Raw genomic sequence first — 247,772 nt, 5'->3', positions numbered from 1 at the left:
CATACTACTCTTATCACAATCCATACACACATCAATTGTGTAAAGCACACGTTGCCCTCATCATTCGCAAAACATTTGCTTTCCACTTGGGCTCTTGGAATCAGCTCCTCATTTTTCTTTCTTTCTTTCTTTCTTTCTTTCTTTCTTTCTTTCTTTCTTTCTTTCTTTCTCTCTCTCTCTCTCTCTCTCTCTCTCTCTCTCTCTCTCTCTCTCTCTCTCTCTCTCTCTCTCTCTCTTTCTTTCTTTCTTTCAACATTATCCCTATAACTGCTCTGCAAAAGACCCCACCATGTAGTTGACCCCACCATGTAGTTGACCCCACCATGTAGTTGACCCCACCATGTAGTTGACCCCACCATGTAGTGGACCCCACCATGTAGTGGACCCCACCATGTAGTGGACCCCACCATGTAGTGGACCCCACCATGTTAGATCACAGTATATGGGAGAATTCTGGACCACTCACCTTGATATAAACCCTAACTATCACAAGTGTGAAACTATGTTTCTGAAGGAAGTATGTTTCATTTGGATACCTTTCATTCCCATTTCTAGGGAAAAAAATGAGTTCTTCCATTATAGCATCATTTTGAGTATGTAAATTAGAGGTGTGGGTGGTACTTTTGTTGCTAAGGGCTGTTGAGTTGGTTCTAAGTCATAGTAACGCTTCATACAACAGCAGGAAACACTGCCAGCTCCTCCCCAGCCACACGGCTAATGTTATGTTGGAGACCATTTTTGCAGCTACTATGCCAATATATCTCATCAAGGCCTTCTTCCTTTTAGTTGCCCCTCTATTTTACCAAGAATACTCTCCCTTTTTAGGGACTGCTTTCTCTGGGGACATTATAAAGTCATACAATTTAGAAAGGCCAACAAGATTAGTGCCAACAAAACCCTACCATACATAGAAAATATGTTGACAGTACAGACAACAGAGGAAGGACCAAGGTGGAAGAGTAAAGCTTGCTGGATTTTAAATAAAAACCTGGATTTCATGTTCCATAGAAGAATTCAGACAGAGGAGAGCTCCAACGTCTTGGATGCAGCCAGTAAGGAAAGCAGCCCAAATTGAAAACACAGGCCTATACAAGTGAGGTTCTGAGTAGTGAAGTAACTGTTTTTCATTTGATGTGGAAGTTACTGAGCAGCATGTTGGTCATATGTGAGAGACTAATAATGCCACCACCAAAAATATAATGATAAAGGAAAACCTGAAGGAACTCTAGAGAACAACCTTGGACTAAATGCCAAATCTAAGGAGCCCTGCTAGAGGTGGACTACTAAGTGCAAGGTCAGTGTTTTAAACCAACCAGCCACTCAATCCTTAGAATATAAGGCTGCCTGCTCACTTAAAGATTTAGTCTCAGAGTTCAACTCTGTACTATGGAGTGATTATGAATCAGATTCAACTAAGTGTCAGTGGGTTGGATTTGTTTTTTGTTTTGTTTTATATATGCTGAAGGCAGAATTGCAACTTTCTAGCTAGCAAGAATAAACAATGGACTGTATCCGGATTTTTTGTTTGGGCATTTAGTGCCTATGATTGTGCTTTTATTTATTACTGAATACTCTACAAGTAAATATATTGTCCAATGAAAAATAATAACTTTAACATGTTTTAAGTCAGAGACATAATTCATATGTGTATAAGAAAGAACTTTATAAAAAGAGTAATTGTATATTAAGAAAACACCCCAGCCCAGCCCAAATCAAGTCCATAAGTCTGATATCAGCCCATATGTCCTATAACAGTCTATAAATTCCTCTTCAGACTTACACAACACATACAATGACACCGAATGCATGAAGATCACATGCCAGTGGGTGGAAAGTCTTATGGACCCAGTGGTGGTAGATGCACTGCAGTACTGGCATGGGACTCCACGTGTCTACTCTAGCTCCAGGGCTCTGGCTCCATCAGCGTAGCTCCCTGTGACTTGTCAACAGGAATGTCTCCCAGAGAGCGAGCAAGTCTTGCCTCCTGTCAGGAAAACAGGGGTTTTCAGAATCCTCAGGAGAAGGCCATGCCCACCCAGGGGCCTCATTGGTTATGACCTGATTGACAGGCTAGACTCCACCCCTTTGCAAGGTGACAGGAGATTATGTAACTGCCATACATATTAATCTAGTAGATTGAACTCTGAGGATTGTTAAAATATCTAATCCTCGCTGCTATCTAAACGTGCACAAGTGATTTAAGTTCTACGAGCCCTACTGTGGTAAGCCTTGTTCATTAAGCAAAAGGTTAGATATTCAAACAGCTTGATCCTGAGGAGAAAGACCAAGCTGTCTGCTCTTATAAAGATTTACCAGGGTTTTGACTCAATGGTAGTTTGTTTAGATCTCTGATTACTCAAGTATTGCAGTATACCTCAATCCTGTTCTCATGGTAATAAAATGAGGTGTTACACATAAAGCATTTTGAAATGGAACGGGACTTGTGAAAGTAAAGTATTGCTTGAGGAATCATTGCATGGGGTCTTGGGATTTCTCTTTGACAAGGTGTGAAAGGTGTTTGCAGTATTTCTTCCAAGGCTATTGAAATCAACCTTTTAGAAAACAGAGCAGTGATGCATATAGGTCAGCAAATAACACATGGAGAATGGTTAGAAATGAATAATTTTTTTAGTTGAGAAGATTAATTTAGAGCTAACAAAGTTAATGAGAGTGACAAAATACCATGTATGAAGGGGTTTCAAAATTTGCATAGAACATGGGATGAAAAGATAATGGATTTTTTTCACAAACTTTTTGATGTCCTATTATATGCAATCTAAAGTCTTCCAAGTTTGCAGCTAAATTTCTTTTTGATATGTCTCTCCCTTTTTCAGTTCTAATATAATTGATGAGTTAAATTCATTTGTGTCTACATTTTTAAGTTTTTGGAAATTAAAAATATGTACTCACCTCTAAGAAAACTGAGCACCAGGCTCTATAAAATATGAGCGGAAGATTTTTAAAATCTAAAAACTAGAGCCCTATAAGAGTATGCCAAGGACATCTGGAACTTTTATACAAATTCTATGCAAATGAAACCTGTGGGCCTGGTGGACAATGGGTAAGTGCACAGCAGCTAGCTGTAGGGTTGGTCGTTTGAATCCATTCAGTGTTTTGTGCAGTGGGGATGAAGATGTAAAGATTACAGCCTAGGAAACCCTACAATGAAGTTCTGCCCTCACATTGAGCAATTATGAGCCAGAATTGACTCCATAGCACTGAACAAGAAGGCTTAGACCTTGGAATTAAAAATTATTCTTCAAGCACAGCTACCCAGGGGATATCGGTTACAAGTATATATTACTTAGATATATAATTGTGTAACTCCCAGAGACAAACTTTGCTGTTCTAATTTAACTTTTATAAGACCTTATGATATCTTCTTAAAGATAAAACCACATAGTATAATAATCTGATTAGGTTTGAGTTTATGTTGAATTTTTCTAAAAGGAAATAAGTATAAAGCTTTGAAACAAAATATAAACACAATGCTTTGTTCCCGGACCACAAATGCCTGATTTATGGACAGCTCCTACTCACCCTTTGATGGAGGGCTTGGAAAGGATTATGTTGTGGTCAATGAAGTGAAACAGGAACAGACCAAATTTTTGACTATTTAGATGATTCATCATGGTAACTGGAATGGGAACAATTATAGGCCCAAGTCCTGAAAGTAGTGACTCAGAAAAGACACAGCGAACCTTTTCAGAAACCTGATACAAGAGATTTGATTATTGTCGAGACTGTGGCGAGTCATACACATTGAAAGTGACATGGCTGGTGACCATCTCTGAGTTGAGTACCTTGACCTGCGTGCTTTATTGGTTAGGCCTGAACTTGGACGACCCAGTTGGAAGTACTGCATTGAAACAGCTGAACCTTCTCAAAACAATTTTTTTGGTTACAATCACCATCACTTGCTGCACATACCCTTTGAAGTCATTGAAAACGTGTTATAAGCCTTTTCTGGCATCAAAGCAGGGGTGGAGAATGCCTGGCCCTCAAAATCATCAATACGAGCTAACATCACATGCTCACTAAAGAGATACAGTTTTAGCCGCCACTTTAGGGGTGAATTAATTCAGTGCTTGAACTGAAATGATCTTCATGACTTGAGACTGTGAACTTTTTTAACGTGTTTGTTAGCCATTTAAGTGTCGTTTTAAGTGAACTGTCTGTTCATGTCTTTTGCCCACTTTTTAATTGAATTGTGTGTATTTTTTCTTATTGAGGTGTTACAGAATTCTATAGATTTTATTTATTGGTCCCCTGTCCATTTTGTTATTGCTAAAGTTTTCCCCGTTTGTGGGGTTTTATTTTGTCTTTTGATGGAGTCTTTTGATGTGCACAAGTGATTAATATATGTTAGGCCCCAATCATCAATTTTTTTCTTCTGGGGAATGTGCTTCCTTTCTATAATTGGTAGTCTGTGTAAGCTGTGAGAAAGTGCCCATAAATTTGTCTCGGTTTCCTCATTGATGATCATGATACCCATGGGGTTTACATGTAGGTCTCTAATCCATCTTAGGTTTGTTTTCGTGCATGGGGTGAGGAGTGGATCCTGTTTCACTCTTCTACTGATGGAGATACTGTTTTCTAGCACCGCTTCTTGAAGAAGGAGTTCTTTCCCTTCAATGTTTTTTGGTTCTCTGAGGAAAAAATAAAGGGATATTTGTCTGTCGTTTTCTGTGTTTGTGGGGTGTTTACTGGGTTTTGGTATTAGGAGTATGCTTGCTTCAAAGAAGGAGTTTGGGAGTTTGCTATCCCTCTTTCTATATTCTGGAATCGTCTGTGTGTAACTGGTGACAGCTCTTCTCTGAATATTGGTTGAATTCTCCTGTGAGGCCATGCGATCCTGGGTCTTTCTTGTTTGGAATTTTTCTTGGGTCTATTTCTTTTGAGTCTGTATTATGGGAGCTTTATGAGCTATGTACTATGTGAACTTGATGACAGTCTCTGTATCTTCTTTTCTTATGAGTCTGTTCAGATTTTCTACATCCGTCTACATTAATTTGGGTAGATGGTGTTTTTCTAGGTAATTGTCAATTTCTTCTAGATTATCAAATGTATTGGAGTACAGTTTTTCATAGTACTATTCTTATTCTTATTTCATTTAGATCTCTTGTGGTTTTGCCCCTTTCATCTCTAATTTTGATGTTTATATCTTATTTTTCTTTTCCTTTGTTGAGTTTAAATGGTCTATAAATTTTGTTGTCTTCAAAGAATCAACATCTTGTCTTTTTAGGTTTTTTTCATTGTTTTGTTTTCTACTTTGTTTATTTCTTCTCTAATCTTTATGAATTCTGTTTTTCTATAATTGTAAAGTTTATGTTGTTGCCCTTGTTCTACTTGTTAAAGGTAATATGTCGTTTTGGATTTCCCCTTTTTTGTGTGCATTGATTACTATATATTGTCCTCTGATAACTGCTTTTGCTGTGTCCCAAAGGTTTTGAGATGTTATCATTCTCATGTTTCAAGAAATTTCTTAATTTTATCTTTTTTGATCTATTGCCTTGTCACTTTTAAATTATATGTTGTTGATCCCAATGTGTATGACTTTGTGTTCCTATTCTATTGTTGACTTCCAGCTTTATAATATTTTGATATGAGAAGATTGATTGTAGGTTCTCAATGTTCTTGAGTTTTTAAAGACTTGCTTTGTGTCCTAATGTGACCTATGCTAGAGCATGGACCATGTGAGCTGAAGAAGAAATTACACTGTATAGTGTTCAGTGGAGTGCTCGGTATATGTCTAAGAGGTCAAGAGGGTTGATTGTGTTGTCTATGTCTAGTTCTTCTATTTCTTTATTGAATTTCTTTCCTGATGATCTGCCATTCCTTGAGAGTGATGCATTGGCATATTCTACTATTATTGTTGAGGTGTTTATTTCTTCCTTCAACTCTGTGAAGTTTTGATTGACCTATTTCCAGGGCTTTTCATCATGTGCATATGTGTTCATGATGGTAATATGTTCCTGGTCTATTGCTCCTTCAATCATTATGTGGTATCTATGTTGTCGGAAGAGACCAGTCCCTGGAGAAGGACATCCTCCTTGATAAGGTAGAGGGGCATTGAAAAAGAAGAAGACCTTTGACAAGATGGGTTGACACAGTGACTGCAACAATAGATTCAAATACAGAAACAATTATGAGATTGATGCAGGACGGGGCAGATTTACATTCTGCTGTGCATAGGATCCCTAGTGTTGTGGTGTTTATGTGTTGGGCTGTTATCTGTATGGTTGGCAGTTCAAATCCACCAGCTGCTCTAAGGGAGAAATACTGGGCTTTCTACACTCGTAAACAAATACAGTCTCAGAAACTCACAGGGGATCGCTTTGTGTCAACATGGACTATGACAGATCTTTGGAGTTTTTAATACAAAGGACTGTTATGTGTCAGAACTGAAACAGCACCTGAAAAAACAACAATGTTCATTCTTATCTATCATTAGTTTATTTGCCTTGAAGTTGACCTTTTCAGAGATTAATATTGCAACTCCATTCTTTTTAAGGTTGTTATTGGCTTGGTAGTTTTTTTTTTAACAGCTTTGATTATCAGTCTGTTTTTGAGTTTAAGGCGTGCTTCTTTTAGGCAGCATGTAGATGGTTCTTGTTTTCTAATCCAGTCTGTTACATTTCTTTGGTGTATTCAAACCATTAACATTCAGTATCATTATTGATATATGCAGGTGTGTTGCTGTAGTTCTGCTGTATTTGTGTTTGGTTTTTCCTTTTCTTTTTTGTGGTTTATTGGTATGTTTTTCCCTCTCCTAATTCTGTGCTGTTTGAATGTTTTATTGTATTGGTTCCTGGGTGGTTTTGTCCTGTATGATGCTCTCAGGGCTGCTGATGTTTATATATCACTATGTCCATAGTGATCCTTTTATTGCATTTTTAAAATTTTGGTTTTATTTTATGCATTTAAAATTTTTCCATTGTCTGGAATTACCTTTATTTCTTCCTCACATTTGGGAGATAATTTTGCTGCATATAGAATTCTTGGATGGCACTTTTTGTTTTAAAATTTGATATATATCATTCCATTGTTTTACTGCCTACATAGTTTCTGCTGAGAAGTGTCAGCTTAACTTTATATGTTACTATTAGGTTTTCCCTAGCTGCTCTTAGGATTCTCTACTTTTCCTTTAAATTGGTTAGTGTATTAGTCTGGGTAGACTAACACATATGGTACTTTGGGAGTGGGGTAACAGAAAAATAAATCACTGGAGAGTGGATACTTGTTTGACTTCTGCCATGTGATCATTTTTCTTCTTTGGCTAGCCCGAGGTAAGATATGGCCTTGCAGTTTACTGGGTTGTTTTCTGGAAAGAATATGGGAAGTTAAAGTTCTGATTATTTTCTTTGGTTTTTGTATTTGGTTATTTCTGTTTGAAATGGGAGGATAAAGGCATGAAGTGGTTGACTTACACACTTTCATAGATGAGGGAATATATTTATAGGATTATGGTGTAGGTGTTCATTTAACTGCACTGTTAGAATATTGTTGTGTTGTTCATTTGTAGAATATTATGTTTAATTGAGGCTTTGGCACATATTGAATTGTATACACTTTGTTTTATCCTTTTAAGTACAGATATAATTTTATGATTGTTTGAAAATTATATATGGCTAAAGAGTTGTGTGTAAATGTCAAGTTGACAAGGAGTGGTCTGTGGCAGTTACATAATCTGGTGCCAACTTGAGACTATTAAGAGTGAAGGGGTGGAGTTTAGCAGAGATAACTAGCTTACTGGAGATGGGACTCACACACGCTCTGCTTGGTATTCTTGTTGACAAGCCATATGGAACTACACTGATAGAATTAGAGCCCTGGAGCTGGAGGAGCCATGTGCAGACCTATGCCAGCCCTGAGAACCTTCCACCACTGCCACTGGATCTACAAGACTTCCCATCGAATGGCCTGTGATCATCCTGCTTTCAGCATTATTGCATGGCTGCCTGAATATAAAGAGGAATTTATGAACTAGTATTGGATATATGAGTTAATATTGGACTTGTGGACTTTATCTGTACTGGGCTGGGATGTTTCCCAATGTACTATTGCTATTTTATATAAAGTTCTTTCTTTCCCTTTAAAAAAATCATTTTATTGGGGGTGGGTATAGTTCTGATCACAATCCCTCCCTCCATCCATTGTGTCAAGCACATTTGTGCATTTATTGCCTTCATCATTTTCAAAACATTTTCTACTTGAGCTCTCAGTATCAGTTCCTTATTTTTCCCTCCCTCTCTCCTGCACCCTCCCTCCTTATGAACCCTTGATAATTTATAAATGATTACTTTTTCATGTCTTACACTGACTGATGTCTCCCTTCACTCCCTTTCCTGTTGTCCATCCCCCAGGGAGGAGGTTATATGTAGATCATTGTGATCAGTTCCCCCTTTCCCCCCACTCCCACCTTTTCCTTCCCCTTCTGGTATTGCTACTCTCATTATTGGTCCTGAGGGGTTTATCTGTCCTGGATTCCCTGTGTTTCCAGCTCTTACCTGTACCTGTGTGCATGTTCTAGTCTAGCCGGATTTGTAAAGTAGAATTGGGGTCATGGTAGCAGGTAGGGAAGGAAACATTAAAGAACTAGAGAATAGTTGTATGTTTCATCAGTGCTGTGTTACACCCTGACTGGCTCGTCTCTCTTTTGTGACCATTCTGTAAGGTTATGTTCAGCCTACAGATGGGCTTTGGGTCTCCACTCTACATTTGCCCCTATTCACATTGATATTATTTTTTGTTCTGGGACTTTGATGTCTGATACTTTCCTTTATCTTGTTGATTTTTCCCTTTCATTGGGTGCAGCCAGACGATTTTCTTTGAGCTCACTTATTTTTCATCCTCTTCTAGTCTGCTCACCAGGTATTTTTCTGTGTTGCCCATTTGTTATCTCCAGTCTATCTTCTGGAATTCCTTTTAGCACTGAAATTTTAGTTTTCCAATCTTTTGCATGGTTATAATGAGTGCTCCCCATTTCTTTTCAAAGTACCTACACACCACTTTCTGAATTCTGTTTCTGGTAGTTCCAGGGCACCTTTTCCCCCAAAGTTCTCCATTGTTTTTGGGTGATTTTCAGGTGTTTTTTCCTCTGGTGGATATACTGTGCTTGAATGCTGTTTCTATAGCATGTGATATCACGATTGTTGATGTGTGGGCTGCCGGGTTGTATAGGGACAGTTATTTTTTTTGTTTGTTTTTCTGTGTTAAAAGGGAGACATCTAACAGGAACTGGAAAACATACAGTGAAAATTAAAGCAGAAGGGAGATATGGATAAGTGGGAAAGACCAGGAGAAAGAAAGAAAGAAAACAAAAGAAGAATTATAGTGGTACTAGTAAGGGGCCATCTGAATAAACCAAAAGATTTGTAAAAATAATGGAAAATGTGTTTTAAGAGGGTGTAATAAGACCTAATGGATATTGTGGAAGTGCATTTCACTAGGATATAGTGAGAGAGAGCAGAGAGTGTTAGTGTATGGGGCGGGAGAGAAGCGTAAGCAAATAATCACACCAGAAGCAGAGGATTTATGCATGCTTATATAAAGGAGAAAGGAGAACAATAAAGAAAAGAGGGAGGGAAGGAAAATATCAGAAATGGGAAGAGAAAAGAATTTAGATATTAATATGTGCAGAGAATATAAGGAGTAAAAAAAAGTGAGGGCTTGCCCACATGAGCATGGGCAGGTCTGTGCCCTCAAGGACAAGAGAGAAAAGTTTGACTTAAAAAAATAAAACAAGCAAGCACACAAACAAAACCACATTGGTTTAGGTGGGTGTGGTTTGACCACGTCTTCCTGGGAAGCTCATATCCATAGTGGCGGTGGAAGTGGGGGTCTGTGCAGAGAAAGAACATAACAGTCAAAAAGAATATAGATTAAAATAAAGGATATAAAATTAAAAAAATAATTACACAATTTGGGTGGGGATTTCTGCTTCTTTGGCAGGTTTTGTATGAGGGACACAGAGCAAAGAGGAAGTAAAGAAGAAAGTTAATGGTAAAAAACATTGTGTGGGTAGTGAGGGTGCCTTACCAAGATACCCACTCAGTCTTCAATCCATGCTGGGCTCCCAGCTGCCAGCTAGGTGGGGAGTATGGCTAGGCCAGTTAAAATGGGAGGTGGGAGGATTGACTCATGCAAGACGAGGGGAGTGCTCTGAAGCAGCTTGGGCTGCTATCAATGGTGAAAGATAGAAACAGAAACAATTGGTCATTGTTGCTGAAATGGATCTTTAAAAAAACGTTTAGTATGCTTAGTTTCTCAGGCCTCCTAGTGCTCAGAATTCCCTCCTTTTGAGACATCTCTGGTATTTTCCGAGATTTTCCCATGCTTGTGTGGTCATGTGATTTCTTATCTGTTGTTTCCATGCGTAATGATTGTGAAGACAAGAAAATGGACTACCGGAGAAGTTCATGATGTTGTCTACTGGTTTGTTAGTGAGGACCTGGTCTTCCTTCGTTGAGTTGCAGTGCATGCTGAACATGGGCAGGCCTGTGCCCTCAAGAACCAGGGGGACAAGCCTGGCTTCACCAAAAACAAAAGCTGAAGACTGCACAATTTTATCTCCACCAACAAGTGCTTCCTACTTTCCGTGTTGAACTCAAGACATATGGCTTCAAATACAACCTTGGGAAAATCAACTGCTTTCTTAGCATGAGATTTGCTTCCTATTGTCTCCATGACTACTTCCTTGTACAATTGTATCTACCCTAGGGGAGGTAATTTCTTTTGACAAATGTTAGCTTGTTATATCATTAACCAGAAAATCCAGCCTTAATGCATTAGTCCTATAGTTAGAGGGGAGGGAATGTTCTTTCTGGTCATACATCGATAGTCACAACACTGCCAGGATGTATAAATTTGAACAAAGATGATCAGGCTAGATTCAGCTAAAAAACAACTAAACAGTATATCCTTTCCCCTTCTCACATGCACTCTGATATATAAAATCTGTAGACCACTTTACTCTGTAGTCTTTTACTTGAAACTTATTTTGGGACCCTAGGTGTATAAAAGTTTCCTGTAATAACTTACCTGGGAATGAGGTCTTAGGGAAACCAATTTAATAAGAATTCTTCCCCATTTTGTTTTCCTCCTGTTTTGTAAATAAATAAAAAGCCAATGATCTCATGATGCATGAAAGGCAATTATTTATTGATCGCTACAGCCCGATGTGAACTCATTTTTTATTACAGCTCATCACACAACTTTCCTTTTGTGGGTGGCAGTAGATTGTCTTCTCAAAGTAGTTTACAGAACAAGTTTCCGTGTTTCCAGTGATCAATTTCTGACAAATGTTAGAAGTATAGTAAGCTTAATAGTCATAGTAGCAAACAGTTATCTCTACTCTGTGCACAGCACTGACCACTCTGAGTACATTACCTCATCCATATTCAGAAGAACACCTTGAGAAGAGTGCAACTATCTTTATCCTGATGATTCAAATGAAGGACTTGAGGTTAAATTACAGATTTTAAAGAATATTATTTTTCCTCAGGCCCAGGCCAGATTGAGTTTGTTTTGTAACGGAGGCAAGAAAACTAAAACCTTTTGGGTTGCCTTGATGAGCAAGATGAATAAGCACATTTCATGGGGGTATGCAGATCCATTAGCATACAGGACCTGGGCTTCCTGACCAGAAAAGTGCATGGTAACTACACTTTCTCAAAGACACTAGAGTTTCTGTGGGGCCTGCGTAGAGAGGGACAAGTAGAGTTTAAAGGGTGAAATGCCTTGGGCAGCCCTACCTAGCTTCCCACAACAGAAGACATTAATTCCTTATGAACTTTCATAGAGGCATGAGTGGCTGAGAGAGCCAAGTATCATGAGATCTTGAGATGGGGACAATGTCCAGTGGTGACTTAATGGATGGATGACTGAGCCTCTGACAGACTGGAATTTGTCTTGGTGATGTCATTGTGATGCAACTAACTGCATATCTTTTTGTCCCGCACCTCTCACCTGACAGCTTGGTGTTATGCGAGCTTCTTGGGTTTCTACCCTCAAGATGAAGTTAAGGTTGGCACAAGAATTGAGTGAGAAGTAGATTATGTCACCAGACAGAAAAGGAACTTGTGACCAAAAGTTAAATATATATTGAAAATTACATAATTAAGGGAACCAATAGAGAGGTCTGTGGGGCTGGCCACAATCCCAACTACATGGACGTCCCCTACCCCACCCCCAGATGAATGCACTACAGAGGACAGCACTGAAGCTTCAACTCAGGGAGAGGGGTGCATCTGATCAGAGCACACAGGAGCAAACAACGAGGGAAGGAGAGTGAAACACACTGGTCCAATGCACAGAGAGGACCATAGGGGCGGCCCCACCATGAGACAAGACTTCCCTCAATGACTCATAGCGCTATGAGGGACAATACTGGAGGCACAGTGCAGGGATTTTGCCCTATTTGACCCCACCACACTGGGGTGAAACGCTAAGGCCATGCAACAGAGTAGCAAGGGGAGCAAAGCAATGAAGTTCCATGGGAATACCAAAAATAGACTTTGGAACCAGGGCACGGCACCTTATCTGACTTGACTGGAATACATGCTTGAAGGTCAACAAACAGACCTGGAACTATTTATAGGTTTTATTCTATTTTGTTGTTGTTTGGTTTTTCTTTTGTTGTTTTGTTTTGCTCTGCCTTGATTTTGTGTTTACTATCGTCTCTGCATGTCTATCTAGATAAGATAGGCAGGATAAATAATCTGGAGGGGAAAACAACAGGACTGAAGGTTCTAGGGGGTGGGGAAAGGAAGTGGGTGTTAACAAACCCAGGGACAAGGGAGCAACAAGTGATCTAAAATCAATGGCAAGGAAAATGTAGGATGCCTGGTAGTGCTTGATCAAGGGCAATGTAACAGAGAGGATTACTGAAACCCAAATGAAGGGTGAACATGATTGTGGTACAAGAGGAAAGGAAAAGGAAATAGAGGAAAGAACTTGGTGGCAAAGGGCATATATAGAGGTCTGAATACAGGCATGTACATATGTAAATATATTTAAATATAGTGATAGAAAAATAGATCTATGTGCATATATAGTGCCAAAGTAGCAGGTGGACATTGGGCCTCCACACAAGTACTCCTTCAATGCAAGAACACGGTTCTAATAACCTGACATTCCTTCATGCTCACCTTCCTAACACAACCGCTGACGACAAAATGGGTACATAGCAAATGTGGTGAAGAAAGCTGATGGTGCCCAGGTATCAAAAGATATAGCATCTGGGGTCTTAATGGCTTGGAGACAAACACGTGACTATCTAGCTGAGAAGCAACAAAGCTCACATGTTAGAATCATACCACCCTGTGTGATCATGAGGTGTCAATGGGATTGGGTACATCAAAGACCCAGAACAAAAAATCACATCAACTTGAATGAGGGGGAGTGCTGACTGGAGACCCAAAACCCATCTGTAGATAATTGGACATCCCCTTTCAGAAGGGTCACAAGGAAGAGCCGAGCCAGTCATGGTGCAGTATAGAACCACTGAAACATTCAACTTTCCTCTAGTTCTTTAATGCTTTCTCCCTCCCCTCTCATGATCCCAAATCTACCTTAAAAATCCGGCTAGACCAGAGCATGTACACAAGTATAGATAAGGGCTGGAAACACAGGGAATCCAGGACAGATAAACCCCTCAGGACCAATAATGAGACTAGCAATACCAGGAGCGGAAGGGAGAAGGTGGGGGGGGACAAAGGGGAAACCTATCACAATGATCTACATATAACCTCCTCCATGGGGGATGGACAACAGAAAAGTGGGTGAAGGGAGACATCAGTCAGTGTAAGACATGAAAAAGTAATAGTTTATAAATTATCAAGGGTTTGCAAGGAAGGTAGGGTGGTGGAGGGAGGTGGGGGGAATGAGCAGCTGATACCAAGCACTCAAGTAGAAAGAAAATGTTTTGAAAATGATAACGGCAACAGAAGTAAAAATGTGCTTGACACAATGTATGCATGTATGTATTGTGATAAGAGCTGTGTGAGTCTCCAATAAAATTATTTTTTAAAAGACTACAACTTTCCCCCAAAGAAATATACATAATACAAAAGTACATCAAATATTAGAATTGATGCTTGTGAAAACATTTAGTATGGTAGCTAACATTAATGAATGTTTCATATATGTCAGAAACTGTGCTAAGAACTTCATAAACTTTATTTCTCATAACGTCTTATGACAGGGACCCCATTCTTTTACTTCTTTTGGATTTTTCACTTTCTTACGTATAATACTCACTGCCATCCAGTCCAGCGGATTCACAATGACCCCACAGGGCAGAGTAGAGCAGCCCGTGTGATTTTCCAAGAATGTTGCTCTTTACAGGAGTAGAAAGCTCTGTCTCTTTTCTTGGCACCTTCATGGTTGCTCTTTGAACCGTTAAATGCAAGGTCAGAAGTTTGAAACCAACAGGAGCTCCATGGGAGAAAGATGAGGGTTTTTACTTCTGTAAACAGTGATGGTCTCAGAATCTTATAGGGAGAATTATACCTTGTTTTATAAGGTCACTATGGATCAGTATCAAGTCAGTGGTGGTTACATATCTACAGCTACAGCTATATCTATAACTATATATATTGTGTCTCATATATACAAATACATATTATTATCTTTTAACCCCATTTTGATGTTCCTTCATCTATATACTATATACACACACATATAATGCAAAACTTTCCAATTCAACATTTTATATGTATAATTCAGTGACATTACTTCATCATATTGTGGAGCCATATTTGAAAACTGTTCCCAAATTTTTCGATTACTCATAACGGAAACTCAGTGTACTTCAAGTAGTGAATCCCACCTTCTCCCTCCTATCACCTTTCCCATTAACTTCCAACAGACTTGGCCTTCTACTCATTTGCCTGTTCCAGCTATTTCATGTATGTATGGTCATACAATAACTATCTATTTGTGACTGACATTTCACTCAGCATAATGTTTTCTAGATTCACCTAGACCATAGAATATATCAGGAGATCATTTCTCTTTGTATCGGTTGCTGCTTGTGCTCCTGGTTTCAATTGCTTTCGGCCTAGGTTTAGGTAAAGAATTGCTATATAATCTGGAAATTCTGTGTTTAACTTTTTGAGGACTTTGCAAACTATTTTCAATAGGAATAGTAAGGGATATTGTTCTTCTCCATTTTACATCGTGTGAACGGAAACCTGAGGCAGGTCAGGAACTCTCCCAACATCCCAACAGCTGGGTCACAGGGTGAAATTGAAACCAGGTTACTAAATATCGAAAGATTTTGTTTTTCAACATTACAACAAACGAAATAACAGAAATAGGAAACTAATTTTTAACAACTTCTTTCTTCACCAATTCGTTTTTAATTTCTAAGATGTATGGGTTTACCTCCAAAACATATATATTGAAAATTATTTTAAAAAATCCATATGCTATTTTTTTCATTGCAGCATCATCACCAAGTTACTGTCAAGACCACAAACACAAAGCCATGGTAGAAACCCACTGCCCCGGAGAACTGGAAGAGCACCCACCACCTTGACTTGACACACTCTCGTTTTATCTTAGAGGGGAGTTGGGCAAGAGGAATAAATTTGGGAGTGGGAGGGAGTTATCAGCTGGTTTTTAGGAAGGAAGTAAAGTCTTACCCAAACTGATAAACCTGCTTGGAGTAGCTGAAAGTGATTTTTTCTTTGGAACAAAGGTCCCGGGCCTGACAGAGTTGGTGTTAAATGCACTTTCGGCATAGATTTCTCCATGCATCATGGTTTGCTTTGGTATGGTTTATCATTTCTACTGCAATTTGTGGTTCCACAACTTTCTTGACCTACAGTAATGACCTACCTAGTTCTCCTGCCTTCACATTTTTCAACCTCCCCCTTTTTTTATGGCAAAACAGCCAAAATAATCCTATATAAAACCTCAGACTGTGTGTCATTTTTATCCCTAAATTTTCTTCTTCTTCAATGTTTTCCCATCAGACTTGGAATAAACCCTACATTTTGGCATAGTCTCTGCCTCTGGCAACAATTCCAGTGTCATCCTTTGCCAATCCCACTTGAACCTACCATGCTCCATCAATGCTATTTTCTTGATTGTTTGAACATGCCACAGATTGCCTCTTTACTGCTTTGTCTCTGATGTTTTTTTCTGCTAGAATGAAATTCTGCAATGCTTATAATACATTTTTATGCATCTCCCAGATCTTATCTTAAATAAAGAGATTTAAAAAGATTTCTCAAATCCCATTTTTTTCCTATTAGTTTCTTTATGACATAATCTCAGAGTATCCTGTGGTTCCTTCTATTGTACAAATAACCATTTATAACAGAAAATGATTTGTAAGCTTGTTTAATGTGCCTACCTAGTAGATTGTAAACTCTATAAGCCAAAGGACCATGCTGATTTTCTTAATGCATGTCCAGTACTGGGTAGCAAACAGAATTCAATAAATATGGATTCAACAAGCACATTAATTTTATACTGGGCCTAGACTTGCTTTTTTGAAAACAGGCTACAGGCTAGGTGTCCTTTCCAAGCACCAAGAATACCATTTCTTTCATAAAATTTTAGCTAACTCAGCCTGAGACTATATATTGGCTTAAGCAAGGTAATAAGCCTAAAATTTTTATCTTTTTACTATTGTAAGTAGAGATGTTTCCTTTGTACAACAAATACAGTTTGTTTCTGGTCTAGGAAATGTTTAAGTAATAATGTTTTATTTTTATAACAGATTGGTAAATTAAAGATAAGTAATTGTTATCATGAGGTTATTAGTATTTAACAAAGCACAATTTGTGCGGTGAAGTTGAATAAAATTAAAACAAGTCAATGAGAGCCAAAATCTGACTTTAAGTTAAATCCGCTTGAATTTTGAGAATATCCTAACAGGTTTGATGCACTGAACAGCAATAACAGAAGACCTGACATATTGTGGAATGAAATCAAGACCATCACACATGAAAAATGCAAAAGGTCATGGAAAAGACAGGAAAAAAGAAAAGATCAAAGTGGATGTCAGAAGAGATGCCCCAATTTGCTCTTGATCATAGAGGAGCTAAAGTAAATAGACAAAAATGTTGAAGTAAATGAGCTGAACATAAATTTTCAAAGGGCAGCTCATACAGACAAATATTATAATGAAATGTGGAGGTAGAAACAGAAACAGAAGAATACACTCCGTGTATCTCAAACTGAAAGATAGGGGGTGGGGGGTGGGCGATCAAGCCTTGTATGATTTCATGTGAAAAGCATAGAATGCTACATCAAAAGAATATGGAAGAAATATGCAAAAAGACAAAGTTAACATTCAGCGCTTTCAAGTGGTAGCATATGACCAAGAACCAGTGCTACTAAAGGAAGAAGTCCTAAATGGACTGAAGGCATTAGAGAAAAGCAAGGCTCCATGAATTGATGGAATATCAATTGAAATGTTTCAACCTGCTGAGGAGGCATTGCAAACACTCATCTATGTCCAGAAATGTGGAACACAGCTACCTGGCTATCCAACTAGAAAAGATGCATAGTTCTAGCTGTCTTAAAGAGAGATTTCCAACAGATTGAGGAAATTATTAAACAATGTCACTAACATCACATGCAAGTAAAATTTTGCTGAAAATCATTCTGCAGTACATCGACATTGTCACCAATTCAAGCTTGATTCAAAAGATGATGTGGAACAAGGGGGATTGTTGCTGACCTCAGAGGGGTCTCGGGTAAAAGCAGAGAATACCAGAACGATGTTTACTTGTGCTTTATTGACTGTGGATTGCCTTGACGACAAAAGGAGTAACAGAACATTTCACTATGCTCGTGGGGAACTAATACACAGACTAAGAGGCAATGGTTCAAACAGAACCTGTTTTAAAATCAGGAAAGATGTGCATCCAGGTTGTAGCCTCTCATGATATTTATTCAATCTGTCCAATGAACAAATAATCTAGGAAGCTGGACAATATGAAGCAGAAACTGCATCAGGATTGGAGGAAGTCTGAATAACTACCTGAGATATGAAAGTGACACAACTAATAAGTGCAGGTTCAAAGATTCATATTCAGTTTCTGGTTCTAACCCACCGGATTCTCTGCTCAGTTGTGCTGTTCATGCATGAACTCCTAGGATTGAGGGACTTCCTCTTTCCCACTGCTTCTCCGCATCACCAAGCACCATGCCCTTTCCCAGGCCTCATACAAATATATTGATTTTCAAGTCTTTTATATCTGTTACCTTCACAAGAACCGTATATGGTGTAGAAAAGCTGTATTCCTACTTCCAATGGTAAAAAGACAAACACTTTAGGTTAATTTCCCTGTTTTAGCCAAGATTTGGTCCTAGGGTGAGTGAGGCAGGATTTTGTGAGAGAACTGGTTGCGTTGGGGCTTGAGAAGGACACACAACATGTTTTTCTAAAGGCAAGTCTAGATGCATTCTGAAATCATTTGCACGCTGAATCCATATGCATTGAATGCTATTTGCCGTAAAGTACCAGGATTATTAGGAAGAATAAGCATGGCTCCCTTGCTCATAGAGTTCACAATCTACTAGGTATTCAACATTAAACAAGCTTCCAAACCACTTACTCCAGTGCAGGGAGCTGGGATGGGAAAGTAGACATGAAGCGGGGAGAGCAAGGATGAAGTAGAGCATGTAAATTCAAGCTGGAACCCATGCCAGTCTCTTAGTGCTTCCATCATGAGGTGGGTATCAGATCATCAGAGGATGTGAAAATTCTGCAAAAGAAGTGGATGTCCTTTGTAAACAGAACTAAATCCACATTTGGACCCCAAGTCACGAGGTGTAGGAGGAGTCAGAGGCAGGTGACACAGCCATTGCCCCACAACAGCAAAGTGAGCCCGAAGAGACATGAAAACTTACATAAACTGCAAGTTAACACATTGGAAAGTCACATTAGAACCAATAGAGGAAAAGACCTTTCATCGAAGTATGAGTCATCTTGTGTGACCATGACTCACTCAGTGGCAGTGAGTTGAGTAAGTGAAGTGTCTTGATGGTAGGAAGGTGACAGAGGATGGTAGGAGGGTAATTCAGGAGGCATGAAAGATATAAGTCAAGTTAGTTCATAGAAGATCTTTTATACCCTAAGATAAGTGTTGGATTTAATCTGGAAGGCAGATGGTGAGCTACTATGTTCAGCGCTCCAATTTTTGTTTTAAAAAGTTTAAACCCTTTAGCACCACATAATCCTCTCTTCAGGTCTCTGTTCTTCCCATTCCTTTCTTACCCATAGTTGTACTAAAACACACTCCTTAGTTTTCTCCAATACTCCTTTTTTACTTTAGTGCCTCTACTTGGTGTACATTTCCCTCCTCCATTCCTTTTACTGTAGAGGAGACCTGGTGGCCAAGTGGTCACACAAAGGATTGGGATCTGCAAGGCTCACCAGCTGCTCTGCAGGAGAAAAGTGGGGTTTTCTACTCTTCTAAAGAGTTACAGTCTCCGAAACTCATAGGGGCAGTTCTACCCTGTCCTATCCTATAGGGCTACTATGTGTCGGCATTGGCTCCATGGCAGTGGGAGATTTTTTTTATTCCTATCACCCTATCAGTTTCCTCTTCTCCTTTGGGAGCACTATTCTAGGCAGTGTTCCTTTCAGCGGGATAGAAATGAGCACACTGTGTGTCACTGGGTTGTGACCTTCCTGATTATGGAAATCCTGTTTACATCATTCGTATGTCCCCCCTGTCTTCACAGTGTCTGACACTTAGAAGGTGAGCAGATGAGGTATGTTGATTAACTCTGGTTTCAAATGTCCAGTGCCTTTCATCAAATGCTTTACTTGTGCCTCCGCCCTATATTATTAATGGATTTGATAAAGTAGAACATTTGAACACTGCCACAGATACACAATTCTCATTTCTGTATTTGAATAAAGAATTAAGAAGGAGCAGCAAGAGCTTCTAGCACCTTCCAGAAGGTAGACTTCGGTTAACAACAAGGAGAAAGGTCATTTTCTGAGGTCTGCTCCAAGGCATTGACAAACTTCTCTTTCTCCATAAGAATCTCCAGTCTTCGTTATGCTATTCGACATGTAACAGATTCCTGTCATAGCTCATTTTTTTATAATGATAAATTATCTTCAGTTTTTTGAAGCAGAAGAAGTTAAACAGTCTTCGGAAGGTTTGTTTAACACTTGAGGAGGTCAAGCCATAGGATATTTCCTGAAAAAGCTTTTTCGTTTGTTTTGCCAACTCCCGGATTGAAGCGTCTTCATCCCGAAGCACTCGATCAATAGCTGAAATAGCAGGAAGGTGTTTCATTCAAGGGATCAGTAGGTTCCTTAGAGCCTTAGACAATCTAACCCTGAAGAGTCCCTTAAACCATCCACAGAGTGCCCCTACCCGAAATCCCATGATTTTGAGCAAGAGCTTTCAGGAGATTTTAGCCTCCTTCTTTACCAGGAAAGAAAAATGACAATATTCACTAAACACCAATTTTTGTTATATGCTGAAAATTTTACTCTGTAGTAAAAGTATACATTCATAAAGAGTTTCAATATGGCTTGCAATAGTGACAAAAATTAGGATCAGTCTTACATCAAACAATAAAGCAGCGTTTCTCAACCTGTGGGTGGTGACCCTTTTGGGGTCAAATGACCCTTTCACAGGGGTCGCCAAATTCATAACAGTAGCAAATTTACAGTGATGAAGTAGCAACAAAAATAATTTTATGGTTGGGGGTCGCCACCACATGAGGCACTGTGTGAAAGGGTCATGGCGTTAAGAAAGTTGAATCACTGCTAAGGGATTGTTTGCATTAGTAATATTTATAAAATGAAATACAATGTACTTACTAAAATGCAAAAGTGTATTTTTTTGGCATGCAAAAGTATTTTGGACAGTGAAGTCAATGATAACATAATTATAATTTCATTAAAAATAAACATGGAAAATACTGATGTTTTTAAACATATGCCAGCTGTTAATCTCATTATTTCCAGTTAGATTATGAGTAATTACTATTTTCTTCTACAATTAAAAGAAACAGAAAAGGGGAAAGGAGGAGTGGGAGGAAAAAGAGCAGAGGTGGGAAAGAAGAAAAAGATTCTAAGAAAGGGGAGAACTATATGCCTTGCATCTAGAAAGCAATCAAGAAATATATGTTATTGAATGAATAAACAAATAAACAGTTGGAAAATGAAGAAAGGCAATCATTCTGCTCCTGGAGGGCCTTCCCTGCCTCCCTCATCAGTTGTTCCAGATTGATTCTGGCTTTGATGAGTTCATGCTTCATGTGTGTCAGCGTGAAACCGTGCTCCATCGAGTTTTCAATGACTGACTTTTGAGAAGTAGATCTTACTGTGTCTTTTTCTGTTATGCTTCCAGATGCACTTAACCTTCCAGCCTTAGTGGTTGGTGGCTGAGTGCATTCATGAGTAATACCCCCCAAATCGGGTGTCATTGTGTTGTTGAGTTTTATTGAATTGATTCCCATTAATGGAAGCCCCAAGCAATAGAGTGTAATTTCCCATAGGCTTTTCTTGATCGAAATATTCATAGTAAGCAGTCTTGGTGGCCCTGTGGGGTCGACATTGGGCTGCTACAGGTTAAGGTCACAGGTTGAAGCCCACCAGCTGGTTTGTGGGGACAAGGTGCCGCTCTCTGCTCCTGTGAAACTCACAGTTTCACCAACTATACAGAGTCACTGTGCGTTGGAAAACTCACCGCTATTGGGGTCAGCTATAACTCATAGTGTGGAGTAGATTGTAATGATAACTATAGGGTGGCGGCCTAACTCCTTGCTATGAGAGTTACTTCCATGGCAGTAGTTTTATAAGTTGGAATCAACTTGATGACACTGGGTTTGTGTGGGATCTTAACAAAAGCAGCTAATTTGCTCTTTCCCAAGTCACCGAATTGGGTTACATGCTGATCTTTTGGTTTAGCAACTAAGTGCCTAATGGTCAAGCACTTAGCCCATGTGCCACCAGGGCTCAAGAAGGAATTGAGAACAATGAACATTTCTTCTATCAAAATGCGAGGGTCTCAGGCATTTGCCTCTTGGCCTCATCTATTGTCCTGGTGGTACAACAACTAAGTGCTCAGCTGTTAACTGAAAGGTGGGTAGTTCAAACTCACCAGCTGATCCAAAAGAGAAAGATGGAACAGCATCTTCCATAAAGATTTGCAATCTCGGAAACACTACGGAGGTGTTCTCCTCTTGGGTTCTTTGAGGGTTGCTATGAGTAGGGATTGATTGACAGCAGTGGGCTTGGATTTGGGATTTTACATTCCCTGTTTGCTGCTATATCCCCAGAGTCTAGACATTATTGGATGAATGAGTAACTGACCCCTCACCTCTCTGCACTTGTTCAGGGATCTCAGATGACAGCTAAATCTGCAATGATGAGAGAGATCAATGGAGAGATGTAAGCAGGAGAGTGGGTGAGAGAAATAAAAGACGAACTTATCCCAGTTTTCACACTACTTACCTGAAAGCCCTCCGCGCACCACCCACTACCATCACCTTACTCCCACCCCTGGCACCACTATAGACCTTATTTTGTGACTAGAATTAAAATAGTAAATGTATATAGACTTCTGAATAAATACTTTGAGACTTTAATACGTACCATCAAGCATAACTTCAATTTCAAGGCTGAGGAGTAAATGGCTGCACAATTTTGCCAAGTACCCTATGCACAAAGTAAAATTGAAGTTACTCCACAATACATTATGAAAAGGTGTTTTCTTACATTGTCTTTCTCGCTTTCTTTGAAGCAAAGCATTACCAGGTAACTATTGAGTCGTCTTTTAGAACTTCTAATGATTACTGATTAATAAAAATTCTTCATTCAAATAAACTGGTGTGTGTGTGTGTAAATGTATACAGATCATAATTTGTACAGCTCAATGAATGACCATAAATTGAACATTCCCTAGTCACTGCCTAGGTTACTAGGTAGAATATTACTAGTGTTTCAGAAGCCTCCCTACTGTCCTTCCCAGTCTCCATCTGCACTGTTCAGATGCCTTGTGTGTGTACATTACATTTGTGAAGTCCATCCATGTTCTTGTATGTAGCAGTTCATTAATTTCCATAGCTACAAGGCAGGCTTGTGAACTTTTCCGTTTTTTTTCTTATTGAACCTAATCCAAACCCACTTCTGGAGAGTCAATTCTGACTCATACAGACCCTATAGGATTACATAGTATTGTCCTGTATAGTTTCAAAGGCTGGAAATCTTTATGGAAGGAGATTGTCCCCCCCCCCCCGCTTTTTTTTTGCATGTAGAGCAGCTTTTGGGTTCAAACAGATGACTTTTGGTTAGCAGTCAGTTGTTTATTGTGATGAATAGAAGTGTCTAATCCTATTGTGATCCAATTTGTCAAACATTTGGTTAATTTTTAATGAACTTGGCAGTCGTGTTAGGAAACAAGTACACGCAAGAGTCCAGGGGCTTTGGTGGCATAGAGATTAAATCCTCACCTGCAAACCAAAATGCAGGTGGGTTTGAGCCCACGCCTCTCTGTGCGAGAGACTGTCAATTGGAATTAACTTGATGGCAGCAGGTTTGACTTTTGGGGTTTCGTTTAGAAAAAGTTTGCATTATTCAAAGTCGTCTAGACAGTCACTCAAATTTACTTTTAGAAACGTTGTTTTATAGTTTTCATTCATATCTACAATCCAACTGGAATCATGAGGCATAAAGTAAGGATCAAGGTATTTCTGTATGGTGTATAAATAGCTGACACTATCTAGAGAGGGGAAAAACAGAAAAATGTCTTTCCATACAGCTTTACAGGGTCATCCGCATCTTAGATTGTGCTTGCCAGAGGGTCAATAAAAAAGTACTGCCATTAGAGTTCCAGTTCACACGTGTAGTTTATTCCACACAAAATGTGTGTCTACAGTCAGTGATTGGAGACAAGTCCTTTCAGTAATAAATGCCTATGTCTTAGGACCCTTAGGTTGCTTTCAAAGGAAAGGACGATGGGGAATCAAAACTGCTTCTCAGGAGCTCTCCTGGGCCAAGACCGCGAAGTCAGCTCACAAGGCCACGGTGAACGTGTTTGCAACATGCCAAAGGGGTAATCTTGTTAGATTTTCTCAAAGGACACAGTGGGTGATTATTGTGAAGAAGTGTTAAGGAAACGGAAAACTACACTGGTGAGAAAAATAATAAATGCAACCCATCATATGAAATTTAAAAAGATAAGAACTGCATGATCATATCAATTGATGCAGAAGACATCTATGCATCTCGTAGGAGGCTAGAGATTGTATTTCTTCCTGGTTTTGACCATCTGAATGTCTTCTTTGGTGAACTCTCTGCTCATTTCTTATTCGGATTATCCCTCTATCTTGTTGAGGTGTTGCCGGTTGATATAGGGTTTAGAGATTAGTCCATATCCAATATATTATTGCCAAAATTTCCCCGATTGTGAGTTCTAGTTCTGTTTATTCTTTTGAAAGTGTCTTATTTTTAGTAGTGACCTGTCATCGATTTTGTCTTCTCCTGTGTATGTATTTTTTCATTATGTTTGATGGTGTGCTTGTTTCCCGTATTAGGGCCCTTGAGTTTGTACCTGTTTTCTCATTCACGGTCTTTATAGCTCTAGGGTTACATTTAGGTCTTTAATCCATCTTGAGCTCATATTTTATATACGTGGTGAGGTATGGGTCTTGTTTCCTTCTTCTGCCGATGGACGTGCAATTTTGCCAGCACCATTTGTTGAAGTCAGCACCATTTTGTTTTTCCCCATTTAATATTTTTTAGTTCTTTGTTGAAGATCATATGTCTGTGGGTGGATGGATTTATTTCTTGGTTCTGTCATTGGTCTATGAATCTATTGTTATCCCAATACAAGACTGTTTTGACTACTGTTACTGGGCTAGAGGTATTAAGATCAGAAAGTGAGAGGCCTCCTGCTTATTAATCTTATTATAGTTCTTTGACTATGCTGGCTCTCTTTGCTCTCCACATAAAGTTAATTTGTTTTTCCATTCTTTTAAAAAAGATTAAAGTTGGGATATAGCTCAAAATTGTGTATTTAGGAAAAATTGACATTTACACAATATTAAGCCATAGACATGGAACACTTCCATTATGTACATCTCTTTTAGTTTCTTGTAGTAATGTTTTCTTTTCACACCTATGTTGTTTCTCTAGTTGTTTATTCTTAAGTATTTAATCTTTTGTGTGGCTATTATGAATGACATCGTCTCATTCATTTTTCCTAGCTTTTTAAAAATAAATAAACAGGAATCCGACTGATTCTTGTATGTTGATCTGTAGTTGGCCTTGCTCTCAAATCTTCTGATTTTGCTCAACAATTATTTATCAAGTCTTTGGAGCTTCATATGTATGGGATGATGTCATCTGCAGATAGAGCGGGTTTTATTTCTTCTCTGACAATTTGGATTCCATGGTAGTGTTAGCTCTAGTCTTTTCTCAAGGTAATGGAGGCAAGATAATGCATTTGGTATATTATTTCCATGAAACTTTAATTTTCTTCAATCTTATTTCCTCCCGATTCAGGTGGAGAGACCAATAATTTTACCTTAAAAGGCCATTCACAAGTTTCTAAGGACCCAGCGCTGCTCAGCAAAGTAGGATGCAGAACATTGTCTGTGAACTATGTTATGCCAGTTGACCTTGAGTCAAAATGCTTTTGCCAATACAACTTTTACAAATGTATGGCTTATTAACAGCAATTACAACACTTATTCTTAATGTAAATTTCCCATCACCATTAACCTCCCTTCCCCCTCCTCCCACCATTAATAAGTTTAGCCTCTGTACATTGACCAGTTTTTGCCTTTTTCTATACAGCAAGTCATACAATTATCTGTCTTTTATGCTTGACTTAGTTTTCTTAGCACTATGCCTTTAAGTTCCATTCCAATTGTTGTGTGTATCAAGATTTCATTTCTCCTACTGGCTAGGTAGTAGTATTACATTGCATGTATGTATCACATTTCATTGGTCTTTTCATCTATGGATGAGCAGTGACGTTGCTTCCACCTTTTGGCTATTGTGAATAGTGCTGCAATGGTTACTAATGTTTTATCTGTTTGAGTCACTTCTTTCAAGTCTCTGGGGCATATAGCAAATTATATTTCTATGATTTTGGAACAATAATTTTGACTTACTGTTTTACTACAATGTCAATACCAAAGCAATCAATAAATTCAATGCAATCCTGATCAAAATTCCCTTCTTTATAAAATGGAAAAAGCATCCTCAACTTTATAGGAAATAATAGAAGCCCCTAATAGCTAAAGAAATATTGAAAGAGAAGAAATCAAAATAGGAGGAGTCAGATTTCCTGATTTTAAACCACCTGAAGTAGCCAAAGTTACCAAAACAGTTGAGTACTTATGTAATAGTAATAGGCATACAAAGCAATAGATGAATGGAGCAGAACTGAGAATCCAGAAATAAACCCTCTCATCTAGGATCAACTTATCGTTGGCAAGGGGCCTAAGCTGATTCACCATGAAAAGAATATCTTCAATAAATAGTGTTGGAAAAGCTATATTTCCACCCTATACAGAAAACATACAAAAATTCAACATGAACTGAAGACCTAAAGGTGAAAACTGAAACATAAGATTACTAGAAGAAAATATAGGGCAACTTTTCCAGCCTAGGCTTTGACAATTGGACTATCTAATTTTTTAAGTGAGAGCAGTTAAAGACAAAATATAGAACTTGAACCCATACAAAATTAAAAATTTAATCCGCCAAAAGACTTTACCCCAAAGGAATAAAAGCAAGCTACTAAGTGGAAAATATCTTCAGAAACCATTTGTCTCATAGGAGTCTAATAACCTGTATGTGTGTGGTGGGTGGGGAAGAGTAATTATAACAATTTAACAACAAAAGGACAAATAACCTAATCATAAATTAAAAATGGCTATCAAACACATGAAAATATGTCCAAGTTCATTAGCAACCATAGAATAATGCAAACCAAAGTGAGATACCATTTTCACTAGAATGACTAACATGAAACAAACCGGAAGATTACAAATGTTGGTGAAGATGTGGGGAAATTTGAATCATATACATTACTGGTGGGAATTCAAAATGGTACAGTCGTTGTGGAAATGTGATAGTTTATTAAAAAGAAATAATAGAACTACCCAAGTCTTAAAGGACATTTATTTCCAAAGTTAACTCAAGAACAAAGGAAATCTAAACAAACCTATAATTAGATTAAAGCAGTAATTTAAAACTTTCTACAAAAACTGGGGAACAGTTGGCCTCACTGGTGATTACATAAAAATGTTTTAAAATGATTTACTATCAAAACTTTACAAACTCTTCAAAAATAATAGAAGCACCAAGCAAGTCCAAAGTCAGCAGGATAATTTATAATGACTCTCGAGTTTGAACACACTCCTTTCCTTTCTGAGACCATTTAGACACTGCCATTGCCCTCTAGACTCTGTTAGCCAGGCTCTCTGGATTCCGGGTGGAGGTTCCTTGGCCTTGGGCTTCAGTTTCAGCTTCTAGTCCCTCTTGGATGATAATCATGCTCCCTTAATTTTGAGCAGCCCCTTCTCTTATTCTGAGTGACAACCCCACTCCTTCAGCACTGGCAGCCATATCCCATCAACTGCAGGCAGCACCTCTACCTTCCATGGTGGATGGAAGTCCCACATTCCATAACTAAGCTGATGAGGATCTGACTCTGTGAAACCAAGAGAAGAAAACCATGGTCGTACCCTTTCAGACCAAGGTAGCGCTGTTAACCATGTTCCTTGTCTCTCCAACTTCTGCTTCATTGTTCCTTGACCTCTTGGCCCCTTGACTACTGGGACTGTTTGAGTTATCCCAGCTTCTACCCATCTTGGGAAAGTATTCCAAAGTTCTTTAGGCCTACCAATAATGTCTGGAGGTACCTGCTCCATCAGTAAGTGACCAATGGTACCCCACTCTACCAGAAAACCTCCTTCCGGAAGGAGCTCAGTCCTCTCTGTGGACTGGCTCCCATGAAGCCTTGTGCTGATCTCCTGGTTCGTTGCCACTTTTCTGCCCCTACCTTTCGTTGTCTATGTCATTTCTGGTTTTACGTCTTTCTTCAATTCCTTCTGTATATTTACATGATCTGTTTTTGATGTCTGTATTTCCATCAACCGACTGTTCAATGATTTCATTTACAAGCACCTTAAATTCCTCTAGTCTCTAACTATTCATTCATATTTACTACACTCTCTTCACATTCCAGCCACCTGTTAGAGCAGCACCCCACTCATTCAGAAGTAAATTTAGTATCGTTTCTTCATCACTTTAATCCATGACAGATGCTGTTTGTGTTTCTAATTTTTGAAAATATAAATATTTTTTTAACATTTCAGTGGTTTTTAAAAGGTGAAAAGAACAAAAAGTTATATCACCAATTTTGAAATCTATTGTTGAAGGATTTAATTATCACTGTGTATATAATTTAACTACACATTTTGGCATCTCCCACCCCCACCCCCATCCCCAGTGGTATGCATTTCTACCACTAGGCGAGCATCCAGCAACTTGCTCTGAATTAGTGCACCCAGTGGTGTCAACTGGAAATGTTCTCTCTGATCACAGTGAATTTTTTTTTTTGTAGAAACAGTTTCCCTTAGACCTCATTTTTTTGTGATGACTAATTTAAGAGAACAATGTGCAGTTGTGAAATTTTGTTTCCTGTTTGGGAAAAAATCTGCAGAAACTGTTGTGATGTTGAACACGGCTTACAAGGACAATACTATGGGAAAAACTCAAGTGGTTTTCTCATTTCAAAAGAGGTGAAATATCAATTGTTGACAAATCTTTGCCTAGACATTTGTCGACTTCCCAATTGGACAAAAATGTCAAAAAAATAATGTACTTGTGCTCAAAGACCAACAATGGACCATTGAAGAGATGGGGAAGTTATCTGGACTATCTTGGGTCTGGGTTCAGTGAATTTTAATGAAAGGTTTGGGAATGAGAAGGGTCGCTGTGAGATTTGCGCCCTGGATTTTGAGGGGCCAGGAAAAGGAGTGGTGAGTGGAAGACACCATCATCACCTTACCCAAAAAAGTTCATCACCTTACCCAAAAAATCAAAGATCAAGCTGATGCTCATTGTCCTTTTGATGTGAGGGGGATAGTGCATTTGGAGTTCACTCCTCCAGGTCAGATTGTTAATCAAACTTTCTATTTAGAGGTTATGAAAAGATTGTGTAACAGTGTGTAACAAAATAAGTCTGATTTGTGGCAGACAGGGGACTGGTTTTGCTGCCACAGTAATGCACCTGCTCATGCAGCCATCTCAGTGGACCAGTTTTTGGCAAAAAACAGCATGCCTCTCTTGCACCACAAGGCGAGTAAGGTGTTACTCGCCTGATCTCACTCCGTGTGACTTCTTTTTGTTTCTGAGAATGAAGAAGGATATGAAAGGTCAGTGACTTGATGATGTAGAAGAGGCGAAGAAAAAAACGAGGGAGGTGCTGTCAGCCATCCAAACAGATGGGTTTGAAAAATGTTTCCAAAAATGGAATTTCAGATTTGACAAATGTATTACGTGTAATGGAAAGTACTTCAAAGTTGTTTTGTTAAAAAATTTTAATACATAGCTTTGCAAAAACATCCCACTTGGTGGGGTCATAATCCTGGAATGCACTATGTATTATAAAAGTGAACTCTCTTTCTATCATGTGCATTGACTTCTATGCATATAGGATGTGTGTAGCTAACATATGATCGATACATTAACCTCTATACAAAGACAAGTGCTGGTTATAACCAACAAAGCAATTTCTATTTTTTTCAAGACATCAATTGGTACAGTAATTTTGTGCCTTTTAAGACAAGCATATAGAGAAATGAATATTGGATTTTACTTACCTAGTAAAATAACTGCTCCCCTCCTCAGATATGCTCGGGAACTGTTCAGAAATCCCAGGGTATCAGATATCAAATCTGTAAGGTAGCTCCAGTGAGAAATATTCTGGGAATAAAAGGCAAAAATATCTTAAATGTTGAAAAAGCACATTTGCTTCACCTAGAGCAGCTTCAGAAGAAAACGATTTACTTTTATCATATTTAGGATTAATTCTACAACTTGAGGCTCTTGATGTATGAACTTTGTGTTTGCTTGCAGGTCTCATTCAGCAATGTCCCAAACACAACAGCCTCAAGTTTAACCACAATTGCAAGGACAGTGCAGGACTGCACAGGGTTAATTCTGGTGTATTTAGGGTTGCTCTGAGTTGGAACCAACTTGATGGCATCTAACAACGAACAACAACATGATTTCCCAGTGCGACTTTGTGTTTCAACACTGAGGCTAGCATTCCTCCATCCCCGTTTGTTTGCCATTCCAGTTCAAGGTGGTTTCAAGAGGGGCAGGTCAAAAGGCAGTGGGAGCAAAATTCCAATTTCCCTTTTGATCATTTGAAATACTCCTCATACCTTGAAACTTATCCATGGCCTAAAGAGGGTGGGTGAAGGAAGGCATAATAATTAAACTGCAGGAGAAAGCGGATAAGTAGATGAGTAGTATTGAGGAAGAGGAATTTAGAACTTTAATTTTTTTTTGCTCCTAAGCCTTGGTTATAAACACCCATTTTTGCTTCTTTTTACATTATTTTTCCAGAATCCATTCTCTTTCCCATCAGAATTTTTATAAATTTGGATATCTTTTAAGTTCTTTCCACATCTCTTTTGTTGGTAAAAAATGAGGGGTCACTTACAAGATTATTACAGATGTTGAGCACCACCATTTCAAAATCATAGTTTTTGTCTGTAAGCCAATATGATATTGACCAGTCAAATTGTAAAGAACAGATTTCTAATGTAGTTTTACATGCCTGTAAAATAGAATGTCGAGCATCTGTTCAGTCATTGGTACATAAAACACTACATTTTTCAGCAAAACTAAGAAAAATAAGACAGCAGGACTTACTCTAACTACTACCATCGCTGGATCCTCCAGAAACAGGATAAGAGGCACCAGGCCTTCCAATACCACGTCTTTGAACATCCAAGTGTACTGATACATATCCCTGAGTAATTCACCAAAGTGCCGGATGGCCATACTCCGAATGCCTTCACTACTCTGGAATATGCATACATACCAACAAGTCCTCATTTGAGAATAATATCAGAACTTCTTTTTAATGAAAGGGCAATATACTCATATATACATATAAGCATACACATATACACACAAATACATGCATGGACATGTATAAACACATGCAACAAGACTTCAAAAAAATAATGGGTAGCAGCCAAGAATCCTTGGACCCTTAGCTTAGAATGAGGTTTCCAAGGACTACGTAGGCCAGATCAGGAGTTTGGATGATAAGGATTTTAGAGGAGAAAAAAATATAAGTCAGAAGAACTCACCTTTTAAGTTTTTGAGAAATGTTCATGAACTATTTGAAAACTAAATTTTTATATGGACATCCCCAACTAGTTACTCACATGACCTTGGCTAAATTAATTGACATTTATTTGTTTCAGTTTCCTTTTCTACAAGCAAGGGATAATAATTATAATAGGATTGTTGAGAAGATAATGCTATAGTTCATATAAATCACTTAAAACCATGCCTGATACCTAACAAGTACTCAATAAATTTTAGACATGACTGTTATTATCATCACTATCATCATCTTTATGTTCAGAAAAAAATAATTTTCCTAAGTGAAATTTCTTCTTCCTATAATGTACTTTCCCTTCTTCAATGAATTCTGGATAATTCAGAATTTATGCATGTTTCAGTATTAGGATAAATTAAAAAGTATTGTTCCTATTCATTGCAACTTTTATTAAATGAAAATATAAAAATCTGATGATACTGTTTCTCAACAGATCCTCCATGTAGATCAATATCTTTTTGAATTCAGTGTTTCCATCTTGGTAGCCCTGTGTGAACTAATTTTGTGCTTTTCTATATATATATCACATCAATCTGTCATACACTGCTGGTGGGACTGTAAAAATGTATATCCACTGTGCAAAAGGATATGATGCTACCTCGAATAACTGGGAATAGAAATTCCATGTGACCCACCAATCTCGTTGCTGAATGTATACCCTAAATACGTAGGAGCCATGGCATGCACAGACCTATGTACCCTCAAGCTGATCACAGCACTGTTTTTAACAGCAAGAAGATGGAAATATCATAAATTCCCACAAACAGAGAATGGATAAAGAAACATGGATATTTACACAATGGAATAGGGTGCATCATGGAAAAACAATGGTGAAACATGAACGTCTCATGGCTTGGATGATTGGCCTGGAAACCTTGTGCTGGTGAAATTGCTCAATTACAAAGAAAGGGACAAATTGGGTAGGAAACCACTGTAACAAAGAGAAAAATATGACAAAGGTTTTCACACTAAAAGAAACAAACGTTGATGGTTATCAAAGGTGGGAGGGAAACATAGAGATGAAGCAATAGGCTAGACAGGTAGCTAGATGTTGGCTTGAGTGAAGGGAAGATGGTATTCCATAAAGGGGGAAGAGGCGGGTAGGATAAGCTAATGGAGAATTTGTTAAGGAGCTTAAGTTGTGTAAAAAAATTTGATTACCTGAAATGTCAACCGTCAATTCGTACACAAAATGTTGTTTTTGATGGTAGTTTGGGCATTCTCAAAAGATTAAACCAAAGCCTAAACCTGCTGTCATGCATTCGATTCCAGCACAAAGTGATTGCATTGAGGGCTTCTGAAGCTGCATAACTTTCCAGGGCAGAAAGCCTCACCTCTCTTGCTACCAGCCCAACTCATAACCTATTATGCCCCCGGAGCTCCTTCAAGGTACTGAAAGCATATTCCCTTTCCATGTTCTGTGAATTGGGGCAGCTGCAGTCTGAACGTGCCAGATCAGTGCTGTAGGCTGGGGGTTAAGCTTTGCCAACTAGGCTTTTTGCTACAGCAGCCCTTGTTACCCTCAAAGAAGGAACAGGTGTGTTTTCATGATGAAAAAAAATATCTTAAGCCCAATTTTCTAGTCTTTTTTTTAGTTTTCTTAAAACTTCCTAATAAGGTGTGGGATGAGCTGTAAAAAGTAGCCACCCCCATGGGAATCTTAAAAAAGCAATCACCATACGTTTTGAATGGACTGACCTCTCCGCCTTGAGTTCACATTTGAGGTCTCTCCAACCTTTAAAACACTGAATCTGTCTAAATTCTGGACTTTGAATTAGAATTGACTCAATGGCGGTGATCTTGGCTCTGCTCTGACTCATGTGATGTAGCATTCACATAAACGTGTGGCAAAGCTTCAATGCTTTGGGAAGATGACTTCTGGCCATTTGTTTACAATTTGCCATTAGCCCTGATCTCAAAATAACTTTTACTTTGGGGAAAATATATTTCATTTTTTGAAAACATCCTAAAAAATGAAGACTAGTGTATTACTGAGAGAACTTGTTTGCAGTATCTACTGATCATGGAGCTACATGTAAGCAAATTAAAAAAAATGGGCATATGCAAACTGGGACCCAAGTAGCAATATGTTTGGATTATGTTGTGTAATGAAATATTTTTCTGGCTCATGAACAGTTCATCACAGAAGTCTTTAAGGATACATAGATATTTTCTGGTATATCAAAGTTTTCTTTTATATTAAAATATGTTATAATCATCCAGCTTTTATGGAACACATTTTTCATATAAAATTGGGCTTTTCAAATGTTAATTTTTTAATATAATGGTGACAATATTTAATATAATAATCACCTATATGAAAATTGTTCATATCAACTCTAATTCCCATAATAAACCTGTGTTTCCCTATCTTTTTCAGAAGGGGAAATGAATGCTCAAAGAGAATGAGGCCCAAAGATTCCACAGCTATTAAGAGGTGGAACAGGGATTTGAACCTAAGCAACACAATTTAAAAAATCATTTTATTAGGGGCTCATACAACTCATATCATAATTCACATTTACATCAATTGTGTAAAGCACATTTGTACATTTATTGCCCTCATCAGTCTCAAAACACTTGCTCTCCACTTAAGCCCCTGGCATCAGCTCCTTATTTTTTCCCTCCCTCCCCACTCCCCACTCCCTCATGAACCCTTGATAATTTATGTTATTATTTTGTCACATCTTGCCCTGTACAATGTCTCCCTTCACCCAGTTTTCTGTTGTCCATTGCCCAAGGAGGAGGTTATATGTAGATCCTTGTAATCGGTTCCCCCTTTCCAACCTACCCTCCCTTCACCCTCCTGGCACCGCCACGCTCACCACTGGTCTTGAAGGAATCATCCACCCTGGATTCCTTGTGTTTCCAGTTCCTATCTGTACCTGTGTACATCCTCTGGTCTAGCCTGGGATCATGATCGTGGGTGGGGAGGAAGCCTTTAGGAACTAGAGGAAGGTTGTGTGTTTCATCGTTGCTACCCTGCACCCTGACTGGCTCATCTCCTCCCAGAGACCCTTCTGTAAGGGGATGTCCAGTGGCCTACTAATGGGCTTTGGGTCTCCACTCTGAACTCCCCCCCCTCATTCACAATGGTATGATTTTTTTGTTCTTATCATGCCTGATCCCTTTGAAACCTCATGATCACGCAGGCTGGTGTGCTTCTTCCATGTGGGCTTTGTTGCTTCTGAGCTAGATGGCCACTTGTTTACCTTCAAGCCTTTAAGACCTCAAATGCTATGTCTTTTGATAGCTGGGCACCATCAGCTTTCTTCACCACATTTGCTTATGCACCCACTTTGTCTTGGATGATTGCATCGGGAAGGTGAACATCACAGAATGCCAGTTTAATAGAACAAAGCATTCTTTCATTGAGGGAGAACTTGAGTGGGGGCTCAATGTCTATCAAGCAACACAATTTATAACCTCAATTAGGAAGCTTGGTGGTGTACTGGTTAAGCACTCCACTGATAACTGGAAGATCAACTATAAAATCCAACCAGCAGCTCTAGGGGAGCTTAAAGATTACAGCATAGGAAACCCAAGTCATATTCTGTATTCTATGGTTGTTATGACATGATGACACACAGCAACCACAAAGTTATGCTTAATAATACCTGAGTGATGAAGATTGTTAAGCACTTTGACTTCTAGCTGAAAGGTTGGTGGTTCAAACTCACCCAGAGGCACCTCAGATAACAGCCCTGGTGATCGACTTTGGAAAGGTGTGGAAAACCCCATGGATCAATTGTCAGCATACATGGTGTTTGAAACAATCCCACAGAAACTGCCACCGCCACCAGCAGCAGCAAACACCGAGTTATACTTCCTCTTTGGTCCGAAGGCAGAGACTGTCTTTTGATTCTTATTGACGACAAGACGACGTTTCCAGGTTCTCAGTGTAAAGAAGAAAAGGACACTACTTGAATGCTTACCATTGGGAACTTCTGGAGAAGAAATGATGGCTTTGCACACCAGGACCATTTCCAGTTGGCATGTTCTAGAATGTGATATTGCATCTGCCGGGGCATAGCTGATCTGAAAAACCCAATAATCCCATACACCCACATGTAACTCACATGATCCATCAGAGGACAGTAGCTGGCAGCAATTTTGGTGCATAGAGATGAATAGGTGACCTTGTCCAATTTTTCTAAAAGTTTTCGGAGGGTGATCAAAGCCCGAGTTACCACAGTCTTATCTTTGGACAAGAAGGCATCCAAGATTGCTAATATTAAGCTGCAGACATTTTCTATCTATAGACAAAAGCAAGAGAATGATACGGGGGGGGTGGGACTAGAAGGAGTCTTGAGCTAACATTGTACACTCACACCTCTGAAGCTGGGCAACACACAGTGATGTGCTAGAGCTGGCTTGTAAGACCAGACTGTCCAATTGTCAATATTTGTGTGAACCAGCTTTTTAAAAGGGTTATGAACAAAATCTAAGACACCGATTAAATGAAAACAATGGTATGAAGTACTGAAAATGTATCACTTTCTAATTGTTTTAGGACATTTCACTATTATCTACACTCTGGAGGTTACTTAGGGTGCCTCAATGGTGCAAGCGCCTTGCAAATCAGTTGTTTGCCCTGAAGTTCGGCTGTTTGAGCCCATTTGGTACCACCATGAAAGAAAAGCCTGGCAAACTGCTACCATAAATATTAGTCAAGAAAACCCTAGGACGCAGGTCTTTGTAACATATAGGGTCACCGTGAGTGGGGGGCTGACTTGACAGCAGCAACTAGCAAAGGCAAGGCTATCGACATGTATTTGTCTGTTTGGTGGAAATGAGACACGTTTATACTCCTGTCAACTTCTTTACAATCCGACAATGAGTGGTGTCACTTTGACAGTTTCAAACCAGTTACCATAGGAGTATTTACACGAAGAAATTGGGTTTGTTTTCCGAGAAGTCTGTTTTGAGCGATTTACCACCCTACCCCTGGCAGGATGACATCTGTGACTTCTATAGTATATGGGTGTTCGTGATATCATTGGAGATGGGAGCCACAGAACTACTGAGCAAAGCTCTGGGGATCAATTGCAGGTCAGACTCAAACATCCAGCAAGGGAAAACATGACAAGGAGACGTGAAATAAGAGCAAGAATGGTAGGAAATAAAAGAACTGAAGGAAAGAATTAAAACTCCTTGAACTGATCATATTTGCCCAAACAATAACTTTAAGTAGCAAAAAGAGGAATAGGCTATATCAGGCTCAGAGGCTGTTTGTATCTGGCTGGGGACTTCAGTCTTATGAAACCTAGATTAATCTCCTCTGCTTCTCTCTTAGCGGTCTAATGGTGCATCGTTAAGGGCTTGCTTGCTAGCTGAAAGGTTGCTACTTCAAGTAGGCTGAGCAGTTTAGAGGGAGAAAGATATCAAGATATCAGTCAAGAAACGTCTACAGGGAAGTTCTAACCTGTTACACGGGATTGTTATGAGTCCCAAGCAATTCAACCTCAATACCTCCTCTCTTGCTCTCCTGGCTGATCTTGTGATAGAATATTCCTGTCACTTGTGAACCATGAGAATAGTTCTGGACAAGGCAATAAAGAAACTGCTTAGCATGCACAATTATTAAGTCAACTGACTCATATGATCTGTTTAGACAAGCAGTCTCTGCTTTATTTCACTCCAAACGGGTGCCCACAGGCAGACTTTAGGCTTTCCGAGACTGCTCAATGGGCAAATAAGGATTTATTATTGGATTTATTTTTATTAGATTGATGAAAGCAAACAGATTTAAGGAGCAGCTACATTCTCAGTTTTGTGCAAGGAACTTTGGAATCCATAAGAGATTACAAAATCTAGGGGTATGCTTAGCTTCCACCTACCTGGAAGGCAAGATGCATGAGTGTCAAGGGTAGAAAGAATAGAAGGCAGTTATTTTGAACAGTTACTTGTCTCAAAATCACCTAGAGCACTTTCAAAAACATGGTTCTCTGGGCCCTATTAAGAATCTTGAGAGGAGACCGACAATCAGCATGCCTAAACAAGATACCAGGTGATGCTGATTTCTGGCTCAAGAACCTTTCTGGTTCTTTGGTATCCACTGATACAAAAATATTGAATAAGTTCACAGTTGGCATGATTCTCAGATGGCATGTCTCTCACTTGGTGATCAGAGTAAGCTGTAAAGTTCAAGATGATTGAAAAATAAGGCAAAATGGAAATATGCATGGATGAAGAAGAGAAGTATTATGAGTGTGAGCAAGTACTCTGAAATAGGACTCATGTGTATGATGGACATGTGTATGGATATGTGTGTGCACACACATACATAGAGGTCTCTTTGGCTGTCAGTCTTAAGGAGAGGTTTAGTGCAGGATAATGTTTATAAATAAGTTTTGAATGAAGTGAATTGTTTTCTGGGAGAAAAATAGAAATAAAGTGATACAGCTGCTCAGTTGACTTAAGTCATCCTTGCTCGTCAGTGCAGTTTTCTTATTAATAAAACAGAAGGTTTTGATATTATTTTGGCTATATAAATCCACTTCCATCAAGTTGATTCCAACTCAGAGTAATCCTCTAGGGAAGAGCCATTGGGTTTCTGGGACAAAATCTTTATGGAATCAGATTGCCTTCTTTTTTCCCCATGGATACATTGGTGGATTTGTATCAGCAATTACAGTTCAGTACTTAACCCACTACACCATCAGGGTAACTTTTTGCTGTGTAGAACCGGAAAAAAATATGTCCATGTGTTATCTAGAAAGATAGTGAACGATATAAAAATCTGATTGTGATAGAGCTGGATAACCAAATTCTCTCTCTCTCTCTCTCTCTCTCACACACACACACACACACACACACTCACACAGACTCACACACACACACACACACACACACACACACACATACACACACACTTACCTTATTGATAACTGGTGCCATGTTGGCAATTTTCTGCAAGCTCAGTTTACATACAGAAGGATTTACATCATTTACCCAGTTTCTGAAAAGAACCAAAAATTCTTCTGGAAATGGACTACTGAAGAAGCTATTCAAAAGCTGAGGGAAAAAGCAAAAAGGTCTTAGACATAAACAAATACCTTGAGGGAATGAGTCTTGGGGACACCAAGGACAATTGGAATAACATCATTCACAAAGACTGTTTCATATCCTACTTTGCTGAGTAGCAATTGCAGTCTTAAAAAGACATTAGCAGCCATCTAAGGTGCAACTATTTATTGGTCTCTCCCCATCCAGAGGAAAATTAGTGACAAAATTGGAAAGGCACTGGGAAATAATTAGTCCAGTGGACCATGCAAACATTAATCTCAACTAGATGCTGCCTGCCTACTACGACCAACTTCTGTGAAAAGGAGCATCACATTAGAAGGTCCTACATAGAGACTAGTGGAACCCCCAAAACTATAGTCCTTAGTAATCATTAAAGTCTGGAATTGAACTCATCTGGATGTTAGGATAACCAACCTTCTAAGATCAAATGGGCAGCATTTCCCTAGGAAAATTTCAGAGGGTTAGGCAAGGAGGAGAGATAGAAACAGAAAACCCAGGAATGGAGTGGGATACATGATGATACTTTGAGGGGATTGCAGTGGATGGCTTGGAACAAATTGTTATGAATTATTGATTGCAAAATTGATTATCTGATCTGTACACCTCCACCTAATTAACAAAGAAAGTTCAAACAAAAAAGTGCAAGATTTCTGATTTATTTACAGAAATCAAGACACTTTCTGCAAAATCGGAACATGAGTCATACAAAAACTTCACATTCTTATACTTATTCCTTCTGTTGAAGTAGCAGTCAGAACAGAAATTAGATGCTGTTCATACATTTACATATGCATATTATTTTCCCCTTAATTGTTAGACAATTAGTGATTTGATTTAAATTACCTCATTCTCCTAGTCAAGTAGACAATGAGTGTTTATGTAAACAGGCATGCATTGTTTAATATTCAGTCAGATACTGCTCAATGCCATATCTGCCTATAGTGTCACAAGAATTGTACTGTGTCATTTGATTGTTGAATGGGAACAGCTCTAATCTTATTATTCCACCCTTCATGGTTTTAAAGAATGCAAACCCGACATTTATAGCATCCAGCCACAGGTGTAATACAGGAAGTGAGGCAAGAAACAGATACTATTCGTGAAACTATCCCAGGCTATTACACTAGATTCTGAATGAGAATTCCAGACCACAGCATTGTGGTCATGGAGAATTTGTACATGGATCAAGAGGCAGTTGTGTGAACAGAAAGGGGGAATACTTCACGGTTAAAAATAAGGAAAGGTGTGCACCTGGGTCATATTATCTCACCATACATATATGATCTGTATGCTGAGAAGATAATCAGAGGCACTGGGTTCTATGACGAAGAATGTAGGATTATTGGAGAAGGCTGATTAACAACCTGCTCAATACAGATGACACAACTTTGCTTGAAGAAAGTGAGGAAGAGTTGGAGCATTTTGTGATGAAGATCAAGGATTTCTGCCTTCAGTCTGGATTACAACTCAATGTGAAGAAGACTGAAATCCAACTGGACTGATAGGTACGTCCTGATAAATGGAGAAAAAATTGAAGTTTCCAAGGCCTTTTTCTTGCATGGATCCACAATCCGTGCTCATGGACACAGCAGTCCAGAGATCAAAAGAGTGTTGCATTGGGTGATTCTGCTGCACAAGACTTCTCAACAGTATTGAAAATCGAGGGTGTTCCTATAAGGACTAAGGTGTCTGATCCTAGTCATAGTATTGTCCCTTGCCTCGGAGACATATGAAAGTCAGGCATTGAAAAAGAAAGACTGGGGAAGAAATATTGAGCTTGTATTGTGGTGTGGTGAAGAGTTTTTAAAGCACCACAGACTGCCAAAAGAACAAACAAATCCTTCTTGGAAGAAATATGGCCAGCATGCTCCTTAAAGGCAAGGATGGTGAGATTTTGTCTTCCAGTCTTTGGACATGTTGTCGGAAGAGACCAGTCCCTAGAGAAGGACATAGAGGAGCAGCAAAAAAGGGGAACGTCCTCGATGATATGGATCTACACAGTGGCTGCGACAATGGGATCGAGGAAAGGAAGGATTGTGAGGATCTCACAGGAATAGGCAGTATTTCCTTCTTTGGCCATAGGATCACTACAGGGGGGAACCAACTCAATGACTCCCTACAATAATGCGATGCTATAGTATAGTCTTCAACTGTAATGAGAACACATTTGTCAGTTGTGCCAGTATGAGGAAGGAAACTGCAGGAAACCACAAAAATATCAAAAAGAGTACTACATTTAGATTGCACAGTCCAGGTTGAATGCAAACAAAATAACATCTGGATTTTTTCTTAAAGGTACATTGGCATAAGCTAGATAAAGAAGTTTCTTTTAAGAAAGGTGACCCGTGTACAAAGGCTCCATGGGGTAGGACACTTTTGAGCACTTTAAATGCCAGAGTGATAGGAGTTGACAGGAAAGAGTAGAATGGAGGAGAGTGAGGCTGAAGGCAGTTGAGGCTGGGGGGGTGGCCCAGGACCTGGAGGTTAGATTAAGGAGATTTAGTCTATGAAGATACAGTTGTCATGTGTCCGTGTATGTCTAAATACATAGCAACCAATACATATTTAGATATATGGGCACCCACATGTATATTTAAAATTTCTTAGAAATGTAATGACAGTTTTATAGATCTTAAAGAATTCTATGGAATATCATTAAATATCATTAAAACACATCAAATGCATTAAAATATTTTAAAACATAATAACAGTTGTATAGTTTTAAAGACTTTCATAGAACATCTTTAAGTATCATTAAAACAAATCAAGTACATAGAAAAAAATGGAGTTCTTTTCAACTTTCAAAAGAACTTTTACAAAAATTAAATACCAGATCAGAAAAAAAGCAATAACTTTCCCAAGGTTGGGTAAGTAACAGTCCCCCTCCTATGGTATAAGAAAATAAAAGGACAAAGGAAACTTTCAAATGAAAAGAAAGCAAAGTTTATAAGGACTTCCATTATTAGTCTGCCAGTTTGTCATCCTGTGGTGGCTTGCATGATGCTGTGATACTGGGTGCTATTTCAAATACCATTGCGTCACCCATGGGGGGCAGTTTTTGTAAATCTTACAGATTTTGAGAAATTACACATGAGGAGGAGCAGGCAGACCACTTTTGAAAAATTAACCACTGGAAACCTTATGAACAGCAGCAGAACATTGTCAGGTACAGTGCCAGAAGATGAACCCCTAAGAAAACAAAATCCAAATTCAATACCACGGAGTAGACTCTGACTCACAGTACCTTGTTTAGGGTTTTTTGTAGGCTTTATAAATCTCAGTGGCAACAGCAAACCTGATCCTGCTCCCAAGGATCAGCTGGTGGGTTTGAAAGACCAGCCATACAGTGAGCAGTTCAGTATTCCCCTGATAGCAATATCAGTACTCAAGTTGAAGGTCACTTAAAATAATACTGGAAAAGAACTATCTCCCCAAAGCAGAGCAAACCTTAATGCGAGATGGGAGGAGCTAAACTTTTGGGACTTTTAATTTACTCGTTTGGCATGACTCAGACTGAAAACTAGTTACAAAAACAGATTAAGAATTTGAAAGTGGTCTGTATGAAGTATGAATCTAGGACAACTAGAAATCGTCAAAAGTGAAATGAGATGCATAAATATGGATATCCCAGGCATTAGGGAGCCAAATGAACTGAAATGGCCAATTTAGAACTGGACAATCCTATGGTTTACTATACAGGAATCCCATTGACTACATCTGTGAAAAGTAATGATGGAGAAGTTCAATATCATCTGTCAAAACAAAGCTAACTGGGAAATAGACTAACAATTGACCATATGCAGATTTAGGTTGACCCAAGCTTTGCTATTTTCAACCACCTCATATGCCCGCGAAAGTTTTATGTCTAGATCATGTGTATGCATGTGTGTGTGCATGTGTGTGTATGTGATCTTAGATGATCCCTTTCTGTCTGATCTCGAGGCAGACGAGAGCAGATTTGATGCACTGAACACTAATGAACTAAAGAGCTGTGGGAGAACATCAAACACGAAGAAAGCGGAAGGTCATTTAAAAGACAGGGAAGAAGGAAAATATCCAAGTGGACGTCAGAAGAGACTCTGGAACCCGCTCTTCATCCAGACTAGCTAAACCAAATAGAAGAAACGAAGAAGCCAATGAACTGAATAGAAAATTTCAAAGGGTAGCCCGCGAAGACAAAGGAAAACATTATAATGGAATTTGCAAAGACCTCGAGTTAGAAATGGAAAAGGAAGAACACACTCAGAATATTTTAAACTAAAGAACTCAAGAAAAATTTCAATATAAGGTATAATTCATAGACTGTTCCCAGAATTACTATAGGTGAAGTAACTTCAAAGTATCCTGGCAATTGAGGGTTACACAAGCATCCAAAGAGAATGACCGTGCAATGTGTTCATCACTGAACAATTGGAAGGGCAGATCTGCCCAACTCAAACAGCAGCAATTACTGTATTCATGATGTGTGAGGCAATTAGTTTTTTATTAACAAGCATCTGCTGCCTTAATGTCATTAATATAAATTTTATGTGTGCTGTAAATTCCTCTCGGATTACTTTATAGGACATCTAGTTAGTGTCATGTTTTGATCGTTTATTATCTGTACATTCTTAAAGGGAAATTTAATAAAATGAAAAATGAGAGATACAAATAGATTAAGCAAAGTTAGGAAACATTTGTGATTTGTTAATGCAATGCTAAGTTAGCTTGATCTATACATATTTCAGGAAGCTTTAGAAATAGTGGCTTAACGTATGAGAATATATTTTATCATTTACCAAGTATTTTGCTGGATTAGATGTTTGAAATCATCTCAATTGAACCTTAGGTTGAAAAATGTATTTTATAGTATTATTTTTATGGAATGAATTTCAATTTGTTATAGCCTTTCTACCTACCATTTGTAAGCAAGAGGACTTCTCAATTTGCTTGACTCCTATATGGCCTGATAACCTTATAATATATTGTATAATGTACATCAGAAAAGTAATATGATCCCACATCTTACCTAGTTATTTGTCCAATTTCTTTTTTTTAATTCAGATGACCTGGAGTATAATTTAGAACCCAGATCTTACCTACCAAGTTGTTATTCCTTGATATTCACTAACAAGCATGCAGATATGTGTGGACTGATTTTATTTTAAAAATCAGTGCTGTGAGAAGTCACACTCTATTTTAAAAAGGTGAAATCAAGTTTTCAGAACAACTTAAAGGCCACCCCACTACTCCCTCAATTCTTTTAACTTCAACTTTAGTTATCTATAATACTCCTGCTTGTTAAGAACCAGTGTCTAGAGAGGCCAGGGAAAGGTCGAAGTGTCAAGTTTGAATAAGAAAATGAGAACACAGTTGTTGAGTCTCCAAATAAAACTCACTTCAGTGAGAACTATTACTGTGATGACACTGTCTTCTGACCTTCTTGGACCTTCCACTGAGAGCTTGTAGAGATAACGCAGGGTTTCTGGAAACTGTGGAAAGTTATAGTCACTGAGAGTTCTATAAAGAACAACAAGGGGCCAAGTTAGCAAAGAAGAAGAGAATTGACTCTTCGTCAAGAAATGCTAATGGAGGTAAAAAGAGAATCATTATCCTCATCTCTTGCTCAACCCAGATAAAAAAAAAATATTCAATACCTCCAGGTAGTCTCAGGTTGAATTCTACCAGACACTGGGGAATTACTACAAATCCGTGGATCCTTGACATTTTCTCTCTTTATTAATGTCATTCCTCTTTCCTGTTGTCCCTATCCTTAGCCACAATACAAAAGTGTTTTGTTTCAAATTCCCATTAATTGCTTTCAAATTAAGAGAAAATATGTATCGAGTGAGTATCCACCCTCAGATGGCAGTGCAGGTCACCTTTGTGGTTGAGACGCAAGCCTTCCTTTGAAATATTTAGCGAAGATGAGCTGGCAAGGTGGGACTTCCCTGGTTACTCAGAAGACGAGGTAGTAAGCTCAGATTACTAAACCATCGCCACCACACATTGGGTGTGACCAGGTTTGCGACTGACCATACACCCTAACTATTTTCAGTTCCAAGTTAACTGCTCTACCACAGCACTTCTCACACGTGAACGTTCATGCAAACCACCCGTGGCTCTTGCTAAAATTCATATTCCGAATCAGTCTGCAGGAGGGTCTGCCATTCTGTGTTTTTAACAAGATCCTAAACTATGCCATTGCTGCTAGTCTGTGGACCACACTTTAAGGCAAAATCCCAAAGTACCAAGGAAGGAGTGGCTCACAACTGGCTGTAGGGTGCAGAAGTGTTCTATTTGTGCCCAGTAAGGTGTATGTCTGAAATATCTCTGCAAGAGTACAGAGATGATATAGACTGTCTCTTCAGGCTCAGTCACAAATTGAAATGAGCTCTTGTGGTTTTTTTTCATGCATCTTAATTCTGATCAGAAGATCTGATTCTTATAACCAGTAACTTGCTATTCTAGAATAGAAATCCCCTTCTAATATAAGAAAAACATTGAAAATATTTTATTTCATTGCATTTCCCCAAATGTATTTGGCCCATTGATCTCAGGTTTATTGGGACCTTTTCAAAGTGGGAATCCATCTCTAATTGGTGCTTGTAGGAAAGGGCTCACTTAAGAACAGAGGAGGACAAAAACAGATGCATTCTTGGTCCTCCGTATCTGAAAAAGAAGCCTCTTCTGTGGAGGGAGCAGAACAGGATCTTTGTATCATCAGGTAAGAGAGGAAAGACAGGGAACATTTTTACAAAGTAAAAGTCCCTTAGCATCATTGAAGAAAGAAACATCAAATGGAAACTCAGTTCATTCACAGTCATTTGGGATTTGGTATGTTGTGATATTGGTATGTTGTGAGAAAGATGGGCAAGGTGTGATGGAGATTGAGATTCCTAGGCAGAGTGCTCTGTTCTTACTTGGCCACAAGATAAACCCCATGGTGTTGGAACAGCACTTGGGAAAACTGGCTCCAGCAGTTCCTTTTTTGAAGAGCATTGTCCACTTGGTGCAGTCCAGAACATTTCAGCAGGATTCTCAGGGCATCTCTGGCAAAGCTGTGATCCCAAAGGAAAGCAAAGTCAGGACCGGTCAGTGACCATCACATATCTAAGGACGTATGACCTACCTTTTTATCTTAGGCAGGATGCAGGTTTTGAGATAGAGGGTGTGCCATAGCAGGTGAATACTGCTAAATACTCTTCATTTTGCTGGATTAACAAATAGTACAAATGAGCTTAAAGCATTCATGGGAAAATTCCATTGTCATTAAATTCTATTTTTCTAGAAAGTTTTTGAAGCCACCTCATACAAGGGGTGGGCCAATGGGGGCATATGGAGTGATATTGAAATAGTAGCATGTAACTATCTAGGATTCATTGTATAATAGCTTTTTATAACTGATGGGATGAGTTTCAAGGGCACTTATTGATTTTCTTCTTTAAATGCCTTAAGTACATAGGTTATATCTATGTATTAGTTAGAATGGATACTTTATGTCTGGTTGTGGCCCCAAGGAGTAGAATAAAGTACTAAGTCTGATTGTGCATTAGAAGTTTACACCAGACAAAGGCAAGTAGTAGACATGGAGTCCAGATTTTTCTGCAGAGTGACAAAAAGGAAAGGGGGCAGCCCCCAGCCTGCCTCAAGCCATTGGACAGAATGACTGCATACCAACTGCCATCTTTACATCATCAACCACAGAACTCTACAGGCACAAAACACATGTGCGTACTTTTATCTGAAATGTACAATAGTGTTTTCATTTTCATTCAGTTATTTCTGACTCATAGCAATAGAACTGCCTCCGTGGATTTCCAAGACTGTCGATCTTTACGGAAGTAGAAAATTCCATCTTTCTCCATGGAATAACTGGTGGTTTTAAGCTGCTGGCCTTTGGTGAGTGGCTCAGCATGTAACCCACAACTCCAGCACATAGGCCATCCTACTTCTTCTGGGTACTTCTCTTTATTACATTTCTGAAGGCATATTACCCTTCAGAGGATATACATTAATAAAACAGCGCTACTTTAATGCACTGCATTTATAGGATTATAAAGAGTTCCATATGATCTCTGGGGCATGGAAATAGTTGATCGCAGGAAGCTTATCTTTGTATTTAATCTGATGTGACCACTATTGTCTCACAAAGGTATGTCATTGGTGATCAGTTTCAGGTCGCTGCTGTAAAAGACTTGAAGCAAGAGGGCCATCAAGAGCTGGGGGAAGAACTGGGCCACTGCTTTCCTGTAAGAACTAACAGGCAGCAACGTGCACAAGGCCTGGGATGCCTAGAAAAAAGGAAACAGGAGTTAGGAATGTTATCCCTAAAAGTCGCAGACTCAGGCAGCCTTCTTTCCAGAAAGAAGTAAGGAACGCTATAGCCCCTTTCCCCATTTCCTTAAAGACAGAAGCTTTCAACGGAAAACATTCATTCACTCATTCATTTCTTTAACAATATTTATTACATCAATTTTGGACCAGGAATTGCCAAGTAATTGATGACAAGGGTTAAAAAGCATATAAACAATACTTAAGACCACCCAACCCCACCCCCCAAAAGACCCCAGCCAGAAGTAATCTGTAAAAGCCTTTGAATTCCCATGGAGGATATCCATTCCAAGGTCCCTTTCACATGTGATCATAAAGACCAAAAGTGGAATGAGTTGACATTGAATTGATGTTGACCCATCGCATCCCCATATGTGTCAGAGTATAACTGTGCTCTAAAAGTAGGTTGCCAGGCATTCATTAGAGATGGCTCTGGGTAGACTTGAATGTTAAATCTTTTAGTTACAAACTGAGTGTGTTAACTGTTTGTATTAACTACCCAGTTACTCTAACAGGAACGCTTAGTCCTCATAATAACCTTGGTCCTCTCTGTGCTGAAGAACTGCGGACTATTTAAGGTGTGGCAGGCCAGGTCACTTAGGGTCACGTGGACCACTAACAGTAGCAATACCCACTATAACTCACACCTTCCATTTGGGGAACAACATCAATTTAAAAAGAAATCATGAAAAAATCTCTGTCACAGCTGAGTTTACTCCCAGAATTGATGATATTGGTCCTTGGGAGACATGTGAGAAATGAACACCAATAAGATTACTTCTTCACACATGCCTACGCAACTATAGATGATGAAATCTGTGGCTTGATATCACACTGTTAACTTTTAGAACTTGCCGAAGGTCAGCAAACTTTTGATATTGAAGAGCCAATCCTGTCCTTCAAAACAATTTAAAACTTCTTCACAAGCCATACATATATTGTTACAAACAAATTGCATGACTATTATCTGAATAATAACCTGTAAATTTTTCAATTTTACTTCAAAGCCACAGGTAAATACCAAGAGAGCCACACATGTCTCTCAGAGCAGTTTGCTGACCCCTTTTCTAAACTTTGGTTGTTGCTTAATTGACTCCAGATTTTCTGGCCGACTTGCATTCTTTGCCATACCAAGTGGTCTCCCATTTAGTACAGGGACTTTGTCTGCTCTGACCAGAAAACTCTTGTCTAGATATCTTCATGGATCACTCTTTCTTGACAGGAGGTGTTAGATCAAATATGGCCTGATCAGGGAGACCTGCAGTGACCAACTTACTAACCTTGTCTCTTACGTTCTTTCTCCCATACCACCTTATGCTTACTTTAAGATTTTTACCATCCAACGTATGACACCTTCATTTTGTTCATTGTCTATCTCTCACCAGAAAGAGGCTGGCACAGAGTTGAAACTCAATAAATATGTACTGAATGAAAAAAATTGAAAGGACTGGGCCAAGGAACTGTGAATGCTGTGGACATCTCTGGAATTCTTTGGACCTATTTGAGAAAATGCCGATAAGAAGGATCACATTATTTACCGCCACTGGCATCATGTTGGTTTCATCCATAGAGGGATGGCTTTTTCCTGTAAGGCTGTCCTTCGATTCCCCGGGCTTTCCTTTAAGTATCAGCAAGAGCGTCTTCAGCACAAGAGGGGCCACACTTGCTTCAGAACTAGCTGCGTGCCACATCAGTACCAGAGTGCTGCGAACACAACAATGACACGCGTCTTCATTTCTCACTCAGTACAGAAGTAGGAGGCAGGACAAGGGGTCTTGGCCTTACATTTTCAGAACCAAAGACCGTGCAGGAAGTTCCACAACAAATTGATACTCTGTTCCTAATGGTCCCCATGAGTTTTAGAGCTTTTTCTTTTTGCAAAATCTTTGTTTCTTTGTTGTTGTTGGGGTTTTAGTTTGGTCATTGTATTGGTGGCTCATGCAACACCTATCATAATCGATACATCCATCCATTGTGTCAAGCACATTTGTACATTTGTTGCCATCATCATTCTCAAAACATTTGCTTTCTACTTGAGCCCTTGATATCACCTCCTCAGTTTTTAGATCGTTCTATGCGATGGGAAAGTGAACCTTCATTTTAAGGAAAAGGCAAGGTCTGACTATGATCAAATTTTGAGCTCAAGTTGGTTTGACCCTATGGCCTGCAGAAAAACTCTCATGAGAAAGGTGAAGGGAACTTACTTGTCTGCTGGGACTGGATAGTCCATAAGCTGAAAAATGACTTTCTTCGGCGAAGTTCGGGTCAACAAGGCAATGACCCGGAGCATAGCAATACTCGTAATATGTGTAGAATTTTGACACAATTTCCTATAAATAGTATCCACAATCTTAGACACCTGGAAGCGAAATGCAAGGTCAGCAAGAGTTTTCTATTCCTTGGTCACCTTTAACCAAAGGCATTTCTTGGACATGAGAAATCAGCCCTTCTCAGAATTACCAAGAAAGCAATGAACACAGAAACAAGTATTGATAGCAAGTATCCTTGCTTGTGTGTCTATATGCTACCAAATATTTATTAGTGAGAAATATACCTACATATTTATGGATCATGGGGAAATACTCTGTTTTTAAAGGTTACGTTTGCAAAGGAGAAAGAGGTTTTTGTTTTTCTATAAGTCATACATGTTCAGTAAAAAGAATGTATGTATAATCTATATCCCTAAAGCAGAATCCAAAACAATGAAGCAGAACAATAGAACTACATACATCAAGAAATCTTTCTGAAATTAAAAATTTGACTCTATATAGTGAAAATATGAACCACATATCTGAGAATGACCAAGAATGGTAAATGCTGAGCAGTAAGTACTCTTGAAAAATCTTCATAGACCCTGTGTTATTGTTATTTTTTTCATGTAATTTTACTTTTTCTTCATACTTGAACAAAGAGAGCTTCAGCTAGACCTAGAATTTGTCTTAAATGAATAGTTGTATAAATATTCAAAATAAAATTTATTAATCCAGATCAAAATATTCATCAGGTAGTACAAGCTTAAAAGTTGGTTCCTATAAATTTACATAATATGCAATTGCATTGAATACACATTCAATTATCTGAGCATGCAACTATGCTAGAAGCACAAGAAAATAACTGTTGTATTAAGAAACTGGGCGTTTCTAGCATGTAGCTCAATTTTTGTTCATTATTTTGAAGTTGGTCACTATGTTACAATTTTTAATATTATCTTTGGACTTGTATTTTGTAAGTGAAGTCCCAATGGACAATAGATCATACGTGTGAGTCAAAGAGATGCATGCAATATGTAAGAAAGATCGCTCCATTCCTACAACTTCATTTACAGAAATCACTCCTGAGACCCTCAAATCAAAACAACCAAACTCACTGCCATTAAGTTGACTCTCTCACTCATGGTTACCCTCCAGGACAGGGTAGAACCTTGGTTTTCTGAGACTGTAAGTCTTTATGGGAGCAGAAAGCCTCATCTTTCTCCCAGGGAGTGGCTGGCTTTTTAGAAACTATGCCACCAAACCAAAACCAAAGCTCATTGCCATTGTCAACTCAGACGCCTAGCTACCCAGTAGGACAGGGTAGAACTGCCCCGGTGTGTTCCAAAACTATGGAACTCTTGCCTGGAGAAGAAAGTTTTGCTTTTCTCTCGAGGATCCGCTGGTGGTTTCAAACTGCTGAGCTTGTGATTTGCAGCTCATTATGTTACTACTAACCCACCAGGGCTCCTACTATCCCACCAGGCTCCAAAATTCCAAGGTATTCTTGATGTGTGATCATTCAAAACAAGTATATAGTATCTTATTGAAGCGGCCAATCACACTGGCGGGTGTGTGGCAGAAGCAAATAGAAAGTTGGAAAACCTTTCCCTTTTCCTTTAAGACCTGTGTACCTACTGTCATTAAGTAGATTGTCCTCTTAGAGACTGCATGGGACGGAGCACAACTGTCGTTTGGGTCTCTAAGCCTGTGAACCTGTATTGGGGCAGAGAACCTCCTCCTCGTGGAGCAGCTGGGGGTTCAGCTGGGAGGGGTATTTGAATGTGCATGGCATCATTCCCTAGACCTTTCTTAATGCCTGAAATAGTTCACTCAAATTAGTGACATTGCAGTAGGGCGACAGAGTGAACCATGCAGAGAATTAGGTCCGACGAGAAGTAGGCATACAGCGAAGACAACACGAGCGCTGCGGGGAACGCGCGTACGCATCACTGATTCTCTTACCATGGTGATCTTAGCCGCATGGTATTCCAGAGTCAGCTTCAGCATGGATGCTGCCTCAGACGCAGTTTTACTATTAGGCTTGGAGAGTTTCATCAGGAGATTCCATACAAAATCCGTCAGCAAAGAGGGTATTAAGTTATATCCCACATGCTGAAAACAAAAAGGAGAACGTGACCTCATCCCTTGCTTACACCAATGTAACAGAAAGACAGCTGCACTCAGGCATCTGAACTGAAGTATGAGGGCCATGGAGGGCTGCACTCTGGCTTTTGTGGGCCCTAGGAGCTTAGTCTTCATAGATGCCCTCCTTCATAAAATAGGTATGAAAATTATATTTTATAACTGCTTTGGTATTAAAACAAAGCACAAAAGACAGCAGTTGTCTTTCAGCACAGGGCGTTTCTACTTCATAAGTCAATGGATACAATCTTCATAATATTACCTTTGAAGTTAGACACTTACCACATGTTCAATAATAATATCTTCAAAATAGGATTGTGTAGAAGTCCCAAGGGATTCTGACCCATGGCAACCCCATTAGAACTGTGCTCGATAGGGTTTCCAGTGGTTGATTTTGTTAGAACTGGATCACTGGGCCATTTCAGACAACTCTGGGTGGATTCAAACCTCTGGCCTTTTGTTAGCAGCCAAATGTATTAGTTATTTACCAAGCATGATTGCATTTGGCATAACAATCACTATAACTTGAGATGTATCTTCTATTACCATCTGATTCAAAAGCAGTTAAAACAATCTTGGGGTTTTTTACAAGTTTTGTGGTTTCAAAGAGTTGTGCTTCCTGGGTATGTCTACTCTGGGAATGTAAATAAGCCCATGTCCTTTGAAAAAGGTGAGACAGTTTATAAAGTGATAGAGCTTTATGGTTCATTCTGTGGGTTGAGAGTGTAAAAACTATTTACTTGGCAGTAGGGTGTCTTACTAGATTTATGGCTAGGAGTACTGGTGGCATAGTGAGTGTGCCCTGTAAATCACAAGGTCATCAGTTCAAAACTGCGAGCCATTCCACAGGAGAACGATGCAGCTTTCTTCTCTCATAAAGAGTTACATCTTGGAAATCCACAGGGGGCACGTCTATATGTCCTCTAGGGCTGCTTTGAGTCAGAATTGATTTGATGGCATTGAGTGAGTGAGTATCATTTAAATTTGTTTGTGTTAATTTAATAGACCCTTTAAAGAAATTCTGCATCACATTATTATATTTTCGGAGTAAATTACAATATCATTGAAGAACTTTCTGATTAATAAGTCAATTAATTTGGCAAAATAATCACAAGTTCCCTATCAAAAAGAACCGTAATGGGTAGGGTAGCCTGCCATTGGGGGAAATGCTCCACATTACATATACAGACGCCTAATAAGAGAATAAGCTCAGCATCATGGTCCTAATCGGGCACTTTTGACCAATTTGTATTCAAGCTTTGATGACCCAGGCCTTGTACTACAGACAACCAGGACGTTAGACTCTGTCCATTGGAAGCACATAGCTTCTTCATATGCCAGAAGGGTCGAACTTGGAACTCTCACAAAGTGAATTGGACTCAAACTGAAACACTGCTATAGAAGATTAGTGTTGTTGTTAGGTGTCCTTGAGTGGCTCTTACAGTGACCCTGCCTACCAGAAAATGAAACACTGTGTGATCCTGTACCATCCTCACAATTTTATGTTGACCACATTGATGTAGCCTCGGTGTCAATCGATCTTGCCGAGAGTCTTCCCCTTTTTCACTTCCCCTCTACTTTATCAACCAAGATGTCCTCTCCATGGACTATCTCTCTCCTTACATCGTGTCCAGGTATTTGAGACCAAGTCTCACCATCCTTGCATTTAGGAGCATTCTGACTACTCTTCTTCCAAGGCAGATGTGTTGCTCTTGTGGCAGTCCGTGGCACTTTCCACATTCCTCACCAGCACCCACAATTCAATTCGCCTCCAGCTTCCTTATTCAAAGTCCAGCCTTCACATTCATATGAGGCAAATGAAAATACCATGGTTTGGGTCAGGCGCTCCTTGGTCCTCAAAGTAAACTCCTTGCTTTTCAACATTTTAAATAGGTCTTTTGCAGTAGATTTACCCAATGCAATGCATCATTTGATCTCTTGACTGCTGCTTCTGTGAGCATTGATTGTGGGTCCAAGCAAGATGAAATCCATGACAATTTCCATCTTTTCTCAGTTTATCATGATGTTACCTACTGGTCCAGTTGTGAGAAATTTTTTTTACATTGAATTTCAATCCATACTGAAGGCTGCAATCCTTTATCTGTACCAGCAAGTGCGTCCAGTCCTCCTCACGTCCAGTAAGCAATGTTGCATCATCTGCATATGACAGGTTATTAATAAGCCATCCTCCAATCCTGATGCTGAATTCTTCATATAATCTAGGTTCTCTGTTATTTACTCAGTACACAGATTGAATGAGTGTGGTCAGTGGATACCATCCTGATGCACACCTTTCCTTATTTCAAACCTGCAGTATCCTCTTGTTCTCTTCACACCGCTACCTTCTGATCCATGTGCAAGTTCCACATGACCACAATGCAGTGTTCTTCATTGTCTCAAGACTGACAATAGTTTGTTCTGGTCCACACTGTTGAATGCCTTAGCATAGTTAATAAAACACATATAAACCTAATTCTGGTATTCTCTGCTTTCAGCCAAGATCCATCTGATATCAGCAATGATATTCCTCATCCCATATCCTTTTCTGAATCTGGCCTGAATCTCTGGCAGCTCCCTGTCAATGTACTGCTATAACCATTTTTGGGTGCAAAATCTTATTTGCCTATGATAATAATGATATTGTTGTATCGTTTACCCTTTCTTTGTGGTGACACAAGTACGAATCTCTTCTCGTCAGTTGGCCAGGTAGCTGTCTGACAAATTACTTGGCATAGGTGAGCGCTTCCAGTGCGTTATCAGCTTGATGAAACATTTCAACTGGCAGTCCATCCGTTTCTGGAGTCTTGGTTTTGGATAACGCTTTCAGAACAGCTTGGACTTCTGCCTTCAGTACCATTAGTTCTCCCTCACATGCTACCTCCTGAAACGATGGAATGTCCACTCATTCTTTTTGCTACAATGGCTGTCCTTTATTTTTTCTATTATCTCTTGATGCTTCCTACATCATTCAAAAATTTCCCCATAGAATCTTTCAAAATTGCAACTCAAGACTTGAATTTTTCTTCAGTTCTTTCAATTTAAGATATGTTGAGTGTGTTGTTTTGTGGTTTCCTAACTCTAGGTCTTTGCATATTTTATTATATTATTTTACTTTCACTTCTCAAGCTGCCCTTTAAAATTTTCTATTCGGCTCTTGACGACATTATTTCTTCCAAGTCCCTTAGTCATTCTATGAATAAGCACATTTCATAGTCTCTTTGACATCTCCCCTGTGATCTTTTCTTTCTTGTCTTTTTAATGACTTTTTCTTTCTTCATATATGAGCTTCTTGTCCTCCCACAGCTTTTTAGCTCTTCTGTCATTAGTGCCCAGTACATCAGATCTGTTCTTTTAAACAAAACCATTTTAGACGCTCACCTTTCTGACACAATCACTGACGACAAAGCGGTTTCATAAGCAACTGTGGTGAAGAAAGCTGATGGTGCCCGGCTGTTAAAAGATATAGCGGCTGGGATCTTAAAGGCTTGAAGGTAAACAAGCAGCCATCTAGCTAAGAAGCAACAAAGCCCACATGGAAGACTTAGCACACCAGCCTGTGTGATCACGAGGTGTCAAAGGGATCAGGTATCAGGCATCATCAGAACAAAAAAACCATATCTTTGTGAATGAGGGGGAATGCGGAGTGGAGACCCAAAACCCAACTGTAGGCAATTGGACATCCCCTTGAGGAAGGGTCTCAGGGAGGAGACAAGCCAATCAGGGTGCAGTGTAGCAATGATGAAACATACAACTTTCCTCTAGTTCTTAAATGCTTCCTTCCCCTCACCCCCCACTCTTATGATCCCAATTCTACCTTACAAATCTGGCCATACTAGAGGATGTACACTGGTACACATATGAACTGGAAACACAGGGAATCCAGAACGGTTGATCCCTTCAGGACCAGTGGTGAGAGTGGTGATACCGGGAGGGTGGAGGGTGGGAACCGATTACAAGGATCTACATATAACCTCCTCCCTGGGGGACAGACAACAGTGAAATAGGTGAAGGGACATGTCGGACAGTGTATGATGTGACAAAATAATAATTTATAAATTATTAAGGGTTCATGAAGGAGGGGGGAGTGGTAAGGGGGGAGTAAAATGAGGAGCTGATGCCAGGGACTTAAGTGGAGAGCAAATGTTTTGAGAATGATGAAGGCAATGAATGTACAAATGTGCTTTACACAACTGATGTACGTATGGATTGTGATAAGACTTGTATGGGCCCCTAATAAAAATGATTTTAAAAATCATTTTATTGGAGGCTCTAACAGCTCTTATCACAATCCATCCATCCATGGTGGCAAGCACATTTGTACATATGTTGCCATCATCATTTTCAAAACATTTTCTTTCTACTTGAGCCCTTGATATCAGCTCATTCCACCCTACCCCACTCTCCCTCCCTCATGAACCCATGATAACTTATACATTAATATTTATACTGCTGCCTCCATTCACCCACTTTTCTGTTGTCCATCCCCCCTGGGAGGGGGTTGTATATTGATCATGTGATCGGTTTCCCCTTTCTCCCTTCACCTTCCCTTCCCCTCCTGGTATCGCTACTCTCATTATTGGTCGTGCGAGGTTTATCTGTCCTGGATTCTCTGTTTTGCGAGCTCCTATCTGTACCAGCGTACATGTTCTGCTCTAGCCAGATTTACAAGGTAGAATTGCAAGTGGGATAGGTTCAAGGTACTATTTTGGCTCTCTTGGACTTGTTTTAATTTTCTTCAGTCTCAACCTAAACTTAATGTGAGCAATTGATGGTCTTTTCCATAGTCATCCCTGGCCTGATCTTAGCTGCTGAGGTTGAAGCTTCCCCATTTTCTCTTCCAACAGATGCAGTCAATTTGATTGCTATATTTTCCATCTAGAGAAGCCCACTTTTATAATCACCTTTTGTGTTGTTGAAAAAAGTGCATTTGTTCTGAACTAATCTTTGCTTTTGCTAAGTTCTCCAGCTTTGTTTCTGTCACCAAGGCCATATTTTAAAAAATGATTCCTTCTCCGTTGTTTCCAACTTTTGTTTTCAAATCATCAATAATTATTAATGTGTCTTGATTGAATGTTTGATCAGATATTTGTAGAATTTTTCCATCTCTTTATCATTAGCTTTAGTGGTAGGTGTATGAAATTGAATAATAGTTGCATTGATTGACTCTCCTTGAATTTAGATAAACAAAAGCCTATCACAGACAGCATACTTCTAAATAGAGCTTGAAATGTCTTTTTGACTATGACTGCAATATCATTATTTTTCGTTGAATCATTTCCAGGATAGTAAGTCATATGATTTTCCAGTGCAAAATGGCTAGTACTAGTCTATTTCAGCTCCTTAATGCCTAGAATATCAATTTTATGTGTCCCATTTACATTATATAACTTTTAATTTTCCTAGTTTCTGGATTTTCAATTTGGATACTTTGTGTATTCCAAAGTCTGATTATTAATTGATGTTTTCAGTGTTTCTCCTCATTTTGGGTCGTGCCCATCAGCAAATGAAGGCCCGGAAGGAGTTCCTTCATGCTCATTAGTAGGCATCTCTTCCTCCGTCATATTTTGAGTGCTTTTTGACCTGTGGGGCTCATCTTGACACTGACACTGACAATGCCCTCCTTCATATTGCTGTTGTGTAAAAAGCAACAATTAATATTTTTTGGTCTAAAAAAAGATCCTATGCATGTATCTCAACAGTACTCTAAATTCTATACCATTGCCTAAATTAATGCTCATATCAATAGAAATATTATAAAAGGGTGGGTGTACCCCCCTAAACCAAATCTACCTCCCCACAAAGTTGTGTATTTAATTAAAAAAATAAAACAACTGTATTGCCTTCAATGTACTCTCCATTAAATTAAATACACTTGTCAAATCTGTGATTCCATTCTTGGAAACATTTTTCAAACTCATCTGTTTGGATGGCTGACAGCACCTCCCTCATTTTTCTTTACCTCTTCTACATCATCAAATTGCTAGTCTTTCATGTCCTTCTTCATTCGCAGAAACAAAAAGAAGCAGCACAGAGCAAGGTCAGGTGAGTCAGGTGCATGGGGCAAGAGAGGCATGCTGTTTTTGCCCCAAACTGGCACACTGAAATGGCTGTGTGAGCAAGTGCATTGTCGTGGTGGCAAAACCAGTGCCCTGTCTGCCACAAATCAGGCCTTTTTGTTACACACGGTTGCACAATATTTTCAGAACCTCTAAATAGGAAACTTGATAAACAGTCTGACCTGATGGAAAGAACTCCAAATGCACTATGAGTTGACGTTTTTGTTCATTTGGGAAGTTGACGGATGTCCTGAACGGGGTTTGTCATCAATCAACATTCACCTTTTTTGAAACAAGAACACCACTCGCACACTTGAGCTTTCCCCATCGCGCTGACCTTGTCAGCAGTGTTCCACATCAGAATGGTTTCTGCTGCATTTCCAGGTGGGAAACAAAATGCCACAGCTGCATGCTATTCTCTTAAGTTGACCCGCACAAAAATTGAGGCTCAGGCAAAAGACTACTTTAACAAAAAATCCACTGTGACCAGAGAGATATTTCCCAGACAAAACCACTGGTGCACTAACTCCGAGAGAGTTGCTTGGTGCTTGCATAGTGGGAAAAATGCTTAACGCAAAAGCTCCGCTCTACCCCACAATTCTGGATGCCTTTTTTTGAGGGGGGTTACCTCCTCATATGCCCCACAGGGATGATTTGCAATAAAATAATTATGATGTCTCTAATGCAAACCAGGGACATATATTAACAATAGACATATGAATGGACTTTGAATTCTCACTTAATTGTATCCCTAATCCAAGAACAATCAGTGACATGGCCCTTCTGGACTTGTCTTCCTGAAGAGATCACTAAGGAGATGAGGGCAAAGCAAAGGACAGTGAGTGAATGAAGCAGATGGTCCCTGGCTGTGAGGACGAATAGTGCCTCCTGTCTTAAAGGTGTGTTATAAAACAAGCTGTCATCTAAACAAAGCATCCGCTAAGTACACACAAAAGAAGAATTCCAATTTGTGTGATGCAAGGATTATAAATAATAAATTCAAAATCCAGAGGAGGAAACAGTATAAGAGCTTAAATAGTTTTCAGAAGACTGTGGATAATAGAGAAAACCCCCTTCCCATGCATTAAGCCTCCCGCGACTCTCCTAGACTGTGGACCAGGGATCAGAGTGACTTGTTATCAGACAGAAGGCATTGTAGGATGGATCACTGCAGTTGTAATTAAGTTAAACTGTGACACCTTGGCATTTGATTTCCCATTTGATCCAGTAAATATTTATTCCAGTTTTTCACATTTTCTGTTTTCTTTTTGACTGAGGTTTTTCTCCATTTTATCCTGTCATTGTTGGATTGTTTTTGTTTGTTGCTTTGGATTGGGTTGGGTTTTGTGTATTTTTATGTATGTAAACTCCAGGGTGGATAAATCTATAGAGATAGCAACTGGATTAAAACTCTCGTAGGGGCATGGAAAAGGAGATTGGTGGATAATGGGGAGCTAACCACAATGAGCACAAGGATGAAGAAATGTCCACAAATTGGATGCGGAGCTGATTGTAGAACTCTTCTGAATATGAAAAAAAAAAAGGAAAGGAAATATAACTTTTATCTTCAAAAAAAAGAAGCCCAAATTAGGAACTAGCTACCTCATTTGCATTCTATAAGGATTAAATAAGATAATGTTAATGGCAATACTTATAATAATAAGTATAATGATTATAAAGAGGGATAAAGTGAGCACATCAAATGCTATCTAATTTACCCTTTGTCTTTCTGGACTTTAAAAAGAAGGCATATTTATTTAAAAATAAACTTGTATTGTAGTAAGTTGCCACTTAAAGTAACAATACACATTAAACAAAATCATAGGAAACGTGGTGTGACATTAGTTACCTGAGCAATTTTAGTTTTGTCTCGTTGTAAAACCTTGGGAAGAAATTCCAAATCAGTGGGAGAAGTTGAAGCATTACTGTGCCTTTTAGACTTATCCATTGGGCTTCCTTGGAAAATATTAGCTGTTTTAAGGAAAACAATAAGGTTATAATTTGATCTGCAGTTACTTCTGGTGGCATGACAATTTTCATTTTTCCTTCCTGCCCAGTTCTGGAGATCTAAAATTTTCTGAATAACACTAGGCTGCTCATTTAGGTAAATGAATATTTTCACTATATTGACCCAGAATGATAAAATGTTTAAGAGCCTATGTGTAAGGTGAATGAAGAAGGTAGATACATTTAATAGGATGACCATAAATCAAATACACGTAGCCCATCAAATGCATTGTTCACTGCGCTGGAAAACCTATTGATAATCTGGTGGAAGAGCAGATTTGGAGGCACATTTTCAGGATCTACAAAGGGAATAAGGCTCTGGAATTTCCCTCTAACCGAAATTGAGGTATGGGAATAAGCTGGTTATCAGACTGATCACATTGGAGAGAGGACTACAGTAGATTAAAATGATAGATCTGACTTGAATGGCTAAAACCTTGACATTTGCTCTTTCTTTTGATATACTTTGTGCTTGATGCAATCTTTTATATTTTCTGGGTGTTTTTTTTTTCATACTAGGATTTATCTCTTGTATTTTATCATCAGTAGTAACCTTCTTGACTCTGCATTAGTATTTTTTTCAGTATAGGAAACTAGAATAAGAGTTTCTGGGGTCAAGGGGGACAGCAGGGGATGCATCAGAGGTTAAGAGGAAGCTGATTTCAAGGAGTACCAGGAGGAAGAAAATATTTGGGAAAAGATTGTGGTAGCAGTTGTACAACACTGCTCGACATGACTAAACTATGGAATGGTGTGAGGGCTGAATTGGGTCCTAACAAAATGGTTTGAAGGAAAAATAAATAAAATAAGTGAATTTTTAAAAAAATAGTTTATGGAGTGGGCTACCCAGGGTCTCTCAACTAAGACACCAGGTTCATTTGTCTATCATTCCAGAGAAGGTGTAGGTTTTACATGGTTTGGTTGGCTTGTGTGCATTTTTGGTAACCATTAGAGAGGTAAATAAGGATTCCTGGTGCCAGAGCAGTTTAGCAAGTGTTGTTCTAACTAAAAAGGTGCTGTTTGTAACTCTCCAGCCACCACTGGAGAGAAAGATGAGGGGGTCTGCTTCCTTAAAGATTTACAGCCTTGGAAACCCTATGGAGCAGTTCTACAATTTTCTATAGGGTCACGCTGAATGGAAATGGACTGGCTGGCAGTGTTTGGAGGGAGCTATATAGAGTTACACTAGACATACAGTGTATTTGATGTATGCATTGGTACGTTTGGGTATATGTTGTTGATTTTTCATTTACATCCATTTTGATCAGATAATTTATTTAGAATTGAATAAATTCTATTCAATTTATTCCTTTTAATTTGTTAAATTTAAATTCCTTTTAATTTGTTGAGGGCATGGTCTGTCTTGTAAAATGTTTCATGTGCCCTTGAAAATAATGTTAATTTTCCCATGATTGAGTGACATTTTCTTTGAATGTCCATTAGGTCAAATCAATTAAAATTTTTTATAATTTATTGATATTCTGTGTAATTAATATATGAGTTATTGAAACTACCATAATTGTGGATTTATCTATTTGTCCTTGAAGTTCTACCAGGTTTTGCTTACTATTGTGTCAATAATTTATTATAATATATTTTTGCTTTTAGGTGGAAAAGTACTTAGCATTGTTCTATCTTTTTAGTTCATTGACCCTTTATTGCTATGAAATGACCCTTATTTTCCCTGAGAACATCCTTTTTAATATGCTATTGCATTTTCGATCTTAATAAAGCCACACTACTGTTCTTTGGGCGAGTTTCTCTTTTTTCAACCTGTGACTTCTCTCTTATGTGTCCCTGTATTTAATGCGTGTTCCTTTTAATCAGCATATGGTGGCGCTGTGCTTTTTATTTAATCTGACAAGCTCTGTTTTTCTCCTTTTCCCTGCTTTTCGGTCAAGTATTTTCTAATTCCATTTTACTTTTATTTTGGCTCCTTTCACGCATTTATTCACTTTGCTATTTTGGGGATGCTTCAGGACTTACAGGATACATCACTAATTCATCACAGTCTACTTTCCAGAGGTATTTCAGAATTTTATGTTTAGTATAAGCGCCTAACCATCGTATTCTTATGTCTCTTCTCAAAGCTTGCTGCTGTTGCCATGTGTTTTGCTTTCATGTTGCTGCTATGATTTCTTAAGGCATTTGATTATCATTCAAAGGGAAGGAAACAATTAGAAATTCTGCTACCTACCTACTAGTTATCTGCACCACTCTTGATTTCTTTGTGCAGATTTAGATTTGCATTTCATCTCAATTTTGGTTTTGGAGGGTTTCCTGAAACATTCCCTAGAGTCTGGATGTGCTAATGATAGATCCCACCTCTTGCATAAGAGGGCTTCAAAAAGTTTGTGGGAAAATTCCATTATTTTTCAACTTTATTTTTCATGAAATTTATAAAGGCCCCTTATAGATATAAAAAAACTGCCTTTATTCACCTTGGTTTTTGAAAGATGGTTTTGTTAGTTAAAAGATTTAAGGTTGACAAATTTTGTTTGTTTATTTCAGTATTTTATGAAGTTTCTTCATTGCCTGCAGCTTGCATTGTATCTGATGAGAAGTCTGCTGTCCTTATCTTTGTCTCTTTGCATAAAATATAGCTATTTTTCTTGTAGCTTCTTATCACTGGTTGTAGCTATTTGACTTTAGCAAATTATTTTGTACTGCTTTCAAGATATTCTCTATCACTGATAAGTAAGTTGATTGTCATATGCATTGAGGTAGTTTTCATTAGATATTTGAGATCTAATAAGATACTTGAATGAACTTCATTGAGATACTTGAATCAACAGTTTATCATTCTTCATCTTGTTTTATCAAATTTGGAAAAAGTTCAGTCTTCATTCTTTTTAAAAAAATCATTTTATTTGGGGCTCATACAACTCTTATCACAATCCATACATACACCAATTGCGTAAAGCACACTTGTACATTCGTTGCCCTCATCATCCTCAAAATTCGCTTTCCGCTTGGGTTCCTGGAATCAGCTCCTCATTTTCCTTTTTCCCCTCTCCCTCCCTCCCTCTGTTCCCCCCTTAATCTTCATTCTTAAATTATGTTTTCCCTTTGTTTTTTACCTCTTTGACATTGTAAATTGCTCTTAAATTAAGCTGATGGAAATTGTCTCACAGCTCACTAAGGTTCTGCTAACTTTATTCAGATTTTTTTTGCTGTTTAATACTTGATAATTATATTATCTGTCACCAACCACTAATGTTTTACTCTGGGATGTCTAATATGTTGTTAATGTCCACCATGAAATAAGTTCTTATTTCATATATTGTAGCTTTCATTTCTAGATGTTCAATTTGGGTCTTTTGAAAATTTCCCCCATGCTCTTCCTTCTTCCATTGCACCTGTTACAAATCATATTGAGCTTATGTACAAAAGGCCAAATCACTGTCCAGTCCTGCATCAATCACTGCTATGTTTGAGCCCATGTTTCAGTCACTGTGTGCGACCATCTTCCCCATTTTCACTGACTTTTTACTTTACCAAGCATGGTATTCATCTCCAGACACTGGTCCCTCCTAATAAAATATCAAAAATATGTGAGATGACATCTCATGAGTCTCACTTCTAAGAAGTAGTCTCTTCCCTTTCCCCATGCACAAAAAAGTATTCAAATGGATTAAAGACTTAAATGTAGACCCCAAAGCTCTCAAGATCATCAGTGAGAAGACAGGAACAAATTCAAGGGCCCTATTGCAGGGCATACATAGACTTATTCAGTATAATGGAGGAGGAACACAGAGCAGAAACAAGATAGATGATGGGGACATGCTGACATGCACATCATAGGATTCAAGGAGAGTGAAATGAGAGCACACAGATTAGGATAAAATTTTTACCAATGGACATGGGGCTAATTCCAAAATATATAGACCTCTACAACAATGCAATAAGAAAATAACAAGAGACCCAATTAAGAAATGGGAAAAATAGATGAACAGACAGTTCAGAAAAACTGAAGTACTCATGGCTAACAAACATGAAAAAAATGCCATGATCACTAGTCATCGGGGGGATGAAAATTAATACCACAATGGGATATTACTTTATACCCACAATCCCAGCCCCCCCCCAAATAACAACAACAGTGAAAACAATAAATACTGGAGAGGATTGGCACTCATATACACTGTTGGTGGACTTGTAAATACACACAGCCATTGTGGAAAATGATATGGTGACAGAGCAACTGGAAATTGGAATCCCATATGATCCAGCAATGCCATTATTAGGCACATGCCCTGAGCATATAGGAGACTCGCATGGATGTATGTTCTCCAGTGTTTATAGCAGCACAGTTCACAATAGCAAGAAACTGGAAGCAGCCCAAATGCCCAACAGTGGAAGAATGGATAAAGAAACTATGATAGGTACATCTACCCAATGAGATACTATGCATCCCTGAAAAGAGTGATGAATGCATGAAACTCTGCGTGATATGGAAAGACATGGAAACAATTATGCTGAGTGAAGTGAATCACAAAAGGAGAAATATTTTATGAGTCCACTACTAGAAAGAGAAACACCAATTATTCAAATCTTAGAGACCAATTCCTGACCAAAAGGGGAGAAAGCTGACTACTGGCCATGAACCATACATCACCTCTCATTTATATACCTCACAGGAGCCATCCTGAGGGAGGAGACCTCACACTGTCTGGGGACACTTCTTCAAGTGTGGGAAGATGGGAGGCCACCATCCACTTGAGGTATACAACACTGAGACAAAGCTGGGTCAAACAATGCTCCCCCACGCCTGTGCGCACACACACGCATGTACACACACGGGAATGGAAGGAGAACCTTGGTTGAAAATCAAGCCAAGGCCAGGAGAGAAGAACATCTACATTTTAAAGGAGATATAGGTAATTCTGTTGGTGAGTATGGTGGGTGATGCACATCAGGAAGGGATGCTAAACAAGGATTATAGGGAACCTAGGGGACAAAGGTCCAGAATTTATGTTCCTGGGTAGACACTATGAATACGTTTCAACCCAACCCTCAGTGAAACACTCCATTGACTAATAACCATGATGACCTTCGATGCTGACCTTGAAGGTAGCATGACATAACCCCGGGACTACACCAGAAGGACAACATAGAGGCACAACAGAATGAACTGAGCCCTGCCTCTAAGTTTCCTGTACCCTTGGACAGAGGACTGGGGTACTCAGATGGGAGAGGAAACGGAGAATGGCTTCCCCCAACCTGTAAAAGTGATCATTGGCCCTTGGGAGAAGCCCCGGGTTGGTGGGTGTCCAATGGAAAGGGACCCAGAATAACTACATACGTAGTACCGTGATGTCCCCCTTGCAGCAACATGACAGATGTTGAGCTTTTGGGTCGGGGTTAAACTCGGAAGAACTGATCCAGGAAGTTTCCGCTGGCCCTAGCACCCATTCCTAGGGTAAACAGTGTAATCAAAAGGGAGATGAAACTGTGGGGAGCGACACCTCAGGGGTTGCTGCTCATGGTGGAACTGTATTTGCATAGACTCCTCATATTGACAGTGTCCAGAGTGCTGTGTCATTGGAAAAACTGATGATGTTATAAGAAGTGTTAGTCTGGGTACTTTAGAGAAACAAATCCACAGAAACTCATGTATAAGAGAGAGTTTTTATAAAGGTTGAGTGTGCATCATGAAAACATCCCAACCCAGGTCCTCATATTTTCCCCTGCCTCTCCACTCCCCTCCCTCCCCACTCCCCCCTCCCTCATGAACCCCTGATAATTTATAAATTATTATTTTGAGAGCAAATATTTTGAGAATGATGAGGGCAATGAATGTACAGCTGTGCTTTACACAATTGATGTATGTATGGATTGTGATAAGAGAGCCCCTAATAAAATGATTTAAATAAATAAATAAATGTTAAGAAAAGAAAACCTCCCAACCCAGTGCTGCCCAAGCCCATAAGTCCACCATTAACCCATTAACCCATATGCCCAACACCAATCCACAAAGTCCTCCTCTATCTCACCAAATACACACTATGATGCCGACTGCAGCAGGAAAGCCGAGTCAGTGAGCGTGTAAGCATCTCAGCTCTGGCAGGGGTCTCCACATTACTGCTCCAGCACCAGGGCTGCATCAGGGTAGGTCCATGTGGCTTCTCCTCAGGATGTCTTCCAGGAAGTGATCCTTGCAAGCTGAAGCAGGGAACTGGCTAAAGCAGCTGCACCCTGGTCTGACCATCAGAGGCCTAAGAACTCAAAAGGCGAGGCTCACTGAGCCATTTATCCCTCTGCCCTTCAATTAACCCCACATGTGTTTATCAGCCAGGTTGGCACAATAAACTAATTACTTCACAAGAGCCTATTGCCTTATTCCCCAGGGGGAATGACTGACAAGATTTTACTTTACTGCTCCTATGTGTTTTTGTTTTCCTGCCTTTAGTTTGCTTGTTTTTGTTTGTTTGTCTTTTGTTGTCTGCTAATTGGTTTGTTGCTGTTGTTCGGGTAGCTGGTGTTATGGGGTTTTGAATTTGTCATAATACAAGCACCGCAATAAACCTGTCTTGCATATCCCAGCGACAAACAGATGGATTATGGCCCCTCTGAACCCTCGCTCCAATCCAAGAACAGTTAGTTCTGATCACATGGCCCTGTTCCATACTCACCTGCATGAAACGATCATTGAAGACGAAGGCGTTACAGCAAAGTGTGAGGAAGAAGGCAGATGGTGCCTGGCTATCGGAATAGTGTCTGGGGTCTTAAAGGCTTGTATTCAAATAAGCAGACATCTAAACAAGGAGTCAACTAAGCCCGCATGGAAGGAGCACACCAGCTTGTGTGATTCAAAGATGACAATAATAAAATTCAAATATGATGAAGGGAAAAGTATCAGGGCTAAAATTGTGAGCACTCAATTTGTGGAAGGCTGTGGAGGCCTGTGGGAGCCCCAAACCGATCTGCAGAGGATGTAGTCAGAGTAAGTCGCTTGGAGATCCCCTCCAGCCACAGGCAAAAGTCTGCAACAGCCTTGCCGTCAAACATAGATCATTGTCATCCTGATTATAGTGGATTGAACGTGATGAGTTGACTTCTCTTTAGACCCAAGCTGAATTTGTTCTAGGTGCAAAGATCTTGTTCTATGACAAAACTGCTTCTTCCCTGGTTTTAAAGCTATGGATGTTGGTCCGCTTCCCTTGCTCACTGTTTGTATTTTTATCTTCATATTATTATTTTATCCTCAGCTCTTCATCTCGATTTTGTGCTTTATTGTGTCTGTTGGGTTTGCCAGTTGGAGGGGCACAAAGGAGTGGTTGTACGAAGTAATAACTAATGCCCCCGTTTGTGGGGAACGCAGGGGTCGGGTGTGGGGAGACAGGATTTTAGGAGCAAACAATGCAAGTGGGAGGGGGAGTGCGCCCTAGAATTGAAGGCGACGACACAATTCATTTGAAGGCTATTTAATCATTGGGGGTGGACGGGGAGAGCAAGAAAGAAATGTTCTGGATTTAATGGTGGTAATGGTTGTACAGTTCTTCTCGATATGATTGAATTATGTGATATGTGCCAATAAAACATATTTTTTAAAAGGATTCTGACTAAACTCTTTCCAAGACATGCAGATGATGGTTGTGCTTCTGGCAGCCCAAGGTGTATTCAATATTTTTTTTGACACCATACTCAAATGCATCCATTTTTATTTGTTCTTCCTTTTCTACTGTGCAGTTTTCACAAGTATATGAGGCAATTGAGAATACCTTGCTTGAATCAGGTACATTGTAGTCCTCAGAATGACATATTTGGTTTTAAGACTAAACAGGTCGTTTTCAGCAGAGTTGCCCAATGGAATGGATCGTTTGATCTCTTGACTGCTGCTTCCAGGTGTGTTCATCGTGGATCCAAGTAAACTCTATTGTTACACAAATACCAGGCTATTTTATTTATTGTAGCAGTATAGCATGTCCTAAAATCAAGAAGTGTGATTCATCTTACTTTTATTCCCTTTCAACATTGCTTTAGTTATTGAAGGCATCTTATAATCCTTTATAAAGTTGAAGATGGGTTTTTCCATTTTTATGAATAAGGCTATTAGAATTTGATTGGAATTATACTGAATCTATAAATTGGGATTAAATTGAATCTATAAAATCTTTAAATTATCATCTCAAGAATATCAAGTCTTCAATCCATGAACATAGAACATGCTTCCATTTATTTAAGTCTTCTTTGGTATTTTTTCAGCAATGTTTTATAATTTTCATTGTAAATGTCTCTCATGCTCTGACTAAATTTATTCTTAAATTTTGTTATTCTCTTAATTGCCACTGTAAACGGAATTGTTTCCCCAACCTCCTGTTGAGTTTTGTTGGCCTTCCACCCTGAAACTTTGTATAATTTCTCTATAAATATATATTTTTTGTGAACTCTGGGATTTTTTCCCTGGATCATATTATCCTTGAATAGAGGTAATTTTACTTATTTTCCTGAAGGGGCATATGACATTTTTGTCTCTTCTCATTGTGTTGTAGCTAGGGTGTCTAGTACAATATTTAATAGATGTGGTGATAGCAGGCAGTCTTGTCCTGTTCCCAATTTATAATGCTGACTTTTCATATCTGCTTTGAATTTCACTGAGGAATTTCCCTTCTCTTCCAATCTGTTTGGGAATTTTCAAATGTTTTGAAATTTGACATTTTCAAATTTTTTTACATTTCGTCAGATTCTTTTTCTGCATGCAGAGAGAAGATCAGGTGGCTCCCTTGTTACTTTATTGGTTTAGTATGTTGATTACTTTTCCAGTGTTGAACCATTCAGTCCTGGAATAAATCTTAATTGGCATGTGCCTCTTTCAATATACTGTAGGATTCTTTTGGCTGGTATTTTATTGAGGATGTTTGCATTTATATTCATAAGAAATATTTCCATGTAGTTTGTGTGTGTGTGTTTGATGTCTTTGGCTTTGGTTTTAGGGCATTTGCTTCCTGGAATGAACTAGGGATTAGTCTTTCCTTCTCTATCTTTTGAAAGGTTATCAAAATGTTTCTGTCAATTTTTCCTTAAATGTTTATTAGAACTCTACAATGAAACCATTTGGCCCAGGCCTTTTTGTGGCTGCTGGAGGTTTTTGATTATGGATTCAATCTCTTCACTTGTTGAGGGTGTGTTGAGACTTTCTGTTTTCTATGAAGACCGCTACTTATGTTCTTCCAAGTTATTAATTTATTCTGGATTATCCAGTTTGTGTCTACATAATTGTCTATAATTCTTCAATAGTTTTCTTCATTTCTCTCAGGCCATTTATAATGGCACATCTTTCATTTCTCATTTTCGATTATTGGCAACTTTTATCTTTGACAGTCTAGAAAAAAAGTTGTTCATTTTCAAAGAATTAACTTATGGTTTTATTGACTCTGTATTGTTTTTCTGCTTATTTTATTTATTTCTGCTCTGATCTTTGCTGTTTCTGTTCTTCTAGTAATTTCAGGCTTAGGTTTCTCGTTTCTTTCTAGTTCTTAGAGTTGTTCAGTTCAACCGTTGATTTAAAATCTTTTTCTATTTCCATGAAGGCATTTATTGCTGGAAGTGTCCTGCTGAGTGCTACCTCTGCTGCATCCCATGAGTAGATTGGTTTTTCATTTGAACTTGATTCTAAGACGTCTTGTTTTCGTCATTGATCCACTGGTAGTTTAAGCATGTGTTACTTACACAATGGGCTGGAAACATTTAAAACATTTTTAAAAATTACTTTCTAGCTTCACTGTTGTGATCAGAGATAATATTTTGTATGATTCTAATATTTTATGCCTAGCAATTCTGGTCTGAGGGATCTGTAACTGTATTGAAGTAACTCCATTCCCTTATATTCATTTTTATAAGTGAGATATTTTAAAATAGATTATTGGAATATAATCCACTCATCATACAATTCAGTAATTCAATTATATCATGAAAAGTTTTAAAATCATTCATTTTTTTCTTTATTGTATGTACCGCTATTATATCCTCACTCCCCCACAACCTCCTCTGCCATACTCACAAGAAAGCATTATTCCAATTAGTGTCTCTATATATTTACCTGTCTTGGATTTCACACAGAGAAAAAAATACAAAAAATAAACAAGCAAGTAAAAACAATAAAATAGCTAACAATAATAACAAAGTAAAAGAAAAACCTCAATTGAAAAGATCCTTTCTTTGTTCTTCACAGTGAGTGTGCCCTAAAGCTTTCCTCAGAAATTGAAATCGTTTAAAAAAATTGGTGGTACTTTAGAGGTGAAAATGCTCTTTTTAAGAGTCATTTGGTACTTCTTTTCTCCACTCCATGCCCCCCCCACTCCATTTACCCAATGTTCCCATTTCCACATCAATGTTCTAACACTGATCTAAAGCACATGACTTCACAGATCTTGGAGAACCGTGTATAGTTAGCACAATATAGCGTGACTGGGATTTCTCGTCAATTTGAAATGATTAAAAACCATTTCAGAAAGTGAAGCAACAACTAGAACAGGTGACATTTCGAAATCAACAGATAAAACCTTCCGGGGATCTCTAAGTGGACTAATTAGCAACAGATTCTTAGAACCCTTTGGAAAACGCTGAGTCCTCTTACCGTTCTGGTTTTTCGCAATACAGAGGAGGTGATACATTCCCAAGGATGCTTGTTGTGTGATTTCAGGATTAAAATGACCGCACAGAAGGGCCAGCTCTGCCGCCAGGTCCCCCAAACACGGAGCATCCACACTTGCCTAACAGAATCACACAGGAAAAAGCAAAAATATGTATGATCAGCATTAAATATCTGCATGTGCTCTTCTTATGAATTAAACTATAATCAGAGAGTGAGCTTCGGGATTTGGAAAATTTGCATTCCTCTGTTGGCATGTTGCTAAGGCTCAAGTGATTCCTCATTTGTGAAATGAAGGTAACTAATATTTTAGTGGTTGTTGTGGGTATTAATGGGTAATATTTATGACAAGATAGTTCATAGGAACTTGGAATGAGTAATACCTCAATCAATGCTAATTTCTATTCCATAACGAAGACAACAATTTGCAAGTTGCAAATCCCGAGTTCCAGGGGGAGGGTGGGTGAATGAATATCCAGAAAGGTACATGCTCTCTTTCCTCTCTATGAAGCAATTCAGAGGACTTGGTGAGTTATTGAGAAATGCAGCTTTTCCTCCCGGAATGCTCGGACTCGGACCGGGGTCAGTCCTCTTTTTTATACTCGGAACATTTCTTTCTCATGTCACAGCAATGGATCCAACATTTATGTATTCTTTCTCCCACAACTTTGTAAACACAGTGGCTGCTCAGATATTTATCTTTGCATCTTGGCTTACTTGCTTGGTGAGATCAAATATTAATAAACTAGAGTTATAGAGAATAGAGGAGAGGTGGGAAATCATTTTTATTTTATAAGTTACCCCCATCCCCAATTTCATGGGGGATATTTTTAAGACAAAAAGGGCTATGAATTTGCAGGTTCGGCACACCGCTAGCATGCCCTATAGAGTCTTCTTGGCTCCAACATAAGTGATTACTGATCATTCTTCCTAGACCAGTGCCTTGATGGTTGGAATACATTTTGATAGTAAAAGTCGAACAGGGCAAGATATGACAAAATAAAAATGTATAAATTATCAAGGGTTCACAAGGGAAGGGGCAATGGCGAGGGAGAGTAACAAATGTGGAGCTGGTGCCAGGGGCTTAGGTGGAGAGCAAATGTTTTGAGAAGGATGAGGGCAATGAATGTACAAATGTGCTTTCCACAATTGATGCATGTATGGATTGTGATAAGAGTTGTATGGGCCCCTAATAAAACGATTAAAAATAAATAAATGTATTTTTAAAGAGTCTGATTGAAACCTCTGGGAGAATCTCAAAGTTTGCTCTTTTTGTCTCTTACCATGCTCCTTACTCCTGCCTCCCTAGTTTTTTGTTTGTTTTTAATCACGCTACCTCTCCAGTGACTGACTCAGTCAACAATTATGGCTTTACGAAACGCTGGTGTGCTTCCACCTGGTGGTATTCAGTGAACATTACAGATCAGAGCAAAAGATGATTTCATTTGGTTTCGCAAATTTCTATTGTAGCATCCCAGGAGGGAAAGTTAGGTACTGCAATGAACAACTTCTGAGAGATTTTTGTTGCACATGTAAATTTACACACTTATTCTTTTACACTTGAGCAGTGTGCTTGGGAGAATGAACGTTGCTACAGTAATGGAAAGAGAGAAGAGGAAACGATGGAGGAGGAGAGAGGAAGAAGAGGAGGAGAAGGAGGAAAAGAAAACGATTTTCCTGCTATCTGGAAAAATCACTAGAATGTGTATATTCAGAGAGAATTTTATAAATAGGCCCTAGTCAATAAATGGACCTTACATACTTGCTTAGTATGAAGTATATGTTAGATACTGTGCCAAAAGCATGCTAGAGTAGTGAACTACACGTAATCTCCAGCCTTAATTGCAACACGATCTATGATAAATTTATAGACACTTGAATGGACAAGCACAGGTTTTGTAAGCAGTTGAGAGAGATTTCTTTCCAGACTAGAGAACCAGACAGTTTAAACAAGCCGTTCAACCCATCTTTTGGCCACTGAAATAGGGGATCAGCATACTATAAAGAACATATATATAGTCCCTCATTTAAATAAATAATGTATGTCTTCCAAAGCTGATTTTAAACAAGACGGTTAGAATTTGTGTGTCTTATAAAACTGATCAATGATTCCCGATGGCATAATGGTTACGCTTTAGGCTGCTAATTTAAAAGTTGGCAGTTTGAATTCACCCAATGCAGGGGTAAAGACCAGATGATTTTCTATGAAAGATTACAGACTAGAATACCCCATAGGATGGTTCTAATCTGTGCTAAACAGTCTCTATGAAAGAATATCAGCTCAATGTTACAGACTAAGAATGACAAAATAAAGCATATACAGGTTTTTATTGATGTGTGGTTACTGTTAGCACCAAACCAGAAACAGTTTCGAGTCATAGGGAAGCTTCATGACAGAGTGCCTCTGTGGCTTCACTGATGGCAAACCACATAAAAAGCCACATATTTCTTTTTTTTTTTTGGTTTTTTTTTTAATTTTAACAATTTATTGGGGCTCATACAATTCTCCTCACAGTTCATGCATATACATACATCAATTGTATAAAGCACATCTGTACAGTCTTTGCCCTAATCATTTTTTTCTCTTTTCTTCTTTTACATTTTATTAGGGACTCATACAACTCCTACCACAATCCATACATATACATACATCAATTGTATAAAGCACATCCATACATTCCCTGCCCCAATCATTCTCAAGGCATTTGCTCTCCTCCCAAGCCCCCTGCATCAGGTCCTCTTTCCCCCCCCCCTCCCTCCCCATTCCCCCCCCCCTCATATGCCCCTGCTAATTTATACATCGTTGTTTTGTCATATCTTGCCCTATCCGGAGTCTCCCTTCCCCCACCCTCTGCTGTCCCTCCCCCAGGGAAGAGGTCACACGCGGATCCCTGCAATCAGTTCCCCCTTTCCAACCCACTCACCCTCCACTCTCCCAGCATCGTCCCTCACACCCTTGGTCCTGAAGGTATCATCCACTCTGGATTCCCTGTACCTCCAACCCTCATATGCACCAGTGTACAGCCTCTGTCCTATCCAGCCCTGCAAGGTAGAATTCGGGTCATGGTAGTTGGGGGGAGGAAGCATCCAGGATCCGGGGGGAAGCTGTGTTCTTCATCGATACTACCTCACACCCTAATTAACCCATCTCCTCTCCTAAACCCCTCTATGAGGGGATCTCCACTGGTCGACACCTGGGCCCTGGGTCTCCACTCTGCACTTCCCCCTTCATTTAATATGATATATATATATACATATATATACATACATATATACATATACACATATATACACATGCATACACACACTTATATCTTTTTTTTTTTTTGCATGATGCCTTATACCTGGTCCCTTGGGCACCTCGTGATCGCACTGGCCGGTGTGCTTCTTCCATGTGGGCTTTTTTGCTTCTGAGCTACATGGCCGCTTGTTCACCTTCAAGCCTTTAAGACCCCAGACACTATCTCTTTTGATAGCCGGGCACCATCAGCTTTCTTCACCACATTTGCTTATGCACCCATTTGTCTTCAGCGATCCTATCATGGAGGTGTGCAGTCAATGATATGATTTTTTGTTCTTTGATGCCTGGTAACTGATCCCTTTGGGACCACTCGATCACACAGGCTGGTGTGTTCTTCCACGTGGACTTTGTTGCTTCTGAGCTAGATGGCCGTTTGTTTATCTTCAAGCCTTTAAGACCCCAGTCACTATCTCTTTTGATAGCCGGGCACCATCAGCTTTCTTCACCACATTTACTTGTTCACCCACTTTGGCTCCAGCTGTTGTGTCGGGAGAGTGAGCATCATAGAGTTCCAATTTAATAAAAGAAGGTATTCATGCATTGAGGGAGTGTTTGAGTAGAGGCCCAAGGTCCTTCCGCCACCTTAATACTTGACCTATAAATATAGACACATAGATCTATTTCCCCATCCTCCTATATATATTTGCATGTACATGTCTTTGTCTAGACCTCCATGAATGCCCTTTGACTCCTAGCTCTTTCCTCCATCTCCCTTGACTTTCCTCCTGCCCTACTACCATGCTTCATCGCCACCTGGGCTAGAGTATACCTCTTCTCTAAGCAACCTTACCCTTGATCGTTTCCCACCAGGCCTGCCACTCCCCCTTATCTACCATTTGGGGTCCCATGTTTTTCCCTTGTCCCTGGGTTTGTTAACACCACTTCCTTACCCCTCCTACCCCCCCACCCCAAGTCCCCCCAGAACTGTCGGTCCCGTTGTTTTTCCTCCAGATAGTTCATCCAGCCTGGATGTACATGGTAGACAATGGTGGAGGAGGTGGGGAAAGGAAAACAAAAGGATGAATACAAGGAAGAAAAGGGTAGTGGGGTCATGGGGCATTAATCCACCCAAGGGGAGGGTATTGTTTATATCTCCACAGGGAAAGTGGGACCAGACTTCAACCCAGTGTCGCAAGGTGTGAACGCAATATCCCAGTGTGGAGGAGGGAACCGGTGGAGAGGTCTGGGAGGCTGGCCCCAGCACCATAAATTAAGTGGATTCCTGCCCCTCCCCTGAAAAGTATTTGTTCCAAAGGACGACACTGACTCTGCAGCTCTGGGAGATGGACATATTTGATCAGAGCACACGGGAGCAGATGAAGGGGCAGGAGGAGAGAGTGGAGCACAGCCTGGCCCACCAGGCCGTGATGATGATGTTCCTGAGTAGAGCAGCCAGTCCACAGAGAGAACAACATGGCTGGCCCCACTATGAGACATGATGCCCCTCAGTGACTAAGGGCGATACAGGGGACAGCACCGGAGACACAGAGTGGGAATTGCACCTGACCTGATCCCACCACACCGAGGCAAATCACTGGGGGAGTGCAGCGGAACAGCAAGGGAATGGAGTGGCAAGGTCCCCAGGGAATGCTGAAAGTGGACTTTGGGGCCAGGGCGTGGTGCCCCAACAGACTGGACTGGAAAACGCTCCTAAGGGCCAGCAAACGATCCCTGAACTAACTACAAGCTTTTCTCTTGTGAACTGTTTTATTCTGTTCTTTGTCAGTGGTTTGTTTCTGTTGTTTTGTTGTCTGGTTGTATACTGTTGCTTTGTTTTCCTCTGTCTAGTTTTCGTGCATGTTAGTGACTCCAAAGCCACATATTTCTACTGGCGAGTGGTTTCCAACCACTGACCTGTGCTTAGCAGCCCAACACAGGACCCATTATGCCACCGGGACTCCTCTAGACTGTTAGTACAAGGAATAGAACACGGAAACATCAAAGTAGCATCCTAGAAGTTTGTTTCTGATCCCCTTTATTTTAAGCTCTTACTGAAATAATTTAAGATTATCAGGTAAGAAATTAATGAAGTCTGTTTGCAAGCCACCAAAAAGGATGACTTAAAAAGCAGATCTACAACTGGGATGGTGTGAAATGTCTGAGAAGGTAAGAGAAGATGTCATTCAAAGTACAGTAAGCCTCAGTAAATGCTGGCAAGGTGAGATAGCTATTCATTCTCCAGCAGACAATATGCAATTAAAAAGTCCGACAATATCCAGTGTACATAATGTGTGCAGTTAGGGTGTACACAATGAACACACTAATATTCACAGGAATACTAACTGGAAGAAAATTATGCATAACTAGACTTTAACCTATTCCTACTTTCTCACTATTATCTTTCTAAGTTTTTTTTTAGGAAAGATGAAATTGTCCTTGCACACTTGTACAAAGATATCCATTTTTCTATTGTTTGAAGTAGGAACAAGCTAAAGTATACCACAGTGTTCAACAACCAAAGAGATAAATAGATTATAATACCTAAAAACTGTGGAATATATGCTATGATTAAATAAGAGAAGTTAATCCATATACATTGACATGAAAATGTTGGTTAAGACATACTGCTTTGAAAAAGGAAATTGAAGAACTCTATAGAAATGATGAAACTTTAGTAAAGAAAGACAGTAAAGCAGCTATGTCTCAGTGTGGCCGTGTGTGTGTGTGTGTGTGTGTGTGTGATAGAGAGAGGGGTTGGGAAGGACATATATCACGCTACCTGAATCTTGAGAAGATAATAAAAGAAAACTTCTGCTCATCTCGAACATGTTTTGCAATGATAGTATTGATGAATTCCATAACCTTCCGACTAATACATAACAGTTGTAAAGTGCATTTTAGGAAAAGTATGAAGGAAATACTTATATGACTATGAATAGCACTAATTGGGGTTCATAAAGGAGAATCCAGTGAGTCAGTGAAAACCTGATTTTGACACCATTTATATAAAGCACAATATGTTTAGTCCTTTGAGAAACACTTTGCTGACCCAGATAAAATCCTGTAAGACATCCTTCTCTGGCATCCCACCTTCTGCACATTTAGACCAAACAGGCACCCAACACTTCAAGACCCAAGACTTGGAAGGCAATGCTCTAGAACCAGAATCACGAGGCATGATTACACGCTGTAACTTACGTGAGTCTTGGATTTCCGGGATGCGAAAGCCAGCACCCTGCTAATGATGACCATGATCCTTTCCTGCAGGTATGAACTATTCTCATTCATCCACACAGCGATTTCCTGTTGGAGATGCTATAGTTATCCGAGAACCATGGCATTTCTATTCCCAAACGCCTCGCCCTTCTAGTCTCTAGCTTTCGCAACCCAGGGGTTCCCACGTTCCCTGACATATTCCTGAGGATTTCACACCTCACCTACTTCTAGATCCGGAAAGTTGGACAACTATCTAGATAGGGTCTTAGTTGCTATGTCTATATCTGATCTTTATTTCACTTAGTACCATTCAACAAGCACTTTTTTTTTCATTTGACAATTCCTTTGCCAGATATCATTTTAAAAAGCTTAGCAGGAGGCTTTGATATGATTATCAGGAGCTTTTTCCTCTTTTATTTTCAAAATAGTTGCTTTTAGAAATCATGGAATCTGATTTTCAGCTTTTAAAGAGAATTGGAAAGCTATTTGATTCTTTTCTTGGTTCATGTGATTGGTAGCTGTTACAGATATCATAACACTCCATCGTTTGATCACATCAAGCAGCGTTGTACAATAGCTCTCACAGTCAGTTTCAAGACATTTTCTTTCCTCTTGGCATCCTTGAGATCAGCTCCCCTTTATCTCCCCACTCCCACATACCCCCCCTCCTCCAAGAATCCTTATTTATTTATTTCTGGCCATATCTTATACCATTCAGTATATGCATTCACATTCACTTCTGCTGTTCTCTCTCGCCTTGAGTGGGGTTATACAGTCACCAATGCTGTCAGCCACCCCACCTTCACTAACTCTCGGGGAACCATTATTCCTGCTAATGTTTCTGAAGGGTTATCTATTTTGGTCCTAACATGCCATCTTACCCTCAAATTTCCTTTGGAAATCAGAAAATTTCCTGCTCCCGGTTGTTTTCCTGCTCCTGGAGGCCATATGGTTAGAAAGCTCTTGCTAACTTTGATTAAAATCCACCTTGCTATAACTCATTTGTTCTAAATCCTCAGTTGTAGAAATCTATTCACACTCTTGGGGAGGAAAGACGACCATATAGGCCTCTTGTGTAAGCACCACTAGCAGATACCCAAGGCAGTCGATTAGAGCCCATAATATTTATACCAATGGCTGAATGCATTATTCCTTTCCAGAAAACTGCCGTGGATCCCCTTTCCTAAATGAGAGAAGTCTTTAAATCTCAGAGGGATCCGTCCCTGCCCCTTCTAGGATTCAAATTTATTTAAAACTCAGCAGAGTTTCAGAGATGGCTGGTAAAGAACAAAATGGTTAAATAACAGACTCCAACTTACAGTGGCTCCTCTCCCTCATTGATTTGGGCATCTTATCGACCCTCTCAATAGAAACAGAAATAGAAAACAGCTTCTATTTCCTGATCTGCAAATATTGTCTCCTGAATCAAGAGTAGGGGTTTTCTTATAGGGTTCTTTTAGGGCTTAAATGAGACAGCCCACATATGGACTATTTTGCTTAGTGCTTGAGTAGATTTTCAATAAGTGGAAGGCCAGGACTAGGAGCATGGGTGCTTGAAAATAAATGGGAGATGAGTGGGATAGATGAAGACGCATGTAAGGGACTATGCGAATAACATTAGAAAACACAAAAGGACCGGAAAGAAGCAAAGAAGGCCCTATTGTTGGGTCCATTATGACGCAGGATGACCCCATGGGTTACAGAAGGGCTCTCTGCAGGGCTTGCTGTGCTGTGAGGCCTGTGCACCACAGACCTGCTGACCTGGGGTTGGCAGCCAAGAGCTCAGCAGTGCTCCACCCAGAGTCCGTGGACAAAAATACACTTAGCTCAAATCAGGCACAATATAGTCCACTAAGCAGTAAAAGCTGCCATAGCAGGAATCTAATTAAAGTGGAGACAAAGCAAAGTAAAAAAGAAAAGAAAACCTTAAAAAATATTTTCACTAATAAAGAGGATTAAACAAGGGTAAGATTGCATCCTGCCAAAGGCAGAAGAGGTGAGGGTTCTTGGAAAACGATGCCTTTGACTTCTGGTTCCCATAGGTTTCCTTATGTTTTGCTTTCCTTCATGTTTCCTGAGATACCAGCTCCACTTCTTTACCCGGACATTGTCTATGATTTGCACAATCCATGACCTGGGGTTCGTTTGGTAGGGTAAGTCAGTCCCCGTATGTTCAGCTCCACGCCCCTCTATGCCATTGTTTTAAGAATGCACAGTGGACACCGTGACACCTGGAGCTGTCTCCTCTCGCTGATGCCTACAATGAAGAGGCAGTGATGTCGGGAATGGGAACCACGAGGCTTGGGACAGTGGTGAGGCTTTCCTTTCGTACTGTGTGGATGCTAGCCCTCGAGTTGTGGGGGCAAAGCACTGAGCCCTCGAGTTGTGGGGGCAAAGCACACGTGTGGATCCTAGCCGGCTATGGTTCCTTGTCTGGCGGACTTGCAGGTAGCTTAGGTTGCTCATCCTGCTATTCGCTGCTGGTCCATACTATGTTCACCCTTTTGATGTTGCCGACACTTGCCTTCTCAAGTGTCTACTGATAGGATGCCCCCATATTGAAGTTTTTAAGAAGATGCCCTGGGGATTCAAAAAAAGGGGAAATTGATTTATTTTGGAGATAACCTCCATCTTTCCTGTAGCAAAGAAACATTTTGCCACCAAATAGTTGAAGGATGCCGGAACACAGCAAATCATAAGTGAACCTGTAAGTCATTATTTATCTTTAACTTTCTGGCATGAAATCAGAATGCTTACATATTCCTTCTTTCATTCACAAGCGGAAAAGACATGCCCCTTCCCAAATTACCTGCCTTACCTTTAACATTTGTAATTTATAGAGGTCTTTAGACACTAAGACCATAAGAGTGTCCTCAAATACCTTTAAAGTACTTTGGTATAAAGCCTGAAAAACAAAACAAGAAAAGAAACGAAAGAGTTACAAGACCAGTCAGTTACACAAGTTTGAGAAAACCTTACTGAATGTGTACCATTTTATGCTCCAGTCTCCTAACTTCTTCCCATAAACTAAAGGCAAGGAGGAAGGGGTGGGGGGCTATGGTAAGGTGCTCGCACCCCAGTGCCATTTGACATGAATTGTCTCTGCAGGCTCTGGAACAAGTTCATTGCCTAGCGCTGCTGAGAAAGAGGAGACAACAATGTTGCTATGTTTACTATAGGACTCCTTCTGCTTCCACCTTCCTGTGCCCCTATTTAATTCTTTACAGCACTTGCTAGTTAATGACATCAATTGTCTCGAAGAAACGTGAAAATGATAACAATGTTGATTCCTACCTGCTGAGAGAAATTCCCTAGTACAAAGTAGGGAGGGATCGCTCCAGTGTATAACAAGTCCTTATCATAATTACAAGAAGAAGCATCTTACCTCCAGGCTCTCATGGTAATTTTTCTTGTCCTTGATTCCTTTTATTTTGTCAAGGCTCGGCATGTCAGTTACCAGTTTAAATGATGATGCTACCAAACTCAATTGGAATTCAAATTGCATACAGGGATCCACAAAGCTGAAATGAAATAGTTGTAATTATTTAATTGAGGAGAAAATCAATGTTTCTCAAGCTTGGTGACTTTTTCTTTGGGATTAAACAGTAGGCAAACCAACTATGAGTGGAATGGACGACTCTGTGTCAGAGTAGAACTGAGCTCCGCAGAGATGTAATGGCTGTGACCTTTGAGAGGTAGATCACCAGGCCTTTCTTCTGAGCTGCCTCTGGGAAGATTTGATTTGTCATTGTTTTGGTTATGAGTTGAATGCTTAGCAATGTACACCACTCAGACACTCATTTTCTTAGTGATAGACAGTAATAGAAAATGAAGTCTACTTTGGGCATTACATGGTATATGGGCTTTATACATTCTTTTAAAAATGACAATAATGTTGAAGACTTAAAAAAGTTAAAACTATCTATGTTCACCGATTTGGAAATCATAATGTATTATTTCTCCACAGAAATACTACTGCCAATGATGGTTACATTCCCAGCCATGCCCATCAAAGACATGCTAAGTTATCAGCTATTAAACCATATCACTGCCATTTTTTCCTCTGATCTATGACAATAAATTTCTAGCATTTTTTCTGATATTGGAAGGCATCTTTATTGGTGGCAAAGTCAATCTTCCCATATCTAGAAAATTAAGTTGTACAAAAGTTGTTATTCCATGACAGGTGTGACCTGAAAGGAATTGATTGGAAATAAATCACATTTTCAAGTCTCAGGAAGATTGATTACACTTATTCATGGTATCTAAATGGGTTCACCACGAATCAAAAGTTATTAGACAACAATGAACTAACAGCAGCAACAAATTATCTAGATTCTGAGCAGCTAGCAACAAAAACTTCCAGTAGAACTTTCAGTAGAAGTTTTTTAACTTTTAGGAATACGTGATTCAATTTAGAAAAGGGAAAAATTCAGATTTTGATGAGATGAAAAATAGTATCTTTCCAAATACTTTGTGGTCATCTTATCAATACACAAGACACTAGCATCACAAAGGTTATGAAGCAGGATGAGGAAACTAATGTGTCACTCTGAAGCCAGCACACCTGCTGACAACCAAAGAATCTTAAAACTGTAAACATTGAGACTGAGAATCAGACTTTGGTTACGATATGAATGAAGATAGCTACATTTAAATCTATGGGTGAACATGGACCAGATTAATAAGAAACTGTGGTAGTTACACAATCTGTTGTCAATTTGGGTATTAAGGGTGAAGGGGTGGAGTTTATCCTGTCAATCAGGTCACAGCTTGATGACCTCATTGGAGGCACTGAGTAGATAAATAGTTTGCTGGAGGCAGGTCACAAATTCACTCCCTGTGAGACATGCTTGCTGACAAGGCACGTGGAGCTATGCAAATGTCCTGAGCTGGAAGAGCCACATGGAGACCCCTTCCAGCACTGAGATGCTTATACTGCCACTGGATCCACAAGACTTTCCATCCACTGACCTGTGATCATCCTGCATTTGACATCATTGCATGTGCTTTGTGAGTCTGAAGAGGACTCACAATAATTTGGTATAGATTTACATCAGACATATGGGCAAATATCAGACTTATGGACTTGATATGGACTGGGCTGCGATGTTTTTGCAATAGTCAGTATTTTCAATATTCAATTGTGCTTGTATATAAAGCTATCTCTAATACATATATGTATAAATTTTTATACATATAATAATTTTTAATTATTTGTTATTTCTATTACATTTTTTAAGATATAAAAGCAATGAAAAAAAAAAGAGACCAAATTCCAGCCTATCATACCTGGAGTTCATGGCCAAGATTATGGATTGATGACTTAATAGACCTGAGTATGCATCTAATAGTGCAGCATATGTATATTCCTGTAAGTAATAGCAAAAAGAAGAGTCAATGATTGCAGATCTAAGAGACTCATTACCTGTCACTCTCCATTTTATTAAAGTTGAAGGGAACCCCATAGAACTAGAAAATTAACCTGAGTTTCTAGAAATGCTGAGGTTCGACAGATTGTAATTTAAATCCAGGACAGCAGTTTGGTCTACACGATGACCTTTTACACCCAGCAACCCAACATGGCCAAGAAGAATTCTAAAAGGAGTACTTTTTTACTATTTGCTCTTTTGTCAATTTTTACTTAAAGCTGGCTATACTCCCACTATAGAATATAAACCACATACTGAACAACTATCTGAAATAATAATTTAACCTTATAATTTTGATAACTAATAGTATTTTATTAAAAAATCCCAAACTGGAGAACTGGGACATGCTTATTAGAATTATCTCTTTCCTTATGTGTACCTCACTCTTGTTTCATGTAAGCCAGTGTTGCTGTTTATGCCAATAATCAGTCTCTATTTCCAGGATAACTCAGAGTTCTCTTTTAGGGGCCACTCAGTAATAATAAAGAGCCTCGGTGGCTAAGTGGGTTACTCATTGTGCTGCTAACTATAAGGTCAGCAGTTCAAAACTGCCAGCCCTTCTTTAATCCTGAAATGATGTACAGCCCGAGAAATCCCCAAAGGTCAATTCTGTCCTGGTCTACTGAGTCACTCCAAAGCAGAATTGACTCAATGGCAGTGAGCTGAGAAGTAATTAGTCTCTGGGTGTGTACACACATGGCGACCCTGTCCTACAGGGTCATTATGAATGACATAGTTAGGTTACAATTTAACATCTTCCCATTTGTTTTCCCTTTTGGCCCACTTTTAACTGTTCTAGTTTTTATTTTTTCTGCCTTTGGAGAGTGAAGTTTACTGTGTTTTATTTCGTTCTTGCTTACAGTTTTTGTTGTTTTGGTTTAATTCTCATTTAAAGCTATCAAACGCCAAAAGCCAGCATACATGTTGATAAGCAATAAAGGTTGTCTAAGATACATGTTGCTTGCCTAGTTGTGTCAGCCTGGGGACATATATGAATTCCTTAGCCGGGGATTTCACGTTTCCACAATTAGGCAGTGTGTTCTTTTTCAGAATAAGTAACATGACCACAAGTGGTCCCAGGAAGTGCCTCATCTAGAGGGGTCTGATCATAATTCTGATTTGACTTGTAGTATACGGATAAATTACATTTTATTTAATCTTTAAATGCACTTTCATCATTGTGGAAGGAATCCTGCTGATATAATAGTTAAGTGTTTCACTGTTAACCTAAAATGGCGGCTTAAACTTACCCAGGAGCATTTGTAGCATAGGACTGCTAACTGCAAGGTCAGCAGATTGAAACCACAAGCCACTTCATTGGAGAAAGAGGAAGATTTCTCCTCCCAAAAAGAGTTACATTCTCAAGAACCTATAGGGTAATCCTACCTTGTTCTATAGGGTTACTATGAGTCAGAATGTTTTGCATTGTTTTGTTGAGTGGTTACAATGGAGAAAAGGCCTGGTGTCTGCTTCCCTAAAGCTTTCTGCCCAGAAAATCCCATGGGACAGTTCTACATAGGGTTCTTCTGTAGGATCGCTAAGAATCAGAATCTATCCCTCAGCCTACAACAGCAGCAACACATTGCTATGGATCTTCATTAGAAACCCTCAGTGAATGATCGAATGGTCCCCATCCAGAAAATCTATACTTTTGTGATATATTTCATAATGTTGGATTCTAAGACCAGCTGGGTGGAGCTTGCGCATCTATTTATATCAATTATTTTGGCTTCTTTCTCTAAGCCAGCCATCTGCTCTCTCTATATATTTTATATCACTGACAGATTTGTTCAATATCTGTTTTCATTCTTGGCCAGTAAAATTGGACTCTAGCCAATTTGACTAGGTTCTTAAATTCTGATGTTCCAAATCACATATGATGCAGCTTTTAAAAGTTTTTTTAATCCATTATCTTTTAATTCTGTTTTTCCATGAACTTTTTGAAGCCACTTAGGACAATGTGTATTTCTGATAACACTTTGGCTGGGGGTAAAAGGATAATAAGAGGTACTAAAATCAATCTTTTAAAAAAAATTAAGGAATTTGAACTTCTCTCTATTTTAGGAACACCCAAAGGAAGCCCAGAAAGTGCCCCCCTAGGGTACTCTGTTGCTCCTCACTTTTCTTTGCTTCTAGATCACTAAAATGTCTTCATTCTCTGACAATTTCAAAACATCAAAACTGAAGAGAGGCATGGCACCCACACTAAGAGCAAGAATACTCAATTGTCTAACCTGGAAGACTTTCTCTGTGCGGTGGTTTCTGACGGCAGAAATACTTTGCCAGTGCTCCCTCCTAGCTACCACTCCTGCCCATACCAGATATGGAGAAAGGTGAATGCTATGCCTAGAATAAATGCCATCTATTCTCATAAATCTACATTTTCTCTTTTTTTATGACTGCAGAAGTCACCAGAACCAATGTATCTGCCCTTTACACTCTCATTAATTAAGTTCTTTCCTTTAAAAAAATAATTACTGGGAGTTACTACGCTGTGTATACAGTTTTCCCCACTTCTGTCGATGCACCACTACCTTTAAACCAATATGTGCCTCGGCTCTTTCCTTAGAGGGTTCGTTTCCAAGAGGATGTTCACACAAACATCTCTGAATGCTCCTAAAGGCTCTTTCCACCGATTTTTCAAGGCTTTGGGAGTGTAGGATCTCCAGAGCACACAGGCAACATACTATTTCAAATATTTTGCTCAGAAGCCACCCTCTAAATTTGTCCAACAAGACACACCATGATCTTTTCTTATTTCAAATTATCCTCAAACTTGCCATTATCTGACTGTTTAACAGACACTTTATATTGTTCATTTCCTAAATCTTTATGGGTAAATTTAAAGTCCCAATCAGATGAACATTCCTTGCTTATTCCCATAGAAAAACTAGTATCAAACTATATACCAAATATCTCCAGTTTCTTAATGTGTACTTTTTGTTCAGTCCAAAATGGGAAGTCTCTCAAATGGATCTTTTGGAACTGGGGTTTATTCCTAGGAGGAGACATTTTGAATCTCTTTAATGACTGGTATGGGTATTTCCTTCAGTGTTTTCAAAAATGCATTAATCCCTAGCTTTTTCATGAGTCCCACTTACCTAAAGTTCCCTAAAATCTAGTGTGCACCTAAGATGATCACTTACTCCATTCCCCACATAACTTGGAAAATGTATGGAAGTTTCAGAACCAAAGATGGCCTTCAAAACAGATCATCAGTTAAGCACTAAATACATCATGCTGCTCTTATGGTGCCTAAAACCAGTATATGAGACCATCTGGAGTCATATACCTATTTTCAACACCAAAGCTATTTATTGCCAGAGAGATGAGTATAATATGGAATATGTGAAAAAGTAGACAGATTCCTGATTTTGGATGTTCTAGGATACTAGGGACACCTTACCAATAATGCAGTGCTTGTAATTTTTAAATAGACCAGAAAAGTCATCAATCAAGACCACAATAGCAGAAGTTGGAAAAGTTGGAAACAGCCTAAATTCCCATCTGTAGAAGAGTGGATCAAAAAAAATTCCATATATACACACACAATGGAGTACTACGTATCCCTAACAAAAAGTGATGAGACCATAAAACACTTCATGATATGAAGGAATTTAGAAAATATTATACTGAATTAGGTCAGCCAAACAAACAAACAAACAAACAAACAAACAAAAGACAAATGCTGTACAAGTCCACTTCTGTAGGGTACAAGCTCAGGCTTGCAGGGCATCCAGTCTGCTGGCCAGGGTGGCCAAATAGCCTGGCAGAGAGTCTGACTAGGGCTAATGAACAATGCAGCAGCATCTCTTGCTATGTATCTTGAAGGCCACTTTGGCAGCTGGGATCAGATTGACAAGGGAGGGAGGAGATGTTGATCACCTAGTGGCTGCCAGACAGATGAAGAATGCTACGGGGAAAGGCAAGTCAGATGAGGGGGAAGGGAGCAGTTAAGTCTGGAGAACACAAGTTGGCTAAAAAAAAATTAACAGGGAGGACCGACCTCCAAGTGGAGGGAAAAATGACCAATAATAGTTTTAAGAACCCTAAGTGGAAGTGTCCCTGGTAATATGCACCAAATAAGCCACACTGGACCGTGTTTCTGGGGACCCAGGCCAAGTGCCAAAGAACACTGGGGCATTGACTCCTATGGTAAGCAGAAAAATTATTCCCCAGGTTGTCCCCCAAAGGTGCTGTTGGCAAGCAAATGGTCAATGACTATGCACTTGGAGGTCAACTGCTTAAAGGTTATCTGCCTGAAAGTTGTCAGCCATCTAAGGCAAGCAGGCTCTAGTCTCTGTCCCACCCTAAGTAGGGCCCACTCCCTTCTTCTAAGGATAACGGATTGTTCCCCTGAAGGAGAACCCAAAGACATCTAAGGTCAAGCCAACTCAGGGATTATGTGTGTATATGTCTTCCTGTCATGTGTATGCCTATTGTACAGCCCATTCATGTTACACATGTGGCTACCTGTAATTAGGGGGACTGAGGCATCTCTATAGCTTACATAAGTCTTGGTTGGAACTATATTAGCTCTCTCAGCATGGATCTGGCTCTTGAAGTCATGTTGGTCCCAGAGGTGAGCACATGCATGCTTTATCTTGTCTGATGCCTCTTTAATTTTACCCCTCAATTACACAACCACCCTTTGGACCCTTTTGATTTGGAGCCTGGCACCCCACAGAATCCTGGATCTTCACGGTGCATAGTATTCTCCAAAGGCAGCAACAGAGAGATCTGATGCGAAAGCTCCACTCGGTGAACTGGACCTCAAACACACTTGTAACCTGAGGACTTAAGACTGAAAATTCATGGTGTTTGAAGAAGCATAAGACAGTTATACCAAGAATATTGAATATTGTCGGTAGGTGGACAATCATTGACTTACTACATTAATGCCCTATATGATATTTATTATTCTGGCAAACCTGTGACTGACATTCTCACAAAATATTATGGTATATTCTCCCAGACAACCAACTCCCATTGTTTGTGTAAATAGCATCCAGCCAGGAAAATATTTTTTCTGAACAAGAGAATAATTCAGGTATTGCAATATGGAGTTAAGCTACATTGGCCCCAAATCCATCTCTCAACAGTGTTTTGAAAAACTAGTACCAGAGCTTAGTCACTGAGATTTTAGCTAAGTGGTTTTTTGCTCCAGGGAAGTGACAGGTAAAAGTCTCACCATAAACTAATAAGGGGGTCTCTCAAGGGATCCAAATGCAGATAAAAATACATAGATCCAGGAGTGGGATTTGGGCTCACACCAAATACTAGCTGTAATTTAAGAACAAATAGCTCTTGCATAATGGACCTGCTCAGTACTCACCTTCAGGAAAAGAAACAGAATATATGGTGCTATAGCAACTTGTAGTGAAGACATTAGATGGTGCCCACATATCAGATAAAACAGCCTCTGGGGCATTAAATGCTTGTTTCCAAACAAGCAGCCATCTAAGTGAGATGTCAACTAAGTCCACAGGGAAGAAGCACACGAACATCAGTGACTGAAGGATTGTGAATCATACAATCTATGAAGGCTGGAGGAAGGAATAGTATCAGAGCCTACATTGTGAGAGTCTGGTTTGCAGAAGGCTATGGATGATAGTGGAAGTCCAAGATACGTTTGTGAGATCGACACAGGAAATAAGCCTCTGGTGATTTCCCTCTATCCATAATGGAGGGGTAGGAATAAACTGGTTTCAAAACAGAGTGCATTGAAGAGATGACTATAGGAGATCAAAATGATAAAAGCTGACTTGAGCAGTTAAAATCTTGTCAGATGATCCTCCCAATGATGCATGTTGAACCTGGTCTGCTTTGGATTTGGGGTTTTTCCCCCCCATATTGGGATTTAACTCAAATATATTTTGTCACTGGGGGTAGCCTTCTTGAATTTTGGTTATATGTTTTTCTCCTTTCACATGTGAAACCCAGGATGAATGAGCCTATAGAGACAGAAAGTAGACTAAGGGTTCCTGGAGGGTGCAGTGGGGAAGGGGGGGCAGAGTAAGGGGAGCTGACATCAAAGAGTTCAAGGAAGAAGAGAATGTTCTGAAACTGATTGTGGTAGCAATTGTCCGATACTGCTTAATGTAATTGAACTATGTAATGATACGGTATCTGTATTAGCTCCCAATAAAATGGGTTTTGGGGAAAAAAGAACTTAAGGATAATGCTAAAAAGCCCTCTCGTCGTATGTTAATGTGTTGTACTGCATGACCAAGTGGGATTCATACCAGGAATGCAGGGATGGTTCAACATATGAAAGACCACTAGTATTATTCATCACATTGACATGAAAAAGTATAAGAATCACATGATAATATCAATAGATAGAGAAAAAGCAATCTGCAACAACATCTAACACCTTTTCCTGTTTAAGACATTCAAGAAGATCGAACTGGAAGGAAAATTCCTCAATAGAATGCAAGCTATATATGAAAAACCAACAGCCAACGTGGTAGTCAATGGAGAAAAGACCCAAAAGAATTCCCACTGACAAAAGGGGACTCTTATTTAACATTTTACTGGAGGTCTTAGCTAACAACAGAAGGCAAAGAAGAGACAACAAAAGTTTTCACCTGGGTAAGGAAGAGGTGAAATGCATTATTTACAGGTGATATGATTTTACATGTGGAAAATCCCAAAAGCTTCACAAGGGGAGTACTGGAAGCAATATAGAAATGTGCCAGGTGCAAGATCAACAAACAGAGATTTAAAAAAATGGTACCCCTTCCCAATAGCCAAACACAAACAGAAATATCTAGAGAGCTACCTGACTAAAAACAAACACACACAAAAAAACCACACAAAACATTACCATGGTTTTTCTTCAAAGAAATGGAAAAACTGACTACCAACTTCATACGGAGAGGGAAGAAACCCGGAATTATCAGAGAACTCCTCAAGAAGAACGGAGTGGGAGGGTTTGCTTTACTGGACTTTAGCACATATTATACAGCCACAATGGTCAAACCGCATGGTATTGGTACAATGACACGCAGGCCAATGGAAAAGAACTGAGAACCCAGAAATAAAATCATCTGTATAGAGACAATGGATCTTTGATAAGGGCCCCAAAATTATCAGATGCCCTCTTCAACAAGTGATGCTGGGGAAAAAATTGATATCTACCTGCAGAAAAATGAAGCAAGACCCTTATCTCACTCCATGCATAATAATAAATTCAAGGTAGATAACAGACCTTGAAGTAAAACCCCAGACTATTAGGACCATCAATGAGGGAATTGGGACCAAGCTGAGAACTTTGGCCCAGGGAATACATAGGCAATCAGAACTAGGGAATGACACAAATATAGATGAATTGAAAATTGACAAGTGTTGTATACTAAAGATAAAACACCTATGTATATCAAAAGAATTCACAAAGAGAGTAATAAGAGAGCCCACGGACTGGGAAAACATCTTTAGGAATGACACATCAGACAAGGACCTTATCACTAAAATCCACAATACTCTGCTAGCTTCCAAAAAGAAAAAAACTTGCCACTAAGGAGGTAGGCAAAGGACCTGAACAGAAGACTCCCAAAGGCAGAAATCTGAATGGCCAATAAACATGAGAAAATGTTCCCAATCATTAGTCATAAGAAAAATTCAAGTTAAAACAACGAGATACCACCTAATACCCTCAAAGATAGCCCAATTAAAAAATTCAGAAAGCAACAAGTCTTAAAGGGGTTGTGGTGAGATAGGAACTTTCATCCACTGCTGGTGAAGCTGAGGTGTACAGCCATTATGGAAATTGATTTGGCAATATCTAAAACAAATGGAAATTGAGCTACCATATGACCCAGCAACCCCCCTACTGGGTATATACCCAGAAGAGGCAAGAAACAAACCATGGCCAGACATCTCTGCTCCAATGTTCATTGTGGCACAGTCACATTTACGAGGAGTTGGAAACAACCCAAATTTCCATCAACAGACAAATGGATTCCAAAATGTGGTACATCCATACAATGGAGTACTACGCATCCCTAAAAAGCAGTGATGAGTGCATGAAGCACATTGCCACATGGGAAGAACTGGAGGAAATTATACTAAGTCAAGTAAGCCAAGCACAAAAGGACAAATATGATATAAGTCTGCTGAGGTAGGCTTAAAAATGAAAAAGGAGCATAGGGAAAAAGCTACTGGTATACAAACATTCCTGGGGTGAGGTCCAGGTAGCATGGCAGGGGCCAGACCAAATCCAGGGATACATATGGTAGCCAACTGAAAAGGGGGGGGGGGGAGCAGAAATAAACATGGGTAGTGGTGGAACAGGGCACTAATTCATCCAAGGGGAGGGTCTTGTTTATATCTCCACAGGGAAAGAGGGATCAGACTTCAACCTGGTGCTCCAAGACGTGAATGCAACATACTGGAAGGAAGCAGGGAACAAATAGAGAGCTGTGAGGGGCTGGCCCCAATCCAAACTATGAAGACAGCCCCACTCCCTGTAGAAGAATTCACTTCAGAAGACAGCACTGAATCTACAGCGCAGGGAGAGGGACATGTCTGATCAGAGTACACAGGAGAAAATGAAGGGAGAGGAAGAGAGAGTGGAACACATCCTACCCACCAAACACTGAGGATGATATTCCTGCTCAGAGCAGCTGAAGCACAGAGAGGACCACAGGGTTGGCTCCACTACAAGACATGATGTCCGTCGCTGACCCATAGCACTATGGGGACAACACTGGGGAAACACTGTGGAAATTGTGCCAGATGTGACCCCACCACACTGAGGCAAAATACTAAGGGTGTGCAGCAGAACAGCAAGGGGAACAGAACAACGAATTCCCCAGGGAATACCAAAAATAGACAGTGGGGCTAGGGTGTGGAACCCCATCAGACTCCACCAGAAAACACTCCTAAAGGTCAATAAACAGACCTGGAACTATTTACAGGCTTTTCTCCTTATTTTTTTTTTTTTTGCTTTGGTTATTGTTGTTTTGTTTTCTTTTGTTGCTTTGTTTTGCTCTGTCTTGTTTGTGTGCATGTTATCGTCTCTGCAGGACTATCTGGATGAGATAGGTGGTGTAAACAATCTGGAGAAGAAAATAACTGGCCCGACGGTTCCAGGGGGACACGGGAGATGGGGGGTGGGGGCAAGGAAGTGGGTGTTAACTGCCCCAGCGACAAGAGAGCAAGAAGTGATCCCTCCTTGATGGTGAGGAGAGTGTAGGGGGCCTGGTAGGGCATGATCAAGGGCAATGTAACCAAGAGGAAGTACTGAAACCCAAATGAAGGCTGAACATGATAGTTGGACAAGAGGAAAGTAAAAGGAAATAGAGGAAGGAACTAGGAGGCAAAGGAAATTTATCGAGGTCTAAATATAGGCATGTATATATGTAAATATATTTATCTATGACATTGGGGAAATAGATCTATGTGCATATATTTATAGATTTAGGATTAAGGTAGCAGATGGACATTGGACTTCTACTCAAGTACTCCCTCAATGCAAGAATGCTTTGTTCTATTAACCTAGCATTCCATGATGCTCACCCTCTCAATATTATCGCTAATGACAAGGCAGGTGCATAGCAAATGTGGTGAAGAAAGCTGGTGGTGCCCGGTTATCAAAAGGTATAACATCTGGGGTCTTAAAGGCTTGAAGATAAACAAGTGGCCATCAGCTGAGAAGCAACAAAGACCACATGAAACAATCACACCAGCTTGGGTGATCACAAGGTGTTGATAGGATCAGGTATCAGGCATGAAAGAACAAAAAACCATACCATTGTGAATGAGGGGGGCTGCAGAGTGGAGACCCAAAGCCCATCTGTAGGCAACCAGACACCCCCTTGCAGAAGAGTTGCGGGGATGAGCCTGTCATGGTGCAGTAGAGCACCAATGAAACATACAACTTTTGGAAGGGCGCAGGGCAACCCAGGGACAAGGGAACACCAAGTGAACTTAATCAATGGAAAAAAAGACGTAAGATGCCTAGTGGGGCTTAATCAAGGGCAATGTAGCAGCAAGGAATTACTAAACCCAGATGAAGGCAGAACAGGGTGGTGAGACAAGAGGTAAGTAAAAGGAAATAGAGGAAAGAACCAGGTGGCATTTATAGAGGTCTAAATACAGGCATGTATATATATAAATGCATATATATAACAAGAAAGGAATAGAACTATGTACTCATATCTACATATTAAGAATGAAGTTCTCCTTCAACACAAGACCACCAACCTGTGTGATCATGAGGTGTCAATGGCATCAGGTATCACGCATCTAAGACCCAGAATAAAATCATACCCAATGTGAATGGGGGTGGTGGTGGTGACATGGAGTGGAGACCCAATCCCCATCTGTAGACAATTGGACATCCACTCACAGAGGGGTCACAGGGAAGAAATGAGACAAGGTGCAGTAGAGCAGTGATGAAACACAACTTTCCTCTAGTTCTCCCCCATTATCATTACCTCAATTCTACCTTGCAAATTGGTTTAGACCAGAACATGTACACTGTCACAGATAACACAGGAAATCATCCAGGCTAGATAAACACCTCGGGGCCAACAATGAAAGTAGGGATACCAGGAGGATTAGGTGAGGGTTGGGGGTAAAGGAGGAACCAATCACAAGGATCAACATATAATCCCCTCCCAGGGTGACGAGCAATGGAAAAGTGGGTCAGGGGCAACAGAGGACAATATTGGACATGAAAATAATAATCTCTAACTTATTAAGGGTTTGTGAAGGAGAGCAGGTGGGGGAGGGAGAGGGTAGAAACGGGAAACTGATATCAGGGGCTCAAGTGGGAAGAGAATGCTTTGAAAATGATGATGGAGGCATGTGTGCAAATATGCTTGATACACTGGATGAATGTGTCGATTGTGATAAGAGCTGTATGAGCTCCTAATAAAAGTAGGCGGGGGGGGGGGGGAAGAAACATACAACTTTCCTAAGTTTTTTAATGCTTCCTCCTTCTTCCCCCTTGACATTCCCCCCACCCCCACTATCATGATCCCAATTCTATCTTACATATCCAGCTAGACCTGAGGATTTATACTGGTACAGATCAAAGTTGGAAACATAGGGAATCCAGGACAGATAAACCCCTTAGGACCAATAATGAGAGTAGAGATATCAGGAGGGGAAGGGGAAGATGGGGTAGAAAGGGGAAACTGATCACAATGATCTACATATAACTCCCTCTCTGGGGGACTGACAACAGAAAAGCAGGTGAAGGGAGACATCAGGCAGTGTAAGACGTGAAAAAAAATGATAAATTATCAAAGGTTCATAAGTGAGGGAGTGTGGGGGAGGGAAGGGAAAAAATGAGGAGCTGATACTAATGATTAAGTATAAAGAAAATATTTTGAGAATGATGATGGCAACACGTGTACAAATGTACTTGACACAATGTATGTATGCATGTATTGTGATAAGAGTTGTACGAGCCCCAATAAAATGATTTTTAAAAAAAGAAGAAGAGAGGGAAGGAGTGAGGCAGAAGAGACTGGGCTGGTCTTCTTTTGAATTAGAGTTGAAGTTCATCTCTAGGGGAGCAGTTAGATGTCTAAGAACATGACTTTGTAGGAAAGAAAATAATTTTTTTAATGTCAAACTGTTTAACATTTTTACCTTACACAAATCCCATGCATTTTGAATATTAACTATAACAGACAGCGAAGTGTATTTTTCTAAGTAATTTCAGATATAAGATCTCCTTACAGAATTGTGGTGCTCTTAAGTCTGATCTTTATATAGAATGTCACTTACAATATGGTGCTGTTGTATATTGGATGGCCGAGTGTAGAAACGACTCACTAGGCAAGAAGAAATAGGAGACAAATTAAAAATAAATGAGTTTGCCTTCCTATCATGTTAGTGTAAGTTCATCCCCAAACTTGAATCTAGTATGATCTTGATGGCAAACCCAACACAACAGATCCCACACATGCCATAAAACTACCAAAAATGTATTATATTACTTCATCAAAATATTATCAAGTAGTACATAGCAGTATGTTTAAAGAATAATGCCCTATATCCAAGTGGTATAATCCCAGGCATATAAGGCAAATGAATAAAAGAATATTTATAATGCAGATCTCAACATTAAGTGCTGATTAAAAATGACACAAATGTTTTTTACCGATATTTAGTTAAACTAATATAATAAAATTTAAATCCATTCTGATAATAATATCTAATAAAATATATATGTAGTCAATTTCTTACTATTATATATAAATTAAAAAGCTAACGTTATATTTAATAAAAAGATAATTTGACATATTTCCATCAAAGTCAACAACAAAGCAAAGAACATTATCACCATGATTATAACATTTCTCGGAGTACTACCCAGTATATTGTAATTTTAAAGTACTGTCTGATGTAGTGGTTCTCAACCCGTGGGTCGCGACCCCTTTGGGGGTCGAATGACCCTTTCACAAGGGTCGCCCAATTCATCACAGTAGCAAAATGACAGTGATGAAGTAGCAACGAAAATAATTTTATGGTTGGGGGTCACCACCACATGAGGAACTGTATGAAAGGGTCATGCCATTGGGAAGGTCGAGAAGCACTGGGCTGCTGAGTTCTAAGTCATAATGACTCTATACGCCAACAGAAGCAAACACTGTGAGGTCCTGTCCCATCTTCAAACTGCTCATATGTTTGAGGCCATGGTTGCGGTCACTGTGTGTTAATCTACTTTATTGAGGGTCATCCTCTTTTTTTATGACCTTCCACTTTATCAAAGATGATGTCTTTCTCCAGAGACTTGTCTCTCCTGATATCGTATCCAGAAAGTTAGACATGGAATAAGGAAGATTGAGAAAATGGATTCATTTGAATTGCGATACTGAAGCAAAATATTGAAAGTACCATGGACTTCAAAAAAACCAGACAAATCTGCCTTAGAGAAAATACAGCCCAAATGCTCCTTAGAGGCAAGGATAGTGAGACTTCATCTCATGCACTTTGGACCTGTTGTAAGGAGAGGCCAGTCCCCTGCTTGCTGAAGTGGAGGGGCAGCAAAAACAAGGTCCTTGATGAGATGACGCAGGAGCTGAAACAATGGCTTCCAATATAACAATTTTGAGGAAGGTACAGGACTGGATGGAGTTTCATTCTGTTGTACAAAGGGTTACCATGAGTCCATGTCAACTCAACCTCCCCTGACAGCAACAGCAGTATGGGGTGATTGAAAACACCAGGGCACATGTGAGTCTTCAAAGTGGCATTGTTTCTTCTTAATATTTTAGCTAGAACTCTGGTAGTAGATCTGTCAACTTTTGTAAGTCGTTTGCCTTACTGACCGCATTTCCATGGGTATTGATTGTGGATCCAAGTAAAAAGAAATCCTTAATATAATCAATCTTTTCTTCAATTATTATAATGCTGCTCATTGGTGCATTGTTGGTGCATCAGGTCGATATGGGTCAGAACCAAGTTGAGGGCACCTAACAATAACAACAACACTAATTGGTCTAATTGTGAGTGTTTGTTTTCACTATATTGAATTGTGTTCATAATGAAGATTGCAGTCTTTAATGTTCATCAATAAGTGCTCCAAGTCTTCCTCACTTTCAGCAAGCAGGATTGCCTCATCTGCATATCACAGGTTGTCAGTGTCTCTGCCTCCGACTCTGAAGCTGTTCTTCTCACATAGCCCAGCCTCTCAGATTACTTGCTCAACTTATATATTAAATAAGCATGGAGAAAATACGCAACACTGAAAAATACCTCTACTAACTTTAAATCCTGTATTAACTCCTTCTTCTTTTGGAATCACTACCTCTTGATATAGGTACAGGTTCCCCATCAGTGCAATTAATTGTCCAGGAATCCCTCTTCTTTGCAATGTTGCTCACAATTTGTTATGATCCATACAGCCAAATGTCATTGCATAGTTAATAAACACAGCTAATCGTTTTCTGATATTCTCTGTTTTCAGGTGGGATCTATCTGAGATAAACAATAATATCCCTATGTTCCATGTCCTCTTCTGAATTCCTGGTAATTTCTCTGTCAATGTAATGCGAGTAATAAATTTACAGCAAAATTTTATTTACATGTGAAAGTAATGGTATTATTCGATAATTTCTGTATGGTGCTCAATCACCATTCTTTGGAATGATTTTTATCTCTTCCAGTCTGTCTTCCACATTTCCTGGTATAAACTGAAAAGAACTTCCATCACTACATCCACTTGTTGATGCATTTCAATTAATTTTTAAGTCATTTTATTGGGGCTCATACAACTCATCACAATCCATAGATCCATCCATTGTGTCAAGCACATTTGTACATTTGATGCCATAATCATTTCAAAACATTTTTTTTCTACTTGAGCCCTTGGTATCAGCTTCTCATTTTCCCCTCCCTCCCTCCCTCACTCATGAACCCTTGATAAATTATATATTATTACTTTTTCATGTCTCACACTGATTGATGTCTTCCTATGCCCACTTTTCTGTTGTCCACCCCCTAGGAAGGGGTTATATATAGATCATTGGGATAGGTTCCTCCACTTCCCCCCCCCCTCACCTTCCCTTTATCCTCCTGGTTCAGCTACAGTCAATCTTGGTCCTGAGGAGTTTACCTGTCCTGGAATCCCTGTGTTTCCAGCTCTTATCTGTACCCATGAACGTGCTCTGGTCGGATATGTAAGGTAGAATTGGGGTCACGATCATGAAGGGTGAAGGGAGCATTAAAGACCTAGAGAAAAGTTATATGTTTCAATGGGGCTATACTTGTCTCTCCATTGTGACCCTTCTGTAAGGGGATGTTAAATTACCTACAGATGGGCTTTGGGTTTCTACTCCGCCCTCCCACTCATTCACAATGATATGATTTTTTGTTCTGGGTTTTTGATGCCTGATACCTGATCCTATCAATACCTCATGATCACACAGGCTGGTGTGCTTCTTCCATGTGGGCTTTGTTGCTTCTCAGCTAGATAGCCACTTGTTTATCTTCAAGCCTTTAAGACCCCAGACACTGTATCTTTTGATAGCTGGGCACCATCAGCTTTCTTCACTACATTTGCTTACGCACCCTTTTTGTCTTCAGCAATCGTGTTGGGAAGGTAAACATCACGAAATGCCAGGTTATTAGAACAAAGTGTTCTTGCATTGAGAGGGTACTTGAGTAGAAGCCCAATGTCCATCTGCTACCTTAGTACTAAACCTATAAATATATGTACATAGATCTATTTCCCTATAGTCATATATTAATATAAAGGGCATTTATAGAGGTCTAAATACAGGCATGTACATATGTATTTCAATTAATATTCCATCAATTCCTGGAGCATTGTCATTCTGCTACTGCCTTTAGTTTAGCTTGGACTTGTTCCTTCAATACCAGTGGTTCTTGATTATATTCTACCTCCTGAAATCATTAGGTGTTGGCCAATTGTTTTGGGTATAGTAATTCTTTGTATTCCTTTCTTCTTCTCCGGATTCTTCGTGCATTGTCCAGTATTTTGCCAATCCATTTTTTCAATACTGTTACTTGAGGCTTCCTTCAACTCTTTTAGCTTCAGCCTGGTGTTGTTTTCCCCTCCTTTTCTAACTCCAGGACCGTGCATATCCCATTATAATATTTTACTTTGTTTTCTTGAGATTACTTCTGGAATTTACTCATCAGCTCTTTCACAACCTATCTTTCTTTTGCTTTAGATTCTTCTTAAGAGCAAGTTTCAGAGTCTCTTCTGAAATCCATTTTCATCTTTTCTTTCTGTATGGTCTTTTTAATGAACTTACTGAGCCCTGTGGCATAGTGGATTACCCATTGGGCTGCTAACTGCAAGACAATCAGTTTGAGTCCATCAGTCTCTCCAAGGGAAAAAGAATCAACTTCCTTCTCCTCTAAGATTTCTATTCAGAATAACAAACTCACTGCTGTTGAGTATATTCCAACTCATAGTACGTTTACTTTTTCTCTAAGATTTACAGCCTTGGAAGCCCAAGGGGGAATTCTACCCAGTCCTACAGGGTTACTGTACCAATCAACTAGACCTCAATTGATTTGGTCTTTTGTTTTTATTTCTTTTTTTTCTTTGGTGTGTGATGTCCTTGATGTCAACCCACAATTTATATGGTCTTCAATCAATAGTGCTCAGTGTGTCAAATCTATTGGCAATCAAAATCAGGTAGACTGTACGCAAAACTGTATTTTGGCTCTGGTGGATTTGTTTTAATTTTTTTCCACCTCAATTTTAACTTGCATATGAGTAATTGATGATCTGTTCCACAGTGTCCATTGCCATATCTGATATAGTGAGTTTCTCCAGCATCTCTTTCCACAAATTAATTGATTTCTGAATAATCCATCTGGTGAAATATACACTTATAGTTACTATGTTGTGGAAAAGGTATTTTAAAAGAATAAGCTACTAGTCATGCAAAATTCTATCATGCAATCCACAATGTCTCCTCTACCACCAAGGTCAGATTTCTCCAATTACTGATCCTTTGTGTTCCCTCTGATTTAGGCAAAGGTTCATAGAGCAGAAATCAAAATCATAAAAGAGATCAGGCTAATGGATTGCATAGAAATTGCTGGGACATTCAAGACTATGACTCTCAGTCACCTTTTAAGTGTGAAAAAGAACTCATTCTCCCTGTTATAATAGTCAACCTTTGTTTTGAAATTACCTATTCCAATAACCAGTAATTATCAATGCATGTTGCATGTCTGACCAATTTCAGGAAATAGTAAAATGTTTCATCTTTTCATTTTGGGCACGAGGGATAGGTGCATAAATTTGAAATTTTTAATTCATTTTCTTTGCAGACCTATGGATATTATACTATTGTTGGCACTACTGTACTTCAAGATAGATTTTGAAAACTCTTTTTAACAATGAATACATTTTCCTCTTCAAATTGTATTAAAAACATAGTAGAGCATATGATTGATTCAAAATGACTAACATCAGTCCATTTTAGTCCACTAAAGCCTAGAATATTGATCTTTATGGACTCAATTTCATTTCTATAACCTGAAAGTTTTCTAGTTTCGTTATTGACACATTTTACATTCTGATTGTTAGTATGTGCTTGCACCCCTAAGGTCTCCTTTTTGAGCTATGGTTCAACAGTGAATGAAGGCCCCGAAAGCGTTGCTCCCAAAGTCAACTCTACTTTGAGGAGGCGTCTCTTCCCTGTCATATTGTACGTGCCCTCCAACTTGAGGGGCTTGTCTTTCATCACCATCTCCCACAGTGTTTCACTTACAAGTGATCTCAGCCCTTTTTTCTGGTCTTTGTCTGAAAGCTCTGCTGAAATCTGTTGTGATGTATGGTCCTACTGGTATTTGAAATAATCGTGGCATAGTATCCAGCATCATAGCAACATGAAATTCACCACAGTGTAGCACACTGACAGACAAGTGATGGGTTTTTCCTTTGTTTGTTAGATTAACTTTGGAATGTCAGAAATATCTCACACTTAGAACTCCATAAATGGAGTCCCCATATCCTTCACCCAGTTTTCCCCAATGCTAACTTCTTATACAACAATGCTGTCTTTTTCGAGGTAAGAAATTAACATTGGTGTACAATTATTAATTCAAGTACAGGGCTTATTTAGATTTCCATTAATTTCATGTTCTCAGATCGGATTCAGATCTCATGTGGCATTTAGTTGTAATGTCTCCTTGTTTTTCTCTGCTCTACTGCAACAGTTACAAAGATTTTACTTGCTTCTCACCACCTTGACACGTTTGAAGCACACAGATCAAGTATTTCGTAAGGCACTTGTTAATTTTGATTTTCCTGATGTATTCCTCGTGACTAGATGGGGATTATAGGCATTTTGGGGAAGAATACCCCAGAATGAATACCCCAGAAAATCCTTTCACAACATAAGAAAGTAACACATTTGGCATTTTTTTATTTGTTGACTCTGATTGGATTCAAGAATTTAACTTGATCATCTTCATGCTCCCCTCTTTCCTCTGTGTCTTGGATGTCTCTAGAAAAACAGAACCAAAGTTTCTCTAGAGAAAGAGAATCAATAAATAAATTAGAGGATAAGTAAATAGCTACAGACAGCAGTCAGGCACTGTTTTGAGTAACTGATGTAGAACTACTATGTTTTTAGCAATGTTTATTTTTTTTGAAATCTTTCTAACATGGCCTTTGTTTCTGAAGACAAAACCTTGTGCTTCTTTCCTGAGTTGCTGGTATTTCTTTCCTTGATTCTTATGTTCCTCTTTTGAGATGGGAGTTTAGAGATGGGATTGCTCGAGCAAGGTAGAAATATCCTTTTCACCTGCTTTGCAGCAATATGGTTGTTTTTGCTTTCCCCCCTTTTTTCCTTTTTCTGTTTTTTTTCTTATAGAATATTTGTTTAGGCGCCATGTTGATTCCTTTTTCATAATTACTCATCATTGAATGAAACTATACACTCGGATCCACTGTGCATAGTAGTTTCATGTGGACAAAGGACAAGTAGAGATCTTCTTTTACCCCATAAATTTGTGTAAAGATGAATGACTTTATGTTTCTTACCAAGATGTTTGACAGAGCAGTTTTAGAGTTTGGGTAGGATTCCATCCCCCACCCCCCTCCACTTTGACCCAGCAGAACAATGTGTTTTTTTATTTTTATTTAATCTAACCTCACAAGTTTATCTTTCATTAAAACCAGACACACTCTGACATTTCTGTTTATGTTACTCTCCTTTCATATCTAGTGGGTCTTCATTGTTATTTGTAAATTGAATACATATTGCTATTTAAGACAAGTATAGAATTTTCCGAAGGTACAGTTTTTACTATTCTGTGTATATATTAGACATATTAAATGCGTAATTTCTCTCAATAAATACTGACCAACATTTGACATTAATGTTAAAACTATTTCATCTCGTGGACTTTTCATCGCCCAGGTGAATCTTTTCAATGTCCAGCTTCTTTGAAATTTAGATTATTTGAGGAAACAAAAGTGATTTCTGGAAAGAAATTTAATTTTAGAGCTTGGTTGCTTTGGGCGAGACTACGCTTTGGTGGATGTCAAATTATAGCCAGAAGTTATTGTCCATGCCTGAGACCCTTCCAAAGCAAAATATAAATGGTCAGAGAGGGCCCAAAAAAGGCAGAGCTGAGATTGCAAGATTCACCAACAAAGATACATAGTTTACTTGTCATATCTGGTAAGAAATATAAAGCAGTTCACTATACCATGGTGAAGTGAATTTCAAAACTGTACATGTCTATATTTCTCCTAAAATATACATAAGAAATTAGGGTTCAAAGGGAGAGAAACATTTGGTGGACTGAGGGATTCGGAAAATCCTAAAAGGAGAACAATAACTTACTTTTTAGCTAATTTGTCTGTAATTGCTGAGGAGGAGGAGTGAACAGAGCATTATGTTACTGCTTAACCAGCGTACTCTGAATAGTTCCCTACCCAAGAGAATCCTTTGAAATGTTGTTATTTGTCATGACAACATTGTTTCTAAAGATTCCATTCCAGAAGGGGAAGTACTTACATGCATAGTGGTTGCTCATGCTCACTTGTCAGGCAATGTTTCCTTGTTACCAGATTTAAGAAATAGTGCTATGCAAATACACAAGTGTACTTGACACAGTGGATGGATGGATGGATTGTGATGAGTTATACTAGCCCTCAATAAAGCGATTAAAACAACAACAACAAAAAGAAATAGTGCTACAAACCAACATCCCAGTAGATGCCAGACAAAGAATATAAATAAAAAATTCACAGAAAGAAACTTAATGGCCAATGAACATATGAAAAGTTTTTCATCAAACTGATAGGAAAGTGATTCACAACTAATAAGTCGATATAAGTGAGAAAAACAGTAAATGTTAAAATAAGTTATTTCAAACATTGATACAGATATGAGAAAAACAGACTTTATGCTATTGGTGGGACAATTAATGGATATAACTATTATCTTGTATTTTGATAAACCCTAGAGAAATTGATGTCCAGTTTTAGGTCCAGTTGATTCTATTACAGAAACTTTTGCATAAAGGTACCAAGAGACATGGAGAAGGACATTTATTGCAACATTTTTCTTTTTATATAACTTTATTGAGATATAATATATGTAACATAAAATTCAATCAGCCTTTTAACAATGGCTTTTAGTATGTAGGCATACTTTGTCTTATACTCATTGATTCTGCTGTTACTGTCCCCCCCAAAAAACTGAAGATTTGTGGCAATCATGACCTGTCTATGAGTTAAAAAATTACTAGCAGTAAAAAATTTTTTTACATCAAGCCAGTCTATCAGCATTATTTTCCATTAGCATGAATAGCATGTTCTCGCTTTGTGTCTCTGTCACAAGTTGGCAATTCTCACAATATCTCAAACCTTTTCATAATGCTACTTACTGTACACTTAGTAGATTATCCATTGCCTATCCAGTCCTATCTAGTCAATTCCTACTCATAGCAACCTCATAGGACAGAGCAGAAGTGTTCCTAAGCCTGAACTTTTACTGGAGCAAAAAGCCATATCTTTTTCCCACAAAGGGGCTGATGGATTAGAAACGCCAGTCTTGTGGTTAGAAACCCAGCACATGATCCACTATGCCACAAAAATTCCTTTAATAGATTTCAGTATAGTCTGTGTAGAGTAAGCATGACTTTTGCATGTGTTGAGAAAACAAAACAAAAGATCGTGTGATTTGTTTGTTGTGATATTCTCTTCACTGTGGTGGTCTGAAATAGCCCACAGCATTCCAAGGCATGCCTATATTAACAGAGTTGTACAACCATAACCACTATCTGATCATAAAACTTCTTGCTCAATCCAAAACAGAAACTCAATACCCATTAGCAGTCTTACCTCACTCTCTTTCCTTTAGGTCCTGTCAACCACAAATCTATTTTCTGTTTCTAAGAACTTGCCCATTCTGTATATTTCAGATAAATGATATCATACATTATGTCACTTTTTGTAACTGTGTCACTTAGAATAATCTTTGCAAAGTTCATCCATGTATTATTACTTCATTTGTTTATGTAAATTTGAGTTGTTTCCATATTTTGGTATGTATAATGTGAATATTTGTACACATGATTTTTTTGTGGATATCTTTTCATTCACATACACACAGGAATTCTCTAAAATTCCTGGAAAACATCCGTCTCTATTAATTCCATTTTTTCAAAACAGTGTTTTAAAAAGTTTATGGAAATTAAATAAATAGATAATTGAATTTTTCACAAAGATTCTGTAGCCTCTGTGTGTGTGCTTTTAAATTGTTTTTCAGTTTGAGTTAATTTTCATATTCTGTGTGAGGTAGGGATTTATATTCCTTAGCATTCACTTATTTGAATCGATCTGCTTATTGAAAAACAGCTGTACAAAAATGAAGGGGTTTAACTGGTGAATTCTCAATTTTATTCCTTTGGTCTATATATCCATCCTATGCTGGTACCATGCCGTTCTGATTACTACAGCTTTGTATTATGTTTTGAAATTAAGCTCTTTGAGTCTTTGGCTTTGTTCTTCATCTTTAAGTTTGTCTTTGGTTTCTCAATCCCTTGCATTTTTATCTAAATTTTAGGAACAGTTTATAAATTTCTAAGAAAGAAGCATGGATGGTCTGCCTGCTTATTTATTCATTGATTTGCTTATTAAGCTTAGTTAGTTGGCTGGTTTGGTTAGTTAGCTAGATAGCTAGTTCACTAGTTAGAAGCCCCTGTGGCACAGTGGGTTACTCCTTACCTCCTTGTGCTGGAAATCATAAGGTCAGCAGTTCAAAATCACCAGCTCCCTGTGGGAAAAAGGTGAGGGTTTCTATTCCCATGAACAGTTATGGTCCTGGAAATGCACAGACAGCCCACACTGGCCTGTAGGGTCACTGTGAGTCAGAAGTTACTCAATGGCAGTGTTTGGTTTTTCTCCTCGTTTAAGGTTTGCTTTCTTTCTCTCAACTGTATTTTGAGAATTTCAGAGTCTCAAATTTTTATGAATTAAATTATGTTCCCCAAAATTACTTGTAGTAAGTACTATCCCTTGTACCTGTGGATGGAATCCCCTTTGGGGAAAGGATTCACTAGAAGACACCCTATCAGTATAGGGAGTGTCTTAAGACTACTGGCTTGGAGGCATTGAAAAAAAAGCAAAGACTAGTCACAGATACTCTGGAAAATAAGCTAAAAAAGAAACAAAACACCTTCCCGGAACCTATAGAAACAGAAAGCCAGCCCTTAGAGTCGGTGCCCTGAATTCAGACTTTTAGCCAACAAACTGAGAAAATGAAAATCTGTTGGTTAAAACAAAGCTTGTGGTACTCCCAATATAGCACCACTAGCTAACCAATACAAAAAATCTTGCACTATTTAAAAAAATCAATTCCTTAAGATTTTAGGGCAATTTCACTTTTGGATTATTCGTTACTAGTATATAAAAGTACATTTTATTGTTGCATTTAATCTTACAAGATTCTGGCATTGTCTATTGGTTTCAATAATTTTTCTGTGATGTCCTTAAGTATTTCACATGTAAAAGATCTATCAATGATTATAGCGATATAATTGGTTTATCCTTTCTAATCTGGGAACGTGCCCACCCCTCACCATCTCCCCAAGCCTAGTGGCCTTCTGGAGAGCCTTCAGTAAAATAATGAATAGAAATGGTAAGACCATTCAGTCTTTTGCCATTAGAATAATATCAGCTTTAAGTTCTTTTGTACATGTTTCTGATCAGAACATGCACTTATAGTCCTAAATTATTAATTATTTTTGTTTGCTCTCATTATTGATGGGTATGGATTTTGCCAAAATATTTCTTCATTGAGATTATTAAAATGTATCACATTGATTGATTTCCAATTAATAAATCAACTTTTCATTTCTGGGATTAATCATTCATTTTCATCCTTTTCATAGATTGATAGGATACAGTTAATTATATTACTGAAGTTTTTTCATCTGTATTGATAAGAGGCGTTGCTCTGTGGTTTTTTTTTTTTTTTTTTTTTGCGATGTCTTTGCTGGTTTTAATGTCAGTGTAATACTGGCCACAAAAAATTAGTTATAAAGTCTTTCCTTCTTTTCTATATTTTAAAAGAGTTTGTGAATGATTATCATTAATTTTTGAATCCATATTTGGTAGAATTCACCATTTGATCCTGCGGTCTTATTTTTGAGAAGTTTTATTTTATTTCAAACTTAATTTTCTCGCCTGTTACATCCCTTTTCAAAATTTTTTTCGACTTCTTGAGTCAGTTTCTGTAAATTGAGTCTCTCTAGGAATTTGTTAATTTCATCTGTATTATGTAAATTATGTTCATACAATAGTTACAATGTCTATTTCCCTAGATTTGATTGTGATGTCCTCTACTCTTCCGACTTCTGGCCATTTAAGTCTCTTTTTCCTCTGGTAGTTTAGCTAAAGTCTTGTCAATGTTATATTTTCAATTATCCTACATATTTTCATGTATTCATTCCATTTTCCTATTCTCTCTATCATCTATTTTTTCCCTAAACCTGATTATTTGTTTTCTTTTGCTTGTTTGGATTTAGATTGATTTTTTTTCTAGGCTTTACTTTTCTTAAGGTGCAGAGCTAAATCATTGATTTGGTGAGTCAATGTTTAAATGCATATATGTTGACAGTTGTCATGTCTTCTTGATGGATTGACCTTCTTTGCTTCTAAAAACATTTTTGTCTTAAATTTTTGTTTGATATTTTTATAGCCAATTCATCTCTTTGTTGCTATGTTCATGGCATATGTTCCCTAGTCTTTTACTTTAACCAATTTGCATCTTTGACTCTAAAGCATATCCCTAATAGTCACCAAATATTTTGATCCTTTAAAAAAATTCATTCTGCCAATCTGTAAGTTTTGATTCGCGTATTTAGTCAATTTACACTTAACATAACTACTAATATGGTAGAATTTACACCACCCTCTTTGCTGCTTGTTAATTATATGTCTTGCAATCTTTCGGTTTCTATTTTCTCCATCACTGCTTTATCTTGCATAGGGAGTTATTTTCTAGTATAATTTTCATTTCCTTGCTGTCTCCATTCTATTGATTCTTTTAAAAATTTCTTAGTGGTTATATATTAAAATGGATAGTTAATAAGAATGATGTAGCTCATATTACACCAACTTAATTTCAATAGCAATGTGGTAGAATGAAATTTCTTAGTATGATGCTTTGGCCCTATTGCAGAGCACATATAGACTAGCAAATATAATTCAGGAGGCACACACAGAAGAAGACAAGATAAATTACTGGGACATGCTGACATTACATCACTTATGCACATCAAAAGGTTTTATGTGAGAGTAGAACAAGAACCCACAGATTGGAAAAAATTTTTTTACCAATGACACAACAGGCAAGGGCCTAATTACCAAAATATATAGAACTCAATAAGAATATAACAATCGACCCAATTAAGAAGTGGGGGAAAATCATGAACAGACATTTCACCAAAAATAAAATACAAATGGTTAGCAAACACATGAAAAAATGCTCATGATCACTAGACATCTGTGTGATGCCAATTAAAACCACAATGAGATACCACTTTGTATCAACAATGCTATCATAATTTAAAAATACAAACAGAAAACGACAAATGCCAGAGAGTATGAGGAGAGACTAGAGCTAGTATATACTGTTGGTGGAGTTGCAAATTCATACAACCACTATGGAAAATGATAAGGCGATACATAAAGCAACAGAATTGAAATCCTATATGATCCAGCAATACCACTTTTAGGCATATACCCCCAATGAATTAGAGACACACATGACTGGATGCATGCTCTCCCATATTTACAGCAGCACAGTGAACAATAGCCAGAAACTGGAAGCAGCCCAAATACACAGCAGTGGAAGAATGGATAAAGAAACAATGGTACATACAATGGAATACTATCCTTGAAAAACCAGTGATGAAAGCGTGACATGGAAGGACCTGGAAACCATTATGCTAAGTGAAGTTAGTCAATCACAAAAGGACAAATATTGTATGAGTCCACTACTATAGAGAGAAACACCAATTAAACAAATCTTAGAGACTAATTCCAAAACAAAAGGGTAGAAAGTCAGCCTACTGGCCATGAATCATACATCATCCCCCTTGATGTACACTTCTTAATTATCACCTTGAAAGAGGAGACCTCACATTGGCTGGGATACAACAACGAGGCAAGGATGTGAAAATCAAAAGGTTCTCCACAGAATGAGAGGAGAACCTTACAAGAATAACAAGTTAAGACTAGGGGAGGAGTATCTACATTTCAGAGGAGGCTCTGATATTTACGTTGGTGGGTAAATGAGGAAGAGTAACTTTACATCTGGAAGGAATCCTAAATAATAATTGTAGGGAGCCTAAAGGGAGAATAAAATTGATTTTATTCGTAGTAGACACTATGAATATGTTTCTACCCAACCCTCAGTTATTCACATCAGGGACTGAGCACTATGATGGCCTTAGACATTGGCCTTACAGGCAATGTAGCATCCGCAAAGGGCCACAGCAGAAAAACGCATTGTGGAAACCTGACTGAATGAATTGTGCCTTGCCTCAAAACTACCTGTGTCCTTGGACTTAGGACAGAAACACTCTGATGGAAGAGGAAGCACATGATGGCCACCCCAAGAATATGGAAATGACAATCATGGGACCTTGGGTGGGACCCATGGTTTAGTGGGTGTCCAGTAAAAGGGGACCCAGGACCACCATATATTTTTCATTTCAATGCTCCCCTTGCATTACTGTGGCAGGTAGTAATCTCATAGGCAAAGATCTGCACTTGTAAGAAATGATACAGGAAAATTTCGCCTCGCACCATCCCCATGTTCAGTGTAAACAGAGCTCCATCAATTAAAAATCCAATCTGTATAAAGCAACAACTCATGGATTTCAGCTCATATTTGGACTATACTCACATAAACTCTTCTTATCAACAGTATCTTAAATTCTGTGTCACTGGATAAATTATTGACATTATCAATGCAATTGCCTTATACTCCAGGGAGATGATTGACAATGTTTTGCTTTTTCATTTGTTTGGGAGTTTTTTCTGCCTTTTATTTGTTTGGAGGTTTTTTTTTTGTTGTTGTTCATTCATTTGTTGTTGGCAGTTTTAATTTTTGTCATAATAGGACCACCAAAGTAAACTAGAGTTGTTCATAACCCATGAACAAGCAGATGGATGCTCAGATCCCACTGAATTCTAGCCCCAATACAAGAACAATTAATTCTGATAATATGGCACTCTTTATATAATATGCCTTAATGGCGCTACTACAAAATATGGTGAAGAAAACAACTGAAAGAGTGTCCGGGGTCTTAGAGACTTGTATTCAAACAAGCAGCCATCTAAGCAAGGTGTGGTAGTTATATAATCATTTGTCAATTTGAGGATTAAGAGAGAAGGCGTGGAATGTAGTTGTTGTCAATTGGGTCATAGCCAATGAGGCCACTGTGTGGGTGTGGCCTTTCCTGAGGATTCTGGGAACTCCTGTATTTCCTCAGAGGCAGGAGACACACATTCTCTCTCTCTCTCTCTCTCTCTCTCTCTCTCTCTCTCTCTCTCTCTCTCTCTCTCTCTCTCTCTCTCTCTCTCTCTCTCTCTCTCTCTCTCTCTCCCTTCCCTCCTTGGGAGATACTCTACTGACAAGACACATAGTACTATGCCCTGGGGGCTAGAGTGTGGGATTATAAAGAGACTTTTCCCCAGCTTTGTTTCCCTCAAAAGACATTCCAAAGATTAGAGAATTTTTGCCAACATAGGTGGGAGGTCAGATGCTTAGAGACAGTCTCCCTGAAGGCAGTCCATTGCCAGACTACTGTCTGGTCCCACCACAGGTAGGCATGGTCCCTGCTGTTAAGGGCAATGGGATACTTCTCCCTAAAGGCTTGCAACCATTAACTTGGTTCCTGTAGGTAGTGTTCACACCCTACTGATAATGGTTTCTATGGAGTCCAGAGATCAGGTCAAACCTGCTCAGTGACATTTACAGTTAGGCTGCCATCCTGAATCTAGGATCCGCCCTTCTTGTCACATGTGTGCCCCTAATCCCTCCTCTTCCTATTGTGTGTATGCCCCTAGATTGTCCCTTTTTCATTGCTGTATAACCAATAGTGCAACCCTTTCCTGTGATGTATGTCTTTACCTGTAATTAGGGGGCTTGCATGCCCCCTCAAAGTTTTATAGGCCTTGGTTAGCAATAAAGAGCTCTCTCTGGGGCTCCCCCCTCTTGGCCTCTCCTTGGTTCCCCCTCTCCTCTCCCATCTTCGCTCCTCTGTTCCCTTTCCCCTTGTCCTCCTCCCCCTCCCCCTCTCTCCACATGGACCAAGTGGGGCTGAGGTGAGCATGCTACTATGAACTGTGCCTGACTCCATTATTTCAATCTCTCCTCTATCTCTCATGCTCTTTATGACTTTACTATAATCTTTACTTAATATTGCTGTACAATTGTGCCTACCAGACCCGTGATAATGTGTTAAGGGCCAGTTAACCCTGACACTAGAGAAGCCACATGGACCTACCAGGATGCAACCAGATCTCTAGAGCTGGAGAAGTCATGTAGAGACCCCTGCCAGTGCTGAGATGCTTACAACACCAATGAATCCAGAAGACTTCCAACCCACTGGCCTGTGATCTTCCTGAATTTGGTGTCATTGCAAGTGTTTTGTGAGTCTGAAGAGGACTTTATAGATTGATAGTGGACATGTGGGCTAATATTGGACTTATGAACTTGATCTGAATGGGGATGGGATGTTTTCTCAATGTTCAATTTCTCTTGTATATAAACAGACCTCTTTCTTATCCACATATGAGTTTCTATGAATTAGTTTCTCTAGTCTACCCGGACTAATGCACTAGGCATCAACTAAGTGTAAGAGATGTGAATATTATATCAAGAAAACTACTGAAAAAAAAAGAGAAAAGAAACCAATAGTTATCATGGGTGAAGGACAGAGTGTTTGCTTAGGGAGCAATGAGTTTATGTTAATGGTGGCTGAATAGTTTGGAAAAGGATATCAATAATAGTCGTACAACAAAAAGAGTATAATCAATGGCACTGCATTAATTATACATGTAGAACTTGTGGAATTCGAGAATGTTTTGTTGTGTTATCTTTGCCACAATTAAAAAAATTAATGAATAACCAGGAGTACAAGGAGGGAGAAAATGTACTAGAATTGATTGTGGTGATGATTATACAACTCTTCTTCATATGGTTGGATTGTATAACATGTGGATGAAGTGCTAATAAAACTGTTTTATAAAAAAGGGGAAAAAACTATGAAAAAACATGTTATATGGTTCTTCTACCCAAATTTTTTTAACTCTTTCTAAATGATTTGATAAGACTATTCCAACAAGGTATGTATAAGATTAATAGTAGGGATTGGTTGCTTTTCATTACCAGTCCCCTGGCTATAAGGATGAACTATCTTTGAAAAGAAGAGAAATCCAAAGGACCTTGGAAGAGCATGTTCAAGATCACCACTTGAAGTGTTGGAGGTCATTACAACCAGATGTATCAAAGACTGTGGCATGCAGACTCAGGGGAGCAGTGTTGAGAATATGGACTACTTTTCCATATCTGGCCTGTCTATGGAACTGTGGGACAGACTGGCAGTAGGATGGCTTGTTGGCCCATGAAAGCTAAGACCAAGGGACCTCATGGCTAAGAGACTAAGACTCAGAGAAAGAGTTGGCTACCATGGGGCTGAGAGGTTGATAACTGGAGATACTTGACAGCTGACTGACGAAACCAATGACAATATTCTTACTATTTGCTGATCCTGATTGTAGTCCATTAACTTCCCTAATAAATCCTCATAATTTTGAATGTTGTCTGTAAGTTCTGTGTGGCCATCTCAATGAATTATTGAACCCAGCATAGATATGGTTGGTGTCAGAAAACGTAACTAAAGATGGACCATAGAGGCTTGTCCGACCTCTGCTTCTTGGCAAATAAAGAAGCCAGAGGAGGTGAGATATGATCTACCATTCAGTTTTATTTAAAGCATATGAAAACTTGATTCTTCCACTCTCTTTATACTATATTGACATATATATTATGCATTATTACACACATACACGCATTACAAACTCAACTCAGTTTTTCAGATTCTTGCATACTTCCTACATGTCGTATCTGCTAGCAACAAGTCTAACGTCATCATGTTCTCTTCACTTTTGAAGGACTGTTTGGTGGACATACATTTATTTCACAATATTTGTCTTTCAATACTTTGAATATGTTGCTCCCACTGCCTTCTGGTTTCTAGCTTCTGATGGATAATTAGCTGTTAATCTTATTAAGAGTTCCTTGTATGTGATCCATTATTTTTAAGGATTGCTTTCAAGATTCTCTGTCTTTATACAGTTTGACTAAAATATCCAAGTGTGGATCTCTTTTAGTTTATCCTACTTAAGGTTGGATGGAACTCTTGAATGTATATTTTAATCTCCATCAACTTTGGGAAGTTTTTGGCCATTATTTCTTCAAATGGTTTTTCAAATTTTTCTCTTTCCTCAACTTCTGTGAATCCTATTATCCGCATGCTTGCACTTTTGATGAGGTTTCTGAGGCTTTATGTATTTTTCTTCATTATTGCTAACCTCTATTTTCTAGACTGGAGAGAATCAATTAGCTTATATTTCAGTTTGCTGATTCTTCCTGTTAGCTCAAATTTGTTATTGAACCCCTATGAGGTTTTTTAAAAATTTAATTTCAGTTATTGTACATTACAGTTTCAGAATTTTTATTTGGTTCCTGTTTTATATATTTATTCTTTATTGTTGCCAGACTTTCACTTTTAACACTTTAAAAGCTTTTCCTTTAGTTCTTTGAAAATATATGCAAAAGTTGGTTCTATATTTATACATATATTTGTATAATTTGTAGAGTATATCTCCAGGATATATATATATATATAGTTAAACATCTAGAATTCATAAGGAATAGCTTCTTTTGACAACTTTGTTCTTCTGTTTTTCTGCTCATATATTTTTCTTTTATGTCTGGACATTTAAAATAATACACTGTGGAAACTGTGGAAATCATATTGGGCTATTTATTATTATTGTTGTTGCTGAGTTTTTTCTCCCTTATTTTTATTTGGTAGTGATTCAGGACTAATTTTGTAAAGTCTATATTCTTTGTTGTAAGTAGTTACTGTTTGTCTGCTAAGTTGGCTTACTTATTAATTAATGATTGGACAGAGATTTCCTTAAAGGCATGAATCCATAAGTCTTCTAGCTTATGTCAGTAAATCTGTTTATGTGTTGGGGAATACCTTCAGTACTTCCAACAGTTTATAACTCTACCCTAGACTTTATGTCCTGATAGCCATGAGCCTTAATTTCTGCCTAAAGTGAGAGATGATTACCTTCTTAGGAAATAGCGTGGCATAAATATCATTCTATATATTTTAATATCCTCCTAGCTTTACAGGACTGTGCCAGAGTTTTTCAAAGTTCCCTGTAGAAATATCATCCCTCCATTTTCTTCACTTTTAAGATTTTGGCATCACCACCTTAGGCAGCTGCCATGTCACACAGTTGCCACTATTGCTCCCAACAAATGCTCTGAGGATAAGGCTCTACACATTCAATGAGCTGTGAGTCAGGACAAATAAAGATGAGTCTTATGAATACTCCTTTTTAGGAAGCTGCCGGATGGATCAATTAATGATAACTTTACTGAGGACCTAGTTAGTAGGGTTCCAGGCCACTCTTCATTCTCTAGAGGTTGCTACGATGCTGATTTTCACAACTACTTTAGTTTTAAAAGAACTCTTGTGCTGCTGCTGGAAGTGTTGGACTTCTCAAGAGCACCAGCCACTCCGTGGGAGAAATACTCGCATAAGGTCTTCTATGACTGTGAGTATGGCTAGCCGAGGGAGTCCTACGTGGAGTCCTACGTGAAGTCAGTGTGCATTGGAATTGAGTTGAGGCCATTACATGGGTGAGTAGGACTGTTGGCTTTGAAGCTACTACAGAAATAGGAGGGCCTATGAGAACAGAATAAATGGAAATTCCATTAAGTTCAATATTCTTTCTGAGAGTCTGCTGTTTGTCTTGAATAAACTCTTCAGCCTTTTGCAAACCTTTTATTAATTTCCAGGATTCAACCAAAGTTTATTTTGACCAGTTTGTCAGTGTTAGTATTGCCTTTGGGAAGTTGTTACTTCCAAACATTGCTTCCGAAACATTGGTTTTGATAGGAAAATATATTGGAAAGAATGCTATATCTGTAAGAGGATGAACAATAAATTGTGATTTCTTCATACAGTGGAACTCAGCCCTCTAATGAAATGATCTAAGAGTATATATCTAAACATGAATAGCTATCAAAAACAAAACAATTGGCTACGAAAGTAAATAGAAAATTATGCTCAGAATAAAATAATATTTAAATTTTAAAATATTTTGATGTATCTATATATGGAATGAATTATTTTTTATAACATGGGTAGGGATGCTGTACTCCACATGCATGATAACATGATAGTATTGTGGCAAAAAATTAAATCAGTTTTTTCTTTTATAAAATGTTATTGACCTAGAATTGACATATCATACAATTCACTAGCTCAATCATACTAAGAAGGGTTGTGCAATCATTACCACAATAAACTTTGTAATTTTTTTCTTCCTTCATGTACCCACTAATGTTGGTTCCCCACTTCCCCCACCCTCCTTTCTGTGATTCTGGGCAATCGTCAATCCAGCTACTGTCTCGATAATTCCTCCCATTCTGGTTTTCCTATACATAAAAGCATACAAACCAAGGGCAAATAGCAAACAAAGATGCAGCAAGAATGACATATAAAATAGATAAAACCCCAATCTAAGAGAAAGCAAAGAATACTGAAAAGTGAGAATAAATTCACATTGGGTTCAGAGGAAGATCAAATTGCAAGGTGTTATCTTCCAGGCAAATACAGCTGCTAAAATTCACTTTACAATGCTTTACGTCTGTTATTAGGGCTGCTAGCTTTCCTAGTCTATGTGCATTTGGGAATTCACTAGGACTCAGTACATCTAGGGGCCCTGTCAGTGGATTTCAGGCTACCACTATCATCTGTTGCTTTACCTAAACCAGCTGTTTAGAATTTAGAGACTGGTGCCATTCCCTCCTCTAGATTTGGATCTTATTATTTGCAATCCTTGGATAACACAGGCTAGTGTACTTCTTCCTTGTGGACTTAGCTGATTTTTCACTTAGTTGGCTGCTTGTTTAAACACAAGCCTTTACGACCCCAGATGCAATTTTTCATGAGAACCAGGCACCATCTGATTTCTTTACCACCCATATCTTCAGCAATCTCTTCATGAGGGCAAGTACCAGGCTGGCCATGTCATAGGAACAACCTGTTCTTATATTAGGGTTATGATCAAGCGAAAACTCAAATTCCATTCATATAACTATTATTTCTAGAAATCCCTGGTGCCCTTTTGGAGACATTATAGTCATTTTATTGTAGTCCATCATAAATCTTCCCCATGGAGCTTAAAGCAAACTCAATTGATAGTAGCACTATTTTAGGCAATAGTTAAGCACAGTTGAGCTAAGGATTGTGTACATGTGTAGGACGTCTTATCAGACTCCATTACTTGAATTTTTAACTGGATATCTTCAGAATGCGGCTGACTGGATACCAGTTCCACATGCTGTGCACGTTGCAGATACGGCAATACTTTCAGCAACACTCATTTACAAGAGCAGAACCATGTCACACAAAGACCCAGAGAGAGTGAAAACATGAAATATATGTGGGTCCCAGGTTGCCATTGGTTGACACTCTCAGAGCAATAGATCAGAACGCACCTAAACTCCAAAGATCACAATTCCTTAAACTTGGGGTAATGATCATCTGCTTCTTTTCCCATTTTACACATTTCTGCTTAAAGTTAAAGGGAGTAATTCCGTTCCTTAGTTCTCTTATAAGTGAGATTAACTTAAGTTCACCTACTGGAATTTCCAGTTTGGGTCCTTCTGTGTGGTCCAGGAAGGGTGTTGTGTACCTCAGAAAGACAGTCTAGTGTCCAAGTTGTGTAGAGCACATTGCTTGGGTTACCAGAGGGGTTGGGGGAACTTGGTCAAAGGTATCAAATTAGGAAAATTCTGATTACATTATTCCCTGGGGTCTCTACAAAAGATGGTAAGTATTTTTCCCAATGGTGGGGTACCCCACTTGGCCCACCTTCCATCGAAAGTGAAATTGCCCCCTCTGCTACAGACATGACCCCGCCTCCTCTTGGTTTGATCTCCCAGTAAAGTTCACTAATTACCCTTTTAGAATTGTCTGTGAATTTGGGGTGCTCGTAGATCACCTCTATATGACTGGAATTAGTTGATTTTCTCCTTCCCTCCACAACATGGGAAACTAACCTCATCTGTAGTGAAGATTTTTTCTTGAGGTGGTTTTTAAATTATTCTAACAAGGGATTATGTATAAATTAACGGAGCTAGGAATGACATGGCTTAGTTGCTTGGGGGCCAGATTGTTCAGAACTGGAGATTGTCTTTTTCTTGATTTTTTTCCTTAGGGTGATGGACTCATACAATATTTGTTTTCTTATGACTTACTAACTTCAGCCAGAGTAATCATTTCCTGGTCTCTCCAGGTCATGAGGTGTTTCCTGGTTTCATCATCTCTTTTTAGGGATGTGTTTCATTGAGTGTACGTGCCAGTTTCTTTATCCAATTTTCAACTGATGGGCATTTGGATTGTTTCCAGCGACTTGCTCTTGTGAACTGTGTTGCTATGAACATATGAACTGTTTGTACTCTTTCTCTTACTTCTTTGAGGTATAGGCCAACAGAGGTAGTGCTGGCTCCTGTGGTATTTCTATTTTCAGTTGTTTCTGGAAGCACCGTATTGTTTTCCACAATGGTTGTATATAGTTACAATCCCACCAGCAGTGTATAAGCATTCCAATCTCTCCACCACACACTGTCCAGCATTTGTTGTTCCTGTTTGCTTGTTTGTTTCGTACTGGGGTATTATTGTGGATGTAAGGTTCGTATCTTGTTTGGATTTGTATTTCCCTGATGGCCATTGAGAGTGAGCATTTCCTCATGTGTTTGTTAGTCATTAAAGTGTCTGTTATGGTGAGTTCTCAGTTCATGTCTTTAGCTTACCCTTTTAATTGGATTATTTGTTTGCTTCTTGTTGCGATATTGCAAGATTTCATATATTTTAGTGATTAGTCCCTTTGTCAGTTGTGCAATTGCTAATTATTTTCCCTTAATATGTAAGTTCTAGTTTTGCTTTGTGATGAAATACAAGGGGTAACTCCCCCAAAATGGATTATTTTTTCAAAGCTGTGTATTTAAATTTTATTACAAAGCAACCTTATCACCTTCAAAGTACTCGCCATTATACTTAATACATTTGTAAAATCTGTGATTCCATTGTTGGAAACATTTTTCAAACTCATCTGTTTGGATGGCTGCCAGCACCTCCCTCCTTTTTTTCTTCTCCCCTTCTACATGGCCAAACCACTTCTTTCCATGTCCTTTTTCATGCAAAGTCAGGTGAGTAAGGTGTGTGGAGCAAGAGAGGCATGCTGCTTTTTGCCCAAAATTGGTGCATAGAAATGGCTGCGTGAGCAGGGGCATTGTCCTGGTGGCAAAATCAGTCACCCATCTGCCACAAACCAGGACTTTTTGTCACACACGGTTATGTATGCAATCTTTTTAGAATCTCTAAATTGAAAGCTTTATTAACAGTCTGACCTGGTGGGATGAACTCCAAATGCACTCTCCCCCTCACACCCATAAATAAATAAATAGATAGATAAAAAGCATCTTCTTGATCTTTGATTTCACTTGATGAGTTTTTTGGGGGCGGGGGGAGTGAGGTGATGATAGTGTCTTCCATTGGCTTGATTGTTATTTGTTTTCAGGGTCGTAAGAACAGCACCATGTCTCATCACCTTGGAAAAAGTCTGGGTCGCTTCAGGGCTGTTCTTTCAAAGCACGGCATGTTTCTACTCCATGCTCTTTGTCCTGGTCAGACAGAACCTGAGGCACAAGTTTCTTAGCAACCATTCTCATCCCCAAATCTTCTGTTAAAATTCACTGAACTGAGTTCCAAGATAGTCCAGATAACGTCCCCATCTCTTCAATGGTCCGTTGTAGGCCTTTAAGCACAAGTGCACAAATTTTGTTGACAGTTTTATCAGTTCCAGAAGGTGACAGACATTCAGAAAAAGCTTTGTTACCGATTGACATTTCACCTTTTTTGAAACAAGAAAACTACTCATACACTTGAGTTTTCCCTGACAGTGATGTCCTTGTATACTGTTTCAACTTCACAACAGTTTCTGCAGCATTTTTCCCAAGCAGGAACTAAGATTTCATAGCCACACAGTGATTCTTTTAAATAGGCCATCACAAAAAATGAGTTTCATGTGAAACGGATTTTATGAAAAACTTCACTGTGACCAGCTAGAATCCTCCCAGGCGACCCTCCTGGTTGTACTAATTCAGAGTAGCTGCATGCTCGCTGAATGCGAAAAATGTGTACTCTGAAACAATGTTTCCGGTTGTTGTTATTTTCTGGTATCGCCTTGTATTTTCATGTACAGAAGTATCTTCTTATTTTTAATATATCCCGGTCATCTATTTCATCTTCCACTGTAAGCTGTTTTATTATATCTAGTAGTCTTTTTATGTCCTGCAATATGGCCCTTAAGTTTGTCCCAAATTTCTCATTAGTGATCCTTGTAGCTCTGTGGTCTACATTTGAGTCTCTTATCATCTTTAATTCACTTCTGTGTATGGGATGAGGTCTGAGTCCTGTTTCACTCTTCTGCAGAGTTTTTCAGCACCAGCTGTTGAAGACAGTGTGTCCTTGCCACTTATTGTTTTTAGTCCTTTGTTAGAAATCAGTTGCCTGTAGGTTGATATATTTTCCCCTGGGTTTCCTACTCTGTTTCATGGGTCTATGCATCTGTCATTTTGACAATACCAACCTGTTCTGACCACTATGGCTATGTGGTAGGTTTTGAAGTTGAGTAGGAAAGCAGATTTTTTCTTCTTCTGTTTTTAAAGAATACTTGAAGAGAGCAGGGGAGACATGAATATTTGCTATATTATTTTCTGTGGTTTTCAAAGTTCAGAGAGAAAGAAGAAATTCATAATGGACTGGTTTCCTCCTTGGAACTATGGGAAGTCCTCTGATTCTGTCCAGTTTTTTGTAGTAATCTATGATCAGAGAGAAAAACAAAAGACAAGAGTAAGATAAATAAGTGCTGAACCACAAGTGAGTGTGTTATGAAATTATTTGGAAGTGACATTCAGATCTGGAATGTCAACTTCTGGTTTTCATTATGCTTTTAAAATACTGAGAAGTTCAAACCAGAAAGAAAAATGTGAAATCATTGGCTCTTGTTACCTAAAAAATCTCAATAATATTTCAGTGTTTTGGCCAAGTTTGGGAAATGTCTGATGTTGCTCCTTCTCCTTTCTTCCTGAAGTATTAAATGGAACCATCTCCATAGTTTTCAAGGCAGGTGACTAGAGATATTTTTACAATCATAACCATTTTTTTAAAAATCACTTCTCCAGAGATTTTAAACATCCTGTCATTGAAGTATGAGCACAGATATCAGCTCTAATTTCTTAGTAAGAAGTGGATGAATCCGAATTGTCATGATACAAAGTCATTTTTCTCATGGGACTATTTGGCAAGGTGCAAGATGAAAATCAAACCCAAGCCCAATCATCATTGGCCACAGAAAGCTTCGAAGCCAGTGTCCTTAATATACTGTGAAACCACTAGGTGTCAGTAAAGATAAAACTTAAAGTCCTGCTATTAGATGCAACTAGAGGAACAGAAAATGCAAATGCAATTTACAATGTTAACTGAGAAAGCAAAATCTTTAACCCTCAGGGTTGGAATGGGACAGAAAATGGCCTCCTTCCAGTCAAGTATACCAAGGGGAGGCTTCCAGGCCCTCTGTGCCATATCTGTGTAATGTGTGGACCCACTTGGCTTGGCATCAGCTTTTGACAGAAAAATAACCCTGTGAAATTAGATCACAAAACTCAATTACGTGATGGTGATGGTTATTGTCAGTAAAATGGGGTTAGAATTGCAAGCCTCAAGTTTGCTGGAGTCTCCCCTTGGGAATTGTGTCTAAAATTTTAACAGCTGACCCCAGGTGGTAATAAATCAGATGATTTCAATTTTCTTTAGACAAGAACAACTGAGGTTAATTTTGTAAAAATCTATTTTTTCTGTCCACTATTAATTTTTCCTTTGTCTATATCTTAATTCTAAATAATATTAACTCAGTACATATTTGTTGAGGGGCTAATGTAGGTCAAGGGAAGAACGCTTTTACATAACTTTCACAAAAACCTTGAGAAGTAGTTAGTGTAACCATACAAGCGATTACTTGAGTGTGATTACAAAGCATCTTTCATGTTTTTCTCATTAGCCTTTCCAACTTCATTCAGTAGACTTCTTTCCGACTCCGGATGAAAACCTCAGACACATCTGATCCATCTCTCATAGCAATTGCAAAGTGCTAGAGTCACTTAAAGAGGCTGAATAATCACAATGCCGCACTTTCATGTAATAGTAGAACTAAATTCTCTCCCAATCCCAATCCCAATCCCAATCCCTCCTCCTGCTGGTTGGATCGCAGCAGTCTGCAGAAGAGGCACAACAACAATACTATCAGCTTCAATTTTAATCAGCTTCTCTCTCTCTCCCATCCTTCCCTAACTGGGTGAAGGTGAGGAAAGAAGTGAGATAAGGAATACAGTATTTTTCAAAGTAGTTCTTTAGAGAGGCTTTGTTAGTAAGAACATTTGACTTGTTAGATACAAGCTAAGTATTTTCTTTTTTCCTTGGCTTTTTTGTTTTCAATGGATTTTATTGGCTAAAGGTAATATAAAGAAAGTACTCAGATTAGGTAAAAGAGCAAAGTATAAAATTGCATATATACTGAGCACATTCTTTAGTATGAAATAAATACTCATCTGTTTATTTTACTTTATTATTTTAAGAGTTTTATTGACATATACATCACCATATATAATTTAATCATTCAATCATATTTTAAAGAGTTGTGAAACCATTGCCACACACAAAAAAATTACAGAACAAACTCTTCTTGTACTCATTCTTGTTAACTCTTCATTTCCCCACATGTCTCTAAGAAATTATTAGTCCAGTTACTGTCTCTATAAATTTTCCTGTCCTGAAATTTTTTTATACAGAAAACCATTAAAAAAAACACGCAAATAAGAAAGGAACAAAAAAAAGGCCAACCACAATGACTAGACAAAACAGAAAAATCTCAGACAAAAAGAAAGCAGGAAATATTGAAAACATATAACTGCAAAATGAGTCAGAAGGGAGACCAAATAAAAAGTTTTAAATTTTAAACTAACTAAATCTGCCATAGTTGACTTTCTGACAATTGCTCTATCTGTGATAGCAAATCTATTTGCATGCCTTAACTGTAGTCAGAGGGTTCACTGGAGGTTTATTTCATGTGGGGATTTTGGGCTTCCACTGCCATGCATAGCCTTCTGTGAACCAACTGTTCACAACATAAACTCTGATACCATTTCCTTTTAATTTGGATGCTATTATATACAATCCTTGTATCACAGAGGCTGGTATGCTTCTTGTGGCATCATAACTTCAGTGATCTCTTCATGAGGGCAAGTATGGAGCAGGGGAATTTCATAAGAACTAACTGTTCTTAGATTGGAGATAGAATTAATTGTGAGTCCAAAATCCATTCATATATCTGTGGTATATATATATATATATATATATATATATATTTCATTTTAGATAATATTATTATCACTTTATGATAAAGAACATTATGAATCATCTCCCTGGGGCATAAACTAATTCCATTGATAGTGTTAGTAATTTAGCCAATGGTCTAGAATTATAAACATTGTTAATAAAAGGAAAATATTCAAGTATAGCCTAGCTGCAGACCACAAGACATAATAAAGTATTTACTTGTACAGAGTAAACTCTTAAGTGACTGGACATTCTTTACATCAACAATGGAGGTTGGTGGTAGGGCAACACTTTCAATAACACGTATTCACAAAGACAGAACCATGGCTACCGGACTAATCGATTCCATAAGAAAGCAAAGAGTGCATACAGTAGTATATAGATGTTAGTCCATGACCACCATTTCTTAGGCCACCCTCAAAACAAGAGAGCCAAACCAAAGTCCAATGACCACCAATTCTATTGGCCTGAGATAACAGCCACTTGCTTCTTTTCATACAAGGTTGTATCAGCCTGACATCCAAGGGATTCCATCAGTTTCTTGAATCTGCTACAGGTGACTTTGAGGTAAAACCCAGTTAGTTCACTTAGTGGGGACTCTACATGGAACCCTTCTGCAGTGGCCTGTAAAGGATGTTGTGTCCTCAGAAGATAGAGTCTAAAATCCTAGTAGTATATAGCACATGAGCTAGGTCACTCTGAGCTGGATAGAAACTATGTCAAAAGTGTCCATATTATCAAGTGCATTCTTCCCTTGGGAACTGTATAAATATTGTTGAATCGTTTTTCCCAAGGGGAGGTTGCTACACCAGGTTTACCCACCAAGAGAAGTATAATCGCCCTCTCAGGGACGTGCATGCCCCCATCTACCACACTGACTTGCATTTCCAGTAAGTTTTGCTTATCACGCTGGTCAAAATATCTGTTGATTTGGGGTCACCCTAGTATGATGTTGTGCGGCAGCAACCGAATGGTCTCTCCCCTCTCCCACCATCTTACAAACTGAACCCAGCGGAGATGAAATCTCCTCTGTCAAACTAATTTTTAAGATACACCTATGAATGAGGGGATCTGTGGTTCCTGGGCTCTATGAGGGCTCTCTTCCTAGTTGGTTGGGAGACCAGATTAGAAGACCACAACATTTAAGATCAGAAGTCTGCCTTCCTCTTGGTGTTTATCTTTGTAGTAGTGAATTCATACAATATTGCCCTTTTGTGATTGTCTAACCTTATTCCTATGTTTGATACTCATTCAAGTGTGGTTTTGTTGTAAACTGGCTATTCATGTATTTTGCCCAACATTTTTTTAATTAAATAATTTTATTGGGAGCTCATACAACTCTTATCACAATCCATACATACATCCATTGTGTCAAGCACATTTGTAGATTTGTTGCCATCATCATTCTAAAAAATTTGCTTTCCACTTGAGCCCTTGATATCAGCTCCTCATTTCCCAAATCCCTCCCCGCTCCCCTTCCTCATGAACCCTTAATAATTTATAAATTATTATTGTTTTGTCATATCTTACCTTGTCCGATGTCTCCCTTCACCCACTTTTCTGTTGTCCATCCCCCAGGGACGAGGTTATATGTAGATCCTTGTAATCGGTTCCCCCTTTCTACCCCACCTTATCACCACCTTCCTGGTAGCCCCACTCTCACCTCTGGTCCTGAAGGGATCATCTGTTCTGGATTCCCTGTGTTTCCAGTTCCTATCTGTACCAATGTACATCCTCTGGTCTAGCCAGACTTTTAATTGGATTAGTTACTTTCTTCTTATTGAGGTGTTACTTAATTCTATAAATTTTAGTAATTAGATCCTTGTCCATTACATCATTGCTAAAGATATTTTTCCAATTCGTGGGCTCTTGTTTCTCTCATCTGATGGTCTTTTGATGTGAATAAGTATATTATTTTTAATAATTCCTAGTCATGTTTTGTCTTCTGCTGTGTGTGCTTCTTTAATTATATTGGGTATTCAGCACCCTTCTACTTTACCAAATTGGGATTAAGTTTATCCCAATTTTCTTATTGGTGATCCATTGAAGAGTGTCCCTCTCCCATGTAATATTTTTTTATCCTTCATAGAAAATCAGTTGCCTGGAGATAGCAAGTGGGTTTATTTCTGGGTTTTCTATCCTGTTCCATTGGTCTGTGTATTTATCATTGAAACACTACAAGATTTTTTCACTATTGTGGCTGTGTTTTGAGGTTAGGCAGGGTAAGGCTCCCTACCTTGTTTTGTTTTTTAAGAAGTTCTTTGTTATCCTGGGCCTCTTCCTTCTCTATGTGAAATTGGCAATTAATTATTTTGTTTCTTTAAAGAATTAAGTTGGGATTTGGAAGAGAATTTTATTGTGTTTGTAGATTGCTTTAGGTACTATTGATAATTCGCAATATTATGTATTCCTATCCATGTGGATTATTTTTCCATTTGTGTAGGTTGCTTGGCTTCCTGTAATAATGCTCTGTAGCTTTCTTTCTACAGGTCTTTTGTTTATTTAGTCCCCCCTCCCCCGAGATATTTCTTCTTTTGTGTGGCTATTGTAAATGGTATTGTTTTCTTGATGTCTTTTGCTGAGCTCGCTTCATTTGTATACAGGAATACAATTGATTTCTGCTTGACAAGTTTGCCCCCTTCTACTTTACCAAATCCTTCAATTGTTTTCAATAGTCTCTTTGTGGAATCCTTGGGGTTCCTCCTAAAAATATCATATCTTCTGCAAATAGCAAGAGTGTCACTTATCCTTTGCTCAGTTGTATTCCCATAATTATTTTCTTTTGTGTAATGGTCCTGGCAAGACTTCCAGCATGATGTTGCATAGGAGTTGTGATGGGGGGCATCCTTGTGGAGCTCCTGGTTTCAAGGGAAATGTTTAAAGGTTTTACCCATGGACCATGATATGGGCCTTTGGGTTTTTTGTCTGTGACCTTTTTATGTTAAAGAACTTCATTTCTATTCTTATTTTATTGAGTGTTTTTAATCAGAAATGGTTATTGGATATTGTCCATTTTTCCTGCTGTTGGCGTGGTTCGTATGCTCTGTCTTGTTTAGGTGGTAGATCACCTCCTATTTTTGAATGTTGAGCCAGCCTTGCATCACTTGAATGAATCCCACTTGGTCATGGAAGATTTTTTTTTGCTATGTTGTTGGATTTTATTAGCCAGAATTCTGTTGAGATTTTTTGCATTAATGCTCATGAGAGATATTTTCTGTGTTTGTGGGATCTTTGCCTAGTTTTGGTATCAGAGTTATGCTGATATCATAAAATGAGTTTGGGAGTTTGCTGTCCCCTAACATAATCTGAAATATTCTGTGCAGATTTGGTGACAGCTCTTTCCTGAATACTTCGTGGAAATCCTCTGTGAAACCATTTGTTCCTAGATTTTCTTAGTTGGAATGTTTTTAATGACCTTTTCTATTTATGCTTGTGTTATGGGTCTGTTCAGATTTTCTATATCCATCTGCATTAATTTGGGTACATGGTGTATTTCTAGGTACTTGTCCACTTCTTCTAGATTATCAAACTTGTTGCAGTAGAATCTTTCATAATAATATGGTTCTTTTTATTTCATTTGGATCTGTTATGACATCACCTTTTGCACTATTAATCTAGGTATTTGCATTTTTCTTTCTTTTCCTTTGTTAGGTTTACCAGTAGTTTGTCAATTTTGTTAATCCCTTCAAAATTTCAACTTCTTGTTTGTTGATATTTTCTATTACTTTTCTTTTTTCTAGTTTGTTTACTTCTGCTATAATCTTTATAATTTATTTTCTTCTATTGTTGGAGAGTCTATGTTTTTGCTGTTGTTTTAGTTCTTAGAGGTATGTTAAGTTATTGACTCTGGATTTCTTCTCTTTTCACATGTGTGTTGATTGCCACAAAACTGCTTTTGCTGCTTCCCCAAGATTTTGTATGAGATCTGTGTTAGTCCGGGTAGGCTAGAGAAACAAATTCAGGACATTCACGTGTATAAGAGAGAACTTTATATCAAAGAGCAATTGTACATTAAGAAAACATCCTAGCCCAGTCCAGATCAAGTCCGTAAGTCTGATATTACTCCATATGTCAATACTGGCCTATAAAGTCCTCTTTAGACTCACACAGACATCCAATGGTGCTAATTACAGGAAGATCACAGGCTAGTCGATGGAAAGTCTTGTAGATTCAGTGGTGGTGGAAGCATCTCAGTGCTGGCGTGGGTCTCCATGTGGCTCTTCCAGTTCCAGGGCACTAGCTGAATCAGTGTAGCTACATGTGGCTTGTCAGCAAGAAGACCAAGTAGAGAGTGTGTGTTTTCCGCCTCCCAGGAGGAAGATAGCAGTTCTCAGAATCCTCAGGAGAAAGCCATACTCACATGGAGGCCTCACTGGCTGTGATCTGATTGACAGGCTAAACACCCCTTTGCAAGTTGACAGAAGATGATGTAACTGCCACAATATCTTATCATTCTCCTTTGTTTCAAGGAGTTTCTTAATTTCATCCCTTATTTGATCTATTATTCATTTTGATGGAGTATGTTGAGTTTCTATGTGTTTGCCTTTATGGTCCTATTTTTTCTATTGTTGATTTCCAGTTTTAGACACTGTGATCTGAGATATTAGATTGTTGTATTCAATGTTTTAAAATTTATTGAGTCTTGTTTTGTGGCCTAAAATGTGATATATCCTAGAGTATATACCGTATGCACTGGAGAACAATGTATACTGTTATGGTTTGGGGTTGAGTGCTCTGTGTATGTTTAGGATGTCAAGCTGGCTGATTGTGTTGTTTAGCCCTTTTACTTCTTTATTGAACTTTGTTCCCTGATGATCTGTCTTTCTTTGAGAGTGGTGTGTTTGAAGTCTTCTACTATTATTATGGACTTGGTTATTTCTGTTTTCAACTTTGTGAGGATTTGATTGATGTATTTGAGAGTCTTTTATTGGATGCATATATGTTTATTTAGTTTATATATTCCTGGTGTATTGTTCCTTAATCATTATGCAATATCCAGTCTTTTCTCTCATTGTGTTGTACTCACTGAGTCCTATTTTATCAGAGATTAATATTGCCACGTCTCCCTTTTTATGGTTACCATTAGCCTGGTAGATTGTTCACCATCCTTTGCTTTTCAGTCGATTATAGTCTTTGAGTTTAGAATGTGTTTCTTGTAGGTAGCATATACATAGGCTTTGTTTCTAATTCAGTCTAATACTCTCCTTTGACTGGTGCATTTAATTAATATACCTTTAGTGTCATAATTGATATATGCAAATTGTTGCTGATATAATCCTGTGTTTGATTTCTTTTCTCTCTCTCTCTCTTTTGTGATTTTCCTGGAACTTTTGTTGCTCCTATGTTTGTGTGGTTGTTAGTGCTATTTCCCTTGTATTCGTGTTTTGGGGGTGGTGTGCTATGTGATGTTCTCAAGTTTGTCTTCAGTTGTTGTTTCTCTTCCACTGTCATCCAGTGAATTTTTTAAGTTTAGTGACAGTCTTGTTTTTATGAATTCCTTTCATTTTTCCTTGTCCGGAAATACCTTAATTTTCTCCTTTGTTTTTGAGGGATAATTTTGCTGGACATAGTATTCTTGGATGGCAGCTTTTTATCCTCTGTCCCATCATTATGTGTTACTTTATTTTCTTCTTGCCTGCATAATTTCTACTGAGAAGTCTGAGCTTATTCTTATTGGTGGTCCTTTGTGACTATTTTTTTTGCTTCTTCTTTTCTCTAGCTTCCCTGAGGGTTCTCTCCTTTCTCTTCCATAGGGAGTTTAACTAGGATACATTGTGATGTTTTTCTTTACCACTCTGGCTTCATTGGGATTCTCTCAACTTCTTGAATAGTTATTGTGTCCTTTATGCTGATGGGAAAATTTTCTTGCACAATTTATCATACTATTTTTTCTGTAGATTTAAAATAAAAAACTTTCTACTCTGGTATCTTGATGAGACATAGGTTCTTTCCCTTGATAGTATTCCAAGTCATTCTCAGGTTTTCTTCTGATTATTTTGTTGTTGTTGATTATTTCTCTCGTCTATTGTAATCAGAGTGATTGTCTTGGAGCTCACTGATTCAATGTTCCTTTCTTCCATTTTATTCCTTAGGCTTTTTGCTATGTTGCCTATTTTGTTATCACATTGTTTATCTTCTGGAGTTCTTTTTAGGTTATGAAATTTCAATTTTGCAATTTCTTTAAAAGCTGATGGTGCCCATCTATCAAAAGATATAGCGTCTGGGATCTTAAAAGCTTGAAAGTAAACAAGTGGCCATCTAGCTCAGAAGTAACGCAGCCCACATGGTAGAAGCACACAAGCCTGTGTGATCACGAGGTGTCAAAGGGATCAGGTATCAGGCATCATCAAAACAACAAATCATATCATTGTGAGCAAAGGGGAGTGCAGAGTAGAGACCCAAGGCCCATCTGTAGGCAATTGGACATCCCCTTACAGAAGGGTTGCGGGGAGAAGAGTCAGTCAAGGTGCCGTGTAGCAAGAATGAAACATACCACCTCCCTCTAGTTCCTAAATTCTCCCCCCCCCCCACTATCATGATCCCAATTCTACTTTACAAATATGACAAGACCAGAGGATTTGCTCTGGTACAGATAGGAACTGGAAACACAGGGAAGCCCTTCAAGACCAGTGGTGAGAGTGGTGATTCCAGAAGGGTAGAGGGAGGGTAGTGTGGAAAGGAGAAACTGATGACAAGGATCTACATATAACCTCTCCCTGGGGGACGGACAACAGAAAAGTGGGTGAAGGGAGACACTGGACAGTGTAATATATGACATATTAATAATTGATAAATTGTCAAGGGTTCATGAGGGAGAGGGGAGTGGGGAGGGAGAGCAAAAATGAGGAGCTGATACCAGGGGATTAAGTGGAGAGCAAATGTGTTGAGAATGATGAGGGCAATGAATGTATAAATGTGCTTTACACAATTGACGTATGTATGGATTGTGATAAGAGTTGTATGAGCCCCTAATAAAATGATTTTAAAAAAAAGAAATTTCAAATTTGTAATTCCTTTAGTTTATCTCACGAGTTTCCCTTCATGTCTCGAAAAGACCTAAACATAATTCTTCTGAATTCTGTTTCTGATAATCCCAAGGTCTCTTTGTGCATCCTATTAGGGTTGAGTGATTATCAGTTGTTTATATTTTATTTTTCTTGACTCTGGTTGACTCCTGTTTTCTTGGCATCCTGCCTCCGCAATTAGTATGAGGGCAGCTGACTTTGTCTAATGTTGTGATGGATGTCTAATAGGAGCTGGAAAACATACAGTGATGAGATAGAGAAAAAAACAGGTAATTGTGTGATGTGAAGGATGGGTGAATCCCTCTGTTTTTCATGGACTTTGATTTTCCTTAATATTGATATTGTTAGCTGCCAGAAGTCAATCACCAAACACGGTGGCTGAGTGTACAACAGAACCAAGTGCCTAGCCTTTGTTCTAGACTAATGCCTAGCCCTATACCTTCTTCTTGAATGATTAAAGATCTCAGCACTTTGATTCATAGGACTTTGAATGATTGATTCTTGGAATTAGGCTACCAGACCTGTCTTTCTAGTCTATGTTTTCTAGTAACGCTGCTGAAACGTATTCAGCATCATAGATAGTGACACTCAAGCATCCACTGACAGGTCATGAGATGCATTGGCTGGGAATTTAATCCAGACTTCTGACCAGAAGGCAAGCATAGACTCCTATTTTCATTAATGAGAATTTATTAAATACTGTGGCAGAGAGTGCTAGTTATTTCTTGTTATCCACTCTGTGTTTTTTCTAGTGTAAGGGAATTTTCAATATGTATTTAACTGAGTACACCATGCCCTGGAATACACACCCCTTATCACTGTCTAATAAGCCATTGTGATGCAATGGGTTATGTGTTGGGCTGTTAGCTGCAAGTCCAGTGGTTCATACCCACCAGCTTTTCCCTCACAAGAGAGATGAAAAGGTCTGCTCTCATGAAAGGGTTATAGTCTCCAAAGCTTTAGGAAGGCATTCTATTCTGTCCTACAGGGTTGCTATGAGTTGTAATCAACTGGGTGGATTGGCCTGAGGCAAAAAAAATGTACTTTGCTTCCTTTAAATCAGCATTTCACAATCTTAATTGAATATGGAATGTTTTCCTTCTGTATACCTATTAGTACTTATTAGTACATCTCACCTGGAACTGTCTATCCTGGAAAAAATGGGTTTAAGAGAACTCTATCTTTGAAGGACCTCTATTTAGAAGCACAGTCTTTCCTTTTCTGCCCATAAAATAGTTACTGGTCACAGTATTTGATGTGTCTCCTCTGTTAACTGGATATTTTAAAACTCTTCTCCTTATAGGTCATTGAAAAGCAAAGGCAATAGTCTCTATCACCTATCATTTATTTAAAAGAAATTTCCTTTACCTAAAAAACATCTTCCACACCAGGAAAGCTATGTGCAATAGTATGAATAAAGTTTCAAATTGTCAAGAGGAGAGGAGCTACTGCATTTTGCTAATAACTCACCTTTACTGACCATGTGCTGTATATCAATGGTTTTTGTTTGGCTCTAAAGTTAAGTGAAATCATTTAACCTGCACAACATCCCTGGAAGGTAAATGTTATTCAGATGAGGAGAAAAAAGCAACACACACACACACACACACACACACACACCCTGGAAGGTAAATGTTATTCAGACAAGGAGGAAAAAGCAACACACACACACACACACCACAACAACCTTGTGACATGAAGAGGTTCAATGTTTCGTCCAAAATCCAGCTAGGGCACGGCAGAGATGAGATTTGAGCAAAACACACCTGAATTGTGAATCGCTATGCTTAATCCCTGTGCTAAAGTTCCCTTTGGCCCACATAGGTCTCCTCCCACCAGAAGGCCGAGGCTAATAGGGGTGCACATACAGGTGCTCTCCTAGGAAATGACTAAGGGTCTGTTGTCTCTGATTATATCTTCTAGGTTTTTGCATAAAATTCCTTGAGGAAAACTAACTCTTCCATGGCAGGTAAAGGAAAAGTAGTCACATATGAGTTTGAGCGGGCAGAAAAGTAGACAGAGAGCCAGGGGAGACCCTTGGGATCCAGCTGAGGAAGCACATGCCCCATGGAGGAAGATAGTTCCATTGTTTTCTAGACCACAAAGACACAAAGAGTGATGTAAATGATTCAGGCCTGTCCAGTTCCCACATGAAGATGCATTCTAATTTTTTAAAAGAGAATGCCTCTCTCTCTTCATGAGTGTCCTATCTAGACGCGGCAGGGTTCAGAATTCATTCTTCTGGCAAGTGGCCTCGTGCTTTAAAGGCCCACTGGAAATAGCTCTTGAAAACATGTTGATGAGTTAAGTGTAAATGAATCAGAAACATGAGGATCAAATTTCCTTGAAAATATAAATGGGCTGAGAAATGAAGGGAGGGAGGAATTTCCACCCAAAGCTCTTAAGAAAGAATTGGAATATGTTGCCAAGAAACAACAACCCTTTTTTCCAACACTCAGCGGCCATCTGAACCCCTTGCCTTTCCTTTGCAGGTTCCCAACGACAAGATCAACAACAACAAATGCATGCTCTCCTTCCCTTGCTCATCCCTCCCCCCTGCCATGAGGTGTGGCTTTATTCCTTCAATTAGCAAATATCCAACCTTTCTATTCCAGTAAACTGTAGGGCCAACAAGGGCCTAACAGCAACAGTTAGTGAAGAATGGAAGGCAGGCTCATGAAGTAACAGACTCTGTAGCAGTAGCTACAGCACCCTTGAAGGACACTGCTGGGATGCTGTCATCGGAGCTGAAGGAGGAAGCTTCTTTTCCAGATAAAGCTTGATTTTCTTGAGGGGAAAATGTGGGTAATGAGATTGAGAAGCACACGATCATCTCTTTTATTTTGCTGGATTACTAACATCGTTCCTCGTACTGAAAGTCAAGCCTTTCCTTCCTTAGACTGTACAATATCAGGGAGGAGAACATTTTCTCTTGTACTGGTTAGTCTTTGTGACGATGCCACTGACATTTACTAGTCTACAACAACTAAAGGTTATTGTTCCTCGATATTCCATGGGTTTCCTTGGGGGTTCTTTGCTTCTGGGTTGGCTCAGCTAGGACTTAATGACCTAGGGTGGCCCCCCTCCCTGTCTGGGCCACCAGCTGGGACAGCTGGAACAACGGGCTAGCTCTTTGTATTCGCTCCTTGTCCAGATGACTAGCCCGTGATTCTTCATGTGGTGGTCTCCAGGGCTCCACTTCAAGAAGGGCCAAGACCCAATGTGCAAACGCTTTCTGAGGCTCTGCTTCTGTGTAGTTGTTCATGCCGCATTAGCCAAAGCAAATATATGGTCAACACCTATCAAGACCAAATCACATTGTGAGGAGGCACGCATTTAGAGATAAGAAAATTTGTGGCCTTTTTGTTTTTGTTGTTTTTAATCTATCATTGTAAGCATACGCTTTTGGGTTTTTACTTGGTGTTGCATTTTCTATCCTCAGATAAACCAAACTAAACTCACTGCCATAAAGTTAATTCTGACTCCTAGTAAAACTGACCCTTTGGGTTTCTAGGACTGTAACATAACTTTACTGGAGTCGAATGCCTCATCTTTCTCCCGTGGAACAGCCAGTGGTTTTGAACTACCGACCTTGGGATTAGCAGTAATCCACTACATGACCATGTCTCCTCAGATAAAGTGTGTCTTAGTTAACACTATTTATGTAGACTACTGAGTACTTACAAGGAGCCCTGCTGGTATAAAGTGCTATCCTTTGGGTTTCTAACTGCAAAGTCAACAGTTCAAGACACCAGCTGTTTCCCAGGAGAAAGATAAGGCTTTCTTTTCTTGTAATATTTCCAGGAATAGAAACTCTAGGGGAATTTTTTTTTGCCTTTTTAGTTATTTACATCCACAATCATTCCATGTGCTATTCCTTTGGGGGTTGTAAATGTTGGTTGCCTCTTTGAGGGTACAATAACTGAGATAAGCATAGGTTTGCCTTAGCATGTGCAAACAAACTCTCACCATGCATGCTTTCCTTTAAACATTTTCAAATGTTGGGAGGATGTGGAGGACAGACATGTTTACAACTCTTTATGGGGAAAACATGTTTACAAGCAATTTGAGAAGAGCTGTATTTGTAAGCAAAGAAGCATTGTGTCCACAAACTTGTTTGTTCTTGTCAAGCGTGTTTGCTGTGTTTTTACATAATCTTAGTTAAAAAATGGAAATATCCCTTATGAATGTAATATAGATGAGTGGATATCTGGTGGTTCCAGAAAAAGAGCAGGTAATATTATTACAAATACAGCCCACTCATACCCACTCAATCTAGCTTTTCTAAGATCATCAATCTTTACGGAGTAGATAGTCTCATCTTTCTCCCAGTGAATGGCATGTGGGTTTGAACTGCTGACTTTGCTGTTAGTAGCCTAATGCCTAATCCATAGCACTAGTGGCCTAAACAGAAAGCATTCCTCAACTCCTAACATCTTTGAGCAGTCAAGGCAAAGTATATAGTAAAAGAGGCGTGTTGGTACTTTACTTAAAACGCTACTTTTCCCCTGTATTTTGTGATATTTCCGGTATTTGTTAGGGGCCCTGGTGGTTCCTGGGTTGAGTACTCAGTTGCTAATGAAACATAGGCACTCAGAACTTACTGGATGCTCAGCCACAGAAGAAATACCACCCTGGAACCCAGTAGACCATTCTCCTCTGACCTAGAGTGGAGTCTTCTGAGCGGAGATGCAAAAGCATCTTGGCAGCAGTGGATTTGGTCGACTGGGTGGCACATGTCTGCCCAAAATTAAAAAGTATTTAATTTCCTGAGATTTCTTTCTTTAAATGTTTAGCTATTTTTAGGACATTTTTAGATTCCTAGAGAATTATGCACAAAGTATAGGGAGACACCCCGCCACATGGTTTCTCCTATTACTCACATCTTGCCTTCTTGAATTGCAACTTATTTTCATATTTTTAGGTTGTAGCTTTCATTTGGAACTTAATTTTACCCTGTAAAGTGTATTGCCAAATTGTATAAGCTTCAGACCTCCCAACTACATAGAACACCTACATAGCCTATATCAAAAATAGTGAGAGGCTCCCCAAAGCAGAATACAGAACATGTCCTTTGTGGTCCACCTTATGCCAATTGACCTCGGTGTCCTCCAAGACTGTGGTTCTCAGACCCAGGTCCAGCAACTCATTTTCTCAAAGTGTTTGGTTATATATAAGGAGTTTTCCTGACTTTGTTTCCTGTATGCTTCACCACATTCATGTATATGATTGCCCCCTGTCAAACCTGTATATATTCATGGCTTATCTCACTCTCCTGCCTGAACTTTGGCAGCCTATATGTTTATCCATGCATCTACTCATAAATAACCATCACTGCCAATTATGTATATACTAGTATTTATCCCTGTTGCTTTTAACCCTTGCACTCCTTCTGAGCAATCATCTAAGGTAAACTACTGATCACTGTCTGTGATCAGAGGAAATAAGACTGATGAAATTAAACATGTCCCCCATGCAGGCTATAAGGGAGGCTTTTGTCATCCTCCACATTTCTTCCTGTTCCTTGGCATATTGATGATTCTGACATGATGATGTTTCCTGCATTCTTTTAGTTTACCTTCATTTCAAATCCTATTTTATCCAAATTCTCTTTTAAAATGTCCTTGACAGATCCCTGAAGATCCTCAAGTGCTAGCTTAGAGGTCCATGAGGGGTCAACATTATTTTCATAATACTACTAAAATGTTACCTGAATTAGTTGTGCAGAAGTGCTGGTAGAAAAAGCTGTTCATCCCTTACTGGTTTAGTAGCCGAGAGGTTGACCACTGCGCCCCCAGGCTCATGACTTCCCAAGCACTGATCCATGCGATGGTGGCAAAGCATAATGGCACTCATGATATGCTTCACCACCACATGCCAGTATACTTCTTAAAACGTTCTATGGAACGAAATGGAAGAGACACAGAAAATACTTTTGCCACGTAATGAAACAGGATGCTATTTCAGGGAAAAACATGGGACCATGGAGCTGTGAGCAGAACTAGGCACGTTCTTCATGAAGCATCCACTTTACAGGAAGAATGAATGGCAGACTCTCACGAGCCTAGCAAAGATACTTTGCAGATTTTTTCAAAAATAATAAATAGAGTGTCAATTTAGGAAAAACTACTATCTGTCAGCAATGGTAAAATGCAGGCTTTCAAGAGAAAAAAATTTGGAAAACATTTATACATCCTGGTGATCTTTGCTGCTTCACAATTGTTAAAGATATTTTGAGTGATGTGATCCATGGTGACATTAGTGAGGTTTTTTTTTATATTATATAATTGAAAGTGGTAACTCTTAGAGGATCTGTATGACACAGTAAACCAATCTGTCCCAAAGGACCGGTGCTGATGAGGACACTGAGGCACACATAAGAAAGGCTCTTTGGGTGGTTGTAAAGTCCACGTTTAAGTAATTTGTAATGAATTACTGTGTGGTAGTACCAAAAAGAATAGGCCAAAGTATCTAAAGATGCTATTAAAGCACTTTTCACTTGTCAAGCGGTATAACCGTGTCAGCTCTGGTTTTCTAAATCAACTTCAACTGAAACAACAAATCTCAAGAGATTGAATGCAGAAGCTGATATGAAATTCCAGCTGTCTTCTATTAAGAAAGACATTTCAAAATTTTGCAAACTACATTAAGCAAGGGGCTTTTCTCATTATATTTTTGCTTTTTGAAAAAACACAGTTATTTTTATTACAAGTGTTATTTAACAAATGATGAGTTTATTATCCAGGGCTACCAAGTCCATTCTGACTCACAGCAACCAGATGGGCCAGAGTAGAATTGCTCCTTTTGGGTTTCAGTCTGTAGATGTTTTACTCAAGCAGAAAGTCTCATCTTTCTCCCACAGAGCAACTCATGGATTGCAATCGGTGACCTCGCAGTGAAAAGCCCAATGTATAACCACTATGCCGCCAAGGCTCCACTTGCCTTTGTCAGTGTTATTTTGAGCGCCTAGTTTTATCACTGCTCTTGAGGAATGAATATGTACACATTTTTAAAGTTTTCAACTTTGTAATACGATTTTTTAAAATTTAGTGAACTTTTTAAAAGCTCCCTAAATAAAAGTCTTTGCTCTTCTTAATATTTTTTTTAAATGCTAAGGAGTCCTGAGACCAAACACTTAAAAGATTTGGTGGTAAGGGCATTGGGAGATCATGTATGGGCCATTTGGGGGTGGGCAATTTGAAATATAGCTTCTTCCTTTGGTTCAGCACAGTTTACCATAACCATTAGTTATTTAAGTGTTATTTTGACGGACAAATCCGAATTTCACATTCGATCCCAATTTAAGAGCCTACTTTCTCTGCAATAATTTCATTAACCATATTTATTGCGTCTACCCTATCGCAGGGAGTGTGTTAAACTTGGTACTTTTTAGATGAACCATACAGAATTCTTGTTCTCATTATCACGGACACATCAACAGGTCATTCTCATTCACAGCAGCAACGTCACTCATAGAGAGGAGCACTGACTCTGATAGGAGTGGGATACTATTTGCCTAATCCAGCTCCTGATGCTCAGAGTTGGTTAGGAAGAGAAGATTTATTTCTTTTAAGCAAAAGAACAACATAAAGCAGGTACTCAAAATTTTGTGCATCTTAGAATTACCCTTAGGGGAAAGGCTTGATGGTCTACTTTGTTGCACACGGGGTGCCCGTGCTTTGGCATCCATTCAAGGACAAAATGGTAGAACAGAGTATCCTTACACTAGTCTTCCTAGATGTTATGTGTCTTCATAAAGGTATAATTTAAAACAGTGCTTCATAAGACCATTCATTTTATATGAATTAAAATACATTCATTTAAATATTTAAAAACTCTAAAAAATATTAGTTTCATTTCACTGCTATTGTCTGAAAGTTGTTCCAGTCAAAGGACCTGCACCTTGGTCAATAGAGGCACCTTCAGTTTTTCCATACTGGATGTAATACAATGTAATGGTTCAAAGCACTATTCCTAAGCTTAGAATGTCTCATTTTAAAATTGGTTTGTTCTATCTCCTACTACCTAGATGTCCTTGGGCAGGTTACTTAAAGATGTGCCTTCATGTAAAAATTAAAACAAATAATAAATGCAAACACAAACTTAGAATAAAATTTAATATGCAAATTGAGCTAATTAGCTTTCACATCTTTTAAGAACTAAGTTGTTGAAAGACGGACATGTAAACTGCATGAAGGAGCCTCAAGAAGTTGGTGAAAAAAATCCATTATCTTTGAAGTCTATATTTTCCAAGAATTTTTCAAGGGCCCCTGATGTTATCTCAACACTCTCTCTATCCCCTTGGATACCTTTTAAAACATAACATAAACGCATTTTACTGAAATTATTGCAGGTTGTACATTCCTTCTGAAGTCAAAGGCACATTTTGTCAACTAGATCAAGATGGAAAGGTGGTCGAACTAATAGTTCCTACTGTCTGAGGTTTAACTTTCAAAACTCAGTCCAACAAAACAGCGAGATGAATGATGAACCATGGTTCCGTTTCTTGCTGGCCAGGAAGGGATGACCACTTGTCTGTGCCAGCCCTCCTCAGCCTCGTGACAAGGATTCCTTTCTTTGTTTTCTCTTTTTGTTCAATGACCAGCTCTTAAATCACAAAATAAGTTACTTTTCAGAACTAATCGTTATTGGTTTCACTGATTAATGATGATTTTTCCCCACAGGCACGACACTGGAATATGGCAAATGACGAACTTATTGGAATCTTAAGATCTAGACTCTAGGACCCTGGTGGGCCAATCGTGTGGTTTTTAATCAAATTGCTTGACCTAGCTGGGCGCCGAAAGTGGGCAAATAGCTACACATAAGAGGGGGCTTTAAAAAATTCATGGAAAAAACAGAATTAAAAGACAATAGAATTGCTCCACAAATTTTCAGAAGCCCCCTCATGTACCTCCCTCACACCCTACTTCCCTACAGCCTTGCAGAACAAAGCCCCAAGTTCTCATTTGCTTTGCTCTTATTTGGTCTCATAATCATATTCAATTTAAGACTTGGGACAGCAACTACCAAGAGATTGGATTAGTACACAGAGAAATAAATTTTCCAGGTGATCTTCAAAGTTAATTGAAGCTACCAATATGCTTCTCTTTTTTTTTTAGCATTTTTGTTTATTTGATTTTTTTACTGGGAAGAGCCCCAAGTTGCAAAGAACTTTATAAATGGAGCAGAGAAAAGCCCATCCCACTTTCCCTGTTCAAATTTCCAACACACAGCATTACTGAGTGAAATAAAATGAATGCATCATAGCATTTGGGGCCACTCCTATGCAGCAACTTAAACAAAAATACAGATATGCATGGTCAACATTTTTACGACTTTTATTAAATCCATGCAAAAATATCTTTCTTTTAACAGTTGTTACTGTTATTAGGTGCCGCTGAATCAGCTCTGCATTGTAGTGACCTTATGCACACCAGAACAAACCACAGTCTGGTCTTGTGGCATCCTCACAATTGTTATTCTTCAGCTCCTGGTAGCAACCACTGTGTCAATTCATTTCATCAAGTATCTTCCTCTATTTTTTTTAATATTCCTCTTGTTCAATTACCCCCTTTTACCAAGCATGCTGTCCTTCTCCAGGAACTGGTTTCTCCTGACACTCTGTCCAAAGTAGTTACCAAGCATTGAGCCACACTCTGTGTCTGGTGAATGCAGAAATCGATGAGCAATATCCTTAATATCAATGTTATTGAGATATCACACACAAATGAAATTTTGCTGCAGTTAATGAAAAAGTGGTTGCAGAAAACATTGATAGAGAACTGCCAGAAATTCAAGATAATTCAGAAGAGAACATTTACTGACGTATATCACTGGTGACATCAGCTAGAGCTTGGTTGAAACAGAACACAAGAAGGCTGTTTCCCTGTGCTCTATGATAATGCCAGGGCGAAGAATAGTGGTACATTGTCACGACAGGACAATTCCATAGTGCGACTTTGATGACCTTTTTGTCACCTATGCAGCTTTCTATTTTACAAAAACTTCTTTCTAGTAAGTCCTCATGATGTCTTGTGGATAATATCGGTTAGAAAGGGAATTCCATGACACCTAACTGAGCTCAGATGGAACCCGTACATAGACTAAGAGACAGTTGTTTGAACAGAATAAGGGGACACTAAGTGAGTAAAAACTCAAAAATGTATGTATCAGGTACACATCATTTCAATTTCAAACTACTTATTCAATCTGTATCCTGAGAAAACAATCAGAGAAACGACTATGTGCAGAAGAATGGGGCATGCAGATTACTGGAAGACTCATTAACAATCTGTGATATGCAGATAAAACATCTTTGCTTGCTGAAAGCAAAGAGGACTCGAGGCACTTGCTGGAGACTATCAGACCACTTCCTTTAGTATGGATTAAACCGGAAAATAAAAGCAAAACTCCTCACAACTGGAACAAAAAGGAACATCATGATAAATGAAGAAAATAATAAAGTTGTCAAGGATTTTATTCTACTTGGATCCACAATGAATGCCCTTCAACTTTTAAGAATCACATGATATATTACATTGGACAAATCTGCTGCAAAAGACCTCTTTGAAGTGAAAAACAAACAAACAAACCTATCATTTTGAGGACTGAGGTATGCTTGATCCAAGCCACGACCTTCCCAATTGTCTCATGTGAATTCAAAACCTGGGCAATGAATAAGCAAGACTAAAGAGGAGTCCAGGCTTTTGAATTATGGTGTTGGAAGAATGTTGAATATACCACGGACTGCCTGATGAATGAACATATTTGTCTCGGAAAAAGTATAGCCAAAATGATCCTTTATTGGTGAGGATGATGAGACTTTTCTCATGTGCTTTGGACATGCTATCTGGAGGGACCAATCTCTGGTAAAGCGCCTCATGCTTTTTAAAGTAGAGAAGACCCTAAGCAAGCCAGTTTGACAGCAGTGGCTGCAGCAATGAATGGCTCAAATATAGCTATGACTGAGTGAATGAGCCAGGACTAGACAATGTTTCTGTAGTACACAGGATCCCTATGAATTGGAACTGACTGAAGGACACCTCAGAACAACCATATAAGTGACACTCTTCTCAAGGCAGTACATGTATTAATTCATGGAAGCTTGACAGCTTTTTAGGCAAATATCATTATTATCCTCATTGAACAGATGAGGAAATCAAGGTGCAAAAATACAGTACTTGTCTGAGGTAGTTTATTGTGCCAACCTGGCTGATAAACACATGTGGGTTTAACTGAAGGGTGGAGAGATAAATGGCTCAATGAGCCTTGCCTTTCTGGTTCTCAAGTCTCTTGCTCTCTGATGGTCAGACCAGGGTACAGCTGCTTTCGCCAGTTCCCTGCTTCAACTGGCGAGGCTCACTTCCTGCAAGATATCCCTGATGAGAAGCCACATGGACCTACTCTGATGCAGCCCTGGGTGTTGGAGCACCCGTGTGGAGACCCCTGCCAGCACTGAGATGTTTACACATTCACTGACTCGGCTTTCCTCCTGCAGTCGGTATCATTGTGTGTGTTTTGTGAGATGGAGGAGGACTTTGTGGATTGGTTTTGGACATGTGGGCTAATGTTGGACTTCTGGGCTTGGGCAGCACTGGATTGGGATGGTTTCTTGATGTCCACTTACCCTTTATATAAAATTCTCTCTTATACATATGAGTGTCTGTGGATTTGTTTCTCTGAAGTGCCCAGATGAACACATTGTCCAACGTCATTCAACTATTACGTAGGGGAGCTGAAATTGATCTTAGGCAGTCCACTCCAGAGCTGCATTTGGAAGCAAGCAGTTTTTCCAACCTTTATTTTCATCTATTTTTCTTTTTGCCATGCTTATTGTAGAAAAAAATAAAACCTTTGAAAGAAGATAAATCATGATAAACCTGCATATACCAGTCTTGATTATTATCATATATGACCAATCATGCTTTATTTCTACACTCCTTACATACCTTCTTGTACTAGAATTTTTTAAATGAATCCCATAAATATTTTGGCATATATCTCTAAAAGATCTCTACCAATAGCTTCACACATAAAAAATAAAAGTCTCCTTAATATGATAAAAAATTTCAGCCAATTTTCAAATATTATCTCATAAAAATAAGTTTGAAAGTGACATTATTAAATGTAGAACAGAACCAGGACATAAATGTACACACATAAATACATATAATGTTTTCACCTTCAGTAATTGCTACAGGCATTATTTTGGGAAAGCAAACTGCTTCAGTATAAAGTATTACATATCCTAGTAAATTTGAAACCCCATTTACTGTATTAATGCTAAGTATTTTGGTTTACACTAAGGGGCAATTATTTTAAGACCATGTTTTTTTGTTGTTGCTTTATTTTTCCCTGTGTAGTTTTACATGTACCCTGTGTCTGCAGGGATGATAGTGGTGACTGGCCAAAGAGAAGCAATACAGTATATCTATCTTGCCTGCAGATACTTAGCATGCATGCAGTATGTAAAGTGCTTGACTATTTATTTTTGCTGACTTTTTTAATTAAAAATTTGTTCTTAGATTTTTTTCACTTGTTTTGTCACCAGTTTGCTCACATTAGAATTTAAAAGCATTCATATATTCACCTGGTTAATGCTTCTTAAATCTCTTTCAAATCTTATATTCTTATTCCCTATTTTCCATCTTTCTCATATATGAGAATGAGTCAAAAGTATTGCTATATAGCAAAGAAACCTTTACTAAATATGAATAAGAAAATATGAAGCTATTGTTATTCATACACCGCTGAAAGTAGAGTTTCAATCTCTTTAATCATCCCCCCTAATAAACCTGTCTGTGCAATCTATACAACATCACAAAATCTCTGGCATTCTTTTTTTCCCCCCTGATATTCTATTTTCAGCTAAACTTTATTTGACATTAGCAATGGTATCCATCATTCCACATTCTCTTCTAAATTTAGCTTGAATTCTTGGCAGTTCCTTGATGTACTACAGAAACTGTTTTTGAATTATCTTCAGCAACATTTTACTTGCATGTTAAGTCAATATCTATACATATATAGATATATAAATCATTTTATTGGGGGCTCATGCAACTCTTATTACAATCCATACATACATCAATTGTGTCAAGCACATTTGTACTTTCATTGCCCTCATCATTCTCAAAACATTTGTTCTCCACTTAAGCCCTTGGCATCAGCTCCTCATTTTCTCCCCCTCCCAATCTCTGGCATTCTTGAGGCACTCAAATCATGTCTTTTTGAAAAGTTCTTTGAGTTTGGACAAAAAGAAGCCTGAAAGGACAAGATTAGTGCTACCAAGTGTAGAGAGTGAGGGTCCTTAATAAAATTCTCCTAGGACAGCTCTTGCTACCCTTGAAAAATAAGATGGTTCATTGTCATGATGGGGAAAATATTACTGGTGCAACTTTTCTAGTCTTTTTCTCACTTATGTGATTTTCTATTATCTAAAACCATCTTCGTAGTAAGTCCATGTGACTGTTTTGTAGCACTCAAAAATATCTATCAAGATCATCCCTTTGAATCTGGACTAGAAAACAACAGGACTGACAGTTCCGGTGATTGGGGGTGGGGGGGTGGGAGAGCGGTGAAAGTGGGGGAAAGGAAGAAAGTGTTAACAAACCCAAGGACAAGGGAACAACAAGGGATCCAAAATTGATGGTGAGGAGGGTATAGGAGGCCTGGTAGGGCTTCATCAAGGGCAATATAACTGAGCGGAATTACTGAAACCCAAATGAAGGCTGAAAATGATAGTGGGACAAGAGAAAAGTAAAAGGAAATAGAGGAAAGAACTAGGAGGCAAAGGGCATTTATAGAGGTCTAAAGGCAGGCATGTACATATGTAAATATATTTATATGTGACTATGGGGAAAAGATCTATGTGCATATATTTATAGGTTTAGGATTACGGTAGCAGATGGACATTGGGCCTCTACTCACGTACTCCCTCAATGCAAGAACACTTTGTTCTATTAAACTGGCATTCTATGATGCTCGCCTTCCCAACATGATTGCTGAAGAGAAAGCGGGTGCATAAGCCAATGTGGTGAAGAAAGCTGATAGTGTCTGGTTATCAAAAGATATAGCATCTGGGGTCTTAAAAACTTGAAGATAAACAAGCAACTATCTAGTTGAGAAGCAACAAAGCCCACATGGAAGAAACACACCAGCTTGTGTGATCACAAAGTGTCGATGGGATCAGGTATCGGGCATCAAAGAACAAAAAAATCATATCATTGTGAATGAGGGGGAATGCAGAATGGAGACCTAAATCCCATCTGTAGGCAACTGGACATCCCCTTATAGAAAAGTCGCAGGGAGGAGACAATCCAGTCAGGGTGCAGTATAGCACTGATGAAACCTACAACTTTCCTTGAGTTCTTTAGTGCTTCCTCCCCCCCACTATCATGATCCCAAATCCTACCTTACAAATCCAGATAGACCAGATGATGTACACTGTACAGATAAGAACTGGAAACACAGGAAATCCAGCAGCACAGATCAACCCCTCTTTGGGACCCATAATGAGAGTGGCGATATCAGGAGGTTAAGGGGGAGGTGGGGTCGAAAGGGGGAACTGATCACAAGGATCTACATATAACCCCTTCACTGTTGGACAGACAACAGAAAAGTGAGTGAACGGAGATGTTGGATAGTGTAAGATGTGACAAAATAATAATAATTTATAAATTATAAAGGGTTTGTGAGAGAGGGGGAAAAATGAGGAGCTGATACCAAGGGCTCAAGAAGAAAGAAAATGTTTTGAGAATGATGATGGCAACAAATGTACAAATGTGTTTGACACAATGGATGGATATATGGATTGTGATAAGAATGGTACGAACCCCCAATAAAATGATTGTTAAAAAAAGATTATCCCTTTGAAATATCCTCCCCCCAAAACAGTCACTGTAACCTTCTGAGCTGACCCCTTTGCTTTGGGATGACTGACCTATTAGATTCACTAAAAACTGATGTTTGATGTTCTAATCAGATTATGACATGTATTTCTGAGATAATCTGTCTGCAGTTATCCACTGGTTACAGAGACGTGTCTAAATGTGTTTTATAAATAAACTACTATTTTCTAGTAGCAATCCTCTTTCTTACTTACCCTTTTGTGTTTGGAAAAAGTTGGAATGTTAATTCTTTAATTTTTCCCAGCATCTGGATTTTGCTTATTGTGTTCAATAATATTTCTAACATGTTCTTTTGTATCCTGTGTTTCCCATAATCAATCTAGAGTCTTGATCAGCTTCATATTTGATTTTTGGCAAGATTAGGTTGTGAATGTTAAATTACATCACGCCAGTATTCACAAAATGTCCAGGTACTTATATCTTGTAATATGAATATTTTTCAGTGGGCTTGGTTATTGCCAGCCTGATCCATTATGATTCCCATCAGCTTTTCACCTAATGGTTTTCATACCCATTGATATTCATTGATTGCACCTATTATTTCTGTAGGGTTTCTAATCCTCTTATTCTTTCTGGGTTTATTAGCTGAAATTCTGCTACAATCAAGAACCTTCCTCTCTTTAAGCACTATTTTTTTTTAGCTCTTTCATCTTTCTGTCTTTAATTATCTGGTTGGAAAATGTGTCTTACCTTAGATTTTAAAAGCAATATATAATCTAAACCAGTTTTAATAAGATATATTTGTCTTATTTACTGAAAGGCAGCCAAAAAAAAAGAGGACCTGATGCAAGGGGCTTAAGTGGAGAGCAAATGCCTTGAGAATGATTGGGGCAGGGAATGTATGGATGTGCTTTATACAATTGATGTATGTATATGTATGGATTGTGGTAAGAGTTGTATGAGTCCCTAATAAAATGTAAAAGAAGAAAAGAGAAAAAAATGATTAGGGCAAAGACTGTACAGATGTGCTTTATACAATTGATGTATGTATATATATGAACTGTGAAAAGAATTGTATGAGCCCCAATAAATTGTTAAAATTTTAAAAAAAAAGAAAATAATAATAATTTATAATTTATCAAGGGGTCACGAGGGTGGGAGAGGGGGAGGGAAGGAAAAAAGAGGAGCTGGTATCAAGGGCTCAAATAGAAAGTAAATGCTTAGAAAATAATGATGACAACATATGTACAAATATGCTTGATACAATTGATGTATGGATTGTTATAAAAGCTGTAAGATCCCCCAACAAAATGATCTTAAAAAAAATCCTCTTCAGTGATCAATAATTATCCTCATCCCATTCCACAGAAGATACTTTTGAGGCTCAGATAGGCAATAAGAGCATTGTCCACCCCCTTAGAGAAGGATCTCGGGGAGGAGACGAGCCAGTCAGTGTGTGATGTAGCAACGATGAAACATACAACTTTCCTCTAGTTCCTAAATGCTTCCTCACCCCCTAACCCCCACTATCATGATCCCAATTCTACCTTACATATCTGGCTAGACCAGATGATGTACCCTGGTACAGATAGGAACTGGAAACAGAGAATCCAGGACAGATGACTCCTTCAGGACCAGTGCTGAGCGTGGCGATACTGGGAGGGTGGAGGGAGGGTGGGGTGGAAAGAGGGGAGCGATTACAAGGATCTACATATAACCTCCTCCCTGGGGGACTGGCAACAGAAAAGTACGTGAAGGGAGATGTCGGACAGTGTGTGATATGACAAAATAATAATTTATAAATTATCAAGGGTTCATGAGGGAGGGGGCAGCAGGGAGGGAGGGGAAAATGAGGAGCTGATATCAGGGGATTAAGTGAAGAGCAAATGTTTTGAGAATGATGAGGGCAACAAATGTACAAATGTGCTTTACACAATGGATGGATGGATGCATTGTGATGAGTTGTATGAGCCCCCAATAAAATTATTAAAAAACAAAAACAAAAACAAAAAGATAGAAGGTTGAAATAACATTTGTTTATTTGCCAGCTTTTACAACTCAGCTTTTACGACACATGAAAGCTGATCAGCACAATTTTCATATTAAATTTATTATTTTAATTTTTATCCTTCTTTAAATTTTATTCTGACTTATTCATTTATGCAGCCAACAAAAGTTCATTTGATTCCTCCAGGTGATACAGTTAATAAGAGATAGAACCAAGTTTTAAAGGCAGACATTCTGATCCTGGGAATCTAGCTTTTAACCATCACATTGTACTACATCCAGTACGGAAGAAACTGACCTGTGAGTCAAGAAACCTCTCTTGACCAAGTTATAGTTACTTTGGCTGGAAAATTTTAAAACCATATCACTCATCTTAAACAATCACTGTAGCTAATAATTTAAAATTAGTCTTAATTTAAAATTAGTTTTTAATTATTTAAATAAATACATTTCAATTAATAAAAATTAATGGTCTTATGCACTAAATGTGTGTTTTCAATTATGTTTGATAGTATATTGATGTTGTGTATTAGGTTCCTATATGTATCCTTAGTTATTTTCATTGATTATCTTTATAGTTTTAAGTTTACCTTAACTCTTTGATTATATATGGTGTGAGATATAGGTCTTGCTTCATTTTTTGTAAGTGGATATCCAGTTTGGCAGCACCATTTGGTAATGAGATAATCTCCCATTTAATGAGTTTCAGTCCTTTGCCAAAGATAAACTTGGGATATATTTACTTATGGCTTCACAAGATCTGTGTCTGTGCTTGTACAATTACTAATATGTTCTGACTACTGTGGGTGCTTTGACATTGGCAAATGTGAGGCCTCCTATGCTTTCTCTGGGGTCTCTTTCCTTTATATGTAAAGTTGATGGCTGGTTTTTATATAGCTCTAAATAATTGTGTAGGAAGAAGGATCGGAATTACATTATATTTGTAGATTGCTTTGGCATTTTCATAATGTTAAATCTTCCTATTTATGACCATACTGTATTTCTCCATTTATACAGGTCATTTCTAGTTTCTTCTAGTAGTGTTCTTTAGTTTTCTTTTTGTGCCCCAGCAGTTTAGTTTACACATAATTTACATATCATATATTCAATAGTTCAATCATTCAATCATATCACAGAGAATTATACAATCACCCCCACAGCAATTTTGGAACATTCTCCCTTCCCCATGGTCAAATCGCCTTCAAGATGATTCATGCAATCACAATCCATTCTATTACGTACTCCCCCCCTCCCATCTTTATTAGTTACTCCCGAAATCCCTTTCCCTCCCTATCTCCCTCCTCTTTCTTCATGTGAGCATTTACTTTAATAAAGTGACCTCCGGTAACTGCTTTTGCTGCGTCCCATAGGTGTATTGTCATTCTCATGGGTTTCTAGGAACTTCTTAATTTGCTCTCTAATTTGGATTAATATCCATTGGTTTTGAAGTAGTGTGTTATTGTCTCAAGGTGTTTGCCTTTTTTGTTGTTGTTCTTTCTATTGTAAATTTCCAACTTTATGACACTGTGGTCCGAGAAAGTAGTCTGGATGACCTCTATGTGTTTAAATTTTCTCAAGCTTGCCTGTTTCCCAGCATGTGGTCTATTTTCAAGTATGAGCTATGTGTACTGCACAAAAAATGTCTTTAAAATTTTATTTTGGTCAGAGAGCTCTGAACATTTCTATTAGGCCAAGTTGTTTGATTGTGTTCTTCGGGTCTTCACTTTCGTTGAGTTTCTTACCTGTTGATCTACCTTTCTTTGAGAGAGGCGTATTAAAATAACCTACTATAATTGTTGATCCAGTGATTTCTCTTTTCATCTCTCTGAGAATTTGATTGATGAGTTGTGAAGGTCTTTTGTTGAGCTTGTATATGGTTTTTATGTTTATGGGTTCTTGGTCTATGGATCCCTTGAGCATTATGTAATGCTGATTTGTATCTCTTGTGGCATGTACCTTAAGGTGTATTTTGTCTGAGATTAGTATTGCTAACCCTCCTCCTTTTTGATTGCCATTTGCTTGGTAAATGCGTTGTTATCTTTTGACTCAGTCTATTTTTGTCTGTGAGTTTGAGATGTGTCTCTTGAAGGTAGCATATGGCTGGATTTTGTTGTCTAATCCAGTTTGCTACTCTCTGCCTTTTAATACATGTGTTCAAACCAGGTACATTCACTGTATTAAATCTAATGTAGATTTGTTACTGCCATCTCATACTATTTGTGTTTAGTATGTTCCTTTCTTCTCTGTTATAGGATTATCTCTATCTTTATCTCTGTGTGCATGAGGCTTATTTTTGTCTTTATATCTCCATTGGGTCTGTAATGTTTGGATACTATTTTTAGGGTGTTGATTTCTGAGTGGTGTTTCATCCTGTGGTAGTTGCATGTCTGTGTGCTGCAGTGTTTTTCTGCCCATAAAGGAATATTTTTTGTAATGCTGGGTTGTTATTTTTTAATTAAATCACTTTATTGGGGGCTCATACAACTCTTACCACAATCCACACATACATCCATTGTGTAATGCACTTTTGTTCATTTGTTTACCTCATTATTCTCAAAAAATTTGCTTTCTACTTGAGTCTCTATTATCTGTTCCTCATCTTTCCCCTCACTCCCTGCTCCCTCCTCCCCATGAACCTTTGATAATTTATAAATTATTATTATTTTGTCATATCTCACACTGTCCGACATCCCTCTTCACCCACTTATCTGCTGTCTGTCCCCCAGGAAGGAGGTTATATGTAGATCCTTGTAATCTGTTCCACCTTTCTCCCTCACCTTCCCTCTACCCTCCCAGTATTGCTACTCTCATCACTAGTCCTGAGGGGTTCATCTGTCCTGCATTCCCTGTGTTTCCAGCTCCTCTCGTGAATTCTTTAAATTCTTCCTCACCAGAGAAAATGTCAATACCTCCTCCAAATTTGATGGAGAGCATTAGTGGGTAAAGGATTCTTGGGTTGCAGTTGTCATCTTTCCATTTTTGGAACAAGTTGCTCCAATTTCTTCTTTCCTGCTTGGTCTCTGTGGGGAGGTCTGAGGTTATTCTTATCTGTCTACCTTTATAGGCGACTCTTTTTTTCTCTAGCTGCGCTCATGATTTTCTTCATTTCTTTTAAATTGGATAATTTGACTACTGCATGTCTTGGTGTGTGTTTTGCAGGTGGGAAGTAACCTAACTGGTGTTCTCTATGCTTCCTATATGGTTATCATATTCTCCTTTGTAGTTTTCTTTGGATTAAATTTTTAAAAATTGATCTCACTGACCTAGAGTTAAATTTGACTTGTAGTGACACTTTGCATAGGTTTTTTGTTTCTTGGATTAGATTTATTATTATTTTATCTTGTGAGCAGCTATTGCAAATATTTGTCTTCCTGATTTTCTTTTCAGAGAAAAATTTGCTGATATATAGGAATCCAGGAATCCAGCTGTGTTATTTTTTTCCTGTTTATCTTGCATGTTGCCACTTCGCTGACTTTTGGTTCCATTATTGATTGGTTTTTTTCCTCTCTCTTTTTTTTCCCTAAAGTCTCTGCGATATTCTATGTCTATTTCCTTCTTTAATTTGGTGGGCATTTGGTTATGCATGTACATGTTCTTTCAATGGATGCATAGATAATTATTATGTCTATATTCTCTTTTGTTCAAAGGTTTAATCATTATATAATATCCTTCCTTGTCTCTTATGCTGGCTACTTACCTTAAAACATATTTAATAAAAAATAAATATTCCTACTCATGCTATTTTTGGTTGCCAATTGTTTAATTCATATTTTTTCCGCCCTTTGATTTTTAGTCTAGTTTTGTCTTTGTGTCTAATTTATGTTTCTTGTAAATAGCATATTGATGAGTGATTGTTTCTCATTCTTTTTGCTACTCTTTCATATGACTGTATTATTATTATTATTTCATATGACTGAATTTATTACTATTATTTTGTGGGCATGTGTGTTGCTGCCTGTGTGTTTGTTCTATATAATTTTCTGTGCTGAGTTCATTTTGTTAGTTTTCTTGCCAATTTCTTCATTGCTGTTGTTTTGATGGCTGCTAAATCTTTAGGATTTTCCTCTTTTCTATTTATATGAAGTTTATTACATAATTTTCTGTGAGATTGCCTTGTAATTTGTTAATTCCATCTCAAGTTCAAAACAGTGTGTTCAATTTTGAAATCCACTTGACTTCCTCCCTATTTGGAAGCTCTGCAACTGCACTATTAAGTTTTCTCCTTAATTTTCTTCAATTGGAAATTGATATCTCTGATTCTCTATGTACAATAGTTGATGTTTGTCTTATTCTAAATACTTCTACATCTAGTTTGACTTCTGGATGGTGTATTAATCTGAGTTTGTTTTTTGTATCATCGGGTCTTTGTCGATAGAACTCCCTTTATGATTTCATGTGCTCTTGGTCTGTTTTATAAACATTCCTTTCATTTATTTTTACACTGAAATGCACTATTTTTCCCCATTGAATAGAAGGAAACTTTGGTGGGTATATGATTCTAGGTTGTCAATATCTTCTTTTTTTTTTTTTTGCCTCTCTATCTCATCCTATTGCTTTCTTGAAGTCCTGATTTCTGCCCTGAAATCAGAACGTAGTCTTATTGGTTCTCTGCTTTCAGGATTCATTCCTTATCTTTTGTTTTGGAAAGAATTGATGATTTTCTTTGTGAGGCCTATCCTGTTCAGGGTTCGTTCAGTTTCTTAAGTGTATATCTCTTCATATTTCGTATCAGGGAACTTTTCTTCAAACAGTTTTTCAACAAATTTCTTTGTGTTTTCTTTTCTCTTTTTTTATTTCATCCTGTTCTGGAATTCTGATAGTAATCAATAAGTTGAAAGATCCCTCATAATTCTTAGGCCTTTAATTTGTTTGTTTCTTTTCTGATTATTTCACTAACAAATTACTAATAAGAGATTGTTCTTCAATATTATTAATTTGGAATTCTATTAATTCAATTTTTCTCCTTTGCTTTTTCAATACATTATCTATCCTAATATTAAACTTCTATATTTCTATTTGCTGTTTTTATATGATTTCTAATTTTTATTTATTTTTATCAGTTTGTTCTTGGAATTTTTATCCTGAAATTTTCTTAAGGTTTGGGTTTTCTTTGATTTTGTCTACAACTGTCTTGACCTTCCTCTCAAACCATTGAAGGAGTCTACCTATTATTATTTGGAATTCCTTATCAGATAGTTCTAATATAATTTTTTACTCATAAAGTCCCTCTGACTTTGTATTTGATCACTTGTTTAATCCACTCTATTTTGTTTCTTCATGGAAACTGAAATTGTCTGGGTTTTTTTTTGTCATTGCGATGTTACATTTGTATTTAATTGCTGAATGGACATCGATGTGCTCTCAAGCACTCACCACGATTCTCTTTGTGGGTGTCGTAGAGAAAGTGATTGCGTGTAGATTATCTTTTTGCTGTTCATGTAACACATAACATGGTTAAAGGAGAATTTGGCTGGACTTCTGTCTATTGATGATCAAGTGGTACAGAAACAGGTAATAACCCTTGTCTAGTTTTAGTCTACTGCTGGGTAAGACAAAAAAAAAGTACATGAGAGAAATGAACAATAACAGCAAAAAATATAATAATAAAAGAAAATAAACCCCAATCCCAACTACTTGGACAGCTGCCCCTCCTCTCAAAAGAATTTACTTCAGAGGACAGCACTGACACTGCAGTTCAGGGAGAGGGACATGTCTGATCAGAGCACATGAGAGCAAATGAAGGGAGAGGAAGAGAGAGTGGAACACATCCTGGCCCAGCAAGCCTTGACGACAATATTCCCACTCAGAGCAGCCAATCCACAGAGAAGACCATATGGCCATCCCCAATGTGAGACACGACATCCCTCACTGACCTATAGACCCACAAGGGACAATATTGGAGACACAATGTAAGAATTGCACCCGATCTGATCCCACCACACTGAGGCAAAACACTAAGGGCATAGAATATGTTTTTCTATTAAACTGGCATTCCATGATGCTCACCTTCCTGACACGATCGCTGAAGACAAAGCGGGTGAATAAGCAAATGTGGTGAGGAAAGCTGATGGTGCCTGGCTATCAAAAGATATAGCTTCTGAGGTCTTAAAGGCTTGAAGGTAAACAAGTGGCCATCTGTCTGAGAAGCAACAAAGCCCACATGGAAGAAACACACCAGCCTGTGTGATTACAAGGTGCCGAAGGGATCAGTTATCAGGCATCAAAGAACAAAACATCATATCATTGTGTGCTCACCTTCCTGATATAATCGTTGAAGATAAATGGGTGCATAAGCAAATGTGGTGAAGAAAGCTTATGGTGCCCGGCTATCAAAAGATATACCATCTGGGGTCTTAAAGGCTTGAAGTTAAACAAGTGGCCATCTAACTCAGAAGCAACAAAGCCCACATGGAAGAAGCACACCAGCCTGTGCGATCACGAGATGTTGAAGGGATCAAGTATCAGGCATCATCAGAACCAAAAAAATCATATCATTGCGAATGAGGGGAATTGTGGGGTGGGGACCCAAGTCCTTTTGTAGGCAACTGGACATCCCCTTATGGAAGCGGGGAGGAGACAAGCCAGTCTGGGTGCAATGTAGAAGCGATGAAACATACAACTTTCCTCTAGTTCCTAAATGCTTCCTCCTCCCCCACTATCATGATCCCAATTCTACCTTACAAATCTGGCTAGACCAGAGGATGTACACTGCTACAGATAGGAAATGGAAACACAGGAAATTCAGGACAGATGATCCCTTCAGGACCAGTGGTGAGAGTGGTGATACTGGGAGGGTGGAGGGAAGGTGGGGTAGAAAGGGGGAACCGATCACAAGGATCTACATATAACCTCCTCCCTGGGGGATGAACACCAGAAAAGTGGGTGAAGGGAGATGTCGGACAGTGTAAAATATGACAAAATAATAATTTATAAATTATCAAGGGTTCATGAGGGAGTTGGAGTAGGGAGCAAAGGGAGAAAATGAGGAGCTGATGCCAGGGGCTTAGGTGGAGAGCAAATGTTTTGAGAATGAGGGTAATGAATGTACAAATGTGCTTTATACAATTGATGCATGTATGGATTGTGATGAGTCACATGAGCCCCAATAAAATGATTATAAATAAATAATAAAATTAAACAAGGGTAAGCAAGCAAGAAAAAGTAACATCTACGAAGAAAAATAGAAAGGAAAATTAAAAGGGAAAGAGAAAATTACAAAAAATAAAACTAATAGTGAGGTGGGAGATATAAGTGAAGGAAAACTAAGAGGAGGAAAAGGGAAAGAAAAATAAGCAGTGAAAGAAAGGGAACCAGGTCACCAGCATCACACACAGGCAGAGCGACCCAGCCAACCCCAGGGTTCCAAACTCAGCTGCATGACTGAGCATAGATGTGAGTGTGGCAGGTCACTCGGATGGAGTGAGGCAGAGCAGAATGCTGGGAGCTGCCACAACCGCCATGCTCCTGCCCCGCCTGCTGCCTACAGTACAAAAAGACCAGACCAGGGTCACCAGTCCAGCTTTTCATGAAACCCACGTTTTTAAATATCAGGAACCGATTCAAAAGTATTTAAACACTGCTGGTTAAGCAAACACTTCTGCAGCTGGATTCAGGTCTCCGGTGCCACATGGCAGCCTCTTTCCTTTCTAAAAACTTCAGTCATTTCCATCTTAAGGAGGTTGTGTGGACCAAAACCTCCAGTTTTCAACCCTCTAGGCAAGTACAGCTGACAGCCTTAGGATATCCTGACTGCCCCTCCCCACACAGGACTGTGCCCCAGACACTGCACTGGTGTGCGTGTGTCCATGGGGATCGAGGCTCTGCTGTCTGCATACACAAGTCTTGCCAGCTTCCATCCCAGAGCCCAGTGCCTCTCGGTAAAAGTGAAATCCCCCCCACCCTCGTCCTTGTTGGAGGGAAACCATGGGCTGGAACTTGATATTTCTGTCTGTCATTCACAGTGAGCAGACTGCCGATGCTGGTGGGTGGCGTGATCCCGACCAAAACAGCAGAAATTAGACTGCCTGCACCACCCAAAGCAATCGGGAACTGAACTTCCTGCCCACGCATGGCCAAAATGAATAGCGTTCATGCTAAAATGGCCGGACTTCTGAAGGGAAGGGCCGCAGTCCCAGCGTGCTAACACCTCTCTTGCTTTACATGGTGATCTTCAGTGGCACATTGTGCTCTCCCTTTGTTTGGGCACAGATAGATAGAGAGATAGATCTGCATATAGAGAAAGAGATGCTATAAGGAAGTTTATTTCTTAGCAAGTGCACTGAATAATGTATGTCTTTTACAGTGTAATACGGGGGTGGGGAAATGCGAAAGAAATGTGTATTTTTGCTAGTTGCCTATCTTCAATAAGCACAATAATTGCAATGGCTCAAACTAACGCCGATAGCTATTAGAGGTTAGCGTATACGTTTGCTGTAGATTGTGTGTGCCGAGTAGAAGTGTCAGGACTCACATGTTGGTATTACTCCGTGTCGCGCGAGCTGTGTTGCTGACCATCTGGTCTGTGCCGCACAGCCACTGAGCACTCACTACTTACGTACTCACCTCTGTAAAGCCAAATGGACCAACCGAAGTCCGCATTCCTCTTTGTAGCAGAGTCCGTTAAAAGATGCTAAACCAGAAAAAAAAAAAAAAAAGGAAGAGAGTGAAAAGTAAAACAAAATAAAAAGAGTAAATTTGGGACGGGCACTAAAGGAAAAACTGTGAGGGGTAGGAGCTAGTTCAGGTTAGTGGGCTGGCGCTTTCCAAAGAGGTCACATGGAGAGGGAGGGTAAGGGGCTGCGACACCTGGTCCTAGATAGAGTTCCTGATAAGCTTGAATGTGTGTGGGCTCAGAACACCTACTCCAGAAGTTTATGCTGGTTGACAAGGTGGTTGGGATCAAGGTGGTTGGGATCTACACCTGGAAAGAATTCTTGCTTTCCCAGGGGCAGCTGGGCGCGGGGAAGCTGTTCTGGAGGAAGTTAGTGCACCCTGAGGATCCACTGGGGCAGGCTGTGCTTCTGGCGCTGTGCATTGTTCCAGTCTCATGAGGCCAAGTCTATGCCCCTCCAGTCTTGCAGGTAATTTCCGGTGATGGGTAGGGTGTAGAGAACAAGGTAATTTCCCACTTCTCTTGTTCCCCACCCCCTGGCACGGGTATTTGTGCTGTTCCAGGAAAGTGGCTTGATCAAATGCTGCTTGGACATGTTCAAAATGGCTGTACTGTAGCAGGCCAACTGACAGTTCACCCACTTTGTGTCTCCTCTTTCATTGCTTTTGTTCAGGTTCTTCGAGCGGGTATTCAGTCTCCTTCCCCAACCTTTCTTCTGAAACTCTGGGTTTAAGGATTCTCGTCAGTATCTATTTCACTTGGACTTCTGTGACTTTGCTGTATGGGTCTGTGTGTGGAATGTGTCTGCCTGGTGCTCTGTCGTGCCAACGAAGCTTGCATGGATTTATTGTTTGCGTCTTTCTTTTTGTAGCTACGTACATGTTTTGTGAATATTTTCTCCCAGTCTGTGGTTTGCCTTTCTATTTTCTTAACAGAATCTTTCCACGGTAAAAGGGTTTCATTTTGATTAAGTATATCTGTCATTTTTCTTCCTTTTGTGGTCAGTGCTTACTGGATCCTGTCTAAGAAATCATTGCCTACATCAACAGCACAAAGATCACCCTACGTTTTCTTCTAGACGCTTTGTAGTTGGGCTTTTATATTTCTGTCTATGATGTCTCACAAAATAATTGCTTGCATATTATGTGAGATGTGAGCTGAGGTTCATTTCTTTTTATAAAGATAGCCAGTTTATCCAGCACAATTTGTTGAGAAAATTTCATTTTTGCCATTGAATTGCTATGTGTGTGTGTGTGTATCAATATGGATTTGTTTTTGCAGTCTCTGTTCTATTTCATTGACCTGTTTGGCTATCTTCACACTTCGTTAAAACTATGCTGATTACTTCAGCTTTTTGATGTCTTTAAATCAGAGACTGTGTTCCCTTCAAATCTGTTCTGGTTCAATATTACGTTGATTTTTTTGGTCCTTTGAATTTTCCTAAAAATGGCAGGCAGAGATGTATAGTAACATTTTTCTAAGTCTAAGGTTTTCATTGGTATGAAAATCCAATGGTTTGTTTCCATGGGTTAATTTCAAGAGGATCACATTGTATTATTGTTGTTAGGTGCCGTTGAGTCATTTCTGATTCCTAGCAGCCTTTGTAACAGAATGAAACACTACAGTCCTATTTAATTTTAAAAATCTTCCCTATATTTAAGCCCACTGCTGCCACCATTTTATCAGTTCATTTCATTGAAGGTATTCCTCTATTTAGCTGGGCCTCTACCCAGCAGGGAGTCTTACTGCTGTGACCGGCCCTTCCTGGCTACATACCAAAAGCCATGAGACAAGGATTCCAAGGACCATTTGGATTATGCTTCAAAAGAGTGTTTTGGTTGTACTTCTCTCCCCCAAGCCAGCATTGCCCATTCTTCTGTCTGTGGTATAATCAATATTGTTCGCCAGCACCATGATTCAAGTGCATGAACTCCTGTTTGGTCTTCCTTTTTTTTTTTTTCCTTTTTAAAAAACATTTTATTAGGGGCTCATACAACTCTTATCACAATCCATGCATATAGATACATCAATTGTATAAAGCGCATCTGTACATTCTTTGCCCTAAATATTTTCTTTTCTTGTTTTACATTTTATTAGGGGCTCATACAACTCTTTTTTTTTTTTTTTGGTTTCAAATTTGGCCAGGATATGCTGGCAATTTTTTTTTAATTACATCCAGCATTCACAAGCAGTTGAATTGATTAAAAACACCATTATTTGCTTCAGGTGCATTTTAGTTTTCAAGGTGATATATTCGCTCTTTAACACATTAACGATGTCTTTTGTAGTAGATTCATCCAGTGCAATACATTCTTTAATTTCTTGACAGCTGTTTCCATGGGTACTGATTCTGGATCCAAGTAAAATGAAATCCTTGACAATTTAGATCTTTACTGTTTCTCATTATGTTGCTTATTGGCCCAGTTATGAGGATTTTTGTTTTCTTAATATTGAAGTCTAATCCATACTGAAGGATATAGTCTTTGATCTTCATCAGTAAATGCTTCAAGTCTTCTTTACTTTCAGCAAGTCAGATGGTTCATTTGCATATCATGAATTGTTAATAAGTTTTCCTTCAATCCTGATGCCACAATCTTCTTCATAAAGCCCAGTTTCAAATTATTTGCTCATGATACAGAGTAAATAAATGAATGTGGTAAATGGATACAACGCGGACGCTTTCTTTTCCTGATTTTAACCGTGCAGTCGCAACATAGTTGAATGTCATTTCAAAGGCAATACAATAGAGATAAGCATCTTTCCAGTGTTCTCTGTTTTCACCTGAGATCCATCTGACATCTGCAGAGATATGCTTCATCCCATGGCCCCTTATGAATCCAGCCTGAAGCTCAGGCAGTTCCCTGTGAATGTACTCTGCCACCGTTTTTTATTCCTTTTCAGTGCATCTTTATTTCATCTTTCTCTGGAATGGGCACAAGACGGATGTCTTTAAGTAGGTTGGCCAAGTAGCTGTCTTCCAAATTTCATGCTATAAATGACTGAGTGCTTCCAGTGTTGCATCTATGTTTTGAAACACCTTAGTTGGCTTCCCATCAATTCCTGGAGCTTTCTCTTTTGCTAATATTCTTAGTGCAATCTAGATGTATGCCTTCTATAATATTGAGTCTTAATCGTATACTAACTCTTGAAATGACTGAATGTCCCCTAATTAATTTTGACACCATGACTCTGTAGATTCACATATTCTTTGGAAGCATCTTGAGTTGCTGCCTATAAACCCACTGCAAAAACTATTACTCGAGTCAATTCTAACTCATTAATCTTATATAATAGATTAGAACTGCTTCATGTGACCTTCATAGAAACATGTTGCCACATCTTTATTCTGCAGAAGATGTGATTTTAAACAGCCAACTTACTGGTTAGCAGCTGAGCATCTTGTCCATATCAACCAAGTCCATTGCCATTGAGTTAATTCCTACTCATAGCAACCCTATTTAAGGTTTATAAGATTGCAAATATTTATGGGAATAGATAGTCTTATCTTTATTCCACTGAGAATCTGGTGGGGTTGAACTTCCAACCTTGCGATTAGTAGCCTAACACTAATCATGTACTGCACAGTACCACTAGGGCTCCTTATCTCGGCTACAGAATTCTTTAACACTGCAACACTAGCGTTTCTTCTCAGTTCTTTCAGCTAAAAAATATGCACATGTTCTATTTTGGTTCTCTAACTTCAGTTCTTGCCATGTTGCATTGAATTTTTCATTACTTTAAAAAATACTTATTACCATTTTTCCCCCAAGCCATCCTTTGTAATCTTCTGTTCAGCTCCTCTATGCTATCATTTATTACTTTCACTACTCTAACATTAATTTTGGTCTTATCTTTCTTTTAAATGACCATTTGCTTTCTTCATGTAGGATGTTCTTGATGTCATTCCACAATGGCTATGAGTTTTTAATGAGTCAAATCTATTCTTGCGATCGTCTCTAACTTCAGATTAAGTCAAGATTGTAGTAGGGCATTTTGTTTCCCTCTTTCTATTTTACTCAGCTTCATCTTCAACTTGCATATGATCAATTTATAGTCTGGTTTACAGTCTGCCCATGGTTTTTTTTTTCAGCTTAATGATATTGAAATTGTTAGTCATCTTTTCCCACATATGTAGTCACTTTGATACCTGTGCATTTCATCTAGGGAGGTCCAATGATATATTCACTGATGGGGAAAAAAGGTATTTGTAATGAAGAAGTTATTGCTTTTAAAAAATTCTATCTTGTGATTTCCAATGTCCCTTTAATCATGAAAGTAATGTTTTTCTGTGACTAATCCTTCATTACTTCCAACCTTTGCACCCCAAACACCAGCAATTACTAATGCATCTTGATTGTATGTCTGATCAATATCAGACCAAATAAGTTGGTAATATCTTTAATTTCTTCTTCTGTGATACTAATTGGTGATTCATAAACTTAAATTATAGTCATATAAATTTATCTTCCACATAAGTGTGTAGGAATATGAATCATACACAATCCCTGTCAGCCTTGTACTTCCAGATAGATCTTAAAGTTGTTTTTTCAGCATTGAATGGGATGTCATTCCTTTTTAATTTGTCCTTCTCAGCATAGTAGAAATATTGTCAATTTAAAATGGCCAAATTTAGTCCATTTTAGCTCACAAACACCTGTAATATCAACATTTGTGTGTTCCATTTCATTTTTTAGTGACGTTCACATTTTCTGATGAATATTTTATAGAGCTCATATTCTGAGTATTCAGGGATAGAGGAAGCTGTTCATGCTTATTGGGAGTCGCACGTGTCAACAGATGAAAGTCTCCCAAGCTTCCTTCCCTCTCGTTAGGGTCAGCTTCCCTTTTAGGAGGCAGCTCTTTCCTCGTATTTGGAATGACTTCCAACCGGAAGGGCTCACCTTTTTCGTTTTAATCATTTTATTAGGGGCTCATCCAACTCTTATCACAATCCACACATACATCAATTGCATGAAGCACATTTGTACATTCGTTACCCTCATCATTCTCAAAACATTTGCTGGAAGCTCTGCAGAAGTCTGTCCACCATGATGACCTTCCTGACATTAGAAACAGTAGTTGCCTTGTTTCCAGCATCAGAGCAACATGCATTCGATCCCAGTCAGACAAACTGGTGCTGTGGATTACGTGTTGGGCTGCTAACCACAAGGTCAGTATTTCAAATCCACAAACTGCTCTGAAGGAGAGAGATAAGGCTTCCCCCCCCCCCCCTGTGAAGGTTTTCAGTTCGGGGAACTCTGATTGCATGGTTATAAGCACATCCCTCTTTCTTATATACGCCAGTCCCCTCTCTCACAGCGCAATAATAATGGAAGGAAATGCATAAATGCCTTTCTCAATACAATATATATGGTTTGTGTTAGGACTGCAGCCTAGTATAGACAGATAATAAGAACCAAATTCAGTAAATAAGAACCAAATTTTTAGAAATTAGGAAAGGGAAACCAAATCAGGAAGAAATATCTAATAATAAGAATCACTAAATTTGGAAGTCATAAATGCCCAACAATAATTTAAAGTTAATCTAGTTCATAAAAAGAGCCCCAGTCATGTAGAAGGTTATATGTTGGTCTGCTAGCCACAAGGTCAACAGTTCAACCACTCTGAGGGAGAAAAATGAGGCATTCTGCTCCTGTAAATATGTGTTTATGATTATTATTAGGTATCATTGAGCCATTACAACTCATAGCTACACTCTGCACAACAGAACGAAACACTGGCCAGCCCTGTGCCAGCCTCACATTTGCTCCTAGACTTGAGCGCATTGTTGCAGCCACTGTGTGAATCCATCTTGCTGAGGACTGTCCTCTTTTTCTCTGCCAAGCTACTTGACCAAGTGTAATATCTTTCTCCAGGAACTAGCCTCTCCTGACATGTCCAAAGTACATGAGGTAAAGTCCTATCCTACCATCCTTGTCTCAAAGAAACATTCTGGTTTTACTTCTTCCAAGACAGATCCGTTTGTCCTTTAAGTTTGTCCTTTAAGTTTGTCCTTTAAGTAGTCCCTGGTATTTTCCGTATTCTCCAGCATCACAATTCAAATGTGGTGATTCTCCTTCAATCATCCTTATTAAATGTCCAACTTTCACCTGTGTATAAGACTATTGAAAACGCCCTGGTTTCGGCCAGGTGCACCACTTAAAAGTAACTTCAAAGTCTCCTGTTTTTTAACACTCTAAAGAGGTCTTGTGCAGCAGATTTACCCAATGCAGCTCATCTTTTGATCTTTTGACTACTGCTTCCATGAGCATTGCTTGTGAATCCAGACAAGACAAAATCCCTAACAATTTAAATCTTTTCTCCATTTATCATTATGTTACCTATTGCTCCAGTTGTGAGGATTTTGGTCTTCTTTACATTGTGTTATCATCCATAGTGAAGGCTGAAATTTTTTATCTTCATAAGCAAGTGCTTCAAATGTTCCTTACTTTCAGCAACCAAGGTTGTGTCACCTGCTTATCACAGATTGTTAATAAGCCTTCTTCCAATTCTGATGCTACATTCTTCTTCATATAATCCAGCATCTCTGATTTAAAATCTTGGAAACTCACAGGGGCAGTTATACTCTATCATGTAGGGGCTCTCTGAGCTGGAATTGAGTCAATGGCAATGCGTTGGGTTTAGTTTCGCTCATAAAAGTCCTAGGATACATTATGGAAAATTACTCTTTGTCCAAAGCAACAGAGAAGATGACTTAATGCTGGAAAATACAGCATTAACATGGTTTAAAAATAATAGAAGTCAAAATGAAACACATTTTGAGTGTTTTACTTTGCCAAAAATAACAGGAAGACACTTCTTTTGCTGTCAATCAAACATAAAAATACAATACTCTGCAATCCAATTTGATCATCTGCCTACAACACTGTTTTTTCCAGCCATAGAGGGACTGTAGGCCTTTTCTATCTCTTTGTAATATTTGGAAAGTTATTTGTGTTTGAGATATTTGGGGCTGATATTGGTCCTAAATTATGTGCCTGCCTCTCCCAACTCATTCTTCGAGGATTGCATTAGCTGTCATAGTTCTATCTCAGATGGTACTTGTAAGCTTATAAACCCTAGACATTTATTAGCACTCTAGGATATAGAACATATACTTGATGTTGATATTATACCAATTAACTGAGTTCCACCAAAAAACTATGGTCCTAAGTCTTCAATCCCTGAAACTTGATCTTGTCAAGTCTTCAATTATGCCTAAGATTTTGTTGTTGTTAGGTACCGTCGAGTCAGTTAGGACCCAAAGGGCCATTGAGTTGTAATCTAGACTGTTGTATCTGACCCATGGCACAAGAGAACAAAGTATGGTTGAGTCCTGCAGCATTCTCCCAATTGTTCCTATGCTTGAGCCCACTGATGCAGCTATGGTTTCTGTCCATCTCCTCGGGGACCTGCCTCTTTTTCACTGCTCCTACAATTTTCCAAGCATGATGCCCTTCTCTAGGTGCTGTGCTAATCTCTCCTGAAATGTGTCCAAAATATTTAAGACAAAGTCTCACTCTCCTTGCCTCTAAAGAGCGCTCTGACTGTACTTCTTCCAAGACAGATCAGTCTGTCCTTTTAGCAGTCCACGCTACTTTCGATATTCTTCTCCAGCTCCACAATTCGAATGCATTGATTGAAAACCAAGATATCACTTAGAGGACTAAGTTGTGCCTGGCCCAAGCCCTTGCATTTTCAATTGCTCATATGTATGTGAAAGTAGATCATTGAATAAAGAATAAAGAAATGTCTGATACATCCATACATCTGTCCCCTATGTGGTGTATTATATATATGACTATACATGCATGCATACACATATCTGTTTGTACATATATCTACAGATACTTCTATCTATGCATCCATATATACGCATATATTCATACTTATATCACTATATATAAATTCATGCAATCAAATCCATATTTTCAGTTGTTTGTGTTGTTCCAAATTACATTTGCCACTCTTAACAAGCATATTCTCGCATTCTTTTCCATTAGTTTCTTTTCTGAAATGACTTCATTTATCTTGATCAAGCTTTGTGCACTTCAGCATATTTAATGCCATTTCCCCCATCTTCTCAACTAACTAGCGTCAACTATCTTGAGATTACACCCTACTCCTCTCCCCATTCATCTCAAGTAGATCATCCCCATTCATGAGTTTGGCCTCTATCTATATATCTTCAGTATGTAAACGACACAGCCTTGCTTTCTGCAAATGAGGAAGGATGTGAGGCACTTGATGAAGATCAATGACTGCAGCCTTCAGCCTGGATTATAACACAATGCAAATGAAACCCACCTCCTCACCACTGGACCCATAGGGAAAAGATTGAAGTTTCAAGGATTTAGTCTTGTTTGGATCCATAATCAATCAAAAGTGCTGCATTGGATAAATCTGCTGCACAAACTCTCTTTAGAGTATGGAAAAGTAAGGTTGCTACTTTGAGCACTAGGTGTGCCTGACTCAAGCCATGGTATTTTCATTTGTCCTTTAATGCATGTGAAAGTTGGACAACAAATAAGGGAGAACGAAGAAGAATCCATGCATCTGGAGCAGGCAAAGAATGTTGAAAGTACCATAGACTACCCCAAACAACAACCACCAGACATGTCTTGGAATAATGCTCCTTAAAGGCAAGGAAGGTGAGATTTTTTTCTCACATACTGTGGACATGTTCTCGGGAGAGATGAGTCCCTGAATAAGAACATCGTGCTTGGCAAAGCCTAGGGGCAGCAAAAAAGAATAACAGGGGCTGCAGCAATGGGCTCAAACAGAAGAGCCCTTGTGAGGATGGTGTTGGACAGTATTTCACTCTGTCGCGCGTGGGGTCACTTTGATTCAGAACTCACTGGATGGCACTTAATGCCTATATATCTACCTATGTATATAAAAGACTTCTTGTCTTCTACAAGTGTAATCATGCATTTTTTTTCTTTTGTGACTGACATCCTCCTGGGTCTGTAGGATACATCTAGAAGTGGGAATACTAGCTTTTAAGGTATTTCTAGTCCTAGTTTTTGAAAAATTGCCATGCTATTTTCCCCAGTGGTTGTGCTAGGTTGAGTTCCCTAAAGAAGCAAAATCAGTGATCGTTGTATGTATTTATATATGGAAGGAGATTTCTATCACGAAATGGCTTATCCAGTTAGTCTAGGCTGGTTCAAGTAAGGCTTCTCCCAACTCATAAAATCTGCTGAGCAATAGCAGGATGATAAAAGAGAGACAGCAAAGGTCATAGACTTGTGGATGCAGAGTTTCAAAGTCAGATGAATGAATCCACTGTCAATAATCTACAGATGGTCCTGGAACCTGAAGGCAACACAATGAGATCGAAGAACCAGAAATGAGATCCAGTTATGGAAAAAGGCAAAAGATCAAAGAGGATTCTACTCTGCTCATTCTCTGTCTTATAAAAAAAAAAATCGTATGACATCAGCAGGTGTCATTAAATTGTAGCACAATTGATAGGTTGAGCTAGATCCTACCCTTACCTAAGAGTGTGTAGTTAACATAATCCCTAAATATCACAGTGGTTGTACCATTCCACTCCCACTAGACAGGGGGCAAGGGTTCCAGTCTCCCTGCAACCTTCCAGTATTTTTTATTTTCTGATTTCTTAAATCAATGAGATTTATTCTTTTTAAAATTTTATTATAAATCATTTTATTGGGAGTTCATATAATTCTTATCACAATCCATCAATCCATCCATTGTGTCAAGCACATTTGTACATATGTTGCCATCATCATTTTCAAAGCATTTTCTTTCTACTTGAGCCCTTGGTATCAGCTCCTCATTTTTTCCCTCTCTCTTCCTCCCTCCCTCCCTCCATTTTGACCCCTTGATAACTTATGAATTATTATTTTTTCATGTCTTGCACTGTCCGATGTCTCCCTTTATGCCCTCTTCTGTTGTCCATCCCCCTGGGAGGGGGTTATAGGTAGGTTATTGTGATTGGCTCCCCCTTCCTTCCTCCACCTTCCCCTTACTCTCCTGGTATGTCTACACTCAATCTTGGTCCCAAGGAGTTTATCTGCCCTGATTGTTTGTGTTCCAGCTCTTATCTGTACCCATGTACATGCTCTGGTCTAGCCAGACTTGTAAGGTAGAATTAAGGTCAAGATAGTCGGGGTCGGGTGGTGGGGGGCACGGTAAGGATTACAGAACCAGAGGAAAGCTGTATGTTTCATCAGTGCTATACAGTACTCTGACTGGCCCGTCTTATCCCTAGAACCCTTCTGTAAGGGAATGTCCAATTGCCTACAGATTGGCTTTGGGCTTCCATTCCAAAGTCCCCCTCATTCACATTATGATTTTTTTGTCTGAGTCTTTGATGCCTGATACCTCATCCCATGGACACCTCATGATCACACAGGCTGGTGTACTTCTTCCATGTGGACTTCGTTGTTTCTCAGTGAGAGGTCTGCTTGTTTATCTTCCAGCCTTTAAGACCCCAGATGCTATATCTTTTGATAGCCTGGTACCATCAGCTTTCTTCACCACATTTGCTTATGCAGCATCTTTCTCTTCAGGGATCGTGTTGGGAAGGTGAGCATCTCAGAATTCCGGATTACTAGAATAAAGTGTTCTTGTGTTGAAGGAGTACTTGAGTAGAGGCCCAGACATTTGTTCTTTAGCCTTTTTGTTTTCTCAACGTACTTCCTACAGAGAATAGAATTCTCAGAGCTACCGTCTCCGTCAATATATTTCTGAAGACAGCCTAAATTCCTATAAAAAGAGCAGAGATCTTGGCATCAAAAGGTGAGTTTAAATTGTACTTCTAACTAATTTACTAACTCTGAAAACTAAAAATATTAGTCTCTCAGAGCTTCAATTTTATAATCTGTACAGTAGGGATAAGAACATTTATCTCAAAGTATTCTTGTAAGTATACTATAAAGCTTCTAGCATGGTGCTGGAAAATGGTAGATACTAAAAAATGCTATTGTTGTTATTATTATTATTGTTACTTTACGTCATTAAATTTTGACCATATTTATATTTCTCATTTCCTTGAAGGAACTCTTATCATCAATTCATATCTGTGTTTGTTTCTTTTGGGGGGGGGGAAAGTGTTTCCATGGAACCTTCTCCAGGTATAAATACATTTCATTTGCTGCTCAGGGTAACAGTACACTGTGGATGAAGACTAAGAAGTGGTGATTGATATTACTAGATGATAAATGAACAGTTGACAAATGGGTCGTACCACTCTATGGCAGAATTCATGTTTCTGGTTTGCTCCTAACGCAGTAGTCTGGTCCAGACCTAGTTTGTGAGTCAAGGCCAGGCTCCAGCACATGAAGGCCAGCTACCTCACTGACCACACAGTTTCAGAAGCCACTCGTTTGGGTGAGTGTTTTCAGATATGCAGTCACTACATCATTAGTCTGTCTTGGTTTTCTTTCCCAAATTTCCATCATCTCTTTGTTGGGTCACCCTGTACTGCATCTAACTTGACAGTCCCGTAGAAATTCCTGATGGATGTCTGGAAAGTTGGAGATGGGTCTAAATTACAAAGGCTTAAAGGATTTTGTTACACTCTATTTAAATCATGAAAGAAAGAGAGCCTGGGACAAATGGGTGGTTTTCTTTAATTCATGACTGCCAAGTCCATCCAACCTGACAGGATAACATTTCAACTCTGAGAGAAAGAAGTATATTATTTATCCTGCTGATTTTAGGAAACCAGGAGTATTTACTTCCTGGATGGAACCCAAGAGATCCAAAGTCATGGGTTCTCGGACTTCAGGTTCCCAAAGTTGAAGGATAAAGATAGTTGTTAGGAAGCTCTGCCAAGTTGAAGCTTCAGTAGCTTCAAAAGAGAGATGAGAAAGAGGACCGCTGTTCCCCAATGATGACGGTGAGATTTTAGGTTGCTAAGCCTGACCGTGAGATCCCTACTCTTTGGTATGTTGGAGACAAATCTTCTAGAAGGACGCTTTAATCGGTGTGTAGAAGAAAACAGAAAGCAGTTATAAGTATCAATGTTAAATTAAAGTAAGACAACCTTAAGTATCTTATCTTGTATTGGCATTTACTAACTGATCTACCCAAGCAAACACTTTTCCAAACATCAGCTTCACATTCTCTCAACATGGGAGACATTTCACATTCACTTTAAGAGGGTTGCATTTGTTGCCTTTGTGGATTCAAAGTGCTTATGTGTGTAAAACATTCATCACAGTGAATGGAACTTATTAAATGCTTTGTCAGTGGTGGCCAAGATACATCTGCTTGTTGAATTAAATTATCCAATATTCATTAAACACTAATTCTGCACCAGACACTTTTCATCAGAACTTTGTGAGAAACAGAGATGGAAAAGCGTGGTCCTTGAGAAGCTTCCAGTCAATATGTCTTGTCTTTAGGCCATTTTACCACAAGTTTCATTGGCATCTAATTCACACAGGATATGAGTCAATCATTCAATAACATTAAGAATAGTTGTACATCATCCCCACAATCAGTTTTAGAACATTTAAAAAATCATTTTATTGGGGGCTCATACAACTCTTACCACAATCCATACATCGATCCATTGTGTCAAGCACATTTGTACATTTGTTGTCCTCATCATTGTCAAAATATTTTCTTTCTACTTGAGCTCTTGGTATCAGCTCCTCATTTTCCCTTCCCTCCCCTTGTCCCTTCTTTCATGAACTCTTGCCCATTTATAAATTATTATTATTTTGTCATATCTTACACTGTCCGATGTCTCCCTTCATCCACTTTTCTGTTGTCCATCCCCCAGGGAGGAGCTTATGTGTAGATCCTTGTAATTGATTCCCACTTTCCACCCCACCTTCCCTCCACCCTCCTGGCATCACCACTCTCAGCACTGGTCCTGCAGGGATCATCTGTCCTGGATTCCCCGTGTTTCCAGTTCCTATCTGTAGAACATTTTATTTATTCTTGTGCTCATTATTATTAGCTCCCCATTCTGCCCCCTTCAGCCTCCCCTTCCATACCCCCCAAAAACCACTCATGTTTATTTCATCTACAAGAAACTGATCCTATTGAATGAAGCTCCGAAACAGCAGAGATTCTGTGTAGTTTATGCTAATGCATGCCCCAGCCCTAGAAGAATAAATACACTCAACAAATATTCACTGAAGATATATTTGTACCAGACATCATTCTAGATGTTTGGAATTTAACAGTGGACAAAACACCCAAACATCCCTTCCCTTGGGGAACTTACATTCTAGAGCAATAAAAAAAAGAATGAAGTTGCTCAATCATAATCACCAACAATTCATCACACAGACACACACCTTTAACTTGTGGGTAGCAAATACCTCTCGATAACAGAAGTCATTTGGAAGTAAGATTCCCTTAGGTAGAATGACCACAACCTCTCTGTCACTTTGTTGTGCTGCATTGCACATGCCGCTTTGATGCTGTATTCAAACACCAGCACGGTCATCTGGGATGAATAGATTTCAGAGGCGCTTCGAGACAAAAACTGACTAGAAAAAAAGGAGTAGCAATCTAGTTCCAAATACTAGTCAATTAAAACACTACAGAGACAATGTAATACTGTGTGGTGTCGTATTGGACCATGAGCTCCTGACTGAGGGTGGGCAGCACACAACCCTCACAATAGCCACAACAATGGACTTGAGCATACCAACCCTCATTGTGTTCTAAGATGCATGGGGCCACGCTGAGTTGCAGCAAACTCAATGGCAACGAACAGCAACATGGCAGCCCCAAAGACAGACGCTGCAGTCTCCGCGTCAGCAAGGCTCCCCGGTGATTTGATGAACGTAACGAGTGGGCACACAGGTTCTGAGGAGAGCGTTTGCATACCGACACAGTTTAGGAACTCTGGTTTCCGACCCATCAAGCCCACACCCTGGAAGGCAGCGCTGGAGCCAGGAGGGGCCGGGAGGTTAGGTGAACTTGTGCTTGCCAGTAGGAGTGTACTTGCTGCCTTTCCAGATCTCTTCTCCCTGGGGACCGTGTGCCTCCCTCATCAAGAAAACTGCCAGCGTTCACAATTGGAACATAAACAGACCAGCAGGTTCTGATTAATCCAAACTAGGACTATTCAAACAGTCACAAAAAGAGATCTTTTCCCCTGAAGGAATTTACATGTGAAGAGAGACTAAGATGGGAAATAAACATTTCTATAATGATTAAAGTTAATTGGCTTGAAAGGATGCCTCTGAAAGCAATGCTTTCTGGTTTTAGTTCCAATCTATTTCGGGACAGGCCTGTTTTTCATAAGGTTGGTAACTGCAAACAGATCCTGCCCTTTCATTGGGAACAGATGGCACGGGACATAATTAAAGAAGTATGCACTGGCATCTCAAATAACTGCTTCCAATTACAACATTTCAAGAGTATTAAGAGGAAATATTTTAAACAAGACCACTGCAAAAATAGATTTTGTCATTAACTTTGAAATAATATTTGACTTGAGGCTGAAATTTCCATGCACCAGGTCTGGATCTTGCAGACGGATGCTGATTGGTATAGAAAAAAAAATGGAATCGTTATGGACCTATCATGAGGAAGGGAAAAAAAATCTTCCTATAAAAGGATTTTTTTAAATGCAGGGGGGTGGGGAAATCCTCCTTTTCCTATAGTTAGACTCCTGTTTTATTTTGCACTTGAATCTTTGTTACTCTTACAACCCTGGGGCATTTTCGTAGTGAAGTCATTTCGGTGGTGTGTCCAAAGTTATCTGTCCCTGCCATGTGGGTCTGTTTGGGGGGACAGGTTCTCCTTGTAGCATGGAGCCTGTTGAGATGCCCCCCTGGCTCACAGCATCGGTACATGTTGCACGCATTCATGGGGAAATCTATAAGAACCCCCTCCCCCCAAGCTAGATAATGATCAAAACTGGCAGGTTGCCCATTACATTATACTAGAGTAATTTTCTCATTTGTATCCCCATTTGACAGTTTTAATGCTAATTATAATAATTATAGTATTTTTATAGAGTAATGACAATTTACAAAGTGCTTCATGCCTATTGTCATATATAAAACATATTGGATGGTGTCTAACTTTCATCATAACTACTTGGTGAGCATTTAACACATGGCAGACATTGAGCCAAGAGATAAAATGGATGAATAAGACTAACGTTTACCTGCCTTTCCTGATCTTACAATGGGATGATCGATGGGGACAAGTGAGCAAACAAATGCAAGCACTGTGCTGAAGGACAGTTAGAGAAATACAGAAACCCTGACGTGAGTATTTCTCTCAAGAAGTGGTTAGTGCATTAGTACTTACATTCACTTTCAGAGACAGAAAAGTCAAAACCCAAACTCATTGTCATGAAGTCAATTCTGACTCAAAGTGGCTCCAAAGGAGCAGAACTGCCCTGTAGGTGTCTGAGACTCAACCTTCACAGGAACAGACTACCTCAACTTTCTCTTGGAGAACAGCTGGTGTATTTAAACTGCTGACCTTGTGGCCCAATGGGCAACCCACGATGCCACCCAAACCCCTACAGAAAAGTAGGGCAAGAGTAAAATATATCACCTAGCAACTCAAACACCTACATTTTCTGATGGACTTAATGCCTCCTATGCATGTGAAATCTGGTCATGAATAAAGAAGACCAATGAAGAACTGATGCCTTTGAATTATTATTTTAATAAAATATCATGACTACAGGCTAGACCACCAGAAAAATAAACAAATCTGTCTTGGGAAAAGGACAATGAGAGGCTCCTTTGAAGCAAGGAATGCTGGGCTTTATCATGTACTTTGGCCATGTTATCAGGAGTGTCCAGTCCTCGGAGAAGGACATCATGCTTGGCAAAGTGGAGTCAGTGACAAAAGATGAAGACTTCAACAAGATGTGCTGCCACTGTTATCCACCATATAGAAATAAGGAGGCCGCTAAAGGGAACCAGAGATCTATGTCAACCACAGATATGTGACTGGATCGGGGACTCACAATTTATGCGAGTCCCAACGTAAGAGCAATTAGTTCTTTTGACCTAGCCTTTCTAGATGCTCGCCTCCTTGAAGAGCTATGGGTTCCAAAGCAAAGTGTGGTAAAGAAGGCAGATGGTGCCAGCTCTCAGAAAGAATAGTGCCTGGGTTCTTAGATGCTTGTCTTCAAACAAGCAATCATCTAAATGAGGCAGCAACTAAGTCCACATGGAAGAAGCACACGAGCTTGTGTGATACAAGGATTATAAATAATAAAATCCAAATCGAAAGGAAGAAATTATACCAGAGCTAAAATTGTGAACACCTGACTTGCAAATGACTATGAATGACAATCTCATTGCCATTGAATCAATGCTGACGCATATCATCCCCTGCGCATTTCTGAGACTGGAACTGTTTACTGGAGTAGAAAGCCCAGTCTTGGTTTTGAATTGCCAAGCATGGGGATCACAGCCCAATAAATAACCCCCACACCACCTGAAGTCCAAAATCCATTTGCAGGGTCCCTACATGGTTTAAGCATCTGGTGACTACACTCTGACCACAGTAGAGGGGAGTGAATAACCTTTCTAGCAAACATTGTTCATTGTAAGCTCAGTTATCACGGATGTAGTATATCGGTTATGCATTGGGCTGTAATCCTCAAGGTGGGTAGTTCAAAACCACCAGCAGCTCCTTGGGAGAAAGACTAGGCTTTCTATTCTGATAAACAGTTATAGTCTCAGAAGCCCACAGAATGTCACTAAGAGTCAGCATTGACTCAATGGCCTCAGGTTTTGGTTTGATCTGAGTTAGGTTAAAATGTTGTACCTTATCATTTGATTTCCCTCTTGACCCATTTTAGATTTGGTGGGTTGTTTATATTTCCTGCTTTCTTTTCTCTTATGGTTCATCTCTGGTTTATTTTATTATTGCTGTTGGTTTTTTGTTTTCTTTTTTTGCTGGTTTTATTGTATGTGTTCCAGTATATGAAATCCAGGATGGATGGATCAATAGAGATACTAACTAGATCAGTGGCTTATTGGGGCTGTGGGGTGGGAACCAGGAGGGCATGGGAGTGGAGAGTGGCGGGAGCAGGACAGAAGAAAGTGTTCTGAAACTGATTGTAGAGATGACTGTGCACCTCTCCATGGTATGACCTGTTGAAGCGCGTGGTATGTGAGTTATATGTCAGTAAAACTATTTTTTTTTTAAGATGAGCTGACACAGCGGCTACAACAATGGCATCAGTTACGACAGTGGTCATAAGGATGGCACAGGACCTGGCAACATCTCATTGTGCTGTACATAGGGTCACTTTGAGTTGAAGTGGTATTAAAGATGGTACCAACAAACCTAATGGCTCTCAATGATTCTAGTACAATCATGCAGATAGAATCTGCTTTATTGGTCACTAACAGGCATTAATCGGCCAATAGCAACACCATAAAATTACTTTTTATTCTATGTATACACAAAAACACCTCACACACGAATACACACAGAGACAGGAACACAGTGAACCCATGTGAGTCATATACTGCTGACTCATCAATCAAAGTTGAAGGGTCTTGGAGCCGGTTTAGTCCTGATAGATAGAGCTATCACTACTTTCATTCAGCTGCCTTTGAACTCATTTGTATTCCTGAGATGAATAAACAAAGTTAGTGTTCTTGTGATTAATACACAAAGTAGCAAATACTAAACAACTCACAAATCTATGTCTTTATCACATGGGTAGTCAGTATATATCCTGTTGTAATTGAATTGGCTCCAACTCTTAAGAGTCCCATATGTGTCCAAGTAGAATTGTACTCAACAGGGTTTCCAATGGCTAATTATTTGGAAGCAAATCATTTGTGCTTTCTTACTCCAAGTGGACTTGAATTTTCAACCTTTCAGCGACCAGCCATGCATATTGCAATTCTTTAAAATATATATATATATATATATAAAATTTTTCAATCTGGACCAATTAAACCCTGAAAACCTGAGTAATTACCTTTAAAATTATACTTGATGTTCATATTCTCCATAAAATGATCAATCAAATGCTACTTAATAATTTGTTTTTTCTCTAAATGGTTGTTTTTACAGTTTCTGTCTCTGTGTAACAGGTGTGTATAAAAGACTTTCTTAATGCAGAGTAGAGCAAGACAATACCACACATATGAATGCCTTTTTTAAAGAAAGCATTATATAAATTGGTTCTGAAGAACCTTCAAGGACTCCTGGCAGAGCGGTAGTTAAGCACCTGCAAGTACCTGCCTGCTAAGTGTAGCCGGGCAGTTAGAACCCACCACTCACCCTGGGGGAGGAAGATGTGGTAGGTCTACTTCCAGAAAGACAATTAGGTTCTGCCAAACAAGGAGAAGAAAAGGAAGTTTCAGGATCATAAATGAAGGGCAAAGCATGGTGAATTGTATACTCTGGTTAAGGGAGAAGGGAGGATATTTAGAACCTTGGGTGATGATTTAGAAGTAGAGCAAAGAACACCTTTTCAATAAAGGAATCACAAATTTCTTTTATAATCAAACCAACCTGCGTTGAACTAAATGTGCTCAGATGAGAGCTGTTTTTCACTTGGGTGAGGTGACTCCAGGTGGCAGACTGAACAATGAGCTCAATGGACTCGACCGCCATGTACACTGACTTGCCTCAGTATGATACTCTGCTCTGATTCCCCTTGAGACAGCAATCTAAAAGGCTTATCAGTTTCTACAGGCAGCGATGGGTGACCCTGCTCTTTCCTCATTTACACTCATGCAAGAAATGAAGAAAAATCTCATTTGTTATAAAATGCATCACAGCAAGGCAGGTATAAAAATCACGATGAGTGGTCTTAACCCGATGAGTGCATGGCCGCTATTATGCTTTATCATGAATATTAAGTTTTATGAATCTCAACATGCTCATTTGATGACTTCCGGGGCTCCAGAAGAGGAAAACCTTGTCTTCATTGTGGCAAAGGTTTGAAGCAAACCGACTCCATTATTTTTCACATGGCAATGTCTGCACGTTATTGATGGGAGGACTCCTGCAAGTTAAGCAAATGAAAAAATAAAATGAAACTTTTTTAGGATGATGATAAAGGCATTGATTTATATTTTTTAAAGATGCTTGGGAGATTTTCCCTCCTGGTCAATGGCACAGAGGAGAGATTTTCCACAAAAACTTGAAAAGCTATAGCATAATGAGCAATGGCATTTGGAAAGAGGGATGGGCGAAGTCTGGAACCAGCAGCCCAACAATGATGTGCCCCACAGGGGTGAAAAAGCAGAGGTTGCATGGACGTGAAATATCCCTCAAGCAACCGTGGGATCCGAACGAGAGGAATATAAAGACAAAGTATTTTAAACGAAAGTAGTCCTCGCCATAGAAAAAATAGCATGCACATCTGGTGTGGCAGAATATATATGGGGCTTGGCTATTGCCTTAAAAGTATATTGCAAATATAGACATATATTTGAAACTCTGCAAGACAGAGAGAGCTAGATTTTGAATCTTAGGCTTATACTTGCACAGTGGGTGATCTTAAGCCATTAACTGCATCTTTAGCTGTACGATTTGCAAAATGGAAATTGTGAAACAACATATGTGGAAGTTGGATGGGCCTGGCATATAGATAAGTTATAATATAATATAATATAATATATAATATATATAATGAGTATCAATGTATTAGTTGAATCTGAGGAATATAACAAGTTCTATACTACACTAAGAATACCTATTATAGCCAACAGAGCATAAAATATAAGACTACGGACCTCAAAAACGTCTAAATCAATCAATTGATATTCACCAGAGGAAGATTGTAGAGATTCTGTCATAGACTTGCATATTCCTGATGTCAGCGTACTATGTGCAGCGAATGCAGAACTTGGGTCAGCACTTAATGCTGGGGAGGGGGAGAATTGGTGGTGGTGGTGGTATTCGTTATAGTTGAGTGATTCCACGTACAACAGAGTAAAACATTACCCAGTTCTGCGCCATCGTTGATAATCATTGGTTCCCTCTTGCCCTTTTTTTTTTTTGTTTGTAATCAGCCACTGTGTAATTTGAGTGCCTTCCAACCTAAAGGGGTCATACTCCAGCACTATCTCCCATAATGCTCCACTGTGAGCCATCGGGCTGTGGTTAATTTTCTGAAGTAGATCACCAATCTTTTCTTCTGTAGTCCATTTTAATATCCAACTCTGCTGGAAACTGTCCACAGTAGCTAACTTTGCTTATGATACTGAGATACAGCGGACAGAAAGGGTCAGGCTTGCTTTTCAATCTTGAGTTTGCTTTTCTTTAACTTGAGTATAGCATTTCTAAGCCTCAGGTTCCCCATCCATAGAATGGCACCCAAAATACGTACCCTGATCTACTGTTTAAGGATTACAGATGATCTATGAGCAACGTAAAGAGTCTGTAGGTGGCACAAATGGTTAACCCTTCAACTACTCACTGAAAGACTGGCTGCTAGGACCTACCTAGAGGGCCCTAGGAAGACAGGCCTGGAAACCTCTTTTTGAAAGATCTCAGCCTCAGAAACGCTGGAATAGTTCTATTCTGCATACATGAGATCACTACTAATCATAATCAGTATAAAGGCAACTAGCAATAACAACAAGGAACAATGCCAAGCACTTAATAGACATCTGATTCATGGCCGCTATTCTTATGTGAAGGTCACAGCTCCTTGCGAGCCGCAATTGAAGCTCAAGTATCCTTATATTTTTTCATTGTGTTTAGCACAATGCCTGTCACATATTAGGTACAATAAATCTTCCTTGAATGGATGAACAACTGAAGACTCTTGGTTTAATGTTCTTGCCTTCTGTGCTAATTACCATCAGATGGAGCTTTTAGCTTGGCTTGGGAGGTTTATTCCCCTGAGAGATTAAATGAGCATTGCTTTTGATTCAGAGCATTTTGTCAAGACAGAAGAACGGCATACGGCATAAATGGGCTGTCTGGAGGTGTTTGTCTATAAATGGTCCAGTTAGACACCACCTGAACACTGGTTATGCCTCTGGCTTTAGAATTAGTCCTCTATTCAATTACCAGCAAAATCATGTCTGACAAATCACTCTGGGAAAGTTAATTACCTATTTGAACTTAATTTCCACATCCATGATAAAAGAATTTAGAGTTTCTGAGAAGATTAAAGGAGACAATATCTAGGGGGCTTCAAAATGTTCATGGAAAATGGAATGACAGGAGAATGAAACTTTTCTATGAACATTTGGAAGCCCTCTCATAAAGTGTCTGACATACAATAGGCAGGAACAGTTTGAGACTGGGTCTATAACAGCACACGCTCATCACATCGCATTTGGTCTCCAGAGGAGCTTTAGCGTGTTGAGGAAAGAAAAACTGCATTGCAGAGAGCAAACTTACATTTATTTCAGTCCCTACGATTGTGCAGGGGAAAGAGTAGATAGACATGCAATCAATATTTGGACCTGGATTGTTTCCAACTGTTATGAATCAAGAACATTTCTCCAAGAAACTGTCACTTTGATCACTAAGAATCATAGCTGATTCAAAAAAACATGCCAAAGAGATTTTCTTTCCACTGTAATCTTATTGGACTGGTTACTTGGAGAAAGAGGCAACTTGACTCTTAAATCTAGTAAAGCCTTAAACACATTGCCATTGAGCCAAGGCCATTTCATAGAGACAGTTTCTAGCATTTTTGAAGCTCTAATTCTTTACAGGAACAAACAGCCTCATCTTTCTCCCACAGGATGTTAGTGGACTTGAACTGCGGACTTTGAGGTTAGCAGACCAATGCCTAACACACAACACCACAGAGCTCCTTAGACAAATTCACCAGTTACGATGCTTTTGCATGCAAGTAAAAGAATCTCAAGTCATACTGATTTCAACAATAAGTATTTTTATTGGCTCATACACCTGGAAATGTGCATCCTGGTTGGTTGTGGCAAACTGAGGACCAGGAAGAGAATGTATGGTCAAAGCTTTTGTGCCCCTTGGGTGGCTGAAGCACCCAGGAACCCAAAGGTGGTAGGACATTAAAGGAAGATAGTCCAGAAAACATAAGCCAGACTACTAAACAACTCTACAAAGTGCCTTTACTTTCAAAAGGAGACAGAGAGGAAAAAAAAGAACCAGAGAAGAATGTTTTGTTGTGGAAAGACCAGGCATTTTCAAAAGAAGTGCCAGCAGTGGCAGTCACCCAGCCCCATCGCCAGGTGAGGGTCGCGGTCCAGCTTTTGAAAGCCTTGTCTGTGTCCTCCTTGCTGCAAATATGACTAGTCCAAAAGAGGTTCAAGAGGGCCTCGAGCAGCTCATTACAACAGGAGGGCAGAGGTCTCTGCTGGGAGGGGGAGTCGAATTTGGTAAAGAAATCTAGCCTAAATACTTAAGGCACTCAAATTATTGCTGGAGTTATTGACCAAGATTATGAAGGAGAGCTTAAAGTGGTAATTAAATCCCCTGGGTTATAAAAAAGAGGGATTGCGTAGGTCATGGAATATTCTGGGATGCTATTCAAAATCACCCCCACTTGGCATTATTATTGAAGGAAAAGGGTTCTCAGAGTTGTTAGATTCAGGAGCTAATGGCACTATCTTGAGCCATCAACAAGACCCAAGGCATTGCCACTAGCTCCCCCTGATTTCTGAGAAGGGGTATAGGACAAGTTAATGAGAAGAAGATATGGCAAAATGGTAAAATCCTACAGTGCACAGGGTCGGGAGGGCAGTCTGGCTTAATTAAGCCTGTGGTCACGCTTATAAACTTATGGGAAAGAGATCCATTACATGGATTCATTCAAAAGCGACTAAAAGAAAGCCATATTGAGAAAACTTTCCACCCTTGGAATTCTCCTGTGTATGTCAAGGAAGCTGTGCCATCCTGTAAGTGTTAATTCCCCTTGCTTCTCTGAGCGCAATGCTCCTTCATTTGCATAATAACGTTTCCTATCTAAGTGGTTCAGGACACCTTAAAATCTCAATTATTAAAACAGAAGGGGGAGACAAAAGGTAATTCTATACCTGACAAACTTTGTTTAACCCCTTTAACTAAAATTTTTTTCTACTAAAAGCCTTTCCACCCCTACAGAGAAAGCTGATCGGGAGATCTGGTGGAACAAGGACAATGACATTTGGGATATTAGGTTAATAATCCCCGTGGGAGGCCTACTTGCTTTGTGTTTTAGCAGGTAAAAGAAAATGCAAGCAGATTCCTTGGCAGAGTTTGGCCTGAGAAGCAGCAGCAGCTGATAGTGTGACCTGGGGATGGGAAGACAGACTGCAGACCTCTTTCTTCTTGCAAACTTCATCAGAGGCATCAAAAGGACCTCTCAGATTCGTGAGAATGGCATTCGTGGCCTTTCTGAGACATAATCATTTCAACCATAGCTGATGTTGCCAGAGAGACACTCTAGGCCTCTATTAAAACTGAACATGTTATGCAAAAGCGACTGGACTATGACAGACTGTTCAATTACTAGAAGATCTACATCATGGACTTACAGCATTCATTGATGCTGAAATGGACCGAAACATTACACATTTTTATGTAACCCCCCTTATCCATAATGTAACCTTACTTGATTGGACTTTAATTAGAAACCACTTGTATGGATTTAAGCGGAATAGCTCATTAGATACCAAACAGCTAAAAAAAAAAAAGGTGGGTTTAAGACATCCCCTAGCATTAACATAATTAAATAATTGGTGGGTGGGCTGAAAGGGCTTGACCCACAAGCTTGGGGTCACAGTCTTTTACACAGCTTAGGTTCTGGTCTGGCTGTATTAATTCTTGTCATTATTTTGTCGGCAGTCAGGAGGTTCCTGACATATATAGAGTAGCCGTGTTGCATATGTAGCTCTTATAATTTAAAATATAAAACACAAGGGGGGAATGTGGGAAACTGAGGGCCCGGAAGAGAATGCATGCAACCAAATTCTCCATACTCATAATCATGGAGTCTGGGAGGCCAGCTCTGGTGGAGGAAGTCCTTCACATTTGTGAGTTGGAGATGGCTACCAGTCACATTCTCCAGACTAAAATCATCCCCATAACATCCCCCATAATAGTGCTACTTTAAAGTTGCCTCTTACAAGCACATTCCTGCTCTCTATGCGACCAGAGGCTACCTATCTCTGAGAGCAAACAAATTCTATTGTCCTCCCTGCTCAAAGGTCAGTTGACCCCTTTCTTACATCTGCCTGAAACACTGGTCTTGGGTTACTCTCCCCATAAACTCAGAAATATCCAAGGGTTAAGCCACTGTCTACTCTGTTGTATATGTGATTGATGTGGGCTTGCTATCCCCAAAACTATGTAAACTCATTGGAAAATGCATTCTCTCTCTCTCTCTTAATCCTGACATGAAGAAAGGTGAGGACCTTTGTCCCACTCATTCTGCCTCTTTATTGCCTATAATTGCATCACCACTCGTTGGGACCTGTTCAGTTAAGGGGCTGGACCCCACAGTTGGTAAATGCAACAGTTCAAAAATGGGTTAAAGGTTTCCAGATTCTTTCTATTTCCAGATCTGTTCATATTATAAGAAGTATGAATCTAAGAAAATTGGAGATTGTCAAAAATGAAATGGAATACCTAAAGGTCAATATTCAAAATATTAGTGAGTGGAATGGACTGGAATTCAACATTTTCAATCAGAAAACCACATGGCTTACTATATCAGGAATGACACAATCAAGAGTGATGTCACTATATTCATCATCAATAAAGACATATCAAGATCTATCTTGAACTACAATGCTGTCTGTGAAAGGATAAAATCAACACACACAAGGAATCCAGTCAATACATCTATTATTCAAATTTATGCACCAACTACCAAAGCTAGTGATGCAGAAACTGAAGTCTCCAAATATCTTCAATCAGAAATTGATAAAACATGCAAGCAAGATACATTAATAATTATTGGCAATTGGAACACAAAGATCAGAAACAAAGAGGAAGGAACAGTAGTTGGAAAATATGGTCATGGGGATAGAAGCAAAACTAAACATCACGTGATAGGATTTTTCAAGACAACAAGGTGTTCATAGCAAATACTTTTATTTGACAACACAAATACTGACTATACACGTGCACTTAACTGGTTAGAATACACAGAAATCAAATTGATTACATCTGTTGGAAGAGACAATACAGAAAATCAAAATTAGCAACTAAAACTAGGCCAGGGACTGAGTGTTGAATAAACCATTAATTGTTCATATGTACATTCAGGTTGAAGCTAAAGAAAATTAAAACAGGTTCAAGAGAGTCAGAATATGAACCTGAGTATACCCCACTTGAATGTCAATATATTTTAAGAGATTTGACACATTAATTAAAGTAAATTTCAGAGGCGACTCTGAAAATTGCTATTCATTGCAGAGTAGCTAAGGCAAATGATAATGTAAAATGGCTGTACAGAAAATTTCAAAGGGCATCTCAAGAAGACAAAGTGAAATAGAAATGTACAGAGATGTAGAGTTCGAAAACCAAAAAGGAGAAACATATTCAGAACATCTTAAATTGAGAGCAAAAGAAAAAAAATTGAAACCTCACTCACAATTCAGTATTCTATGGGCAAACTATTGAGTGATGCAGGAAGTATCAAAAGAAGATGGAAAGAATACAGAGTCATTGTACCAAAAGCAATATGTTCATGCTCAATGATTTCAAGAGGTAGCATATGAGCAAGAACCAATGATACTGAAGGAAAAAAAATCCAAGCTGCATGAAAGGTATTGGCAAAAAGCAAGCCTCTAGAAATTGATGGAATACCAATGGAAATGTTTCAACAAGCTGGTGAAATATTGGACGTACTCACTGTTCTAAAAATATGGAAGACAACTGACTAGAATAGATCCATATTTATACCCATTCCAAAGAACGGTGACTCAATAGAATGCTCAGATTATCGAACAATGTCATTGATTTCACGTGCAAGTAAAACTTTGCTAGAGGTCACCCAACAAAGGTTGCAGCAGCACATTGACAGGGAGCTGCCAGGGCTCAGGCTGGGTTCAGAAGAGGACAAAAACAAAGATATGATTGCTGAAGTCAGATGGACCTTGGCTGAAAGCAGAGAGTATCAGAAAGACGTTCACTTGTGTTTTATTGACTACGCAAAGGTATTTTATTTGGTGTATTGTAACAAACTAAGGATGACCTTGAGAAGAATGGGAATTCCAGAATACTCGATTGTGTTCCTGTGGAACTTGTACATGGATCAAGAGTCAATTGTGCAAACAGAGCAAGGTAATATTATATGATTTAAATTCAGGAAAGATGTGCATCAGGTTATATCCTCTCACATGTTTGCTTAATCTATACACTAAGCAAATCATCAGAGAAGCTGGATGATATGAAGAAGAATGTGGCACCAGGATTGAAGGAAGGCAGATTAGCAACCTGTGATATGCAGTGACACCACCTTGCTTGCTGACAGTGAAGATGAATGATGAAAAAATCAAGGATTTCAGCCTTCATTATGGATTAGAGTTAACTGTAAAAAATAATCCTTACAACTGGACCATATGTAACATCAAGATAAAGAAGTGAGAATAGATTGATATTGTCAAAGATATTGTCTTGCTTGGATCCACAGTCAATACTCATGGAAGCAGCAGCCAGGAGATCAAATAGCACATTGCATTATGTAAATCTGCTGCACAAGACCTGTTTAAAGTTGTTGAAAAGCAAGGATGCTATTGTGATGACTAAAGGTTGCTTGATCCAAGACACGGTATTTTCCACTGCTTCATATGCATGTGGAAGTTGGGCATTGAATAAGGAAGACCATAGAAAAATCAATACATTTGAACTGCAGAGCTGGCAAAGAACATTCGCAGTACCATAGACTACCAAAAGAACAAGCAAATGTGTCGTGGAAGAAATACAGCCAGCAAGCTCCTTAGAGGCAAGGGAAGCCATATTCCATGTTACATATTTTCAACTTATTAAAAGGAGAGAGCAGTCACTGGAGAGCAGTCACGTGGTAAAGTGGGAAGAAGCTGATAGTGAAAAAGTGGAAGGCCTTCAGCAAGATGAATTGACCTAGCTTCAAGATGCGCTCGGACAGAAGGATCATTGTGAGGAGGGTGCAGGACTGGATGCTTTTTAGCTCTGTTGTACACAGGGTTGGAACCAATTCAACAGCACCTAACAACAACAACAACACACATTGGTGGTATTATCGTGGCTGTAAATTGTCCACTAGTGAAAAATAGGGTCTATAACTGATTTCTGGAAAGATTAAATGAAAGAGAGCCTTCCACCCTGAGCCTCAAATATAATCACTCTCTCTCATAATGTTCAACACTCGCACACACCCAACCAATAATTGTCATCAGTGGAACACAATGAACTAGTAGGCTTGGTGTAGGCTTCCTGATGAGAGGTATGGGATTAGGATGACTTGAACTGAGTCAGTTCTTCAAAGTTCATTGATCTTGCATAGGAGTGGGATTGAAATCTGGAAAAGATGGGGAAATAAGGACTGGATAATACTGTTAGTTTGCTACTGTTCATATTGCATACAGTGAGTAAGGCAATTCTTGACACAGGTACAAGGAGTTGGTTGGGATAGAATGAGAGTTTTATTGAATATTGATATTTGAGTTATTTGTGGTTGTGTATGTGACATTTCCCTCAATTTTATCTGCCCTGTCCCAGGACTGACTGCTTTCTTCCTTTTTTTTTTTTTTCCTAAGCTTCATTTTTCTCCCTCAGAGTGGATTTGAATTGCTGACTTTGCAGTGATCGGTCCAATGAGTAACCCAGGAAGCCACCAGAGCTCCCTTAAATATTGATATTTAAGAAGACAGAGTGAACATAGTCCAACAAAAAATGGTCTGTCTCTTTGGACAAAGAAAGGAGGGGATAGTCTGTTCATTAGGAAACTAGGAGCTGTCGTGGTGTAGTGGTTAAGTATTGGGCTGCAATCCACATGGTTGGCAGTTCAAAACCACCAGCAGCTCTGAGGGAGAAAGACTAGGCTTTCTACTTCTGTAAGGAAAAATTACCATCTTGGAAACCCACAGGAAGTCATGATGAATCAGCGTTGACTCTAGGGACATGAGAAGAAAGGCGGGGCTCTGCAAAACAAGCAATGTTACTTTTGTAACAATGTAAAAGAATCCTGGCGGTGTAATGGTTATGTGTTGGGCTGCTAAGCACAAGGTCAACAGCTCAAACTCCCCAGGCGCTCTGCAGGAGAAAGACAAGGTTTTCTGCTCTCATCGGGAGTTACAGTCTTGGTAACTGTCCTATAGGGTTGCTAGGACTTGGTTTCAACTGATGGCAGTGAGTTAAGTTACAGGATCTCAGTTAATAAATAGCATGCTTGTCTCTTTCTTATAGTGCTTCTGCTCTGGTGGTCAGCGGTTGTCATACGTTGGGTGGTGGTGATACAATGGAACAACTTACCTTGTTTTTACCCTGGGTTTCAAACGAATTGTGTCCAGTGTCATTACTCTTCAAAAACACTCCTGTTCTTCTGGCCTAAAGATATAAACTGATCAATTGTTTCCATTCCAAGCACTAAAGAAACTATAACAAGTTATACTAAAGTTAGAAAGTAAACTAATAACTCTTAGTGCACTCTTTTCTTATTTTGTTATCAATCTATTTAATTTTACTTCACTTAAATAATTTCAATACAACCTACCTTAATCTCAAATTATGGAAACAACAAAGGAACTAACAAAGGCAAGTTAATTCATCACAAACTCTGCCAAAACCACAAAGACAGACTACAATGGTAAGCAAAATTCACAGCCCCAACAATTCACTAAGGCTCAATGCAATATCATAACTAGCTGATTAAATATTTGCAGGATTAACAAATTAGATAGGAGTAACTAATCACATACTGCCGAAATCTTTCTTTTATCCTACTAGCCCACATTTGATTAGTTTCTCCTGTAACCCACTGCTATACAAAAAATTTTGATCATTTCATCTACCACATAATATATAAATCATGTATTTCTGTGACTGTCTTCCAACCCAGCTATTGAAAGTAGGAGCTGTGTTTACCTATCTCTAGCCTCAGCATACAGCACACAACCTGACAAAAATAATAAAGAACTTGATTTTCAAAAATTGGTTAATGAGCCATCAGTGAGTTGTTATTTCAGGAAGAGAAATTTCTGATGTCCAATGCATATATAAAAAAGACTAATGGTGAATGTATTGTTTCAGTTATTATTTAAAAAATATATTATATAAATTGTTATTCAAGTAGCTTAACTGTAAAGAGAGTGGGTGTTGGATTAGGATGTACTTAGAGTTCTTTTTCATCATGAAATTAAATAATTTTCTGATTTTGCTAATGGTGATCACACTGCATGCTTCATGATGGTGGCCCAGATGGCTTCTGTATAGGAATCAAACATACTGGGGGTAAAGGGAACTAGAGTCAACTATTTGGCTCATGAGAACTTGAACCTTCTTTCCAGGGCCATGATTTCTACATGGGAAGCACATTCCATTCTCCTTGCTAGCTATGATATCCAGTCCTTGTTGATTGTGATTTGGCAAAGATCTGGCATTCTCCATCTGCTCATATGTCAGATGCCAAGACAAGAAACATAACTGAAGAAAGCTCATGGGCCAATATTTACAGTGCTAGTGATAGGAGAGGGGTTTCTTAACAGTCCTAGAAATCTGTAACTCAAGAAATCATTAAGTAAAAGAATAAGTAAAAGCAGAAGTCAACATGGCAGATATTCAATGTTTACCTAGTGCTGAGCACTGTTCTGCTGGTCTGGCTAGGAGGCTAACTGAGAGTGGGGACAAGGTTCTGGCCTACAGTACAATTCATACGCTAGGTGGATAGATATCACATACATATATACATATACACACTCATGCACCACATACACAAATTATCTGAAAAATGCACAAACACAAAATGTTCATCCAACACAATAAAATTTCACATCCAGGAAAGTGCTCCACAAATCATACCCTTCTGCATGCCCTCTTATAACCTGTCCTCAGAAAAGAATTAAATCCTCACAATGTCTGTCTAATCCTGACACTCTCCCCATCCTATTAGAAATTATCTTAAGTGTTTATACTCTCCAGCACATTCTATACAACCTCAGCTTGCTAGATATTAAAATCATACTTAACATGATTTTTATAAACATAAAAGATATACATCATTATTATCACTCAGATACATCCATTGTCAACACATTCTCTCACTTTTTCCTATGCATACTTTGACTTTTTCACAAATGACTGGGTCTGATGAGGAGCTCTATTGTTTGTTGCACTGTGATGGCTTTTGTGTTGCTGGGATGCTGGGAGCTATGTCACTGTTATTTCAAATGCCAGCAGGATCACCAACGAGAACAGGTTTTAGTGTGGCTTCTTCAGACTAAGAACAGACAAAGAAGTACTCAACACCCCACTATGGATGAAGGAGCTGAAAACCCTCATTGGTAAAAATCTCATGTATGGCTCCTGATTATGATCAGATACTGAAGGTCCAGTGAATGGAAGCAGAGCTTTGTGAGAAATAGTGCAGGGGAATGGGGCCCTTGGGTAGGAGAGCACTTGAAATTTACCTTAGAAAGAATTGTTTTTTCAGAGGGAAGTAGACTACAGAGGAGTGAGCAGGGTAAAACTTATGGGAATGGAGCCTTGGGGAATCTTCGTTTACTGGTGGGGCATGGCTCCAGGTAAGAAGGTACAGCTGTAAAAGTCTGCTAATGATTCGACCTTGGAATGAGTGGAAATAATGAAACTAGGAAAATTGAAAGTGGTCAAAAATGAAATGGAAAGCATCATATCATTCTCCAGGAACTGGTCTCCCCTGACAACAAAGCCTTGCTATCCTTGCCTCCAGCCTTTCTTCTCAAAGATAGTCTGGTTGTCTGGTTAGCAGTCGTGGTATTTTCAATATTCTTCACCGGCACCACAATTCAATTCTTCTAGCGCTTTCTTTATTCAATGTTCAACTTTCGCATGCATATGAAGCAATGGAAAATATCATGTCTTGGGCACCATCAGCTTTCTTCGCCACATTTGCTTATGCACCCACTTTGTCTTCAGCAATCATATCAGGGAGGTGAGCACACATGATAAGATTTTTTGTTCTTTGATGCCTGATAACCGATCCTTTCAGCACCTCATGATCACACAGGCTTGTGTGCTTCTTCCATGTGGGCTGTGTTGCTTCTGAGCTAGATGCCGCTTGCTTACCTTCAAGCCATTAAGCCCCCGGATGCTATATCTTCTGATAGCCAGGCTCCATCAGCTTTCTTCACCACATTTGTTATGCACCCGCTTTGTTTTCAGAGGTTGTATCAGGAAGGTGAGCATCATAGAATACCAATTTAAAAGAAGAATATATTCTTGCATTGAGGGAGGACTTGAGTGGAGGTCCAATGTCCTTCTGCTACTTTAATACTAAGCCTATAAATATATGCACATCCATCTATTTCCCCATCCTCATATATAAATATATTTGCATATGTACATGCCTTTATTTAGACCTCTATAAATGCCCTTTGCCTCCTAGTTCTTTCCTCTATTTCCTTTCACTTTCCTCTTGTCCCACTATCATGCTCAGTCTTCATAAGGGTTTCAGTAATTCTTTTTGGTTACATTACCCTTGATCACACCCTACCAGACCTCCTACATCCCCCTCGCCACTGATTTGGATCACTTGTTGTTCCCTTGTCCCTGGGTTTCCTAACACCAGTACCTTTCCCCCACTTCCCCCTCTCCAATGTTCCCCCAGAACTGTCGGTCCCATCGTTTTTTCCTCCAGATTGTTCATCCAGCCTATCTTATTTAGACAGACCTGCAGAGATAATAACACGAACAAAAACACGACACAGCACAAGCAAGCAACAATATACAACAAAACAATGACAAAAAACACAAAAAGAAAGAAAAGCTTTTAGTTAGTTCAAGGACTGTTTGTTGGCCTTTAGGAGTGTTTTCCAGTCCAGTCTGTTGGGATGCCACACCTTGGCCCCAAAGTCCACCTTCAGTGTTCCCTGGGACCTCACTGCTCCACTCCTTTGCTGTTCTGTTGCACCCCCTTAGTGTTTTGCCTCGGTGTGGCAGGATCAGATCAGGTGCAATTCCCACACTGTGTCTCCGGTGTTGTCCCCTGTAGGGCTATGGGTCAGTGAAGGGTGTCATGTCTCATAGTGGGGCCGGCCATGTGGTCCTCTCTGTGGACTGGTGGCTCTAATTGGGAACATTGTCCTGAAGGCTTGGTGGGCCAGGATGTGTTCTACTCTCTCCTCCTCCTTCTTCATCTGCTCCCGTGTGCTCCCATCAGATATGGCCCTCTCCCGGAGTGGCAGATTCTTTGCTGTCCTTTGAAATCAATTCTTCTGGGGAAAGGGGCAGGTGTCCACGTAGTAGTTGGGATTGGGGCCAGTCCCTCAGACCATTGTTCCATTTGTATAACTGCCCCTTCACCCATGCACAGGTTCTGAAGCAGCACAATGAATTGTTCTGGATTCCAGTTCTTCACAAGTTTTCCATAGTTTATTATGGTCCGCACAGTTGAATGCCTTTGCATTGTCAATGAAACACAAGTAAACATCTTTCTAGTTTCTCTGCTTTCAGCCAAGGTCCCTCTGACATTTGCAATGGCATTTCTTGTTCCAGCCCTCTACTGAATCCAGCCTGAAATTCTGGCATTTCCCTGTCATTGCTGCAATCATTGTTGGATGTTCTTCAGCAAAATTTTACTTGCATATGCTGTCAATGATATTGTCCTGCAGTGTGAGCATTCTGTTGGGTCACCTTTCTTTGAAATGGCCACAAATATGGAACTCTTCCAGTCAGTTGGCCAACTAGCTGTCTTCCAAATTTCTTGGCACAAACAAGTGAGTGCTTTCAGTGCTTCACCAGCTTGCTGAAACATTTCAACTGTTATCCTGTCAATTCCTGGAAACTTGTTTTTGACTCATGCTTTCAGTGCAGTTTGAACTTCTTCCTTCAGCACCATTGGCTCTTGCTCGTGTGCTACCTCCTGACATGGTGGGCTCTCGGTTCTTCTACACTGTGAGGTGACTCTGTATTCTTTTCATCTTCTCTTGATACTTCTTGCATCCTTCAAGGCTTTGCCCATAGAATCAGTCAAGACTGCAACTCGAGGCTGCATCCTTCAAGGCTTTGCCCATAGAATCAGTCAAGATTGCAACTCGAGGCTTTGATTGTTTTTTTTCTCGAGTATTTTTCTTTAAGTTTAAGATATGCTGAACATGTTCTTCCCTTTTGTTTTTCTAATTCTGAGTCGTTTCACTTTTCATTTGAATATTGGACTTAGTCTTCTCGAGCTGCCCTTTGAAAAATTCTGTTCCACACTTTGACGTCATCCTTTTTTTCCATTTGCTTTACTACTTTACAATTAAGAGCAGGTTTCAGAGTGCCTTCTGACATCCACCTTAAACTTTCCTTTCTTTCCTGTCTTTTTAATCATCTTTTACTTTCTTCATGAATAATGGTATTGATGTCCCCCCACAGCTCATCAGATCTTTTGTCGTTAGAGTTCAGTATATCAAATCTGTTTTTGTGATGTTCTTCAAATTCCAGTGGGAGAGATTCAAGGCCATTTTGGCTCTCTTGGACTTGTTTTCATCTTCTTCAGCTTTACCCTGATACTGAAAAGGATCAATTGATGTTCTGTTCCACTTTGACGCCTGGTCTGATTTTAGATGCTGATATCGAGCTTCTTCACCATCTCTTCCCAAGGATATAACCAATTTGATTTCTATGTATTTCATCTGGAGAATTTCATATATATAGTGTTGCTTTTGGGTTGCTGAAAATGGGTATTTATATGAACAAGTCGTTGGTCTTAGAAAATTCGATTATGGGATCAAATTTCTATCAGCTTCATTTCCATTACCTAGATCAAAATTTCCAACTACTTTTCCTCCCTCTTTGTTTTCAACTTTTGTGTGCCAATTGCATGTTTGATCAATTTCTGACTGAAGATGTTGGTATAATCCTTAAATTTCTTCATCACTAGCTTTTGTGGTTAGAACATAAATTTGCAGAATAATTGTATTGATTGGATTTCCATGAAGCCAGATACACTCCTATCACAGACAGCATTGCCCTTCATTATGGATTTGAAAACGTCCTTTTTAGCAGTGAATACCATGTCATTCCTTTTGATTGTGTTATTCATGGCATAGTAAATCATATGGTTTTATGATTCAAAATGGTCAATATAAATTAATTTCAGCACACTAATGCCTAGAATATATATCTTTAGGTGTTCCATTTCATTTTCTTTGACTTCCAATTTTCCTAGAGTCATACTACACATATTCCATGTTCCAATCATTAGCAGATTTTTGCAGCTGTTTTCCTGTACCTTGAGGCACGTCCATTCGCAAATGAAGATGCTGAAGTTTCACTCTCCCTGGCTAACCTGACTCATGTTACCATGGTCGACTCCATTCTGGGAAATCAGCTCATCCTCAGTCATGTTTTCAGTGCTCTTTGGCCTGAGGGGCCCATCCTCTGGCACTATTAGAATGTTCTAATTCCACTCCTTTGGCTTTCAATACCTGGCATTGATTTCAAGCTATGCCTAAGGTTTTCCGTGGCTTCTTCTTCTGCAGTGGGGAGCTCAGTCCTTCTTCATTGTCTGCTCTATGTCTGGGAGCTTTGCTGAAACATGTTCATTTTGAGTGAAGTTTGAAATACCAGTGGCACAGCTTCCAGTGTCAAAGCAACATATAAGCCAATACCACAAACTGACAGACAAGTGATAGAGTTTATGACGCTGAAGGAGTCTTATTTATATTGCTTTTAGTTACCTACCATATAAGAAAGCTAATTCTAGAATATTTAAAAATTCAAAGATTTTGTAGACTCTCAATTTTTATCTTTCCAAAAGAGGTCAGTAAAAATAAATAAATAAACAAGCAACAAAAGAAAAGTCGCCACTATCATTTTGCAAATGATGTCATTTAATGCTTTAGCATTAATTATAAGGATACAATCTCACATTTGATAAAATGAACTTTAAGATGCTTTATATCCAACCCTCAGAAATTGCCCTTGTTTGCATTCTTTGTCTATAAACCAAGCCCACTGCCACTGAGCTGTGTCTTACTCAGAAATACTCCATGGAGGGTTTCTAAGGCTGTAAATTTTCATGGGAGCAGAGAGTCTCATTTCCCTTTCCCTACAGAGCAACTTTCATTCTACTAGTGCTGTGGGTTTGCAGCCTAGTGCTTATGCAACTGCACCGTCAGGCTCCCATTTTACCATGGGTAGGTGTAAACATCGTTGAAGGCTGTCCTTGGGAACAGTATTCAGTTCTTTTTCCCTTCTCCACTGTGCTAACATACTGGACTGCTGTGACCTTGAGCCTAGTCCTGGAGTGCGTACTGAATACCAAATGAAAAGAACAGGGATGCAGAGAGGAAACTGAGGCCACACGGTCGATGGAGTAGGGAAGTCCAGCACTGAGGGGAGTGTTGAAGTTAATTTTTGAACACCAATGTGCTGATGCACTTTGGGGGGATGGAGTCAGTCCATAGAGAATAAAAGATCTGGCTGCATGGCATTTATGTTTTAGCAAAGGGAACCAGATTATTAATTAATATCAAAAAGTATAGTACGTTATTTTTGCCATTATTAGTTACCATCCACTCAGCATGGACTCATGGTGACCTTGCGTGTGAGGGTCAAACAATGCCTGCTTCTGTTCCATTTCCCAGTACGAAATCAGACGATATGCTGTTGTGCAATAGGGGGCACATTGGTTAATTTTTGGAAGTGCATCTCTAGAGCTTTATTCCTAGTCCGTCTCATTCTGGAAGCTCTGATAAAACCTGTCTAATATGGTTGATCCTTCTGTTATTTGAAATACCAATCTCCCACATAATGACAATACAGGAGCCACCCACTATGTCAAAATGACAATAGATGGTGGACATGATTTGCGTTAGGATCTTAAATGCTATGAAGAAGAACAAATCTAGGTTAAGTGTGACAGGGAGAACAATGCAAGTATGGACTGACTATGTTCCGGGAAGACCTCACTAGTCAGAGTCCTGAAGAAAGCAGGGACTTAAGCTAGGTGGATTCTGCAGGGAAAATATTCTTGACAGAGCGAATTATAACTGCAATTAGTCTTTGGCAAGATTGTATTTGCTATATTTGAAAGACAGAGATGCATGGAGAGGGAGAGAAATGAAGTCAGAGGGAACTTAGAGCTGATAATGTTGAACTTTATAATCCACAACAAAGGTTGAATTATCTCCAAGGGTAATCTGAATCCAAATCTGAATCTGAGTGTAATGTGCTTTATTGACTATCCAAAGTATTTAACCTAGTGGATCATAATAAAATATGGATTAAATGGTGAAGAATGGGAATTCCAGAACATTCAATAGTGTTCCTTCAGATTCTGTACATAAACTAAGATGCAGTTGTTTGAACAGAATGGCTGTGTGTGTGTGTGTGTGTGTGTGTGTGTGTGTCAGGGTTGTAGACTTTCACCAGATTTATACAATCTGAAAGCTAAACAAATAATCTGAAAAGTTAGCTCTGTGAAGAGAAGCATAGCACCAGGATTGGAGGAAGACTCATTAACAACCTATAATATGCAAATAATTTTACCTTGTTTGTTAAAAGCAAAGAGCACTTAAAGCACTTACTGATGAAATTCAAAGACTATAGCCTTCAGCATGAATTATATCTCAAAAGAAATTTTTTAAATCCTCACCAATGAACTGATATGCAATTATACAGATAAATGAAGAAAAGATTGAAGTTTGCAAGAATTTCCTTTTACTTGCATCCATAATCAACTATCACAGAAACAACAGTCAAGATATTAAATGATGTATTGTGTTGGGGATATTTATTGAGAAAGATCTCTCTATTTTTTCCAACCCTCCACCCCCATATTGGCACTTAATTCATGTATCACACAATTCAATGGCTTAAATATATCAAAAAGACTTGTGCAATCATCACCATAACCAATTTTAGAACTGTTTCTTAATTCTTGTATCATTATTATTAGCTCCTCACTACCCCCTTACCTACCCTTTCATCGTCCTAAAGAATTATTAATCTAGTTACTATGTCTATGGGTTATCTATCCTGGATTTCATATCAATAAAATCATGCAAAAATTCTTCACAATGACAGCAAAATTAAGCAGAAAGCTAAATCAGAAGAGAGCAGAAGATAACTGAAACTAGAACAAATATCTGCAACAATCACTTTTGAAAGCACTCTTTCTGAGGGTAGCCCTGTTCACACCCCTAGTCGATGGTCTCAGGGCGCTCGTTGCAGGCTTCATCAGCATGGCGACTCTGAAAATGGACTTTGGGCTTTCACTGTCATCCACACCCTTCTGTAGACTGGCTGCTTATATTTTAAGCTGTAGTATAATCCCTCCTTTGATCGTGGGTTTTATTCTTTACAATTCTTGAATCACACAGGCTCGGGTACTCTTTCCATGTGGGCTTAGTTGATACCTCACTTAGATGGCTGTTGTTTTTTGTTTTGTTTTGTCTTTGTAATTCTTAAGTGCATTCACTGCAATTAACAGTCACACACGTATAGAGGGATGAAGGTTCATGCATAAACTCTTTGTTCCATCTTTGCACAGTCTATTCGTAAAGATACCCCATGCAGGAAGGATTCCGCTAAGCTCCCAGAGGAAAAAGGCGCACTTCAAAATCTCATAAGCATGGAATTCAATGTTACCAGTCCGAGGTAGATGTTGCGTCAGCATCTTGTAAAGAAGCTCATCGGGTCTGGGGGTTGTAGTCAGTGGTGCTTCCTTCACTGAGGGAATGATGGCTTCTTGGCCTCAAGAACTCAATGGTCTCCAAATGCAGGAAGAAGCCAAGGCGATCACCTCAAGCTGAGAGTGATCCTCCATCATCTCTTCTTCTAAGTCGGGTTTGTCAGTATGTTCCTTCTCACGTAAGTATCGGGTTTTCTTTGTTTTTCCTCTCTGACTTTTTTGGGGGGCTCTTACATCTCTTATCATAATCCGTACATTCATCCAGTGTGTCAAGCACATTTGCACCAATGCCTCCATCATCATTTTCAAAGCATTCCCTTCCCACTTGAGCCCCTGATATCAGCTCCCCATTTCTTCCCTCTCCCTCCCCCACCCGCCCTCCTTCATGAACCCTTGATACGTTATAGATTATTATTTTCATTTCTTACATTGTCCTCCATCACCCCTCACCCACTTTTCCATTATTGGTCTCCCTGGGAGGGAGTTATAAGTTGATCCTTGTGATCGATTTCTCCTCTCTTCCCCCACTCTCCCCTAATCCTCCTGGTATCTCTACTCTCCTTGTTGGCCCTGCGGGATTTATCTATCCTGGATTCCCTGTGTTGTGGGATCTTATTTTAGCAGTATGGATGTTCTGGTCTAATTCAATTTGTAAGGCAGAATTGAGGTCATGATAGTGGGGGAAAGGAAGCACCAAAGAACTAGAGGAAAGTTGTGTGTTTCATCAGTGCTATAGCGCACCCTGACTGGCTCATCTCTTCCCTGTGAACCCTCTGTGAGCGGATGTCCAATTGTCTACAGATGGGCATTGGGTCTCCACTCCATCCTTAATCCCCCCTCCCCCCGGATGGCTGTTGTTTTTAAGACAAGACATTTATAATAGTATCATTAGTCTAGCCAGTGGTATAAATTGTAAAATACTATTGAGAAAAAGAAAATCTACAAATATAGGGAAACTTTTTAGACTAGAATACATGGAATGTTCACTGATGAAGTTTAAAAATTGAATCAACTGAACTGAGTCAACGTCTACCGATGTCCATAAACACAAACTTGGGATAGCAGTCCTCTGCTTCTTCTCACACGTGGGTGTTTGAGCCTTAAATCCAAAGGAATGTTTTATTTTCTTTCATCTGCAACAGGTGTGCTTAAGGGAAAGTCCTTTTCCCTTAGTGGGGCTTCCAAATCACACAATTTGGATGTAGTCTATGAATAAAAATGATCACCTCCAAAAGAGAAAGCCTAAAACTCAGGCAGTTCTATAGCATGTAGCCAGGGTCACCAAAGGCCAAAACCTCCGTCAAAAATGCGTGATCAGTAAGATAGTACTGGGTGGATTCTCCCAATGTGAATCCATATAAATAATGCCAAGTGTTTTTCACAGGGGCAGGCTACTTTCCTTGGCTAACCCACTGATAGATGTGAAATCACTTATTGCCCCTCTTCTGATCATGGGTTCCCATTGAACCTCACTGATCACCATAACAGGAGTGTCTCTGAGGCTGGGGAGATAAGCAGATCATGCTAGGTGGAAGGATCAGTCTGGCCCTGTCCCTCTCCCTGCTAAGGAAAACTTGTCTCAGCTGAGGTTATGCCCCTCTGAAGAAGTGCTTTTTAAGATGTACAAATAAAGGAGGGATAAATGGCCTAGAAGCATTAGACTGATTTGCGGCCACGTTGTGTGGGAGCCTGAATTAAATGATAACATTACCTGAGCACATATGCCTATCGTTGTCTTGGCATCTGTTCTTACCGTAATGGTCTCATATAATATGCATCCTTTTGTTACTGACTAACTGCACTCAGCAAAATGCTCTCCAGGCCCATCGCTAGGAGGTGCTTCCAATTTCACCATGGTCATTTGTTGAAGAGACTCTTTACAATTTAATACTTTTTTGACCTTTATAGAAGAGCAGTTGGGGGTAGGAGGCTACATGTATTTCTGGGGTTGCTCATCTATCTCATTGATCTATGTTCCTCTACTTGTCGTAATACCATGCTCTTTTGACTCCAGGGGTTGTGCAATATGTTTTGAGATTAGGTAATGCAACACCTCCCACTTTCATCTACTCTGAAAAGAGTTCTTTGCTTATCCTAGGTAGACCTGGTGGCATTGTGGGTTATGCGTTGGGCTGCTAACCACAAGGTCAGCAGTTCAAATCCACCAGCGGCTCCTCAGAGAAAGACAAGGCTTTCTACTCCCATGAAAAGGTCACAATCTTGGAAACCCACAGAGGTTGCTCTACTCTGTCATATAGGGTGTCTGTGAGACAGCTAGCTGGCAAACTGACTGGAAGAAATGCGTATTTGTACCCATCCCAAGCAAAAGTGACAGAATAAAAATGCTCAAATTATAGGACAATATCGTTGATGTCATATGCAAGTCATTTTTTCCTGAAGGACATCCAACCATGGTTGCAGTGGTACATTGACAGAATGCTGCCAGACTCAGGCAGGATTCAGAAGAGGACATGGAACAAAATACATCATTGTTGATGTCAGCTAGGTCTCAGCTGAAAATAGAGAACACTACAAAGGTATTGATTCGAGTTTCCATGACTAGTGTTTCCATACCAGGCGCTGACTGTGTGGATCATAACAAACTATAGATAGTCTTAATAAGAAGGGGAATTCCGGAACACTTCATTGTGCTCACGTGAAATTTCTACACAGATCAGGAGGCAGTTGTGCAAACAGAACAAAGAATACTCCATGGCTTAAAATCAGGAAAGGTATGTGTCAGGGTTATATCCTCTTACCATACTTATTCAATATCTATGCTGAGCAAAGCATCAGAGAAGCTACGAAGAAGAGCATAGCATCAGATTGGCGGAAGGCTTATTGATAGACTGCAATATACAGATGGCATAACCTTGCTTGCCAGAAGTGGGGCGGACTTGAAGCACTTGCTGATGATTGTCAAGGACTGCAGCCTTCAGTGTGGATTGTCACTCAATGTAAAGAAGACCAAAATCCTCACAACTTGACCAATAGGTAACATCGTGATAAATGGAGAGAAAGTTGAAGTTATCAAGGATTTTATCTTGCTTGAATCCACAATCAATGCTCATGGAAGCAGCAGTCAAGAGTTCACGAGAAGTGTTGTATTAGGTAAATCTGCTGCACAAGAGCTGTTTAGCATATTTAAAAGCAGGGATGTTACTTTGAGGACTTAGGTGCATCTCACCCAAGCTAAGGTATTTCCAAATGCCTCATATGCATGTAACAGTTGGACGTTGAATAAGTAAGGCCAAAAAAGAATCAATGCATTTGAGCAATGGTGTTGGCAAAGAATATTGAAAGCGCCATGGACTGCCAAAAGGACAAACAGATCCGTCTCAGAATAAGTATGGCCACCTTGGAGGCCAGGATGGCAAGACTTCATCTTGTCAGAAGAGACCAGTGCCCAAAGAAGGATATGGGTAATCAAGTGGAGGGGCACCAAAAGAGAGGAAGACCTTCTGACACGTGGCTGCAATGATGGGCTCAGGCATAGGAATAATTGTAAGGATGCCACAGGACAGGGCCAGTGTTTTGTTCTATTGTGCAGAGTCGCCTTGGGTCAGAACTGAATGGATAGCACCTAACAACAATCCAGGAACATGGCTAGTCTTCAATTTGTACCGGTCTCTTTGGGTTTCTTGTAACAGTGTTTTGGTTTCCCTGGTTAGGTTTACTCCTAAGCATTTCATCTTTTGTGCGGCTATTGTAAATGGTACTGTTTTCTTAAATTCATTTTTCAGAGCTCCATTTGTTAGTGTTCAGGAATCTGATTTGATTTTTGGTTGTTAACCTTATTATCTTGACATGCTGCCAAAACTTTCCGTTGTTTCCAAGAACCTTTTTATTGAGTCTTTTGGGGTTTTCTGCATATAAAATCATATCATCTACAAATGTGAGAGTTTTACTTCTTTTGCCCATTTGAATTCCTTTAGTTTCATTTGGCTGTGTAATGGCCCTGGCAAAGACTTCCAGCACAATGTTGAATAACAGTGGTGATAGGGGGCATCCTTGTCTGGTTCCCTTTTACAGGGGAAATGCTTTCAGGTTTTCTCGATTTAGTGAGATGTTGGCTGCTTGTTTTTCATGTACTATATGTATTATGTTGAGAAATGACTCCTCTATCTCTATTTTGTTGAGTGTTTTTATTAAGAATGGGTGTTGGGTATTGTCAAGTGCCTTTTTTGCATCAGTTGACAGGCTCATGTGTTTCTTATCTTTTGTTTGACTCTTGCGTGGTGGATTACAGTGACTGCTAGGGGGAGGATTACCTGGAGTGTTGAGTCATCCTATTTCATCTGGTATGAATCCCACTTGGTCATAGTATATTTAAATAAAATGTGTTGAATGTGTTTTTGGATGCTATTTGGCAGGACTTTGTTGAGAATTTTATGTTCATAAAGGTTCTTGACCTATAGTGCTCTGTCCTGGTTGTATCTTTCCCTGGTTTTAGTATTAAGGTTATGTTCACTTCATAAGATGAATTGGGGGGTCTTGCTGTCTTTTTCTGTATTCCAGGACAGTATATACAATCGTAGGGGCAGCTCTTCTATAAGCGCCTGCCAGAATTCCTCTGTGAAGCCATCTGGTCATGGCCTTTTCTTTGTTGGAAGTTATTTTACTGCCTTGATCTAATTCTTCTTATTTCTATAGGTCTGCTGAGGTTTTCTGCATCAGTCTGCATTGACTTAGTGGATGGCGCATTTCTAGAAACGTGTCCATTTTAGGTGGGTTTAAAAGTCGTTGGAGCACGGGTTTTCTTCACTCACTGCATTAAGTCAATTCAGACCCAAAGTGACCCTTGAGGACTAAGTATAACTGCCTGTGGGGGTTTCTGAGATCGTAACTCTTCACAGGAATAAAAAGACTTATCTTTTCCCCAAGAAGCTTCGATAGCTTTCAAACTGCTGATGTTGCAATTAGCAACCAAATGAATAACCACGACATTACTGGGACTCCTACAGTTTTTGTTAGTACTGTGTTATTATTCTTTTTACATCATTTTGTTCTGTTGGAACTTCACCCTTTAGTTTTTATTCTCTATGGGTGCATCGTCTCTCTCTTTTCCTTTGTTACGTTTGCCAGTGGTTTGTCAGTTTTGTTCATCCTTTCAAAGAACCAACTTCTTGTCTTAGTATTTTCGCATTGTTTTCCAGTTCATTAACTTCTGCTCTCACCTTTTTGACTTCTTTTCTCTTGTTGCTTGCGTGCGCTAGCTGTTGAAGATGCTATGTTGAGGTACTGGATTTTATTTTCTCCTGTTTTTTCACATGTGTGTTGATTGCTGTAAATTGCCCTCTGATGATTGCTTTTGCTGTGTCCCAAAGGGTTTGGTGTGTTGTGCTCTTCATCTCATTTGTTTAACTGGATTTTAAAATTCCATCCCTTATTTGAGCTATTGCATACTTATTTTTTAGTAGTGTGCTGTTCAGCTTCCATGCTATTGATATTTTGTCCTTGCCTTGTCTATTGAGATTTCTAGTTTTATAGTGTTTTGTTGTGAGGAAATGGGTTTCAGAATCTCAATGCTTTTAAATTTATTAAGGCTTTCTTTATGGCCTAACATGCAGCCTCTTTTGAAGCGTATTCCCTGCGCATGGTAGAAGAATATACATTATGCTGCTGAGTGTAGTGCTCTGTACATGTCTAGAACATTGAGTTGGTTGATTTGTAGGTAGTTCTCCAGTGTCTGTACTGTGTTTCTTTCCTGATCATCTCCCTTGAGTGCGGTATACTGAAGCCCTCCACTCTCATTGTAGAGCTGGCTTTTTCTCTCTTCGGCTCTGTGAGTGTATGATTAATATATTCTGAGAGCTTTTCAATGGAGACCTTCTTACTGGCCACTGGGACATCTGGGGACTTCCTTGCCAGGGTGCAGGGAGGCTTGGGCCCTTCCTTTCTGGGAGGTGAGGGCACCCAGGGCCTTCCTTTTTTTTGCTGGGTGCCTTCTTTGCTGGAGAGGAGGTATGCAGAGACCTTCCTTGCTGTACATTGGAGACACCTTGGGCTTTTCTTGACAGATTACAGGGGCACCTGGGAATTTCCTTGCTGAATCTCAGGTACTGCTGGGACCTCCTTGCCCAGAAGCAGGAATGCCCAGGGTCCTTCTTGTCAGGTTGTTGGAATAGTCAGGTTTTGCCTTCTGGGGGGGCAGGGGGGCAGGGGTGCCCAGAACCTTCCTTAATGAGTTGCTAGGATGACTGGGACTTCCCTGGCCTGAAGTCAGGGAGAACCAGAGCCTTCCTTGTCATAGGCACAGGGATTGTGGCGCCTTCTTTGCTGTGTCCTGGAGACAGCTAGACGTTCCTCCCAACGATCTCTTTAAAGTGTTAAAAAGCAAAGATTTAACTTTAATTACAAGTAACCCAATAAGAATCTGGGCAGGAGACATAGACAATTTAGTAAAGGTGGATGGCAATTATATGAAGAAATAATCACATTCATTAGCCATAAGAGAAATACAACTAAACAAAAAATGAGATTCCACTTACTCTGGCACTCTTATCAAAATTAAAAACAACAACAATCAAACGAAACAGAAAATAACATGCTGGATAGGATATGGAGAAATGGGAACATTCATATATTGCTAGTAGGATTATAGAATTATACAACCACTAAGGAATTAGCATGGTGCTTTCATAAGCAATTTGCAAATACAAACACCTATGATCCTTCAATCTTTCTACTTGGTATACACCCAGTGAAATAAAGAACAAAATAAAAACAGACATATGCGCACCTGTTTCTTGCAGCAATATGTATAATAGCAACAAGATGGAAACATTTGAAAACCCCAACTATAGAGGAACTGATAAATGAAAACTCTGGTGGATTCAATCAATGAAATATTATGCATATTTAAAAACTGTGATGAGTCTGTCAAACACCTTAAGACATGAACAAAATTAGAGAACATTATGCTCAACAAAGTTAGTCAATCTCACAAAGAATTATTTTATGACACCATTATTATAAAGGTAAAAAATCTAAATAAAGACGGTTTTCACACCAAGGTATAAAGCTGTAAAGACTATAGCGAGGTCAGGTGGGAGGGAAGGGGAGGAAAAAGGGAGCTGAGGGATGGACAATGAAAAGAAGGAAGGGAAGAATAAATGCCTACAGAGCGGGTTGAATGGGCTACTGCCACGGAGTTGATGAGAGGGACTGCTGCCCTTCTATACAATGCTTTTCCTTGTATGTATTGTCCTCTACAAAAAAGGGGAAACTATAACTATAAATGTTGACATGTATAAAATAGTTAACGTTTAAAAGAGAGACAAAAAGTTCAGACATCCTCTTTACCCATCGATCTAAAAATTGGTCTGAGAGGGTATACAAGGAGGAAAAGTCACACTGAGACAGACTTCGATTCCTGTGTGACACTCAAGTTGGTTTGAAACAAACAAGCAAAGCAAAGCTGTCTCTTTAAGACCTAAAGTGCATGTGAGTCGAGCCTCGGTGTTTGCAATGGCCTCACACGTATGAGGAAGTTGGACAAAGAATAAGGAATACTGAAGAAGAGCCGATAACTTTGCATTATGCTGTTGGAGAGTAATACTAACACCAACTTCCAGAAGAATCCACAAATCTGTCTCGGAAGAAATCCGGGCAGAATATTTCTTAGAAATGAGAATGGAGAGTCTTCATCACCTATACCCAGAGCATATTCTCAGGAGGGGCCAGCCCTTCGTGGAAGACACCGTGCTTGGTAGACAGTTAATGAAAAAAGAGGAAGACTCTCAGCAAGGTGGCTTAACACATATGCTGTGTAAGGTTGTTGTCCTTAGGTGCCATTTACTCAGTTCCAAGTCATCGAGACCCCCTGTCAAATGGATGTTTGAGCCCACTGTTGCAGCCACAGTGTCAGTCCACCTCCTCGGGGGTCTTGCTCGTTTTCGATGCAACAAGGGCTCCAACATGGCATGGTTGTGAGGATGGGACAAGATCAGACAAACTGTCATTGTGTTGCATAAAAGGTCACCATGAGTCTGAACCAACTCAAAGGCATCTAACAAGGATAACAGTGTGAACCACTACAGGGCACTGAGCAGAGAAGTGATAGGGGCTGACCTCCGTTTTAAGAAGATTGCTATGGAGGATGTGAGGTTCCACGTGGACACAGGTAGAAGCAGACAGTTGGTTACTAGGAAATGAATATGTATACCAGAAAGAGAAAGGGGTACACAAGACAGTAGCCCTGCTTTGTCTTTGCTGCCGCTGTTTTTGAGAGGCGAATGGAATCAAGGAAAAGTAGGAGGAAGTACAGGTTTGAGAATACACTGCTAAACCAGCTCTTTTTATTATTTTAATTACTTCCTTGATTATACCTGAAACATTTCTCTATAACTTATTAAAGATACCTTTATACTAGATCTGCTTTCTAGTTTCAGGTTCTTTATGAGTTGCCTTCTTGTTTTTACTTGTATTAGATCATCGCTTCATACATTCAATGAGGCCACTGCCTATCAGTCAGGATGGGTTAGCTTCTACTACAGGAAGAAATAACCCTTAACACCTTACTGGCTTCACAAAGGAAAAGCGTCATCCAATGTAAGTCAGCAAGGTGTCTTTGATCACGTGGTTACCACACAGTTCCAGCATGAGCGAGCTCCATCTCAACATTTCCATCTATAATTGTGAACAGAAAAAGTAGACTTGGAAGATCCTGTCTTAACTTTTAAAGCTTCTGTCCAGCAGTGACATGCACTATTTTCCCTCACATCTGTCTGGTACAAGTTAAAGATAGCCTTGCCTACTTTCCAAAGAAGGAGCCCTAGTGCCGAAATGTCATAAGCAGTGGCCTTTGAGCCACCAGCTTGTCCGCTGAACCCACCAGGATAAGGACGAGGCTACCAGCTCCCATTGACAATCTTGGAAGCTCTCTGTCCTATAGGATTGCTGTTTCAAATTGACTCGATGGCAGGAAAAGAAATCCTGCTGGGAACTTGGAGTCCCTGACTGCTAACTGAAGGGTTGGCAGTTCTAGTTCACCCAGAGACACCTAGGAAGAAAGACCTGGTAATCGACTTCTGAAAAACCACTGTATGTACAGTTTCACTCTGAAACACATGGGTTGCGAGGCAATGAAATTAATTTCACAGCAACTGGTTTGGATTGGTACCATGGATATAGAAAAATAAGAAATCTTACTAATTTACAGAACAAATAAATCTGTCTTGGAAAGCCATACAGCCAGAAGGCTCCTTAGAATTGAGGACATGTGCTTTGGGCAAATTATCAGAAGAGACCAGTGCCTAGGGAAGAACATCATGCTCGGTAAAGGATCAGTGAAAAAGAAGACCATCGACAAGATGGACTGATCCAGTGGCTGAACAATGGGCTCAAGCAAGCAACCATTTTGAGGATGGACAGGACCAAGCAGTGTTTCATTCTGTTGTACATAAGGATCCACTAGAGAGACCTTAATAGTAACAGCAACGACTCCCAGACTCATCTCCACCCTCTCTACTTCAAATTGCAGTCTAGTCTCTCCTTGCCCTTACTTTTCCAATCTGAGCGTCTGCATGCTAGCCCTGCTCGTCTCAGTCGGAGTGTACATAACTTGCACACTCCTAAAGCACTCAGAGCACACAGATGCCAGTGCTCCTTACTTTATATGATCACGACTTACACACACATGCACACACACGCACGCACACGCATGCACACACACACGCACACACACACACACACTGGCGTCTGCTATTCTGAATGCATGCTGAGCTTCTTTATCCTAATAGAATACTCTTTGTAACCAGGGAAGCAAACCTGATTCTTTTTTTTTAATCTTTTTATTGGGGCTCATAAGGCTCTTATCACAATCTGTACATACATCAATTGAGCAAAGCACCCTTATACATTCGTTGCACTCGTCACTCTCATAATTCACCTTCCACTTGGGTTCCTGGAATCAGCTCGGTTTCCCTTTTTTTCCCCCCATCCCCCTCCCTCCCCGATCCCACCCCTGGTCCCTTGATAGTTTATAAATAATTATTATATCTTATCTTACATTCCCCGGCGTCTCCCCTCACCCGCCTCCCCCTTGCCAATCTCCCAGAGAGGAGGTTACACGTAGATCTCTGAGATCAGTTCTCCCTTTCTACACGCCCTTCCCTCCTGGTGTCGCCACTCCCACCGCTGGTGTTGAGGGGTTCGTCTGTCCTAGATTCCCTGTGTCTCCAGATCCCCACTGCACCGCTGTACATCCTCTGGTACAACCAGGTCCGCAAGGCAAGGTAGAATTGGGCTCATGATGATTGGGAGGGGAGGAAGCGTTCAGGAACTAGAGGAAGGTTTTGAGTTTCATTGTTGCTACACTGAACCCTGAGTGGCCCATCTCCTCCTCATTACCCCTCTGGAAGGGGTGTCCAGCTGTCTACAGGTGGGCATTGGGTCCCCATCATGCACTCCCCCTCTTTCACAGTGATGTGATTCTCACCACCACCCCACCTTTGATGTTGGAGACCTGGTCTCCTCTGTCCTTCATGGTCACCTAAGTTGGTGTGCTGCTTCCATGTGGGCTCGGTTGCTTCTGGGCTAGATGGCCGCTTGTTTGCTTTCAAGCCTTTAAGTCCCCAGACGCTATATCTCTCAGTAGCTGGGCACCATCAAGGCAAACCTGATTCTTAATTCAAACAAGTCCTAGAGAAAATATCTTGACCAAAGATAAGAGAAACCGAGATTTCTGTTTTCTTTATACCCTTTCTGTTCTTTGATAATAGAACTCTTAATACCCATCGGCTATGTCCGTTGGAGTTTTCAGTCAATGTGTCTATGGCAGGAAGAAATGCCTGCTTTTCTGCGTCGCAGGACTTCATCATTTTCTTGCTCACAGTGGAAAATCAACAGCATCAAGTGTATCCTTTTCAGACAGATACATTAGTAAGTGGCAAGATGCTCTGTTGAGTAATAGTGACAAACTTCTCACTCTGAGAAAACCCCAAGACTGTCCCAAACTAGGAAACTAAATGTTCTGGTTCAGAGACTGAGACTCATCAAACTCTGATCTCCTTGACCACATTGCAGAGATTACTGTCTGTGTAGACGGCAAGAAGAGGAGCGCAAAGCTGAAGAAGCCCTGCAGGCAGGGAATCGTATTTTCAGGTGCAAACACGATGTGAACACAGTTGCCCCTTTTCTAAAATTAAAATCAGTAATCTTCCCTTAGCTTTGTAAGAGGGTGATGTTGCTCCTTGTTTTTTAATTTTGCAATGCAAAATGAGAATGAGCTCACAAGGTGTGAAGGAGCAAGAGAAAATACCAAGATAGAGGATACAATTCCTTGGAAGGATTTGGGAGGGGTGAAGGTCAGATGTGAAAATACATACTTTTCCAGAGGCTAAGACTGAAATGTACTCTCATTTACTAGGTAAGACGCGCATGGCAGGTGCGGGTAGTTTTTTGTTTATCTTTCTTCCCTGTACATCATTGCCCACCCCAAAACTCACGGCCACCACGTCGATCCTGTCTCACAGCGCCCCTATAAGACAGAGTCCACTCAAATGAGACAGGAATACTTTTGTCTAATGGACCGCGGAGAGTGATAGCTGGCCTGCTCCTTCTGCCCAATAGGTGGCACTGTTGCTTTTCTAATGGGTTGAGAACCAACAGCTAACCAGTCACTAACATCCAGGGTGCTATTTGTTGTTTTGCTTTCAGGACTTGTTGAATCCTACCTAGTGGTCCAAGCCTGGCACAGACGTGAGAAGTGCACGTCAGGTGTCAGATGCACGTTGTTTTCAAGAGGACATATGGATGATTGGCTGTTTCAATTAAAACATATTAACAAATGGTAAATATCTAATTTTCCCCGTTTTGGATTCCTCTGATGAACTGCAAAGGAGTTGTTTGTTGTCTTTTCATTTCTTCAGTGACTAATTTAACCACAATTTATATTGCTTGAATTTACAGATTAATTCACTGAGTCACTTAAGCATTGTGACAGCGGCATGTGCAGAATCCAAGTTTCATGCTTATTAAACAAAGACAGAAAGGGGAGAGGGAGCAGCACTGTTAACACCGTCCACACCCAAAGAAAATAACTGAGACCCTGTCTTTATTGTCCCCAACTTTTAATCTGCTTATTTAAAGAAAACGTACAAATCCAGATAGTAAAATTTCAAGCCTTCATTTGGGGTGCTAAAATTTAGTGAGAACTTTCTATCTGCTAGATCTTCTTCTTGTATGTATTTGCTCCTCGCAGCAACCCTATGGAATAGGCAGCTTCGCTGTCCTCATTCAATGGTTGAAGAAACTGAGGAATCTGAATAGTGACGTCACAGCAGAGTCAGGATTTGAATTCAGGCAGCATGATGCCACCAATGCTAACAGCTCATCCTACTCACATCTGTACATGCACCAAACATAGTTTAACATATACATTATACATTCTTACACCTGTACATGCACCAAACATAATTTTTACATATACATTATACATTCTTACACCTGTACATACACCAAACAAAATTTTTACATATACATACATGCACCTATACATACACCAAATATGATTTTTATGCCTTTCACAGACATTAAGTTGGTCATTTTCACTTTGAACGAGGTTTTCACCATGATGTCTATGTTACTTTAATTTCAACCGTCCCGTAGCGTGTCCCAGGCTGTGACCATTTCTAGAGCAGATATCCAGTTCTCTGCTCCCTGGGGGCCACTGGTGGATTCAAACCAGGGACCTTTTGGTTAGCAGTCAACTGCTTTCCATTGTGTCCCCGAGTCTCCTTCTTTTGTTTCAATGGGGATTTCATTGTCTCCTTAACAGAATACGTGCCTAAATGCATCTACCTCTCACCTCCTTCAAATGAACACTTGATTTAATTATCTAATTCCAGGCAGCTAAACTCCAGAATGCCAGTAATTTACTTAATATCATGAAAATGTGCCTCTTTTCCCATATGGTACATCAGTTATATTTCACTCAGCATTCCAATGTAGATTTTGAAATTGTATATGTGTCAGTCTTCACTCCTTCCATTTCAGAAAAGGGTATTTCCCATTGAGGAAACAGTGGCAAAATGACTAGATGCCAAGATGTCACCCACTTTGATTGACTAGTGTGCCAGCACCACAAAGCCCTTAAAATAGAAGCAGAATATATGAATATATTTATGTATATGAAAGAATTACACATAATGTACATTTACAGAGCCTTCAGTGTTCTTGAAAAAATCCCATTATCTTTTAAATCTATTTTTTCATGAATTTTCGAATCCCCCTCATATATATTCTACTCACTATATACATATATGTACATATTTTCCTTACATGTGTTCCACATATATATTTATGTGTCCTCCACTCACTAAGCATAGATAAATTTAAAAGCTTACAGATTATTAACCTATGTATGTTTGTTTATATGTGTCTCAAAGGATAGAAAACTATAAGCCAAACTTTTAGTTGGGTGGAATGCACATATACACCTATATCATGAGTAAATGGAATGAAACGGTTAAGGAATTTTTCCATGAACTTTTTGAAGCTCCCTCATATATTTGTGTGTCCCACGCAACTAAAAGTTGGCTAATGTTTTCCTATACTTTAGAAATAAGTAAACACAAATAAGCTCCAATAATCTATAATCTTTCTTAAGTGGAAAACAATCATGGGATATTTTAGCAAACTGTTCTCCACCCTAGACCACAGCCACCACCACCCCCCAAAAAAAATTTCCCCCAGAAGTGAACAATGAAAAATAAGGGGGTCTATTTTAGCTTGGTTTAATTTCTATCCATGCTATGCTATACTACCATCAAGTTGATTGGGATCCTATAAAGCAGGGTAGAAATGCCCCCTGGGTTTCTAAGATTTTAAAGTCTTTATAGGTACATACAGCCTCATCTTTCCCCTCAGAACCACTGCTGGTTGTGAACAGTCAACCACATGGTTAGCAGCTCAATGTATCACCTAACTCATCACCAGGGCTCCTTAACTATGCAACAGGTTAGCAAAGACATGTAAATATTATGATCATATATAGAACCTAGTCAAATTGCTTTTACAGCTCGTTTCAAGAATCAAGATGTATTTTTACTCTATGTTGAGAAATAGGATATTCTGGGTAATCTAATATTCTACTTAATACTTGCCATGGGTTTTTGTTAACTCAGTACAACTGAGTTTCAATTCCTAATTAGGCACATGGCCTCTTTACGTGAAGGCTGGCATATTTTGTTTTTTAATGATTGTGATTATGACTCATAAATATATTTATTAAATTTCTCCTTAAAATATTGGAAGAAATATGACTAATATCCCTTAGTACCAATTAGGTATATAATAAATTGCTAGGATTCTGTAATTTCTCTGAAATTAAATTAGTTCTTAAAGGTTTTCCCAGACCTCACATGAGAGTACAAATAAGGAAACATTTCTTATAATTCTCATGTATATCTTCAACTGTTTTAGCGGTAAGGTATATAAAATAATGTAGTATAAGGTAATTACTTCTATTTTTAAATAATGGAAGTAAGAAGAAAAACTTTGATTAAAATATTTATTTCACACAGGGAGTCTGTGGCTTCCTAGCTGCTCAAAAATAAAATTTTAAGTATTTGCTAACCATCTCCGTTGGCTTAATGACATTTGAGAGTTGAAATAAGTCATCAAGATATGAAGCATAAACTTAACCTTATGGGTTTCAGACCTCTGGACAACCACTAAAACCAAACCAAGTAAACCAAGTTTTACTCTCTACCCTTAAGAATATCCTTCAACAATTGAGAAATAGGCAGTGTCAGGAGACAATATCAACAAACAGAAGTCGATCAGACTGCTATACACACCAGACAAGATCACAGAAAAGGCGATTAAAAAGGTAATACACTTTATGATAGCTAAGCACAAATTAAAATATCTAGGGATATACCTGACTAAAAAAACACAAAGATCTGTATGAGGAAAACTACAGAACATTATTACAAGAAACCAAGAGTGACCTCAACAAATGGAAGAATATCCCATGCTCGTGGAATGGCAGACTGAATACAGTAAAGATGTCAGTTCTGCCCAAGGCACTATGTAAGTTTAATGCTATCCCAATATGAATACTATCATCTTTCTTCAAAGAATTGGAAAAACTGATTACCAACTTCACATGGAGAGGGAAGAAACCCAGAATTAGCAGAGAATTCTTCAAGAAGAAAGACAAAGTGGGAGGACTTGCTCTATCTGATGTTACCACATATTATACAACCACAGTGGTCAAAACAGTGTGGTACTGGTATAATGACAAACATTCACACCAATGAAAAAGAGCTGAAAACTCAGAAATAAAAACATCAGCATACAGACAACTGATTTTTGATAAGGGCCCAAAAAATATCAAATGGGAAGTGGATGCCCTCTTCAATAAGTGGTGCTGGAAAAAGTGGATATCTACCTGCAGAAAAATGAAGTAAGACCCTTACCTCACTTCATGCACAAGAATAAACTCAAGGTGGACCACAAACCTTGAGGTAAAACCCCAAACTTTTAGGGCCATTAATGAGGGAATTGGGACTAACCTGAGAGCCTTGGTGCAGGGAATACTTAGGCTATCAGAAATAGGGAAGGATACAAATACAGAGGAGCCACAAATTGACAAGTGGGATATACTCAAGATAAGTCACCTGTGTACATCTAAAGGATTCACCAAGAGAGTAATAAGAGAACACACCGACTGGGAAAACATCTTTAGCATGGACACATCAGATAAAGGCCTTATTACTAAAATCTACAATATTTTGCAATCTTACAATAAGAAAAAGAAAACTAATTGCCCACTGAGGGCAAAGGACCTGAACAGAAGTTTCACAAGGGCAGAAATCAGAATGGCCAATAAACGTACGAGAAAATGTTCCTGAATATTAGCCATAAGAGAAATGCAAATTAAAACAACTATGAGATACCATCTAACACCCTCAAAGATAACCCTATTTAAAAAAAAATCAGAAAGTAACAGGTGTTGGAGGGGCTGTGGTGAGATAGGAACCCTTATCCACTGCTGGTGGACCTGTAGGTATGTACAGCCATTATGGAAATTGATTTGGAGATATCTAAAAAGGATGGAAATCGAACTACCATAGGACCCAGCAATTTTCCTACTGGGCATATTCCCAGAAGAAGTAAAAAACAAACCAAGGCCAGACATCTGAGCTCCAATGTTCATTGCAGCACAGTTCACTATTGCAAGGAGTTGGAAACAACCCAAATTTTCATCAACAGACGAATGGATCAAAAAACTGTGGTACATGCATACCGTGGAGTATTATGCATCCCTAAAAGGCAGTGATAAACACATGAAACATAGTGTCAAATGAGAAGAACTGGAGGAAATCGTGCTAAGCGAAGTAAGCCAAGCACTAAAGGGCAAGTACAACATGAGTCCACTGAGGTAAGCTTAAAAAAATGGGGCATGGGGGAATAGCTACTGTATACATACATTCCTGGCGTGAGGTCCAGGTATTATGGCAGAGGCCAAACCCAATCCAGGGATACATATAGCAGCCAACTAAATAGGAGGGGAAAGAAAGAGGGCGGGGGGGGGGGGAAGACCTGGGAGGCAGGGAGCAGGAGACCAACCCACCCAAAGAGAGGGTGTTGTTTATCTCTCCACAGGAAAGGGAGAGAGAGTCCAGGCTCCAACCTGATGTGCCAAGACATGAATACAGCATACCAGCATGTACCAGGGAACCAATAGAGAGATCCGCAGGGCTGATCCCCAATCCCAATCCCAACTATGAGGCTATCCCCCAATCAGAAGATTGCACCTCTGAGAACAGCACAGAAGCTACAGCTTGGGGAGAAGGGCATGTCTGATTAGAGTACATTGGAGAAACGAAGAGGGATGGAGAGGGAGGGGAACACACTCTAGCCGACCAAGCCCTGAGGACAATATTCCTCCTCAGAGCAGACAATGCACAGAGAAGACCATAGGGCTGGCCTCACCATGAGACACAACATCCCTCACTGAACCATAGCACTACAGGGAACAACACTGGTGACACAGTGTGGGGATTGTGCCCAATATGACTCAATCACACTGAGGTGAAACCCTAAGGGTGCACAACAGAGCAGCAAGGGGAGCAAAGTGATGACATCCCCGGGGAATACCAAATATAGACTTTGGAGCCAGAGTGTGACACCCTATCAGACTTGACTGGAAAACACTCATAAAGACCAACAAACAGACCCTGAACTATTTACAGGCTTTTCCATTTTTGTCAGTGGCTTTCTTTTGGCTGTTGTTATTTTGCTTTTGTTTGTTTTTTGTTATTTTAGTTATTAATGATTTGTTGGTTTTGACTTCCTTTGTTGTTTTGTTTGGCTTTGCCTGGGTTTTGTGCTTATGTATATCTCTGCATATTTATCTAGATAAGATAGGTGGGATAAACAATTTGGAGATGAAAAGAATGGGACCAATGGTTCCCAGGGGTACTTTAGAAAGGGAGGTGGGAGAAAGGAGAGTGGGCAGGTGAACCAACATAGAGAAAAGGGAACAACATGTGAACTAAAGTCAATGGAGAGAAGTGTGTAGGATGCCTAGTGGGGCTTAATCAAGGGCAGTGTAGTAGAAAGGAATTACTAAACCCTAATGAAGGCTGAACATTATGATGGGACAAGAGGAAAGTACAAGGAAATAGAGGAAAAAGCCAGAAGGCAAAGGACATTTATAGAAGTCTAAATATAAGCATTTACATATGTAAATATATTTTATATAATGAGAGGGGAATAAACCTATGTACTTATATCTATATGTTAAGTATTAAGGTTGCAGATGGTCATTGGGCCTCAACTCAAGTACTCCCTCAACATAAGAACACTTTGTTCTAGTAATGGTCAAGATGATGCTCATCTTCCTGACACAAGTATTGTGGACAAAATGAGTGCATAAACAAATGTGGGGAAGAAAGCTGATGGTGCCCAGAGATCCAAAGATATAGTGCCTAGAGTCTTAAAGACTTGAAGATAAATAAGTGAGTGGCCATCTAGCTGAGAAACAACAAAGGTCACATAGAAGAAGCACACCAACCTTTGTGATCATGAGTTGTCGATGGGATCAGTTATCAGGCATGTAAGACCCGGAACAGAATAATACCCAATGTGAATGGGAGGAGGGCATGTAGTGGAGACCCAAAACCCCTCTGTAGACAATTGGACATCCCCTCACAGAAGGGTCACAAGGAAGAGATGAGCCAGTAGGGTGCAGTATAGCACCAATGAGACACACAACTTTCCTCTAGTTCTTTAATGCTTCCTTCCACCCACTATCATGACCTCAAATCTAGCTCACAAATTGGATTAGAACAGAACTTAATACATATTGCTACAGATAAGAGCCTGCAAAACAGGGAATGCAGGGTAGAAAACCCGCTCAGGGCCAACAATGAGAATAGAGATACCAGGAGGATTTGGGGAAGGTGGGAAGGATAAGAGGGATTGGATCACAAGGATCAACATATAACCCACTTCCAGAGGGATGAACAGCAGAAAAATGGGTGAAGGAAAACAGAGGATGATGCAAGATATTAAAATAATAATCTATAACTCATAAATGGTTCAGGGGGCATGGGGGAAGGGGGAAAGAGGAGCTGATATCAAGGGCTCAAGTAGAAAGAAAATGCTTTGAAAATGATGATGGCAGCATACGTTCAAATGTGCTTGACACAATGAATGACTGTATTGATTGTGATAAGAGATTCCCAATAAAAGTATTTAACAACAACAACAAAAAAAGAAACCTAGGAATGATGAACCTAGAAGGACAACAAGTAGATTAAGAAGTTCAGGGGGAGGGAGTTCAGTGGTGGAGATGGGCAAAAGGGGGACTATGTCAAGGAATCCATGGAGAAAAAATGGTTGGAAACTGATTGTGATAGCAATTGAATATTCTCTTTGACATGATTGAACTTTGGAATGATATGACATATATATTAAATCCCAACTAATGATTAAAAATTTTTAAGTCAGTTTTAACTTCCAAAAAAAGAAAATATCTTTCAAAATAGTCACTAGATAATTCCTAATGTATATTACATACTGATAGTATATTACATACATTACATATTGACAAGGCAATGTGTGATTAAGAAAGGAGAGATGTGTATTTCAATAATGACCTTAATTATTAGAAAGCTGATAAACCTAGTTGGCAAGGTGTTGGGGGACGTAGGCAATCTCATTCTGTGAAAGGAGAAATTATTTATAAGCATTCGGGCAGTTACTTGAATAATGTGTGAAAAGCTTCATTAAAAGTGCTTACCAGGGGAGGAAGGGGGAACCGATCTCAATGATGGACGCATGCCACACCTCCCACACCCCAAACCAGGGGGACAACAACAGAAACATGGGTGAGTGCCAGCGACGGTATAAGATATGAAATAATAATTTATAATTTATCAGGGGTCACAAGGGTGGGAGGAGGAGGGAAGAAAGTAAATGTTTAGAAAATGTTGATGATAACGTATGTACAAATATCCTTGATAAAATTGATGTATGGAATGTTATGAGTTGTAAGAGCCTTCGATAAAATGATTTTTTTAAGTGCTTACCCTACTGAGCATTTTGATTAAAGATTCTGTGAATTAATCCCAATTAAAAGGGGGAGAACATGCTGAGCAGAATTTCTCAGTCTTAGAGAATCCAGACTGTCTGTCCATCTTGCTGAGGGAACCCTTGAAGCCTTCCCTGTGGGCACCTTTAACTTTGAATCTAAACTGTCTCCTGAAGGCTTCTTGAAACCACGTAACTGCTTCACGTCTTTAAGGGAGCAATCTGACAGTAGCAACCGGAAAGAAGGACCAGGAACTTAGAGGCCAGGGAGTTCAACTGATTGCGTGAGCGAGAGTTCCGGAGAAGAGGATGCGAATCTTTGCAGGATTTGAAAAACGTAACCGGTGCCACTGGATTGTGTAAATTCAGTGACTGTTGAATTGCTGCTTGTTCTGCTGCTTACATCTATTGTCAACTGCAACTGCAAAACTAAAATAAATTATTATTTTTTTAAAGCACATAGCATTTGACCTGCTATTCCATTTGATTTTATGTTGATGAGGTAAATATGCATTTATAGAGGAAAGTATGTGAGAATATTAATAATAATGCTGCTTATAGTAACTAAGCATTCAATGTAATCCAGTGTTCATCAATAAGGAATAAATTAAATAAATTATGTCCATACATACAACAGATTATGATGCAGCTATTGAAGTGGAAGATATATGTTAACAAGGAACATGTTCATGGCATATCTTTGAATGATGAAAGATTATAAATTTTCATGCTATTTTAAAAACAATATAAAGGATTTATGCTTCTGTATATGAGTAGAAATAATCAAGAAGCCTATATTCTACAATTGTAACCATTAACTTATTTAGATAGGATTACAGATCATTTTTATTTCTTCTGTATTTTTAAAATATGTATTTCTAACTAAAAAGTCAATGGTCTCACATCCAACTTATTTTTATATTTCTTCTAGTCTTTTTTACTATGCATACATAACTTCATGTAGTTAAAATTATAGCATAGACTTAATTATTCATTTTTTTCCTTTAAACTTAATTTTATATTACTCTATTTGCTTCTATCCCATATTTATCATAATCTTCCTCTACATCTGTGTGATATTTGATGGTTTTACTTATGGTTAAGGACCTGATCTTTCAAGGTATACTGCTGCATTTCAAGTCTTATCATTACCATTTACCAGCGCTGTGATTGATAATGTTACTTAAACACTGTACTCTTCCATTTTCTTATTTAGTGATATTGTACCTGAATCATAGGCCTACTGTGGAGATTAAATAAAATTATGTAAACTAAGCCTTAGAATAGGACCAAATATTCAATAAATATTAGGCTCTATTATTACACTCAATCGCATGGATAAATGCACCCTACATAGCTTCAGTCTCTCCTTTTCTAGACAATTAAGGTGTATCTATACTTTGTGACTGTAAGAAATGTTGCTAAGAGTCCAAAAAGAAAATGTTTTCCCTGTCTTTTAGGTGGCTTGCTTAGTTTCAAGTATAATTTTCTAAGAAGAAATTGCCAGAATTGGGATTAGAGGGTTAAGGAGGATGGACATGACAAGGTTCTGGAACACCATACTCCAAATGATAGTTCTTATCTGACTTGACATTCACAGACAACAAATACATAAGTTCTTGCAACACTATCAACCTTGAGCAACATCACCTTTTTCAATGTTAGCAGCTTAATAGATATAAAATTGTCCTCTATAATTATTCCAGTCAACATCTCCTTCTTCTTTACCATGCCCATTCTTCTAAACCCACTTATTAAGTTTTGTCTTGCAAAAATAAAGTTCTCCTTAATATCTAAAACAAAACTATTAGTTTTCCCTTCACAAACTTCATTGACCTCCAGTCACCCCACCGAACTCCTCTATACCTTCCGTGTCTTAGTAGAGAATCTTAAAATCCTTCTTGATTGCTCTATCCCATAACGTGCACCCAATCCATTAACAAATTCTGTGACTCTTCTTCAACAGCATCTGGAGTGTAATTCAACCAAATATAATTTATGCTACAAAATAACACAGATGGATTGGTCTCAAAGGATAATATAACTGTTTTATACCTCAGTTGTGGCTGGAACTACTTGACTGTGTATATTTGTCAACATTTACTAAAATAGACTCTTACAATGGATGCATTTGCTATATGTAACTTACACCCCCGCTATTCCATCTACCGGTGTGCCCAGTGGGGTAAGTATGATTGGACTTTGAGGCACACAGTGCCTTCCTTGAGCAGCTGTGAGTGATGCCTCCTCATGTGAGTCTTTGTGCAGCTGGCCATGCACAGTGCTTCAAATCCCTCTCATCGTTTTAAAAAAAATTTGGGATGAGTAAAGGCTCTGTGAATGCCAGCTGAAACCCTGTAAGCAGCTTATATCTTAACACGAATTAGCTCATCAGATGCCTACAGTTTCCAATACTTCAAGGAAATGAGATTTACGTTGGGCCCCAAACAAAACTGGTTGCTATGGAGCTGATTCTAACCCCGAGTAATCCTGCAGGATAGAGTAGAAGTGGTCCATCAGGTTTCCAAAGCTATCTTTGCAGAGGCATACTGCTACATCGTTCTCTCACACATTGCTGGTGGATGACAGCTTAATCACTGCTCCCAGAGGGCTCATTTGGAAAAGGGGATAAATCCAGAGAAAGAGGAGCTTTGCCAATGTAGTTAGGTTAAAATTTAGCATCTTGTCATTTGCTCTCCCTATGGTCCGCCTTAATTTTTTTCTAGTTTTTAGTATTTTCTCTCTTTTTGATTGAGATTTTTAATGTTTTATTTTGTTGTTTTTGTTAGGAGTCATTTTTTTCTTCAATATTTTTTTCTATATGAAATCCAGGATAAATCTATAGTGACTGTCACTGGATTAATGGTTTCTTAGGGTATGGCAGGGGAGGTGGTGGGAAATGGAGAGCTAATAACAAGTATAAGAATAAAGAAAATGTTCTAGGAGCTGTTACCAAGGGCTCTAGGAGAAAGAAAATGTCTTGAAAATGATGATGGCGACCTATGTATGAAGGTGCATGATACAATTGATGTATGCACTGTTATAAGAGCTGTGAGAGCACCCAACGAAATGATTTATTAATAATAAAAAAGATAACAGAAAAAAGAAAGAAAATGTTCTGAAACCAATTGTGGTCATGATTGGTCAACTCTTCTTGATGTGACTGAACATTGAATTGTGCTATATATGAATTATATGCCAATAAAACGGTTAAAAAATATAAGCTCTAGAGGAAATCGATATAAGCATTGAGTACCCAGAAAATGGGGTGCGAAATTAAATGAGAAGCAGGTTGCACAAAAAGTGAAAGAAGGAAGACTCTGTCAGGACACCAGCCTCCACTGTTAAATTAATAGCCCCAAGAGTTAAGTACCATTATTTCCCCTATGTTACATTGTGAAACTCAAGGCACATAATTTAAGATAAGCTGCAAGTTTCCCTTGCATTATGGAATGCCTTGTCTGGATGGAGAATATAAGCAAGGGCACAGCCATTCAGCAGCAAGACAGAATTCAGAGACTGGAAGCTGGAGGGGATAGTTTGATGAAGGGGAGGTGACAAAAGTTCACTTTTTGCTAGAGTCTACGGGAGGCAAAATTTATTGGAGATGACGCCTCTTCTTCAGAGCCTGTGATTACAAAAGGTACATGGCCTTCAGTGTTGGATAAGCCTGAGTTTACATTTAGCATGAAACCTGAGGGTGTAGTGGGTTACAGATAGGCTGCTAACTGCAAGATCAACTGTTTGAAACCACCAGCCACACCTGGAGAGAAAACTGAGGTTTCTGCTCCCATACGTATTTGCAACCCACAGGAGTAGTTCTTCCGCTCTGCCCCATAGGGTCACTAAGAGTCATAATCAAGTCAATGTCAATGATTTTGGTTCTTTAGGGGTGAATTATCTTGGGAAGTTGAGCTAGCTCCTCTGAGTCTCAGCTTCCTCATTACAATATTTAAAATATATATTTCATGAGTTATTTGTGAAAATTAAATTACATGAAAATATAAACCTAGCATTCCAAGGCATTTACCCAAGAAAAATGAAAATGCATGCAGGGACTTGAAAATTTTCCTGGAAAAAATCCATTTTCTTTTTGTACCATTTTCTCACAAACTTATGGAAGCCCCCTCAAATATCTGAAAAAAAATCGTGCGTGAATATCCATTAAAAGCAAACAAAACCAGTTTGTTGTCTTCAAATGAATTTCGACTCATAGAAATTTTACTCACAGTTGTTAAAAAAAAACGGTCAGCAGCTTATTGGTCTCTCTGTAAGAAAATGTATACACCCACAGATATATTCATACAATGAATGCTCTTCAATATTAAAAAACAAACAAACAACTAAGGACTGACAAGCACAACACAGTGGATAATCTCATCCACAACATGCTGAGCCAAGGAAGCCAGACGTAATAAAAACAAGTTCTGTATAATCCTGTGTATGCAAAGTGCAGGAACCGAGGCAACTACTTGCCTTAGTTCTCTAGTGCTGCTGCTGTGCCAGAAGTGCCACAAGTGGGATGACTTTAACAACCTGCAAGCCGTGTCCTTACAGCACAGGCAGCCTGAAGTTTGAATTCACGGTGCTGGCTCAAGAGAAAGACTGGGTGTGCCATTTCCCACCAAGGCCCTTGTCTGAATTGGGCTCCTGCGCAGTCTTCATGTAGTTTGGCATTTCTCTTCTCCCATCCCTGCTCACTGACATGTTTGTTTAAGCTCTTGTAGTTAGAAGTTGATTTAAAACATACCCTACACCACTCCTGCCTCATTAACAAAGCAAAGGCACCTCATTCCCAGATGGGATTATAACAGACACAGGAGATCAGATTTATAAGCACAGGTCATATTTTTTCAGCAGTTCTATTGGCCTACTAGTCACATATTATGCAATTCAATAGTTCAGTCACATCACGAAGAGTTGCACAATTATCCCCACAATCCGTTTTAGCACATTTTCTTCATGCTTGTACTCATCCTTAGTAGCTTCCTATTTCCCCCCACCTCCTTTCCCATACGCTCAAAAAACCAGTGCTGTTTCTATATATTTACGTATCCTTGATTTCATATATAAGAAAAAAAATTTTCAGAAAAACATTTTTAAAACATTAAAAAATTTCAAAAGTAATAAAAAGTAAAACAGATATAAACCTCAACCAAAATGAGAGCAGAAACTATCAAAAACTAGAACAAATTTAAATAGATCATAAGGGAGAACAAATGATATGGTTCTTAAGCCTAATTGCATCTGCAACATTCCACTCTCCAAGTCATATTTTTTGGCAGATCAGACATGTTGTTGGAGAAACCCACAACATAATTCTTTGGAGAAACCAGAGTCATCAGTACCATCATGATCAAAACAGTGGTTACGTCATCTCTAAGGGGGTGAATGCAAGATTTATTGGGAAGGAACATGCGGGAACTTTCTGGAGAAATATTTTCTTTCTAGAAAAGGATGCATTATATAGGATTACATAGGAACAAAATTTACCAAGCATTTACTTAAGAGTTATGTATTTTATAACATATAAATTCTACTTCAAAAGAAAAGTGCAAACAATGATTTTAAACAAATAGGGTAGTAGATTGGGAGGAGTGTGATAATGGCTGTAATTTATGCAGAATTTCAGTTTCGAAAAAATAAATCGAATGATAGAGGGATGATATGACTTCAATAAAATATTTTATAAAATGTTAATAGTAGCATTTTGTGATAGGTTTGTGGGTAGATATATATGTTCAGTTGTCTTCCTGAAAAATATTTGAGGAGTTAATCCAGAAGAATTAGTAGCTTAACACCCACGTGAAACCCCAGTTGCCTGGTGGGCCTCAGGTGCGCCAGAGACAACTGTGCTCTGTGGGGTATTGGTGGCTGAGCTTCCTGAAGCAGAGAGCCAAGCCTTCCTCCTGAAATTGATGTAGGGGAACTTGAACTTCCAACTGTTCAACCAAGCACACTTACTATTTGCACTCTCTGCAGACTCCAACCTACAAGAGTGCTTTTCAATTTAGCCAAGGAGGGAGTTGGCATATTCTTTTATTATAGCTCTTTTGATCTTTGGTTCATAGTTTCATACAACAAAAAGAAACTTCTTGTATAAGTCAGTGATTTAAAATGCAAACATTAATTATTAGTCAAATGCAAATTATTGGTAAAATGCAAACATTAACTACTGGTCAAATAAGGTCAAGTTTAAAGGGAAGTATATCAGTCATTCCAAGCAAAATAGTAGAGAACTGTAGATCCAAAGGTGATCATGTGCATTTAAACACTTTCACTTTTATATCAGGAAACTGATATATGGAGAATGTGTCATTGGCCATGGGGAATTCATTAATTAAAAAATAGAGAGGGAGCCCTGGCTCCCAACTCCCTGTGCAGTGTTCTCAGACCTCTCTAGAGTGTGTTTCAAAAGGCTTAAAAGTAAAAGAGTTGCCTGGAAATTATTTCCCCCATCCTTCCTTTTTAATTATTTAATAAGTAATAATAACTCCAAAATATGCTGCATCTTAGGATGTGCCAGGGACTGGGCTATAGCAGCTATGCAAACGATCATTTAATTAGCCCTTCTACAACCACTTGGTGAGATATTCTTAATCCCATTTTACTGATGAGGAAGCTGAAATCATAGGGCTGAGAAGCTAACAAACAGCCGTTGCCTCAAGGAATTCAGGAGAGATATTACAGCCATAATTCCAAATCCCCTTCATAGTTTTTCCAGAAATATAGATTGTACTTTGTTCACCACAATAAAAATCCACTTATTACACTGTGGGGAAGAAGCTCTGTGACACAATGGCTAAGCTCTTTCAATTGACCCAAAACTAACAATTCAAACCCACCAGTGGTTCCATAGGGTCTGTTCCCAAGAAAATTACAGCCTAGAAAACCCTTTTAAAAGAGAGGTGGGTAGGGGGCCGGGGGGGGGGGGAGGAATTTATACTTCAATGGGGGGAGTTCCAGTACCCAAGTTAACAAGACATCCACAGAACTTGGGTTCTAAAGAAAATTCTGGAACTCTGCGTTGAAGTGTTTGATGTTTGATAATGAGATTACAGGCAACTGAAGTTATTGATAATAAGTTCTACAGCAAGGTCCTATTGGCTGTCACAGTTATAACAGTTGGTGTTTGTTCTAAAAATACTTTTTAAATTTCCCAAAACCACAAAATTTCTTTGCCCCTCAAGACTTAGTGTATTGGGGAGGGTTCCCTAGAGAAACAAAACCAGGACATTTATGAATATATATGGGAACATAATAGCTAAGTAGTCCACGCAGCAGTACAGCGGGCTCAGTCCAACTCACTTTCATGGACCAGCTGACATACGGGAAGTGCAGTCTTCCCTCCGGCAAGGCAGGCAGTCAGCCTGCAGGCAGCAAGCAGCAGGGTGGGTTCAGCAGCAACCAGTAGCTTCGGAGCTCAGCGAAACCGACCCTGACGGGATCTCAAACTCAAGCTTGGTGACAGGATCCACCAGCCTCAAGCTCAAGCAATGTAGGCACCAGCAGCGCGGTGAAGCAGGTCTCAAAGGAGCATCAAGCTCTAGCAACACCATTCACAGATTGGCTTGGCCCACACATAGTGGAGCACAAAGGTTGAGGCAGAGGATGAGCTAAAGTAGCAGCATGCACGTCAGATCACCAGGGAGCCAGATAGACATGGGATGCTGGTAGACTTCATTTATCTTGGTCACCCTCCAATAAGGCTAGGTTCTGATTAAACTCTGCCCTCGTGTTCTTATTGGTCTCGTTGGCACAATAAACCTATCACACAGGTTTCATTGTCTTGTTCCCGTCTGCCTCCATGTACTTTGATTAATCTATGCCAGCTTAAACATATAATTATCTAATTATCTTGTATTTTGAAATTCAACTTCAAGCTATTTTTCAGAGCCTATAGAAATAGTTTGACGGTGGATTTCAAAACACGAGGAAATTGTATGTTTAGGCTAGCAAAACCTATAGAAAAGGTAGAGGAGTCCCGTGGCCTAGTGGGTTATGCATGAGGCTGCTTACCTCAAGGTCACCAGTTGGAAACCAACTAGCACTGTGCAAGAGAAAGATGAGGCCTCCTACTCCCCTATAGATTTACAGCCTTAAAAACCCACAGGGTCCTATCCTATAGGAGCACTACAAGTTGGGGTCAACTCAATGGCAGTGAGTACTTGATTCAGAGAAATGATGCTTGGGGGCAAAAACTTTGCCTGACAGCCACTTTAATATAGCTTTATTCAAACTAGTACTACTAATTATCAATTAGTAGTGCATATACTATTAACTTAGTAATGGTGTTGTTATGTCATTGTTACTGTTTTTATTAGTATTATTCATTGGAATGCATAGACTTTTCTGGATCCATTTGAAACCATCATTAACAGAAAGGCAGCTCTTGTCTGTGGTTTCTCATAATTGTACATTCTAGAAACGAATGGTTTCTTCATTAGCACTGAATTACAGAATTAAGAATAATGTGAAATATCAGAATGCCAGTGAAAAGGAATCATTTTCAGTCCATGGCACTTCTGATATTCTTTACCACCATCATAATTCAGATGCATCAATTCTCTTCCAGTCTTCCTTGTTCATTGTCCAGCTTTCATATGCATACACGTATGCGACCACAGAACAATTAGTGAATCCAAGATCCTGAGACAAACTGAGAGGGATGACTCACCTCCGTGGCAGCCCCTGAACTGATCAGAAGAAATTGATCTTGGATGAGAATCTTCTGGTTGCCATCAGCTGTGCTCCGCCTTCCTATACAGCGTGGCCATCACTCTGCTGGTTCACCCAGAAACAGGAAGCGATTATTGACTCGGAGAGTTGTGGGGAAACATGCAAGGGAAGCCCTTCTAGTAGCATGTCAGGCTGGTAGAGCTGTTGTACTTTCACATATTAAGATTGGTCCAAAGGGGAACATTACAACCAACATCCGGTGAAATGTGGACAACAGCCTGGGGATTAGTGTGGAGGGAACTTTTGGAAAATTGAGCCTAGCATGTGAGTCTCTCTTGGAGGGTGGATGAGTCTCAGTCTTTCTTTTTATTCTGCTGGTCTAGTATGACTGCGGTTAAAAATTTGTATCAGAAAAAGTCAAGACAGGGTAATGCTAGCTTGTTGGTATTAGGGGAAAAGAGAAATTCAGGAAAGCACCTTAGCCCCTGTGATGGACATGTGCTGGGCACTTGGTGCCCATTTTGCATTCAGTTATCACAACTATCCCATACAGTTATTATTAATATTAGCACTATTTTATAGCTGGAAAATATTTTTACATTGTACCATTTTATTTTATTTTTAACAGTTTTGGAATAAATTGTTTGAAAATATAAGTAACTTGCCGACAAATTATGTAGTTCTTTCGGTAGCAGAACAGAGCTTTGAACTCGTGTCTGCCTGACTCCAAGGCCCTTATCTTTCACACCACCACTTTGACTTCTCTCTGTGATGATTAGCTAAAATATGCAAGGCAGTGTACTATGTTTTGTGCTTATATATCACCAAATCATATAGAATGAAACAGAGGCTAGAAGAGGTGATGTGCCTGAGCTCACACAATTGATAAACGCGAGGATCTGCACCAGAACATTCTATTTTTCTAGAATCCTAACCTTCTTAAGGTGACAGTCAAATAGGAAAAAAGGAAAGGAGGCAGCCCCCTCGTTCTCAGCCTGGGCACATGTGCCCAACTCTTTCTAGGTAACGCATTTTCATATCTATCTCTCGAATCCTTGAGTAAGTCTGCCAAGAATGTCATAATATTAATTCTACTTTTTTATATGACAAGGAGGTTCAAAGGCTAAATTACTGTCGCCATGACACTAGACTTGTAAGTCATTAAGAAGGATCATGTTTCTGGTCTTTTAACTAGAAATCGAATTCATTCATTGCCGTGTTCAGCAGGGCTGCTGTAACAAAATATCACAGACTGGGTAACTCATAAGGGCAGAAATATGCTGTCTCACAGTTCTGGAAAGGAAGGGTCTAAATTAAGGACATTGGCAAGGCCATGGTTTGTTGGTTTTTTTATAAACCTCAGAGAACTATACTTCCTTTTTGTTCAACTTCTGGAATTAGAACTCTTTCTACTGTGATATGGCTTATTAACAGATAACATCTTCAAAGGCCCTATTCTAACCAAGGTCATATTGACAGGTACCAGAGATTAGGATTTCAACATATGTTTGGGGGAGACATAAATCAGTACTCATCCACTTGATATTGGTTGAGTGGTCCCTATGTGCCACACACTGGGATAAGGAGTGGGAATGCAGTGGTCAATGGAGCACAATTCCAGCTCTCACAGAGCTCAGGCAGGGGATGGAGACAAACCAACCAGGGAACTGTCATACAAAGTTTAAAGCCTTAACTCTGATTACAAGCACAGCATCCTGAGAGGGATCTTAAGAGTGAGGTCCTGCTTCACATAGTTATTGAGATATTGATGGGAGGGCATTTTATTACACCCCAGCCTTTGCCAAGAGCAGTAATTTCTTTGTGAAAAGCACAGCACTTTCAACTGAACCAAAGAGGGAATTGATAACTAGATGGGAGGATATAATTCTTCTCTGGTTTTACAACCTCTCCCAATCTTTAACTCAAAGGTCGTCACAATCTCATGATCCGAGTGCCCTACTTGTGTACTTTCACAGTTCCTCACCAAAACCAATATTGGGCTCAGAGACAGGAGCACACGTCCTTGGTGGGGTAAGAATAAAAAAGACTTGTAAATTGTGAAAGCCTGGTAGAGGGAGGAAAGATATAACTTTGCATGGGTTTTAATCAAAAAGTCTCTGAAGAGAACAAACAAATAATATTTTTATAAAAATTTCTACTGGCAGGCAGCCAGACAGGCCAGGCTGGCCTTGGAAGCAAGGCTTCGTGACTATTTTGGGATTGTCAAGAGGGAAAGCCACAGGGATAAAACACAGCTGGACAAAAGAAAGCCAAAAGTTTCATCAGCAAAGATTTGTTCTTGACTTGTTTTCAGGGAGACAAAGGTGGGGAGGCCTTTTGCTTTCCCTCGGGGATTTGTTGAATATTCAAAAATATTAATTTTGGAACAACCGTGCCTACAATTTTGGAAACAAGCTAACTAAGCCAGAGCTCAAATTGATTGAGTTGGCAGAAATTTCCTCTGAACCTCCTGGGGATGCCCATTCCAAATCCTCAAACCTTTCAACTGAAAATCAAAATGACAATACATGCAGACCAGGAAACTCAGCCAGATGGACCGCAACCTCTGGACACCCCAAATGTCTACCACCAACTGGGATTTCTTTTTGAGAGTACACCCCAGAATTTTGAGTGATTACAAGGGAAATACATGTTTATTTAGATTATCCGTAACTTCTTTGCTGCAAATTTGGGGATCATGTTTTTCCCTGGTCGGGTAATTACCCCTTCCAGAATACACGGCAAGATTTCCTTCTAATGAGAACACTGTCCCCTGCACTTTGACATGATCTAGTGCTCCTCTCCCTGCCCCTAGATGGTAAGTTCAATCTAGTATTGTCCTGACTCTACTCTGAATCACATCTCTACGTTTGACTTTCTTTTTGTAGTCTCACAATTAAAAATTTGTACAACAAACAGCAAGTGGCTTGGTGTATTCTTTCCTAGAGGTAGTTACATTTTCAAGTTTAAAATGAATGCATTAAATCAAAAGAGCAATTACCTGATGGTGGAAGTTTGAGGAGCCAAGGCAGCCTTCCGTATGGCTTACAACTCAATGTGAAGACCCAATCCTCCAACTGGGCCAATAGGTACCATCATGATAAATGGGGAAAACTTTGGATAACTTAGAAGTTGTCAAGGCTTTTGTTTTGTATGAATCCACAATAAATGCTCTTGGAAGCAGCAGTCATCTATTTGGTAAGAGTGCCGCAAAGGACCTCTTTAGAATATTGAAAATCAAGGGCGTTACATTGAGGATCAAGGCATTCCTGACCCAAACCACGATGTGTTAAATGATCTCATGTGCACGTGACACTTTGACATTGAATGAAGAAGACCAAAGATGACTCGGTGCCTTTGACTTGTGGGTCTGGCAAAGAATGTGGAAAGTACTGTGGAATGCTCAACGGACAAAGCTGTCTGTCTGGGAAGAAGTCCAGCTAGAGTGCTCCTGGAGGAGGGCGTCATGTTTGGTTAAGTAGAGGGGCTTCACAAAAGAGGTGGGCCTTCAAGGAGAGGGACTGACACAGTGGCTGCAGCAATGGGGTCAAGTATAGCAACAATTGTGAGGATTGTGCAGGACCCGGCGATGTTTCACTCTGTTGCACATAAGGCTGCTATGGGTCAGAACCAACGCGATAGCACCAAACAACAACAAGGCAGATTATTACAATTTAGAGATCGCTTCTTGATTTGTGTCTGGGAAAATTAAACTCTACTTGCAGGAACTCGCTTGTGGTAAGGTCACCTACAATAGAACTTATAAACTAATAGAATCCCATTATACAGAAAGAAAAAGAAAGTTAAAATGCTTATTGTATTGAGCTACTTTCCTGTAGTTTTGGTTTATAGGCTCCAATACATTAAAGATGTAAATGTCCCCAGATGATTTATTCATTCAATGCAATTCCAATCTTAATTTCAGTTGCCTTTAGAAATTGACAAACTGATTTTTAAATTTATGTATAAAGTCAAGGATCTAGAAAGATCAGAGTAATCTTGAAAAAAGAAAAAGAAACCTAGAAGACTTATACTACCTGATTTCAAGACTTACCATCAAATACCATAAGAATTGGCAAATGTGTCCCAAAAAAGGAGCTCAGAAATAAAAGACAGATCTGGTAATCTGTGGTACTTTCAATATTCCCCACCAAGATCACAATTTAATTCTTCAATTCTTCAATTCTTCAATCTTCCCAATTTAACACCCACATTTCACATGCGTCTGAAGTTCCTGAAAATACCGTGCATGGTTTGGATCATAGTGATGTCCTTGTTTTTCAGCACTTGAAAGGGGTCTTGCACAACTGATTTGCCCAACACAATGCATCATTTGATTTTTTCACTGTTGTTTCCATAAGCATTGGTCAAACGATGTTGTGCCCATACAGTAGAATATCATTCAGCAATAAAAAAGGAAAGCACTGTTGCCACATGTGACAACATGGATGAAACTCAAAACACATAAAATAATACATTCTGTATGATTGTATTTATATTAAATTCTAGAATGAGCAAATGCGTACGTGCAGAAACAAGTCAAAAGTGGTTGCTTTTAGGGAGCGAGGGTGGGGGCATTCCAGGGAAGCGTCAAAAAGGAACTTTCAGGGATGCCAGCAGTCTTCTATATCTCATTAACATGTTGGGCTTCACATGTGTATGCATCTGCCAGAAGTCCTGGTGATGTAGTTGGTTATGCAAAGTACGCAGTTTGAAACCACTAACAGCTCTGAGAGAGAAAAATGAGGCTTTCAGCTCCTGTAAAGATTTATAGCCAAGGAAAGCCAAAAGAACAGTTCTACTCTGTTCCATAAGGTCTCTGGAAATCAGAATCAGCTTGATGGCAGTGGAGTTGGTTTTTTTTTCTTCAAGTGATCTTCCAAAGCTCAATGAATTGTATGCTTAATATTTTAAGAACTGTGTATTTTATTCATTTTATGTAAACTTCACCTGCTAAGGACAAAAATATATAAACAAATATTGAACCTTTACTAATGATATACCTACTGAAGTATTTAAGGGATAGTATATTGAGGTAGTTAGTTTATTGTGCCAACCTGGCCTATAGACACATGTGGGGTTAATTGAAGGGCGGAGGGATAAATGACCCAGTGAGCCTTGCCTTTCCAGTTCTCAGGTCTCTTGCTTTGTGATGGTCACACCAGGGTGCAGTTGCCTTAGCAGTTCCTTGCCTCAGCTTGCAAGGCTCACTTCCTGCAAGACATCCCCAAGGAGAAGCCATATGGACCTACCCCAATGCAGCCCTGGGTGCTGGAGAAGCCGTGAGGAGACCCCTGCCAGCACTGAGATGCTTACACATTCACTGACTCGGCTTTCCTCCTGAAGTCAGCATCATTGCATCTATTTTGTGAGATAGGGGAGGACTTTGTGGATTAGTGTTGGATATATGGATTAATGGGTTAATGTTGAACTTGTTGGCTTGGGCAGCACTGGGTTGGGATATTTTCTTGATGTGCACTTAATCTTTACATAGAACTCTCTTATACATAAGTTTCTATGGATTTGTTTTCCTAAAGTACCCGGACTAACACATATATTAATATCTAATTCTAAGGAGCCTTGGTGGTGTAGTGGTTACTCATTGGGCTGCTAATAGCAAGGTTGGTGGTTTGAAACCACCAGCAGCTCCTCATTAAAAAGACATGCCTTTCTACTCCTGTAAAGAGTTACAGTCTCAGAAACTCACAGGGGCTATTCTACCCTTCCTATAGGCCACTATGAGTTGGCATTGACTCGATGGCCAAGGGCTTGGGTTTTGGGGGGGTGGGGAGGGTTTGAGGCGTGTGTGTGTTTGGTACTAATGTCTAAGGAGCTATCAGATAAGTGATAGACTGCTAACCACAAAGGCAGTGGTTCAAACCCATCAGCCACTGCTCAGGAGAAAGATGTGGCTGTCTATGTTCTTAAAGATTTACCGCCCAGGAAATCCTACATGAGGTCTTATTGAGTCAAAATGGACATGAATGTAGTTAGGTTTAGGGTTTTTGTACTAATGTCTGGAATTTGTTTTGAGACAACTTTGTAAAGCAGATACATATTTATATTGGTAGAGAAATAGCTAACTGGATACACTTATGAAAAAGTAAAAAAATAAAATATTAATGATAAATTCAAAGTGATGGACATAAATTTATTTACTGTAAAATTCTTTCAAATTTCCATATGCTTAAAAGTTTTACAATAACATAACAATTGGGGAAAGAATATTTTTGCTATGATCATACTGTAGAAAATATTTTCACTTCAACTCTTATTCTTGTCTAAGGAAACATTTTTAAACACCAGAAGTACTGCATCCAAAGTATGAGCATTTCTAGTTTTTTAATACTTACCATGAAATGCTTTCATGAACATTTGTTCCAAGTTACGCTCTCACCAGTATAAAATCTGGAATAACTGAGCCTGCTGAAGTAACACGTTTTAAAGTTATGAATAACTTTTATTGAGTTAGTTTGCACACAGTGAAATCCACAGTTCTCAAATGTACTGTCCAATGAGTCTGTGTAAATATTTACCCTGTGAATACAACACTCCTAAAAAGATACAGAGCATGTCTATCACCCAGAGAATTCTCTTCCACCCCTTACAGCTGATCCACCATGCTGATTTCTTTCTACAAAGATCACACTTCCCCCTTCTTGAGTTTAACATAAATGGGATGATCCAATACACCTTCTCCCAACTTTAACTCAATGTTTTAAGATTCGCTGATATTACATGTATAATATAGTAAGTTGTTCCTCTGTATTGCTGAGTAGTAGTTTGTCAAATAGATACATCATCATTTGTCCTGTTACTGAACAAAAAAAGAATTTGAATACAAAAATAAAAATTCAGTGTCTCCTCATGCCATTCATATGAGAAAATTAACGGAGGATACAAACCAGATCTTCAATAAAATGGCTGATCACAAATAGATAAATTTATGTGGGGCTTTTAGGCATCGGTTTTAGGTCAGAAGAAAGATCTATCTATGCAGGCAGGTAGAAACTGCAGGCCACCTAGTCTTACCTAGAAGTGGAACCTGGTTAGGACGCAGAAACTGCACTCTACAATTGTCTGTCTCCACAATGTCTTCCTCTTAAAAATATAATAGTAACCTATGAGTAACACTAGATTTGGTGTTCTCTAGCCAATTACCTTCTTTCTTGGGATTTGTTTTCAACAGTTGTGAGAATTTCCCATGAGAAAATAATAATAATAATTTTATTAGTCTTTTAAAACATTCTCATGACATCTTAGCTATTTAATAGACAATGAATTCTATTTTAAGTTTCATAAAATTATATTTTATAAGAAATCAAAGGCCAGAACGATTCCATAATGCCATCTTTAAGTCAAACAAGCATTCAGCTCAAATAAAGAATGCCCACTTTGAGCGCTGTGCCCTATTGAAGAATTACCTGTGTAAAATTAATGTAAATGACAACAATAACTCTCAAACACAGCTGAAGATTTTAAGAAGCAGTGAATATAATATTCCAATAAAAATGCCTTCCTGTTCAAAACATTTTTGCTGAATTAACTGCAGTCAAAATAAGCACTCCTCCACTGGAGATGATTTCATTAAGCAGCTCTCTTAGCCAGAGAATAAGCAGAGGCCACTGACGGGCGGCGAGAGCACAGTTCACCAAATCCTTCTCTACCCCAGAGCTTGTGGAAACGAGGGTGCATGTTGAACAACTGTGTCGGAGTGGTTTCTTCTCGTTGCTGATTGTCTGCCTTTTTCAAAGTTTTGAGTTTGGGGCTGCATTGAGCTCTCTCTCTCTCTCTCTCTCTCTCTCTCTTGGCTTTTGTAACACCTTGTATCTTCAGCAGCTTTTTTCCATTTTTCTTCTGCCCCGAACATTTTGAATTCCTGTTCTCCATTGGAGAGTGCCTTGTGCACATTCACTGCCACAGATTCTGAGAAAACCTTAAAATAAACACGCGATCAAAAAACAAAACTTGGGCTGTCTTTTTATAAATGGCTATTCAAGGTCTATCCTTTCCTCCAAACTACTTCTGCAAATCTTCCAAACATAACCAGAACAAGTGGTTCGAAGCAAATCATAAACTATTTAGTTAGCAGCAAATCCTCTCCAAAGAAGTCCTCTCCAAAGTCCACATGAGCACAGTCCGAGCTGAAAGGAAGGTCTGCAGGAAGCAGATCCTTACAAGCGGAGGCCGGTGGGTGGGAGTGTGGCAATGCGGAGTTAGCAGGCTGATCTGACAGATGGTTACATCGGGCCTAACTGGTTAAGTCATTAGTCTTGTGATTGCATGATGTTGGTCATTTTTTAATATATATGCCTTAACCCAAATGAAGGCCAAAAATGATAGGGGGACAAGAGGAAAGTAAAAGGAAATAGAGGAAAGAACCAAGAGGCAAAGGACATTTATAGAGATCTAAATATAGGCATGTACAAATGTAAATATATATATAACAAGAGGGGGACAGAACTATGTACCCATATTTATATGTTAAGAATTAAGGTTGCAGATGGACATTGGGCCTCGACTCAAGTGCTCCCTCAACACAAGAACACTTTGTTCTAACAATCCATCATTCTGTGATGCTCACCTACCCAACACAATCGCTGAAGACAAAATGGGTGTATAAGCAAATGTGGTGAAAAAGCTGATTGGTGCCTGACTACCAAAATATGTAGCATCTGGGGTCTTAAAGGCTTGAAGATAAACAAGCGGCCATCTAGCTGAGAAGCAACAAAGCCCACATGGAAGAAGCATACCAGCCTGTATGATCATGACGTGTTGATGGGATTAGGTACCAGGCATCTAAGACCCAGAATAGAACCATAGCCAAGGTGAATGGGGGAGAGAGGGATGAAGTGGAGACCCAATAGCCAAGACAATTGGACAACCCCTCACAGAGGGATCACAGGGAAAAGATGAGCCAGTTAGGGTGCAGTAGAGCACCGAAGAAACACACAACTTTCCTCTAGTTCTTTGGTGCTTCCTTCCCCCCACAATCATGACCTCAATTCTGCCTTATAAACTGAATTAGACCAGAGCATGCACACTGCTACAGATAAGAGCCCACAACACAGGGAATCTAGGATAGATAAACCTCTCGGGGCCAACAATGAGAGTAGAGATACCAGGAGGATTAGGGGAAGTTGGGGGGAGCAAGGGGGAAATCGGTCACAAGGATCAATCTATAACCTCCTCCCACGGGGACGAACAATGGAAAAGTGGGTGAGGAGCGATGGAGGATGATGTAAGATATGAAAATAATAATCCATAACTTATCAAGTGTTTGTGAGGCAGGGTTGGCGGGGAAGAAGGGGGAAGAAACGGGGAGCTGATATCAGGCTCAAGTGGGAAGAGAATTCTTTGGAAATGAGGATGGCAGCAAGTATTTTAAAAATATGATGGCATTGAATTCACTTATATATGAATATAACAGGTAGGGAAAAACAAGGTTGAAAATGAAAATAATTATGAACTTCAAATTGGGTAGTTCTTATTAGTGCTTATTAATCCTTCAACATCTTTCTGAGATTGAGATACAGCATTCTGAGAAGCATTTGCACGACACTGTGATTATACTACACTGGAATATTATATAATTTAACATTTTGAGAGGACTAAAACAATAGTTCTCATCTATTTAGTTCGGGCATCCATGTAAATCAGAGTAGAATGATACTCCATAGGGTTTTCAAGGGTTGCTTTTTCAGAAATGGATGAACAGGCTTTTCTTTCGTAGTGCTTCTGGGCAGACACGAACCTTCAGCCTTTGGGCTAGAAACTGAGCTCTTTACCATTTGCACCACCCAGGAGTGGTCCTATTGAACATTACCAACCCCCTGCTGTTAAGTCAATTCCAACTGATAGCCAGCCTTTAGCGGGTCTCTGAGGCTTTAAATCTTAACTGGAGCAGTCAACCTCATATTTAGCCCGCAGAGCAGTTGGTGGATTTGAACAACCAACCCCACTGTTAGCAGTCTCACAGTACATAATGATTGCCTATTCTGATGTATGAGAAAAGTAGTTCACTCAGGAGTTTTACTAAATATATTATTTTTTATGATGTCTGAATCTATAGAAGTAACATGTTTTCTTGGACTTCAATTTCATAGTTGTTTAATTCTAGTTTTATGTTTGGATCAATTGATTGATTAAAGTCTTTATACTATGACTCCTTCATTTCTGAATTCTTGGATGGCTAGATTTCTTTCCAGGAGTATTTTTGGATGTCATTGGGAGCTTTCTTCTTTGAGTGCTTGTAAGCTTGAAAGCAGTATGCCTCTTGCATTTGTACAATGCCTTGGCTAGTGAGAAATTATGTGGGGGCATTTTTGTTTTTGAAGGTTTCACAGACATTGCTTCCTGATTTTCATTTATTGACAGCTTCCTTGGTCAAGGTCAACATCAGCTTGAGTTTCCCTCATGTCTACAACTTGCACGTCTGTGTTACTTCTCGTATTCTTTTCTTTCCTCATCCCTCCCTCCCTTTTCCCCTTCCTTCTTCAAGTCAATGATTTTGCTAAGATGCTTTTCTATTTTATGCCCCATGTGAGTTTCCCTGCAATTGATACATTTGCGTCCCACCTTATAGTCTCTTGAACCACCTCTGACTCCAACCTTGGAGTCTGCAACAGCCAACTTGATAATATGTGAGCTGGCAGTGCCTTGCCTTAGGCAATACCCAATTCCCCCCCTTTCTTCTCTGGGGCTTGTCTAACACAGGGTTTTAGGATGCTTTGGGGGACCTTCTAGGCACCTGTAGAGGCATGTGCAGAGGTTGACACCCCATTGAGGCCAACTCTCCATTGAAGGAGTCTGCTATTCTGTGGTGTTTAACTGGGTATCTGAAATGACAACCCTGTGAGCTCCTTGCTCTGTTAGGGCTTTCAGGTTTCCACACTGTGGTCTTGTGGTAGTTACATACTGCCACATTAACTTGAAGATATAGGAGAGAAGGGGTGAGTTTAGCCTGCCAATCCAAGCGCCGAGACCTGCCGGAGCCCTGGAGATGCATCTACTGCCTTTGGAGCCACAATACTTTACACCTACCAGCCTATGACCTTCTGCACTCTGCATCATTTCATGTGGCTGTGAGAGTCGGAAGTGGGACTTACAGACTAGTATTGGACTTAGGGACTTGATCTGGATTGGGCTGGGAAGCTTGCTATATAATTACTTCTTGACATAAAGCTCTCTTATACATATGAGTGTCTCTGTATTTGCTTCTCTAGTCAACCTGGCCTAATGCAGGTCTGCAGAAAGGAAGCACCATCATGACCCACGAATAGGTTAAAGGTGCCCAACCCTAAGGCCCCATTAGCTGAATGATCAGGTTGGAGCTCTGGAACCCTGCAGGCTACGTCTTAAACCCCGATGTTTCTGGTGCTCCCCAATTTGGAGAGCTGTTGTTTAAGAATAATCCCTTTTCCAGAGCAAGCCTCAGGGAGATATGTCCAAATCCTATCATCCTCCCTTGTTTTGGTCCAAATCACACAGAATTTGAGGTCAAGGCTATGGCTTAGGTTTGCTTCTCTTTCTTTGTTATAAGAAAATGGAGGGAACTTTTCTTTGTGTTGTTTTCAGTGTGATGTAAGGGAGGAGGCAAAAATGAAAATACATTTAAGCCCATGATTCTTAACTGGAATTTTAGGCTACTGACATGCAAGGCAGAGCTGTATGGCCAAGGAGTGGGGCCTCGGGCCCTGCACTGCTGCATCTGATTACTCTGTGACCTCTGACAAGCCACTTAACCTCGCCAGGCTTCCTCTGGGCCACGTGAACTCCACGCCTTTGAGCAACAAAAGTGCTTCTTGTGCTTTTACCCAGCTCAAGTTTAAGTGCCTCAAGTGAAAAAGTTCCTGTTTCCTCTCTTCTGAGATGTTATCCTTGAGGAGAGCTCACAGCCATGGCTTTGAAGCCTGAACTTGTTCTAGTCCATTTATATTCTTACTCTCAGAGACAATAACCCTTCCCTCTCGGGTCAAGGTCATTTACTCAAACTTCAAGACTTCATCAAAAGTCGGGAAGCTTCTCTGGGGATTAGAGCGTACAGCAGGAACACATGCTGATTCCTGCAAGCAAAGGGTGAACCTGGATCCAAATCGCTAACATTTGTGTGCTATTTTTAATTTTTCTCATGCCTCATCCCATTATGAGCTGAGGCCATCATATTTTTTCTTCCTTGATGAGGATGACTAATAATTTATTCTGTTTTTTTTTTAGCCAAACTGGAACAAACAAAACAGACGATGCACTGTCTAGCCATTTTCGGAGGCCATGCTACCAACATCCAAATGGACCCATGCATTCCTTCAGTTGTCTGGTATGGCCAGTCAATGTCTAGGAAAGGGCTGATCACAGTTGAACAATCCAAAAACCGTTTGTGATGAGGTAAGGCGAGAAATGGAGAGTGAGCATTTAGAAACTGGTGGAGCAGTTGGCATTACCGTAGCAATCAAGAAGTAGTCAATGGATGGGCTCATTGCACAGGGCATAGGTCTATTTAAATGATGAAAGAGCAACAAGGAGCACATGTCTTGAACTATGTTGTTCATGTTTATCAGGACTGGATCCATAAATGGCCCAGAACAAGTAAAAATATAAGCCCTTTGTTAAAAACGTATACAAAATTTCAAACGGAAGTCCCAAAAGTCACTGCAATTGAGTTGATTCCAACTCACTGTGATACTCTCAGGAAAAGTATAACTGTCTCTTTGGGTTTCCAAGGCTCTAAATCTTTTTGGGAATAGAAAGCCGTATCTTTCTCCCACAGAACAGCTGGTGCGTTCAAAGCATTGACCTTATGGTTAACAGATCAATGCACAGCCAACTATGCCACCAGGGCCCTTCAAGATGAAGATGGCAGAACATTAAACCAAATGTGAGAATCTTATGAGCAGTAGTGTTTTTATTTTATAGATTACATGTCAATAAAGCCAGACCTGCATGTGATATTTTATAGGCAACTGATTATCCAAAATGGAGGCCTGGTGCCATGGTGTATTATGAATTGGGCTGCAAACCACAAGGTCAGCAGTTCAAATCCAAAGGAGAGGAGGATTTCTGCTCCCATAAAGATTTACAGCCTCAGAAGAAACAAAGGGTCAGTTCCACTCTGTTCTATAGAATTGCCATGAGTCAGCACTGACTCAATGAACATGTTTGATTTTATTGGTTTCTCATCTATAACCCAAAAATATTTTAGAAATCTATGAAAATATAAGCACATGCTTTATAACATCATTTTAAAATGTATTTTAAATTAAGCTTTTATAGTTTTCAGTTATGCTCGTTTATTGGTGGTGTTACTTACTGCCAAGTAGGTCTCAGCTCAGCGTGACCCTGTGCACAAGAGAGCAAACCACTGTCCAATCCTTCATCATACGCTCAATATTTGGGCCCATTACCCACATTAGGATAGTAACATTTTGTCTTATTTATTTTTAACTCTTACTTACATATTGTAATGGTTGAGGGTGGGTTGGTCTTGCTGGACTAGAGAAACAAATCCATAGAAACTCAAATGTGTATAAAAAGAGGTTTATATACAAGAGCAGTTGAATATTGAGGACACATCCCAGCCCAGTCCAATTCAAGGCATAAGTTCGATATTGGCCCCTATGTCTGACACCAATCTATAAAGTTCTTTTCAGACTCACGAAACACATTCAATGACGCTGAATGCAGGATGATCACAGGCCAGTGGGTAGAAAGTCTTTGGATCCAGTGGGGTTGTAAGCATCTCAGCACTGGCAGGGGTCTCTGCATGGCTTCTCTGGCTTCAGAGGTCTGGTTGCATCTGGGTAGGTCCATGTGGCTTCTCCAGTTCAGGGCACTAACATAGTTCCATGTGTCTTCTCAGCTGCAATGTCTCCCAGGGAATGAACTGGGAGAAAGTGTGTCTTCCGCCTCCAAGGATGAAATCCTAGATTTCTCAGAATTCTCAGGCAAAGCCATACCCACACAGATAGGATCCAATTGACAACCTGATGTCTAGCCTATTGAGTTGAGATCAGCCAGTCTCTACAATTGAGTGTGCATTTCCTTCACAAATGTTTCTCACTCTCCTTCAAACCCAACCCAATAAATATATTGTACAGCAAGTTTCACTGATTTATTTTGTCAAGGAAAGTCACACATTTTCTGAATGTGACAGTAGTGATAAAGTAAATGATGACCGTAGATTTTATTTAATTTTTAATTGAAGACCCATATTTGTGTTGAGTCGGCAGTACGATCCTTCATAGTTTGGGTATGTTTTTGTACCCATAATTAAAGGTGCCTTAGTTATCTAGTGCTTTTATAACAGACATATCACAAGTGGATGATTTTTTAAAAATAGAAATTTGCTTTCACATGCTAGGAGGCTCTACATCTGATTTAGGGCACCAACACTAGGGGAAGGCTTTCTCTCTGACCCAGCTCACAGCTTAGGAGGAAATGCCTTATCTCTTTTCAGAATCTGTGGGCCTATAGAGTCTTGAAAACCTTCATGTCTTGACATCAATCTTCCTCGTGGTCTAGGAGGTTCTCAGAACAGGGCCTCAGGGCTCAAAAACATGTTCCCTCCCAAGTGCTCTTTCTTGGTGATCCTGAGCCCTCCCCATTAACCCCCACCCCAACCCCACTGACCCGTTCAACCACGCCCTTCACTAGCTTCTTTTCCTGCTTATCTGTAGGATAAAACCTAATCAATGCCAAGCTCCACGGAAGTTCTCCTTACATTAGATCAGGGCTGGGACCTAAAGCATACCTTAATCCTGACTCATTAACATAATAAACACCACCTGATCCTCTGTGCCATAACCTAATCCTGCTTCATTAATCACTGGCAGAACTTAGGATTTATAAAACATCACAAAATAGAAGATAATCACACAGTCCTGGAAATGAAGGCCTAAACTAGTTGACACATATCTGGGGGAAACACATACAATTCATGACATTCCTTTCTGAAAACACTCAGCTCTCTTGCTCTGTGGATTGGTTCCTGAGTTGTCTCGTGCCAATCTCCTTTTCCTTCAAAATTAATGTCCTTGCCACGTGTAAAACCCTTTCCCCCTACCATATCATCCTGTGAGAGGTTTATTGTGCCAACCTGCCCACTAGGAGCATGTGAGTTTCATCAGGTCGCAGTTTGATTGGAGGCAAAGAGATCATTGGCTCTGCAAGGCCCATCCCCATCTCTCTTGCTCTCTGGTGATCAGATCAGCATGCTGGTGGATCCTGGCACCTTACATTGCTTGAGTTTAATATCCCATTCACGCCTGCTTCGCTAAGCTCCCTGAACTACTGACTGTTGTTGACCCACCCTGCTGTTTGCTGCCTGTGGGCAGAATCTGCCTGCCTTGCTCCAAGGAGGGCTCTTCTGTCTGCTTCCTTGTTGAAGGATTTCCAGTATATTAACTGTTCCACAAAAGTGAGTTGAACTGAGCCCTCTGTACTGCTGTGTAGACTAAGTAGCTATTATATTCCTCCATGCTGTATAAACCTATCCATATATGTGATATATATATATCACAAGTGTCTTGGTTTTCTTTCTCTAGAGAACCCTGCCTAACACACATCCCAAATGTCATCATATCAATACTAAGTCCAGATTCCATCCTGGGACAAGATTCCTTGTCATCCTGAGTTGGTGACATGCAAATTATCTGCTCCCAAGATAAAATGTAAAAATAGACACGAGGTGGGCATTTCTATTACAAATGAGAGGAATTGGAGGGTTTAACAAGGAAGTAAAAAAAAACAGCAGAAAATTTACATAAACTCTCAAGCGTTGGAGGCATTCTTTTGTTCTCTGAGATCAGCTGACAGTCATGCTCTACAAACTCTTGAGTTTGATCATGCTCTCTGGGTTCTAGATAGAAACCTCTCAGCCAATCTTTGGCCACCTCAGCCTCTACCCAGTTCAGGTAAGTGTTACAAAACACTTTAGCTCTGCTGATAAATATCCAGCAGTAAGCCTTGATGGGAAGGGGTGAAATTCTCTTGCTCCATGGATCAGTAAGCCTAGATCCACCAACAAGTGCTTGAAAACGTCCTGCTCCACCAAGAAGCTTCTTTCCTGAGAGCACTCAGTTCTCTTGCTCTGTGGGTTGGTCCCTGGGCTATCTAATGCTGGTCTCCTGGTTCTGTAGCGGATGTTTCTTTGCCATTGCTTCCTGATGCCTGTAGAGTCTGGTGTTACAATTGTTCTCACTTCCTTCTGAGTCCTGACCCAAACTGTCTTTGATAGCCACAGTTCACCAACAGTCTTTTATAAGGCCACCTGACCCGGAAACTTTTATGGGAGCTGCCAGTCTCACCTTTTTCCTGCACATCGGAGGGATATGAACCTGGAGGTTAAAGCCTAGTGCCTGACCCACAGCACCACCAGGGCTCCTTAGACACCGTAACATCTTTCCAATCTCTTACTCATTAATTCCCAAACTATTTTCACATCCAAGGCATCTGTATAGCTCACCCCTGTCACCGTATCAAATGTCTTCATTGTTTAGCGCTGTTATAACACAAATGCCACCAAGATGGCTTTAACAAACAAACAAACAGAAATTCATGCTCTCACCGTTTGGGAGGCTAGAAGTCCAAATTCGGAGCATCGGTTCTCAGGGAAGACTTTTTCCCTGTGTCAGCCCACAGGGCAGGAGGAAGTTACGTGTCTCCTTCCTTTCAGCGCCTGCAGACTGACATTCTTTGAAGAAATGCTCCATAGCTCGGTACCAGTGTTCCGCTAAGTCTAGGAGGTTTTTGGCACAGGGACCCCGAGTTCAAACGATGCGTTCCACTCCCAGCTTCCCTCTTTTGGTGATACACCCCTCCCACCACCACCACCCCGTTTCTGTAGCTTTCTCTTTACCTCTCATAAGATAAAACACTTAAATCACCCAAGGGGAACGTCCTTGCATTGACGCTGGGCTGTGAGCTGGGTAAAGGGGGAGAAAAGGCAAGGATGAGGCATTCCACCTTAAGCCTCCCAATGTGCACAGAAAACATAGGCTAACCTCTTTAATATGCACGAATCCTGCCTCAGTCACCCGAAGCCACAACTTAGCCAGCAGCACATCACAAAGGGAATATAATCACACAACACTGGGAATCTTGGCCAGGCAAGGTGACATATTTTCTGGGAGACATGATCTAATCCATCACAGAGATTTAACTCTCCATTGTCAAGACAATGAACGCAGCACAATTCAGAGGCCATTAGCATATAAAACACTAAGAACTAATTTAAAATCCAAAGAAAATATTGGAAGACTAGCGAATTAAACACCTGACAGAATTCATGTTCAATATTTCATTTATAAACACTAGTCCTTTGTAAAGTTTCGTATGAAATCACAATTTATGTTGCTGCAGTAAGCAAATGACAATAACAAAACTATGTAGGAATGCCAGGACATTGATGAGAAGTTGGAGTGAATCTCCAGTTAAAAACAGAAACACCGGTACAACTTGTCATTGGCACAAGACCTGACTAATGGCATGGAAGACCGTGTCATGGAACAGCTGACGGTGCAGGTAGCTTCCAAGAGCCTTCAGACAGCTGAAAATTTTCCCAGGTATGGAAGTGGTTGAAGACCTAAATATTTTGTTGTACTTTGCAAAGATCCTGCTAACATGACAATTTTTGTTAGTATATGTGCAATTTCAACATGATAGAGGAAGGACGGATTTTTTTCTTTTCAACTTCTATGTTAGTCTGGGAACTTAAAGAAACACATCCACAGAAACTTATATGTATATGAGAGAGTTTTATATAAAGGGTAAGTGCACATCAAAAAAGCATCCCAACCCAGTGCTGCCCAAGCCCATAAGTCCAACAATGGCCCATATGTCTGAAATCAATCCACAAAATCCTCTTCCATCTCACAAAACACACGCAATGATGCTGACTGCAGGAGGAAAAACGAATCAGTGAGCATGTAAGAATCTCAGTGCTGGCAGGGGTCTCCACACGGCTGCTCCAGAACCAGGGTGCATTGGGGTAGGTCCATGCGGCTTCTCCTTGGGGATGTCTTGCAGGAAGTGAGCTTTGCCAGCTGAAGCAGGGAACTGGCTGAGACAGCTGTAACCTGGTGCCACTATTAGAGAGAAAGAGACCCGAGAACTAGAAAGGTGAGGCTCACTTAGCCATTTATCTCTCCACCCTTCAGTTAACGTGTTAATTGGCCAACTTCGCACAATAAACCTTCGCTATCTCAACTTCATTTCTGGAAATTCTTACTACTTCTGAACTATATAAAAGTATGACAAATTACATTGTCTGCAGTGTGATTTGGAATTTATTAATTGTGTCAAATGAATCCTTCATGGTTTTGAAAGATAAGAAATTTGTTAACACCACTGGAAGTGGTGTTAACATGCACAGGGACAAGGGAACAACATGGGACCGAAAATGGTAGGGAGGGGGAAGTGGCAGGCCTGATGGGAAACGATCAAGGGTAAGGTTGCGTAGAGAAGAGCTATAGCTGTAGCCCAGGTGGGGACGGAGCATGGTAGTAGGGCAGGAGGAAAGTCAAGGGAGATGGAAGAAAGAGCTAGGAGTCAAGGGGCATTTATGGAGGTCTAGACAAAGACATGTACATGCAAATATATATATGAGGATGGGGAAATAGATCTATGTGTCTAAATACTATGTGTCTATAGTATTAAGGTGGCGGAAGGACCTTGGGCCTCTACTCAAGCACTCCCTCAATGCATGAATACTTTCTTTTATTAAATTGGCACTCTACGTTGCTCACCCTCCCGACACAACTGCTGAAACCAAAGCGGGTGAACAAGTAAATGTGGTGAAGAAAACTGATGGTGCCCGGCTATCAAAAGAGATAGTGTCTGGGGTCTTAAAGGCTTGAAGATAAACAAGCGGCCATCTAACCCAGAAGCAACAAAGCCCACATGGAAGAACACACCAGCCTGTGTGATCGTGTGGTCCCAAAGGGATCAGTTATCAGGCATCAAAGAACAAAAAATCATATCATTGGCTGCACACCTCCATGATACGATCGCCGAAGACAAACAGGTGCATAAGCAAATGTGTCGAAGAAAGCTGATGGTGCCCGGCTATCAAAAGAGATAGTGTCTGGGGTCTTAAAGGTTTGAAGATGAACAAGCGGACATCTAGCTCAGAAGCAATAAAGCCCACATGGAAGAAGCACACCAGCCTGTGCGATCACAAGGTGCCAAAGAGACCAGGTATAAGGCATCATGCAAAAAAAAAAAAAGAATATGTGTGTGTGTGTGTGTGTGTGTGTGTGTGTACCATAGTGAATGGAGGGGGAAGTGCAGAGTGGAGACCCAAGTCCCATTTGTCGGCCACTGGAGATCCCCTCTTAGAGGGGTTTAGGAGAGGAGATGGGTCAGTCAGGGTGTGATGTAGTACCAATAAAGAACACAGATTTCCCCCAGATCCTGGATGCTTCCTCCCCCCAACTACCATGATCCGAATTCTTCCTTGCAGGACTGGATAGGGCAGAGGTTGTACACTGGTGCATATGGGAGCTGGAGGCACAGCGAATCCAGGGTGAAGGATACCATCAGGACCAGGGGTGCAAGGGGCGATGCTGGGAGAGTGGAGGGTGAGTGGGTTGGTAAGGGGGAACTGATTACAAGGATCCACATGTGACCTCTTCCCTGGGAGATGGACGGCAGAGAAGAGGGGGAGGAAGATTCCGGATATGGCCAGATATGACAAAATAACAATGTATAAATTATCAAGGGCTCATGAGGGAAGGGGAAGCGGGGAGGGAGGGAGAAAAAAAGAGGACCTGATGCAAAGGGCATAAATGGAGAGCAAATGCTTTGAGAATGATTGGGGAAGGGAATGTGTGGATGTGCTTTATACAATTGATGTATGTATATGTATGGATTGTGATAAGAGTTGTATGAGCCCCTAATAAAATGTAAAAAAAAAAAAAGTAAACAAACACAACCCAGCAAATTCTACAATGAGAAATACTTGAAACCAGTGTTTTCGATCTTTTCTGACCTTTTTTGATTTCCACTCCATCCTGAAGGGTTGCTTGGCCAAGACGGATGCCAAGGTCATAAATGCCATAAGTTTAGTAATAAAAATTTACATGTTTATAGTAAAAAAAGAAATTTGTAATTTGTTTACTTCCTTTTAGAAATGTGACTTTAACAATCAAACTTTCTTATGCTTGATACCTTCGGCATTCCTAATGATCTTCATCCTTCAGTGGGAAAAAAATGGCAGTATATTTTTCAATTGCATACAGGATGGAATGGTGAAAGTGAAAGTTAGAAACTAGGGTGAACAAGGTTTCTACAGATTGCTATGATGCATTATGCAACTTCACAACAATCACCAATGAAGAATATAGTTGCTTTCAATTGCCAGTGAGTAGATTCTGACGTTTGGTGCCATGCTGCATGCAGAGTAGAACTGCTTCTTAAGGTTTTTAGGGATGTGACTCATTGGAAGCAGATCACTTGGTCTTTCCTTTAAGGTGCTTCTGGGTGGTCGAAACCAGCCACTTCCAGTTAGTAGTCAAGCATTGAACCATGCGTGACACCCAGGACCTCCACAGGTAAGACAATGGCACTGCTATTACTCATCTACATGCTATCTAAGCAGCACCTTAAAATTAGCTAGACTGTTGGATTTTACGACCCAACTGAAGATCCATGCTCATGAAACTCATGCATCCAGAGTCTATCGGGAAGACAATTTAAATTTAACTAGAAATTTTATGGTGAATTTGGGGGATTGGAACATTTTTCCCCTAAAACAATTCTATTGGAAGCTAAGACAGATATCCTATCATTCCACTGTCCAATCACATCAATCTGTATTGTACAATTGCTACCATAATTGGGTTCAAAATATCCTCTTCCTTCTTGAACTCTTTGATTTCAGCTCCCCTTTACCACCACCACCCATCACCAACACTTTACCCCCCATAAACCCTTATTCTACTTGCTGTCTCTATAGGTTCATCAGTCCTGGTTTTCATAACTGAAAAACAGGAAAATATATAACAAAAATCCAAAGGGTCACCCCCAATAATTGATGAAAGATTAAATTTCAAAAACACGGCAATCCTTGTTTCATGTTGGATAACAAGTAAAAGTGAATATCCTGAGCTTGCCCACATCGCCTTAAAATTCCTTCTTATTCCTGTCAAGAAAGCTGCAAGGGGCTGTGTTCTCTGCTCTGTGACAAAGAGAGTTCAAAGAAGTAACTGAGATAAACAATATCTCTGTTAATGAAGTTTTAAATGCAGGAAGCAACCCTATTTACCACATTAAAAGTATTAAATATTGGCATACATATAGGCACTTAATCGGAGAACTATTTTTTACTCATAATTTAGCACTTAGTTATAACTGAAAATGACAAAAATTGGAAATGTAATAGCAATTCTCTCTAATCACTTATATATACATTTTCAATGATAATTGTCTATAATTGTTATAATTATTTTCATTTTACTTATGTGTGCTCTAATTGTATTCATTGAAAAGTATGCTTTTATTGTTTCCTGTTTCACTGTCGTCATGGACTTCGCCTTCAAACTTCTTGCTAAAGGACAATTTAAAAAAACAAAAAACTTTTCATATCAGTTCTTTTCAATTTGGGGTGATTTCTCCCTTCAGAGGATATTTGTCAAGGTCTGAAGACATTTTTGGTCGTCGCTATAAAGAAAGAAGTAAGTTTTATGGTGCAGTGGATTCTGCATTGGGATGCTCAATGCAAGGTCAACAGTTCAAATCCACCAGCCACTCTGTGGGATAAAGATGAGCTTTTCTGCTCCCCTAAAGATTTGCTGCTTTAGAAACCCAAAGGGGCCATTTTACTCTGCCCTACAATGTCACTATGAGTCAGAATTGACTCCATGGAGTCACGTAGATTTTGGAAAGATTTAAAGCCTTGGAAACCCAAAGGGGCAATTCTGTCTTGCCCAGAGGTGATATGAGTTGGCATCAATTCAATGACTGTGGTAACAAGGAATTAGTACTGACATTCCAGTGGGTAGAGGCCAGGGATCTGACCAAACATTCGACATGCATAAGAGCTCTTCACAAAAAGGAATTATTTGTCCCCAAACATCAACTGTGCTGAGGTCCAAAAACCTTTCTCTACAGCCCGTTTTGCAGGTGCTTGCCTGTTTCCAGGTTCTGTTTCCAGATTCTTGGCTAGGCAATGCTTACCTGTACAATTAAGTACTGTCATTCTCATTTTCTATGTGTGAAACCGAGACATGGCATTTAAGTAGCTTGAGACACGTGAGGAGCAGGGAGAAACCGCTGGATCTCACAGTCAGTCTCTCTTCTGTGGCACTATAACTTTGAGTTGGCACACTGCTACCTAGATGAAGGTTCCATTGCTCTCAGTCCCTTTCATCTCAGAGTGGTCATGCGTTCAAATTCAGGAAAATGGAATATGACCGGAGGAATATGAACACTTTCTTGGTCATGTCCTTGCATGGCGGCACATGCGCCCTTTCTCTCTTTACACTGGCTGAAATACAGAAATTATGGTGTGGGCTAGAGCAGCCACCTGGGACCAAGAGTTGGAAAAACTTATCATGCATAGCAAAGTGTTCGAAAAGTAACCGGGGTGGGTTTCTGATACTTGTGGAACTGTAGCATTGGAATTAACAGTCCAGGACTAGCTACCTAGGTTTTTTGTTTTTCAAAATTAGAGAAACTGATTTCTATCCTGTTTAAACCATGATATTGTGTTATAGAAACCAAACATGTCCTTATTTATATCATAATGAAGACACACAGCAATCAAATGACAGACCAAAACCCACATCCATAGGGTAGATTCGAACTTAAATAGACCCCATACCGAATTTCTTACAGAGGGTAAATCTGCTGCACAAGTCCTCTGTAAAGTGCTGAAAAGAAAGTATGTTACTTAAAGGACTAACATCCCCTCATAAGCACCTCAAAGTTGGGACTTGGATGAGGAAGAATGACGAAGAATTGATGCATTTGAATTACGGTGCTGGTGAAGAATACTGAAAACACCCTGCCAAAAGAACCAACAGCGCTGTCTTGCAAGAACTACAGCCAGAATGTGCTTTAGAGGAAACGCTGGTCGGACTCAGGCTCACATAATTTGGACAAGTTGTCAGGAAATACCAGTCCCTGAGGAAGGACGCCATGCTGGGTAAAGTAGAGGGACAGCAGAGACAAGTAAGGTCTTCAGTGAGATGTGCAACCAGGGCTACAACAATGGATCTGCACATAGGAACAATGGTGAGGATAATGCAGGGCCGGGCAGTATTTCTTTCTGTTGTACACAGAGTCACTGTGAGTCAGAACCAACTCAATGGCACCTAATACTAGCCATAGCATACAGTTTCCCAGGTGGTAAATCTTGAGAGGAGCAAATAACCTCTTCTTTCTCCTGAGGAACAGCTGGTAAGCTTAAACCATAGATCTTTTGAATTATCAGCCCAGCACTTACCCCCCAGAACCATCAGAGATCTGAAATTTAAACCCAGGCAGTAACTTTCGAACCCACATCCTTAACCACTAAACAAAAGAGGACCTGTTACTTTTATGTGTCCTCCTCCTCCTACTATCACCTATGCCATCCAATATAAGAAGTAAAGTGAAATCAAATTTACTACCATCACATCAATTCCAACTCACAATGACCCTGTAGGACAAGATCTCCCCCATGAGTTTCCAGAGCTGTAAATCTTATAGGAACAGAAAGCCTCATGCTGAGTTGGGCTGTCCAACAAATCTATTGCTTCCCGTCACCACACCAGAATAGCAGAGGGAGACTCTATTTCTATATAGGAAGCATTAGTTATCTTCAGTAGAGTTTCCTCCATTGATTTAAGTTGCTTAATGCAGTATTAATGATCCAGGACCCTTTAAAATGAATGTACCAAACCGAATGATATCCAGGGATCCAGATCCAGGGGTGGGATGTAGCTAGTTCACACAGATTCAGCAGAACCAATATCTCATTTTTTGTTGTTGACTTCAGCGAACTGGTTAAAATGGCACTAAGGTGGATGTGTTAGTCTGGGTGGACTAGAGAAACAAATTCATAAGCATGCATATCTATATAAGAGAGAGTTTTATATAAAGAGCAATTGTACATTAAGGAAACATCCCATGTCCCTGGATTTATTAACTAACATCCACTTCCTTCCACCGCCCACTGCCTCCCCCTCTCCCATGTCCCCCGGGGACTGTCATCCCATTGTTCTCTCTTCAGGCTTGTTTATCCCACCTATTCCTTCCAAGTAGACATGCAGCAACAACAATATGCACCAACACAAGACCAAATACAACAAAGAAACAATAGAAAATAAAACAATAGCTACAGCAACAACAACAAAAAGGCAACAAAAAACCCACCTATAAATAGTTCAAGGTCTATTTGTTGTCTTTTACAAGTATTTTCCAGGCGAGTCTGATGGGGTGCCATGCCCTGGCCCCACATCTATCCCTGGTGACTTTATTGCTCTGCTCCCCACCACTGCTCTGCTGCATCCCCTCAGTGGCTGGCTTCCATGTAGTGAGCTCAGGGCAGGCACAATTCCTGCCGTGTCTCTCTAGTGTTGTCCCCCATGGTGCTATGGGTCAGCGAGGAATGCTGTGTCCCGTGGTGGGGCCGGCCCTGTGGGCATCTCTGTGCATTGCTGTTCTGAGCAGGAGCATTGTCCTCAGGGCTTGTTGAGCCAGGATGTGCTTCACTCCTTTTTATTTTACCTTCCACTCTCATTGGCTCCTGTGTGCTCTGATCAGACCAGTCCCTCTCCTTGAGCTGTAATGTCAGTACTGTCCTCTGAAGTGAATTCTTTTGTGGGGGAAGCGTGGTACTGTCCACTTAGTTGGTAATGGGGCCGGCCCCTCAAACCTTTCTATCGGTTCCCTGCTTCATGTCAGTGTGTTGTGTTCTTGGTTGTTTACAAACCCAGAGACAAGGGAACAATAAGTGAAAATCAATGGCAAGGAAGGTATAGGAGGTCTGGCAGGGCTGGATCAAGGACAATATAACCTAGAGGAATTCCTGAAACCCAAATGAAGGCTAAGCATGAGAATGGGACAAGAGGAAAGTACAAAGAAATAGAGGAAAGAACTAGGAGGCAAAGGGAATTCATAGAGATCTAAATACTGGTATATACAGATGTAAATATATTTATATCTGACTAGGGGGAAATAGATCTGTGTATGTATATTTATAAGTTTAGAATTAAGGAAACAGATGGACAGTGGACCCCTGCTCAAATACTCCCTCAACACAAGAACACTTTGTTCTAACTATTCTGCAGTCTGAGATGCTCACCTTCCTCACACAATTGCAGAAGACAATGGGTTGTTATATTTTACAACATAAGTAAATGTGGTGAAGAAAGCTGATGATGCCTGACTATCAAAAAATATAGAGTTTAGGGTCTTATAGTCTTGAAGATAAACCAGCAGCCATCTAACTGAGAAACAACAAAGCCCACATGGAAGAAGCACACTAGCCTGTGAGATCATGAGGCATCAAGGGGATCAGGTATCAGGCATCAAAGACCAAACAATAATAGCATATTGAATGAGGGAGAGTGCAGAGTGGGAATCCAGGGCCCATCTGTGAGCAATTGGACATCCCCCTTGCAGAAGGGTCACAGGAGGAGACAAGCCAGTCAGGGTTCAGTGTAGTAATGATGAAACATACAATTTTACTCTAGTTCTTGAATGCTTCCTCCCCCACACTATCATGATCCCAATTCTACTTTACAAATCCGGCTTGACCGTAGTATGTACACTGGTACAGATAAGAACTGGAAACACAGGAATCCAAGACAGTTTAACCCTTCAGGACCAGCAGTGAGCATGGCAATACAGGGAGGGTAGAGGGAAGGTGAGAGAGAAGGAGGGAACAGATTACAAGGATCTATATATAACCTCCTCCCTGGGGGATGGACAGCGGAGAATTGGGTGAAGGGAGACGTCGGATGGTGTAAAATATGACAAAATAATAATTTATAAATTATCAATGGTTTATGGGGGAGGGGTGAGCGGGGAGGGAGGAGCAAAAATGAGGAGTTGATACCAAGGGCTCAAGTAGAAAGCAAATGTTTTGAGAATGATGAGGGAAACAAATATACAAAAGTGCTTGACACAATGGGTGTATGTGTGGATTGTGATAATAGTTGTACAAGCCCCCAGTAAAATTATTTAATTATTAAAAGAAAAAAGAAAACATCCTAACCCAGTCCAGTCCAAGGCCATAGGTCTGATATTAGCCCATAGGTCCGTTACCAATCTATAAAGTCCTCTTCAGACTCACAAAACACATGCAGTGAAGCCAAATGCAGGATAATCACAAGCCAGTGGGTAGAAAATCTTGGGTCCAGTGGCGTTGTAAGCATCTCAGCGCTGGCAGGGGTCTCTCTGTGGCTTCTCCTGCTTCAGAGGTCTGGTTGCATCCATGTGGCTTGTTCAGCTCAGGGAACTAGGGAAGTTCCATGTGTCTTGTCAGTTGCAGTGTCTCCCAGAGAGTGGGAGAGAGAGAGTGGGAAAGAGAGAGCGAGAAAGGTGTCTCCCGTGTCCAAGGAGGAAGCACTAGATTTGCCAAAATTCTCAGGAGAAGGCCATGCCCACACATAGGCCTCATTGGCTATGACCTGATTGACAAGCTGGACTCCACCCCTATACTCTTAATCCTCAAATTGACACCAGATTATACATCTACCACAGTGGGTGATGGGACTGTGGCCTAATGTGTAAATCCCAAATTTGCACTCCAATTATTTATTTGTGTAATAAAACTTGTTTCATTTTAATGAAATACCACATTTTTATTTCCTTGTGTTTGTTACTTCTGTAAACAAACCTATTTAAAAAAAACAACCTAAAGTGTAAAAGTGCCAAAGAACCAGAGTGAGTTAGTTAATTTATTGTGCCAACCTGGTCAATAAACACAAGTGGGGTTAATTGAAGGGTGGAAGGATAAATGGCTCAGTGACCCTCGCCTTTCGCATTCTTGGGTCTCTTCCTTTCTGATGGTTGGACCAGGGTGAAGCTATCTTGGCCAGTTCCCTGCTTTAGCAGGTGGGGCTCACTTTCTGCAGGACGTCCCTGAGGAGAAGCCACATGGACCTGCCCCGATGCAGCCCTGGGTGCTGGAACAGCCTGTGGAGATCCCTGCCAGCAACTGAGATGCTTACACGTTCACTGACTCAGCTTTCCTCCTGCAGTCGGCATCATTGCATGTGTTTTGTGAGATGGAGGAGGACTTTGTGGATTGGTGTTGGACATATGGATTAATGTTGGACTTGTGGGCTTGGGCAGCACTGGGTTGGGATGTTTTCTTGGTGTGCACTTAACCTTTATATAAAACTCTCATATATGAATTACTGTGGATTTGTTTTTCTAAAGTACAGACTAATACACAGAGGATGGCATGCTGTCCTTTGTTTCAGTTTTGTGTAAGGTCCCAAATTGTCACAAGATTATGAATGAATTGTAGAATTCTTAAAAGTGTTCAAAGAGCCAAAAATATTGTCAGAACCATTGATGTTCGTTCAGCAGAGGCAGAAAGGGGCTATTCAAAGATGGACAGAATGTCTTTACTTACACTAATGGAAGCTCCGACTGCTTCAAAGAATAGGCCAACAGAACAGCCCCAAATAACTATATGTAAGGCGGAGAAGGATGACTGGTTGTTGGGTAGACAACTAATGGTGTCGTTTAACTTTTGTATTCCCCTTAAGGACTTTTAAGTACATATGGAAAGAAGTTATTTATAACATCTGACGATAAAAGGAGGAGTTCTGATAGTGCTGATGGGGAAGCATTGGATTGCTAATGGCAGGGTGGGTGGTTCAAAGCCACTCCATGGAAGAAAGATGAAGTTATCTGCTCCTGTAGAGATTTATAAAAGAATGGAGAGCCATCACTTTAGAGATCCTGAGCAACCTGGAGGAAAATCAAAGAGAAAATAAGATGCTGATGCAGCAGTTACTACCCATGATGATATGAACACAAAGTCAACAAGACAATGTCCGTCTAATGTGGGAGACAGAAAGATTTCTCCTAAGTCGTCTCCCCTAAATATGTTAGACTTAGGACACTGCTTGCAGCTAATGGTAAAAGTTACTTCCTTTGAGGCAGTCAGCTGCCAGACTGCTGTCTCCTCCCACCAGGGGTGGGCATGCTCCCTGCTGCTGGAGACAATGGGCTGCTCCTCCCTGAGGCTTGAGACCATAATCTTGGTTCCTGTAGGTGGGGTTTGCACCCTACTGCTGATGGTTCCTATGGAGATCCAGAGAACAGCTCAAACCTGCTTCCTTTACATCCAAAGTTAGCTGCCATCCTGACTCTAGGATCTGCCCATCTTGTCACATGTATACCCCAATCCCTCCTCTTACAATTGTGTGTATATCCCTAGATTGTCCTCTTCTCATTGCTGTATAACCCATAGTGTAACCCCTTCCTGTGACATATGACTTTACCCATAATTAGTGGGCTTGCACTGCCCCCAAATATATACAGGTCTGGGTTAACAATAAAGGTCTCTCTCTTTCTCTCCCTCAGCTCCTCCCTTGGCCTCTCCTTGGCTGCCCTCTCCTTTTCCCCTTGTCCTCCTTCCCCTCCCCCTCTCTCCACGTGGACCACCAAGTGAGGTTGAGGTGAGCATTGCTACCATGAATTGTGTCTGACTCCATTATTTCAATCTCTCTTCTATCTCTCATGCTCTCAATGACTTTAATATAATATTTATATATCTCAACCGTACAATTGTGCCTATCGAACCCATGGTAGGCGGTGGGGGCTGGTATCCCCTACCAACCACAGTCTAATCAGGATGAATGAAGAAGAGAGTTATAGTAGTGTAAGCGAACAGCAGACTATGAGTGAGAACATTACCCTAGCTTCCACCCCCACTAGGGTTATGGCCGTGAGGGTACTATACATTTCCCTAATCTTAGGTAATTTTTCTATAAAAATAAATGGCACTTCTTGCCTCATGACA

At 39.4% G+C, this 247,772-nt stretch overlaps 1 protein-coding gene across 1 annotated transcript; it reads right to left on the bottom strand.

Annotated features, from left to right (window-relative positions):
• Nucleotides 1-20,039: 20,039 nt before the first annotated feature.
• Nucleotides 20,040-171,462, bottom strand: MROH9 (maestro heat like repeat family member 9). The gene is made up of 20 exons (XM_075541049.1): nucleotides 171,361-171,462; nucleotides 81,522-81,601; nucleotides 79,615-79,750; nucleotides 79,048-79,134; nucleotides 76,212-76,316; nucleotides 69,758-69,893; nucleotides 59,021-59,142; nucleotides 50,936-51,085; nucleotides 48,926-49,080; nucleotides 48,260-48,425; nucleotides 46,539-46,681; nucleotides 45,311-45,448; nucleotides 43,787-43,907; nucleotides 38,259-38,396; nucleotides 35,459-35,635; nucleotides 30,899-31,051; nucleotides 30,687-30,803; nucleotides 29,839-29,941; nucleotides 22,592-22,654; nucleotides 20,040-20,254 (listed from the first exon to the last, which is right to left on the bottom strand). Exons 1-20 carry the CDS (start codon nucleotides 171,460-171,462, stop codon nucleotides 20,040-20,042), a joined length of 2,607 nt encoding a protein of 868 aa, XP_075397164.1.
• Between the last annotated feature and the right edge of the window lie 76,310 nt (nucleotides 171,463-247,772).

This window comes from Tenrec ecaudatus, chromosome 1 (genome assembly GCF_050624435.1).
Source record: "Tenrec ecaudatus isolate mTenEca1 chromosome 1, mTenEca1.hap1, whole genome shotgun sequence".
NCBI lineage: Eukaryota > Metazoa > Chordata > Mammalia > Afrosoricida > Tenrecidae > Tenrec > Tenrec ecaudatus.
The sequence above is the reverse complement of the archived record's forward strand: the minus strand, read 5'-3'. Positions and strand labels throughout refer to the sequence as shown.

Coding starts and splice junctions, on each gene's coding strand:
- MROH9 (XM_075541049.1), bottom strand. CDS start 171,462: ATGGCGGTCGAGTCCATTGAGCTCATTGTTCAGTCTGCCACCTGGAGT. Junction 51,086..59,020: donor ACAAAACTAAAATTGCTCAG/GTAACTAATGTC, acceptor TTTTGTTTTCAG/CATGTGGGATATAACTTAAT. Junction 22,655..29,838: donor GGGAGCAGTTATTTTACTAG/GTAAGTAAAATC, acceptor CTTTGTGCATAG/GGTACTTGGCAAAATTGTGC.